The sequence below is a fragment of the Pezoporus flaviventris genome, unplaced genomic scaffold (assembly GCF_033815535.1).
Source record: "Pezoporus flaviventris isolate CSIRO_AGI_PZ_B2104156 unplaced genomic scaffold, CSIRO_AGI_Pfla_v1 ptg000138l, whole genome shotgun sequence".
NCBI classification, from domain to species: domain Eukaryota; kingdom Metazoa; phylum Chordata; class Aves; order Psittaciformes; family Psittacidae; genus Pezoporus; species Pezoporus flaviventris.
In genome coordinates, this window is record NW_026892686.1 from 512,015 (window position 1) to 790,292 (window position 278,278).

Genomic DNA, 278,278 nt, shown 5'->3' on the forward strand with positions numbered 1-278,278 from the left:
TGGTTGTGGAGGGACTGTCAATGCAAGGGGACAAATCCCTTCCAAGCTTCAGTCCAGCGGGCAGGATGAGGGCTTTGGGATGGGGCAGTGGTGAAGGTGCCCTTCCTCAGGGGTAGCTAAGGAGGAAGAGGAGCCCAGAAACCAAAACACATCACAACTTACCCCAGAACGTGGGGGGATTGGTTGGTTGTTTTTCTCTCTTTTATTTGTCACTGACTAGGAGCAGCAGTCATGGCAAAGGGGGAGCTGAGAAGTACAACACCACACTCAGGAAAACGGTATGAAAAGTACAAAAATAAGGAAGCCTATTATATATAATATCATTGCAGTCAATTCCTAAAAATAAATACTGTAAACACGACAGAACAACATCAGGTGAATCTACAGTCACTCGTTTCTGCTAGCAGCTGAACAGTCTTTGGCTTTACTTAACTCCCCTGCCCCGCACGGAGCCAACACCCACATTAAGATGCATTTTCTTTGCCTCAGGCCAGAAAGACTCCAGACTTGTCAGGAATGTGGCAATAACATGACTCTTCCTCACTCCAAATGCCCCTGTGACCAGGAATTGCCTCTTTTGTCTTCAGTGAGTGCTGTTCTACCAAAGCAAGCACAAGAAGGTATTTCCCTTTCTATCTGCTGGGAGGGGAGGGGATTGAGGGGAGGTGGGGGACCAAGGATTCCCCCAGGCCAGTTTAGTTTGCTGCTGCCACCTCTGGCATGGGGAACTGTGGGGTTTATCACTCGTTTACACCTCTCCCTGCTCCCTTCCCATGCACTTGGACCTTCACCCTCTTATCTCTGATAGCCTGGCTTGCTGATAAGAGAGAAGATTGCCAGGGCAGCACCCAGGCTGCGAAAACCTTTTGGGACAGGCTGCCCCAGGGCTGCTTTCAGGCCAGAGATCTCCACATCCCCCATACTCCTCATCCTCTTGGGTGATGGAATACCAGCTTCTCCTCTGCCTTTGGGAAGGAAAGAGGCAAATTCCTCTCGCAAGGCTCAATAATTTGCTGTTTGTGTGTGCTCACACATACACATTTATATATAACTTAAAATAAGCAGTGCCAATAACAACCTGACCAAACTACCAACAAATAGAGAATTGCCAGGGAGGAGAGGGCAGTGTCTCCAGTGGAGCAGCTACCACAGTGGAAGACACTGTTCTCCTGCTGCTTCTGGCCAAAGAAGGTGCCCGCACAAGGCCAGGAGTGCGAAGAAAATGCATCCTAATGGGAACAACCAAGCGAAACAAAAGCCATCCTAAATCCACAAAGCAGTGCTTCTTGCTGGAGAGAAGAGACAGGCTGGGCACGTCCAGGTGATCAGTCTGTCTGTCTCTCCCTACATACAATAATTTGATCTTCCCTTCATATCAAGAGTTAGGATTTAATCTTCCCTTCTTCATTTTAAACACATTCACAGAACATCCCACGGCAACGTTTTGGTGTGAGGTTACAGTCCCACCTAAGTTACAATCAGACTGTACAGCAAACATCTCTGGTGCTCACCCCCTTTGAGACAAAAAGGAGCACAAACTTCTCCAAGTGTTGGATGAAACCCTTCCCTGTACAGCCACGGCCAAGGGCATAGCTGTGATCACAGGTTAACATGAGTGTCTTACAGCGCTTCAAGTATTACTCTTTAACTTACGAACACTTCAGACCCTGCTTTATCTGAGCCAAAGCAAAAGGGAAGCAAAAGCTTTCAAGCTTTACAGGAGCCTTGTGGATATCCAGGTGAGCATCCATCTGCCCAAGCCCAGCCAAAAATCCCCCCTAACCTCACAGAAAGCTCAGATCCACATTGGGCTCCATGTGAGCTCCTTCCCTGTGTCAGCCCCGCAGAGCAGATGCTGCTCCAGGTAACTCATCCTGCCTTTACTTCCTCTATTCCAGGAGAGGCGAAAGCACTCAGCACTTCATCACCACCCTGCAAGCTCAGGGCTAATCCTTCCTGCTGCTGTAAAGTCCCAGCCCATCCCTGCTGCAGAGAAAGGGCATGAGGTTACCCTGCTCCTAACCAGGTACTTCACTACCCACGTTTCCTTCTCGCCCTTTTAGTCACCTGCTCCACCAATTCACTGAGCTGGAGCCTGAATCAGCTACCAAAGGGCTGCCCCTTGTCCCAACCCTTCCCACTTTCCCCCCAAAACTACCCTTGTATAGAACGCAGCTCGCTACCTGATGAAAACACTACCTACTTTAAAAGGGGTACAGCTGGATAAGAGTTTAAAAACAGCCACTAATGTAACCTCCTGCAGGGTGCAGTAGGTAAAAAACCCATTTCTCCACGTTTTTCAGTAGGCAAAATGCTGGTTTTCTGGGGAAAGAATCACACACAACTGCTTGGTACCACGTTAGAGGGTTTCTGTATCAGCTTTCCAGGTTTATTTAACATCTGCTCAAACTTCCACTAAACTTAGTCTCTTATGTGGCTTCTATACAGAGGCAGGTTTTATTGGTTAAAATTGTCTTGAGGCTTATAAAAAAAATAAGCATTTAAAATGCCCAAAGAGTAATTTTGCTTTAAAGTTGTACTACTGAACTTGACCCTCGCCATAGAAGAGAGACTTTTGGTAATGAGGTTACCCCAAGCAGTAGAAAAATATCCATTAAAAATAGACAAAATCTCTATCCTCCAAACTGAAGGGCTCTTGGTGGGATTTAGGAGTTAAATTCTTTTTGTACATCACTGGAATTTCATTCTCTTCTGCTATATATTTACACGAACATCCCCATCCCTATCTGAGCCTCTGCTCACCCAGAGAACTGCAGCATCTCCTTCATCCACAGGCTTTCTGTTGGTGAAAACGAATCTCTTGCTTTTCCCCATGGCACACAAAGGGATGCTATGGGAGCACAAAGGGATGCTGTGGGCACGCACGTCCCTGGGAACGCTCCCAGACAGCCCCGAGGATGCCAAATGGAGCTGAGGTGACACCAGTTATCGCTGCTAACTTCATGGAATGAGTTGGGATCGCCTCTGCCTCGCCGCATCACCCTTGGGATGTGTGACTGGGATGATGGCAGGAGGGACACAGGGTCCCTGCAGAACTCTGGGATACTTCAAAGAGCAAAACGGGCCAGGTAGGGCAGGGGGACAAAAGAAAACCTCTCCTTAGGCTAAACCCAGCCTCATCACCCTGCACACGGCATCCCTGGCTTTCTGGTATCCCTTTTGTTCTGGGGGTAAATCCAGAATGGCCAAACCTCTGGTGTTCCTGCCCTTGGGAATTTGGGATCTCTTTGTCCAGTCTACCCCAAGAAAGTTTTAAATTAAAAAAAATATAAGTACTCTGTACCCTTCTTAAACGACATTAAAAGGTGAAATCAAAACTAAGCAATATAACACCCCCCCCCACCCCCCTCCCCCCCAAAGACTATGTACATACAAAGACATAAGATCTCTTGCAACATAAATACACAGTGTTTGAATCCAGGTGTCACCTAAAAGGCTGAAGACAGAGGACGATTTCACAGCCAAGAAGCAAACCCAACTCACCGCACAGGACCATGACAGGGGGTGAGACCCACCCAGCGTGGTGGCGGCTCCCTCTTACCCGCACATGGACCAGGGAAGGGGGCTAGTGGTTTCCAAGGGGGTGTAACACAACCCTAGACACATGCCACATTCCTACGCTCTAGTCGGGGTACGGGAGAGAGGTTGGGAAATGGGATTAGACCCTGAGTCCCCAGTTATTTCCAGGCACGTGCTCTGCTGGAGCGGTTAAAGGGGCACCTCTAACTTGGCCCAGCAGGTTCTTTATTATTGCTCACCACCAGAGATACTTGGTACCTCTCAGTGCAGACTCACGGTGGTTGAGGTTCTGCACCCTGTGCTTTTAAAAGTTACCATGACTTTCATGGAAATAATACAGCCTTGATCAGGGTAAAAGACTAATGGAGGTCTTTAGCCCAATCTTAAAAGAGGTTTGCTTTCTACAGCACGGACACGCTAGGACTCCGACAGACATAAATAGGTACCAGTTAACCATAAAGTGACAATGCAGCATCTTGATTATTCTAGCATTATCCTTTCTGCTGTTAGGGAAGATGTGAGAGTGGTTAGGAGATGTGGGGAGGAGAGCTGCGGGTGGAACAGGCCCAGCTCTAACTGGAAATGTAGGTAGACAGCCAAAAGACACTTTTAGCTTTACTTGAGAGGCGGTTTTATGGCATGCAGTAAAACTCCTAAGACAACACTTTATAACAAAGCACACAGCATCTCCAGTCCCACTTGGGAGGAGCTCGAGAGAACAAGTAAAGCTAAGAGTCTGCTTGCAGGGGGAGGCTGCACGTGTATGTGTGTGTGTGTGTGTGTGTGTGTACGGAGGGAGGGAAGGAAGGGGAATGTCCTGCTTTGCTGACACCAAGCTCTTCGGCAACCCCTCCTTGCTCCTACCGCTGGCCAGCCTCCCGGATGCGGCACGCCACGGCTGTGATGAGCGCTGCGCCCTTGCCGCTGCCGTCCTCCGACTGCAGGAAGGTCACTTCGCACTTGGGGGACAGCTGCTTCACTGTCTCGTGCATGACCGTGGAGAAGCTGCAGGGAAAGGGGAGAGCTGGTGACTCAACCCGCCTCGGGTAAAGGCGCCTGCTCCGTGAGGAGCAGAGCACATCACCCCCTTCGTGTCGAGCTACAGGGACTCTTCCTCAGGGACTGTAGGGGTAGGATAGGGGGGAATGGTTTTAAACTGAATCAGGTTGGAGATAAGGAAGCTCTTCCCTTGGTGCACCACAGCGCCAAGAGAAGCTGTGGCTGCCCCATCCCTGGCAGTGCTCAAGGCCAGGTTGGACACAGGGGCTTGGAGCAAGCTGCTCCAGTGGAAGGGGTCCCAGCCCGTGGCGGGGGTTGGAACTGGGTGAGCTTTAAGGTCCCTTCATCCCAAACCATTCCATGATTCTGGATACACAGAGGAGATGGATGGAGAAAGAGCTGCCACATATGAGGCATTATAAAGCCAATCTCTGTGCTGCAGGCCAAGCCCACAGTTAGCACGATACAATCACGCTCTCCCTCAGGACTAAATCAGCCCCTTCTGTAGTCCCACCAATCCCTAATAAACCTTAATAGCCCTGACCATCCTCACCTGAGGGATCTCCAGAGCCCTCCCTCTACCCATGGGCCCCTGAGCCCTATTTAGGATCAGTCTGTGCCCTTAATCCCTGCTGACCGTCACCGTCCTACAAGTACCACCCTCCAGCTCAGGCATGGTTACAGTTTTGCTTGGCCATAAACCTTCCTGATCCAGATCATGGGTTGACTTCTCGGGTTAGACCTGCTGATGATCTGATTGAACCTGGTCACCATCACTGGGCCAACCCAGCCTTAGGTCCTGCCTGGTGCGGTGTTACCTGGGTGCCCCATCCTTTAGGCTCATCAAGCTGAGCACATAACCCCCCCTTGGAGGACCCTCTTGCTCAACTCACTGCGGGTGCAGCTTGTAGAGGGTCCCGTCCACACCGACGGTGACCTTGAGGAAGTCGAGGCCGCGGTTCTCGCGGATCTTGTCCACCACGGCAGCCATGCCCGCGCCGCAGAGCTGCGCCGCGCGCCGCGCCACCACCGCGCACACCTCCTTCACGATGATGCTGTCGTCGCACGTGCTCTCCAGGCCAAGGTGCTGCAGGATGGAGCGGACCTGGAGCAGGGCTAAGCAGTCGCTAGAGAGGACGCAAAGGGATGGGCAGCGTGAGGAGACGGAGCAACGTGGGCGCGTGGCTTCACCTCCTCTTAGCTACGTCTTGTGTGGCTCTACCGCTCCCCTTTAACTCGGCTTTCAGAGCTGGATGCGGATCTGATGTCACGTCCTAATCCGTGGGGCTATTCCAGCACAGAGGATAAAGAGGCCTCTGTGTTGCCAACCCCAGACGCTTCCTTGTCTCTCATCACCGGTGCTGTCAGAACCACGTGAGTTTTGCTGCTGCATTGCACCCCCCTCTGCCATCCTGGCTCCGGATTGAGAGCTTGGGACGTGTGCCCCAAACCCTGGGAGTGCTTTCCCCCAACTCCATCTCCGATGCGCAGCTGGATCGCCCTGCCTCTCGGTCCTCACCTTTCGATCTGCGACAGGAACTTGGTCTCAAAGATCCCTCTGGTCTTGAGCCTCTCTGAGATCCGTCCCCGGAAGAGCAGCCCTCGCTTGGTGAAATCCATCAGGATGTTGCGGACGATCTCCCCCAGGTACATCCCACTGATCATCTTCTCAAACCTGCGGAGGAGAGGGCAAGGCTGGCCATCAGAAAGATGGGGACCGGCTGAGGGACCTGGGGGGGTTCAGTCTGGAGAAGAGAAGGCTCAGGGGGGACCTGATCGCTCCCTACAACTGCCTGAGAGGAGGATGGAGCCAGAAGGGGCTGGGCTTTGCTCCCAAGGAAAACAAGGGATGGGACAAGAGGAACCGGCCTGGACACCCAGCCCTACAAAGCCACCACGCACCTTTGCTTCCCTGGGTTGAGAGAGAGCTCGTCCACCGCCAGGTCGAACTCGGTCCGGATGTCATCCAAGCACCCGTTGTCCCCAAACGCTCCCCACTCCATGTTGATGCACATCCTGCCCTCCTCCCCTTCCACCAGCTCCACGTTCCTCATCTCCTCCATGTAACAGGCGTTGCTGCCCGTGCCTGCAGAGAGAGCAGCAGCTTTCAATGGGGCTACTGAAGCAAGGAAAAAGCCCTCAGAGACTTACAGGAACACCCCATGGGGGCAGGTTTGGGAGCCCAACAAAGGAACCCCACGAGAACGTTTCATTCCTCACCAACAATCAGCCCAACTTCACAGTACGGATCTTCATATCCGCAGGTCATCATGGTGCCAACCGTGTCATTTACCACCGCCACCACGTCCAGGTCAAATTCCTGCAGAGGGGTGGGATTGGATGGGGTTATTCCTGAAGGATGCAGCTTATTACACCAGGAAGAGCCCCCAGGGCATGCGCTTTGGGTGGTCTGCACTGAGGAAATGAGCTTTGGTGTCTCCCTGAGTCACATAGAGACAAGTCTGCTCCAGCCTTGGCTGGGAGCCACCTCTTAGCTCCGGGGTCTGGAAATCCAAGCCCTAGTGATGACTAAGGGTGGCTGTTGAAGCTCAGACACTCATTAGGCCTGTGCTCAGCCCATTAATTAGCTTTACAGGCCAATTAAAGATGCCAAAGACATCACCGGGGTGTGGGAGCGAGCAGCAGCCTCCTCGCAGCGATGGGGATGCTCACCTCCCTCCTGTGGATCGCCTCCTTCAGCAGGTTCACCACGTCCTCTCCTTCACACCCGGTCGCCTTGAAACCCTTTGTCCACTTGAGGAGAATTCCCTGCGGTGGGAATGCCCCGTGGTAAATAAATCATCCTGGTCAATGGGAACAGCAGCCCCGTGCCCACAGCAACCAGTGCCAGCCCTGGGTACCAGACACGTATCCTACCCAGGTAGGTTGGGGTTACCTCATCCAGGCTGGTCTGCTGGCAAGGGAAGGAGAACGTGAATCCAAGCGGGAGCGATACGCCCTTCATTCCCATGTATTCCAGGAAGTCGGAGATGCAGTGGACAATGTGGTCAAAGAGCTGGGAGTGCAGAGCCAAACGGAGAAGTCACCATCACAGCAAGAAACTCAGCGGGATGCAGCCTGCCTGACCCATTCCCAACAGGGCTTTGAACAGACCAGGATGCTGCTGTGTGAGGTGAGCAAGCCCAAAGCAGCTCCTTTCCATCCCCTTCCCCAGCACCATGGTTGTATCCCTCTGATACCTCCCTGCAGGTCCCATCCTGCACCCAGAAGGGATGGAGATGACCAGCTGGGAATAACAACCATTTCTAACCTATAAACCAGCCTCAGGCTCCCTAAAGCTCATCTCAGACTGCAGAGCCTTGGGCAGAACTTGCTGCTCTAAAGGCAGGAGAGCAAAAGCCTTCCCCATGCAGTTTTCCACCTCCAGCTGCCCGTCCTCACCTCCTCTCCCGTCCCCTGCATGATCTCCACCGGGATGGAGTAGATCTTGTTGTGCATCTCCACGCCGCGCCTCATCCCGTTCCTCACGCGCACCAGCAGCACACGGAAGTTGGTACCTCCCAGGTCCAGGGCGAGGAAATCTCCTTTCTCTGGAAGCCAAGGGAGAGCCGTTAGGAGAGATCCCGACAACGATCCCAATGATCCCCTCCTGAGCACGGCCCAAAGCTGAGCCGATTCTTCCCTCTGGCTGGGAAAGGACCAGAAACCACGACGTGGCTGGGAATGGAGAACATCGGGTGCAGGCAGGAAGGTGATGGAGAGGTTTGCTCCGGACCCAGGGAGATCCCAGGGCTCCAAGCCAAGAGGCAGGAGCACACCCAAGCCACTGACGGAACAGGGAGCACAACCCAGGACAATGGTGGTGAGGAACCTGCGGTGGTGGGGAGACCACAGGGAAAGCCAGGCTTTGTGTTAAGGCAAGCGCAGAACGGCCTGGAGGCTCAGCTGCCTTTCCCTGTGTCATACTGGAGGCTACAAAGCTCTGTGCCCCTCCCAGCACAGAAGGAACCAGCCATGGCAAAGCTCCCAGCCCTTCCCTACACGAATCGGATGCTGGGAGCAGCGCTGCCACCTCTTTGCCCTATGCAAGGATGGGTTTATAACACATGAGGTGTTACCTGTGCCGTCTGGGGTCGAGCACACGTAGGTGGGCAGCATCTTCACGGCCGCCTCTGCGTGCGTCTCCTTGCCCAGCCCCTTCTCCATCTCCATCCTCATCCTCTGCTTCACCTCCAGGAGCTGCTCGTGGCTCAGCTTGAGCGCCTCGAGGATCTTCTGCCGTGCCTTGTGCTGGGCAGCCAGTCTGTAGGCCACGGCCGTCACCATGGCGGCCCCTTTGCCGCTGCCGTCCTCCGACCGCACGAAGCGGATCTCGCAGTCCGGCAGCAGCTTCCGCACCGTCTTATGGAGGCGCCGGGCAAAGCTAAGGAGGAGGAGGAGGGAGGATGTGGATTACAACCAGAGCCTTTGGGGTTGCAACTGACTGCGGCTCCTTCAGCACCAGAGGGGTCCATGGGAATAGCTGTGCCAAGCTTGACCCACTGCTGGCAGGAATAGACTGGGGGGGGTCCTGGTTGCTCCCTACAACTGCCTGACAGGAGGATGGAGCCAGGAGCGGGCTCACAGGGAACAAGGGATGGGACAAAAGGAAACGGCCTCAAGCTGCCCCAGGGCAGGTTTAGATGGAGCTGAGGAACAATTCCTTCCCCAGAGGGTGCTCAGGCATTGGAACAGGCTGCCCAGGGCAGGGCTGCAGTCACCGGCCCTGCAAGTGCTCACACACCCCCGGTGCCATGGGTCAGTGGTGGCCTTGGCAGGGCTGGGAACGGTTGGACTGGATGAGCTTAAAGCTCTTTCCCAACCCCGTTGGTTCAGTGGTGTCCTCACCCCCTCCCCATGGACTCACTGAGGATGCTTCTTGTAGACGGAGCCATCCACGCCGACCGTGGACCGCAGCCTCTCCACGCCCTTGTTGTCCTTGATGCGCCGCAGCACGGCGGCCAGCGTGGCCCCGCAGAGGTTGGCCGAGCGCGTGGACACGATCTGGCAGATGCGGAGCGTGGCCACGCAGTCCTCGTGGGACGGCTCCAGGCCCAGCTTGCTCAGGATCTCGTGGGCTTTCTGCAGCCCTTCCTTCTCCCTGCGCAGCGAAGGGCAGAGAAGCTGTGGCTGCCCCATCCCTGGCAGTGCTCAAGGCCAGGTTGGACACAGGGGCTTGGAGCAAGCTGCTCCAGTGGAAGGGGTCCCTGCCTGTGGCAGGGGTTGGAACTGGAGGAGCTTTGAGGTCCCTTCCAACACAACCCATTCTACTATTCTATGATTTCTGAGTAGCACTTAACTACAGGTCTTATCCATGCCTAAAGCACTCCTTGGAGTATAAAATCCTTAGGTTAAGCAACTTGAGGAGGGAAAAAACCTGGGGTTTTTCACAGGCCCTACCACCTAAAGGCACATATATATGTGGGTATGGAACACACAGGGCTTCTGGCTGTGACTATTACATATTTTTATCCAGAAAACTTCATTTCCCAGCTAAAAATGTCTTTTTCATCAGGGATCAGAGCTACATTTTAACTAACTCTGTATTTTACAGATCTCAAATGACAAGTCATGGCTCCATTCCCTCCTTTCACACCCTAAAGTTTTCCCCAGACATGGCCTTGCTTGCAGCCTATGAGCACAATTAAACCACTAATTCCTTATTCATCACAGAGACAGCAAAGTGCTTTCATCCTTTTGGACACAGGGGCTTGGAGCAAGCTGCTCCAGTGGAAGGTGTCCCTGCCCTTGGCAGGGGTTGGAGCTGGATGAGCTTTAAGGTCCCTTCAACCCATCTCAGGCTGGGATTCTGTGATTCCCTCAGCACAGGTGTCAGGATATGGGCTGGGATCCAAGGAAACCCTCTGGATCCTACTTACTTCTCAATAGCAGAGATGTATCTGGTCTCAAAGTGGCCGGTAGTGAGCAGATCTGGTGTGAGCCTTCCTCCAAACAGGAGCCCTTCCTTGGCCATCTTCACCAGGATGAGCCTCACCAGCTCTCCCATGTACATCCCACTGATCATCTTCTCAAACCTGGCAATGGGGGAAGGCCAAGGTGTGTTTGCTTGGCTGTGTGTGCCGTGAGGTGGCCATAGTCAAAACCATCTGCCAGCCTTCCAAACCCAAAGGCTATCAGGTAATGTCTTTCCTGAGCTCTTTATCCCATCCCCGAGAAGATAAAGCCACGTTGGCATGACCTTCATCCTGCAAGGACAACTTACAGCTACCTGAAGGGGGTCACTTTGCAGGGATACCCCCCCCAATCCCACCCATGCTGCCAGAATCCATCAGGAGAACGGGAGCTGGGTAGGACCTGGCTGCAGACATTAGGTGGGGGTGTTTGCCGTGCCTGGCAGAGCGCCTCGTTGGCAGGGGGAAAGGGACAGGACTGAAGGCATTCAGCTCACGAGGGAAGCATGTGCCCAGTGGTTCGGTTGGGAGAACCAACCCAAGTGTGTGGCACGGCCCCTGTTTGCATGGGTGCAGCTGGCACGGGATGCGGTGACCCAGTTAGCTAGGACAGCCCCTGCGTGCCGCTGACGGCAGCGCGACGGGAGGATGGAGGGTAGAGAGGATAGAGAGGATAGAGGATGGAGGGTAGAGAGGATAGAGGATGGAGGATAGAGAGGATGGAGGATGGAGGATAGAGGATGGAGGGTAGGGAGGATGGAGGGTAGAGAGGATAAAGGATGGAGGATAGAGGATGGAGGATGGAGGATAGAGGATGGAGGGTAGAGAGGATAGAGAGGATAGAGAGGATAGAGAGGATAGAGGATGGAAGATAGAGAGGATGGAGGGTAGAGAGGACAGAGGATGGAGGATAGAGAGGATAGAGGATGGAGGACAGAGGATAGAGGATAGAGGATGGAGGATAGAGGATAGAGGATGGAGGATAGAGGATGGAGAGGATAGAGGATGGAGGATAGAGGATGGAGGATGGAGAGGATAGAGGATGGAGGATGCAGGGCAAACCCCAAGCTCAGCCAAGGCGCTGCTCACAGTTGCTTGCCGGGGTTGAGCGAGCCCATGTCAATCTCGTGGTCGAACTCGGTCCGGATGTCTTTGAGGACGCCGTCGTCCCCAAACGCTCCCCATTCCATGTTGATGCACATCCGGCCTTCGTCGCCTTCCACCAGGTCGATGTGCCTCATCTCCTCCATGTAACAGGCGTTGGTACCCGTACCTGGACCAAGCACAGGGATGCAGTGAGAGAGGAGGCTGCCTTTCCCTTACTCTCATAGTGATACAACCCCAGACTGGTTTGTGTTGGAAAGGAGCTTAAAGCTCATCCAGTCCCAATCCCTGCCGTGGGCAGGGACACCTTCCACTGGAGCAGCTTGCTCCTCAGCACCCTCACAGGGAAGAGCTCATCTCAGTCTCCCCTCAGGCAGGTTAAAGCCATTCCCCTTGGCCTGGCCCTATATCCCTTATATCCCAAAGCCCCTCTCCAGGTTTTCTGCAGCCCCTTCAGGCACTGGAGCTGCTCTCAGGTCTCCCCTTCAGGAACCTTCTCTTCTCCAGGCTGCCCCAGCCCAGCTCTCTCAGCCTGGCTCCAGAGCAGGGCTGCTCCATCCATTGAATTGCACCGCAGAAAGCGAAGATGGAAGAAAGCAATCACTGGGCAATGCTGGGTTTTATCACTCTCCCCTTCCTTCATCCCCACAGAAGCCCCTGAAACCTGCAAGACACATCCCCTCCTTGCTCCCCCTTGGCTCACCAACAATGAGGCCAACTTCACAGTTATGATCATCATAGCCACAGGTCATCATGGTCCCCACGGTGTCGTTCACCACGGCCACGATGTCAATGTCAAAGTCCTGATGGAAGAAGAGATCGCGTCACCACAGCACCTCTGCTGCCCCATGGAGCCGAGCTGCAGGGCCTCAACACCCACCCCACCGCCCCGGGGGGGTGATGGAGCTGCCCAGCCTCTCACCCCTCTCTTCTTGATGGACTTGCGCAGCATCGACACCACGTCCTTGCCCTCCACGCTGCTGCACTTGAACCCCTTTGTCCACGTAACGAGGATGCTCTGTGGAGGAACAGCGAGGAGGAAGGCTCAGAGGAGAGACCCACCGTGTCCTGAGGGCTTGGATGGATGGATGGATGGATGGATGGATGGATGGATGGATGGAGGGATGGATGGATGGATGGGGACAAAGCCCCGGGGGTGAGTCCCTCCCTGTTCCCAGCTGCGCTATCAGCAGTGATTTCCGCCTCCCTGTGCAGATAACATTTATGGCTGTGAAACAGCCTGGGAGCAGCTCCTGGCTCCTGAGTCCCGTGACTGGGTTTTATGGAGCCCTGCAGGCAAAACCTGCTCCCAAGACTACAGACTGCTCCTTGACCCATCCCTGCCAATGGGGGTCCTGGAGGCACCCACTCAGCAGCGCCCGGCCCGGGTGAAGGGAGCAGGCTCAATTGCACCTGAAACCCTGCATCCTGGAGCCTTTAGCAAGGCAGATCCCTCCCTGCTTTACACATGGGGAAACTGAGGCATGACGGAGAAGCCAGACAAGGTCACCGGGGACAGATGCTTCCTCTCCCAGCTTCTTTCTTTATGGTTTCACTTTTACAGCCCCACATCCACCATAAGCAAAGCTTTAACCTCCTTCCTCATTCTTTAACCTCCTGCATCACTCTTTAACCTCCTGCATCAGTCCTTAACCTCCTGCATCACTCTTTAACCTCCTGCATCAGTCCTTAACCTGCATCACTCTTTAACCTCCTGCATCACTCTTTAACCTCCTGTATCACTCCTTAACCTCCTGCATCAGTCCTTAACCTGCATCACTCTTTAACCTCCTGCATCACTCTTTAACCTCCTGCATCAGTCCTTAACCTCCTGCATCACTCTTTAACCTCCTGCATCACTCTTAACCTCCTGCATCACTCTTTAACCTCCTGCATCAGTCCTTAACCTGCATCACTCTTTAACCTCCTGCATCAGTCCTTAACCTCCTGCATCACTCTTAACCTCCTGCATCACTCTTTAACCTCCTGCATCAGTCCTTAACCTGCATCACTCTTTAACCTCCTGCAACAGTCCTTCACCTGCATCACTCTTTAACCTCCTGCATCAGTCCTTAACCTCCTGCATCACTCTTTAACCTCCTGCATCACTCTTTAACCTCCTGCATCACTCTTTAACCTCCTGCATCAGTCCTTAACCTCCTGCATCACTCTTTAACCTCCTGCATCACTCTTAACCTCCTGCATCACTCTTTAACCTCCTGCATCAGTCCTTAACCTGCATCACTCTTAACCTCCTGCATCACTCTTTAACCTCCTGCATCACTCTTTAACCTCCTGCATCACTCTTTAACCTCCTGCATCACTCTTTAACCTCCTGCATCACTCCTTAACCTCCTGCATCAGTCCTTAACACCCTGCATCACTCTTTAACCTCCTGCATCACTCTTTAACCTCCTCCTCCTGCATCTCTTGAGCACAACCAGCCCCATCCCTGGTTGCAAACGCCACCATCCCCTCGCTCCCGAGGATGCGCTGCATTTCCAGCGCTCCGTGGAGCCTCTCTCCTCCCCGATCCCAGGGAGCTGGGTGGGATAAGGGCAAGGAAAGCACCAGCCCCCCCCCCTTGTGCTGCAGCCCCCTGCCAGGAGCAGGAGCGGGGCCACGTGGGATGCTGCATCCCTGCGCGCTGAGCGGAGCTGACAGCCCCGGCTCCCTGCTGCTCCATGCGGGATGTGATGCTCGGCACGTCCTGGCTGCCTCTGGCTGCTGGAGCCGCTCTCCTTGAGCTGCTGCTCCCTATGGAGGTGTTCACACAGAGCAGGGCAAGGAGCTCCTCCTGTACCCCCGTGAGCCCCAGTGCTCGGCCTTTGCTCCCATCAGAGCCCTTGTGTGGTACCCGAACCCCATCAGCCGTGGGGCATCTCCATCCCGCTGCGTCCCAGGCTCAGCCACGAGGAGGTGAGACCCTAACTCACCTCATCCAGCTTGGTCTGGTGGCACGGGAAGGAGAAGGTGAAGCCAAGGGGGAGTTTCTTGTCTTTGATTTTCAGCTTATCCATGAAGTTGGCCAAGCACTCAGCAATGTGGTCAAAGAGCTGGGGATAAAAGGGCAAAGAGTGAACCCTTGTGCAGTGCCCCTGACCGAGGTGATGCACCAGAGCAGTGCCTGCGTCCTGGGAGCAGTGCCTGCCACCCCCATCACAGCTCTGTGGTCCTCCCTGGGAATTAACAGCTCCAAAAGGCAGGTAAGGAATTACTGGGATGCTGCAGCAATAGGATGCACAGCCCTGCTCCAGCCCCATTGCACAGCTCAGGGTCTAGGGAGGGGGGGAAGCCCAGGAGAGTGGGGATGGAAGGGAAGGGGTGAACCCACCTGCACCCCACTGCCTCTCATGAGCTCCTCGGGGATGGCGTAGATCTGATTCTCCATCTCCACCTTCTGCAGGCCGTTGTCCGACACCTTCACCCTCAGCACACGGAAATTGGTGCCTCCAAGGTCCAGCGCCAGGAAGTCCCCATCCTCTGCAGGACAAGAGGAACCATTCAGTGTGATGGATCTGCTGTAGGACAGACCCCGTCAGCCCCATCCGGACGAGCCTGTGCCCGAATCCAAGGAAGAGGAGCTCCAACCTCAAACTTCATCAGGAAGGAGGCAGCAGAGACTGTTCCTGACCCTATTGATGCTTGTGGGAACTCCCACATCTCCCAAGTGAACGGTCCTCAATGTGAGGACATGGAGCTGTTGGAGTGAGTGCAGAGGAGGCCACGAGGATGCTCAGGGGCTGGAGCAGCTCCTGTATGGAGCCAGGCTGAGAACATTGGGGCTGGAGAAGAGAAGCTGTGTGGAGACCTCAGAGCAGCTTCCAGTGTCTGAAGGGGGTTACAAGGATGCTGCAGAGGGGCTCTTCATCAGGGACTGGAGGGATGGGACAAGGGGTGATGGGTTCAGACTGAAATGGGGAGTTCAGGTTGGAGATAAGGCAGAAGTGATTTATGTGAGGGTGCTGAGGCGCTGGCACAGGGTGCCCAGAGAAGCTGTGGCTGCCCCATCCCTGGCAGTGCTCAAGGCCAGGTTGAACACAGGGGCTTTAAGGTCCCTTCATCCCAACCCATTCCATGACCAAGCCCCTCCAAGACCCAAGGGCTGGGCCCTGTTTGCTGCTGTTTCACCAAGGCCGGGTTGCAAAGCCAGGATGTGGGAACAGAGCCAAGCTGGCTGCTCTGAACAGGGCGCAGCATGGGGAGAGGGCCGGGGGAAAGCCCTCTATCAGCACTGTTGCACTGCTGAATGCACTGAATGTGCTGTGCTGGCTCCCCCGGAGCCGATCGCAGCCCCCGGGGGCCGCTTTGTGCCCGCCGATGCTCACACAAAGGGGCTCCGGTTGGAACAAAACCGGTGGTTTATTGGTATTCCAATGGCACCAGGGCAGCATCCCCAGGGATTGAGCCGGCACGGCCCAAGGGGTGACCGGCTGTCCCAGGGCGAGGGAAGTGGGACAGGGACAGACCCGGAGCCACCCCTCTGCAGCTGAAAAGCTCCATTAAAAGCAGTCGTGGTGCTCCAAAGGAAGGAGAAGATGAGGAACAAGAGGGGCTCGAGGCAGTGTTAACAGCCCTAATGCTTGCATGGAGGGCTGTGGGGTCAGCACATCACCCCAGTGGAGATGCAGGGCAGGTTGGGCGCTAGCTCCCAGTGGTACCAGTCCCCTCCATGCTCTGGCTTCAGTCCCATGGTTAGGGTTACACCAGGAGATCAACCAGCCCCATGTCCCCACGCAGCTCTGGCTGACCCTCACTTCATCTCTGGCCATGGGTTAGTGGTGGGCTTGGCAGTGCTGGGGGTAACAGTTGGACTTGGTGAGCTTAAAGCTCTTTCCCAGCCCCATAGAATCTATGGGTTCCACACACACACCCCATCATCCAGAACCATGGATCACTCCAAACCAGGCCCCCATCAATGCTTCACAGCTCACCCCTCCTCAATAACACCCTCAGCATCGCTGCAAGCAAGGCAGCACGGCCAAGGGACGTGCAAACCAGTGCTTGCAGGGCTGGAGAGCAGCGCTGATGCCCCAAGCATGAGAGCTCCAGCACTGGGGCAGCCGAACCCTGCACATTCACTTCTCCTCCTCGCCTCCAGCCCACGCTGACCCTTTGCAGGGATGAGGTTTAAACCCGTTTGGCAGCTCCCTGTGTCTGCCAGCCACAGGGCATGCCCTGGCCACGTCTCTGCACATAGAGGCTGAAAACACCTCCGTGGAGCTCCTGCTGTCCTCATGTCCCTGCTATTGCCCACAGCAGGGATTTAACCTCGGCCACGGGTGGGCAGAGCTGGATGGGATGCTCGGCTGGGTACCACTGGCATCACGCTCTGCCCCTAACACGGGTCAAGCTGTGCTCCTGCTTCCCTTTGCTGCTGGCACCGATGCTGTTCTGCTTGCTAGCAGAGCATGAAGAACACCTCGGAGCGCTGATAAATACACTAGGGCTGGAGCCAAGAGCCTCAGGGGCTGCTCGGCTCCTTGGGGATAACTCAGGGAATCCAGGGATAAGCAACCTAAAAGGCCAAGGAGCCGTGGATGGGGACCCTTGCCCCAGAACAACACCCAAACCCCCCCTTGAAAGCAGCTCAACAGCCACAGGAGAGGTACAAGCCGTTTGAGTGGCATCTGCTGAAGCCAAGGAGTGGATTCCTGGGAATTGCAGGAGGAAAAAGGCAGCAAATCCTCCCCTGGAAAATCCCCAGGTGGAAGGGATGTGGTTGTGATGGGCTCCATTGGCTGGGCTCTGATTAGAGCTCCCTCCTTATGTGATAACAGAGGCGGCGATGCTGAGCTTCCAAACCAAACAGCGAGGGTAAACACGGAGCTTGGATTCGAGGTGTGTTTGCTCTTAGGAAACCACCCAGGAGGTGTGTTTGGTGCCTTTAGAAGTGGGAGAAAGCACGGGAAGAGAACAGAATAACCCACAGCTTGTGTTGGAAGGGACCTTAAATCCCACCCGGTTCCAACCCCTGCCTAAGATCTAAACACAGGCAGGGCCAGGGGACCAGAGCATCATGTGCAGGATCATGCTCCAGCACCTTAGAGGCTGCTCAGCCCGGACCAACCACCCCAAACCTCATACTCCCAACTGGCTGCAGTCTTGGTTTGGAAGGATCCTTGCTCCAATTGGCTTAATAACTAATGAGAGGATAAGGAAAAGCAAGACCAGCTCTGAGGGATGCAGGGGATGGAGGCAGAGCCCCCCATGTTTCCCACTGCCTCCTTGCAGCAAGCTGAGCAGAAGGACCATAAGAGCCCCGACGCATCAGCACTTCCACTAAATCAGTGCAGCAAAGGGGTTTATGATGGATTGGGTATGAAATTATGGGATTGCAGCAGCAAAAGAGTCAGGATTAACCTGGCTGCTTGGTTTGGATAGAATCGGGTCCAGCAGAGAGCAGCGAGAGTCACCCAGTAGTGATTCCCAATGTGATTCCTTGCTGGGGAATGTGATAAATAACCAGGAGAGGGGCTCTGGGCATGAAATAGGCATTTTCTTTAAGGCTTTAAGGACCATGGCTCATGTTTTCCTACAGAAGCAGCTGGTTGTGGGCAGGAACGGAGCCCATAGCCCAAGGGAAGGGTGTTCCAAAGAACCATCCTTGGAATTCCCAGGGATCTGACCACCAAGGTACTGCAGCAGCATCCTGAAAGCTGCAGCCATGGATCTCAGCTGCTGGGGCTCAACAGAGGATGCACCAGAAGATCCTTGTGTCAGCTTCAGCATGGAGGAGGAACCGCGGTGACACCGGCAAAGCTTGGGAAAACCAGGAGGGAAGCAAGGAGAGCCCTTGCTCAGGATCACCAGCATCCCAAGGAAAAGCTTGTTTGGGGCCTGGTTTTCCCCACCAGGAACAGTGAAGCCACCAAGAGTGAACCCAAGGAGGATCCAAGGAGGGGAAGAGCTCTCGGGAGCCGCGGCTGTGTTTTGACTCCAAGCTGCAGACGTGACCTTGGGTCTCCCTAAACTCCCCTCATCTGCCTGGATCCAGCTGCCGGCTCCGTATTAGATCCCAAATCCCAATAATCCCAAAGCAGAGACAACTCCTGCTATGGCCATGAGCAGAGGAAGGGCAGGGATGCTCTGCAGGAGCCTCTGCAGCTGGTGTAGCATCGTGTTGGAGCATGGCCACTAGCAGGAGCAGAGGAATAACCCATCTTTTGGGTGGGAATGATGCCCATCCAAATGGAATGATGCCCATCCAAATGGAATGATGCCCATCCACATGGAATGATGCCCATAAAAGAAGCAGAAAGAGGAAGGACATTGAGCTGGACACTGAGCTCTTCCAATGAGCCTCCAAGTGCCCCCTTCCAGCCCATCCTCTCCAAACCCAACAGCAGAGATGCCGATGCTGCGCGCATCCTGGATCCAGCTGGGGCTCATCGGGATTCCCAGGTCTTTTATCCCCCCAGGACTTGCTTGGAAACCTCCTGCTTCCCAGCCCGGTGACTGCCCCAGCATCCCCTTTGCTTCATGGTTTCCATGCTCGATCCCGGGTGGGAAATGCCAGCCGGGACACTGGAGAAGCTGCAAACACGGTGAGGGAAGCTAAGGATTGTCTTGGGAAGGCAAGGAGAGCGCCTGCACCTTCTCCCTACCACCTCCTGCCTCCGGAGAGCTGTGACACACGCTCCAGCACCTTTGGCTGCAATAGTTCCCATGCCCAGGGGTGGCATTCCGGCTATCCCTGTAATTACAAATATTCTCCACCATTTAAATAGATGGAAATCTCGATCCCGGGGCAGGGAGCCCAGGCAGCAGAGGGGCTGAGCACGAGGGATGCAGCAGCAGGATGGCGCTGGATGAAGGGATGCTCCAGTACTCATCAGAAAGATGGGGATGGAGGCTTTAGAAGGGCCTGTGGCTACAGGACAAAGGGTGATGGGTTTAAACTGAAAGAGGCGAGGTGTAGACTTCCTATAGGATGTAAAGGAAGACACGAGGGTGCTGAGGCACTGGATGAGGTTGATGAGAGACGGGGATGGGGAGGGCTGAGGGCTCTTTCCATCAGCTCCCTTCCTCTTTCCCCATCTTTTCCGCTGCCATCAGCACCGAGGTTCAGCAAGGAGCCCCTCGGAGGTGCCAGCACTGGAGCAACTGCAGGCAATGGGACCTGGGGGCTTCCCAGGGGCTGCTGCCAGCCCGGCTGTGGAGCCCGGGGCAGTGTCTGCTGCTCAGGGTGCTGTGTCCCTGACTCAGCAGGTCCTGGGTGCATCCGCATCCCATTCCCTGCGGGGGGAAAGAGGCGATGCTGCAGAGCACACACAGCCCGCCCCGCAAAGCTCCTTCCCAAAGCACCGAGAGGCAGACACCGGCTTTCCCATAGGGATGCTTGGGGTCTGGTGCTGGGAGGAGCCCGGAGCAGGGATGTGTCTGCAGGCCGGGGGAAGCGGGCAGAAAGGCTGCATTGTGCGGAGCCCAGCGGGCAGAGCCCCTTCTCCTGCCGTGGCCCCGGTGCCATTCAGGCAGCAGCTGGCACCGCTCCCCCCTTCGCTGCCAATGCAATCGGATGAGCTGGACCCGTGACTGTCGCTGTCCTGCCAGGGAGGGCACGGCAGGATCTGGGCCCCCCCCCTCCCTCCCTCCCATCACTGGGAGCCTCCCAGCACACAGGGGCGGTCCCCGCGCTGAGCACAAGCAGGATGAAGCCCTAGGGGTGAGCAGTGAAGGCGGTCCTGGTGCCTCAGTGCCGTGAGGATGGGTGGCTCCAGACCTCGCTCCTGGCACGTGTTGGTACCAACCGAGACCTCCCTCTGCTGTGCCAGGAGGGAGCATCTCCCATCGTGCTGGAGCAAGGCCACGAGGATGCTCAGGGGCTGGAGCAGCTCCTGTATGGGGCCAGGCTGAGAACACTGGGGCTGGAGAAGAGAAGCTGCGTGGAGAGCTCAGAGCAGCTTCCAGTGTGTGAAGGGGGCTACAAGGATGCTGGAGAGGGGCTCTTCATCAGGGACTGTAGGGACAGAACAAGGGGTGATGGGTTCAGGCTGAAACAGGGGGAGTTCAGATTGGAGATAAGGCAGAAGTGATTTATGTGAGGGTGCTGAGGCGCTGGCACAGGGTGCCCAGAGAAGCTGTGGCTGCCCCATCCCTGGCAGTGCTCAAGGCCAGGTTGGACACAGGGGCTTGGAGCAAGCTGCTCCAGTGGAAGGGGTCCCTGCCCGTGGCAGGGTTTGGAGCTGGATGAGCTTTAAGGTCCCTTCATCCCAACCCATTCCATGGCCTCTCGGTACCTGTCCCATCCGGGGTGGATCTCACGAAGGTTGGCAGCATCTTCACCGAGGCGGTGGGGTTGGTGTCTGCTCCCAGCCCCTTCTCCATCTCCTTCCCGAAGCGCTGGGACACCTCCTGGAGGGTCTCCTCGGAGAGCCGCATGTGGTACAGGTACTTGTCAATCTGAAAGGGGGGGGGATAAAGCCAGGAAAGTCACCTGGAGGGCTGGAGACACGGGCACAGCCCCTGTGACACATCCAGCACCCCTCACGTCTGCAGGGGGTGATGCAAGAAGCAGGTCATGCCCCATCCCGAAGGACAACAGCTTATCTGCAGGTACATCAGTGACACCCGCTGCTGCACCCAGGGAGCTCACCGAGTGCCACCCCGCATCCCCCTCACCGGCATCCCCTTGGGTACCACCTTGGGAACACTGATCCCCGCATGCTCTTCCCCTCTCATTCACCTATGGGCACCCAAACAGGTTGTGACAGAAGGACCCAAACGGAGCCCAGCCCAGGCTGTGAGTCAGGACGTTGTGGTGGAGCTTTTCCAGCTTCAGAGCTCTTCCTACACCCCGGTGGCAGCACACCTCGACCTTGACCCCCCCCCCCCGGGGGCCTCTTCCCTACGTGAAGGATGCCAGGCAGCAATCCACTGCCCATTCACGTCTTTGCTGCTGAGATCACCCCTACAAAGGGTTACGGTGCCACTCAACCCCCTTGAGCAAACAACGCTGGGGTGACACAAGTGGGTGCTGTGGCCGGAAAGGGAAGAAATCCACCCCCTGCTCCTGGCCATGGCTTACACCCCGACGCTGAGGCTATGAGGATGCCCACCCCCTTCTATAAATGGCACCGAAGCATCGTGTCCTCCCGAGGAAAGGCATGGAAAAAACCCCATCCCTTAGCACCGTGCGTGGCCGGAGCAGGGAGGGCACCAGCTCCCAACTATGCCCCTGTTTCCATTAACTTCACTCAACATTAATTAAAGGGCAGCTGCAAAGTGGAGAGGAAAACTCCACCCAGGCAAGCTCACCTGTCTGCAGGCACGTAAGGAGCGGGTCATCAGAGACCCAGCGTGATTGGGGCTCTTTTATAGGGCTACGCTATAGGAAATGGGCATTTTGTGGGCGAGTAATAGCGTGACCTCGCTCACGGATGCAGCCGCTCGGACCCAGCTCTGCTGTGGGTCAGGCTTGGGATGCTCCCGGTATCCTTTTAACCCCTGCCTTATCCCCAGCTCTAGTGGGGATTGGGGAGCCAAGTCCCTCGTTGCCCCATTGTGCTGCAGCGAGCTCAGAGGATGGGTTTGCTTTGTTCCCTGGGGGGGGGGGGGCTGCATCCTGGTCGGTGCGATGGGTGCAGCCTCCTCCTTCCCATTAGTTGGGGATGGAAAGGAAGCAACTGGGAGACCAGGAAGGCGAGAGGGAGCGGATCAGAACCAGGAACGCTGGAGGTTTCCCGGTGCAGGCTGTTTACCAGCCTCTCCTTATCCACCGCAGCAGCAGGAAGTCAAACACTCCCCTCCTTCTCCTTCTATTTGCTCTCGCCTGCTGCAAATTGCCACCCGTGGTCCAAGGTTCTGGCTAGCAGGGCAGGAGAGGCGGCTGCTGCCCCAGCTCCATCCCAGCCCCAAGGTTAGGAAATCTCCCATCCAGCTGCCCCGACAGTTATCAGTCAATGGCATCGACCCAGGGCAGACTGCCCAGCCCCGTTTCCAAGCTGTGAGACACAGATAGCCTTATCTCTGCAGGTCGGGACCTTTCACAACCTCTCCTCAAGCCACCATCGTGCCCCTTTGGCACAGGTCGGATCTCAACCAGGCTCCCTCTGCCCCTGCACCAGCACCTAGCTGGGTGTTGGTGACAGACAATTGGGTGCTTTGCCTCCCTGCAGCATCTTGCCCCTATGAGATCCTCCTCCTGTGGTGATGAGGGGGGCCTGCTGGGACCATCACAAGTGGGGATGGGGTCCCAATGAGGCGTTCCCCTTCCCATCCCCTGCGTACCGCAGCAGCAGGGCTCAGCAGAGCTTCCTCTTGCTCTTCCTCTCCTTCTGCCACCCTTTGCTTGCTTTACCTCCTGGACTCACAAGGTGCTGCCCCATCCCATGAGGATCTCACCCCAGAAGCTCAGAGGCACAAGAAACCATTGCTGTTTGCTCCTCCATTCCTGCCCAATGCAAAGGGCAGTGAGGATGCTGCCGAAACAACAGCACAAGGGAACAAGGCAGAGGTTTCAATTCCTTTCCCCAGGGCAGGCCCTGCTCAGCACGATCCCCATGCCAGGAATAACCAGCGGCATAAGAAACAGGGTGACCTTCTTCTAATCCCCAAAGCCCCTTTAAAACCTGGATCATCTCCTACAGACACAGACGTCGTCCCACTGGGCAGCTAACGCAGGTCAGGGCATCCTATCCTGCAAGAGCAGCTCAGCTCCACCCTAACCCTAACCCTAACCCTTCCATGCAAGACCACCTTGACCCTCACCGAAGAAGAGCCATGGCCACCTTCATGCCCAAGGCTTCCCAACCCCATGGCCCTGGTTCATTACTCCAGGTCCCCCCCACTGCACCCAAGCACACCTCAACCTGCAGCAAAGATTGAGTAAGACAAGAGAATTCAGTCTGCATCCCCGGAGCATGAGCATCCTTCATCCCTCTCTGTTGTTTGACCTCTATTTAAGATCACTGACAGTCCCAAACAAACACACGCACGGGGTTAAGAGCTGGGACTGGGATTTCTGGACAGCTTCCATCCTAAATAATAGCGTTTCCCTGAGGAAATCTGAATAAACTGAATGGAGGAGGCACGGATTTGAGTCTGGGCGCGCTCAGAGCCGAGGCCAGCGCACACAGGGCACCACAGTTCGTTAAAGAACTGGATCATTGGAGCGTGCTCGTAGGTGCAATGAGTTTGAAGGGATTTTTGGAACTCGACCCGAGCGATTCCTGGCTCAGGGCTGTCTCCAAAGGCTTGGCTAATTCCTATGCCTAGCATCCGCTGCTGGAGAAGTGCCTGGTATTGCCCTTCCCTGCTGCAAGGCCGCTGTTGGGCAAGCTCCATCCGCCCCAAGGCTGAAGAAACCTCAAGGTGCCCAATTTTTGCTACCAGCTGGAAGAGGGAAGAGCTGAGTAACCCAAAAAAGAGCTTAAACTAACCCAAAAAGAGCTTGAACTAACCCAAAAAGAGCTTAAACTAACCCAAAAAGAGCTTAAACTAACCCAAAAAGAGCTTGAACTAACCCAAAAAGAGCTTGAACTAACCCAAAAAGAGCTTAAACTAACCCAAAAAGAGCTTGAACTAACCCAAAAAGAGCTTAAACTAACCCAAAAAGAGCTTGAACTAACCCAAAAAGAGCTTAAACTAACCCAAAAAGAGCTTAAACTAACCCAAAAAGAGCTTGAACTAACCCAAAGAGCTTAAACTAACCCAAAAAGAGCTTAAACTAACCCAAAAAGAGCTTAAACTAACCCAAAAAGAGCTTAAACTAACCCAAAAAGAGCTTAAACTAACCCAAAAAGAGCTTGAACTAACCCAAAGAGCTTAAACTAACCCAAAAAGAGCTTAAACTAACCCCAAAAGAGCTTAAACTAACCCAAAAAGAGCTTAAACTAACCCAAAAAGAGCTTAAACTAACCCAAAAAGAGCTTGAACTAACCCAAAAAGAGCTTAAACTAACCCAAAAAGAGCTTAAACTAACCCAAAAAGAGCTTGAACTAACCCAAAAAGAGCTTAAACTAACCCAAAAAGAGCTTAAACTAACCCAAAAAGAGCTTAAACTAACCCAAAAAGAGCTTAAACTAACCCAAAAAGAGATTAAACTAACCCCAAAAGAGCTTAAACTAACCCAAAAGCCAGTTTTGCTTTCGCAGTGATGGTAACTTCCTGCTCCAGCACCGGCACTGCAGCTGGAGGATGCTCTTTTCCCTGAAGCCTCCCTTTAATCAGGACTAGCCCCTAAGGGGCCGGTGCTGCAAATGTGTTAAGCTGGGAATAACTTCGTTCTGACTCAATGCCACTCTCTATGGAGAAAAGAGTTAACTCCTCATCATATGTTTGCTGATGGCCCCATCAACGCTGGATAAACCCACCCCAACAGACCTATCCTGTATTGCTGCCCCCCATGCACCACGCACAGGCAGCAGAATGGCTCGGAAGCAGGGAGGATGAAGGATGCTCTTCCCCTGGCAGGGCTAGCGGGGACCCTTTGCCCCATCGCTCAGTGGGGATATGGGGCAGGATTGCTCTTAGTGATGGAAACGACAGCGTGACAGCAGCTTCCTGCAAAGCACAACCGTTTCCTGCCCGGCAAATGGCAGTGGGGCAAGGGGAAGGACTCGGGGTGGTTCATCCTCATGCAGTAAGGTTTTGGCTGCATCTTCCCCATTGATGACCCCAGGCTCTGGAAACGGGAAGAGGCTCATCTTTAGCTTTAGTTTTGCTCTGCATCTCCCTGAAACCACGTGTCTGGTGAGAAACAGACCCGCAGCAAACGTTTCCAGTCCCCTCTTATCTCCCCGCTGCAGTTTTGGGCTGAATGTGCCTGATTTCAGCAGCGTCTGGGGGAAAAGCATAACGCTGGGAGGGGCTGGCTGTGTCCTGAGCCAGATTCTTTTCCTTTCTGGGAACAAAGTCAAGTATTTGTTGTGTATAAGAACAAGAGGGAGATGTTCAAGCGCGGGGAGGGCTCAAACACTCCGAACCCACCACGTGCACAAGCAAACCCTTCTCCAGGGCAATCTCTGCCTGAGATCGTTTTCCCTTTAAATTCCTTCCCTCCCTATCCCAGTTTTTCACTTAAAACAAGCTGTTTTCCTGAAAACCACTTTCTTTTCCCACAACACCAGCTCCCTCCCTGCTCCTTTCATAGGGGGATGCTTCGCAGCCACGCTCCCATCCCGCCCGGGATACGATGGATTCAGGGACACCGAGGTGAATCCGGGAACGCATCCAGCACACGGAGTGTTTGATTTCCTGGCTCGGGACTGTAATCCAGCACCCCGCAGCTTTATTGTCGGCAGCAGGGGATGGAACCTGTGCCACGTCCTCAGCCCCTGCCCTCCCCGTGTCGCCGGTACCCAACCCCGGGCTGACTCAGTGCTGGGAACCGGCTCGTCCCCTTCCCCACCTCCAGTGACACAGGACTGATGCTGGGCTGCATCCCTGACCCCACGGCAGCTCCCACCCCACGTCCTTGGCTGCTCTTGAGGGCTCTTGCAGGCAATGAAGCCCCACGTGCCCTCCCCGCCGTAGCCAAGCCTCTGATGACACAGGCCCGGAGTCATCTTGAACCCAAGTGAGTCAGATGGTTTCCTGCTCAGCCGGTTCCTCCCCGTCCTCACAGCACATGAACCCCACGCTGGAGGTGGAGCCCAGCACCCATAGTGAAGAAGTCACCCAGGAGCCCATCCCGGGCTGAACCCGCAGCACCCTGATAATGCCGGGTTCACCAGGAAAGCATCCCGGTGTCCAGCTCAGGAGCTGGAGACATCAAACTGCTCCCAACAGCCCTGAGCAGGCTTTGGGACACTGCCCCAAACCCAGGTCTCTGGAGCAGATGCGAGGCAGCATCTCCCCTTTGGGCGCTGTTTGATCACAAACACTGACACCAAGACCTCAACACCGGGAGCATCCCACCGCGCTTAGGGAAACCCAGGTCCCCGCAGCAGCTCAGCCGTGCGAGGAGATGGGGATGTGGGAATGCTCCCCATAGGGGCTACGGATGGGAAAGGCCGTCCTGCTGCTGACCTTGGCAGGCCCTAGAGAAGCTGTTCAGTTGGTTTCCAGGAATCAGCACTCAGGCGTCACTCCCACAGCCGCAGAGGAGCCGGGGAGGAAAGAGCGAGACAAAACCAACCCCCCCCAGCAAAGGAATGGGATGAAAAAGAGAGGAAAACCTGCCTGGGAACAGCCTCAAACGCAGGAAAATCAACCCCATCGCCCATTCCTCCTCCGTTTGAAGGAGGAATTGCTGCCAGCCCGGTTATTGAGGCCTCGCACGGCGAGGCTGAGGTTTAGGGATCGGGAGACACAGGGTGAGCCGGCACATCCCAATGGAACACGGGTCATCCGCGGCAAGCTTCCAAGCTGGGATCTCAGGAGGACGCTGATCCCATGGGGGTGGATAAGGGAGGCCTGCAACCCACGGGGCAAAGCGAGGTTGGGGATGCGGGTGGCATCCCCCAGTGTGGGCAGTGGAGCAGGCAGAGCCGCTCCGTGTTAACAGGGAAGGAAATCCCCTTTGGAAGCTATTTTGAATGGACACAAATCACAGCTCTTAGAAAGGGCACTTTCTCCCCATGGCCGAGCTCCTTTTCTGCCCGATCTACAGCAAAAGGATGCACGATTCAAGCACACATCACCCCAAAACCTCTTCCCAAGTGGCCTCAAACTGGGGGTAAAACCTGATACAACCCGAAATCACTGCTTGCCAGGGATTCCACCCCTGCATATCCCTGTGGGGGGGGGATTTATAAGCCAGGAATCATTTATGGAAGCATCCAGCTCGGAAACCCATCTGCTTCCCCCCTTTCTCCTCAGTTCCCGGGAGCGAAGCCGAGCTCTCGCTGGAGGCCAACCCCGGCTTTGCCTTCGCAGGAGGATTCAGAGGCATCTGGTTATAAATAACCCAGTGAAATCCAGCGGTGGAGGGCAGAGCCGTCTCTCCCACAGCTTTTCCCTCCCCACACTCACAATCTCAGCAACCCTTTCGGTTTGGCCTTTGGAGCCCGGAGCAAAACGAAGCCGGTTCCCGAGGCTTCGCACGCCCTTCTCCCAATGGATAACGAAGGCGAATTATCCTAAACCAAAGCCTTCCCTCTCCCTTATTCCCAGCTCCCGATAAGGAACTCGTCAGCTGCCCCGAGCCCGAGCCCAGCCGCTGGCCTATTTCTGCCACCAGGTTACACAACCCCTTCCCGAAGCTTTGGCTGTTGCACAATCCCGGGACACTTGCGAGCGGAGGGAGAAGCCGAGCCCGTATTTCCTTACGGATTGCTTTGCATTGGGAAGTTATTTCTATGCACTTTGTTTGGGGTTCTTTTTTTTCCGTGTTCTCTCCCGTTTTACTTCCTATTTAACGCAGGCCAAGGGCCAGCGTGGGGGGGGGGGGGTTGTGTTTCAGTGAGCCGGGGCTCTCCATGCATTTCGGGTTTGGTTTCGGGGCACTTTTAAAGGGTGCATTTGCACATCCCAACCATCTCACACCCGGACACTGCAACCGCGGTAACAGGAATCACTGCACAGCCTCTGACATATCCTCAGATGCCCCAAACGCTGCCGGCAGGAGCCTGAGCTTCCACACGCTCCTGCAGTGTTGTTTCCTTTCCTAGGACTGTTCCTGGTCGAGCGCAGCCCAGCCGCATCCCACCGGGCACAGGAGAGCACAGACCAAGTGCCTGAACTCTGGAATCGTTGGCGGCGAAGGCTCCGTGCATCCCAACGGGATTTGCGGTCCCCGAGCAGGCTCAGGGCGTTCAGGAACCACACATTAAGGGGATGCTTCCCATCTCCATCAGTGCAAGGGATGGGGGGACCCACACGCACAGAGCCTGGGCTGCCCCATAGGGAACACGGGACCGGGGGGTCCCGAATCCCTCGGGAATGGGGTGGACACACGGATACATCCCCCCCCCCCCATCCATCCTCATCCTCCTCCCCTGCTCGGCACCGCCGGCCCGCGGGGGGCGCCCGGACACGCGGGGTCCCGCCGCCGCCCGCCCCGGCACGTACCGCACGGCGGCCCCGGCAGGGCTGCACCGGGGCCCGGGGGCCACAGCGGCGCCTCCCGCCCGCCCCTGCCCCTGCTCGCTCCCCCCACATTCCCTCTTTTCCTGGTTTTTAAACTCCTTTCCCGTTTTTTTTTCGAGTTTTCCCTTTTTTTTTTTTTGAGGGGGGAGGGGGGGTTTACCTTTTTCCCTTTTTTTTTTTCTTTTTCCCCTTTTTCCTTCCCCCCCTTTTTCTTTTTCCCCTTTTTCCTTTTTTCTCCTTTTTCCTTTTCCCCTTCTTCCTTTTTATTTGGCATTTCTTCTCCTTTTTCCTTTTCTTTTTTCCCTCTTTCCTTTTTCCTTTTCTTTTTTCCCTTTTTCTCCTTTTCCCCTTTTTCTCCTTTTCCCTTTTCTTTTTCCCTCTTTCCTTTTTTTTTTTTTCCCTTTTTTGCCCCTTTTTTCTCCTTTTTTCCCTTTTTTCTCCTTTTTTTTTTCCCTTTTTTCTCCTTTTTTCCATTTCCTTTTTCCCTTTCTCCCTTTTTCCCCTTTTCCTTTTTATTTTCCCATCTTTCCTTTTTTCCCTTTTTCCCTTTTTCCTCCTTTTTTCCCCTTTTTCTTCCTTTTCCCCTTTTTCTCCTCTTTCTTTTCCCTTTTTCCCCCTTTTCCCTTCCTTTTCCCCTTTTTACCTCTCTCCTCCCCCATTTTCCCCCTATTTCCCCCCTTCTCCCTCTCCCCGCTCACCTTCTGCGCCTGGTCATGGTTGAGCTCGGTGAAGAAGTACGCGAGGAGTTGGGAGGCGATCATGGCGCGGGAGCGGGGCAGCGCGCGCCGCGGGGCTCCCGCGACAATGTGGCTCATTGAGGAGGTTCCCCCCGGCCCACGAGTGACGTGGCGGCGGGGCGGCTCCTGATTGGCTGAGCCGCGAGGGTGTGTGGATGTGTGTGAGAGGGGCGGGGCTAAAGGGGGGGGGGGGGGGGTGTCGTGGGGGGGGCAATGGGGGTGAATGGGAGCGCAGGGGGGGTGGAGGGGGGCATTGGGGTGAACGGGGGGGGATTTGGGGGGTAGGGGGGGTGGGCATTGGGGGGCTGTGGGTGCAGTGGGGGGTGCATTGGGTGCACTGAGGGACTGGGGGTGCACTGGGGGGCACATTGGGGTGCATAAAGGGGGTATGCATTGGGGGGCTGTGAGTACACTGGGGGGCATTGGGGTACACAAGGGGGTATGCACTGGGGAGCTGTGGGTACAGTGGGGGTGCATTGGGTGCACTGAGGGACTGGGAGTGCACTGGGGGGCACATTGGGGTGCATAAGGGGGGTATGCATTGGGGGCTGTGAGTACACTGGGGGGCATTGGGGTACACAAGGGGGGTATGCATGGGGGGCTGTGAGAACACTGGGGGTGCATTGGGTGCACTGGGAGGGCACTGGGGTGCTACAGGTACACTGGGGACACATTGGGGTTGCATTGGGTGCACTGGGGTGCTATAGATACACTGGGGACACATTGGGGTTGCATTGGGTGCACTGGGGTGCTATAGATACACTGGGGACACATTGGGGTTGCATTGGGTGCACTGGGGTGCTATAGATACACTGGGGACACATTGGGGTTGCATTGGGTGCACTGGGGTGCTATAGATACACTGGGGACACATTGGGGTTGCATTGGGTGCACTGGGGTGCTGTAGATACACTGGGGACACATTGGGGTTACATTGGGTGCACTGGGGTGCTGTAGATACACTGGGGACACATTGGGGTTGCATTGGGTGCACTGGGGTGCTATAGATACACTGGGGACACATTGGGGTTGCATTGGGTGCACTGGGGTGCTATAGATACACTGGGGACACATTGGGGTTACATTGGGTGCACTGGGGTGCTATAGATACACTGGGGACACATTGGGGTTACATTGGGTGCACTGGGGTGCTATAGATACACTGGGGACACATTGGGGTTGCATTGGGTGCACTGGGGTGCTATAGATACACTGGGGACACATTGGGGTTGCATTGGTGCACTGGGGTGCTATAGATACACTGGGGACACATTGGGGTTGCATTGGGTGCACTGGGGTGCTATAGATACACTGGGGACACATTGGGGTTGCATTGGGTGCGCTGGGGTGCTGTAGGTACACTGCGGGGCACATTGGGGTTACATTGGGTGCACTGGGGTGCTATAGATACACTGGGGACACATTGGGGTTGCATTGGTGCACTGGGGTGCTATAGATACACTGGGGACACATTGGGGTTGCATTGGTGCACTGGGGTGCTATAGATACACTGGGGACACATTGGGGTTGCATTGGTGCACTGGGGTGCTATAGATACACTGGGGACACATTGGGGTTGCATTGGGTGCACTGGGGTACTATAGGTACACTGCGGGGCACATTGGGGTTGCATTGGGTGCACTGGGGTGCTATAGGCACATTGGGGATACATTGGGATTGCATTGGGTGCTCTGGGGGGTGCATTGGGATGCACAAGGAAGATATGCATTGGGGGTGCACTGCGGGTGCATTGGGGTGCACGGGGAGGCTGAAGGTGCTTTGGGGGTGCATTGTGGGGCTGGAAGGGTGTGTGCATAGGGGGTGCACCGAAGGTGTACTCTGTGGGGTGCATTAGAGTGCTCTGGGGGGTGTGCACATTGGGGTGCACTAGAAGGTCATTTGGGGAGCTATAGGTGCACTGGGGGAACTGGGGGTGGACTGGGGTTTGCATTGGGTTGGGGGGCGTTCATTGGGGGTGCAGTGGGGGTTCTGCACCGGGGAGGGGCCGGTCGTGCATCGGGAGAACATTGGGGTGCAGAGGGGTGATGCCTTGAGGGGTGCACAGGCGATGGTTGCAAGGCCTGGGTGGGGGGATAGGGGGACGCACACCCTGAAAGGGGGGGGGGGGTGTGCACACAGCATCACACGTGTGCACGCGTGTTGCCGTGTGTCAGTAGCATGTACCCGCCGTTGCCCTGGCCGCCTGCATGCACGCGGGGCCCGTCACATGCGCCTTAACGTGCGCATCCGTGTGCACCCGTCAGCGCGCATCCATCAGCGCACAGCCCCTGGCGGTCCCTGCGCCAGCACGCGTGGCCTCTGCATCCTGACCCCAAGAAGCTTTGGGAATCATCTCCCTGCGTTATCCCGATTAAAACCGGGAGGGGAAGGTTGGATCCCTCCTTCCTCCATCCCTGCTCCGTGCAGGAACGCGTGGCCTCTGCATCCTGACCCCAAGAAGCTTTGGGAATCATCTCCCTGCGTTATCCCAGTAAAAACCGGGAGGGGAAGGTTGGATCCCTCCTTCCTCCATCCCTGCTCCATGCAGGAACGCGTGGCCTCTGCATCCTGACCCCAAGAAGCTTTGGGAATCATCTCCCTGCGTTATCCCGGTTAAAACCGGGAGGGGAAGGTTGGATCCATCCTTCCTCCATCCCTGCTCCGTGCAGGAACGCGTGGCCTCTGCATCCTGACCCCAAGAAGCTTTGGGAATCATCTCCCTGCGTTATCCCAGTAAAAACCGGGAGGGGAAGGTTGGATCCATCCTTCCTCCATCCCTGCTCCGTGCAGGAACGCGTGGCCTCTGCATCCTGACCCCAAGAAACTTTGGGAATCATCTCCCTGCGTTATCCCGATTAAAACCGGGAGGGGAAGGTTGGATCCCTCCTTCCTCCATCCCGGCTCCGTGCAGGAACGCGTGGCCTCTGCATCCTGACCCCAAGAAACTTTGGGAATCATCTCCCTGCGTTATCCCGATTAAAACCGGGATGGGAAGGTTGGATCCCTCCTTCCTCCATCCCGGCTCCGTGCAGGAACGCGTGGCCTCTGCATCCTGACCCCAAGAAACTTTGGGAATCATCTCCCTGCGTTATCCCGATTAAAACCGGGATGGGAAGGTTGGATCCATCCTTCCTCCATCCCTGCTCCGTGCAGGAACGCGTGGCCTCTGCATCCTGACCCCAAGAAGCTTTGGGAATCATCTCCCTGCGTTATCCCGATTAAAACCGGGATGGGAAGGTTGGATCCCTCCTTCCTCCATCCCGGCTCCGTGCGGGAATGGAAGGGTCAAAGCGGAGGAGCCCTACGAGGGCCGTGGCACGTCCTAATCCCGCCTGGTCCTCCCAAAGAGCTCCTGCTGCCCGGATCCTGGCTCCCAGAAGAGCCGGTCCCAGCAGCCCTGGGGCAGGACTTACCCAACCCGTCTGCCTGCTCCCTGCCCCGCTTTCCCAACCAGTTCTGAGCAGCTTCCAGCTCTTCACCTCGCAATGTTCCTATTCTCAGCGGTCATTTACATCATTCTCTTTCCAAGGAATTGAAACTCCATTTCAAAGAGAAAGAAAGGAGGGGGGGGGAACAACCAAAAAGGAGAGGAAGAGAAGCAGAGACGAGACAACCCCATTCCCAGGCTCCCTTTCCCTTGGGTGATCCAGTCCTGCTGGACCCGGCCCATCCAGCCCCGGTTTGTCCCAGGTTTTTGTGCGAGCCCCGTATAGGATGCTCTTTAATTCCCCCTCTCCTCCTGCCTTTTTTATTCCTTGCTAAATACCCAAATTCCCAGGGGTTAAGACGAAACTAAAGCAGGATTTAGCCTAAAAATATCCGGGCACATCTGCCCACCTTCCCCATCTGCTTGGATGAAGGAAGGGATTGTATGCGCAGAATGAGGGGTCTGTCTGGTCCTTCTGTCCCGTTTGGGAGCTCGGTTCACACCAGGTTATTTAGGGAGGGATATTCCTTAAGGCTCAGTGTGCTTGCTGGATAACCCCTTAGTCAAGGAGCATGTCTCAGTGCATGGGTTTGAGGCGCTTTTTGACTGCAGAATGAGCTTTTATAACCTGTTTCCTAACGCCTTTCGAGCAAGAAACCTCAACATCTGCATGTTTCCAGGCCATCCCTCCCAGCTGCTTCCTGGCTTTTGCATGGACTTGTCCGAATCTATCGGCATTTCGTGCCGCGTTCCTTAGCAGGAGGAAATGGGCTGATTGCAGGCATTGAAGTTACAACCGGCTCTCATTTCTCTAATGGGATCCTTTCAAGGCCAATGACTGCGGTAATGACAACGTCGGAGCTTGAAAGGAAGGGCCGTGCCCAGCGGCCGGAGCAGGGATGGAGCATCCCGGAGCCCCGGGATGGGCTGCGGATGCCATCACCCGCAAGGAGCACCGACTTGACCCATAGGCAAAGCGCCATTAAGGGTGCACAAGGGGTTAATACCCCCCCTTTTTATATGGGGAAACCACGGGATGGGGATGGAAGGGTTGGGAAGCAACCCCAGCGCAGGGATCTTCGGAGCTGCTCCAGGAGAGGCGTTAATTCATCTCGGATCACCTGCCCCGTGACTCACGGCTCCATCGGTGCTCCGCATAGTTTCCATCAGCGTTTCATTTGACACACACATCCATCCCAAACGATCCCACGGGCAGCAGGGTGACACCGGTGACCATGTATTTACCTCGCCTGCTCACCCAACGCACCGGAAACCTTGAACTGGGCCGGACCCAGCCCTGGCGCAGGGTTGGGAATGGAAAACCGGTCGGAGAGCTTTTCCCTTCCTTCCCCCGGCAGCCGTGGGATGGAGCGCGTGACCTTGGGGCTGAGCTGGGTGAAACAGCCTTTCCCCGGCTCCGCGGCAGGGAATGAGCAGCACCGGTCCCAAAGGGATCCGCAAAGGTGGAAGGAAAAGGGAGCAATGCTCCTTGTGTGTGCTGGAGGGGGGGGGGGTGTCTGTGCATCCGACTGCTGCTCCCATGGGGATGCCAGGAGAAGCTCCCCATGACCCAGCCTGGAACCCCCCCATGTGCTGGGCTGCACCCCCAGAGCGCGAGCAGCAGCTCAGGGAGGGGATCCTGCCCCTCTGCTCCCATGAGACCCCCCCTGTGTGCACGGTGCTCAGCATAAGGACATGGAGCTGTTGGAGCAGGTCCAGAGGAGGCCACGAGGATGCTCAGGGGCTGGAGCAGCTCCCGTATGGAGCCAGGCTGAGAACATTGGGGCTGGAGAAGAGAAGCTGCGTGGAGAGCTCAGAGCAGCTTCCAGTGTCTGAAGGGGGCTACAAGGATGCTGGAGAGGGGCTCTTCATTAGGGACTGTAGGGATGGGACAAGGGGTGATGGGTTCAGACTGAAACAGGGGGAGTTCAGGTTGGAGATAAGGAAGAAGTGATTTATGTGAGGGTGCTGAGGCGCTGGCACAGGGTGCCCAGAGAAGCTGTGGCTGCCCCATCCCTGGCAGTGCTCAAGGCCAGGTTGGACACAGGGGCTTGGAGCAAGCTGCTCTAGTGGAAGGGGTCCCTGCCCATGGCAGGGGTTGGAGCTGGGTGAGCTTTAAGCTCCCTTCCAACCCAAACCAGGCTGGGTTCCATGATTCTATGATGCTTATAACCTTGGGGTTGACTCCCAAGCCATCCATCCCACAACATCCATCTGCATCCCAAGTCCATCCTCCCCTGAGCATCCAGCGCTCCCTAAAACAGCCAGAGGAATTCCTTATAGATCAAGCAGGGACCAGCAAACCAGATGCCTCCTGCCGCACACAACCAGGGTAATCTCTGTCATACGGCCAGAAAAGGGGAGATTAGATCAGATCAGATGTACCTGCCTAATTTTAGCTCCCTCACATGCTTCGGGCGTGCTGCTCCTGCTCTTCCCTCGCTCCTCTCCAAGCCATGGGGCCACCAGGCAGGACAGGAGGAAACCAGCCTGGCTTTGGCTGGGAAGTGGTACCCAGCGGTGTGATGTGCACTGGAGGTGGTGATGCTCCCCCTGCACTGGTGGTGGTCATCCTCAACCTCTGGAGCATCACCTTTCCAAGCCCTGGGAATGCCTCCCTACCCATCCAGCCTGCCCCCATTCACACTGAGCTCCTGCTGCTGCTTTCCCCTCCACCTCCTGCTGAATTCCTGCAACGTGACAGGGACATTTGCTGTCCATTGCCTGCCCTGACCTCCCTCATGCCAGCCCTAAGCCCTTGTCTTGTCCTGCTGCCAGCTCCATCAAACATCTCCTGATCCAAGGTGACATCTGACTCCTCATGGGACCAGCCTTGGGGCAGCGCTGCGATGCAGCAGGAACAGAAGACATCTGAGCCCTGCGCTCATCATGAGCTGCACCATCCCCAGCATCCCAGCAGGGTCCCCACGGCCTGGAAGGGGATGGGGAGGAAGGACACAGTCCCTTAAAGCTATCATAGGCAAAGTGAGGTGTCCCCATGCCCATGGCAGGGGGGTTGGAACTGGATGATCTTAAGGTCCTTTCCAACCCTAACCTTTCTATGATACTATGATTCTATGACCACCCCACATCCCAAAGGGGGTCCTGGTGCTGGTGAGGGCTGTGCTGGGCACCACACAAGCCTGACAGAGCTGGGAGGTCAAAAGTCGCTGTGAGGGCACAGGACCCTGAGTCACAGCATCCATCCCGGGATGAGTAAGTCCCGCGAGTGGCACTTTCCCAATCCCAGCGGAAGGAGGAGGTTTCTCCAGCATCCCCAAGGCGCTTTCCCAAAGGGGCAGAGCTGGGTCACAGCCACATCCCTGGTGTGGGGCGAGCGCACGTCCCCAGGGCCAGCACCCGGAGCTGGGGCATGAGGGCGAGCAGCAGCAGGCAGGGAGGTGCTCAGTGCCAAGGGCTTTTCCTTCACCTGCTCCATGGGATCCCTGGTGCTTCCTCATGGATCAATGGGTGGGAGCAAGCCCAGGGGGTCTATGGTCCATGTGGATGCTGTTTCTGTTTCTGATCCAAGGAGTTTGGGTGTTTAAAGGGATGATCTTAAAGGTCTTTCCCAACCGAGTTGATCCTATGCTTCCAAGTGTCCCCTGGTTTTCCTGCTGCTGCAGCAGATTCCCAGAGCTGGATCTCAGGGATCCCATCCTGGAGCATGATGGCAGTGGGATAACGCTGCCATTACCCCACAATAACCCTGCGCCATGGCCGCATCCAGCCCAGGCTTGGCACGGGGTCAGTCCCCAAGCCCTGGCTTGCATAAGGTGGGAATGTGGGAAGTCTCTGGCTCTGTCGGGATGCTGGAAGCAGCAGCCTGGAGCAGGTTGGAGGCTCAGGGGAAGGCGGTGGAGCAGCGTCCGTGTCACCATGGCAAATCCATGTGCGCATGGATGCGCCTCCCCGCTCATCCTTGGTGTTGGGATGCGGCTCTTAAAACCCAGGTTGGTTTGGGCACTCACCTCCTGCCCGTTCCAAAAGCCCATCCTAAGCACTAATGGTGGGATTAACACCCCACTGACCCCTCAAACCCAGAGCAATTCCTAACCCGGATCATGGCCAGCTCTCCCCAGGATGCAGGAGCAGAACCGGGCTCTCCCCTGGACCATTGCTCACAAGCAGCATCTCGCATCCCTCCCTGCAGGGAGGACCACATCCCAAAGCAGGAAACCACCCCCAATATTACATCCTGCCTTGCTTCAACATCAGTCAGGGCCAGAGAATTGGGAAACAGCTCTCCAACACCCTTCCATGAATTATTCCATGCAGCCATCCCGTTATCCCGCTCCCCACAATTACTCCCCTTCCGATGAGTGGCAGCAGGATGAACTGGCCTCACATCCCTTCATGCTCCACAGCCAGATAGAAGGAGTAAAACCACCCCAAAATCCCAAATCCAGGGAGAAGATCCCCTTACCTGGGTGAAGCTCTTGCCATCCATGCCGTCCGCTGCGTGCTCGGGCATCACCCTTGGAGCATCCGAGATGGTTTGCTGGGACTGGGAGAGTTTTATCATCTCTGATCCCTGCGGAGGAAGGTCCCTGCCTGCCATTGGCTGGGCTCTGGGGATAAGTATGGGATTTTAGCAGCACCCATGTAATCCCAGAGCTGTGGGATGAGCGCAACGGAGCTGCCTGGGGTGTGATGCCGATGGGGCTGGGTACCCACATTACACAGTGTCACCATCACCCCTCATGGAGCATCCCTTTGCATGGCAAGCAACAGCCACCGGACCAGGGTGACCCCCACAGTGTGCAGGCAGTTTTAGTGATGAATCCCCTCTCCTTTTTCCTAGGCTTGGGAAATAAATGAGGAAATCACCACTGGGATGGATGTGTTTGCAAAGGGATGCTCGGGAGCTCCAAGCTGTGCTTGTGCATCCCCACCCCTGGTAATGCACACGGGTAGATAGCATGCGTGTGCACGTGCTGCATGTGTGCATGAGGCAGGAACATGTGGCTGCACACATGGCTCTTACCCGGCTTAACTGGGATCTGCTTATACAGAGGTGGCTCCTCTGCTTATACAGAGCTTCGGGAGCCCTTTAGAACCCCCAAACACCCTAATGGGGGGTAAAACCTATGGGGAAGAGCTGCAGTGGGAGCGGGGAGCCCCATGGCTTTGCCCCTGTGTGCCCATGGGCATGCGAGGGCCCTCTCCCCACTGCCCAGCAAAGAGGTTTAAGGCTGATGCACTTATTCCTTGTGTCCAGGGCAGATTATCCGGCTGGCGGGGCCGGAGCCCTGGCACGGAGCCCCTGAGCCCTTATCTGGGGCAGGCAGGGCAGGAGAGCTATGGGGAAGGAGGGGGGGCAGAGCTGCAGCCCCACAGTGCCCTATGGCAGGTGGCTGGGCCGTGATGGGGCTCGAGAGAAGGGACAGGGATTGGGTTAGGGGGCAGCAGCATCCCCCCCACCCAGGGCTTGGGCACCTCCTGCATGTGCTGAAGGTTCAACCCAGCCCTAAATCGCAGTCTGGCCTCTGGGTTCAGCACCTTCCCTTCACAGAGGGAGAGCCCCAGCTTCAGCCCTGTCCCCATCCTGCTCCCTGTCCCATCCCTGTCCTCATCCTGCTCCCTACCCCATCCCTGACCCCATCCCATCCCTATCCTCATCCTGCTCCCTGTCTCAGACTTATCTTCATTCCCATCCCATCCCATCCCTGTCTGCACCCTGGTCCTTGTCCCAGTCCCATTCCCATCCCCATCCCCCTCCCACCCCCATCCCTGTCTCAATCCCATTCTCCTCCCTGTCCCTATCCCTTACTCCACCCATAGCCCAATCCTGGTCCTTGTCCCAATCCCATTCCCATCCCCATCAAATCCTTGTCCCTTTCCTCATCCCCATCCTTGCCACCACCTCTGTCTTGGTCCCCGTCCTAGTCTCATCCTCATCCCATCCCACCCTTATCCCATCCCCATCCCTTTCCCAGCCCCATCCCTATCCCTGTCCCCATCTCACCCCTATCCCACGGCTGACAGGGACAGCCCAGGACAATCCAGCCTCCGATGGAGCCAGGAGCCGCTCCTCTCCCACCATGCGTTTGGCAGCACCTTCAGCCGACAGAAACTTCTTTTATCTCCAAAACCTCCCCTTTAATCTCCCCAAAGATCCCTTTCATCTCCCCAAATCCCTTTGCTGCACAGGGAGAGCTCTGCCCGCTCCAGGCCGGGATCCTCCCTCCGTTGGCTTCTCCGAGCCGGGAAGGACAGAGCCACCTTTGTTCTGTCCCTGCTCCTATTGCTGCAGGAAATGTCACAGGGCCCTTGGCGCCGGCGGCTTTGCCATCCCTCTCCTGGCACGTCCGTGCTGGGAATCTCCAGGATAGGGAGAGGAAAGGGACCCACAAGCGCTGGGCGATGGGAGATGTGCTGGGGAGATGGGGGTCAGGGGCATCGCTGCGTGTCCCCACATCAGTGCTTTAACTGGAATGGATACGGAGCCAAGCCAGGCTTGCTCCATCTCCCACCATCGTGGGGTCAATGGGATGCTGATCCCCACCCTCAGCCATTCCCAGCCTCCCAAAATCCTCCTTGCAGCGGGCACCGGATAAACCCCGTCATTGTCCCCCCCTGCCTCATGTATAATTCAGCACATGGCAAGGGCAAGACCTGCCCTTTCCAGTGAGGGACCCCCCTTGGGGACCTCAGTGGGTGGCCGGGGACCGTTCCCAACGCAGCTTTATAAAGAGGCGATGGAGAAACAGCCGGCTGGGATGGGAGCAGGTGATTCCCCATGGGATACCCCCTGGTGGCAGGTGAAGAGGTGGTTTTATGGCTTTAATAGTGGGATAAAAGCTCTTAAGGGCGCCTCGCTGGTTGTATGGCATTTCCCTGTGCTGGGAACCCATTGGAAGTGGGATGCGCGGTCCAGCCCGGAGACTGGGATCTGCGAATTCAATGCAGCCCAGTGAGGAATGCCAGCCTCAAACAATGCCTGGGTGCATTCCTCTTGGAGAGAGGGTGTCTTGGGACACGTTGGAACAGTGGTGGAATGACTGTCCCTGGAAGTGATCACACACCACGTCTATGAGGCCCTGAGTGCCATGGGTTAGTGATGGCAGCGCTTGGGAATGCTTGGACTTGATGAGCTTAAAGCTCTTTTCCAACCTGATTCCATGATTCTATGCCAGCAATCGGAGGAGGAGGGAGAGCTGCAACCCCTGCCCTTGCTCTGCCGCAGCCAGAGGTGAAGCCACCGCTCCCTCAAGCCGCTCCAAGGGCTTTCTAAGGCTCTCCCCATGGATGGCCGGGAGCCAGGCAGCAGCACATCACGGAGCCGGCACGAGGCCGGCAGCTCCGGCAGGGACCGGCTGCATCCGCGACTCCTGGGGCTGAGCCAGCAAAGATTGGGCTTAATCACATGTTAACCTCAGCCCCATGCCAGGATCCATCCCTCTTCCCTGACCTCCCTGGCTCCGGTAACCAGAAACCACCAGGGAATTTTTCCAGTCTCATGATAACAGCAAACGTCACATCCCAAAGGAGCACAGGCGCTGCCAGCTGGGTGGGATGGGGCGAAGCCAATGGGATGGAGCTTCTGGGGGCATCCTGGCGACAGCAACCGGTGCCAGGGGTTTGGGATCCAAACCCGGATCTCGTTTCGGAGCGGGGAAAATGAAAGGGATAACTGGACCTAAAGAGCTGGGAAACAGCCACAGCCTTAAGCATCCCCAGGCTGCTGTTTTCTAGGAACTCAAGCCTGGGTGCTTCCCCAAGCACCATTGACCACGGTGAGGGGGACATTGGGATGAATCCCCTAAAAGTCATCAGATACCCAAAGCATGGGTTGGATGGGGCGACTCCTTTCACTTCTGCTTTCCCTGGCTCACGCTGGCTCCAGGAGGCTGCTGCTCTATTTAGGGAGCTGTGTCCCAGCCCAGCAGCAGCAGAAACAGGGGAGGGGAAATGAAAATGAACCCTGGTTGGCTTCAGAGCATCCTCATCTGCTGCACATGGGAGCAGGGGCTGATCAATCAGAGCCCCAAGAGCTGAGACCTGGAATAAACCATGGCCCCTCATAACAACTGCGACCCCTAAAAGACAAGATCCCCCCAGAACAATGGTCATAATAGCCATGACCCCTAATAACTGGACCCCCAAAACCATGGTCCCTAATACCAATGACTCCGAATAACTACGATCCCCAAAACCATGGTCCTAATAACCACAACCCCTAATAACTGGGACCCCCAGAACCATGGTCCCTAATACCAATGACTCCTAATAACAGGGACCCTCAAAACCATGGTCCTAATAACCACAACCCCTAATAACTGGGACCCCTAAAACCATGGTCCTAATAACCACAACCCCTAATAACTGGGACCCCTAAAACCATGGTCCTAATAACCACAACCCCTAATAACTGGGACCCCTAAAACCATGGTCATAATAACCATGACCCCTAATAAATGGGATCCCCAAAATCTTGGTCTTAATAGCCATGATCCCTAATAAATGGGACCCCCAGAACCATGGTCCCTAATAACCATGACAACTAATAACTGGGACCCCAAGAACAGGGTCCCTAATAGCCATGACCCCTAATAACTGGGACCCCATAAACATACTCCCTAATAACCTAATAACCCAATAACCCTGACCCCTAATAACCTTGCCCCCCCCAAAAGACATGGCCTTTAATAACCCCAATCCCTAATAACCCTGACCATAGCCATAGCCCCTAATGAGTGTGACCCCTAATAACCATGACCCCTAATAAGTACAATCCCTAATAACCCCAACCCCTAATGATGCTGCCCCCAGGCCTTCTGGCTTCCCAGTGGGGTGAGATTCCTGCCAATCCCGGTTGCACAAGCATCCCCCAAACCCCTCATCACCCTCTTCCATGCTTCCCATTTTCCCTTTGAGTTGTCATCTACAAACACCCAGTTTTCCCAGCTATAAAACAAGGGGCAAGGAGCACATCCCGGCTGCTGGGAGGTGGGAATTTTGCAGCCCCAATTCCCCCTTGGATACTTCCACCTTTGGTTTTCGGTTGGTTCTAAACCCACCTCCCCTCGGATTAATGCACTCCTCCGATGAGGGCAGCAATAATGGGATTATCCCGATCTGGCTGCGGGACAGGGAAGCTCATTATGGAGCATTAAAGAGGGGAAAATTGGGATTTCCGAGGTCTAATGAAAGCTCATTTCCTTCCGTGCATCTCCCAGGCTCATTTTGGGCTCATTTGTGGGGTTTTTCACTGCCAGGATCTGGGAATGCTTTTCAGCCCGTTCAGGTTTGGGGAAACTGAGGCCCAGCGGCCACAGCGCTGCATGGGGACCAATTCCATGTCCCTCAATGCACCCCATAGGGCAGCCCAGGACTCAGTGGGTAAAGTGGGGTGAGGCACTTTGGGGGGGCTTTTTTCCTATGAAAACACGGGAAAGGAGGATGGGGAGGGGGAAAACACCCCAATGAAGGCCTTGGGTTGAGGATCCCCCCCCAGTGACTGACCCAGCGTCACCGAGGGCCTCAGTTTTGGTGGGAAAAGGGGAATTTGCCCCTTTTTCCAGCCGCCCTTTGGGTTCCAGCATCGCGAGGACCAACAGTGCCACCTACCGAAACAGCCCTCGCCGCTCCTGAGCCCTCATCGCTCCCTTTTCCCCATCCCAAAGCGCATTCCCACGTTCTTAGGGACACAAAACACCCCCAGCCCATCCCCTGTTTGTCCCTATGGGGCAATGCCAGCTGCCCATGCCCATCGCATCAAGCCTTGTCCCTATTTGTCTCCCCTTTATACTCCTGGGCCTGTTTTAGGTCCCTTTTAGGGCTTGGAAAGCTCCATTTGAACCCAAACCATTCCATGACCAAGCCTTTGTGGCCACTGAGTCCCACACGTTCTTAGGGACACAAGAACACTCATCCCAAGCCCTGTTTGTCCCTATGGGGCAATGCCAGCTGCCCGTCCCTATGGGGCAATGCCAGCTGCCCATCCCCATCGCATCAAGCCTTGTCCCTGTAGGGTTCCCATTTATACTCCTGGGCCTGTTTTAGGTCCCTTTTAGGGCTTGGAAAGATCCGTTTGAATCCAAACCATTCCATGACCAAGCCTTTGTGGCCACTGAGTCCCACACGTTCTTAGGGGCACAACCCCCCCCCCCAGCCCATCCCCTGTTTGTCCCTATGGGGCGATGCCAGCTGCCCATGCCCATCGCATCAAGCCTTGTCCCTATTTGTCTCCCCTTTATACTCCTGGGCCTGTTTTAGGTCCCTTTTAGGGCTTGGAAAGCTCCTTTTGAACCCAAACCATCCCATGACCAAGTCTTTGTGCCCACTGAGTCCCACATGTTCTTAGGGGCACAAGAACCCTCATCCCAACCTCTGTTTGTCCCTATGGGGCGATGCCAGCTGCCCATCCCCATCGCATCAAGCCTTGTCCCTGTAGCGTTCCCATTTATACTCCTGGGCCTGTTTTAGGTCCCTTTTAGGGCTTGGAAAGCTCCTTTTGAACCCAAACCATTCCATGACCAAGCCTTTGTGCCCACTGAGTCCTACATGTTCTTAGGGGCACAAAACCCCCCGCAGTCCAAGCCCTGTTTGTCCCTATGGGGCAATGCCAGCTGCCCATCCCCATCGCATCAAGCCTTGTCCCTATTTGTCTCCCCTTTATACTCCTGGGCCTGTTTTAGGTCCCTTTTAGGGCTTGGAAAGCTCCTTTTGAACCCAAACCATTCCATGACCAAGTCTTTGTGCCCACTGAGTCCCACATGTTCTTAGGGGCACAAGAACCCTCATCCCAACCTCTGTTTGTCCCTATGGGGCGATGCCAGCTGCCCATCCCCATCGCATCAAGCCTTGTCCCTGTAGCGTTCCCATTTATACTCCTGGGCCTGTTTTAGGTCCCTTTTAGGGCTTGGAAAGCTCCTTTTGAACCCAAACCATTCCATGACCAAGTCTTTGTGCCCACTGAGTCCCACATATTCTTAGGGGCACAAGAACCCTCATCCCAACCTCTGTTTGTCCCTATGGGGCGATGCCAGCTGCCCATCCCCATCGCATCAAGCCTTGTCCCTGTAGCGTTCCCATTTATACTCCTGGGCCTGTTTTAGGTCCCTTTTAGGGCTTGGAAAGCTCCTTTTGAACCCAAACCATTCCATGACCAAGCCTTTGTGCCCACTGAGAGGGGAAACTGAGGCACACCCAGTCCTGCCCATTAGACCCCAACGAGCCCCACCTGCGGCTCATTGAGTACTTAAGGGCCCCTATAGAAACCTATATAAACCCCTAACCCCGGCTCTGCTCCATCCGCGGCTATGGAAGGAGCCGGGGCGCAGCCGGCACGGGGGGCGCTGCTGCTGCCCACCCCGGCCCCGGAGGTGCTGGAGCGGGTGCTGAGGGAGCTCCACGGCCCCTTGCCCTGCGCTGCCTCCATCGCCCGCCTGCGGAAGGGGCCGGCCGGGGGGTACGAGCCGGCCGGGGGGGCCGGGGATGCGCTGGAGCGGAGGCAGTTGGCCAATGCCAAGGAGCGGCAGAGGGTGAGGGGGGAACCCCGGCCCCACACTTGTGGGGGGGATGATGGGGGGGGGGGCACCCGGGGCACCGCTGGGTGCTTGGGCCGTCGGCATTAGGCTTCTGCTGGGGTCGTGAATAGGGGGAAGTCTTTGGGGGGGTCTGGTTTAATATGGGGGGTTATATAACTTATATATTTAATGTTTATTATACTTAATACAGTATTATTATATTAAATATAATATTTATTATTATACTAATATTCTATTAATAATTCGAATATATTAATTTTTAACATCGATTCAATATAACATTATCATATTAATATCTTAATATATTACTTAATAATATCATGTTACTATATTAATACATTATATTATTAATATGTTTTTTCTATAATATGGGGGGTTTCATATATTTTCAACCTAAAGGGACCTGGTTTAATCCTTAGGGCCTGGTTAGATCCCAGTTTAATCCTATGGGAGGCCAGGTTTAACCTTGGGAAGCTCTGGGTTAGTTTTGGGGGGGGGCCTGGTTTAATCCTGGGGGTTCCAGTTTAACCCTTACAGAGCCCAGTTTAATCCTGAGGGACTGGGTTTAATCCTAGGAGGACCTGGCTTAATTCTGGGGGGCCTGGTGTGACCCTAAGAGGGTCTGTGTTAATGGGGGGGGCTGATTTGATCTTGGAGGACCCAGTTTAACCCTCATAGAGCCCAGTTTAATTCTATGGAGGGACAGGTATCATCCTAGAAGCTTCTGGCTCAAGTTGGGTTGGAGATGGCTTGATCCTAACAGAACCTGGTTTAATCATGGGGGTCCAGGTTAACCCTAAAAGGACCTGGTTTAAATTGGGAAGGAGCTGGTTTGATCCTAGGGGGGCCTGGTTCTATCTCGGGGTGCCCAGTTTAATCCTGAGTAGAGGCTGGTTTAGTCCTAGGAGGACCTGGCTTCATTTTAGGGGGGTGGTGGTTTCATCCTGGGATACACAGATTCACCATAGGAAGGCCTGGGTTAATCTTGGGGGGCCCAATTCAATCCTGAAGGTGCCCAGTTTAATCCTAGCAGCACATGGCTTAATTCTAGGGGTGCCCAATTTAACCCTAGGAGCACATGGCTTAATTCTGGGGTCCCTACCTTAATTCTAAAGGGTCCCAGTTTAACCCCATGGTGCCCAGTTCACCCTTGGGGTCCCCCCCCACGCACCCCAATGGGTTTTCCCTCTCTTTATCCCCCCCATTGCAGATCAAGAACATCAACAGCGGCTTCTCCAGGCTCAAGGCCTTGGTGCCCCTGGTCCCCCGCGACCACAAGCCCAGCAAAGTGGACACCCTAAAGGCAGCCACCGAGTACATCCGGCTGCTGCGGCTGGTGCTGGAGGAAACGGGGGGGCTCAAGGTAAAGGGGGGGTCACCCCAACATCAACCTCCCCTGTTTCAGTCTGAACCCATCACCCCTTGTCCTATCCCTACAGTCCCTGATGAAGAGTCGCCTCCCCAGCATCCTTGTAGCCCCCTTCAGACACTGGAAGATGCTCTGGGGGTGCAGCCCCGCACATGGGGGGGTTCTCATTGACTGACACCCCCAATTCCTTGTCCTCAGGCTGCTCTGCATCACTTCTCTGCCCAACCTGCACCTGGGGTTGCTCCAACCAAGGGGCAATCCTTGCCCTTGGTCCTGTTGGCATTGGGCACCCCTCAAGCATGTCAATGTCCCCCTGGATGGCAGAAGGATGGGGGGGCACAGCACCCCAATTTCAGTGTTTTCTCCCCCCTTCTCATACCAACAGGATGCTGATGCCAATCAGGATCTGGGTGATGCTGCTGGGACCAGGCCTGGCACTGTCCCCCTGTATCCATGGGTTGCCCCTGTGCTGCCCCCCAACCCTGTGCTGCTACGGGAGAGTGGGGAGCTGGTGAGTTGGGGGTCAGGGTTGGAGGGATGGGGTTGGGTGCACCCAAGAGGGGGGACAAGATGGGGACACCCATGAGCCTTGCAGGGAGCTCCCACCCCAGAGCTTAGGCTTTGGGGAGCCTCTGATTTATACCAACACATTATATCTATGTACATGCAGATATTTATGCCCCAAAATGAGCAAAACCTTGCATTTTGGGGGCTTGTTTTTGAAGGTTTTACCAGCCAATCCCTAAAAAACCCTGGAATCTCCAGCAGAGACCCACGGGGGACCTGGTGTGACACCAAGTTTGATGCTCCAGCACTTCCTTTGGGGGCTGCCTCCTGTCCCACGGCCGGATCCAGCCCCACATCCCATTACACTGCCCCTCAACCTGCCTATCCCCAACACGGGGGGGGGGGGGGCATCACTCCTCAACCACGATGGTGAGGCCAGAGCTGTAATTAATAGCTTTATGTGAATGTAATTAGCAATTAGCAGCTCTGCTTCCCCCCCCTTTATTTAATGGAACTCCCAATTCACCATCTATCTCATAATAAAAGAGGATTTTGGGGGGTGTCCATGCTGCTCCTGTGTGCTTCCCACCACGTTTATTTGCACTCAGTGGGTGTCCCGGGGGGGGTCTGTGGATTCCCCCCCCACCTCTATGGGGCGGAGCGTGTTGGCAGAAGGAGCTGGACCTGCGCGGGGGGGGGGCCCTTTGTCAGGATGCTCTGAGGAGGAGGAGGATGCTCTGAAGGAGGAGGTGGGTGATGGCAGCATCCTCCCGGCCGCAGCATCCCCATCCATGGGAGGGTTTTGGGGCGGGGGGGGGAGCAACAAAGCGGGTGACCCCCCCCTATCTCTTTCCCATCTTTTATCACCCTCCCTAAGCAGGCTGCATGCAGGTTGGGGGGGCTGCATCTATTCCCCCCCCCACCCCCATTTCCCTGGCCTTTATCCTCTGTGGGCGGTGGGTACCAATCCCCCCCTTTCCCCCCCCTTCAATCCGCATCCATGGGGGACGCGGTGCTGCATCCAGAACAAGGGAAATTCCCTGTTTTTCATCCTCATCCGCCATCCCTGCGGCTGCCGCAGCGGCGCTGGGTGCGGCGAGGGCGGAGGCGGCCGGGAATGTTGGATGGATGGATGGATGGATGGGGGGTGGGAGCATGGGGGTGTCGTTTATCCCCCCCCCCCCTTCCCAGCACGCAGTGATGCGGGGGGGGCCTTTAGAGACCCCTCTGCTCTTCCTCCTTCCTCTTTGGGGGGGATTCCTGCTGGGATGCTCAGGATCCTGCCACCCCCTGACGTTCGCCCTTCGGTGGGGACCCTCCCAGGGAATTCAAGCCTGGAAAAGGCTCCCTGCTTCCCTGTGAGCCAGGTGGGTACTGGAGCAGCAAAGCTGGGGCAGGGGGGACACGACGACATGGGGGGCTACGGAGGATACAGGGGGCTATGGAGGATGTGGGGGACTCTGCTTTTGCATCGGGGGAAGCACCGAGCGTTGGGGAGGGGAGGGATGCTCTGTTTGGGGGGGGTCCTGTGGGATTTGCGGGGAGCAGCTCAGGTTTGGACCACCTCTGCACCCCCTATACGGGGGTGTATTTGGGTCTCTTCCCCCCTCATTTTGGTGCAGCAGCACCCCTAAAACACCCCACCGAAGACTTGGTGGCGTTATGGGGGTCACAGCGGCAGGGCTCGGTCCCCAACAGTGGCACAGTGGCATCGATCCCAAGCGCGATCGATTGGGAGCATCCCTCAGGGCGGATGCCGTCGGTGCTGCTCCCATCAGTGCACTGAGCCGCCCGTTCTCAGCCACTGCTTGTTTTGGGGGGGGTGATTTGAGTGCTTCAGTCCCCCCCCCCCATCATGTCCTGAAGGTGCCAACTCATCACAGGGATGGGTTGTCCCTATGGGGAGGGCGGAGGCCGGATGGGGCTTATCTCCAGCGTGCAGCTTGGGGTATCCTCGGTGTCTGCTTCCCAACCTGGATCTGCGGAGGGCGCTGGCGCTGACCGTGGCCCCGCGTTCGTGTGCAGGATGAGCTCCGTGGCCAGCCCCGAGCCCCTGCCCGAGCCCCCCGGCCCCGGGTCCCGTTACCTGGAGAGCTTGGCTGAGGAGGACCCCGAGTACCTGCGGGCGCGGAACATGGCAGCGGACCTGCGGCAGGACTTCAACATGATGGAGCAGAAGAAGAGGGTCACCATGATCCTGCAGAGCCCGGTAAGCGGTGGCGCCTCCGGGGTCTGAACCCCGTCCCTCCTTGTCCTCAAACCCCATCCCTCCTGGTCCCCGAATCCTACCCCTCCTGCGCCCCCAAACCCTGCCCCTCCTGTCTCCAGTCTTGATCCTCCTGCCCCTCTCCCTCCTATCTCCCTTTGTCCCCAAATCCTATCCCTCCTTGTTCCCAATCTCTGTCCCTCCTTATGCCTAAACTCCATCCTTCCTGTCCTTAAATCTCACCACTCCTGTGCTTCAAACCCCATCCCTCCTTGTCCCCAAACCTCATCCCTCCCGTGGCCCCGAACCCCATCCCTCCTGTCTTCCAAACCCCATCCCTCCTGTACCCCCAAACCCCATCCCTCCTGTCTTCCAAACCCCATCCCTCCTGTACCCCCAAACCCCATCCCTCCTGTCTTCCAAACACTATTCCTCCTTGTCCCCAAACTCCATCCCTTCTGTGCCCCCAAACCCCATCCCTCCTGTGTTCCAAGCCCTATTTCTCCTTGTCCTCAAACCCCATCCCTCCTGTCTTCCAAACCCTGTTCCTCCTTGTCCCCAACCCCCATCCCTCCTGTGCCCTCAAACCCCATCCCTCCTGTCTTCCAAGCCCCATCCCTCCTGTACCCCCAAATCCCATCCCTCCTGTCTTCCAAACCCTATTCCTTCTCGTCCCCAAACTCCATCCCTCCTGTCCTCAAATCCCGTCACTCCTGTGCTCCAAAACCCATTCCTGTTTGTCCCCAAATCCCACCCTTCCTGTGTCCAAACCCCATCCCTCCTTGTCCTCAAACCCCATCCCTCCTTGTCCCCATATCCTCTCTCTCCTCACCCCCAAACCCCATCCCTCCTGTGTTCCAAGCCCTATTCCTCCTTGTCCCCAAACCCCATCCCTCCTGTCCTCTAAACCCCATCCCTCCTTGTCCCCATATCCTCTCTCTCCTCACCCCCAAACCCCATCCCTCCTGCCCTAACTCAGACCCTTCTCTCCCAATCCCATCCCTCCTCTCCCAAGCAAATGCCCCTGTCTTGGATGGGGGCACGTCCCCCGCTGCCCGGTAGTGCCAGCACCGTGCCCCCAATCTGGCAATGTCCCTGCCACCGACCCCATGGGGCTGCGGTCCCCACGTTAGCAGTGGTGGCACTGCCGACCCGCTGCTGATGCCAGCACCGACCCGGTGGTACCCGCACCCCGGTGCCACCGGCTGCTCCCTCTTCGGTCACCGCATCCCTGTGGGGATGGGGATGACACCGGTGGGGCCGGGTGCCGCAGTCTTCAGGAGGAGCTGGAGAGCCTCATCCAGGAGCAGATGAAGAAGGGGAACAACTCGTCCCACATATGGGCCCTGCGGCAGATCGCCGACTTCATGGCCACCACGTCCCATGCCGTCCTCCCCACCTCCCCCATGGGTACGGCAGCAGCTTCTTTGGGGCAAAAAGGGAATAATTTGGTGAAATTCTTGAGTGTTTTCCTTAATGTATGGGTTTGGAGGGGAGGAAACACCCCATAGCGCTCCATGTTCTCATTCCCAGTGGAGAGGGGTGAGGGTGGAGGGCAGGCATCGAGGACCACAGGGACAAAGTGGGGGTCACGCTGCAGACCCCAAGTAGCCTCTTCCAAAACCCTGGGATCCCCTAAAACCTTTGGGACCCCCAAAACCTTGGGATCCTCCAAACCTTTGGGACCCCTTTATCTTCGGGACCACCAAACCTTTGGAATCCATTCAGCCTTTCGGACCACCAAACTTTGGGATTCCCTTTACCTTTGGGATCCTCCAGACCTTTGGGATCCCTTTATCTTTGGGACCACCAAACTTTGGGGATCCTCCAAACCTTTAGGATTCTCCAAACCTTTGGTATCCCGTTACCTTTGGAACTCCCAGACCTTTGGAATCCATTAAGTTTTTGGGACCACCAGACTCTGGGATCCTCCAAACCTTTGGAATCCCTTTACCTTTGGGACCACCAAGCCTTTGGAATCCCTTTACCTTCAGGACCACCAAACCTTTGGGATCTAGCAAGCCTTTGGAATCCCTTTACCTTTGGGACCACCAAGCCTTTGGAATCCCTTTACCTTCAGGACCACCAAACCTTTGGGATTTAGCAAGCCTTTGGAATCCCTTCACCTTTGGGACCACCAAACCTTTAGGATCTTTCAAACCTTTGGGATCCCTTTACTTTAGGGATCCTCCAAACCTTTGGGATCCTCCAAACCTTTGGGATCTCTTTACCTTTGAGACCACCAAACCTTTAGGATTCTCCAAGCCTTTGGAATCCCTTTACCTTTGGGACCACCAAACTCTGGGATCCTCCAAACCTTTGGAATCCCTTTACCTTTGGGACCCCAAACCTTTGGAATCCCTTTATCATTGGGATACTCCAAACCTTTGGGATCCCTTTACCTTTGGGATCCTCCAGAGCTTTGGAATCCCTTTACCTTTGGGACCACCAAACCTTTGGGATCCTCCAAACCTTTAGGATTCTCCAAACCTTTGGTATCCCGTTACCTTTGGGACCCCCAGACCTTTGGAATCCATTAAGGTTTTGGGACCACCAGACTCTGGGATCCTCCAAACCTTTGGAATCCCTTTACCTTCAGGACCACCAAACCTTGGGATCCACCAAGCCTTTGGAATCCCTTCACCTTTGGGACCACCAGACCTTTAGGATCTTTCAAACCTTTGGGATCCTCCAAACCTTTGGGATCTCTTTACCTTTGAGACCACCGAACCTTTAGGATTCTCCAAACCTTTGGGATCCCTTTACCTTTGGGACCACCAAACCTTTGGAATCCGTTTATGATTGGGATACTCCAAACCTTTGGAATCCCTTTACCTTTGGGACCACCAAACTTTTGGGATCCTCCAAACCTTTAGGATTCTCCAAACCTTTGGTATCCCTTTACCTTTGGGACCCCCAAACCTTTGGTATCCCTTTACCTTTAGGACCCCCAAACCTTTGGAATCCCTTTACCTTTAAGACCACCAAGCCTTTGGGACCCCCAAACCTTTGGTTTCCCTTTACCTTTAGGCCCCCAAACCTTTGGAATCCCTTTACCTTCAGGACCACCAAACCTTTGGGATCCTCCAAACCTTTGGAATCCCTTTACCTTCAGGACCACCAAACCTTTGGGATCCTCCAAACCTTTGGAATCCCTTTCCCTTTAGGACCCCCAAACCTTTGGTTTCCCTTTACCTTTAGGCCCCCCAAACCTTTGGTTTCCCTTTACCTTTAGGCCCCCAAACCTTTGGTTTCCCTTTACCTTTGGGACCCCCAAACCTTTGGTTTCCCTTTACCTTTAGGACCCCCAAACCTTTGGTTTCCCTTTCCCTTTAGGCCCCCCAAACCTTTGGTTTCCCTTTCCCTTTAGGCCCCCCAAACCTTTGGTTTCCCTTTACCTTTAAGACCACCAAGCCTTTGGGACCCCCAAACCTTTGGTTTCCCTTTCCCTTTAGGCCCCCCAAACCTTTGGCACCCCAAACCCAACTCCATCACCGTCCCCTCCCCACGGGAACATCCCGGTGTTGGGAAGGGGGTTTCAAACCAACCCCCCCCCTCCCTACTTCTCCCTCTCATTTTGGGGGTGCCGCATCCCCAGGGCTGGCTTCCGTCACCCCCATCAACGACCTGCACGGCCCCGAGGCGCCGGCGCTGGCCAAGGGCGAGCGGTTGATGCGGTGCAAGGTGGGCAGCATCCACCGCCTGCTGGACCTCTATGGCTGGGCCCAGCTGGGACACGCGGCTGTCACCGTGAGCACCCCTAAAACGGGGGGGATTGGGGGGGTTTTGGGGTGGATTTGGGGTATTTTGGTTGGGTTTGGGGAGAGAAAGATTTTGAGGGGGGTTGGGGGTGGATTTGGGGTATTTTGGTGTGTTGGGAGAGAAAGATTTTGGGGGGTTGGGGGGTTTTGGGGGTGTATTTGGGGTATTTTGGTTGGGTTTGGGGAGAGAAAGATTTTGGGGGGTTGGGGGGTTTTTGGGGGTGTATTTGGGGTATTTTGGTTGGGTTTGGGGAGAGAAAGATTTTGGGGGGGTTTTTGGGGGTGTATTTGGGGTATTTTGGTTGGGTTTGGGGAGAGAAAGATTTTGGGGGGTTGGGGGGTTTTTGGGGGTGTATTTGGGGTATTTTTGGTTGGTTTGGGGAGAGAAAGATTTTGGGGGGTTGGGGGGGTTTTTGGGGGTGGATTTGGGGTATTTTGGTGTGTATTTTGGTGTGTTGGGAGAGAAAGGTTTGGGGGTTTTTTTTTTTTTGGGGGTGTATTTGGGGTATTTTGGTCAGGTTTGAGGAAAGATTTTGGGGGGGATTTGGGCTTTTTTGGGGTGTATTTGGGGTATTTTTGGTGTGTTGGGAGAGAAAGATTTTGGGGGGTTGGGGGGGTTTTTGGGGGTGGATTTGGGGTATTTTGTTTGGGTTTGGGAGAGAAAGATTTGGGGGGGATTGTTTTTTTTTGGGGGTGTGTTTGGGGTATTTTGGTTGGGTTTGGGGAGAGAAAGATTTTGGGGGGGGTTGGGGGGTTTTTGGGGGTGTATTTGGGGTATTTTGGTCTGGTTTTGGGAGAGAAAGATTTTGGGGGGGTTGGGGCTTTTTTTGGGGTGTATTTGGGGTATTTTGTTGTGTTGGTTTTGGGAAAGCAAAGTTGGGGGGTGGGCATTTTTTGGGGTATTTTGGTTAGGTTTGGGGAGACAAAGATTTAGGGGGGTTTGGGGGTTTTTGGGTGTATTTGGGGTATTTTGGTTGGGTTTTGTAAGAGAAAGATTTTGGGGGGGGGTTGGGGTGTATTTGGGGTATTTTGGTGTGTTGGGAGAGAAAGATTTTGGGGGGTTGGGGGGGTTTTGGGGGTGGATTTGGGGTATTTTGGTGTGTTGATAGAGAAAGATTTTGGGGGGTTGGGGGGTTTTTGGGGGTGGATTTGGGGTATTTTTGGTTTGGGTTTGGGGAGAGAAAGATTTTAGGGGGTTTGGGCTTTTTTGGGGTGTATTTGGGGTATTTTGGTGTGTTGGGAGAGAAAGATTTTGGGGGGGTTGGGGGTGGGGGTGTTTGGGGGTATTTTGGTTGGGTTTGGGAGAGAAAGATTTGGGGGGGGTTGGGGGTTTTTGGGGGTGTATTTGGGGTATTTTGGTCTGGTTTTGGGAGAGAAAGATTTTGGGGGGTTGGGGCTTTTTTGGGTGTATTTGGGGTATTTTGGTGTGTTGGTAGAGAAAGATTTTGGGGGGTTGGGGGGTTTTTGGGGGTGGATTTGGGGTATTTTGGTGTGTTGGGAGAGAAAGGTTTGGGGTGTTTTTTTGGGTGTATTTGGGGTATTTTGGTCAGGTTTGGGGAAAGATTTTGGGTTTGGGTTTTTTTGGGGTGGATTTGGGGTATTTTGGTGTGTTGGGAGAGAAAGATTTTGCGGGGTTGGGGGGTTTTTGGGGGTGGATTTGGGGTATTTTGTTTGGGTTTGGGAGAGAAAGATTTGGGGGGGATTGTTTTTTTTTGGGGGTGTGTTTGGGGTATTTTGGTTGGGTTTGGGGAGAGAAAGATTTTGGGGGGGATGGGGGGTTTTTGGGGGTGGATTTGGGGTATTTTGGTCTGGTTTTGGGAGAGAAAGATTTTGGGGGGGTTTTTGGGGGTGTATTTGGGGTATTTTGGTGTGTTGGTAGAGAAAGATTTTGGGGGGTTAGGGGGTTTTTGGGGTGGATTTGGGGTATTTTGGTTGGGTTTGGGAAAGATTTTGGGGGGTTGGTTTTTTTTGGGGGTGTATTTGGGGTATTTTAGTTCTGGTTTTGGAGAGAAAGATTGTGGGGGGATTTGGGGCTTTTTTGGGGGTGTATTTGGGGTATTTTGGTGTGTTGGTTTTGGGAAAGCAAAGTTGGGGGGTGGGCATTTTTGGGGGTATTTTGGTTAGGTTTGGGGAGAGAAAGATTTTGGGGTGTTGGGGGTTTTGGGGGTGTATTTGGGGTATTTTGTTCAGGTTTTGTGAAAGATTTTGGGGAGGTGAGGCTTTTTGGGGGTGTATTTGGGGTATTTTGGTCAGGTTTGGGGAGACAAAGATTTTAGGGGGGTTGGGGTTTTTGGGGTGTTTTTGGGATATTTTCGTCAGGTTTTGTGAAAGATTTTTGGGGGGTTGTTTTTTTTTGGGGTGTATTTGGGGTATTTTGGGCGGGTTTTGGGAGACAAAGATTTTTGGGGGGTTGGGGCTTTTGGGGCGTATTTTGGTCAGGTTTTTGGGAGAGAGATTTTGGGGTGTTTGGGGCTTTTTGGGGGTGTAATTGAGGTATTTTGGTGTGTTGGTTTTTGGAGAGTAAGGTTTGGGGGGGTTTGGGGCTCTTTTTGGGGGTGTATTTGGGGTATTTTGGCCAGGTTTTGGGAGAGAAAGATTTTAGGAGGATTTGGGGCTTTTTGGGTTTTTTGGGGGTATTTTGGGGTATTTTGGTCGGGCTTTGGGAGACAAAGATTTGGGGGGATTTGGGGCTTTTTGGGGGTGTGGGAGGTGTTTGGGGGGTGAGGGCTTTCAGGGCAGGGTGGGTTTGGGGGGTGCAGGGTTTTTTGGGGTGTTTTAAAGGTTTCTTTCACTTTTTGATATCTCTTTGGGCTTTGGGGGGAGGAATTTGGGGGTTTTGGTGGATTTGAGGACTTTGATGGTTCAGGGGGGCTTTGGGCAGGATCAGGGTTTGGGGGTACAGTGAGGGGTTTTGGGGTGATTTTAGGATGTCTTTCCCACTTTCATACCCACGTGTGCTTTCTCCTGCCGCAGCTACGCGTCAGCAAGGAACAGGAGCATTTCTTGGTGGCCCCACAGGGGCTGGCATGCAGCGAGGTGACAGCGGCCAGCTTGGTGAGCATCCCTGTTACCCCTATAGCATCACCCCCACCCTCGTTATCCCTGTTCATCACCCCCATCCCTGTTACCCCTATAGCATCACCCCCACCCCTGTTATCCCTGTTCATCAGCCCCATCCCTGTTACCCCTATAGCATCACCCCCACCCCTGTTACCCCTGTTAATCACCCCCATCCCTGTTACCCCTATAGCATCACCCCCATCCCTATTACCCCTATAGCATCACCCCCACCCCTGTTATCCCTGTTCATCAGCCCCATCCCTGTTACCCCTATAGCATCACCCCCATCCCTGTTACCCCATAGCATCACCCCCATCCCTGTTACCCCTGTAGCATCACCCCCATCCCTGTTATCCCTATCCCTCACCTCCATCCCTGTTACCTCCATCCATCACTTCCATACATGTTATCCCTGTCCATCACCCCCATCCCTGTTATCCTTATCCATCACCCCCATCCGTGTTATCCCTGTAGCATCACTCCCATCTCTGTTATCCCTATCCACCACCCCCATCCCTGTTATCCCTGTAGCATCACCCCCATCCCTGTTATCCCTATCCATCACCTCCATCCCTGTTATCCCTTATTCACCACTCCCATCCCTGTTATCCCTGTAGCATCACTCCCATCCCTGTTATCCCTATCCATCACCTCCATCCCTGTTATCCCTTATCCACCACCCCCATCCCTGTTATCCCTTATCCACCACCCCCATCCCTGTTATCCCTGTAGCATCACCCCCATCCCTGTTACCCCTATCCATTACCTCCATCTGTTATCCCTGTAACATCACCTCCATCTGTTATCCCTGTAGCATCACTCCCATCCCTGTTATCCCTATCCATCACCTCCATCCCTGTTATCCCTTATCCACCACCCCCATCCCTGTTATCCCAATCCATCATCCCCATCCCTGCTATCCCTGTAACATCACTCCCATCCCTGTTATCCCTATCCATCATCCCCATCCCTGCTATCCCTGTAACATCACCTCCATCCCTGTTATCCCTTATCCACCACCCCCATCCCTGTTATCCCAATCCATCATCCCCATCCCTGTTATCCCTGTAGCATCACTCCCATCCCTGTTATCCTTATCCATCACCCTCATCCCTGTTACCCCTATCCATCACCTCCATCTGTTATCCCTGTAGCATCACTCCCATCCCTGTTATCCCGATCCATCACCTCCATCCCTGTTATCCCTTATCCACCACTCCCATCCCTGTTATCCCTGTAGCATCACTCCCATCCCTGTTATCCCTATCCATCACCTCCATCCCTGTTATCCCTTATCCACCACCCCCATCCCTGTTATCCCAATCCATCATCCCCATCCCTGCTATCCCTGTAACACCACCCCCATCCCTGTTACCCCTCTCCATCACCCCCATTGCCGTCCCTTCCCATCACCCCCACAACCTGAAGGAGCTCCGAGCCCCCTCTCTGTCTCCCCCCCCCCAAGATCAAGGTGAACGTGCTGGGGGCCGTGGTGGAGCAGGGCAGCACCAACTTCACCCCGGACACGGGCAGCTTCAGCCTCCACGCCGCCATCTACGCCGCCCGCCCCGATACCCGCTGCATCATCCACCTGCACACCCCGGCCACGGCTGCAGTGAGACATCGGGGTTTTGGGGTGGGTTTTGGGGGGGGTTGGAAGGGGTTTGTCACCCCCCGTGTCCCGCCGCAGGTCTCGGCCATGCGCTGTGGGGTGCTGCCCATCTCCCGCGCCGCGCTGCTCCTGGGGGATGTCGCCTACTTCGACTTCAGAGGGGAGGTGGAGGAGGAAAGCGACCGGGTCGAGCTCCAGAAGTGCCTCGGTCCCACCTGCAAGGTGAGGGGATGGGGACACGCATAAGGGGTGAACCCATTGCACTCGCCTTGCCCCGCTGACGGCCCCATCGGTGCTGCAGATCCTGGTGCTGCGCAACCACGGCGTGCTGGCGCTGGGCGACACGGCCGAGGAGGCTTTCTACAGCATCTTCCACCTGCAGGCGGCCTGCGAGATCCAGGTGAGCACCCGGCCCTGCACCGAGCTGTGTGCGGCCTCAGCACCGTGCCCGTGGGGGTAAGCACTGGGATGTGTATGGCCTCAGCACCGTGCCCATGGGGATAAGCACTGGGATGTGTATGGCCTCAGCACCATGCTCATAGGGATAAGCACTGAGCTGTGTATGGCCTCAGCACCGTGCCCATGGGGGTAAGCACTGAGATGTGTATGGCCTCAGCACCGTGCCCATGGGGATAAGCACTGGGATGTGTATGGCCTCAGCACCATGCTCATAGGGATAAGCACTGAGCTGTGTATGGCCTCAGCATCGTGCTCATAGGGATAAGCACTGAGCTGTGTATGGCCTCAGCACTGTGCCCATGGGGATAAGCACTGAGCTGTGTATGGCTTCAGCACCGTGCCCATAGGGATAAGCACTGAGCTGTGTACGGCCTCAGCATCATGTCCATGGGGATAAGCACTGAGCTGTGTACGGCCTCAGCACCATGTCCATGGGGATAAGCACTGAGCTGTGTACGGCCTCAGCACCATGTCCATGGGGATAAGCACTGAGCTGTGTATGGCCTCAGCACCATGTCCATGGGGATAAGCACTGAGCTGTGTACGGCCTCAGCACCATGTCCATGGGGATAAGCACTGAGCTGTGTACGGCCTCAGCACCATGTCCATGGGGATAAGCACTGAGCTGTGTATGGCCTCAGCACCATGTCCATGGGGATAAGCACTGAGCTGTGTATGGCCTCAGCACCATGTCCATGGGGATAAGCACTGAGCTGTGCCATGTCTCCGCTACCACCATGGTGCCCTAGGACCATGCACTGAGCTCTGCCAGGTCCCTGCTGTCACCATGCTCCCCAGCGCACCCATGGGTGCTGTGGGTGCCGTGGCCATGCCCAGCCCCACCAGCACCCCCCCATACCCCTTTCTGTGCCGCAGGTGTCGGCGCTGGCGAGCGCGGGGGCACGGAGAACCTGATCGTGCTGGAGCGCAGCAAGCACCGTGCGCACGAGGTGGGCTCCGTGCGCTGGGCGGGCAGCACCTTCGGGCCCATGCAGAAGAGCCGCTTGGGCGAGCACGAGTTCGAGGCCCTCATGAGGATGCTGGACAACCTGGTGAGGATGCGGGCGCGCCGCAAACCCAACCGCGCTCCCATCTCCGCCGCCCCGGTGTCCCGCATCTCACACCCCCAACCCGCCGTGTCCTTCCGCAGGGGTACCGCACCGGCTACACCTACCGCTACCCCCTGGTGCAGGAGAAGAGCAAGCCCAAAAGCGATGTGCTCATCCCCGCCACCGTCACTGCCTTTGTGTTCGAGGAGGAGCCCGCCCCGGTGCCAGCGCTGCGGCAGCACGCACAGAAGCAGCAGAAGGAGAAGACGAGGTGGCTCAACACCCCCAACACCTACATGAGGGTCAATGTGGCTGAGGAGCAGCAGGGCAGCGCCGGCAGCCAGAAGACAAAGACGACGGTGAGGGGCGGCTGGGGCAGTGAAAGGGAAAGGGGGGGGAGTGTGTTTGGGGTGCTTTGGGGAGGGGGCTGGCTCTGGGAATGGTGTTAGCTTGGAGGGTGATGCGTAAAGGGAGGGATGGGGTCTCGCCAGGAACGCACAGGGGTTTGTGAGAAGCTGCAACTGATGCTTTCGGTACCTTTATTAAGCACAAACTTTCCTTTCCTCCTCTATTCCCTGCCGTAATAATGGCCATTGGAAAACCCCATCTCCCCAGCCTCACATAAATCACTTCTGCCTTATCTCCAACCTGAACTCCCCCTGTTTCAGTCTGAGCCCATCACCCCTTGTCCTATCCCTACAGTCCCTGATGAAGAGCCCCCCTCCAGCATCCTTGTAGCCCCCTTCAGACACTGGAAGCTGCTCTGAGGTCTCCATGGTTTCCCCCCCCCTTCACGATGTGTTGTTTATGGGGGTTTTCTCTCTGGATGCAGTGGCTGAAAGCAGACGAGGTGGAAAAAGGCAGCAGCGGGACCCCCATCCGAATCGAGAACCCCAACCAGTTCGTGCCCCTCTACACGGACCCACAGGAGGTGCTGGAGATGAGGAACAAGGTCCGGTCCTGGCCCCAAACCCGCCCCCTCACGAGGCTTTGGGATGTGCATGCAGGGCTCTTCACAGACCCATGGGCAGGGGGGCAGCTGTTTCCTTGCCCCTAATCCGCTTCTCACCCATAGATCCGGGAGCAGAACCGCCAGGATGTGAAGTCAGCCGGCCCCCAGTCCCAGCTGCTGGCCAGCGTGATCGCAGAGACCAGCCGCAGCCCCGTACGCCACCCCACATCCCAGCCCCACATCCCCTCCCCACAGCATTCCACCCCTCACGGCGGGGGTAACACTGCTCCGGGGCTGTTCCTTCAGTCCACAGAGAGCCATTTGGGAGATGCAGAAGCCAAAGAAGCATCCAGGGATGAGGCCCCCCCGGAGCCGGAGCCCCCGAACCCCTTCAGCCAGCTGACGGACCAGGAGCTGGAGGAGTACAAGCAGGAGGTGGAGAGGAAAAAGCTGCAGGGTAGGAAGGGGTAAAAGGGAGCCCTGATCCCAAATCCCATCCCATGGGGCTCGGGGGCAGCTCACGTCTCTGTTGGCAGGCGAGAAGGCTGCTGTGGCCGAGGAGAGCCAGGCTCCCCCTGCATCCCCACCGCAGAGCCCGGCCCCGACGCCTGCGGAGCCCTCGGAGGGTGAGTGAGCCCATGGGAGCAGGGGACATGAGGATGGGGTCTGCAGTGAGCAACTGAAGCAGAGGGATGCGGGTGGATGCAGCCAGACCCTGCTTGAACACGGATAAAGGTCTTCATCAGCCTGCTGGGCTCCAGTGGGGAGCAGCAGCACTGATGGGGGCTCACACCATAAAGGCAGCCAAGCCACCGTTGGCCTTGATCAGGAGCATCCATTGGTGGCTTTGTTGGGTGCAGGGGACGTCTCCATCCCTCCCCTAACAGAATCAACCAGGATGGGAAAGAGCTTTAAGCTCATCGAGTCCAACCATTCCCAGCACTGTCAAGGCCACCACTAACCCATGCCACTGAGGGTCTTGTCTACAAGGTTTGGGAACACTTCCAGCCTGTTCCAACGCCTGAGCACCCTTTGGGGCAAGGAATTGTTCCTCAGCTCCATCTAAACCCCCCCTGGTGCAGCTTGAGGCCGTTTCCTTTTGTCCCATCACCTAAGGATGCGACATTCCCATTGTTATATGGTCCCACGTTGTCACTTCCAGCGGGTCTTGGGGGGGGGGGGGGGGCAGTGGGAGCTTCTGCCTTGCTCATCGTGTGTCGTGGTGTCTGTGTCTGTGTCCACAACCTCTTCCTTTCTCTTTCCTCCCCGTGTGGCTCTCACCCAAGGAGTTACCTCTGACTCTGAATGCTTGTCACTGTAGTAAGTACGGAGAGGCCATCCTTAAGGAGGAGGGACACGGCTGCAGCTCGGGGTACCCTTGCTCTCCGTGGCCCCAGCGCTCTCCTGAGGGCTTTGCAGCAGGAAATGCCTTGGGTTTCCTTGTTCTCTTTGCTCCCTGCTTTCATTCCAGCCGCCAGGCCGGGATGGAGCCAGCCGCCCGCTCTGCCTGCCTCTTCCCGGCTCTCCATCCCACCTCGCTTATCCTGCAGGGAGAGGGGGGGGAGCTCAGGGAAGCAGCGCCTGAGGCAGGAGGGGATGGAGCCCCATTGTTCTCTATGCACAGAGGCCGAATCCTGCTCCTGCCCGGGGAGGGGGGGGGATTTAAACCTCCCCAGCGCCGGGCGCTGATGCCCAAACCTCACCTCTCCTCTTTGCCGTTGCCAAGGTGACAAGAAGGAGGATGGGGACCAAGCGCCGGCTGATTCTGCTGTTGAGAAGGAGCCGCCAGCGGTGGTGAATGGGAAGGAGGAGGAGCAAAGCACCGAGGAAAGCAAAGCCGGGGAGCGGACAACGTCCCCTGCCAACACCGACACGGATGCCCCTAAGGAGAAGGAGACGGTGACCAGCAGCCCCGTGTCCCCCGAAGGTTCCCCTTCCAAATCGCCCTCCAAGAAGAAGAAGAAATTCCGGACCCCGTCTTTCCTGAAAAAAGGCAAAAAGAAGGAAAAGATCGAATCCTGAGTGTCCTCCGAAGCCTCCGCCCCCCAGTCCGCTCCGGAGGGAGGCACCAAAGACGCAGGGATGGCTCCTGCAGCTGAAAAGCCGGGAGATGAGCTGTTTCCTAGGCTATTCCCGGCACCAGGCACCTCATCCCCTCGTCACCCGCTTATTGGAGGCGGTCACTGAGCTTAGGAAAGATTTGTGGCCCCTGTTTGCTGCTTGGGGAAACACCCACCCGCTGCAATGTCCCTTCTCCCTCCTCTCTCCTGGGTACCAGCCCCTTTCCCAGTCCCGGATTGAGGGTTGGATGTGGGGTGTTTGCTCCCCCTTTGTGAATTGCAGGGCGCAGCTCGGATGCGCTCGGTTTGAGGACGAAAAGGGTGCTTTTTGTTGTTCTTTTCCTACCTTCTTGTCCCAAGCTCCACTGGAATGGCTTCACACACCCCCTGGGCAACATCGGGTGCTGCTTTGCCAAGGGAATTGGATCAGAATGGGAGGGGGGAATTTGCTCTTCCTGAAGGAGAGCCCACAGCCTTGTGAGCCTTTCCTTTATGGATCGTAACCTTCCTCCTCGTGGGATGGAGTCCCCTTCTCCTGGTGCTGCTGCCTCTGTGTGTGTGCGGGATGAGGAAGCGCAGCCGGATTCCCCATCACCGGACCCGCACCGGAGAAGGGAGAAGGAAAAGGAGCCTCTGGGAAGGGTCTGTGCTACTAAAACTGAGCAAAACTTCACTAAGTGCTACTTCGGGATGAAGACGCTGCCACCTCACTGCCGATGCCACCGTCCCCATCGCCCCGTCACCACTGGTTGTGCCACGCCGACACCATCCACGTGCTTTTGCCGAGCTCTGGAATCCCAAGCACTCCTCCCTGGTTGTTTCCTTGCCTCCCAGCCTCGCCTCCAGCTCTCCATACAGCGACATGACCATCATTCCAACCTCCCGGCCGTGCCCAAAGGGAAGACGAGACCCAGCGATGCTTTGCCCTGATGCTGCTCCAATGCTGGTATTAAGGGGACAAAACCAATGGATCAGCCCCTATCCTCCTCCAACACACAGGGATTTGCCATCTTCATGGGGACAGGGCTTCCTCCGGGTCCTGGATCCATGGGCTCTGCGTTTCCTCACCCCAGTCCCATATTCCCACAGGCCACCACCACGTTTCAAAGCCTTTTTGCTCTTGGCTTTTGTTTTCCCTTCCGGAAGAGCAGAAAGCCAAAGGGAGGAGGTCTGGGGAATGCAGGATGGGTTTTCCTCGCAGGGCGAGTGAGTTGGAGAGTAAAACATCAGGCCCAGGGGTCAAAAGAGGGGACCCTGAGCTCCCCCATTCACAATCCACGAGGATAAGCGGATGCCCATCACCTTTATATCAGCCTTTGAGATGCCCCCCGCAGCTCCGTACCCATTTCCCATGGGATGTTGTTAACTGCCACGGGTCCCAAAGCTCTCTGGGGCCCCTTTGCCATGGAGCCTGCATGTCCCAAGCCACAAACCGCCATAGGGATGGCTGTGCTGCCTCTCGGGTTGGTTCATTATAACACTGCCGCCCCCCCTGCGCTGCTCTGTATCCCATGGGCTGCGCAATTCCTTTTCTCCAGGGGTTTTTAGAGGAGACAGGGATCTATTTCCCCACTTGGAATCCTGGGGTGCGTTAAGCATCTCCCGCAGCATAGGGAAGCAAGAGGTACTGATGCCTTCAGCGGGTCAAATAGATGCCACTATGATGCTGGTCCTCGCTGCAGATACAGGGTTACAGTGACCTGACTTGACAGGGCATCCCTGGGCCCATTCCATCCTCTGGATAACATGGAAAACTCTCCCTCTACCCCCTACCAGCGTTTTACCCCTATTGCAGCCCATTGGCTTGCTGCTTCCTTCTCCTTCCAGCCGCGGGATGTGGGAATCTCGTGGCAGGGAACCGGGAACGCATCCCTGGATGCAAACCATTGCTGCCCCCTTCACGCCTGCATCCCATGGAAGAGGAGAGGCCAGTTCCAACGTGGGCGATGATGATGATGATGATGATGATGATGATGATGGGGTTCTATGGACTGGGGAGGGTCCCATCGAGGATGCGGGTGATGAAGCCCAGAGGGGGCTCTGCCATTGCGGGGAGCAAGGGGAGGGCAAGCGCCGGTGTCCGACAATCGCTGTGTGTAAATAACCCCGTGTTTGGCACCTCCAGGGCTGCGGAGCTTCGGGGGGGGGGGGCGGAAGGCCGGGGTTGTGGGGCTGGGGTTGTGGGGCTGGGGCTCACACCCGCCCCGTTGCCGTGGGGCGTACGGAGGGAGAGGGGCCGGAACGTTTTGGGCTGCGGAACCAAAAGGCGGCGGCGCCGGTTGCCGGGGGAGCCGGAAGTGAAGGCGCTGAGGGGCGGCCATGGGCCGCAGCCGCTCCCGGTCGCCGCCGCGGCGCGGTGAGGAGGGGACCAGGACCGGGATCGGGATCGGGATCGGGACCGGGACCGGGATCGGGATCGGGATCGGGATCGGGATCGGGACCGGGATCGGGTTGGGGGCTCCGGGAGCGGGTAGAGGCCGGGCCCCGGGGGGCGATGCATGGATGCGGGCGAGGAACCGGGGGTAGGGCCGGGCCCTGCGTCTTCCCCCGGCCCATGGGCAGCGGTGAGCGGGGTGAGGCCGCGGTGGGCCCCGTTATCCTCCTGCTCCTGCCGCACGCATCAGCGGTCCGCGAGCGGGTGAGCGCGGCCAGGGCTGGGGAAGGGGGTTCCTGCGGCCGCTGTGGGTGCTGGTGGGGATGTGTGGGGCCAGCGGGGCTGGTTGTGGGGTATCCGTATGGGAGCTGTCACTGCACAGGGTCCCAGCCTGGGTGGGGATGAAGGGACCTTAAAGCTCCTCCAGTTCCAACCCCTGCCACGGGCAGGGACACCTTCCACTAGAGCAGCTTGCTCCAAGCCCCTGTGTCCAACCTGGCCTTGAACACTGCCAGGGATGGGGCAGCCACAGCTTCTCTGGGCACCCTGTGCCAGCGCCTCAGCACCCTCACATAAATCACTTCTTCCTTATCTCCAACCTGAACTCCCCCTGTTTCAGTCTGAACCCATCACCCCTTGTCCTATCCCTACAGCCCCTGATGAAGAGCCCCTCTCCAGCATCCTTGTAGCCCCCTTCACACACTGGAAGCTGCTCTGAGCTCTCCACACAGCTTCTCATCTCCAGCCCCAATGCTCTCAGCCTGGCTCCTATGGGGTCCTATCAGTGGGGTTTGCCCCCAGGAGGGCTGAGGAAGCAGGAACTGACCCCGGCTTTTCCCACCGCAGAACGCAGGCGTTCCCGATCCGCCTCCCGGGACAGGGAGCGGCGGCGCAGGGAGCGATCGCGCTCGCGGGATAGGGACCGGAGGCGGAGCCGCTCTCGCTCCCCGCACCGGCGGCGCTCCAGGTGAGAGGCTGGGATGAGCCCGGCTGAGGCTCGCTGCGGGGCGGCGCCGGGAAGCGGGATGGGGATAACGTGGCGGAGACGAACGAGGCGAACCCGCCTGCCTTTGTAACCTCAGGTCACCGCGACGGCACCGCTCCAGCTCGTCCTCCCCCCCGCGGCTCAAGGAGAGGCGGGACGAGGAGAAGAAGGAGATAAAAGACTCCAAAGGCAAAGAGCGGCAGATCACGGGTAAGGGAAGCGGGGTTTCCTCTTTAAATATGGCCCCAGTGAGGCTGGATTGGTGCTGCTTTAACGTGCTCTTGTCACAGCCTGATGGCTGCTTTTATCCAGCTCTTTCATTCCATTGCCTTGGCAGAGGAGGATCTGCAGGGCAAGACAGAAGAGGAGATCGAGATGATGAAAATGATGGGCTTTGCCTCCTTTGACACGACAAAAGTGAGTGTGGATGAGCACGATGGAGCCTGCAGCCACCTGTGACGCAGCCATTGTGCCCTTTTGGGGGGATACTCATAGAACAGAATCATGGAATCATCCAGGCTGGGAAAGAGCTTTAAGCTCATCCAGTCCAACCCTTCCCAGCACTGCCAAGGCCACCACTGACCCATGGTACTGAGGGTGTGTGAACACTTGCAGGGACGGTGACTGCAGCCCTGCCCTGGGCAGCCTGTTCCAATGCCTGAGCACCCTTTGGGGCAGGAATTGTTCCTCAGCTCCATCTAAACCTGCCCTGGTGCAGCTTGAGGCCGTTTCCTCTTGTCCCATCCCCTGTTCCTTGGGAGCAGAGCCCAGCCCCTCCTGGCTCCATCCTCCTCTCAGGCAGTTGTAGGGAGCCATCAGGTCCCCCCTGAGCCTTCTCTTCTCCACACTGAACCCCCCAGATCCCTCAGCCCTTCCCCATCACACTTGTGCTCCAGGCCCTGCATAGTTTTAGGACCTCTTTTTACTTTATCCCTTGCAGGGGAAGAAGGTGGACGGCGCCGCGAACGCGTACGCCATCAATGTGTCGCAGAAGAGGAAATACAGGTTTGTGCATTGCAAGGCTTTCCTTTTTCCAGTTGGGAATCCCAATGGGACGTTCCACCTTGGTCCTCAAGCAACCCTGGCGCTTCCTTGGTGGGAGGTTTCCTGCCCTTGTGTGTGTAAATCCGCAGGGAATTCCATTCCTGCTGGGTACCATCAAAGGTGTTTCCATGTGGATTTGCTGATGACTGTTCTTTCCCTCCGTCCGCAGGCAGTACATGAACAGGAAAGGAGGATTCAACAGACCCCTGGATTTCATCGCTTGAGGCTGCGCTGGCACCGAGCGGGATTTCCCTTCCCAGAGCCCGGATTTTGGAGGGATTTGGGATTATTCCCAACAAATCCATCAGCACGTCCTGGAATCCCTCATTATTTGTCATTACGATACCCCCCATGGGTCGTCCCTCGTTGGGATTTCATCGTATTTTCCCTGTTCTTTTGTGGCATTTCAATAAAACCCGGTGTAAATATTAGGACTTTTAATTCTTACTTTCATAGTCTTCAATTAGAACCTTCTAGAACTCAATCAGACCACGTGGGGCCGCAACAGCACCTCATTGAGACCCTCAAATTGGGGGGAAAAACCCCTTTTTTGGCTTATTTGGACAGCCTGGCTGCTGTTTGCTGCATGCGAGCGCCCTGCGCCGCTGCCGCCCTCCGGTAATTAACGCCCTTCGCTAACGAGCATCGCTTGCAGCTGAGGCCCCGCCCCTTTTACCGCTTGCGGCCTCGCCATTGGCGAGGTGCGGCCTCTCGCGCCTCCCAATAGGGCGAGGCGGCCGGGTGGGCGTGTCCAACGGGGGCCAGACGGCGTGGCGCGCTCCTCCAATGGCAGCGCGAGGGAGGCGGGGCTTGAGGGGCAAACACCCCGCCGTCTCGTGGTGGTGGTGGTGGGCGGGGCGTCCTCCAGGCGTCCTCCAATGAGCAACGCCGCCGGTGGGGCTTCCACCAATGAGCGGCCGCCGGGGGCGGGGCCTGGCGGAGCGGCCGGTTGAGGCGGACACAGCCGCCGTTGCTCCTCCGCCGCCGCCGCCGCCGGTCCCGGCCGGGCCTCGCCCTCCCCTCAGGCAATGGCGGCCTGCGGCGGGGTCGGCATCCGGCTGCTGCTGGAGGCCGCCGAGTACCTGGAGCGCCGGGAGCGAGGTACCGCTGCCCCCTGCCGTCCCCCTCGGGCCCCCCCCGGGCCCCGCCGGCCCTCACCGGTTGTGTCTCCTCAGAAGCCGAGCACGGGTACGCGTCGCTGCTGCCCGGCGGGAAGGACGGGGAGGCCGGGCAGCGCCGCGCCAAGGCCCCGAGGAGGAGCGGCGGAGGCGGCGGCAGGTAACGGCGGGGAGCGGGGGTTGAGGGTCGGGGTCAGGCAGCCATAAAGTTGGGGCGGGGGGGGGGTGTCCTGCGGCCGGGCCCTGTGCAGTGGGTGCGTGGGGGTGTCGGGGGGGACCCTGCTGTCAGTGCGGTGCTGAGGGCCCAGTACCCATGTCAGGGGCTGTGTGACCACATGGGGACTTCCCTGTCACCCAGTGACCAAGGTGGGTCACATCCTGCTGTCACTGGGTGCTTGGGATGCAGTGAGGTCCTGGGGGGTTGCTCCTGTCACAGGGGTGCTGAGGGTCCAGCACCGCTGTCATGGGGTGTGTGACCACATGGGGACTCACCTGTCACTGTGTGACCAAGCTGGGTTACATCCTGCTGTCATGGGGCACCCTCCTGTCACTGGGTGCTTGGGATGCAGTGGGGTCCTGAGGGGTTGCTCCTGTCACAGGGCTGCTGAGGCTCCAGCACCGCTGTCATGGGGTGTGTGACCAGATGGGGACTCCCTGGTCACCAAGTGACCAAGATGGGTCACATCCTGCTGTCACTGGGTGCTTGGGATGCAGTGAGGTCCTGCTGTCACAAGGCACATGGAAGCACTGGGGGGGATCCTTCCATCACCATGGCTCCAGCACCACTGTCATGGGGTGTGTGACCAGATGGGGGCTCCCTGGTCACCAAGTGACCAAGCTGGGTTACATCCTGCTGTCATGGGGCACCCTCCTGTCACTGGGTGCTTGGGATGCAGTGAGGTCCCGAGGGGTTGCTCCTGTCACAGGGGTGCTGGGGCTCCAGCACCGCTGTCATGGGGTGTGTGACCAGATGGGGACTCACCTGTCACCGTGTGACTGAGCAGGGTGACATTGCACTGCTATGGGGTGCCCGGCAGGGCTGGATGGGACCCTCCTGTCCCTGGGTACTGGGGCTCTGCCCTCGCAAAGCCCCATATCCCTCCCCCCTATCCCCATCACAGCTCCATCAACAGGTCCCCATCAGCACCCAAAGCCCCAGGCTGGGCCGGTCCTTCGGGAGCATCCCGGTGGGATGTGAGGGGCAATCTCCTGCCTTGGGGAAGTTGGGGTTGGAAACATGCAAGTGTCTGACGTGGCGGGAGGGTTTGCTGCAGGGAATGGGGAAGTTGGGCTTTTGGTTTCAGGCATGCGCTGCTGAAGCTTGGGAAGGGAAACCACGGTCAGGGCTGGATTCAATCCCTGAGTGCTGCTTTCCTGGGGAATTCCTCAGTTATCCTCCTCAGAATCCATCCAGAGCCTCAACACGAGTTCACCCTCGCTGTTCTGGGGTCCTCAACATAAGGACATGGAGCTGTGGGAGCAAGTGCAGAGGAGGCCATGGGGATGCTCAGGGGCTGGAGCAGCTCCCGTATGGAGCCAGGCTGAGAACATTGGGGCTGGAGAAGAGAAGCTGCGTGGAGAGCTCAGAGCAGCTTCCAGTGTCTGAAGGGGGCTACAAGGATGCTGGAGAGGGGCTCTTCATCAGGGACTGGAGTGACAGGACAAGGGGTGATGGGTTCAAACTGAAACAGGGGGAGTTCAGGTTGGAGATAAGGCAGAAGTGATTTATGTGAGGGTGCTGAGGCGCTGGCACAGGGTGCCCAGAGAAGCTGTGGCTGCCCCATCCCTGGCAGTGTTCAAGGCCAGGTTGGACACAGGGGCTTGGAGCAAGCTGCTCTAGTGGAAGGGGTCCCTGCCCGTGGCAGGGTTGGAGCTGGGTGAGCTTTAAGCTCCCTTCCTTCCCAAGCTGGAATTCAGTGATGTTGAATACCACAACACCTCCTGTCCGAGCTCCAAGCAGTTGTAACCCTGCCAGCCTGGGGGTTACATCTTTTCCAGGCAGTATTCCATTATTCCTTCCGGGATCGCGGACTGATTGCTTTACCCCCTGGTTTGTGCAACAGAAACCTTGGAAAACCTTGGAGCCAGTTTCTGTGTCCTTGGAGTTGCTCTGCTCCCTTCTGCCTTTCCAGCGCCCACTGTGGCTGATTCAGGGTCATCACCAGCTGAGCCTGGGGAGGGCTGAGCCCTGGAATGCTGCCTCTGCACCGGGAAGTACCCGTTGAAACAAGGGAGAGCTCGTTGAGCAGAGCAGAGCCTGAGCAGGTCCATCCCGACAGTCACCGGGAGCCCATTGCTGCCTGCTTTAGAGGCTGTTTGCCAAGGGGGGAGCACCAGCTCTGTCACATCCTCCTGCTTGGGAGCACCCCAGCACCGAGGGCTGGACCTTTGAGAGGTGTTATAGCAGCAAACACCTCCTGGAACACCCCCTGAGCTCACTTCCGACCCTCAATCCCAAGGGATGTTTCCTTCTCCCTCCTGCCATCACCCATTAGGAGGCAGCTTGAGGTCTCTCGGTCTCATCTCAAGCAGGTTCTGAGGGGATCCGTGGTGTTTGTGGCTCCAAATTCCCCTTCTGGAAGATTTGGAGCTTGTTCTGCACTTAAAGCCAAGCAAAGGTTTGCTTGGAGCAAGCTGCTCCAGTGGGAGGTGTCCCTGCCCGGGGCAGGGGTTGGAGCTGGGTGAGCTTTAAGGTCCCTTCCAACCCAAACCAGGCTGGGATTCTGGGATTCTCTGCTTTATGACCAAGGGAAAAGCTTGGTTTCACCACAGTCATGAGGTTTGCAAGCAGTGCTGAAAGGCTTGGTGGGGGGATTTTATCCAGAGGGAAGTGTCATGGAGAGATCCCACGGGAGCCAAAGACCTGAGTCCTTCCTGGCTGCGTGCAGATGCCATTCCCTTGCGTGTCAGGATAAGGCTTGTCTGAGTGAGAGGCTTTTCCATTGGGATTGAGTGATTCTGGACTCTCTGGGAGCAGGTTGCTTCAAGCTGTGCCACCAGGAAGCAAATCCCAAGGAGGCGGGACGAGCATCAGAAAGGCTTCCCAAGCATCCCAAAATGCTGCTGGTGACGAAGACTCCAGCGAGTGTCTTTGGAACATCCCTTATTTTCCCTTCAGGATCAGGCTCTGGGGTAAACCAGCGCTCCCAGAGCCTTTCACTGCCAGTTTTCCTGGAATTTCTCCATTATATTGAGCCATCTGCATCCCTTTGTGCTGCTTTCACTGTCCCCAGGGTACCGAGTGGCTCTGGAAGCTCCAAGGTTTTCAGTTTTCCAGGGAATGTTGACGAAGACGGGCCTGTTGATCCTCATGGTGGTGTCCCCAGTCAGACAGGAGTTAATGAGTGGTTCTTTCTCTTCCAGGTCGACACACAGTGAGATGGAAAAGAACAGGTAAGGGTTTGGGCGAAGCGCTGCTTTTCCAGGGGTTGGGAACCAGGGAGGTGCTGAGATGCAGAGTGGGAGGGCAGGGATAAGGCAGCTGCATAAAGTGGCCACCAAGTGGCATCCCCTGGCACCCGCCTGCCTTGGGTAGAGCAGAGCTGTGTTGAAATCGTGTTGGTTCATTGCACAAGTGGGTGCTGAGTGCTCTGTCCTTCCCATCCCTTCTGTCCAACTGCCTGACAGGAGGATGGAGCCAGGAGGGGGCTCCCAAGGAACAAGGGATGGGACAAGAGGAAACGGCCTCAAGCTGCCCCAGGGCAGGTTTAGCTGGAGCTGAGGAACAATTCCTGCCCCAAAGGGTGCTCAGGCATTGGAACAGGCTGCCCAGGGCAGGGCTGCAGTCACCGTCCCTGCAAGTGCTCACACACCCTCGGTGCTATGGGTCAGTGGTGGCCTTGGCAGTGCTGGGAATGGTTGGACTGGATGATCCTGAAGCTCTTTTCCAACCTGGTTGATTCCATGATTCCGTGAGCAGGTTGGGAAGCTGAGCTTCAATCCACGCAGGGATTAAACACCCTCCTTTGCTTAATACCTTAATCCCATCCTGTGGTGGTCAAGCCTTGGCTGGCACTGGGAGCAGTGATGGGCAGATGGATATCTCATGGGGTGTAAGGGATTGCACAATGAAACGAGCCCATGGGCTTGGGAGGTTCTTGTGCTCAGGAGATGAATCCTTTGAGGTTTTCCTTCTGCTGTTACATCCCAGTGGGAACTGGGCACAAATGGGTCTGTGCCTGTGTCTGTGTGTGTGCCTCTAGCTTTGGAGCGGAAGCCCCAGGTTATGTAGTGCTGGGGGCCGTCAATCCCAGCCTGGTTTGGGTTGAAAGGGACCTTAAAGCTCCTCCAGCTCCAACCCCTGCCACAGGCAGGGACCCCTTCCACTGGAGCAGCTTGCTCCAAGCCCTTGTGTCCAACCTGGCCTTGAGCACTGCCAGGGATGGGGCAGCCACAGCTTCTCTGGGCACCCTGTGCCAGCGCCTCAGCACCCTCACAGGGAAGAGCTTCTGCCTAAGAGCTCATCTCAGTCTCCCCTCGGGCAGGTTAAAGCCATTCCCCTTGGCCTGTCCCTGCAGGCCCTTGGCCAAAGCCCCTCTAAAGGTTTCCTGCACTGGAGCTGCTCTCAGGTCTCCCCTTCACACAGCAGAGGGGCAGGATCACCTCCCTGAGCTGCTGCTCACGCTCTGGGGGTGCAGCCCAGCACATGGTGGTGGTGGTGGGGGGGCTCTGGGCTCAAGCTGGGTCATGGGGAGCTTCTCATTGACCAACTCCCCTCCAAGTCCTTCTGGGCTGCTCTCAATCACTTCTCATCCCTGAGCCCATCAGTGCTTAGGAGCAAGGACCTCGTGTTCTGTTTGCGCTGGAGCTCAGGAGTTCCTTTGTGCAGGCAGGTGCCTCTTTACCCCTCGCACACCCAAAGAAGATAGGGCAGGAACTTGGCCAAACCCCAGCTCACAGCTGCCTGTGCTGATGGTGTGGATTGAAGGTGGGTGTTGCAAGGATGTGACCTTCACCTGGGTTCTCCATGGAGGAAGGGGCCTCCTGGAGGAGCCAGCCTTCCCCTTGGCAGTGGTAAAGGGTTCGTGTTGCTGCAGCCAGTCTGGGTGTCACACACAGAGGGAGGGATGCCGGGTGCCTGAGGAGCCTGGGGATGTTCAGGGCCGGCGATCCCTCAGGGACCTGGTTTTGTGGTCACTGTGTGCCAAGGTGATGGATCCAGATCCGGAAGCGCTCCCAAGTGGGAACCTGATGGCTCTGTTGTGATCTGCCTGCAGGCGAGCTCACCTGCGGCTCTGCTTGGAGAAGCTGAAGAGGCAGGTCCCGCTCGGGCCCAAGGACAGCAGGCACACCACGCTGAGCCTGCTGAGGAAGGCCAAATTGTACATCAAGGTGAGCACGGGCTTCTTTGGTGCTGCTGAACCCACCCACTGTGGAGATGCAGGCATAGAACCCCAGCCTGGTTTGGGTTGGAAGGGACCTCAAAGCTCATCCAGCTCCAACCCCTGCCACGGGCAGGGGCACCTTCCACTAGAGCAGCTTGCTCCAAGCCCCTGTGTCCAACCTGGCCTTGAGCACTGCCAGGGATGGGGCAGCCACAGCTTCTCTGGGCACCCTGTGCCAGCGCCTCAGCACCCTCACATAAATCACTTCTGCCTTATCTCCAACCTGAACTCCCCCTGTTTCAGTCTGAACCCATCACCCCTTGTCCTATCCCTACAGTCCCTGATGAAGAGCCCCTCTCCAGCATCCTTGTAGCCCCCTTCAGACACTGGAAGCTGCTCTGAGCTCTCCACGCAGCTTCTCTTCTCCAGCCCCAATGTTCTCAGCCTGGCTCCATACAGGAGCTGCTCCAGCCCCTGAGCATCCTCGTGGATTGAAGTTGAACCAAACATCCCAGGGCAGGGCTGCAGTCACCGTCCCTGCAAGTGTTCACACAGCGTGGAGCCGAGGCCTCAGTGCCATGGGTCAGTGGTGGCCTTGGCAGTGCTGGGAATGGTTGGACTGGATGAGCTCAAAGCTCTTTTCCAACCTGGTTGATTCCATGGGCTTGACGTCCCGTGTTGAAGCCAGGGAGCCTCTCGGAAGCTGATGGTGGCTGTGTTTAGGTGGCTTGGGGAGCAAAAGGGACATTGCATATGTGGCTGGAGGCTGAGAGCTCAGGATGAGGCTGGGAGCTCAGCATGAGGCTGGGAGCTCAGGATCAGGCTGGGATCTGAGGATCAGGTTGGGAGCTCAGGATCAGGCTGGGATCTGAGGATCAGGTTGGGAGCTCAGGATCAGGCTGGGATCATCAGGATGAGGCTGGGAGCTCAGGATCAGGCTGGGATCTGAGGATCAGGTTGGGAGCTCAGGATCAGGCTGGGATCTGAGGATCAGGCTGGGATCTGAGGATCAGGCTGGGATCATCAGGATCAGGCTGGGAGCTCAGGATCAGGCTGGGATCTGAGGATCAGGTTGGGAGCTCAGGATCAGGCTGGGATCTGAGGATCAGGCTGGGATCATCAGGATCAGGCTGGGATCTGAGGATCAGGCTGGGATCATCAGGATGAGGCTGGGAGCTCAGGATCAGGCTGGGATCTGAGGATCAGGTTGGGAGCTCAGGATCAGGCTGGGATCTGAGGATCAGGCTGGGATCTGAGGATCAGGCTGGGAGCTCAGGATCAGGCTGGGATCTGAGGATCAGGCTGGGATCTGAGGATCAGGCTGGGATCATCAGGATCAGGCTGGGATCTGAGGATCAGGCTGGGATCATCAGGATCAGGCTGGGATCTGAGGATCAGGCTGGGATCATCAGGATCAGGCTGGGATCTGAGGATCAGGCTGGGATCTGAGGATCAGGCTGGGATCATCAGGATCAGGCTGGGATCATCAGGATCAGGCTGGGATCTGAGGATCAGGCTGGGATCATCAGGATCAGGCTGGGAGCTCAGGATCAGGCTGGGATCTGAGGATCAGGTTGGGAGCTCAGGATCAGGCTGGGATCTGAGGATCAGGCTGGGATCTGAGGATCAGGCTGGGAGCTCAGGATCAGGCTGGGAGCTCAGGATCAGGCTGGGATCTGAGGATCAGGCTGGGATCATCAGGATCAGGCTGGGATCTGAGGATCAGGCTGGGATCATCAGGACCAGGCTGGGATCTGAGGATCAGGCTGGGATCTGAGGATCAGGCTGGGATCATCAGGATCAGGCTGGGATCATCAGGATCAGGCTGGGAGCTCAGGATCAGGCTGGGAGCTCAGGATCAGGCTGGGAGCTCAGGATCAGGCTGGGATGTCAGGCTGCCTTCTGTCCCTCTCCTCCCCTGCAGAAGCTTGAAGACGACGACAGGAAAGCCACGCACCAGATAGAGCAGCTGCAGCGGGAGCAGCGGCACCTCAAGAGGCGGCTGACGAGGCTGGGCATGGGGAGGATAAGGATGGACAGCATCGGCTCCACCGTCTCCTCCGAGCGCTCCGACTGGGATAGAGGTGGGACCGGGCGCTCGGGATGGAGGGGGTGGGAGCTCTGCCCGGCCGTGCTGTAACCCTGCTCCTCCTGCAGAGGAGCTGGACGTGGATGTGGAGAGCACGGACGACCTCCCTGCAGACCTCGACTGGAGCAGCAGCAGCCCCAGCGACTCGGATGAGAGGGGGAGCCTGCGGAGCGCCTGCAGCGACGAGGGGTATTCCAGCTCCGGCGTCAAGAGGCTGGAGCTGCAGAGCGACTGCAAACCCTCTCTTGGGCCATAAGAAGTGACTCCCGTGGCTGTTTCACCCCTGGCTCTTTCCCGTTGGATCCTGTTAGGTAGCACACCGGGCCCTTCCCATCCTTCTCTTGCGCATCCAAGAACCTTCATGGAGCACCGACCGAAAGGAAGCCAAACTGTTTGGAACTCGAGTCCCAAAATGCCACTTGGGGCTGGGGGGGTGTGTGTGGTGTGTGAGTGCCTCCAGTTCCCATCTAGAAACTCCTCTCTATGAGATTCCCACATTCCAGCCGCATTTGGAAGCACCTGAGGGTATCACAGCAGTAACAGCAACCTCCAAACCCCTCCCTGGTGCTGTCACTGCCTGGTATTTAGGATCTACTCTGTATTTGCCTGGAGACATCACATCCCAGTAGTTGATGGCAGGGCCCAAATGTAGAGGGTTTTGGGAGCCAGGCACTCGTGTAGTTTAGATCCATGGAGGAATGGAGGCGAGTTGTGTCTTGGGATTGCACTGCCAGTGTTAGTCGGGAGGCTTGTCCCCACCGACTCTAAATATTCAGGGGAGCAGTACAGCCATATACAGCCCAGCCTTGCAGCGTTCCCAGAGCCAATTCCTTACAGCAGGAATGCTGCTCGGGGAGCTGTGGGTCCTTAGCACCCTTCTCAGGTCGGATGCTTTCATTCTGGGAGGTTTTGTGTCCTACCCAAAACCAAACAGTGCAAACTGTCCCCATCCCTCGTGGCTGCAACGGCGCTGTTCCAGGCTCCTGGAATTCCCTTTTCCGCCCTTCTTGTCTCTGGGACAAGACGTTTTTCTACCTCGGAGAGATGAACAGAGATTACCTCCATGCCTTTAGCACAAACCCCCTCCAGAGGATGCCTCGTGTCTCGCACAATAACCCGCTGTGGTTGATGGCTCAGCAATAACCGGCCCATCCCAAGCACTTCTCCATCCAGCAGCGATCTCCTGGGCACTCCAAGGGGCTCCTGGAGGATTTTGGTCGCTGCCTTCAGGGACACAAACCTGAACGTGCCAAGAAGGACCCAGGGCCCCAGTTGGAAAGCACAGAGAGCACAGGATCTATAAGCAGTTTGTTCATTTTCCTGTGTTCTGGAGGTGACCTTCTTAGGACTTTGTGCTTTTATGGATGTTGTGGATACTTTACACGTAGGGGTCTGCTAATGGAAGTATTCCTTTTCTCCTCGAGCCAGGCAAAGGTCTTTTCCACCCCTCAGCAAACCTCTCGATCCCTGTTGGGCTCCAGCATTGGGCAAGGAACCACTTCGTTCTTCCAGGATTTCTCCAAGTGCAGCCTCCAAAGCGCAGGGAAATGGAGAAAATCCAACTCAATTCCTGGTTTATTTCCTTTTTATTCCTTATTAACATCCCAAATCTGGGTTTGGATCACTTGAAGCCTCTGAGCAGTGGGAGGATGGGGGACAGAGCTGCCAAATCACTGCAGTCTCCCAAATCTCGGCTCTTTCTGCTGGGTTTTAAGAGAGGAAACCCAAACCCAAAACCATTTGGTTTAAAGCAGCTGGAGTTTTCCAACATCCAGCATCCAGCATGGAGCCGGATGCCTTCAGCATCGGCATTCCTCAATCCCAGCATCCAGCCTTTGCTACCTGAGCTTTCAAGGCAGAAAGTGGCAAAGCACAGTAAAAGGAAGTGGAATATCAGCCCTTTGCTTGCCAAGAGCCCTCCCTTGCCCTCTTCTGGAACCACCTTGGCATTCCCAGTGGAGCTCCGGATCGCACTACCTCTGAGCAGGGAAGGGTTGAATGGGAGGTAGGAAGAAGTTGAGGTTTTGAGTCTCAAGGTTTCAGCTCAGCATCACTTACTGCTTCTCTCAGTGCTGTGTCTGTTACCCTCCACCTTCTTGCCCTCTTCTTTCTATCCCTACCAAGTACCAGACCTTTGCACTGTTGGGATGATCCCACTCCGGCCTGGGAGCAGAGAGAAACAGGAACCCTCCAAACGGATGCACTAACCTGGAATGGGGCTGGAAACGCGGCGCTGGAATCCTGGTGAGCAGCCGGGCCCGTCTGCAGCGGCTCTGGGTCTCTCCAGGTCCCCCCTTTGCCAGCCTTTTCCTTGGAATTCACTGATCCACCAGCATTCCTAAGAACTAAGCTGCAGGTAGGACACTTGCGTAGATGGGGATTCACAAGAGGGGGCGAGGAGCTGCTCGCGCACCCCGCGTTTGCGATGGTCGTGGCACAGACCTGGGTTGAAAACACGCTTTTTTGGGTTAGTTTCCTTTTGCCTTTTTTTTTTCCTCATTCCAAACCACCATTAAGGGAGGTGAGACCCAATTCCAGGCAGGGAATGGGGGGGTCTCTCCAGAGGAAGTGGTGCTTTGCTGCCTGGTTTGTCCCCCCTGTAGCAATGGGTTAGGACCTTTGGAGCCGTTTTGGGGCTGGACACGAGGAAAACCACTGTATCCAAGCCCTGTGCTTCCCGGGAATCATCACCTCCTCACTGCTGAAAGCCACAAGGTTAGTTTCATCCTCTTGCTTTATCCAGCCCGTGAGCCATTGGAACACCATCACCAAGAAGCATCGCAGCGTTGGGTTGGGGTTTGTTGGGCTTTTGTTTGGGGGTCACATTCGGTGCTTTTCCACCTTTTCTGTTGCATTCATTTCATCTTTTTGCTTCCCGAGAAGCTGATCCCGCTCCGGCTCCGCCAGCTGGGAGAATGGGAATTGTGTTTCCAGCCGTTCTGGTCCTGCTGTACATACCCCGTTGTCATCCCCAGTCCTGTGTCAGGACCATCTGATGGTGCTTTTTTGATGGCGCCTGTTGGAGCACGTGTTGGAGCAGGCGTTTGCTGGGTACAGGGGTAATTCTGTCTCGTTGGACTGTTCTGACTGTTGTTAGAGAATAAATTATTGCAGGATGACAGAGAACCTTGTGCCTCCATCCCGCTGCCTCCATCCCTCCTTTCCCCATCCCACTGCCTCCATCTCTCCCTTCTCCATCCCACTCTTCCCTATCCTGCTGCCTCCATCCCTCCCTTCCCCATCCCACCGCCTCCATCTCCACCTTCTCCATCCCATTGCCTCCATCCCTCCCTTCCCCATCCCGCTGCCTTCATCCCTCCCTTTCCTATCCCACTGCCTCCATCCCTCCCTTCTCCATCCTGCTGCCTCCATCTCTCCTTCCCCATCCCACTCTTCCCTATCCTGCTGCCTCCATTCTGCCCTTCCCCATCCCACCGCCTCCATCTCTCCCTTCTCCATCCCATTGCCTTCATCCCACCTTTCCCTATCCTGCTGCCTCCATCTCCCCCTTCTCCATCCCTCCCTTTCCTATCCCACTGCCTCCATCCCTCCCTTCCCCATCCTGCTGCCTCCATCTCCCCTACCCCATCCTGCTGCCTCCATCCCATTTTGGTACCCAACAGGACAGAGCTTTGCTGCTGGAAGGGTCTGAGGCTTTCCCTATGGTGTGGGGTTGTCCTGGGGTTTAGGTCCCCATCCCCATCCCTGAATGCAGTCTCTGCTGCTTTGGAAAGCAGGGGACAAGCAGGGCAGGCACTGATCTGTGTCAGGGCTCAGCCCCTTGATTCCAGCCCCATGGAGTTGTCCTGGATAACGGCCACAGTTCCTGTATGGAGCTGCCATGGGCAGGCTCCATCTGTTGCCATACCTTGCACCTGCAGGAAGCATCCTGCATCCTTCATCCTGCACCCTTCCCAGTGCATCCTCTGTCCTGCATCCTTCATACCAAACCCTCAATCCCATATCTCACATCTTCCACTCTGCATCCCTCCATCCTGCATACTTCATACCAAACCCTCCATCCCACATCCTTCATACCAAACCCTCAATCCCGTATCTCACATCTTCCACTCTGCATCCCTCCATCCTGCATACTTCATACCAAACCCTCCATCCCACATCCTTCATACCAAACCCTCAATCCCGTATCTCACATCTTCCACCCTGCATCCCTCCATCCCACATCCTTCATACCAAACCCTCAATCCCATATCTCACATCTTCCACTCTGCATCCCTCCATCCCGCATCCTTCATACCAAACCCTCAATCCCATATCTCACATCTTCCACTCTGCATCCCTCCATCCCGTATCCTTCATACCAAACCCTCAATCCCATATCTCACATCTTCCACTCTGCATCCCTCCATCCCGCATCCTTCATACCAAACCCTCAATCCCATATCTCACATCTTCCACTCTGCATCCCTCCATCCTGCATCCTTCATCCCAAACCCTCAATCCCATATCTCACATCTTCCACTCTGCATCCCTCCATCCTGCATCCTTCATCCCACACTCTCCATCCACCGTAGACTCACAGCATCAACAAGGTTGGAAAAGAGCCTAGCTGGATCCAGCCAGTCCCTCAGCCTGCATCCACCCCATGCTGAAGATGGGAGTCCTGGGTTCTGCTGGAGGATGGATGGGATGGGATGGATGGAACAAGAGATGAGATGGGGTGAGGGGGTCCCCCTCTCTGTTTTGGAGGTGGTGATGGCTTTACCATGGGCCCTGTGCTCTCACAGGGATGCTGGTAGCCCTGGCTGGGTGCCCCTCTTTCCTCCCAGGCTGTGCTGCAGCTCTTCCTGCTGGGCTCTGCAGTGTGTGGAGACCCTTGGGGTCCCTTTCAGCCCCCAAACCCACCTGGGTGAAGCCCCCCCCCCCTCTTTCCTCCCCCATGGTGGGTGCAGGAGGCGCAGGGCATGGGGTGAGCGTGAGCTTTATTCTGTGGGGGCTCCCGTGCCCTGTCCCTGTGGTGCTGTCGGGGGGCTCACGAGAAGGGGATGGTGCTGAGTGGGGTGAGCTCCAGCCCCGGCTCCACGGTGCCAGGGGGCCGGTGCCGGGCGCTGGGCCGGGGGCTGCCGTGGTGCCCGTACTGGAACTTGATGCGGAGCTCCCCGATGCGGGCCTGGGGCAGGATGTTGGGGATCCACTCGATGATGAAGGGGGTCGGCTCCTTCTGGGTGGGAGACGTGTTCCCTGTGGGGAGAGGGAGAGAGTGTGGGTCCCGGTGCCCCTTGAGGTGTCGGGGTGGTGGTAGTGGTGTGGTGGTGGTAGTGGTGTGGTAATGGTGTTGGTGTAGTGGTGTTTGTGCTATGGCGTTGGTATTGGTGTGGTGGTGGTGGTATTGGTAGTACTGCTGTTGGTAGTGGTGTGGTGGTGGTGTAGTGGTGTTTGTGCTATGGTGTTGGTATTGGTGTGGTGGTGGTGGTATTGGTAGTACTGCTGTTGGTACTGGTGTGGTAATGGTGGTGGTGTAGTGGTGTTTGTGCTATGGCGTTGGTATTGGTGTGGTGGTGGTGGTATTGGTAGTACTGCTGTTGGTAGTGGTGTGGTGGTGGTGTAGTGGTGTTTGTGCTATGGTGTTGGTATTGGTGTGGTGGTGGTGGTATTGGTAGTACTGCTGTTGGTACTGGTGTGGTAATGGTGGTGGTGTAGTGGTGTTTGTGCTATGGCGTTGGTATTGGTGTGGTGGTGGTGGTATTGGTAGTACTGCTGTTGGTAGTGGTGTGGTGGTGGTGTAGTGGTGTTTGTGATATGGTGTTGGTATTGGTGTGGTGGTGGTGGTATTGGTAGTACTGCTGTTGGTAGTGGTGTGGTGGTGGTATAGTGGTGTTTGTGCTATGGTGTTGGTATTGGTGTGGTAGTGGTGGTATTGGTGGTAGTAGTGTTGGTACTGTTGTGGTGGTGGTAGCGGTAGCAGTGTAGTGGTGTTTGTACTACGGTGTTGGTAGTGGTGTGGTAGTGGTGGTGTTGGTGGAGTGGTGTTTGTGCTATGGTGTTGTATTGGTATTGGTGTGACAGTGGTGGTGCTGGTAGTAGTGTGGTGTTGGTTATTTGCATTGCTGCGGTGGTGGTGCTGTGGTGTTGGTGTTTGTGTGGTGGTGGTTGCTGTTGGGGTGGTTGGTGTTGGTGCAGGTTCCTGGAAGAGGATGGTGAGAGCTTTAGGGCCTTTAAGGGGTAAGAGAATGTGAGCTCCCCCTTTAATGCCTGGGGTGTCGCAGTGGGAGCCCCCCTTTGTGCAGGCTGAGCCATGGCTGGCTTTGGGGTGCGGGTTTGGTGTTGTTGCAGGCTCCTGAAGGAGCAGCACAAGACCCCGGAGGGGAGGTCTGGGGCTCTTCTCCTCTGGGGGGTGCAGGTTGCTGGAGAGGAAGAAGAGCAAGGTCAGATTTGGGGGCTTTCTCTAGGGATGAAGGATGAGGAAATGGGGGACGTGTACCCCTTGTGCCGTGTTCTTGTGCTGCAGCTCGCTGGGGAAGGAGCCAAGGTGGAGTTTTGAGGGGCTGGGTGAGTTCTGGGGGGCATTTTCCCCCCTGGGGGTGTGCACTGGTTGCCTCTGCAGGTTCCTGCAGGGGAAGAGGAAGGTGGTGCCCACCCCGGCTGGGGACAGAGGGGAGGTTTTTGCTCTTCCTGGAGATGGTGTGGGACCACCTCAGGTGTCTGAGACCATTCTGTGGTGGAGGGTAGGGGCTGTGGCCCCCCCAGCCTGCCCCACTCACCCACTTTGAGGAAGGTCTGCAGCTCCAGGGGCCGGATGGGTGGCTTCTTGGGGTGCCCATAGGCCTTGGCGATGCTCTCCACCTCCACCTTGGGGCACCTGAACACCTCGTAGGTCCCATCCTGGTTCTGGATGAAGCTGCGTGTGATCTCCAGTGGTAGCTGCCAAGAGAGAGGGAAGGAGCTGGTGAGGGGCTGGGGGGGTATAAGGGGAGGTGGTGGGGCTGGGGGCTGCCTCCCCCCTTACCTCTGGGGTATCAAAGATCTGCTTGACCTGCAGCACGTTGGTGATGTGCCACGTGTACTTGGAGAAGGTGCCCAAGGGGAGAGCGTCCTTACGGACAAAAGCTGTGGGGAGGAAAAAGGGTGGTGAGGGACTGGGGGGGGGCTGCAGCTCACTGGGACCTTGGGGTGCTCTCCTGCACCCCTCTTGTGCTCCTGACTGCAGCTACCTGCCTTTGGCATAGAATCCCAGACTGGTTTGGGTTGGAAGGGACCTTAAAGCTCACCCAGTTCCAACCCCTGCCACGGGCAGGGACCCCTTCCACTGGAGCAGCTTGCTCCAAGCCCCTGTGTCCAACCTGGCCTTGAGCACTGCCAGGGATGGGGCAGCCACAGCTTCTCTGGGCACCCTGTGCCAGCGCCTCAGCACCCTCACATAAATCACTTCTGCCTTATCTCCAATCTGAACTCCCCCTGTTTCAGTCTGAACCCATCACCCCTTGTCCCATCCCTACAGTCCCTGATGAAGAGCCCCTCTCCAGCATCCTTGCAGCCCCCTTCAGACACTGCCCTAACCCAGCACAGGGTGCTCTCCCCTACCAGTGGTGGAGTTGGGCAGCCTCTTCTTTGTGCTCCCACTGGAGATCCTCTGCTGCAGCGCCTCGAAGAAAGCCTGAGGGATGTGGAACACCAGTGGCTCGGGCTTGCCTGTGTGGGTATGAATGGGAAGACAAGGGCTGAGGGCAGGGGAGAGGCAGGGCTGAGTGGGGACACTCCAGCTGTTCCAGCATCTGACCACCTTCACTGCAGAGCTCACAGACTGCTGCTTGTGTCCCTGTCTGCCCTGGCCTGGGGCATGCAGTGATGGGGCCTTGTTTGCAAAGCTGGGTGGTGACAACTTCCCTGTCTTTAAGAACACATCTGGGTTAGAAGTGACTCTTGGGATCATGGAGTCCAACCCTTTGCCAAGCACAGCAGGTTGTGCCTCTGCCCTCACTGCCAGCAGCGTGCTGGAGGCCAGTGATGCTCACAGTGACACACAGCAGGATGTGTGGGTTTGCCTGGTGTGACACTCACTGCTCTTATGGTGCTTGGAAAGGGCTGATCCCCCTCAGATGTTTCTCCCTTCTCAGCATAAACACCAGCACCAGGCTGCCAATAATAAGTCCACGTTCAGGGGAACAACCCAAAGCAGACAGAAACTTCTCAAAGCAACTGCTTGGGGCCAGCAGTTACTTCATAGGATCAGAATGGGTTGGAAAGGACCTTAGGATCATCCAGTTCCAACCCCCTGCCATGGGCAGGGACATCTCACACTAGACCATGTCACCCACTGCTCTGTTCAACTCGGCCTTGAACACTGCCAAGAGCTTCACGATGGAGGCTGTGCATGGAAGGGAGAGGATTGACACCCAAAGGGTCCCCAAAGCCGTACCCTCGAACTGGTAATGCATGGTTTGGTGGATGCGCTCGGTGACACTGGCCAGCCACTCCTGGAAGGAGAAGGTCACTTGGGACTCATCCAGCAGCTGGGGACAGCCTGCAGGAGAAAGGGAATGGAGATCAGAGCCTCAGGGGTGTTAAGTTTAAGGTTGGAATTGATGATCTTTAAAGGTCTTTTCCAACCTAAACGATTCTATGACAGCATGAACTGAATGGCTCCGGGCATCCACCTGGTCCTGAGTGCTCCCAGCCTCCAGTGAGATGCGTGGCCAAGGCTCACCTTGTCTCTTCAGCGAGGAGGAGGCAACTGCTGGCTTCTTCAGGCTGCTTCTCCTGGGGTTGCTGTGAGCCAGGTCCTGCGCAGGGAGAAGGCTGCTGGCCTGTGCCCCTGAGGGATGGATTAAGAGAGCATCAGGGCACAAGTGTGGGGGCTCCACGGGCACCCCACACAATGGCTTTTGCCTTCAGCCCACATCTTCCTCAGCCCACAGAGCCTCCAGTTGATGCTCACCGGGTGCTGGGTCCTTTTTCCTCTTCTTGGGCTTGGCAGCAGCTGCTTCTCCTGCCTGCACCAGGGACTGGGGACCACCGACCGCCTGCGGCACCGCCATCCCCTTCACCCCTAGGAGAAACACACTGCTGTCCCTAAGAGCATCAACTCTACGTGCATCAGTGTCCTGTGTTCCCCTGCCCACATCAGCAACTGCTCCCCTGAGATGCCCCCAGACATCCTCAGAGATGCTCTAAAGCCCTTCTGGCCCTGCAGACACACAGTTCTATGTGGAGAATATTGAGGGGAACATAATGCCCTCATGTCACCTCTGTCACATTCCTTGGGTGCCAAAAGACACAATGGGATTACCCAGGGGCACCTTCTGGGGTGAAGAACCCCCTGAGGGACTGCATCCCAGAGGCTCACACTGAGCTGGGCTTCCCCAAAGACTGCTCTGGCCCAAGGGGAGGAGGACACCCAACAACCAGCCCAGAAGAGGAACCCAGCTTGCCCTGAGCACAGCAAAGCCCTGGGAGATCTGCACCCATAGAACCACAGAATAGAATCAGCCTGGTTTGGGTTGGAAGGGACCTTAAAGCTCATCCAGCTCCAACCCCTGCCATGGGCAGGGACACCTTCCACTAGAGCAGCTTGCTCCAAGCCCCTGTGTCCAACCTGGCCTTGAACACTGCCAGGGATGGGGCAGCCACAGCTTCTCTGGGCACCCTGTGCCAGCACCTCAGCACCCTCACATAAATCACTTCTGCCTTATCTCCAACCTGAACTCCCCCTGTTTCAGTCTGAACCCATCACCCCTTGTCCTATCACGGCAGTCCCTGATGAAAGATCCCTCCCCAGCATCCTTGTAGCCCCTTCAGACACTGGAAGCTGCTCTGAGGTCTCCACGCAGCTTCTCTTCTCCAGGCTGAACAGCCCCAGTGTTCTCAGCCTGGCTCCAGCCCCTGAGCATCCTCGTGGCCTCCTCTGCACGTGCTCCTCACCCCCACAACCAGCTCCCAGGGGATCACAGGGAGCACCCACTCTGCTTCCACACTCCAAGATCCAGGAGCAAGCTGCCATGTCCAAGAGGGATCATTCCACAAGCAGCTTTCTCCCTGCAGAGGGACGGGGCAGGAAATAAAGCCCCAGGTACGAGGGAACAGCGAGGAACCTGCCAGGACACGAGGAGGAGGGAGGGGAGCAGGACAGAGCGAGCGGCCCCATGATGCCCCCCCCCAAAATCCTCTGCATGTCTCATCCCCCCTCACCTACCACCAGAGTCATAGGCGAGGACATCAGCAAACTCCTGTGCCAAGCTCTCGTCGCTGGCAAAGGCACAGATGCAGGCGAAGAAATGAATGCAGCGCTGCGGTGCCGGCGTCTCCTCCTCGGCCGCGCTGCCTCTGATGGGCTTCGGAGCCTGGCAGGAGCAGGAGAACCTGTGCTCTGCCAGAGTCTTGGTGCTCACCCTCTGGGCGAAGGAGGCGTGCAGGTAACCCAGGCTGTGCTTCTGGCTGGCCTTGCACTTCACCACCAGCACGTTCTTGGTGATGCGCTGCACCAGCGGCCCCGTGGGCTCTGTTGCCAGCTGCCATATGGTCTGCTTGGTTTCAGGTGAAGCCTGCATGGAGTTGAGCACCGAGCTCTTCAAGGCGAGCGGGGTGGCCTCAGTCTGGCAGTTCAGGGCCAGCTTGATGTGCTGGCACTGGTTCTCCACCACCCCTTGCGTGGCTGCTTTCAGACACGAGGGCACGTAGCAGCGGCCGGAGCTGAGCTGCGTGATGATGGTGCCGTCCACCGTCTGGATGGTGGTTTGGGACACCCCCAGCTCCACAAAGCATCGGTAATCGGGTCCCCGGTCCCTCTGCCTCACCGAATAGACCTGCAAGTCGGAGCCAGTGATGATCTTGACGGCGTCGACACTGGGCTGTTTGCGGGTGCTGTAGCGGAAGACGGTGCCGCAGGTCTTGTTCTTGCAGCTCAGGCCTCGCATCCCGTTGTAGGTGCCGCAGCGGGGGCATTTCCGGATGCCCCGGAGCGTGGCTTTCCCCAGGTCAGACAGGAAGGAGGGGACCTTGGTCCTCACCGATGCTGGCTCCATCCTCTGGAGAACCTGGATGGGCAGAGATCAGGGAGCGGAGGGGGTAAGCAGCACTGGGGATGGGGGGACAGCACCGTGAGGGTGATGGCCCCTGTCCTTGCAGTGCCAGAGGGGAGAAAAGTGACACCCAGGTGGGACACAGCATCACCCTGTGTGACCAAGCACCCACCATGACACCCATCCCATCCCATGCTATTTCCCAGGCTCAGCACAGCAGGAGGCAAATGGGGGTGAAAAGGGAGGTTTTGGTGCATGGAAAAAGGGGTTCATCCCGGGGGGTACATAACATTAAATGAAGGATGTGGGATGCAAACAGAGCTGGGGGATGTGTGACAAGGGGCTCAAAGACACCTTGAGCAGCACTGACGTGGAGATGACAGGGCAGAAGGGATGGGGAGAAAACCCAGTGTCAATGGGGCCATTGCCCCCAAACCCACTCAGGCTGGGTTTCTGCACACTCTGTCTCCCCACACTGCTCCCACCCATGGCCAAACCCTCCCCTTCCCAGGGCACTGAGGCAGGGGATGTTTGTGCCATGGACCCACACAGACCAGTTTGGGTTGAAGGGACCTTAAAGCTCATCCAGTGCCACGGGCAGGGACCCCTTCCACTGGAGCAGCTTGCTCCAAGCCCCTGTGTCCAACCTGGCCTTGAGCACTGCCAGGGATGGGGCAGCCACAGCTTCTCTGGGCACCCTGTGCCAGCGCCTCAGCACCCTCACAGGGAAGAGCTTCTGCCTAAGAGCTCATCTCAGTCTCCCCTCTGGCAGGTTAAAGCCATTCCCCTTGGCCTGTCCCTGCAGGCCCTTGTCCCAAGCCCCTCTCCAGGTTTCCTGCAGCCCCTTCAGGCACTGGAGCTGCTCTCAGGTCTCCCCTTCAGGAGCCTTCTCTTCTCCAGGCTGCCCCAGCCCAGCTCCCTCAGCCTGGCTCCAGAGCAGACCAGCCCCAGCCCTCCCACGGCCTCCCCTGGGCTCTCTCCACGTCCCTTTGGTGTCCGTTCACACCGCGAGCGCCGCTTCCCGGTGCCGGTGACCCCCCCCCCCGCCGTCCCACCTCAGCGCACCTCAGCGATCACTGTCACCGCGCAGCGACACCTCAGCACCGGGCGCCTCAGTGCGGGCCGGGCCGGGCCGGAACCGGCCCCAGCGCCTCAGGCCGGGCCCCCGGGGTCGGAGGCACCGGGACCGGGACCCCCCCTCACCACACGGCGCCCCGCCTCCCGGCATCCTCTCCTGACGTCACTTCCTGCCGCCGGCACCCGCCTCCGCCGTGGCGCCCGCTCCTATTGGTCCGGGGAAGTCACGTGGGGCGGGGGCAGCGGGGGATGCTGGGAGTTGTAGTCCTCGCTCACGCTGCGCTCGGCTGCCTCCCGGAGGCGCTCGTGGGGAATTGACCGATTTCAGGCTTTTTCAGCCCAAAATTACCCGAGCAGCCGCTTGCTTCCCTTCCCCCCCCCCCCCGTTTCGGCCCGAGGAAAGCTTGGGGTCAGCTGGGTAAGACCAGAAAACACACACATACCGCCAGGTTTGGTGGGTTTTGCCTCATTTTTGGTGGTTTTTTTTTCCTTGCTTTGGGTGTTTTTCCTTGCTTTGGGTGTTTTTTGGCATCTTTCTGAAGTCTGGGCAAGAGGTAGGCGAGAAAAAGCCATTTTTAGCCTCTAAACAGTGCCAAAACCCAGAGCTTTGGTCATTTTCCTCTACTAGGGGCAGTTTTATACCATTCTTCAACACTAAGCGAGGAGGAGTGCTGCTCCCAGAGCACATGTTCAACACCCACAGGCCAGAAAAGGGGGTATCTGAGGCAGAAATCACACGCACAGGACTCCTTGCCCCACCTTTTAAAGAAGGAGACGTACAAATGGTTGTGCAAAACCTGAATTTGCTAAAATATTTTACAGAACCGGCACATGTCCATGTAGAAATCAGTAAAAAAAGAACCCAACCAATAAGGAAACCAAGACCCTGCCTTCGTGGTAGAGTGAAAACAGGAGCTCTGCTGTCCCTTGGTGCTGAGCTGAGGCTGAGCCCACCCTGAAAGACACTGAGCTATAAAAATGATGTAAATCAGTAATTTAGCATCCAAACAATAACCCCCAGTGTAACAAAAGTGGAGGGACGGAGGCTTTGTACAAGAAGGGTGTTTAAAAGGCTTCAGGATCCACATGCTTTTAACTTGTGTTTGTTAAGGATGGGTTTTGTACAGCGGTTTATAATACATTGGTGGGAAGCGCTGGGAAGGTCAACAGCACGCGCTGCTTCCCAGGAAAGCCAAGAAAACCACCCAAGAAACCCCAAAAAAGGTTCAACGTTGTGCAATGTGCTGCCCCCCGGTCCTGGTGGCACTTAGTCCCTGCGTTCGGCTGCGCTTCCAAACCCGCAGTGGTTTAAGAAGCACAGAAAGGAGGAAAAAGAAGGCAAAAGTCGGCGGCTATCCAGCATCTCGTGTCGTGGGAATCGGTTTTGGTTTTTAAACAATGGGAATGATAATTTCAGGATCAAAAAAATGCTGTTTTGTGGGGATTTTCTCCTTTTCCTTCCCTCCCCCTCCCCAACCCCAACCCCCTTTTCTCCTCTTGCTTAAATAAATACATGGCATCCACCGCTGGATGGGATAAATCCTGGTGGTGACAGACACCTCTGGGAGTCTCCTGCTGCTCTCCTCCCTCAGGGTGTTTCAAACCCTGCCACACGGTATCCCGTCTGGTTGGTGATCACGCTCCCGTTCTGCCCCTGTGGTGGCTGCACGCTGTAGTTAGCGCCCATCCATGCTGCTGAAGACTGTGTTTGGCTGTGGGGGAAACGGTTCCTTAGGAGATGAGTTGGTAATGAGGGAGAAGGGAATGCAGAATAGAGGGGTGTGGATCCAAATCCCATCCCAAATCACCATATGTCGGAAATCAAATCACCAGTGTCTGAAGGGGGCTACAAGGATGCTGCAGAGGGGCTCTTCATCTGGGACTGTAGGGATAGGACAAGGGGTGATGGGTTCAAAATGAAACAGGGGAAGTTCAGGTTGGAGATAAGGAAGAAGTGATTTATAAGAGGGTGCTGAGGCGCTGGCACAGGGTGCCCAGAGAAGCTGTGGCTGCCCCATCCCTGGCAGTGTTCAAGGCCAGGTTGGACACAGGGGCTTGGAGCAAACTGCTCTAGTGGAAGGGGTCCCTGCCCATGGCAGGGGTTGGAAGTGGGTGAGCTTTAAGCTCCCTTCTGTGGTTCTATGTAATAAAGCATCGAGGTGTCTTGCCAGTTTGCGTACTGCTATGGACCTGGACTATCACCTCCTCCCCCCGAAGGGAAACCCCTCTCACACAAAGCCCAAGTAACTCACCTAAACCCCTGCTGATTCCATGCTTGGCTGTACACTCCATAGGCAGGGACCTGCCAGCCATTGGGCACGTACTGCCCGATCTGGGCACTGCCATACCACTGCCCCCACTGCCCGTACGCCGGCGGGTAGCTCACTTGGCTCTGCAAGAGGAGAACACCCAGGTGTTAGGTGGTGGTCTGGGTCAACTGGTGGGACACACACACCCCAGAGACCCTCTTTGAGGGGGGCTGGCTGCTACAATGACACCAGAACAGCCACAGAGATGGGTGCTTGGTTGGACACCCCTCTTGAATTCATTTAATAGCCAGGTTTGGAGCAAGCTGCTCTAGTGGAAGGTGTCTCTGCCTGTGGCAGGGGGTTGGAGCTGGATATACTTTGAGGCCTCTTCCAACCCAAACCAGTCTGGGATTCTGTGATTCTATGATGTAAGCCGTAGGTGACATGCATTGTGTCAGCTCTAACTGGCACACAGATGGATTTTACAGCCCCTTAATGGGTTTCTAGCAAAGACTCACGAGCAAAGCCCGCAGTGTGGAAGTTCTGACCTGCTGGACTGGATTGACCATGTCTGGCGTCTCCTTGCCCCAGTAGCACTTCACTACGTGTCCTTCTATAGTCGTCCCATTGACGGACACAATCGCATGCGCAGCGCTCTCGTGGGAATTGAACCTGTTGAACAGAAGTTGTGCCAACATAAACCACCGCCTCCATGTGTAACTGCCCCAGACAGCTCCTCTTGGATCTGGGATGTGATGAACACTAGCCCGGACACAGAATCCTTATCCCATTCCCTCCATGGTGGTGGTGGTGGTAATCATGAGGCCTTTTTCCCTGCCTCAGTGCTGGCTCTCCTGCCTCACTGTCATAACCATGCCTAAACAAATCAGGAAATCTGGCAGCAAGGGGAGAAAATCAGTTCATAATTGGGTTTTATTACCTGGAGCCTCAACAACAAAGAGATGAGGATGCTTCAGAAAAAGCCTCTCAAGCTTGACTGTCTGCCTCTGCTGTGAAATCACACCCAAGGAACAGACAGGTCCCATATGTGAAGGGCTCTGCACCAGTTTAGACTGGGCCAAGAGGTTTTCTTTACTGGTGCCACAAGCCCTAACTCCCTCCTCAGACGAGGCTGCTGTCCCAGAAAGCTGCTGTGAAGCTTTCACACCCACCCCTCCATGCACCACAGCACCAAAACACGTGATACCATCATTGCCATCACCTTCATCCACCCACATCCTTTGCCTACCGTACAAAGGAGTAGCCTTTATCCGGGAACACTCGGATTTCCATAATCTGCCCGAAGGGAGAAAAGGTCTGGCGCATCAGCTGCTCTGAAGCAGGAAGAAACAGAGCAGCAAAGTGAGGTGATCGTGGTGTTATTCACCTTGCTCCATGTGACTGCAGTGTGAAGGCACAGTACCTGTGAGCCCCGAGGTGACACCTCCACAGTACACGGTGCAGTTGCTCGGGCTGGACTGATTGACCACATCGTCGTAAGACAGTTGCTTGGCGTTTGCTGAAAGAGATTTTACAGAGCTTATTAGTGGATCAGACATTATGTAGGAATTCTAATGCTGACCGGCGTGAGATGTGGAGCATGAGCTGCCAACACCCATCAAGTAGGTCCCATACACCTAATTTAGGATCCCTCCAGTGAAATTTGATGCAGTCCCTCTTTGTGTCAAGGCCTAAAGGCAAGGGAAAGGAGTTACAAAGCCAGAGCTGTCCTGGACAGCTGGAGGTTGGCCAAGACATGAATAAGGGAGACTCATGGAATCAACCAGGTTGGAAAAGAGCTTTAAGATCATCCGGTCCAACCGCTCCCCAGCACTGCCAAGGCCACCACTGACCCATGGCACTGATGGCCTTGGCTACACGGCGTGTGAACACTTGCAGGGACGGTGACTGCAGCCCTGCCCTGGGCAGCCTGTTCCAATGCCTGAGCACCCTCTGGGCAAGGAATTACTCCTCAGCTCCCTCTAAACCTGCCCTGGTGCAGCTTGAGGCCGTTTCCTCTTGTCCATTCCCTTTTTCCTTGGGAACAGAGCCCAGCCCCCTCCTGGCTCCATCCTCCTGTCAGGCAGTTGTAGGGAGTGATCAGGTCCTCCCTGAGCCTCCTCTTCTCCAGACTGAACCCCCCAGGTCCTTCAGTCATTCCCCATCACCCCTGTGCTCCAGGCCCTGCACCAGCTCCGGTGCCCTTCTCTGGCTCTGCTCCAGCACCTCAATGTCTCTGTTGTCGTGAGGGGCCCAGAGCTGAACACAGGATTTGAGGACCTACATTCATATGTACTCTTTGGAGCCGGAGGTTTTCTTGTCGCCCAGTTTGTTCTGATTTGCCTTCCACCAAGCCACTGACCACCCATCTGCTGAATCGCGTTCTCTGCATCCTGGCCATGAGAGGGAGAGAAGAAAACCCGTTGTTGGCATCTCTTCCTTTCGCGATAGAGCCAAACTAATGACCCTCCCCGACAACTGTGATGTGCTAGAAGAAATCCTATTTCAAAGAAAGCAGATTTCAGCAGGGCGAAGGACATGGCGAGGCCTAAGACCCTCTTGATTGTCACTGTCACCTCAGTCCATCATCCATTTGGATGACCCTTGTGTTTAGAAACACTAAAGCAGCAGTAGAGCGTTGTGACAAAGAGAGAGAAAAGAATTCTCCTTGCAGGCAGAGAAACCAGCTATGGACATGGATTGGGACAAGGCACGCTCCCTCCCCATAGTGGCTGCTGAAAATCACTGCCTGCTTTTTGGGGACACTGGAGCCCATGCTGCAGCTTACCCATTTATTGAAGAAGGAGACGAAGCCATATCCTTTAGATTTCCCCGTTGCCATGTCCTTAACCACACGTGCATCTCTAAAAAGCAGAAACAAGACCCAGGTCAGCGCCTTCACCACCTGAGCCTCCTAAAAACGACAACTTGAGTCACACCCCTAACACCTTATCTTCATGTTTCACCTTTACTAAGGTCAACTGCTTATTGCACCAGCAACACAGTCAAAGCAAAAGGCTTCTTTTCTACACAGAACTTTACGAATGCTTTGGCAGGTAGTAGCAAAATTAAACTTAAATGGTGTAAACATGCAAATCAAGAGCTTCTCTAATGTACTTTACAACAGTTGGCCCCCGCTTCAAAATGCTTTTACAGACTGTTAAAGACACAAAACCACGGTCAAAGCAGCTACTCCAAAGAATCACTTTACAGCATGTAGCTAACATTAGCTCAAGGGCTCTCTTTAATCATGCAATCTTTAAATGCGCTATTCATTTGCCAACACATTTCTACCTTCTAATTCAAAGTATTAAATAGAAAAAAATGAAGAAAAGATAGGAATTAAAAGGCATACGTCGCCTGTTAACTGAATTCTTTAATTTTCTCGGGTCAATTCGTTACCCCCTTTTTGGCCTGTGGGCAGCTGTAAATTTTGAGAGATTGACATTTTCAGAAATTATTGAAGAAAAAAAATCAAAACACTGAAACATTCATGTCTTAAAAGAGAAAAAAAAAAGAAAATAAAAGAGAACACTACATATCAGACATCATTTCAAGTGCATTTGTACAACAGCAATCATACAGGACTGATCGGAAACTACGAGAGAGGAGAAGGGGAACAAATAAAGAAGGAAAGAAAGAAAAGGGAAAAGAAATAAATGAAAGTTTATAAAAGTAAATAAGAAAACTACAACGTTTGTCCACTGTGAACTGTAGCTTGTAGTTAGCCATGGCAATTCTGTCCATTCTTCAGAGACACTCTGCAAAATAACCAGAGCCCTATTATTTGAGATTGAGTTAAAAAGAGAACCCAGCTACAAGAGCTAAACCCCACTCCTGGAATGCCACTCTACCCTGTTTCTCAGGCAATCTGTGGACACGTTAGCCAAGGGGCGAGATCCTCTTGTGTACCACAGGCCACCCCTCTCCTCCCCTCCTTTGCCCCACACAGACAGGCATGAAAAGAACGGGAACAACATAAAACCAGTCAGAAAGTCATGCAATGTCATTTACTGTATAAAATAATGGGGGGGGGGGGGGGGCAGAGAAACTATAGTGTTAACATGTGCACAATGTTTAGCATTCAGAGACTGGCAAGAAAAGTCACAATGAAGAGGTTTGTTACGCTCAGGGTGGAGGGCTTAAGCTTTTCTAAGCCTTATGGTAACTGGAAATGCTGCATCTTAAGTCTAATTCAGCCCATAGCACTGACACCATCACCAAAGGCCCCCAGGAAAATACTTCACCCAAAGCTACAGCAGAAATGTTCTTTCCCTTCTCTTGGTGAGACCCCCATTGCCCCTTCCCCCTGTCTTTTTCCCCCTTTCCTGGGTTAGGTTAGAATTTGGGTCATAGGCTGCAAACTGCCTGAGAAGATGCACTTTGCTTATCCTAGCTGGGTTTGCTCTGAAGAGCCTATAGAGGGAGAGGGGGGAAAAACTCATCTCTACTTACCCTCAATTGAAAACGTTGAAAATAAAAGACTTGAGAACAAGTGAAAACATGCATACAGCAAGCATAAAAGGAAACCACAATGAAAGTGTGCTTTTACAGTGATTAAAAACCCCCAGATGCAAAGAATTACCAACAGGTCTTATGGGCTAATCATGCAGTAGTTCAACCACGGTGTCATTAAGAGAACAAAAAGCTGAGTTTAGCACCAACAATGTTAACAAAAATAGTAATGAAAGAAAAAATGATCAGGAAATATTCCATTAGCACCACATTTCCAGAAACCAGGCACTGATGAAGAACAGGAAAAGTCAAGTAGCTTCATTCCACCACTTAAGAGACAGTAGCAATGTTTTTCCTGGTTAAAATCGAACAAGTAGAAAATCTTTGGCTTTATTTAAGCCCTCGCTTTTGGAGCAAGAGTTCTAAAGAGTCATTGCAGGGCTAATACTTAATCTGCTGCTTTAGGGGGAGGAAAAGAACCCGAGTTTCACTTTGGAGAGTCAGGATGAGGCAGGCCAAGCCACAAATGCCCCACCATAGGCAAGAGCATCGCTCGCCCTTCCCTGTCACCAGCATGTAGCAACAGCTCTGTGTCCAAAAAGCTCTGCTAGAAAAGATGGGACAACAGCCACAGCCCCACATATCTGGACCACGGGCTGATGCTCACTGTGATTTTATATTCCCCCAGCCAACATTCAGCTTTGCTTTGGATTCAGGAGGGGGTTTGGGGTTTTTTGGGGGTCATTTGTTAAGGGTGACTGTCCACTGAACCTCAGACACCCAGCTCTGGCTTGGGCAGGGGAAACTCTCACAGCTCCACCGCAGTCCCATCTATTCCTGCCTCCCTCTCATACTCATTCCAGCAGCTCAGCTTGACTTTAGAGCCCCTCATCCCTTCCATCCAGACTACATTTGCCCAGAGGATAAAGTGACTCTCCTTAGGAGTCCAACCCTCTGCACTTCCTAGATGACAATTACAAAAAGATGCAGTCAAGCATTATAGTTGTCTGAAGCAAGTCACATTCAGATCACATTTTGTTTTCAAAACCTTATCATAAGAGGAAATCAAGCTGGCATTACAAGAGTAATACACTGGGCTCTGAGGGGGAAAAAAGACAAACAAAAAACAAACTTACTTCAATTACATGTTCACTACCCAACACTCCAAAGCACTCTATGTTCTCTTACATCACCATCAAGAAACTTCAATGTCCAGTATAGACAACACTACAAGGAAAATTAATGGTTTACATTTGGAGGATGGAATGAACGAACCGCTCCTTACTCAGCTACACCCTCAATACAACAAACTGGCAGGTGGTGGAGACCTGTGAGCACCATTCCCCCTTTGCAACACGTTCACTCGCTACACCATCACTCAGCACTGCTGGGACGAGGGCACCTCCTTGACCTGAGATGCCTCATGGCTTTGGCTGAGCCCTTCGGGTCAAAGGCTTACACTGACCCAGCGCCAAACGCTTTGAGGCCACTCTAACTGCAGCCTCCAGGTGCCCCAATGAGTCTGGTGCTAAAAAAGGTTCATTTTGTGGGAAACAGGAATTAAACTTTGGCTATGGGTGGCTGGCACACCATGGCTAACAAAGAAACTCAAGCCTCACACAACGTGAACGTGCACACGGACTCGGTCACGGACTGTGCTGATGTGATCACCAAGAGGGGAATGCAAACCCCAGCTTTAGGAGTCAGATTGTTTTGGTGTTGCTTTGCCAGACGAGGCAAGGAGTATAAAACCAAAGCAAGTTGGATGCAACCTGTCTAGGAAAGCAGAACAAACTGCTCTAAAGGCTTTGGGTTCCGGGTCCCTGCCTCACGCCCGACCGCTCACACTCAAGCCGCTGGATGAAGAGGTGAATCCTGCACTGCACCAACTCTCCTGTTTTACTTACTGAAACATAAGGTTGCCTCCACTTAGGAGAGAGAAACTTTGACTTCATTTGCCCTAAGAAATGACTTACGATATTCTTCCAAACGGTGCGAAAGCTGCTTTTATGTCTTCGGTTGTGATTTCGGGGCTGAGGTCTCCAACAAAGACGTGGAAATGGTCTTTTGGGGCAAAAAGAGACAAAAAAAGGGATTTTAATGCATGAAAGTGGCACCTGAACGCACTTCCAAGCTACGACTGACAACTGTATGGAGACTAGAGTTTACCATGAAACAAATTTAATGCTATTCCTAAGAGATCCTTTGCTTGGCAGTGCTAAGCCAGGGATTTTAAGGCTACTACAGCGACACGTGGCATTTATGGCTTGTATTTTACAAACCACTTTTCAGACCAACCAGCTTTTACTGTACAACCTGAAAACTATTCTTTAGTCTTAAACTATCTATTGAATGTGTCAAGACTACAGGAGGATCTTTTTCTCTGTACACTACTGTTATGCTTTGACATGGCAGGAGATTCAAAGAGGTTTCAGGATAGGGGTAACTCTTGTTCCAGAGCACTTTGAACCTGGCTACAATGTCCAGGTTAACACCAGAGGTGAATGAAGAACAACTCAAAAAACGACCTTGCACTGCCAACAGTTTGCTGTTAAAAGAAGTTTGAGCTCTCAAAAGCCAACAGTTTTGGTTGCCCAGCCGACACACCAAGGGAATTCAATGGCTGTGAATCCAGGAGTGAACTAGGACTGAAAGTAGGGGAATGAAAACAGGGATCCCTTCAATTTGGATCAGAGCCATAAAAAACATGCACTAAAGCAAACCTAAAGTCCTGCATCTAAGGTGTCTTCCACTACAATCAGCATGTCACATGTTATCCTAGTGATACACAGACTTGTTTGTACCATGGCAGGTATAAAACTCTCCAGCCTGCTCAGATGCTGATGTAATTGAACCCCACTGGCCTATGGAAATTCAAAGCTGGCCAGGAAAAGCAGCAATCCACAGGCTTTCTGTGAGCAATGGAACTCCATTTTGGAAGTCTAGATACTCCTGAGGAGCCTGTCTGCAGGAGCACACACCTCACAGGGAGCCAGCTGCCTCAACAGTAGGGGATAAGGGGCTTTGTGGCTTTCACTACTACACTCATAACAAACTGCTAGACATTAGCACCAGAATGGAACAGTGGACACTAAATTGCTTTCTGATACTACAGGGAAATGAAAGGGAAGTCTTTCCATAAAACAAAAGAAATCAATTTAGGAACAAAACCCCCATAGAGAGCTTCAGGTGGTTAGTGAACACCCTGGCGACATTTCATTTTATGTTTAAGAAGACACAATTACCTTGTGAACGCTGTGGGCTGACAACGGTACTACCTGATGACAAAGATTAGATTTGTTCTTAAGTTTATTAACACAAACACATTCAATAATATCTTAGGATTATGATCAAAACATTACTGTTTCTAATTGTAGGATGCTTACTGCTTATGTTTAAAAGCTACTCATAGAAATCAAATATGTACTCAAAGCACAAGCAACACTTACTGCTGGTATCTTTCTTCTGGCTGCTGGGGGTCGTCGCCCAGTTGACTTTAACCTCCTGCAAGCATTAGTTGCTCACGTTAGATCAAGCAAATCCCAGCTATCAGACACCCCCAGCACTTTGTTCTGATGCTACAGGAGCACCAGAACCTGTTCAAGTTTGGGGTGGAAACTCAAGTTTAAGATGCATTTCTTGGGAAAGGGTTTGTTCTGTCAAACTGTGTTTCACTGGTTAAAAGCAAAGACAGGAAGCAGACTTGTTCTGGAATTTGGTTTGGATGGGTGGTTTTTTTCAGGGGGAGAGGGAACATTATGCTGATTGATAAGCTTCATAACTCTGATAAGAGTTAAAACGCTTGCTGCACCCCCTGTCTCTAGTTCTACATCCCCACCTCTGTGTTGTTCTTCCTATAACAGTCTCAACAGCCTGCTCTCAGTCGTGTTACATGAAGCCCTCTGCCCAAACCAAGTGCCTAATATTTGCAGTGCATCCACTTTGTCTCAAGTGGTATTTCACCCACACCACCTGAGACAGCCTGTTCTTCAACTCCAACTCACCCTGTAGACATGACAGCTTACCTTACCCATTATCTTCCGGCCATTCATAGCAGCCAGCGCTGCAGCCGCATGCCGATGCTCATAGAACTCCACAAAGCAGTACGGATCGTTTCCAGCTGTCTGATAACAGACACAAAACAAGGATTATTGATACAACCCTCTTCCAACTCTCCTCTGTTCAACTCAGCTCCTTATTCATTACATCTAAACAGCTCAAAGAGGACAGGCCTTCTTACTTTACACAGAGACCCCAGTCAGTGCACTAATGATGCTCCAGGAAGTTTCAATTCTGCTTTAGAAAGCTTAAAGCATGGCAAAGAACTTTCTCAGTCTATCTCCTCTATGACACCCACATGCATGAACATCTTCATTCCTTCTCACAATATCCAGCCATCCTTACATTTAACATCAGACACAAGGCAGAAATGATGGCAAAAGGACATGACTGTGATCTCCAGCCTTATTACATCCTGTTAACTGCATTTCCAATGGAATTCCAAAATATGCACGCATAGCCCAAGGCCATGAGCTGGGAGCAGCATGAAACCCATTAGGTGAAGGCTCTTACATCCATTATCATTTTGCAGTTTTTGCATGGTCCAATCTGGCTGAAGAGCTGGAGGATGAGCGCTTCAGTCACATCTCTTGACAGGTTCCCCACGTATCTATGGGAGCAAACACAAAGTTAGAAGCCATCCTCGAGTCTGCTCGTCAGTAACTGAGCAAACACTGCCCAATGCTGTTCCCCCAACACCCAACCCAGGGTGCTGACATGAAGTGTGTAGAGCAACGAGGCAGAAATGGTCTGGTAACAGTGGGTGGCACAGTGCCTGTCCTCAGCCCTTGGTACTACCCAAGGCTTGTGTCTAAAATTGCACCCTGGTTCAAAGCCAGATGTGGACACCTCGACCTACAAACCAGTTTCCACCTCTAGGAACAGGAGTTCCGATAACCCCATGCAGTCATCGTTCCCCAGATGCCACCTCCCCAGCTGCCTGAGCAGCTTGATCTTGGGTTTAGGAAGCACAGGAGAGGAGACTGGGTCAGTTCCTTTTAAAGAACGATTCACCATCCGAAATCATTACATCTGCCTGAGACAACCGAGCTCAAGTGTAGGCATTCCCCCATCCTCCCCCATTTGAAAGCATCAGCCTCTGCGAGCGCAGCCCCGCTCTGACTTGGGATGCTGGCATTCTGGGCTATGAAACTCCTCCTCAACCCACAAGCGGGGTTGTTTTCGTTGTTGTTGTTGAGCCCAAGTCACGGGAGTTTTAAAAAAAGCACCCAGAGAAACCTCAGCTCCAAAGGTGGGGCAGCACCTTTCCACAAAGGAATATTCTGTGGTGAACCACAGCCTCTGCAAGCAGAGTCCTGGCCAAATCCTGCTGCCGGAGCCATGTCAATAAAGCAGCAATCCCCCCTGTCTCCATGCAAGAGCTGTAAAGGTGTTGTAAGAAAACAAGAAGGCAGCAGAACCTGGGACTTGCTGCACTCCTCCTGTTGACAGAATGGCCTGAACAGCCTTCCAGAAGAGATGGGTGCGCTCCAGTGTTGGGTTGAGCAAGAGAATGGAGGAACAAGACACACAGCCCCTGGTTTTCAGTCAGAAATGACCCCATATTAGTAATTTGAACAACTGTTTTAAGTAGGATTCAGAGCTGTTCTGCTTCTTAAAGTCCACACACCAGTATCAGATCTTCACAAGCATCCTCTCACTCACAAAGCAAGTAACTGCTGCACTTCTGAGGTTTCCTTAAACAGAGGATGGCTTACTGTGCTTCATTAAGGCAATTAACTTTGTGCTTGATAACACCAGGATATTCTACATATTTCGGCCTGCCATCAAGTTCAACTGAGTCATAACTTGTGAGATTTCTTATTTTCTCTTTTTTAAAACAATTTAGCACCATTTGGATAATGAATAAGCCACTAAAGTGAGGAGAGTCTCAAGTGACCTCCCAGGTCTAAGTTTATTAATGGTTTATTTGTGGCTGAGCTTTACCTACACAGGAACCTTTGCACTCATGCTGGTGTTTCACCCTGATAATCAGACAGGCATCTCCTGAAGCATTCCCCATCTTAATGCTGGATTTAGCTGGAAAAAAACAGGATTTAGGGAAGTGACCTCTGACAGCCCCAGGAACCTTTCAAAACGCACCCCTTCAAAGGAATGGCAGCAAGGCATCTGTGCGCATACACACAGACAATGTGTAACTGTGTAGTAGAATCATGGAATCAACCAGCTTGGAAAAGAGCTTTAAGCTCATCCAGTGCAACTCTTCCCCAGCACTGCCAAGGCCACCACTAACCCATGGCACTGATGGCCTCAGCTACGCGGTGTGTGAGCACTTGCAGGGACGGTGACTGCAGCCCTGCCCTGGGCAGCCTGTTCCAATGCCTGAGCACCCTCTGGGGAAGGATTTGCTCCTCAGCTCCATCTAAACCTGCCATGGGGCAGCTTGAGGCCGTTTCCTCTTGTCCCATCCCTTGTTCCTTGGGAGCAGAGCCCAGCCCCCTCCAGGCTCCATCCTCCTGTCAGGCAGTTGTAGGGAGCGATTGGTCCCCCTGAGCCTTCTCTTCCCCAGACTGAACCCCCTAGGTCCCTCAGCCGTTCCCCATCACACTTGTGCTCCAGGCCCTGCACCAGCTCCGGTGCCCTTCTCTGGCCCTGCTCCAGCACCTCAATGTCTCTCTTGTAGTGAGGGGACCAAAGCTGAACACAGGATTTGAGGTGTGGCCTCACCAGTGCCCAGTGAAGGGACACAATCCCTGCCCTGGCCCTGCTGCTGCATTAGATGTGAACTACTCTCACTTCTACACAAAGCTTACAAACTCCAGTGAAGTCCTGCCATACTGTCAACCATGCCAACCTGGAAAAAACAGAGCTGTAGTCGCCCAAGCAACAATCCCTTGTGTTATTTCCTCCTATGGACTCTCTCCATGCCATGCTCAAGCTGCTTGACCACCTTAAGCCTGCCACAGAGCTCTGTTGTGGCTCTCCTTCCCTATAGCTGAGACAGGGGCAGGGTCCAGCACACCCGGACCTTGCCCAGGTCCAGTTACACAAGAAATCACTGGGTGCTGAGATGACCCTGCCAGCTAGAACAGGAGAACTCTCCTGTGTGGCATTCCTGTCGTCTCCTACACCTTTCCCATCCCTTTCTCCCCTGCTAATTGGATTCTCATTAATAAGTCAGCCAATGTTGCTTTGAAACTATGCTATACAAGGCAAACTATGCAGACAATTCTATTTATTCACTGCACAGTGAATACATCTTCTTGAAAGGTAATATCAGACTAGTGGATGTTGGCACCTCTGCATCCTTTAGACATACAGGGTAAACGAGAAGTGTTCTGCAAGCACCTGTGTGTCAAACACAAACAGGAGGTCTCTGTAAATTCAAAATCACTGTCTGCCCTGTAACTGCTCTTCAGACTCATAATCTCTGCCGTTGAAAAGCAGCTTTCAAGGAAGGTAATGCGCCACGTGAACATGGGCTGCCTATCCAGGAAATCATTTACATGAGTAATACAGCTCCTGAAACACCAAGGCTCTAACGCCCCCCTTCAAAGCAGGGGGTGACGTGGAAACAGCAAATACTTCCAACAACATCCAGAACCTGCTCTGGAAAAACGACTTAAAGGTGCTAAAGGAAAAGGTAAGTGGTTTGCAGACCACTCACAATACTGCATCCAAGGAAGGAGCCCCGTAACCCACATCCAGATGGGGTTTCGTTAGCACTATGGACAGGAATCCTCACACGAGCAAGTACCTCACCCACACTACAGAGCCAAGCTGGAAAGATATCCCTTTAAGCTGCACTTTCTTCCTTCAAACTGCTCTTTCTCGGCCCCATCTGTGACATTCAGCTCATGACAATGACTCCGTATGAATGGAGAAAGTCACTCGGAACGATCCAAAGGAGCACCATTCTGGGTCCATTGCTCCATACTCAGCTCACACGTGTTTGTGCAACAAGCCACACATGCTCCAGGACAGATAACTCCTTCCCTTGAGCAGACCACTCGGCTCCAGACAACGGCTTCATTGGGACGGGGGGAAAAACACGCTCCTAAATCAACATGCAGCTATGCAAACAGGTCTGACTGTGTTTGCAGACACCAAGAATAGCTCCCAAAAGGCACACACCAGAAAGACAACGGGATTGTAAAAGCAGGGAGCGTGTAGCACTCGGGGAAGCTGGACCAGAGGAGCTGGCTTAAGTCACGTAAGAGCCTTGTTTCACTGCACTCAGCCACGTCATTGAGCAGCCCTTGGGGTAGACGAAGCCACTGTCCAAAGGCAGAACATTCCTCTCGCCATGGAATAGATCCCATCTCATAGAACGGTTAGGGTTGGAAAGGACCTTAAGATCATCCAGTTCCAATCCCCCTGCCATGGGCAGGGAAACCTCACACTAAACCATCTCACACAAGGCCTCGTCCAACCTGGCCTTGAACACCACCAGGGATGGAGCATTCACAACCTCCCTGGGCAGCCCATTCCAGTGCCTCACCACCCTAACAGGAAAGAATTTCCTCCTTAGATCCAATCTAAACTTCCCCTGTTTCAGTTTGAACCCGTTACCCCTTGTCCTGTCACTACAGTCCCTAATGAAGAGTCCCTCCCCAGCATCCCCATAGGCCCCCTTCAGATACTGGGAGGCTGCTGTGTGGTCTCCACACAGCTTCTCTTCTCCAGGCTGAACAGCCCCAACTTTCTCAACCTCTCTTCATACAGGAGGTGCTCCAGTCCCCTGATCATCCTCGTGGCCTCCTCTGGACTTGTTCCAACAGTTCCATGTCCATTTTATGCTGAGGACACCAGAACTGCACACAATGCTCCAGGTGAGGTCTCACAAGAGGAGAGCAGAAGGGCAGGATCACCTCCTTCGCCCTGCTGGTCACGCTCCTTTCAATGCAGCCCAGGATACGGTTGGTTTCTGGGCTGTGAGCGCACACTAAAGCCAGCTCATGTTCATTTTCTCATCGACCAACACCCCCAAGTCCTTCTCCTTGGGCTGCTCTGAATCTCTTCTCTGCCCAACCTGTAGCTGTGCCTGGGATTGCTCTGACCCAGGTGCAGAAACTCCTTCCTGTCCTTCCTCCCCATAGCTCCAGCACTGAAACAGACAGCAAAGCTCATACAGAGGTGGAATAGAAACACACTAGGCTGTGATTTCCCACCTCTTAACACGGGAAAGCAGTCCAGAGAAGCACACAAAGCCAGGATGCGCTCCTGCCTTTCCAACACCACTTGGAAAGCCCAGATCCCTTGACAGTAGCGGGCGTCTGCCCAAGACCGACACAGAAGTTGCTTGTAATTAAAGCAACTGATAACTTTAACACATCAAGGAGCTGCCCTGCAGCTACCATGAGTCCTTTGGGAAGTAACGTGCTCGCAGGGTGCTTTAAACACCCGGTTTCACGGGCAACCCCCGTTTACTTCCATGGAGCTGCTGAACCAGGCTCCGGCTCTGAGCCCAGGGCACCCCCCACACCCCTGATGAGCTGGCAGTGAAAAGAAACGGTGCAATTCCGCCAGATCCTCGCTAAAATGTGCCTGGAGCGAACACCGAGCGGGATTAACGTGTCCCGAGCCCCCTTCCCTCCACATGGGAGCCCCGGGATGGGGAGGGGGGAGCTGGAAGCCGACAGCACCACTGGGAAGCAAGGCAGGGAACGGGAATAGCGGGCCTGAGCCGTCCCAGCCGCCGCTGACCCGTCGCGGAGGCCCGATCCCGCCGACGGGGCCCTGAGGGGAGCGTGTGTGAGGGGAGCCCGGGCCGCCCCTCCCCGCAGGGCCGGGAACAATGGGCGGTCTCGCCCCTTCCCCACTCACAGGGTCTTGGGCATTTCATCCTCCATGGCACCGCCCGCCCCAGCTCTTCACGCCGAGCCGCGGCCCCGCCGCCCCGTCAGCGCCCTGGGCAGCCCGAGCGGCGGACAAAGCCCCCGCCGCTCCTCGCAAAGATGGCGGGCGAGCGGGCCCGGCCGGCCGAGAGGGGGCGGTAACGCGCATGCGCTCACCGCGGGCGGCGGGATGCCTCCGGATGAGGTTTCCCGCCAGCCGACGCTCCCGCGCATGCGCCCGGTTACCGGTGACCGACGGGGTTTGCGCCCGGTGGTACCGGGTGCTTCCTCAGCGCCGCGGGACGGGAAGCGAAAAGAAGGAGATGAATAGTTAATTAACAATTAATAGCAATTAATAGTTAATTATAATGGCAACGAAAAGGTTTTGCGCCGCCCGGGAATCGAACCCGGGTCGCAAGAATGGGAATCTTGCATGATACCACTACACCAGCGGCGCTGCTACCAGCATCCCGCCGCCCTCTCCCATGGCCGCCCGCCCGCCCGGTCCTCCCGCCCGGTCCGCCCGCCCGCCGCCGGGGCGGCGCTGAGCCCGGCCCCCGCCATGTCGGCCTTGCGGCTCTTGGTGCTCCTCGCCGCTCTCTGCCCGCCCGTGCCGGGCCTCGGGGGGCAGCGCGGTGCCCCCGGCAAGATCGGTACAGCGGGGAAGGGCCGAGGTGGGGGGGGCGGCGGGGCGGGCCGTGAGGGGCAGCGCTGACGGCCCGTGCCCGTTCTCGTCAGCCGTGGTCGGCGGCGGGATCGGAGGCGCGGCCGCCGCGTACTTCTTGCGGCAGAAGTTCGGGAGGAGCGTGCGGGTGGAGGTGCTGGAGAGGGCGGCGGTCGGGGGCCGCTTGGCCACGCTGGAGGTGGAAGGCGCCGGCTATGAGGCGGGGGGGTCCGTCCTGCACCCGCTCAACCTGCACATGAAGCACTTCGTGAAGGAGCTGGGTGAGTGCGGACCCCAAGTGCACCGCACGCACCCCGGAGGGATGCGCTGGGTCCAGGTCTGCTCTGGTGGGGGCACGTCCCCTTAAAGAGCAAGCCTGGGTTGTCCCCCTCCCTTCCCCACTAGCCTTCGCCAGTATCCCCCTCAACATCCCCCCTTAGCCTTCCCCCATGTCCCCCAATAGCCTTCCCTTATATCCTTCCTCCGTATCCCCCCCAAAATCATTCCCTCATACCCCCAATGTCCTTGTCCAATACCCCCCAGTATCCTTCCCTTTTATCCTTGCCCAATACCTCCCCAATATCCTTGTCCAATACCCCCCCAGTATCCTTCCCTTTTATCCTTGCCCAATACCTCCCCAATATCCTTGTCCAATACCCCCCCAATATCCTTCCCTCATATCCTTTCTCCATATCCACCCAATATTATTCTCTCATACCTCAATATCTTTCCCTCATATCTTCCCCAGTGTCCCCCCATATCCTTCCCTGGTGTTCCCCCTTATATCCTTCCTTCATATCCCCCCCCAGTATCCTTCCTTTTATATCCTTCCCCCATAAATCACCCCCAGTATCCTTCCCTGATACCCCTTCTCCAGTACCCCCTCATAGCCCCCTGTGGTACCCCAGTCTCCACCCAGGTAAAAGGAGACCCATATCCCAATGGCAATGATACACCTTCTCCCCCATGGCAATGCGTTAAACCCGTCAGAAAGGTCCAGAAGTCACTGCAAATAACTGCTTGGCTCCTGGTCAAGAATGAATTCCCCTTTCTCAGGGATGCAGTCTTCAATTGCTCACCCTTATCAGCACAGAGCTAGAATCAAGGTGTGGTAGAGTTTAGCTTCAAGCCAACCTGGCAGTGCTCAAGGCCAGGTTGGACACGGGCTTGGAGCAAGCTGCTCTAGTGGAAGGTGTCCCTGCCTGTGGCAGGGGTTGGAACTGGATGAGCTTAAGGTTCTTTCTACCTCAACCCATTCCATGTTTCTATGGCACAAGCTCTACCTCTCATTAAATGCTGTTTTCTCCCCAAGGCCTCTCGGTTGCCCCAGGACACGGCAGCCTCGCAGGGGTTTATAACGGGGAGGAGTTTGTGTTCGAGGAGAGCAACTGGTACATCATCAACCTCTTCAAGCTGCTCTGGCACTACGGGCTCAACCCCCTACGGATGTACATGTGGGTGGAGGACATCCTGGACAAGTTCATGCGGTAGGTCTGGGCCCTGCTAAGGATGGAGGCTGCGGGAGATGGGTGAAACCTGCTGCTGAGCTGTAAAGATTGGTGTTGAGAAAGGAGCCTCTGGTGCCCTTTCTCCATCATCAATCGGTTTTCTAAGGGAAAAGGTAAGTGCTGTCATCTTCAAACAGCAACAACACGAGGTGCGAACATGCATTGGATAGGGATGTGCCAACACTCTGGCACCTGGGTGCTAAAGGGAATGAAATTTCTACCTGTGCACAAAGGGATTTTGTTAGGAAAGATCAGGAAATGAATCATGAAGGTCCAGGTCTGCATAGGCTAAGGCTTGGCTGGAAGGACAAGCCCTGTTGTTCCATGCAGGCTCTCAGGAGCTGCATTGTGAAATCCTCCACAGCTTCAGCAAAAGTAATTAACAGCAACTGAACACTAATTTCTTGCCTCTGATTAAAGGATCTATCGCTACCAGATGCATGACTATGCCTTCAGCAGCAACGAGCACCTGCTTCATGCCCTGGGAGGGAATGACTTCATCCAGATGCTGAACCAAACCATCGACGAAGCCATGCAGAAAGCTGGCTTCTCCCACAAATTCATAAATGAGGTGGTTTGTCCAGCCATGAGAGTCAATTATGGGCAAGGTGTCAACATCAATGGCTTTGTAGGTGAGTGTTTCATAGGTTAACCTTCCAGTGTGGCTGGAATCCCACCCCACATCCCAGTCCTGGGGTCCTGGTGCTCTTTATGGGCATGGGATTCCAGGTCCCCGAGCTGGGGTACTGCTTCACTCCAACAAAGTGCTGGCAACCTGCTTAGCCCTGGCCATCAGCAACCTCTGTGCCCCAAAAGGATGTTTTCCCCCCTTATTTTCTACTGTTTCAGGTGTTCCCTCCACACAGCTACATCAAATGAATGATCCTAATGATTGTGGTTTCCTTTGTAGGTGCTGTCTCTCTGGCAGGGGTGGAATCGGGCGTTTGGTCAGTAAAAGGTGGGAACAAACTTGTCTGCACTGGCCTTCTCTACGCCTCCAAAGCTGAAGTTATCTCTGGTACAGTGTTATCTATAGAGCCAAAAGTCAGACCCAGGCCCACAGGTGAGTTGGGTTTGCTTTCCCTTTGGTGGGGATGGGAATGGCTCATTCCAGCAGCTGGAGAGTGGTGTTGGCCTCAGTCACTGCTCTTGGCAGACCAAACCAACACATTGGGTCTTTTGGGGGGTTATTTTAAGATGAAATTAGGGTTCTGCTCAAAGTCCCATCTCACCACCCTCCCACAGCTAAGCTGGTGCTAGTTCACAGAGCTACTTCAGCCTGCAGCAAGGCATCATTAGCCTAAATGTATGGTATTTTAAAGGAATGATGGTTTTTAAAGACGCAAACGGGATTCCCTTCCGCCATAGAGAGGGCTAACAGAGCTTTTCTCCCCCAGGGGACCCCATAAAGCTCTACCAGGTGACGTACAACACTACATCAGGACTGACAGGGGACACGTATGACATCGTTGTCATCGCTGCTCCGCTCAGCCCCAAAATGGCCAACATCACCTTCAAGAACTTCGACCCTCCTGTCCGCGAGTTCCCAAACCTTTACCACAAGACTGTGGTAACGTTCGTGCACGGACGGTTGAACGCCTCTTTCTTTGGTTACCACGATCCAGAGGCTTTTAGTTTCGGTGCCATCTTCACTATGGAGAACCCCAAACTGTTCTTCAGTAGCCTGGGGGTGGTGTCTCCCGTGGAGGATGGAGGTGGTGAAGGGAAGCCGGCCTTGCAGTCTGCCGTCTGGAAGGTGTTCTCCAAGGAGGTGCTCACCAAAGAGCAGCTTAACCTGCTCTTCTCCTCCTACGACTCTGTCAAGGTGAAGACGTGGTTGGCCTACCCCCACTACAGCCCCCCTGAGGGGTGTCCTCCTGTCATCCTCCATGACAACATCTACTACCTGAACGGCATCGAGCGGGCAGCCAGCGCCATGGAGATGAGCGCCATCGCTGCCAAAAACGCCGCCCTGCTGGCTTACCACCGGTGGTACGGCAACACCGACAGGATCGACCAGGAGGGTTTGCACGAGAAGCTGAAAACGGAGCTTTGAGCCACGCAGAGCCAATGGCTGGAAGCATCTGAAGATAAGGATCGTGTCCTGTAGCTGTTTAACCACAGTTAGAGCTAAGGAACGATGAACTCTTCGCTTAGCCCCTCAGAGGGGACGTGCAGCCAGCTCAAGATGGACTAGGATGACAGAGGAAGCTTTCCCATGTGAACTGGCCCTTCCCCAAGCAAATTCCTGTGGTCTTTCACTGGGAAAACTGTTCCATCTATCCCCGTGTGAGATTAAAGTAGTTTTAAATGCAATATTGACCCCAAAACACCCTCCATGGTAAGAAGTCCACTCAGGATCTGCATCACTGTGATTACTGCGATTAAGGCACATTGCCTTCCCTCTCCCAAGTATTTCAGGGAGGGAATGTCAACTTCTTGACTGTAGATCTCTCCACCTCAGCTATTTGTGAAGGGTTTGTCAAGTTATTCCTATTAGTGTGGTGGAAATCAAGGCTGTGTTTTTAATTTGCTTCCAGAACAAGTACTGGAGCTTATGGGCTGGGGGGATTGGTCTGCTAGGAGGACATGAGTTGCGAAAATCGGTTGGAAGTAGTCAAAGCCACCCCTGTCCTTTGCTTTATTAAGGTTTAAAAGCATTAATAATTTAGAGGAGAAGAATCTGTGTCCCATAACTGCCTCTAATAACGCTGCCATACCTCAGCTGTGTCTGAATATTGCCCTTACAAATGGCATCCTTAGTGGTGCTGGACAAAGCACTTGACACCTTGTATTAAACTTGGAACTGAATTAAAACCACAGTGGTGAAAAAGATGATTTCTGCCTCTAAGGACCTGTATGTGGAAGCACCTTTGCTCACAAAAAAACATATCCAAAAGACTTAATTTGGACCCATCTGGGGGAATGATGGAAAGGTTTCTTCAGTCCCAGTCAGTTCCGGCAGGCTTTGGTTCCTGCACCACACATCCATGGTGCAGAAGAAAGAGTGATTACGATGATTTAAAGAAAACTCCTGCTTTTGTGCAGCCCAGCTTGGTACAAATACTCCACACCACTTTTCACTAAGGTGAATGTTACCATTTTCCTGCTGTTTCAGAGCCAAATAACCCCTGAACATACATGAAACAGTGTTGTAGCTCCTTTCTGAAATAGGAAGGGGATGGCCACCCAAAGTAGCACCAATTTCACACTTGCTTGGATAAACCCCACCTTTCTCTGTGTTTGAATGTAGAACATCCATCCCAAGAGCCAGCAAGGCTTCAGCTGCCCCATTACACCCCCCAGAGCATAAAGTACAACTTAATTTATGTCAACCATTACAAAATTTATTTAACAAAACAAAAATAAGTTTATGCTCAGGGTGCTTCAGGGCAGATTCAAGGAGTAAACAGAGCAGGTTGGTCAGGGCTGGTTACAGCTGGTAACAACGAGGGCTTCCCTGGTGCTATACTCGTTCCAATGCTTCCAGCATGATGATGCTGTTTCCTCTTATTACCTAACAGCAGAAGTTCAGAGCAGCTAGTGAGATGCAGCACACTCAGCACCCTCCCTCCCATTTATTACCCCAAAAGCTGACGCTGCACCAAAAATTCACATGGATTTTCCTCCCCAGTAGATGAACACTGAACGATTTAAGTCTAAACCCTCCTAGGTTGTTCCATGCTATTGAAATCCAGGTTGTTTTCCACACACCAGCTACAGGCTTGAGTGTGCCCTTCCCACAGCACTCACCACCATGCCAATGTTGTTCTGCTGTCCACCCGGTGCCATCTCCACGCACTCATCAATGACCAGGTTCATGAAGGGATCAAACCCCCGCAGGATCCCTTGGACGTGTCGGCCACCATTTAACTTCACTATGAGAAATTGGGAGCACAATCAGAGAAGGAAAGGTGCTGGATAGGAGTTTTTCCGTGTTTTCTCACCAGGAGTGTGGCTTTGAAATGGAGTGGGGCCACAGGGTGAGAGGTTCTGTTGTTAATCAGAGGCATTTAGAGCATCAAAGAAACAGGTTGGGAAATTGCTTTAAGCTCATCAAGTCCAACCATTCCCAGCACTGCCAAGGCCACCACTAACCCACGGCACTGAGGGCACTGGCTCCACGGTGTGTGAACACTTGAAGGGACGGTGACTTCCACTCTCTGAGCCCTCTTTTGGGAAGCAGAATCATCCTTACCACGTCCAGCGTTGCAAAAAGACCATTTTAAGAGTTTAGGAGCGTGAATTTTAAATTAATACCGACCCAAATGAATGGATTTTGAGGAAGAGTCCAAATTATAAATCAGTATCGATCCGAATGAATGGGTTCTGGAGGCTGAAACCACTCAGGGCCCACTCCGGCCCTCGCTGAGCACCGGCACCCAGCGAACCACGAGGGGGGCACCAAGACCGCCCCCCCCTCCCCGCTTTCCTCCCGCGGCCGCGCAGCCCCTTTACCCCGCCGACACCCGCGGCAACGACGGCTCGGGGCCGGGAGCAGCTCCGGGACTCACATGACAGCTTCTTGTCCATGAACCTGCAACGAGACAACGGCGGCGGCTGAGCGGGGGGGGGGAGCACCGCCATTCCCGCACCCCATCCCCGCCGCCATGACACCGGGGACACCGCGGTGCACGCCGGGAAACCGGCGGGCGGCGGATGGCCGCGGGGCCCGTTTGTACATCCGCTCCCGGTCCCCCTTCTCTTCCCGTTCCCGTTCCCGTTCCCGGTCCCGGTCCCGTTCCCAGTCCCGATCCCGTTCGCACTTCTTCAGCTCGGGCGGGTGCGCTTTGCTCATGGCGGCTCCTCAGACCCCGCTCCCCTCACGCTGCCTCTGGCGCCCCGCCCTGACGTCACCGCACCGCCCGCCTCACCGCTCCCATGCTAGCCAATGGCGGCCTCGCCTTGGTCGTTTCCCCCACCCCTCCTCCCACCTTCGCAGCCAATCACAGCCCGCGGAGCCGCTACCGTACTGCCCCGAGCAGCAGCGCAGAGCGGGTGCGCGGGAAGAGAAGCAAAGCGCGGGAGTGCGCGGCTGCACGAGGAAATACGGCGGGAAGGCAGAAACGCGCCTACGGCATGGCCCGGGTGTGAACGTGTGTGTGTGTGTGTGAACATGTGTGTACATGTGTGTGTGTGAACATGTGTGTGTGCATGTGTGTGTGTGAACATGTGTGTGTGTGTACGTGTGTGCGTGTACGTGTGTGTGTGAACATTTGTGTGTGCGAAAATGTGTGTGTGTGTGTGTGTGCACGTGTGTGCACATGTGAACGTGTGTGGGCATGTGTGTGCGTGTGTCTGCATGTGTGAACGTGTGTGCATGTGTGAACGTGTGTGTGTGTGTGTGCATGTTTGTGTGCATGTGTGACCATGTGTGTGAACGTGTGTGTGCATGTGTGAACGTGTGTGCATGTGTGAACGTGTGTGTGTGCATGTTTGTGTACATGTGTGACCATGTGTGAAGGTGTGTGCATGTGTGAACATGTGTGTGCACGTGTGAATGTGTGCATGTGTGAGTGCACGTGTGAATGTGCGTGTGCACGTGTGAATGTGTGTGTGCATGTGTGAACGTGTGTGCACGTGTGAACGTGTGTGCACGTGTGAATGTGTACATGTGTGAATGTGTGTGTGCACGTGTGAACGTGTGCGTGAGAACATGTGTGAATGTGTGTGCATATGTGAACGTGTGTGTGTGCATGTGTGAGTGCACGTGTGACCGTGTGCATGTGTGCACGTGTGAACATGTGTGCATGTGAGATGCGTATGCACGTGTGAACAGGTATATGCATGTGAGAACATGTGTGTGCACATGTGAACGTGTGCATGTGAGAACGTGTGTGTGCACGTGAGAACGTGTATGCATGTGAGAACATGTATGTGCACGTGTGAATGTGTGCACGTGAGAACACGTGTGAACATGTGTGTGCACGTGAGAACGTGTGTACGTGAGAACACGTGTGAGGTGTGTGCACGTGAGAACGTGTGCACGTGAGAACACGTGAGATGTGTGTGCACGTGTGCATATGTACATGCGAGAATGTGTGTATGTGTGCGCACATATGAACACGTGTGCACATGACCGTGTGCGTGCACGCGCGGCCACGCGTGTGCATGTCTGTATGAGTGCGTACACACACGTGTGCACACCGGGGTCACCCCATGCCCTGCACACACACAGGGCACGTCTGCAGCCCCCCCCCATCCCCTGCACATCACCCCATGCCCTGCAGAGCACCGCAGCACCCCAGAATGGTTTGGGTTGAAGGGACCTTAAAGCTCCTCCAGCTCCAACCCCTGCCACGGGCAGGGACCCCTTCCACTGGAGCAGCTTGCTCCAAGCCCCTGTGTCCAACCTGGCCTTGAGCACTGCCAGGGATGGGGCAGCCACAGCTTCTCTGGGCACCCTGTGCCAGCGCCTCAGCACCCTCACAGTAAAGAACTTCTGCCTTATCTCCACCCATTTATGTCTGGATCCATCACCCCTGTCCTGTTGCCACCCGTGCACCACCCCATAGCGCACACGAGCATCACCCGGCAGCACCCGCACCCAGACCCCGCAGCAGCGTGGCTCCTCCTCGCCTTTAATGAGCGCGGAGTCGGGGTTCAGGGGGGAGCCCCCATCACTGCTGCAGGGCCCCCAGGCTGTCCTTCATCTTCTTGGCCATGGTGGGCACCAGGCGGAGGTGGTCGTCCCCGCACGCAGCCAGGCAGGCGTCGAGCTGCCCGCGCACCCTGGCCTCCGCTGTCCCTGCATCCAGAGCATCCTTCGCCTTGTCATTGCAATGCAGCGTGCAGCGGCTCAGGCGGTCCTGGGGACACAGGTAACGGGGTCAGTGGGTACCGGGGCATCCCCATCCCGGTGCGGGCTGTCCCATCCCGTCCTCACCTGGAAGCTCTCGAGCTCGGCGGTGACGATGGCCTGCGCCTGGGCGAGGGGCGCGTGGCAGCGCTCGATGCAGCGCTGCACCTGCTGCATGGAGGCCGCGCTGTCCTCGCAGCACCGCGCGCTGCACCGGAACATGGTGCCCTGTGGGGATGTGGGGTGAGCGGGGACACCCCAAACCTTTGTGGGGGAGCACCCTGTGTATGCAGCTGGGGGGGGACGATGGACACATGGGGGTGCAGGGTAATGGGGGCACAGGGTGTGATGGGGATACAGGGCAATGGGGTGTAGAGGGTGTGATGGGGGACGCAGGGCAGTGGGGGCACAGGGTGTGGTGGGGGATGCAGGGCAATGGGGTACAGGGTGTGATGGGGGGACATGGCAATGGGGGCACAGGGTGTGATGGAGGGCACAGGGCAATGGTGGGTACAGGGTTTGAAGGAGGACACAGGGCAATGGGGGCAGAGGGTGTGATGGGGGATGCAGGGCAATGGGGGCAGAGGGTGTGATGGGGGGCACAGGGCAATGGCGGGTACAGGGTGTGATGGAGGATACAGGGCAATGGGGGCACAGGGTGTGATGGGGGGCACAGGGCAATGGGAGGGCAGAGGAAACGCACTGGGGGGAGTACAGGGAATATGTAGGGGATAGAGGATGTTGTGGAGGGTACAAGGCATGTGTGGAGGGCACAGGAGATGCAATGTGGGGAGCACAGGCTGTGAGGGGGGTACAGGGCAAAGTCTGGAGCTATGGGGGGGGCTCAGGGCAACGGGTAAAACAGGGTGTAATGTGGGGGTACAGGACAATGGGGGCACAGGAGATGCACTTGGGGATCATAGGACATACATAGAGGACACAGGACATGTTGGGGGGCACAGGGCACATTAGGGGGGCACAGAGTGCATTGGAGGAGCACTGGAGACGCAATGGGGTGGGGGCACAGGGCAATGTGTGGGGGCACAAGACATGCAGGGGCGGTACAGGTCAATGCATAGGGGGCACAGGACGTGTTGGGGGGCACAGGACGTGTTGGGGGGCGCGCACGGGGCTGGGGGCTCCCGGCCGCACTCGTGCTCACACACGTGGGGCATTGGGGGGGGGGGGCGGCAGCGGCTCCCCCCTCGGGGCCAGGGCCCGGTCCCGGTCCCGGTCCCGTCCCCGTTCCCCCCCTCCTCCGGTACCTGCAGGCCGCGGATGCGCTCCCGCTCCAGCTCCTGCACCGCGCCCTCCACCGCCGCCTGCACCCGCGCCTGCGCCGCCTCCGCCATCGCGGCCCGGCCCTGCCGAGCGCTGACCCCGCCCCGGGGGCGGGCACCGGCACCAGCGCCCGGCTCCTCCCGTTCCGCCCCCGCCGCGGGTCCCGCGGGGCTCCCGGTGCGCGCACGCGGTACCGAGCCCGCGCTGCGGATGCGCCCCCCCCCCCCCCCCCCCAAGCAGCATCTCCCGGTCCTGCGCCGGGGGCGTCGCCCTGCGGAGGGGCCCCACTGGGAGCGCTGGGGTCCGGTGTGAGGATGGAGCCCCCCCAGCCCTGCTCCTCATGCAGCAGGAACAGGATCAGCCTCAGCCATCCATACACCCACCCATCCATACACACATCCATCCATCCATACACCCACCCACCCACCCGTCCATACACACATCCACCCATCCACCCATCCATCCATCCATACACCCACCCGTCCATACACACATCCACCCATCCATACACACATCCACCCACCCATCCATACACACATCCACCCACCCATCCACCCATCCATCCATCCATACACCCACCCGTCCATACACCCACCCACCCACCCGTCCATACACACATCCACCCATCCATACACACATCCACCCATCCACCCATCCATCCATCCATCCATCCATCCATCCATCCATCCATCCACCCACCCACACACACATCCACCCATCCACCCGTCCATTTATCCATCCATCCATCCATCCATCCATCCATCCATCCATCCATACATCCATCCTTCCGTCTGTCCATCCACCCCTACACCCACCCACCCATCCATCTGTCCATTTATCCATTCTTCCATCCATCCACCCGTCCATTTATCCATCCATCCATCCATCCTTCCTTCCTTCCTTCCATCCATCCATTCGTCCATCCATTCGTCCTTCCACCTACCATCCATCCATTCGTACATCTGTCCATCCCTCTGTCCACCCATCCATCCTTCCACCCACCCACCCACCCTTCCTTCCATCCATCCATCATTTGTCCATCTGTCCATCCGTCTGTCTACCCATACATCCATCCTTCCGTCCGTCCATCCACCCATACATCCATCCTTCCGTCCATACATCCATCCATACATCCATCCTTCCACCCACCCATTCTTCCTTCCATACACCCATTCATCCATCTACCCATCCTTCCTTCCATCCATCCATCCATCCATCCATCCATCCATCCACCCATCTTCCCTTCCATCCATCCATTTATCCATCCATTTATCCATCCATTTATCCATCCATCCATCCATCCATCCATCCATCCATCCATCCATCCATCCATTTATCCATCCATCCACTTATCCATCCATCCACCTATCCATCCACCCACCCATCTTTCCTTCCATCCATCCATTTATCCATCCATCCTTCCATCCATTTATCCATCCATCCATCCTTCCTTCCTTCCATCCATCCGGCTATCCACCCACCCATCTTTCCTTCCTTCCATCCATCCTTCCTTCCTTCCATCCATCCATCCATCCCTCCCTCCATCTATCCATCTGTCCATCCATTTATCCCTCCCTCCCTCTCTCCATCTATCCATTTATCCATTTATCCATCCATCCATCCCTCCCTCCTCCCTCACCTCATGTTTTGGGCTGGAAACATAGGGAAACAAGGCTGAACCCAGCACCAGGTTATCAGGGCTGCCCTGTTTGGGCTGCAAATGTAGAGGGAGCAGCGCTAAGCCCATCACCAGGGTACCAGTTCCGCGCCCTGGGGATTCTCCCCTTGCACCCAGCATCTCCTTTGCCAAATATCCCCCCAAAAAAGCCTTGAAACACGTGTTTTCTGAAAAAAAGTGTCCTTTATATCACTTAAATAACTCTAATCCAGGTATTAGGGGAAAAAAAAAAGATCAGCTGATCACAATAACATATTATAGAAATCAACATTAATTTAACCACACAAAATAAATTAAAACATTAAATATTAACTTTCAGTGCAACATATACAGAAGACATGAGAGTAACCAGGACTTTAAAACAGAACGAAACCAAAATGAACCATGAAAGCTTTGGGTTGTTATGAGAAAAGACTATGGAGAGGATTAAAGGCTGCGCCGGGAGGTTAGAGCACCGGCCTGACGAGGGTTCCTAGGATTAAAGTTCATTTGATTATTACTAAAAAGCTCATTTCTGCCCCCAAAGTGAGCGACTGCTGAGGGGTTCTGTCTCTATAGAAAAATAAAGCCCCCTCCTGCAGGGGTGAGGGGTTCTGCTGTTAAAAAACGCCAAAAATAATCCAAGAAATAGGAAAAAACGAACCCAAAAGCCAACAAAAAAACCCAGTTGTGCGTTGCTGGGTTTGGCTCTTTGGAGAGGGTGATGCTGCTGCCAGCATCCTTGTGGTGCTGCCGACCGCACCTTGTGCCGGGGCGCTTCTTGTCGTGTTCCATGGTGGGGGAAAAGGGGGAATAAAGGCAAAAAAAAAAGGGGGGGGAAACCAACCAAGCAACCAAGAAGGAAAGAGGGAAACCAGAGGGGAGAGGCTGCGCTGGTCCCCGGCGAGGGCTGTCCTGGGCGAGGGGCTCCATCAGACCCCTGCGGGGAAGGGGATGGCGAGCGCGGTTACACACCAGCAGCCGGTGTCCCACCGTGGTGCCCCGCGGTCCCCTTACCCGTCTCAGTGTGGCAACAGGGGGTTCCCCCTTTCAGGAGCCCACCCGGCTTCTCCTGGCCTCCCCCAGGCGCCCGGCACCATTGGCAGTGCTTCCGCAGCCGGCAGCAGCTACAAGGGAGCAAGGAGAGGGATGCTCAGTGCCTGCATCCCAGCATCCTGCCCTGGAATGGGCTGGGAAAGGTGCTGAGCACCCCCCCCTTCAGGTCCCCAGCACCATGTACTTACTGTATGAGCACACAGACCCCGATGAGCAGCGCCGAGGCCACCACTGACACCACCACCAAGGCGGTGATGGTCTGCTTCTTCTGGTTGGCAGCCACCACAGCCAGGAGGTCGGCGTGCTCGCACCGCGTCCCCACGTACCCCGAGTGGCACCTGCACCAATGGAAGAGCATCGGCGTCATCCCCAGGACCAGAGCATCAACCAGAGCCTGGCAAAGCCATGCTCAACCCCAGGTTTAGGGGCTTCCCAAAGGGAAGACACAAAGGACCCGTTTGGATTTGGATTGCAGGAGTGTATTCCCAGCACTTACACGCACGCCGGCTTGTCCTCCTGGACCAGGAACCGGCAGGTCCCATGGAAGCAGAACTGGCTGTGAGAGTCGGGACAGTCGTTGAAGTGGGACCTCACTGCTGCTGCCACCGGTGGGCCCGGAGCTGGGAGCAAAAACAAGGAGGAGAAAAATGGCATTTGGGGGCATTTCCAGGCATCCCCGGCTCTGGTTTAGGGCTGGATGCGTTTATTTTGGGGATGCAACGTGGGATGCGGTCCAGCGGCTGCATCCTGGCCAGGACCACCCAAAGGAGCTCCTACTTAGAGCAGGACTGAAACTAAGCCTCGCTGGCACTAAAGGAATTTCCTAAAGAGCTTAAGGCTTAAAACAGAGGAGGAGAGAGTTAAATAACACCCGAGCCGGCTGCAGCTCTGGACCGGTGGCTTTGGGATGCTGTTTCCCATTATATCCCGCGCTGGTTTGAATTATCCTCCGCAGCAGAGACGGAAAACAAATATCCTGCTTTCGGATTAGCCTGGGTATAAAGCACATCCGATCGCTGTCGTTTCAAAGCCACCTCAAGTTCCTGTTGCTGTGAATTTATGGCAGGCTGGGGTAATTAAACCCACGTCTGCCGAACGCTTCCGGGTCTCCGAGGAGGTGAAGCAAGGGAAGACGGAGCAGGGTCGGCTCAGACAGGGATGTTTCCCCATGTCCCTGTCTCCGAGAGTGAGGAGAGAGGAGGTTTGGAGGTGGTGGCAGCATCCTTGTGGAGCCAGGAGCTGGGATTTGGGCTCCGTGGTGGGAATTGCTGCTGCATTGCATCGCTGCTGAAATCCGCGCCCGGGTGCAGAAAACCCCAACACTTCCATCCTTAGGGATTGCTTTATCCCAGGACTGCCCTGATTCCCGACTAATCCCATGAAAAATACCCCTTTTTGGGGTTTTAACCCCAAAAAGCCAAGCCCTCAACACAGCTTTGCACATCCCTTCTTCCAGTGCCCACCATCGCACCCAGCCTCAGTAGCGGTGGCTTTGTAGCACCGGTGGGGACAGCATCAGCACAGGGCAGTGCATCCCTGGATCCAGGGCTGGCTCCGGGGTGTCCTGGCTCGCATTAAGCCTTGGAGCGCTCACAGCTGCCGGCCACATTGCAGCTACTTCATCCTCCCTTAGCCCCACGCTGCTGCCTGCATGGACCCTGTCCCCATCCACGAGGTGATCCCAAACTGGTGCTGCACCTCTTGGAGCAGCCCCTTTCCTCCAGCCCCTGTCACTGGGCACCGATCCATTGGGAAAGGGGCTGAGCAGCGCCTCTCCTGCCACGGGGTTTGGCTCCGAAGCCTCCTGGCACTGCAGGAACACCACTGAGCCATCCCATTTTCCAGCCCCAAAAGGAGGATTTTCCATCCCTTGCCTGCAACCAGCCCTTTCCGGAGCCTCGCATCCCGATGGATGGCGAACCCCCGCGCTGTGTAGGGCAGGGGGAAGCGAAGGGCTCTTGGCTGCTGCTGCCCATTGTGCTGCTTTTATGAATGAGGCTCATTATGGGATGTGACCGGCTCGGTGCCGCTGGGAGCCGGCGTCAGGCACCGGCAGCTTCCCTGTGGGAGCCACGGTTAATGGGACCACGGTTCATTCAGCCCCTCCAGAACACGGAGCATGGGAAGTACCCACAGCAGAGCCCTGCTTACTGGTTTTCCCTTAGGGATAAAGCACCTGTGGGGCCAGGATTCCACCTGGAGACCTGTTATCCCCAAGGGAGGTGCATGGGACGCGAGAGCATCCATCCGGCTGATCCAGCACATGCGTGGCATGAGGATGCTTTACCCACACCCGCGCTTCGCTGCCTGTTCCCAGGCTGGTCCATAAATCCCACCGGGATCACACCGGCTCCATCCCATCGGCAAACTCACCGCTCGGATCTGCTGTGGTGTTCTCCAGCGCATGGCATGCAGCGAGCAGCACACCTAAGGAGAGGACAGAGAGATGGGGTCAGTTGGACCACGTCCCTGTGCCGAGCCTGGTTGATGGCTTGGGGGGTGTTCTACCCAAAATCACCCCAAGATTTATGGGTTTTGGTAAAAAGAGATGGCAATGGTGCCTGTGAGAGCGCCTTATAGCCAGAACAGAGCCTGAAACCAGCCTGTCCATGTGCTCTCTCATCTAACAGCTCCATGCAGCACTGCCTTGCATAGCTCCTCCTGCCCGCATCCGCACAGTGGGACCGGATCCAGCCTTGATGCAGCCGCTCCATCAGCCCCCTAAACGCTGCCCGGGCTGGAAGCGCTGCTGCTGTGCAGGCAGGAAAGCCCTTTGCAGGCAGCAATGCCCACGCACCCCAACCTCGAGGGGCTGCAGATCCAGGCAGGCTCAGAACAGTTTGGGGGGGCATGGAGCAGAATGGGGACCCCCCAAGCTTCCACAGGGTGGGTGAAGCCAGATGAAGCCAAGAGCCCCTTGGCTGGGTTTGACCCAGTTTCCACCATGGAGTTCACCCAATCATGCAGAAAGGTGACGGGTGAGAGAACAACGCATGAACCAGCCCTTGGGGTTCGCATCCAGCAAGGCTCAGCACCAACCGGCAGCTCCAGTTGTGATCGCAGCAGCTCCGTTATCACAGCAGCATCCCTTGTTTCGGCTTTTCCCCATCAGTCCCCACTGGTGCCAAAGCCCTCGGGCATCTTCCTCCCATGGGAACTGAATCAGAAATACTCCGTTTCTTCCCAATTTTCCTTCCTTTTTGTGCTGCCACCAGCAGCTCGTGGCTGGAAGATGCTTCATCCTCCTGCTCGCGCCGATATTGCATCTCCACATACGCGTTACGTGGGAAATGGCTCATCCCTGTGTCACTGGGCGGCTCTATCATCCCCTCCAGCATTCCAGCTTCCCCATCCTCCTGCCGGGACCCTGCTCAGCTCCAGAGGTGCCTCTTCCCAACCTCCCTCCGTCTGCAGGTAGAGCACCAGCGCTCTTCCATCTCCAAGGGCTCCCAAAAGGGGACCCTGGGCACGCTATGGAGGCACGGAGCATCCGCACCCTTGCGACCGGCCCAACCGGGACCCACAGCCTGTGTCCACCCGCTTGTTTATCATCAATCCCATCCCAGCCCCGTGCTCAGGCCTCTCTCTTCCCAAACCTTAGAGATCAACTCCTGCACTGCTTTGGTTTTACCCCAAACTCCGTGCTTGGCCACACCGGCCAAACCGCTGCCTCCAACCCCATCCCCATCCATCCCCTGCTGCCCCTGCTTTGGGAAGGTCTCTTTGCCACCCCCCCCAAGCCAGCAAAGCCCCCCTGAACTCACCCAACTTGCTGATGGGCACACACACAGCTCCATCCCCAACACGACATTAACCAGCAGCCAACAGTGAAGGGCTCAGCCTCACCCCTGAGGAGCTCCCTGTTATTGCTGGGTTCTGTTCCCTGCCCCAGGTTTTCCCTCCTCATCTGCTTGGCTCTGCTTTTCCTCTTGGCTTCATGGACCAGCCCTTGGCAGCCATCAGGTGAATGAATGGACACTGGGCCGAGGAGGTTCCCTTTTTCCCTCATGCTTCAAGCGGATGCTCCGAGCTTCTGGTTTGATGTGGTTTATAAAGGGCTCCTCTCCCTGCGCAGCATCTGGGGTGGCTTGGACCCATCCCAGGCTGGAGGCCGGGAGCAGCCATCTGGATACGGGATTGAGGTGGGAAATCCACAGCTCAGGCCCTAAAACGGGTTGGAGAGGTCCAAAGCCACGGGAGCAGAGGGGACATTGGCATCCCCAGAGCGAGCCGATGGGACCCTCTGGAGGAGGGATGGGGCTGACGGAGCAACCGGCCCCTGCGGCGAGGGCTGCTCGGGACGGAGCGGATGGAGGAGGCACCTCGGTTCCAGAGCCAAAGCGGCAGCGCCGAGAGGAGAAGGGCTGGAGGGGGGCCAAGACCGGGCACTTTCCTGAGCCCAAGTGCTTCAAAGAGCCTCTCCCCGCCGGGCTGGCGCTGCCTCGTCCCCCAGCCCCGCTGCTGCGGGCGACGCAGGCTGGGAACTCACAACGCTCCCTTGGGACAGCAGCAAAACCCCAACCGCAGCGCAGCGAGCGCTGCCCCACACCGGCCCCAGCCCCGGGCTCACCTTCCCATCACACACACGCATCCCAGCGAGCGGCACCCACCGCCGGCTCCGCGCTCTCGGTAACGACCCCATCTCCGGGCTGGGGAGCGTGTTCGGATCCGTCCCATCGCAGCATCCCCCGGGTCTCGCTTGCGCCCGCCTCGCCCCGTTCCGCAGCACGCAGACAACGTCCCCTCCGTCCCACCGCCAGCCCCGAGCACGCCGCCGTTCATTCACCTCTCCCCTAACGCAACCGGACGGGACCGGAGGGCTCCTTGTCCCGCCGGGGCCGCGCTTCCCCGTCGTGGCGAAGGCGAGGAGCGGTTCAGCAGCGACCTCCGGCAGGGACCGCAGCCAGGATGGAACCGATTCACTGCGTGACCCCCCCCCCCGTTCCCCTTCCAGTCCCCCATAGGGATGCTGCGCCGGGATGCGCGGGGGGCTCCGTCCCAGCCGACGGGAAAGTTTTGGGGAGCGCAGCCCCAGTCGCCCCCGTCCCTCCAATCCCACCCCAAACGGGGCTGGCGGCAGCTCGACCCCTGCCTTGAGCGGCGCTCAGGGTACGGCGGTACCGGGGTACGGGGGGTACCGGTTCCCCCCCTTCCTCCTTCCCCATTCCCGCACCTACCCACGGCCAGCGCGGCCGCCGCCTCTCCGGCCATGCTGTCGGTGCGTCCGGGAGCCGAGGCCCGCAGGGAGGCCCGGGGCCGGTGCGGGGCCGGTGGCGGTGCCCAGCAGCGCAGCGGGGCGAGGGGCCGGGCTCCGCGCCGGCGGAAATGGGCGCGGACTCGCCGCCAGCCACTGCGGCCCCGGGGCGGAGCCACCCCCGGACCCCCCCCCCCCCCCCCCCCCAAGTGCCATGGGGCTCGGTTCTTGCGTTGTGTCCCCGTCCCCCCCCCCATCCCGAAAGTGGGTCCGGTTCGCGCGGTGTCCCCATAGAGCCACGGCCTGAGGGGGGGGTTAAAGGGACCTTAAAGCTCACCCCCGGCCATGGGCAAGGGCTCCTTGCGCGGCTCCGCACGGGTCCCATCACCCTGGGTCCATCCAAACCCCGCTTCCCCCCGGTTGGGGTTCCCCCCTCACGGCCCACAGGCACATTCCTTCATGTGGCCCAGCTCCCACGCCCCTTCCTCGCCTCCCACCCCGCTGAGCCCGGCCTTCGTCATCCCGAAATCCATAGGTTTCCGTCGGGGGGGGGGGAATCCCGTTGCATGGGGATGGAGGGGGCAGCACATCCCGGTGGGGTGATGGGGACCAAGCACGGCGCTTGGAGGGTCATTCCTCATGGACAGACACATCAGGAGCATCCTGAGATGCGGCAGAGGACCCCATGGACCACCCCCCTGCAGCTGTGCCGGTGCTAAACCAGGTCCCTGTGGGAGCTGCTCCCAGCCCTGCGGTTTGAGCCTTCCCGGTGTTCCCAGGTGATACCATCTCCCCTTAGCACTTGAAAGCAGCTCTTTGAAGGGGCTGGGAGCGGTTTGTTCCCAACGCTGCCGATCCCTGTATCCCCAGCACCGAGTTTCACCCCCCAGATCCCAAGTGTTCCACTGCAGCTCCCATCCATGTGGAAGTGTTTGACCACAGCGCTCCCAACCCTCCGGGGCTTGGCCTTCCCACCCCAACCCTTGCACCCGTCTACGGCACAGAGTCACTGGGGAGGAACAAACTCCACTGCCTCTCCCAAGGTGGATGGGGAGATGGGCAAAGCTTCCTCTTGCCCCCACAAAAGGGCCACCAATCCCTTCTGCCAGCACCAGTTGAGTCACTTTCCAGCCATCCAAAAGGGAAAAGAAGCTGGGAGACGACCCCGGAGCAGGCAAGGTTGTGTTGTTCCCTTGGTTCTTGCTTCCCCCTCCCTTCCCTGCCCTGATAACCGGGATATTTATTTGTAAATAGAGGCTTCCTCCTGTGCAACATTCCTCCCACTCCCGGTGTGAATCACTTGGTGGAAGCACAAGAACTGGAATGGTGGCAGCGGAGCTGGCAGGGAGGAGCACGCTGCAGGCAGGGCAGGCAGGAGGGAGGCACAGCAGTAAGCCCAAAGGAATCCGGGGATGCTCTCCAGATCCTAGAAAGCCAGCTGGGAAGTCAGGGGTGAGTTGTACTGAGAGCATGTAGGATGCGCTGCAAGAAACACTTAATGGGGCAAAAAAGCCTGGTTTTGGGGGTGTACGATACAAGCAATGGAGATTGGTTAAAAGGAAATAAGTGAGCTTATTGATTTTTTAGTTTTCCTTTTCATTTGTAACCTGCCTTGGAAAAGCAGGAGCAATTCCTCAAGGGAATGTGTTGTATTTGAGCAGAGAAAATCGAACAAGAAGCTTGCACCCATCAGCATTCAGCAGCATCCCTGATGCCCAGCAGCATCCTGGACGCCCACCAGCATCCCTGATACCTACCAGCATCCCTGATACCCAGCAGCATCCCTGATACCCAGCAGCATCCCTGACACCCACCAGCATCCCTGATGCCCAGCAGCATCCCTGATGCCCAGCAGCATCCCCAATACCCATTGATATCACAGAATCCCAGACTGGTTTGGGTGGGAAGGGACCTTCAATCTCTGTGGGCTGGTTTTAGTTCTCCTTTTTGAATTGCTCTTTATCAGTGGCGTATTCTGGGTTTGGGCATTAAAGGGGTTATTTCCCCACCACCACCAAATTAAGTGAAACTGGGGGGCAAATCTTGTCACTCCCAGAGCCAAGCAGGCAGCAAACTGAATCCTGCCCTGGCAAACAGATCAATATAGGGCAAAACCCCCTAAATAAAGGTGATAACCCCCTGTGGGGAGGCTGGTTCTGGTATTCCTTTAGCTCTGAAGCTTTCCTTTTGCATTTCATCCCCCATCTCCTTGCCTGGGAGCAGGTTTTGGGGCTGGAGGGTGACATTTTGGACCCCTCCACTGCAGGGGCCTGCAGGAAAACCCATCCAAAGCACAGCCGAGCACAGATTTAGGGGTTGGTTTAGGTGATCCCCCACTGCAAAACGCTCTCTGTGCTCCCATGGTGCAAGGAGGAGCCTCAAGACCTGTGCTGGATGCTGCTGAACGCCAGCATCCGCAGCCATGGCTCTATCAGCTCGTCCCTCTCGTGACAGAGATCCCTTTAATCTCCAGTTAAAACCCTCTGACGTGGCGATAATAAGAAGGGGAAAAACCCTTCCCCATCCATATCCTGCCCCGAAGCAGCGTGTAACAAGGGGGCTGTGTGCTGGTGTCCGGCATAAAAGCCTGTTTATGTTGGATTGTGGAGGTGAAAAATGAGGCAAAGGGAAAACATCGCCCCGAGGGCTCACACAAACCCAGATTGTGGCCGTCGGGATGTTTTTGGCTTCTCTGTTGAGCACAGAAATCAATCAGGCTTGGGGGGGGGCGATGTGTGTGTGGGTCACTGTGTCCCACCCCATTTGCTTAATGCATGGGATCGGGATAAAGTCAACATTATACCTAAGGACAGGCACTGATTGCGGCTCACGCATCCCAACCTGCGATGCTCAAATCACTGCAGCACCCTTGGTGCTCCCCTAACCCCTTATTCAGACCTGGAATGCGGGGGGGGATCCAACCCATTCCCGGTGCTGCTGCCGGTTGGGAAGCGCCTCTGACGTCTCCTAACCCTGCTCCAAATGGGGCCTTAGTGGAAGGGGTGGTTTTTTTTCCTGGCTTTATCTTACAGCCACCGGTTCTGTTTTGCTGCCGGTTAAAGGGCTCTTTCATAGCTGGGATTTTCCCTTGGGAATGCACATTTTATCCAAGGTTTTGTGTTTTTTTTTTGTGTGTTTTCTCCTTTTCCTAAATAACTCCTTGGGGTTTCGTTCCTTCCCAGACATTTTCTTTAGCTCCCCCCCCCTTTCTGTTTATGGCCTTGCTTTGCAGAAAGCCTCTATAAATAAAGGATTTTGTGACCTACGGGCACCCCGGTTCAAGCCACTAAAAAGGGCTTTGTTGGCTGCAGCAAGGCAGCTGGTTCCAGGCTGGCACCTCTCAGGCTAAAGTCAACAGCGGGCCGGTTAGCATGAGATTATGTTATATATATATTGATCCTTATCCAGCAGAGAGGGGGGGATAAGCATGCTCCAAGCAGGAATTCTCCTTGGGAGCACCGAAGGGCTGATGCCCCGTGGCCGGTGCTGGTCTCGACAGGTCCCTGTGCGAGGTGCTGTGGCTGCTGTGGCTTTACCAGCTCTCCATAAGCCGCTGTGGTCACAAGGAGCCGCGTTCCTCCTGTGCCGCATCGGGCAGGCAGACACAAGGGGCATTGAGCTGCGGTGGCCACAAAGGCAGCGAGCACTCGAGTGGCTGCACGTCGGGCCGTGCCCTTAAAATCCCGAGGCCGTGCGCCGTTGGATGCATCCCAAGATACAACCGGCTCTGGTTTTCCTGCTCCGCGGGGTCCTTCCGAGGGTTTGGCAATGGGAAGCCACAGCCAAAGGGGATGCATGGAGATGGGAAGGGCAGGAGGGTGTTGGGGGGCTTCTCATGGAATGGGTTGGAAGGGACTTTAAAGCTCATCCAGATCCAGCCCCCTGCTACAGGCAGGGGCACCTTCCACTAGAGCACAGTGCCCAGAACCAGGCTGAGTAACCCCAACTCTCTCAGCCTTTCCTCATAGCAGAGGTGCTCCAGCCCCTGAGCATCCCCATGGCCTCCATCGCTCCAACAGCTCCATGTCCTTATGTTGGGGACCCCGGCACTGCAAGTGGGGTCTCCCCAGAGCACAGCAGAGTGGCTGTGCCAGCCACGCTCCTTTGGATGCATCCCAAGATACAATCGGCCTTCTGAGCTGCATCCCCCAAATCTGTGCGGGACCCTGGGGAAAGGGGCTCTGGAAACCCTCACAGCACAAACGGGATGCACCAAACGAGCTGTGCAAGACGTCGATCTGAGGTATTCCAGCTTGGGAAGCTTTGCCATGCCTCTCCTACCGCCCCGAGCCACCGGAGCAAAGGGACCTCAGTGGGAATAAGCACCCAAGCGCAGCCGGAAAGCAGGCGGCGGCTGAACAGAGGCCCTCAGTCCGTGGTCCATGAATCCATCTGTGAGCACAGGCAGGTCACAATGCACGGCCCATGCCCGAGCTGCCTGCACTGCCCTTGTTCTGCCTGTTTACCCATCATTTGCATTGTGCCTTGTGGCCGCCGGCAGCGCTGACTCAGCGCCCGCAGCCCCGTGTCCCCACGCAGCGACCTCCCGGGCATCCAGCCCTGCTCCCGAGCCAGCTTTTGGGATAGCATCGGCACAAGCGGAGCCTGCAAAGGAGACGCGGCTTTCCTTTGGGAACGTGGGCTCCCACTGCGATCCTCAGAGCAACAACCCCCGCCTCCCATGGGAATGACTCAGTTGGAAGCGGAGATGGAGGTGAAGGAGCGAGGCTGGAGGAGACACGGGTGACTCAGCCCGGCAGGAACGGCAGGAATGTACCTGCCCAGGGATATCGCGCACAGGTAGAACAGGTCCAGGCGTTCTCTGCTGCTCTCTGGGAAGCAGGGAGAGACCCTGCAGGGAGCCGATGTTCCCAAGCGCCTCGGAGAGCCTCCGAGATCTTGCAGCACCTCACACCTGCCTTTCCCAAGCATTTCCCAATGGGAGGGGAAGCTTTGGATTGCGCTGGAGCCCTGCAAAGAGGCGCTGCAGAGCTGCTGCCTCTGCACCCCCGAACACTGCTCTGACCCCAGAACACTCGAATAGCCTGAGAAACACTGAAATACCATGAGAAACACTGAAATACCACGAAAAACACTGAAATACCATGAAAAACACTGAAATACCATGAAAAACACTTAAATACCATGAAAAACACTAAAATATGCTGAAAAACACTGAAATACCCTGAAAAACACTTAAATACCTTGAAAAACACTTAAACACCATGAAAAACACTTAAATACCATGAAAAACACTCAAAAACCCCGAAACACACTTAAATGCCCTGAAAAACACTGAAATACCCTGAAAAACACTTAAATACCTTGAAAAAACACTTAAATACCTTGAAAAAACACTTAAATACCTTGAAAACCACTAAAATAGCCTGAAAAACACTGAAATACCCTGAAAACCACTCAAACCTCCTGAAACACACTTAAATACCCTGAAAAACACTAAAATACCCTGGAAAACACTTAAATACCTTGAAAACCACTAAAATAGCCTGAGAAACATTTAAATACCTTGAAAAACACTTAAATACTATGAGAAACACTAAAATGCCCTGAAAAAAACACTTAAATAGCTTGAAAAACACTTAAATACTATGAGAAACTCTAAAATACCCTGAAAACCACTGAAATACCCTGAAAACCACTGAAATACCCTGAAAACCACTGAAATACCCTGAAAACCACTGAAATACTCTGAACATTGGGGCTGCTCAGCCTGGAGAAGAAGCTGCGTGGCGACCTCAGAGCAGAAAGGATGCGCTGATGACAGCACGAGGGTCCCCTCCATGGCTGGTAGATGCCACCCTGCTCAGTGCCCTTATGGATTGACCCCCCCAAAACCCCTTTTATGGCTCAAATAGGGCCAGGAGCCCTGAGGCCAAGTGGTGCAAGCCCTGCAGCACAGCGCTCTCGTCCCGGCCGGGCGTGAAGGCAGATGAAAGGCAAACATTCCATAGGGAAGAGCCGGGAGCTCCGTACTTTGCTCGCGCTCCACAACACTGAGCCGATTCTGCTCGGCTGCAAAACAAACCCCGGGCTGGGACTGGGGCCAAGCCTGGAAAATTTCGAGTGCAAAGGAGCAAAGGAGCGCAGTGGGAAGAGCCGGGAAGGCAGCGGCTGCGGATGGGACCGGCTGGAGAGCAACACCCCGGGCATCACCGCAGCCCTTGGGGGGGTTACAACAGCCCCTGGAGCTGAGGACACGGCATTGCAGTTGATGCAAGCACGGGGATTCGGGCAGGGAGAAGGGGATGGGTTTCCTGGGATGGTTTCTATTCTGGGGTCGTGTCGCAAGGGTTTCCTGGCTGCGATGCTGTGATGCTGCCGCCTTTCACAACAGCGGCCCCAGGAGAACGCCCTTGGCAATGGGTGCCCCAGCTTCGGCTCGGGCAGCCCCTGCCAGGGATGGGGTGGGTCCTCGTCGTCGTTTCCCTGCCATAGGAAAGGTGATGGGAGGCATCCATCCCTTCGGGGGGATGCACCGGGGATGAGCGCCTGGAGGTGTCCAGGGATGTGGAGATGTGGTCCATGGTCTGCATGCTGCGAGCTCCCACTCAGAGCCCAGGCAGGGTTACCAGAGAGCAAACCAAATAGGAGAACCATAGGATCATGGATTCAACCTTGGAAAAGACTAAGAGCATCCAGTCCAACCATTCCCTATCACTGCCAAGACCACCACTAACCCATGGCACTGAGGGTGTGTGAGCACTTGCAGGGACGGTGACTGCAGCCCTGCCCTGGGCAGCCTGTTCCAATGCCTGAGCATCCTTTGGGGAAGGAATTGTTCCTCAGCTCCATCTAAACCTGCCCTGGGGCAGCTTGAGGCCGTTTCCTCTTGTCCCATCCCTTGGTCCTTGGGAGCAGAGCCTGACCCAGCTCATATAATTATATAAATAAATATATATATATATATATAAATAAAACCCCCTTTTCTTCTCCCATCACAACAAAGTTCACCGCATCCATCAGGGCTATTTCCTGGTCCCCGGGGCTGACACCCCTGCTCGGATGAAGGCGCAACCTCCACCTCCAGGCTTCATTCGTGGTTACCCCTCACTTTCTACCCCCATTTCCAAGCACTGCGTGGCCCCAGGAGCACGGAGCTGCTGCTGGAGCATCCCCGGAGCCTGACGTCAGGGCGAGGGGAGGCGAAGGGCTCGAGGCCAGGGGAAGGGAAGCTTTCTGTCTAGGAAAGGCCGGGCTGTGAAAGGAGCCCTTCTTCAGCGCTCGCCAGGAGCCCGGCCATGGAACAAGACCAGCCTTTGAATGGCTCGGCGGGATGCCAGCCCGCCCGGCCAGAGCCTGCCGGAAAAGCCGATCCGCAGCCTGGCTCCGGAGGCAGGGACACATCCCAGCGCCTCGCTGGTGTCCCACCGCGCTTGCCTTGCTGCCTGCATGGAGCAGCTGGATGTGGGGATGATGAAGAGTCCCTCTGCAGCCCCCTTCAGACACTGGAAGCTGCTCTGAGCTCTCCACGCAGCTTCTCTTCTCCAGCCCCAGTGTTCTCAGCCTGGCTCCATACGGGAGCTGCTGCAGCCCCTGAGCATCCTCGTGGCCTCCTCCGGACTTGCTCCAACAGCTCCATGTCCTTACTCACCTGGAGCATTGTGTGCAGTTCTGGGGTCCTCAACATAAAAAGGACATGGAACTGTTGGAACAAGTCCAGAGGAGGCCACGAGGATGATCAGGGGCTGGAGCACCTCCTGTATGAAGACAGGCTGAGGAAATTGGGGCTGTTCAGCCTGGAGAAGAGAAGCTGTGTGGAGACCTCAGAGCAGCTTCCAGTGTCTGAAGGGGGCCTATAGGGATGCTGGGGAGGGACTCTTCATTAGGGACTGCAGTGACAGGACAAGGGGTAACGGGTTCAAACTGAAACAGGGGAAGTTTAGATTGGATCTAAGGAGGAAATTCTTTGCTGTTAGGGTGGTGAGGCACTGGAATGGGTTGCCCAGGGAGGTTGTGAATGCTCCATCCCTGGTTGGACGAAGCCTTGGGTGAGATGGTTTAGTGTGAGGTGTCCCTGCCCATGGCAGGGGGGTTGGAACTGGATGATCTTAAGGTCCTTTCCAGCCCAAACTATTTGATGATTCTATGACCATGCACATAATGCTGCGAGTGGGGTCCCATGAGAGCAGAGGGATAGGATCCCCTCCACCTGCTGGTCAAGATACATTTAGATGATGCACATCACATTCCAGCTCCATAAAGCCCAAATGATCCTGAAACGGAGCTTCTCCTGGTACCTGGGTCTTCTGCACGATGCCAGGACACCGAAACACTTGAGGGGGTGAGACAGGGATGGGGAATAGCAAGGACCATCCAACACCTTCCTTCGCAGGGTGAGCCGGGCTGCATTGCACAAAGAGCACTTTACGTCACCCAGCTTTCACAATTCTCCTGTTTCTCTCACATTTGTTCCCCAAAACCCCATTAACCACTGACCTCCAGAGATGAGCAGACAGGAGATGATGACCTGGCAGGCTCGCTGGTACCTCCGGTCAGGGCTGCTCACTAGAAAGCAGAAATAAAGCCTCTCCCTTGGCTGTGGTGGGTGGCAGAAGCCAAAACACCGCTTCCCACTGCCCCTATAATTCCTCTTTAGGCTGAAAAGGGAACCAAGCATCATCAGAGCGGGGCTGAGGGTGAGTTCAGGCTGCTCTGAACTCACTGCCCTCACCCCACAAAGCCAAGTCCAGGACTGGGTGTAGTTTAGTGGGAGGCAGAGGTTTTATGGGGTGCCTGAGGTTTTATGTGCTCTTCACATGGGCAGACATCCTGAGGGCCACTGGTAGGGCTCAACGTGGGGCCAATGGGCCAACACCTCCCGCAGAACCCTTCCAGCCCTTGCCCATGGGTGCTGTGGGGAGCAGGACACCCCCTGGACACCCTATGGGGAGCAGGACACTTGGGGCTCCCCTAGAGCTGTGCCAGGAGGATGGTGCCATCTCCTGGCATCGCCAGGCTGGTCCCCATGTCCCTGCGGTCACACCTGGGAGCAGCAGGGACCAAGGATGCTCCTCTTTGCAAAGGGCCAGAGCTGATGCCCAGGTGGGGAAACTGAGGCAGGGAGCAGAGGCAGCCCATAGGCACCTATAGTGTCCCTGGCTGTGACCTCCTGCATTTCATCCCCAGCCTCCTCCAGGGTCCTGTTGAACATTAACTCCCAGTGAGCAGCAATGGGGCAGGGAAGCAGAGAGCAGCGGGGAAGCACAGGGCTCCAAGGGGGCTGGTTCTGCATCACTGAGACCCAGACGTAACCTTTCCTTACTCACTGGAGCAGACAGCAATGAGGCCATTTCCCCATCCACATCTGGGAAGAAATCCTTGTTTTCCTTCAGCCCATGTACGTAATGAGGTTGATCCACGGTTCAACAGATGAACTGCAAGGAATAAGCTCCAGAACACCAAGCTTTGTAGCTCAGGCTGCACCCAAACAGGCAGCTTTTGGATCCTCTGGGCCAGGACAACCTGGGAATGCTGCTCAGGCAGGGAATAGCACGCTCAGGTTCTGCTTCGGGGCTGGTCCCTAATGGAAACCTGCTTCCAAAGAAGCCCAGTGCTCCCTGCCCGAGCACTGGAGCCTCTCCAGAACGCACGGTTTTAATTGTCACATCGGAATGTTTTGACATTTGCAAGTATTCCCCCTCTCTGGAACTGCATCCAGCGCCACTAAAAACCAGGATCCCTTTCTTGAGGAACGGGCGTTGTGTGGACAGGGAGTAATTACACAGCAGAGGCAAACGATTCATCTCTGCCCTGATTGAACCCCACAGGAGAATCTGTCCCCTTTGTGCTCTCCTAACACCTATAAATTACCCGGGATGGAAGAAGGCTCGGAGGCGGGATCGATCCCCAGGGAGCACTTGTAGGGAATTGTTGCCACGCATGAATAATGCAGCACCAGGTATCCTTTATTTGCTTTGCTTCTCAAACCTGCTTTCAAGTTGAGAGGAGCTGCTGAGAAGCCACGGGGCTCTGTTTCCTCTGCAGATGGGGCTGAGACAAGCGCCTGTGTAACCCAGTTACTGTTGAGCAACTGCTTCCTCTGCAATGAGAAAGCCAGGGCTGCCCCCGTTGGGCAAACCAAACCCACCTCTGCTGTGCTGGCTGCTCAGTGGGATGGCCAAGAATTCCCCCTCCTGTCATTCCTGGAATGCCGCTTCCGTGCCTGCTGCAAACAAGTGACACATTATCCCGTGCCATGGGTCTGCTGATGTTATACACTGGGTCTGGGGGGAGAATGGGGCAGACTGCCGTAGCTCTTTGGCAGGCACGCAGGGCACAGCTACTCGATCCACCTGCAGGTACCTCCTGGGAAGGAAGAGAAGATTCCATCCCTTTAGCCAGCTCCCTGGAATATTTCCATCCTGCTTTTACATGGATTTGCTTCCACCTCTACCCAACCCTCCTGATAACCAGCCTCCTGTCTGCTTCCTGCTATTCATCCCCCAGGCCCAGGGTCCAATTCTTACCACTAAATATCACCAATAAGCCCCAAATATCCAGACACGATGAGGTTTTGATGTGGGTTTAATCCGTTCTAATGCACAGCGGCACATTGCACTGGGTGGGAAGGAGTTACTGCAGCTTTCCTGCTCCTCAGTTAGCTCTCCTCTGCCATCAGCTCTGGTTCCTTGTGGTCCACAGCCTGAAAGAGCTTTGCCTCCCCCTCTGACACTTGCACACTGGTGGCTTTGGTGTTCCTATAGGGAAAGATAAAGAACACGGAGATTCAGTGAGGTTTGGGAGGGGGGGGAATGGGGCCAGCAGGGCTCAGCAGAGCCTTAAGCAGCAATACAGGACAATAAATCATCTTATTCATCCCTAAGGGCACACCCTGATCAATCCCAGCAACCACAAATCAAAGCGTGGGCAGGGAGCTCTGTTACTGTGACACAAAGAGGGGCAGAGCCGGGCCTGATCCGTAGGGAAGTCGGGAATCGTGCAGGGAATGAGGATTTGCTCAAGGACAGCGGCGCTTTGGCACCTCGGAGTGACAACAGCAGGGTCTGCCCTAACTCAACCCATAGCCCACGAGGACTGGGTGATGGGCAGCACTTTGCTTCCAACAGCTCGCAAGGAAATGCTTGTATCAGAGCTAGCTACTAGTAACCACGGGGAGCAATGAGCCTGAAGAAGGATCCAGGTGATGAAACCAAGCCCAGACCTCAGCTGGAGACGGGCAGGTTGGGATGCTGAAGGAAGTGTTGGGGGAATTAGCATTGCTATTACAGTTTGCAGAGTGCTCCCTCCTTTTCCCAGGAGCTAAAGGGGGAAATGGAAGCACTCTTTGCATAGACTCATAGGATGGTTTGGGTTGGAAGGGACCTTAAGATCATCCAGTTCCAACCACGGGCAGGAATGCTTCCATTGCTCATGCAACCCCTGCATGTATTAGGAAGGGCTGTTTTATATTCCCCAGAGAGGCTTAATCCCGAGGTTTCATCCCTCTGAGATGTTCAGAGCTTCTGTCCTGTTTCTATCTAAGCAATGAAATCATTTTCCCCATGTAACCCAGAGTGTAAAGAGGGCAGCGAACACCAGCACCATCACTGCTGGCAGACAATAACCTTCGGGTAAAGGAAAAGCTAAACCATCACAGCACGAGAACCATCTGATTCCCGTCCCACTTAAATCCTTCCTATAGCAACTAAGGAAAAACTACAGCTTTACTCAGGAGCTTGTTACAAACAGCACAAACCCAACCCAAACGGTGCCACTTACGGATGCTTTGAAGGAGGGTGTCAGGCCAGGTGAAGCTTCTCTGGAGAGGAAAAGTCTTCCCTTTTCTCTATCATGAGATGCAGGGGGACACTTCCCTTTTCCTTGGAAACGCTTGGCAGTAACAGGGAATGCCATGAGATGTCAGTGTGCTCCCGGCTGTAGGACAGAGCTTGGTTTGCTCTGGGATAGCAAAACCCAGCAGCTTCCTTCAGTGCAGCTTCTGGGGGTCTCAGAGTGTGATCAGTTGCCCAGGATGCTAAACATGGGCCACAACCACCCCCTGCAACGCTCCAGGCTTGGGGAATTGCTGCTGGGAACGGCTCATGGGGAAGGAGCTGGGGGTGCTGATTGATGGAGCTGAGCACGAGCAGCTTGTGCCCAGGCAGCCCCCAGCATCCTGGGCTGGATCAGCACCAGTGCGGCAGCAGGGCCAGGGCAGGGATTGTGCCCCTGGTGAGGCCGCACCTCAAATCCTGTGTTCAGCTCTGGGCCCCTCACTGCAACAGAGACATTGAGGGGCTGGAGGGGGGGCAGAGAAGGGCAATGGGGCTGCAGCAGGGCCTGGAGCACAGGGGTGATGGGGAAGGGCTGAGGGACCTGGGGGGCTTGGTCTCTGCTCCCAAGGAACAGGGGATGGGACAAGAGGAAATGGCCTCAAGCTGCCCCAGGGCAGGTTTAGATGGAGCTGAGGAACAATTCCTTCCCCAAAGGATGCTCAGGCATTGGAACAGGCTGCCCAGGGCAGGGCTGCAGTCACCGTCCCTGCAAGTGTTCACACAGCCTCGGTGCCATGGGTCAGTGGTGGCCTTGGCAGGGCTGGGAATGGTTGGACTTGATCTTAAAGCTCTTTTCCAAGCTGGTTGATTCCATGATTCAATGAGCAGAGAGCTCCCAGAGCACCTGGAAGCCAAGGAAGAAAGAGAAGGTCTTTGCAGGGAGGAAGGGCAGCTCTGAGTGGGCTCCAACACAACAAGGGCAGTGCTCAGGGCAGTGAAACAAGGCAGGAATCAGATGGGGTCATAAGAACCACAACTGGACACTGAGTTCCTAACGCTGGCACACTGCAAAAGTCACTGCCTGGTTTTGCCATGGGCCATAATCCTGCGGGATGCTGAGTGCCTCCTCAAGGGCACTGTAAGCTTTGCTGCCAAGGCTGTTATAGAACCCTGGTCATCCCCAAGCACTTGGCAAGGCCATAGACATGTGTTAAACCAAAGCAGGGATCTCCCAGCACAACACTAGCAGCTCCACACCAAACACCAGCGTTAGGCTGAAGGTGCCAGCCAGAACCTCTCCCCTTCTTGACTGCAGGAGCTGGACCCAGCAACACTGCTCAAACCTAGCCCTGAAAGTCAGTGCTAACTGACTGCCCTATAGATCCAATGAATGCTGCACTGTGCCTTTGGGGCAGGGGCTTTTTGTAGCCTAGAGAGTGCAAATCCCCCTGCATTGCCATAACAGAGAAAGGCTTCGTTTCTGCCTCTGTTATTGGGGATGCAGAGGAGCAAACCATCACAGGAGTCGCTTTGGCTGCTGCAGCACTGGAACAAAGCATCCCGCTGCTCCCCCGGTGCAAAGCTCCCTGTGTCTGCCAGGGCTTCAGTGACACTGGTGTGGAAGCTGGCAACGGAGGGAGTTGTCTTCACACACAGAGCATGGAAAGCTGCTGTCTCCCGAAGGGATGCGCTCACGCTGCTCCTTCCACCCACTGCTTGGTGTTATCCCATTCATGGGAGCGAGGAGTATCCGAACACGCAGAGCTCTGAGAAACGCTACCAGCACCACCTACACCTGGCTGCAAACGTCAACAGGAATCAAGAAGTTCATTTCCTATGCAAGCAAAGGCTTCAAAGCGAGCCCCCCTCCTGGTTTAAATCAAAGGGAACTGCTGCTGCTGACTGCATGAGGCTCTGGAAAGACACAGCTGGGAGAAACAAAGGGATGCAAATTTCCCTCGGCATCCAGCCCTCTTTCATTAGGTGGCTTGAATCTGACAACCCTCCCTCCCCAATGCCTGCATCCTCATTTACTTCAAGTGGAGATGGCTCCGTGCGATTGCCAGCCTTCACCTGGGATTCAGCCTGGTGCTGGGGACGTCGGTGTGTTTGGGCAGGGCTGCCAAACCCTTAGGTTTTGGCTTCTGCTGGGGTAAGGGAAAGCTGCTTTCCAATGCCAGGGTTTGCATTTAGTATTTGAGCTACTGTAGGGATTCAACACCGGAAAAAAATCAGGAAAATGGAGCTTTTTAACACTCTTTGAGTTCACAGAATCATGGAATCAACCAGGCTGGAAAAGACCTTTGAGATGCTCAAGTCCAACCTTTATCCCAGGACCAGATTTCTACCCATTTTCTGCGATGAGACGATGATACAGTGATGGCAGAGGCTGTCACCACACAGGTGTCCTCCTGCTGCTTTTGGAAGACGAAAGACCTCTGAAAAGCATCATCTCAGACCACCTTGACAAGGGTCTCGCTGCCATTCCCCAGCATTGCTCACCTCCAACCCAGGACACGCAACAGCACTGCCCTGGTTTCATCCTGAGCTGGTAACTCTGCTAATTCAACCCTGCTTCCAGAGCCTGAGGGATGCTTCAGAGCCTGCAGCATCCCCTCACCCCCCTGGGATAATGGGCCTGCAGCCCTTCTGCTCCTCTCTGATGTGTCCTGCTCCTTTTGATGTGGCTGAGTGAGCCCTGATAGGGACTCGCAGCCTCTGGCTGCTCGTGCTGGGAAAATTAAACTCCCCAGATCCCGAGGACACAGAGCATGGAAAAACGTGTGGAAAACGGGAGCTGACAAGGTTATACAGGTTGTTCCTTAAAGGCAGCTTCAGCCTGGACTGCTGGAAAAGGAGCGTGCCAGAGATTCCTGTTTTACTGAGGGGGATTTCAGCATCTGCCGAAACCCCAAAGCCCTTCTCAATTCATGGACCAAATCCGATGCTTCATGGGCATAACCCAGTTTTTACCTCAGTTTTCTTTTTACCTTCTTTTCTACTTCTATCTCTTGTAAATCTATCACTGTCCCTTAATGGGGACGTCTGTTGCTTATGGACCTTTCCTGCTCATTCCACCAACATAGATCCCAATATCAGCAGAGCTGGAGCATCCTGAAGTCCTGGTTCCTTCAGCTCCATCCTGGCTGAGCCTCTGAGCTCTGCAGGGATAAAAGCAGCTTTTCAGAGCCTCGATGGGTAGGAAGTCAAAACCCAGGCAACTCGCTTTAAAGAAACCCAATTCCATTTGACTGTGGGGAAAAGTGGGAACTGCAATGGGGCTCACATTGCCTGCCTTGTGTGGACCTCAGTGTGGGGCTGGGGAAGGGCTTAATCCTACAGCTATGAGGCCCAGCTGAGCTGTTCCAATGGAGCTGGTATCAGTTTGTCTCTGGAGCTCCAGAGAATTAATCCTTCCAAGTATTCCTGTATGCAGACCATTTCTTTTGTTGGAGATTTGTGGGAGAAATCCTGTTCTAAAGCAGCTTTTCAGGATGTTATCAAAAAGAGCCTTTAAAGCCACTGTCATTTAATTAACTTTTAGGGGTTTTCTATCTGTTATTTGGCAAAAGAGGTTGATTTTTTACTTTAATGAGAACTGGAGGAGTGTTTTTGGTAGAAGTGTGAAACAGATGCAGAAAGTCCCCCAAGTTGGGGTATTTTTGTCACAGCAGGAGCCTAACATGAATAGGCAAAAGCTGTCAGGAAAGGGACTAATAAACTGTACCCTTTTCCCAACCCATTCCCTTTACTGGGCCAAATCATGGTGTTCATCCCTGATTCTGTAGGATGTGGGGAACTACAGCATGTGCCTAAGAAAGGAAGGATGAAGGCATGGGAAAAGGGTCCACGGAGCTAACAGGGCACACAGGAGAAGGGGAGAGAGGATGCGCTTTGGGATGGGACTTACAATGAACCCCCAATGATGCTCCATGGAGTGGAGTTATTAAATCATTTCCATACCGGATGTTGGTGATACAAAACCAACCTCCCCTTTGTGTGGGCAACGTGCTCTTCCTGTACCCCAGCACACCTCTGCTGGGAACGTGCTCTGTGGATCAGGAGCCTGTCTAAACACTAAAGCTGCTCAGGTAAATACCAGCGGATGCTCTGTCCTGTTGGCAAATAAAAGCCTCTATTTCACACCAGTGTGGCAAGGAGGAACGATGTTTGAACAGTTACACTGCCTTCCCCTGGAAAAGAAATAACAAATACAAATGGTACAGTGAACCCCTGGGGAAACGCTCCTGCTGAGCCGCTGCATCCCCAGATGAGCATCACCTCCGAGCTGAGCCATGGGGAGCCAGGGCCTACAGGAAACCTGGAGAGGGGCTTTGGGCAAGGGATGGAGGGACAGGACAAGGGGTGGTACAGGGGCCCTTGGGGCAGAGGCCTTGAGAGCCTCTAAACCTCCTCCTGCCTGCTCAAGGTTACCTGTTGCAGGGTGAGGCTCTTCCCAAGGCTCAGGACCGCTGCTGGGCTGCAAAGCCATGGCCACAGAGGGTGAAGGACACGGAGCCTGAGCAATCCTCACCCCTTTTCCCCATGGCTGCTGCCAACTCTGCTCCTTCCATGTGTTTGATAAGCACTAGAGGGCTGCAGAGAACTGCTTTTGCAGCTGCAGGCACTGACACTCAAGCAGGCTCTGCTCCCTGAAGGGAAACAGACAAGAAGGACGTGGGGATGTGATGGTTTGGTTTTCCTTACCTGGAAAGAGGAGACCGGGGTGTTGAGATGCAGGCAGTCACCAAGCAGTGCCGATGGTGGCTCACATCTGGCAGGGAAACAAGAGATGGGGATTCTGCTGTTAAATCACAGAACAGTTCAGGTTTGTCCCCATCCAACCCCTCTGCTCAGAGCGGGATCCCTTCAGTGCCGTGTCCTGTTGGGTTTTGAGCATCACCAAGGACAGACACACCACAAACTCTCTGGACAACCCCTTCCAGCGTTGAAGAGAGCTGTTTTCCTAAACAGCTCGCATGTTTAGGAAAGAAAAACCACAAGGAAAAGCTTTTCTCTGGGTGTAAACGGAGGCCCTGCATTTCAGTTTGTGCCCATTGCCTCTTGTCCTTTTGTGATCATCCCTGAGTCTGGCTCTGTCCTCTGGCTGTGGCAACAGCAGTGCTTTGATTACAAGGCAACTATGCTACAGGATAACGCTCTATTGACTTAAAACAGAAAACCAAGACAAGCTTGATGTACCAAGTTCAAACAGGGAGGCTGGTATCGAAAGGACCTGACTGTAAGAGGGAGATTGACCCTCACTATCCCAGGCACTTGTCCTCTCTGATGCCTTCTTCCAGTTTCCAGCCTTCATTTATTCTGCAGCTCCCTCCTCCCACTGCAGCCCCTCTGGTCCCTGGCAGGGCTCTTGTGTTATCCTCTGATCCATGCACTGGCTTTTCCCTTTGCAGCTCCTCCCTGAGCACACAGACAGCAAACCCAGCTTGTGTACAGCGCAATTACATCCTTATCCCCTTTTAACACCTTCCTAAGGGCACTCCTCTGGGCTTCTGCTTTCTCCTGGGTTTGGTTTTTATTACCAGGAAGCTTTGTTGGGTTCCCCATGACTGGTTTAGTGCCTGAAGTCATCAATACAAGTATAAAGCCAAACAAAGCTTGGCTTTGATGGTCCTCAGCATCACTTACTGCGAGCTGCTCCCCTCAAACCCACACAACCAAAATGCTGCTTGGGAGACGGGACCTCTTTCCTTCCCAATGGTTTGGGAGTAGGATCAAGGGCAGGTAGACCACAAAGGCTGACTGGTAGGGAAGGAGCCTGTTTCATCCCAGCTGAGCATCCTAAAAACCCAGGCAGGAGAAGCACCTGGCTTCTTTCTGCTATTCTTTCTTTTCCTGCTGTTTTGCAGCCACCCTTACACCTGAATACTTGAAAACCTGGCCTTGAAAGCTTCGGATAGAAGCCCCTGCATGTACAGAACTGCTTTTCCTTAGTTAAAAGTGTAATTAGACAGGCACAGCAGGACAGAATGTACAGTGTAATTATGCAAACATAAGTCACCGAGGCCAGCGTCTGCTCTTCAGTCAAGACAGGCAACATCTCCCCCTGCAATAACCTCAAGTAACAGAGGCTGATGAATAATACAAGTTTTCTATATTTGCTTTAGGGTGCAATTCACCCATCTGCAGAGGGTCAGCTCAAGAGCTGTGTTCTAGAGAAGTCTTATTTAATACCTATAAATAAGGCATAAGTGATGTGTGGCCTTGCACTGTCCCTTTACACAGGGGTGAAGTATAGCCTTATGAAACCTTGGTCTCAGCATGTCCCTTCGCCTCGAGATCCTGTTCAAAACCAAGTGGGTAATAACCTATTGCATTTCTCTCTCTGCTGTCACTGTGTTTTCAGTAAGTCAGTTCACACTGGGCTGTTGGCAACCAACTTTATCTATGCAATAAAACCCCCCATAAATCTCTGCACTTCACTCCAAACTCAAATATTAGAGCATTATAATCAATAATTGATAAATTGATGCTACAGAGAAATATTCTAATTCCCTGATACCCATTTCCCTGTTTTCTTCCTCTAGGAGAAAGCAGAAACACATGGTCATTTCCTGGCTGTTGACTCTGATTGCCAGTTTTGATTGTTTCTCCTCTTTCTTGTCAGTTCATTTCTCCGCTGAGGGGACGGCAAAGGGAAAAAGTATGAAAAGAAGGGGGAAAAGCCACGGTAATGGGGAAAAAGTGCAACTGAAAGCCAAGAAAAAGGGGCAGTTTTAATCACCAGTCCTTGCAGGTTGCCTTATTTTTATAGTAAGAAACCAGAATACCTCTACAGAGACAAATTGCTGCTTCCATCGGAAAACAGCCTCCTGGCAAAGTATTTACCAGCAATCAGGGCTTGCAACACGCTAAAGCTTGTGATGGAGGCTGGAACAAGGGCTTTTAGACTGCTCACCAGAGCCTGCTCTCCTGGAAGTGGCCACATTTAAGCTTTGGGTGCTCCAGCCCCTTCCCTTTAACAGCCTTTTTCTTGGCAAAACTAATGTAAAGCATCCTTTCTTCCCTCCCTTTGCCACCAGATGGCACGTACACACCACGGAAGGGGCGGTGGGTCAGGGAGGGACAGCCTGGCCCTAGATGGGGTGAGACCCCCGTGGGCAATGCCTTGGAGAGGTTGGTGCTGGAATGAAGCTTGTGCCTCTGCAGCGGGAAGAGGCTTGAAGGGAAGTTTCTGTTCATACCAAGTGACCACGAGTCCCTTGGAATCAGGGTAGATTCCCTGTGATCAACATGATAACAGGAGAGGGGTTTCCACTCAGGTTGATGATTTGACCATCACACACCAAAGATGTTTTCCCTCTATCCCAGTGTGAAGCGTTCTTACTCCCTGCAGAGACTGAGGGCTTGGAGTGGATGCAAACAGCCCCAATTCCCAGCAAATCTGAGGCAGGTCCATAGGAAACATCCCTGAGCCCCTGCTGTTCTCTAAACTCACATTTACCCGATGCTGTGCAGTTTCCAAGGGAGGGAAGCCACTGTGTACACGACCTGGGCACAAGGAAGGGTGTGAGGATGGTGTCAAAGCTCTGCTGCTGCCTTTTGCTGTGAAGGGATGCAGAAGGATGTGCAGGGAGAAGCAGGGCTGGCATTCCCATCTCTGCTCACTGCTGAACAGCAAGAAAAGGTCAAGATATCCAGCAGTCAGCATCCTATCACAGTCTGGGGTTTGCTTACTGGAAATGCTCCCTTTCAGCATCTTTCTTTTGTGCCTGTCATACACTAAATGCAAACTCCAGCATTTCTGGAGATCTTTAATTACTTTTCTTTGTCTCATTTATGTTGATTATGGGTTTTTTTGCTGGGTAAGAAAGCAGGGGAGTGCCTCACACTGACAGCAACTCACTGTTGGATTGGCACCGCTTCCCAGAACTGCTTCTTCTTCTCCCAGTGCTAAAGATGCTGTCCTGAAACAATACAAGGCTCCTCCAGAAATATCCCTTTGCTTTCTCTGTTGCAGGCCACACACTGACAGGGGGAGCTCTTCTGATGCTCATTGCCCTCAGTGTTTATGGCTCGGCCCCAAGGTCGTTCTGCTCTTCCTACTATGAGGAAGACTCAGCTCTGGCCTTCCTCGAGCGATGCTTGTTGAAGGGTCCCATAAAGGGGCTTCAGCATCTTCTCCCAGGGGGATTTTCCTAAAGCAATAATGCACCTCCCCTAATTGCAAATTAAGCCGAGGCTGTCATTGCCTCACTGGCTACAGAGCACATCTATGGAGCTTTGCAATACATGGGAGTCTTCCCACTGCCTGCTCCTGCCTGTTACCTCCCGCAGGATTCCCCATCTGAGGAAGTGTTTCCAAACACCCGAGTTTGCATAAGGGATAGCAACCCTCATGTCTTACATACAGCATGATGCTTAACACCTTTCTGCATTTGCTTCCCTGTTACTTGCTTTGGTAGTGTACAAGCATCATGCTGTTGGCTTATCCTACCGGCTGCGCTGTTACCCCCTAATCCCTTTCTGCATTGACACTGCACAGCCAGGTATTGCCCCCATTTCTCCACTCACCTCTCTTTATCCTCTCAACTCCAGGCCATTATTCCCATGAAGAGGATCTGCTGGAATCACCATCCTCTCCTCCAAAGGCCTGTGGTGCTCCCCCTTCTCCCAGCAGCAACACTTCCCATGGGACACGCTCTCCAGTCCCCCCGCTTAAGGAGACACAAACACAAATCCCATTGCTTGGGGCATTCATCCTCTCCCAGCCTTCCCAACCTTCTTCCATGTCACTGCAGCTCCTTCCATGACACACCATGTGTCACCCAGTGGGAAAGGAGCTGGACCATAGGAGGGATATATCTCTTCCCTGCCAACATCAGCCACGGGGGACTCCATTTGCTGAACCCATTTCTCCCCTCCCTGACCCACGAGCCTGGTTTTTACATCCTGTGGTAGATGCTATGCCTTGAACAGACCCACCCATGAATACAAACTCAAGCTGCCACTCTGCCCTGCTCCTTTTAAAGAGAGATTGCTTAGAGCAGCAAGAAGGATGCCTGATCTTGGGACTCTGGGAATGTCTGTGCGAGTCAGGGAGGCCGGGGTCCCTGCAGCTTCTGCTCATGAATAATGGATCTGATGTTGTAGCCATGCAAATGCAACCTAATGCTCCATGTGAAATAAACCCCTTGTTTGTGATGGCAGGGATTCACTGGTCTCCTTCCCCAGCACTCGCTTGCATTTTGGGGATGGAACTGATTTATTTGAGGAGGCGGAAGTGGGCGATCGGATGCCCTTATGGATCCCGGAGCTTAGAGCCATTTGTGCAGCCCACACCCAGGAGACAGGATCCAGCTGGTTCTTTCCAAGCTTTCCTGGCCTTCTACAGGAATGATTGAGAAATAACCAGCCCTAGGGAATTTTCCCTGCCATCAGGTTATTGTACGGCTATCACGGAGTTGTGTAGGTTGGGAAACACCTTTAAGATCACTGAGTCCAATGTTAACCCAGCACTGCCAAAGCCACCACTAAACCATGCACTAAGCGCCTGTACCAATCAGATGCAACTCAAAGATGATGATTTGGGAATAGGTTGCCCAAAGAAGTGCTAAATCCTCCATCTATAGCAGTGTTCAAGGCCAGCTTGAACAGAGCCTTAGGGGACATGGTCTAGTGTGAGACATCCCTGCTCATGGCAGGGGGTTGGAACTAGATGATCTTAAGGTCCTTTCCAACCCAAAACCTTCTATGATTAAAACCAAGGATGCTCAACTCAAGACCAGGAGAGCCTGGCCTTCACCCATCTCCAGCTCTTTCTTGCCTTCACCAAATGCATCCCGCAAAGGAATTTGAACCCCAAAGCTGCAGATGTTATTTCTCTCCCTCTGTAACCTTTACAGCCCTGTTGAACAGTGTTTTACAGAGCTATTGCTTGACGAGAAGTCACTGTATTGGTTTTTGTACCTCTGTCTCTTGTCAGGAAGACGCTGGAGTGAATTCCCCTTGGACACCTCAGTGAAATCCTGCTCATCCTTGCTGTTTTCTCCACTCAGAGCACGGGCAAGCACTGTGCCACATTACTGATAAGGCCAGATCAGCTTTCACCTTCTCTTTCCTTCTTCTTTTAGCACCTGTACGTGCCTGGCTTCGGGTGTGTTTGGTGCCTTTCCATTTCAACCAGTAACACAACCTGCCACCAAGGCATTTGCGTTGGGACAACTGGGTCTAGGTCAGTGTGTTGGCTGTTTTCCTGCAGAGATAAACCATGCTGGCTGGTGCTTGCCATGATAAGCAGCTCTCATGGGCAATAAGAGCAGAGAGAGGGAGCAGGTCTGTATGCTGGATACTGGTCATCTGAGTGGGACAAAGCCTCTGTGCTATAGTCCCAGTGTGCTCTGCTGGAACTCATGCTCCAGTTCCCATGTCTTGGCCCAGCACCTCACCCATGGTGGGTGCAACCTTAAATCAATCATTGTGAAAGGGAGTTTATAGCTGGGAAACCACCAAGCAATTGAGTTTGGTTTCTTTTTCCTGCCTTCCCTCCGGAGCTGCCCAAGAATGGAGCTGGCAGATGCCCCATGGGAGACAGGAACAGGTTGGACTGTGTCCCAGTGCCAGAGCTCTCACGATGAACAGCCAGTGATCTTCCTTCCCTTCACCTGATAGAAATGATGCTGAGCAATTGCTGTGTGATGGACTGCCTGATGTGATGCTGTCCGTGCTGGAAGGCAGCTCCCTACCCTCTCCTCCCAGGGCCATTGCATTAGGTGGTGAGGTGGGACCTCATCTCACACCTTCTTCCCTGAACCCTTGCTTGGAACCCGGCTGCAGCTCTTTGTGGCTCAGTACAAGACCAGGAGGAAGATCTACTCATTCCATAAGAAGCTGTCAATCCCAAATTCCATTGAGCTCTGGGAAAGCCTGGAGAGAGCACCCACGCTGTGCTTGTAACTGCCCCAGCTCCTCTGCCATAGGGGATCTGCGATGCACAAGGTGGAATGCAGTAATTCATGTCCTGGAAGGATGCTCTCATCAAGGCTGAGGTGTTAGTCCAGGAAAAACTGAAAAGGGGAGCAAGAATTCCCTCAAAGTGGAATTTGCCCTCACTTTCCGGGAAATGGAGAGGAGCACAAAAAAGGGCAAGGGCTGACAGTAGGAGGATTGAGGCTGCTGAAATCAGAGGTGCAAGAGGCTGGGTCCATGCAGGAGATGCTTAAAGGTGGTTTGGGGAGCCCTCGCCTCCCAGCTATATGTGATTTGCTATTGGGTTGTCTCCGTTAGATCCACAGGGATGGGATGGCCTCAGCTGGTCTGCCCATGTTTGAACTGGACAGGGGACTGGAACTGGATGAGCTTTGAGATCCCTTCCAACACAAACCAGGCAGGGATTCTGTGATCTTGGCCTCATTGAGGGACTAAGAATTACAGGAGAGAAGCAACGCAGTTAATGCAGGCATTAAGGTCATTATGGAAGGGATACCTCTGAGTCAATCTCTCATGTAATTAACAGTGCAGTTCTGTAGATGAGTGGAAACTACACACTGGAATGCTTGGATGACAGCCACGCTGGAGGGAAAGGACCGACTTTGTGTCTGATCCGAGATGAGCTCAGAGCAGCTTCCAGTATCTGAAGGGGGCCTATAGGGATGCTGGGGAGGGACTCTTCATTAGGGACTGCAGTGACAGGACAAGGGGTAATGAATTAAAACTGAAACAGGGGAAGTTTAGATTGGATCTAAGGAGGAAATTCTTTCCTGTGAGGGTGGTGAGGCACTGGAATGGGTTGCCCAGGGAGGTTGTGAATGCTCCATCCCTGGCAGTGTTCAAGGCCAGGTTGGACGAGGCCTTGGGTGAGATGGTTTAGTGTGAGGTGTCCCTGCCCATGGCAGGGGGGTTGGAACTGGATGATCTTAAGGTCCTTTCCAGCCCTATTCTATTCTATTCTATTCTATTCTATTCTATTCCATTCCATTCCATTCCATTCCATTCCATTCCATTCCATTCCATTCTATGAGCTGCTCGTGGTGTGCCAAAAGCTTGGGCAGAAAACTACCTGGAAGCCCAGTGTATTCTGGCACAACCTAAGGAGAGAGCAGTGAAGCACTGTGACAAAGGGAGGGGAAGGAGTCCACCCGAGACCATTGCCACTGCTCAGTTCATCACAGCATCCCAGACTGGGTTGGGTTGGAAGGGAGCTTAAAGCTCCTCCAGCTCCAACCCCTGCCACGGGCAGGGACCCCTTCCACTAGAGCAGCTTGCTCCAAGCCCCTGTGTCCAACCTGGCCTTGAACACTGCCAGGGATGGGGCAGCCACAGCTTCTCTGGGCACCCTGTGCCAGCGCCTCAGCACCCTCACAGGGAAGAATTCTACCCTAATATTCATAGATAGCAATAACAGGAACAAATGAATACCAAAGCCCAGAAGCCAGAGGCTCGGTATGCAACAGACAAGTTAAAACCTTTCTATCCTTTCCCCTTTGCCTTAAGCCTGGTTACTGATTCATTGGAAACACTGCTTGTGAGAAAACACACAAAGAGTGAGTCACAGCCCAAATATTTAGACATCTATGCCTTTATCTTGCAGAGAAACAAAAACAAGAAGGGAAAAAGCAGGCGCTTGCTTAGTGAGCCCTCCGCTCGCTCTTACACCAAGGGCTGATGTATTCTTGTGTCCTCTGTAACAACCACGAGACTGGATGATTTGGGATACAGCCCTCTAAAAGAAGGTCCTGAGGGTTTCTGCTGTGCACAAGGCAGAACAGCACAGAGGTGGGAGCAGCACCCCAGAACAAGGTCACACATCCCCAGCCCACTGGGTTTACCCATAGAAGAGAAAGAGGGATCCACACCCGCGCTACAACAGCATCCTCTGAGCCAAGCAGAAAGGCTCCCTCGCCAGCACGCACCGTGTGCATCTTTGCCATTCCTGCCCTCCTCATTTCCACTGCAGATCCCAGAGGAGCTCTGGAAACAAGGAGAGATGGGATGAGGAAAGCTCATAATTGCACGGCGCATCCCTCGGCGCCGGCACAACGATGCTTGCTGTGATGAGGAGCTCGGTGCATCCAGCCAGCAGCAACAGCCCTGCACTGAGACCAGTAATGAGGGGAGATGCTGCTTTTACACAAAACAAAGCCCTGCTTTAAATGACAGCAGCAGCGACGGTGCCCACAGCCTTACAAAGAACTCTGTCTACACATGGGACTCTACCAGCAACTCTCCTGCCTTCCCTCCACCTTTTGTTTGCCTTTTTCCCACTCCGGGTGTTTGGAAGCCAAGGGGACATGAGAAATCCTACAAAAGGGATCTTTTCATAGAGGCAAGTGAGAAAACAGCTACAAGCACCCAAATACAGACACAGGTCAAAGCAAGGTGTTAGTGACCGGCACACCGAGCTAAAGGGAACGGGTGCTGAGGAGGGAGATGCCTCTAACATCTCAATGATGAGCAGAGGGTTCTGGCTGGCTCTCCATTAAGTAAGATCCCAAAAAGCTGGGAAAATGGATGGATTTATCCCTGGCTGATCTCAAATGAGAACAGGGGGAGTTTTATTCCTTATACCTTATTATTGCAGGAAATAAACCTGATCACCCTGCCAAAGGCCTTTCCCAGACCCTGGGGATGTGCATGCGGGACGCAGTCAGTGCCTCTTCCTACGGCTGCAGCTTCTCAGAGCACTGGTGGTGACTCCTTGGTGCTTTCCCCCTGCACGCACCGTCAGGATGAACACCCTTGTGAGCTCTGCCAGGCAAACTGCAGCCACTTCCATAGCTTTATTCATTAAGGGAGTGAGCAGCAGAAACAGCCAAATGTCTCCCATGGCATCCGTGCACGCTTTTTAAGGTGATACGGGTCTGATCTCGTCAAAATTAATGGCTTATGGTTATTCATGCTATTATTCTTAATGGGGCCAAGCATACACTGTACCCAGCAAGAAGCAGTGCTTGACTTAGCAAAGATTTGTGACACAGCATGACCTGCCTGGGTTAACTGTAAAGTATAAAAACTGCGTTGCTAATAACGAGGCTGTGCTGGGAATACAAAGGAATAAGGAGGGAGAGGTACAGCAGGGTCCCATCCACCCGTCCCAGCACCTTCCCAAGCCGAGACAGAGGGTGCTTGGATGCATCTCTGTCCATTGGAGGCTGAAATATCACAGCATGGTTTGGGTTGAAGGGAGCTTAAAGCTCCTCCAGCTCCAAGCCCTTGCCATGGGCAGGGTCCCCTTCCACTAGAGCAGCTTGCTCCAAGCCCCTGTGTCCAACCTGGCCTTGAGCACTGCCAGGGATGGGGCAGCCACAGCTTCTCTGGGCACCCTGTGCTGTGTTTGTAAAGTGTTATCCTAGTGCCTTATGATGCTCATCAAACTCTCAAACCACTCTATAAAACCTAGGAACAGACCCTTAAAACAAAACACCTCTGGAGAGCCACCTTACAACATGGATGAGAACCAGATCCCAAAGTGGGGGGGATCTCTTTTCACACCGTCTCTTCTGACCATGGGGCAAAGCCATCATGTGAAGTCATCACTTTCAAGGACCACAGCAGATTCCCTGCATCCAAGCTGACATCTAAAGAGTGAATATTAAACCCCTGCCATGATAGGGAAGGGGTGAAATCAAGCAGAGCAGGGGGACCCCATCCTGATTAAAGCTCAGATGCTAAAAACCACTCGCACAATCTCAATGATCACAGAAAGATGCAATGAAACTATGAGGACTTCGGAGGGGACAGACTGAAAATTGCCTTCATTAAATAAAAGGAAAGCAAAGGCACAGGGATTTATAAGCACTGGAAAGCTCCTGAATCCTAATTCCTGACTGCAGGAAAGGTATCTTTCTATATGTTTATTAAAAACATGCCATTAGGCTGCAGGGAAAATGATGTTTTATTCTTCCCCAAGAAGGGTTTTCCCCATTGCAAGTATTTCGGGAGCAGAAGGAAACCTCCTAGGGAAGTCTCCTCTAGGAAAGGGTTTGGGTTTCTCCTCTGCTCCAATTGCTTCATTCCTTACTTTTAATCAATGCTTTAATTATTGTTAGCCTAACAAACACAACATCCCTAATTGCTTTACTCATTCCCAACGAGAACTGTGAAGAAGATGAAAAGGGCAGGTTTGAACCGGGGACTGGAGGCTTTCATGTGAAAGAAAGAGGAAATTTGCTTCCTTTTGATGTCTTAGACACATGGCTCCCCATGTTCATTATGAGAGAATCGGCGCTGCCCATGCTTGAGGAGGAGCTGAAAGCCTTCATCAAAGTGTTCCTATCTCTGCATCAGGGCAAGAGAGAGATTTAAACTGCTATTAAACTCTAGCGTGAGGCTGACCTGCTCAAATATAGGGCTGGCTCATGGAGCTGTATGTGTTTGAATGGGAATTCCATGCTGGACTGGCAGTTCTGGAGCCTGAACTTCCCTATGGGCCATGGAGGAGATGGAATGAGGGCAGCCAGAGTCAAAGCCTTTCTCATGTCAGTCTATTCATGGATGACAGCAGTGCTGCCAGTACCCATAACTGTTACACACACCAGAGAGGCACGGTCCTTTACGGGGTGCAGACATGGATGGAGTGAATGAACACAAACAGGGTCAGTCCCTGAGTCCCTTTGTTCCCATTTCCACCCTGTATTGAGTAAACTGGATTTAAATCAAAGCAACCCTTTGGCAATTTGGCTGAAGACAGGAATGGAGAACTGAGATTGCCTATTACAACTGTGAAGCCTCCTTTCCTATTCAATGCACAAATATGACTTAACTTTTACAGACCCAGACTGAGTCTGTGTTGATTAAAGTGCCCATGCATTTGCTCACATCCCTCAGTGGTGCATGGAAACGTTTGGCTGCTGTGAATGATGCTAAAGTGGGAAGAGTCCTGCTCTTACACCAGTCAGATCTGCTCCCAGTAAGAGCTCAGAGATACACAAGGCTCCTTCAACAGGGAAGCAAAAGAGAAGACACAAAGAATGTCCAACACTTCTGGTCCCAAGAAGGGTAACTCCAAGCATTTAGTTGCATACGCTAGTAACAGCATTCATAAGCAAATCATTTTACTCATTCATGCCTCAGCATTCCCATATGAAAAGTCTTTCTGAAAGCTCTTGAGAACCACAGATACAGGGAGTTCTATAGAACAAAGACTGTGGTAAGAGTTGGAGCGTGTGTTATCGACGTGTCTGGGTGTAGCATGTCAAACATGAGCCAGAAAACCAGAGGAGAGATTCCAAGTGATTTGTAGATCTCCAATAAAGCCCAATGAGAAGTAACTTCCAGCAGCAGCATTGCTTTGAGCTGAAAAAGCTCCTTCATCTGTGGATCAGAAAACATCTTACTTCTGGATAATGATGGTTGACAACACTGACACACTTTGGTATAGCTATACTGAGACTGCAGCAATGCTAAAGCAGACTTCAAGGAGCAGGTCTTCTGATGGCCAACACTGTGGACACGGAGTAAGAGGCACTTCCAGACCTTGGAGACAACATAAATTATCCGGATGGGGAAATAAATCAGAGACTGAAATGGATCTTTTGATGCTCAGAGATGTAAATGACCAGAATTTACACCTGGAATCCTGTGCTCAGCTCTGGGCCCCTCGCTACAACAGAGACATTGAGGTGCTGGAGTGGGGCCAGAGAAGGGGAACGGAGCTGGTGCATGGCCTGGAGCACAGGGGTGATGGGGAAGGGCTGAGGGACCTGGGGGGCTTGGTCTCTGCTCCCAAGGACCAAGGGATGGGACAAGAGGAAACGGCCTCAAGCTGCCCCAGGGCAGGTTTAGATGGAGCTGAGGAACAATTCCTGCCCCAGAGGGTGCTCAGGCATTGGAACAGGCTGCCCAGGGCAGGGCTGCAGTCACCGTCCCTGCAAGTGCTCACACACCCTCAGTGCCATGGGTCAGTGGTGGCCTTGGCAGGGCTGGGTTAATGGTTGGACTTGATGGGCTTAAAGCTCTTTTCCAACCTGGAGGATTCCATGATTCTAAAATCAAGCAGCTTCCTGCCCAAGCCTTCCTTCCTGTAGGGTCTTCTTATAGCTCCATGTCCTCAGGTGGCCAAGGGTATCAATTAGCTGAGTCTTTTGATGTGCTACTAAATCTCCCAAGACTGTCATCAAACTCAAAGCTGGATTCCACCCTATTAGTTGTGTTTATCCATCTCCTACCACTGCTCTTCTTTCAGTGGTGCCAGAGAATTCCTGATGCATGTCTATGCATGTTGCACACTCAGAGGAGCCCGTTCTCACTGTTAGTCCTGCCAAGCTCCTTCCCTCACTGCCCTGTTTATAAGTGACTCATTTAGGAACGTACTTGCTTGATGTGTGTTTCAATTAACTAAGACCTGGGGAACTCTTCTGCTTCAAGCTCATCAGAAGATCGCTGTGAGCAACCCGAACATCTCAAAGCATCCCAGGTAAAGGACACAGACGCAGGTAGCGTTTAACCAGCACTCCCCATGCCTTAAAACACAGTACAGGTGAAGGAATTAAAGCAAAGCGCAGCAAAACACGACAGTGAGCATGCATCTTCGTGCTCTGCCTCAGGTTCACAGCTCACTGATGGCAGTAGGGAGCTGGAACACAAACCCAGGGAAGATGTGCTCACAGCCAGGAAGCAGCACGTTGCCTTGGAACCGGCTCACGCAGCGCGTTCCTTGGCTTGAGGTTTCTTCCTCCTTGTAGCTGTTTCTGTGAAGAAAGGAGCCCTAAATCTTAAGCAAACTGTTCCTGCGGTGTGGACAAGGAGGGAAGGCTTCAACAAGCCCTCTGGAATGGCAGGGATCCACACGCCATCTGTGCCTCTGCAGATGCAACCACTGCCTTCGACAAACAGGCTCCGAACAGAGGGGGTATTGATGCCAACCCAAAGACTGCCTTGGCCAGCCACCATGGCACACGGTGTTTGGAGCCAAGCCTTGCGACGTGCAGGTTATGGGTGGACAGGAGATGCCAACAGAGACTTTGCACCTTTACAGACGTGTTAACCAGCACCCAAAGGTGTTCTGAGCTCCCAAAACACAACCCTGGCTGATAGGGATATCAGCCCATGGAATGGTGCCAACTGCACCCACACCAACCAGGAGATTGACAATGAAGAGGTGGTTACTGCTGAAAGGGCACCATAATGCATGTTATTAGCTTTTGGGAGACAGAGAGGGAATGTTTCACAAAGGCTTACGCAGTCTATGGAGCTTATAGTGTTGATACAAAGATATTTAATACAATGAAAATGATCTGCAGTCCCTTACCTGGACTTCAGTACAGACGCCCAGTCACTGGTACTTAAAGAGATGGTTTTAAGCCTGTATTTCTGCATGCAAAACCATTAACAATACAATGACATTGAGCAAGGAGCCACCCAGCCAAGGTTACTGGATCAATGCAGAGTTGCACAGATTTAGCTCCTAAAGGCATTGCTAGAGTTTGCCACCCAAACCCAATAGCTGAAACCATCTCACCCAATACCTGGCTCTGGGTGGCTCCTAAGCACCAGCCAACAGAACACTCAACAACAGGAGGATTTAGGCCTTTCACACCAAGGCGACTTAACAACACACAAGAAATGCACTGAACCCAGACTGGGTGAGTTCCACCCAATGTGATGGCACCCATCTGTGTTTTTTAAGTCAGGGTTTTCCTTCTGGCTTCAGCAGAGACTCACTGACCTGTAACAGTGACCACAGCAAGGGAAGGAGCCCACACTGTGGACAAAGAAGTCCATGGTTTCTTCCCTGTGAGGGTGCTGAAGCTGTGGCTGCCCCATCCCTGGCAGTGTTCAAGGCCAGGTTGGACACAGGGGCTTGGAGCAAGCTGCTCCAGTGGAAGGTGTCCCTGCCCGTGGCAGGGGTTGGAGCTGGAGGAGCGTTTCCAACCCAAACCACCCCGTGATTCCATGATTCTCCATCAGCAGCTGGGACACGGACAGCCAGCCCTGAGCAAAGGTCTTAAATATACTGTAATTAGAAAATAGAGACTACCTGTCACAAGCTAATTGTGCTGTCTGGAACTTTCCTCTTAGCAACTGCCAATGTAGGAAAATAATTAGTCTTTTGTTATCTCTGATGTTCCTTCGCACAAATGGACTGTAAAAAAGATCAATTGAGCTCTTTTTTCCTCCCCAGAAAAACCTGTCCTAGAGAAACGTGATGGATGAAAAGGCAGGAGGTGTTCTCAGGCTCAGCAAAGGGGAATTGTCCTCTTGCAAATCCCCCCCCCCAGCACTGAAAACCAGCTGTCACCAGAGCAGAAACAAACTGGGGAAGCATTTGGTGTTACCTGTAGGGACTGCCATGGAACCCGTGGTGGGCAAATTGCCCTGGGCAGAATTGAGCTCAGATTCATTTATCACACAATCCCAGAACCATTCCAGTGGGAAGGAACCTCTGGAGATGATCCAGTGCAACCCCTGCCAGAGCAGGGCACACAGGAACGTGTCCATGGTGGGTTTGGGGTTGCTCCAGAGAGGGAGACTCCACAACCCCCCTGGGCAGCCTGTGCCAGGGCTCTGACACCCTCAATGTAAAGAAGTTCTTGCTCGTGTTGAGGTGACACTTGTTGTGTTTTAGTTTATGGCCATTGCTCCTTGTCCTGTCACTGGGCACCACCGGGTCTGTCCCCATCCAGCTTCGAGCTCTTCATCTGCACTGATGGGATCCCCTCTCAGTCTGCTCTTCTCCAGACTAAGCAGGTCCAGCTCCCGCAATCTCTCATAGAGAGAAGCTCCAGAGCCCTGAGCATCCTTGTGGCCTCCGCTGGACCATCTCCAGCAGCTCCTTGTCTCTTGTGCTGAGGAGCCCAGCACTGGACACAGGACCCCACTGAAGTCTTAAGACTTTGGAGGACTTGTCCATAGGAGTGGATGAGTAACACAGGCTCTCACTAAGACCCCTATCAAGAGATGCACACAGCTCTTACCGCACAATGCTAAGATGCTGATTAATTAAATGAGAAATTAAAGGTCTTGATAGACCCAGTATCCTGTTCTGCAGCACACCAGCACTCACTCACCTCTGGTTTTATGCTTTCACCACGTTTCCCACCCTCTGCATCTAAAACGTTGCTGCAACTCAGTTCTTTCTACAATAGGAACTGCATTAATCTCTTTCTTTTATCCATTTCATCGTGTTTGTTTATGCTATAGCCTCTCAGAGACACACTCTTACACGTGCACGTGGACACACAGAGCACTGCAACAATGGGCTTTCAGACAACAGAGCAGTCTGAATGCTCCATGAGAGCACTGCCATCTCTTTCTCTCTTAGGTGTGGTTATAAAATGAAAGGCTCATTGTTGAAGTCTGCCTTACTCTTTGGATGGAAGTTATCAACTTTTCCCCTCATCTCCTGTTGGTTTAGTCTGCAATTTGCATTCTGGGGAAGGAAAAAGAAGCTTTTCCATAAGGCTCCAGTGTATAAATCTCAGTTGATTGTTTTCTATCAGGACAAAATGCTCGTTCTATGCAGGTGTCTTAAACTAATAGGCTACAGGCTTAAAGGAAGGAGCAAATTGCCAAGAATGTGTCTGCATTTGTGCTAGTCCTGAAAAGCACTGATTTAATTAATCTTCCTTCATCAGAAGCAGAAAGCACGGGTCTAATTGCAAGCTCAGAAGCATCAGTTGTCCAAGTGATTGGGTAGTAGTTAGAGATGAGCGGGAAACAAGGCATTGATGAATGCAGGTTTATTAGGAGCTCTGTCTCATTGACTTGTCTTGTGAAGCAGTTGGAAATGGGCTCCAAAGTAATAAAAGAAAATTAAAACACATAAAACTTTGTTAAAGTAACGTGGGAAGGCCTGCATTAAACCAAAGAAAGCCAGGAGCTAGGAAGTGGGAAGTAAAACACGTTGTAAAGACTTACTGTCCAATTCAAAGCCCACTGAAATCAATGGCACAGTGATAGATGGAGCTGAAGCCCATTACTCAGCTATTAGAGGTCTATTTGGTGCTGTGGAGCATGTGTACGTCCTGCTACAGAGCTGGCCACCTTGGGAAGAAACACCTTGGGCTGGGTAAGCAGATGGGCAGGTATAGGAACAACATACAGTAGATAAAGAAGATGGCAGATGATCAGTGCTGTGGTGACTGTGAGGGTCCCCAAGGCTTCTGTCCACCTGGAGCAAGGTTTACAGAGGATCAGTGATGGTGAATTGTCCCCTGAGCCACGTCTGAAGCACCGGGCGATGGAGAAAGGCACTGCTCTTCACTGGCAGCTCCAAGGTCCAGCTCCTCCGCAGTGCCTGCGCCCTGTCTCTGTGCTTGATGCACGTGGCTTGGAGCATCACCAGAGCACACCTCTGGCTTAAAATAAGGTTCTTAACATCAGTTTGCTTCTTCCTAGCAGGTTTTATCCACCACTGCTTCTTTCCAGGATTCACTGCAACACACAAGAGCCTCACAAAACTTCTGCATCTTGTGGGGAGCAATGTATAGAATAAGAATGGGAAAGTCACTTTTCAATGGTTTGATTTCTGTATACCAAGACTGAGAAACCTGGAGGTGACTCAAACTGAAACAGGGGAGATTTAGGTTGGAGATGAGGCAGAAGTTCTTCCCTGTGAGGGTGCTGAGGCGCTGGCACAGGGTGTCCAGAGAAGCTGTGGCTGCCCCATCCCTGGCAGTGTTCAAGGCCAGGTTGAATGGGCTTGGAGTAACCTGCTCTAGTGGAAGGTGAGCTTTAAGGTCCCTTCCAGTCTAAACCAGTTCAGCGTTCCATGACTCAGGTCTGTGACTGCAATTCCATGTGAGGCATCCTTTTCTTTGTGACACTACCCATGGAGCAGTCTCTGCTCTGAACTGCTCACAACCCTACCCTGTGTACACCCAGGCACACCAGAGCTGTGAGCCCAAGACACTGGGCTTGTTTTCACTCTTGCCATTCCCTACCTGGATCGATCCAGACTTTGTCCTTAGTGCAGTTCATCGGAGCAAAAAACCTCATCTCAGCCCAGGGCTCCTGGGTCCTCCTGGAGTACTAAATAAAAAGCCTACAGTTTGGGTAATACGCAGCTGACATCTAAATGGAGCAAATGCAGTGGGAGGAGAGCAGCGAGGAGGCAGCAGTGGGAATTAGTGTGCCTGCCTAAGTCAATAATCACAGGGGTCTCCCAGGTGGCAGCCATCCTGCCTTCTAAATTTAACAGATGAGATGGAAAATAATGCCTCCCCCAGCACTTCCCCTTAGGGGACTGCTAGCGCTCAGGAAACCAGCTCCCAGTAATGAGCCCCTGTGTGGAACACAAACCAGCCCCTGCCATGGCTGCTCCGGAGGGGCAGTGGGGAGCTTGGCTGCGTTTGCATCTTCCCTGGTAACAGATCTATGCTCCCCAGGATGCAGCCACTGCTCCCATGGGCTGTGGGCTCAGCCCCGCAGTCCCAAACAACACAGAACCATTCAGACCTCTGGAGATCACCCAGTGCAACCCCCTGCCAGTGCAGGGGCACTCAGAAACGTGTCCATGATGGATTTGGGATGGCTCCAGAGAGGAAGATGCCACAACCCTTGGGCAGCCTGTGCCAGGGCTCTGACACCCTCAGTGTAAAGAAGTTCTTGCTCGTGTTGAGGTGACACTTGTTGTGTTTTAGTTTATGGCCATTGCTCCTTGTCCTGTCACTGGGCACCACTGGGAAGAGTCTGTCCCCATCCTCCTGGCACTCACCTTTGAGCTGTTGATGCACTGATGGGATCCCCTCTCAGTCTGTTCTTCTCCAGACTAACCAGGCCCAGCTCCTGCAATCTCTCCTCATAGAGAGATGCTCCAGAGCCCTGAGCATCCTTGTGGCCTCCGCTGGACCATCTCCAGCAGCTCCTTGTCTCTTGTGCTGAGGAGCCCAGCACTGGATGCAGTGCTCCAGATGTGGCCTCACCAGGCAACTTTGGCAGCCTGCTTTTCAGTGAGGCAACTGCATCCCAGCAATGTACCCACTGGCACTTAAAGGAAGCTTGAGTGTATTCTAGATTAGATTTGTGAATGTAGGTCCATAGCGGATTACACCACCAGCTCTGTCAGATCTTCCAGCCTCTTGTAGTTGAGAAGGGGAATAAGAAGAGAGGAGATAGGGAAATAAGAGAGTTTTCAACAGCACTGAGTGTTCCATGGAGCTGACTGAAGAGGCAAATGGAATTGAAGAACGTGTCTGCTACACTGAACAGAGGAGCAGCCAAGCCACACTGCATACACCAACCTGCCTGGAAGAGAGATCACCATTCTGTGACTTGGATGGGATTCCTACTTAGGCTCACTCGAATTCTGGAACACAATTTAAAGTCAAACTCAGGTGTATGCCACAATCCTGACTCATACTAAGGCTTTCTCAGTGAAGAAAGGGAGGACCATGATGTTGCTTACAGCTCCGAAGCCTCTGCTCATACCTGCTGGGTAAGCTCTGCTTGGTGAATGGAGACAAGTAACTGATGAGCATGGAGTCACAAGGGAGCTGCCTGCTTGTAAACAGAGATCTGGCATGCTGGGGATGAGGAACTGGAATAACAAACCTTTCCCCCTCCACTGCTTGCTTCCCTGTTTTCCCTTGCAAATCCATACCAGGCCAGAAGGACCTGCGTTTTCCTTGGAGATGCTGAGGAGCGAGGGATGCAAGCAGTGCCAGGCAGCCATCAACTCAGCATGGCACTGGACAGTGGAGGTAAACTCCTTGTAAAACCAACCTCCCCCATGCAACTAAAGTACTTCATACACTTGGGAGTATTGGACTGCATCTATAGATGGCTAACTATGACACTATAGGGCCTTTTCTCCCCCCCCCCCCCAAGGAAACGTACCTATAAAGAGATCTGCTGCAGTATTATCATCAATCCACCATGTGAATGAGGAGAAAAGGAATTGATTTTTAATGAGGTACTTACTTTTCTAAATGAATCCCATTTTCCCCCAGCATTTTGATTACAGCCACTGCCTAATCCTCAGCCATCTCCTGCCTCAAGAATTACTTAAGAGTAGTCTTTGTGTATGGGAAGTGATGGATTCCTTTATGTTATTTTGCAAACCCAATTTTGCTGCCTCTGTGAAGATCACACCAGGTTTTATTTTGCTGCTTTGTCATTTCATTGCTTCACAGGAGGGGGAAAGAAAAGGAATGTAATTATTTTGTGCTAGCGATTAAAACAACTGGAAGTGAAGCCCTTTGTGGTAGGGGCTATAAACTATCGGCTCATCAGGACTGCAACGGCTTTAAATCTACCACAATTGCTGCAAGGAATGTCTTCATATCACTGCATCAGCACTAAAGCAAGAGAGGGGATGGGATAATTATCTGAGAGCATCAGCACTCGTCACCAGCTCGGGTGGTTTTGGTTTTATGTGGCCCATCTGCCCCTTGCAAACTCAACCCCCCATTTGCTGTGGTGTAAAGTTCATAAAATCAAAGCATCCCAGAATGGTTTGGGTTGGAAGGGACCTTAAAGCTCCTCCAGCTCCAACCCCTGTCACAGGCAGGGACACCTTCCACTGGAGCAGCTTGCTCCAAGCCCCTGTGTCCAACCTGGCCTTGAACACTGCCAGGGATGGGGCAGCCACAGCTTCTCTGGGCACCCTGTGCCAGCGCCTCAGCACCCTCACATAAATCACTTCTTCCTTATCTCCAACCTGAACCCCCCTGTTTCAGTCTGAACCCATCACCCCTTGTCCTATCCCTACAGTCCCTGATGAAGAGCCCCTCTCCAGCATCCTTGTAGCCCCCTTCAGACACTGGAAGCTGCTCTGAGGTCTCCACGCAGCTTCTCTTCTCCAGCCTGAACAGCCCCAGTGTTCTCAGCCTGGCCCCATACAGGAGCTGCTCCAGCCCCTGAGCATCCCTGTGGCCTCCTCTGGCCTCCAACAGCTCCATGTCCTTCTCATGTCAGACCATGTAAAACAAATGATTGTTTTTCTCTTTCGGCTTCCGAAGCGTCCTTCCCAAGAGCAGAGAAGGGAAAAGCATCCTCCCCTCTATGGGTTAGCACGCTGTCATCTCAGTGCTGCGCATCCTAAGGCACACATGGCTTCAGAGCTCCATCCATGTGCTGGGCACTGCAGGGGATTGGGCCCACGGCTTCTTATTATCCAAGGGAAAGGGAAGAAAGACATCCAGCAAGCAGAGATGCACATTAACGAGACAGGAATTACTGCCTAACGCTGCTTCCTTTGGCTTCAGTTGAAGCAGGACTGCGACCTAAGGCACCATTTATTTATTCTTAAACCCCCAGACTTCTAAAGATGAAGGCTTCAAAACCCAAACCCTGGTGGAAAATCTGCATTCAAGCTCGAATCCAGCGGCATTGGGGCTCCTCACCCCGTAACGCTGCGGCTGCAAGACGGGGTGGATAACGCGAGCCTTTTGTCATTCATTTCTGAGGAGCCTTCAGGAAGCAGAGACTTTTCATGTTGAGTCGTGTCAAAAAGGTTCCTCTGCAAAACTCTGTGGCTGAGGCAGGATAAAAAGCCGCTCAGCTCCGGAAAGGGCACATTGCGTTGAACAGAGGCAGGATAGCGCCTGCCAGGCCTGAAAAACCCTTCTGAGCGCTCATTTCAGCTTGCTAAACCTTAAAAAGTTCTCCCTTTATTTATATCTGAGCTTTTTTTTTGCCTCCCCCCCTCCCTTTTGATGACAAGCTCTGTCGGAAAACCCCGGTTAGCGCGATTGTAAAGCCAATGATTGAAAGAAAACTGCCACAGGAGGAGCACAGCAGCTTTTCTGCGTTAAAATCCTCCTCCTGCACGCTACAGCGTGGATCCACCCCGTGCCCAAGGAGAAAAGATGGGCTATTGAGAGATTGGCTTGCAAAGTGAGCTCCCTCTGGTTGGAAACACAAGAGACATCGGATCTAAATCAGCATCGCGCTGTTTGCATCATGACAGCCCCAGCTCCTATGGCATATCCAGCATCCCCTGCTGCTGCTGTGAAGCGTTAAAGCACCAGATGCAAACAGTGAATCTCTGTTTGCTCTTCCTGTCACGGGGGGGGGGGGGGGCAAATGCAAAAGATTCAGCACCAAAACTCTGCTCTGGAGTTGGGAGCAAACTTTCCCCTCCTGCAGTAAGTGTTAAAGCGTGCTCCGAACTTCCTGATTAGTATTATCCCTGATTAGGCTGCAGATAGTCCTCTGATTAAAGTGCTCTTGGCTATTTTGGAGCTTCCCATAAATATTCATGGCTGTCAGAGACGCAAAGAGAGTAAACAGACAACAAAACAGGCTGGCAGCTACTGCCCGGAGATCCATGGGGAGGATCCGGGTCCTGCATGCCAGAGATGCAGGACTTGAGTTGGGATGTGCCCAGTTGGGAAGGTTCATGCTCTGCATGAGCAGGGACCTGTCTGAGCCCACCAAGGGCTCCCATCAGCCCTGATCAGAGTCAGACTGAGCTTCACACACTCAAGAAGTGTGGAGGAGCTGTGGGTGCTTTGGGCTCAGCCCACTGTTGACGAAGAACAGTAACACATCCACCATGCACTGAGCACTGAGGGTTTACACTCAGGTTTCCATCTCAGGATTAATAGATTGGCATTTCAAGTTCTCCATGGGGCACCTTAGACCTTCTCTACCACAAAGCAAAACTCCATTTCCCGACAGAAGTCCATACTGCCACCCCTAAACCCTGTTTCCAGTTCTTGGATATGAAGGGAAAGGGTAAAGGTGGCCTGGGGCACTGCAATCACACTTAACTCGCAACTGAGTTGCGAGTCCTTTGTATCACAGGGGATACAAAACCTCGTGATTTAGGCCCTGAATCCCTCCCTTGCCATGAAGGAATAGGGATGAAGCTTCATGAAGGGGTTGCTTTACCCCTACCCCATCTTCAGTGGCTGGAACGCAAGAGACGAGACCTGCGATACAATCTGGGCTGTTAATTCTTCTCTGTCCCCTCCTTCAAAGCCTTCCCATTAGTACCTAAATCAGATAAAAAGGAAATGAAAGGCAAACCAGCTGTCACCTCCCAATGCAACAGACAGTCGCTAACAACGTAATCCAATTCAATCACTAACATCACACTTCTCTACCCCTCCTCCTGCATCTTCCTGCTTTTCCAGCAGGTTCTGAGCAAGCGGATGCTTCCCCATCACTGCCCTCTAAACAGCAGCCCTCTCTGCTGCTGCCGTTGCCTTTTGATCCCAACACAAAGGAGCAAACACTCCTCCCAGCACGGCTGCTTTTCACTTCAGGTCAGCGCAGCAGGCACAAACCTCCCTCCTCTCCTCTCTCCGACGCCCAGAGAGCTGTTACCAATTGTTTCCTCCCGAGGCTTTTCATCCTGAGCCCTTGTCTCTCGCCGTGACCTTTATTCTCACCAGGTTCTTGGGTTTTCTCTCTGCTTTCCCTCGGAGGCTTTGCCAAAGATGAAGGAGAACTTGTCCCGCTGTAATAGCGAGCAGCCAGGCTTTCAACCCCGAGCCTCAGCCCGGATCCAGATGGACAAACCCCAGGCAGTTGCCCCCATGTACCCGCAGCGTGCGTACAGAGATGAACACGTGTCTTCAGAGGGAGATGGGAGCCCTCTTTGGCTCTTCAGTAATAGAGTTTCTGCTTTAATTCACAGAGGAGATGCTCCCGCTGCAATAGGGGAGGACTGCTCCAGCATAATTGATTGTCACTGGTAGGGCTGCAAAAAGAGGTGCTCAATACCTCCAAATGTCAGCGTGTCGAGCTGACAATGCTGAGCAACATGCAATTAAGGTTTCTGGGGAAGCTCCTCGCCACCGCTGCAGCTGCCTCATCTTTTAGTGCTCAGCTCTACTTGATAAATCCTGAAAGCTGGAATTGAGGAAGAAGACTGCCAGCATCCACTGTTTCCCAGCCCAGCTCCCATAACGTTCAAGCACAGCCAGAAAGGAGCAAAGCAGGCGGTATCACTCAGGGAAGATGCTCCTATGTGTTTCTACAGTAGGATGTGGCAGTGACACTGTGGCCTGAGACACGGGTCCATGCTCATTTAGTGATCAAAAGCACTATCGTGGTAAAGAGAAACAAGGAGCTATCTATATGTGCAGCTTCCTTAGTGCTCAGTACACACCACAACCTTTAGGTGATCACAGAATCAGAAAGTTATAGAACCACAGAATGGTTTGGGTTGGAAGGGATCTGCAAAGCTCATCCAGTCCAACCCCTCTGCAATGAACAAGGACATCTCCAACTGTATCAGGTTGCCCAGAGCCACATCCAGCCTGGCCTTACAATCCTCTCTGCTGCTCTCCCTCAATCTGCATGTTACGGATGGGGAGACCAGCCAGTGACCCAGTCAAAGTCATGCAGAGATGCCCATTGCAAAGTGCCTCCCGAGTGGGGAGGCTGTACCCTGTGCACTGAGGCATCCGCTATCCCAGCTCACTATTAATGGCCTGCTGAGTCTTTGTTCTGACTCCATCAATTCAATGGCCATTTAATAATGTTCTATTTTTGTAATGTGGATACATGCCTACTGGGAACTGGACTGAGACCAAATCATCTTATGCTGGCCCTGATCATCCATCAACTGTTTTACAACCGACAGTCATTCCTGGCCTAAGAGTGACTCATGGCTATGATCTAGAAACCAAAGAAGAATTCCACCATTAAGAATAACTGCAATTAAGATGAGCAACGACAACATTAAAACCCACCCACTTCGAGTTTGGCTGAAGAATACACATCACAGGCCCCTCGATTATCTTCCTCCTTAAAGTCAATCTGTTCCTCCTCGCAATTCAAACCAACTGGAATTGTACGTGCAGCTTGCTGTAAGGAATTACCTGAGTTGCAGCTGATCCAAACAACCGGGTCACTTGTTCTATCAGTGGGGAAAGCAGACATGGAAAGCTGGTGTGTGCAGGGAAGTGCTGAGGGAATAGCTGGAGAGCCAGGCGTGACCCTAATTACTGCTCTTTAGCTGTACGTGTCTGATGCGCTCTGTCACGCTACACAGGGCATCTCTTCTCAGCCCTTCAAGATTAATGAGTAACAGGAAGAGGTGCCCGGTTCCAACACGTTATGCTATAGATCAGGCTGAGAATGTCCCCAGGTCGGTTTGACAGGCTGCATATTCAATTGCTCCTCTTGAAAAGTATTTGCATCTTTGAAAGCAAATATATTGTGCAGAGCAGGAGGAAAATCAAGTTTTCTGGCAAAACACGCAGGCTCCATTCCATCAATGGAGGCAATTCAATCAGGAATGTTGGCCATTTATTGCAATATACACCTTCTCTGGAGCACAATTCCATTATGTATATCTCTGAGTCCCTGCCTCTCTAACTTTGTTAGGGACTGTTCTCTTTCAGTGACTGCAGTTCAGCGCAGACAGGAACCAGGGAGCTCTGCATTGAGATAGAAGCTGGATGTAAGAGCAAACCCCCCCACGTCTGGGTTAGATAAAGGAAAATGCACAGTCAAAAAGGATGAATAAAGCAATTTGTTTGCACAGAAACACTCCAGGGTCAACTCGTGCAACCTGATGACTATGTCAGTCAGTGCCAGATGAGAAACAGGTTCCACACGCCTCAGTTTAACACGGCTTTCACTGCTGCTGCGCTTCCTTAACACCAGCCCTTTGCTTTCCACATTAATCTGCTCCTCAGCCATGCATAAACCTTCCCTTAAGAGTGGCTCCATTCTTTGCAGCTTGCTCATCTCCTTGACTCTGCAGCATCATCCAGATTTATGGAGTGGAAGAGAGCATGAGAATGCACTGAGGAGCACTCTGATGAAGATACTCTCCCCGCTTGCCACCAGGGTGAAGACAGAGGCCTTTGCAGGAGACCTCTGTGCCTCTTCAGCTCCACTTCAGCCCTTAAAACTATGATCTGCAAACACTGAGTCGTGCTGAAGCACGTGAAGGACTTGAACGGATCCTCCGCTAACAAACACAGATCCATAGGCTCAGCTCACTAATTCCTGGGAAATGATACAGGACAAGTGGATTAATAACGGATTTAAGTCTGTTTTTAGGAGCGGTGGGATCACACTTTAACCATCACCCAACTGCAGCGGGGGTGGGCGTATGCCCCCACATCTTCCTTACAGATCTGTCTTTAAGCTCCATCTAGAAATGGCTCTGATGCAACTAATAATTCAATACAGTCATCTGAATTAGAAGCAAACCTCCATCATCCTAATGACTCCCCCCCAGTGATAATTATGTATTTAAAGAGCTTCTGTCAACAGAGAAATATGTTCTCTTCTCAAGGCATTCTTTTGCTTTCTTCTAGGGAAGAGACAAACTCAAGGGCTGACATTTCTTTGCTGAGCTATGGAACACCAGAATTTGTCCACAGTGGAGAAGGGGATCCTCATTTCTCCATTAAACCCAGAGAATAAACCACATCAGCATCAACAGATGGACAAGGCAGGGGGAGGATTTGCAAGAGCCACCTGAAATACACTAAGCTGATCAAATCTGGCACTTCTATCAAAACACATCTTGAGCAAAAGCTTCTAAATTCAGCCTGACACACATTTACATGTCTTTTACCAGTTTTTTTCCCCCCCTGAATAATAACATATAAACCACCCAAACCGTGTTGTCAGAGCTGCAGCGGTACCCTGCATAGCCACTGCTACCCATCAGCGCATCCCAAACCAAGTCAATAGCTTATATGCTAAATGATGTTGATTTTGGATACCAGCCTGCATCTGAACACCCAGGGTCCTGCCATGCTTCCCTATAAACCCAACATCCTGTGTTAGGTATTGTGGATAGCCTGGATCAAAGACTTGCTCATCTACAGAGAAGAACCAAGCTCAAGACTCCCAATTTCTTTCTGATTAGGCCTTTCAAAGCCTCCCTCAAGAATCAAAAGGGAAGAATGTAACATCATTCTATGGCAATTCTGACAGAAAAGCTGCAATATTAGACTCTTTAAAACAAAAAGGGGTTGATTCCCCTCCCCACTCTGTAATGAAAAGGATTTTATTAGAAACCCCAGAAACCCCAGCCATCTCCTGATGACAATGACTCGGCCAACCCATCACAACAACCTGTCAATGTCACCCATGGAACAATCACGCAAGAATACTTGCAAACCAGCAAAAAACCAAAGTGCTGCTGTGACTGCAGGGGTGGCTGATGGAAACGCTGAAAGTCAGAGGCTTAAGTGATTAAGTCAACCACCGAGCTCATTCATTTGCAATTTCATTTTAACGACGGACAAGATGAGGGGAAACAAGAACGGGAGCGTCTGCATCATAATATTAATAAAACATAATTAGCAGAAAGATTAGCATAGGAGAAAGAAAAGCATCTTAATTCCCCTTCCCTTAGCCTGCCAACGTGTCTCTTGCTGTTGATTATTATTTTCAGGGCGCTGCTGTTTACAAAGGTTTGATTAGATTGGAAGAATGCAAATTAAGAGGGAACTCGCTGACAACGTATTCCCCTCCGCGTGCAAGAAGGAGCCTTGTAAATCACTGCAGACACCACGGCGATACCCCGGGGCCAGCCAGAGAACACGGATGGGGCTGAATCTTGGGTATCTCCATGCCCAAGTCCCAGTTCGGAGAGGGTGATGGGCTTTCGAGGTCCCAAGCTCTGCCATTAAACATGGATTTTCTCCCCAAGTACTCGGCAGAGATGAATTATTGGTGCTCCTGATTTCCAGAGAGGGAAACCTGAGGCTGTGGCAGAGAAATCTGCCTGTCTCCTGGCACATTCTGGGTCAAATGAAGCACAAGGCATGTGCCTACGGACACCCAGATCTATGCATTAGCCAACCGACTACCAACCACAAGCAGTTTCCATCACGCAGCTTGGTGCAAAGGCCAGTCCCTAAGAGGTTTCAGGCCCTTTTAGAAATGCTAAAGGAGGGGGGAAAAACAGTGGGCAGAGAAAGCCGTGTTGAAGAAGACACAGATACAGCAATGGGAAGAGGCCACAAAGCCAGGTCAGACGTGTCAAAGCTGAGCAAAGCATCCGCAGCATGGAAAACACAATGTATTTATTATAGAGAGAGCATTAGAATAAAAATGAGGGGAAGCATCCTGTGTTTTCACTGTTTCCTCAAGGGGAAAGTGTGTTTTTCCTGCCTTCGTTTCCTTAAACGCTAGCACACAGCTTGCCTTTGGTCATATGGTTTAGTTTCCATTTAAAAGACTGTTCCTAGAACAAAAAGTGTTTCCTGGGCTTCCTGCAGCCACTTGAGAGGGGTTGGGGAGATGAAAGATTTCAAGTCCAACGACAGCCTTAGAGAAGAATGAAATGAAAGAATGAAAGGGGCTTTTTTTTCCATAGCTGGAATAGAAGGGCTGAAAATGATCTTGACTTGTGCACAATGGCACAGACTGAAACAAACCCCCCCACCTTATACAGGTGATGGAGAAGGGATTCGGGGAATGGCCGTTCAGGTTCCTTTATTCCTCCTGGTCACCCCCTACTCTAACACCCGATTCTTTATTCCTGCGAGGATTTAGCAAAACCTTGGAGGGCAGAAAAAGAAGCCCCAAACCCATCTTCTTCAGGCTCTATCCTGCACCTTTTGCTCCATTATAAAGACTCCTAATCCCTAAAAACCATTTCCTCACTCCCCAGCTGAGATTGGCAAACTGACAGCTTAGAGAGAAAGCCACTTGCACGTTATATTCATATAAGAGTTGGAAATTATCTAAGCTCTGCTTGAGTCTCAGCACTGAATGGATCAAGGAAGAAATCCAGCTTTTTGTAGCTGCTACCAATAACTTGGGTATTTGCTGCAGAGAGATGTGATAATAAAGAACAAAAAGTGGTTTGATTTGGACCTGCAGTACACATTTCCTTACAAAACAAGAAGATGAAACTACACCAGATCTTTTTTACAGGCACTAAAACCATCTTTGACCTTCGTCGAGAGAGCAAATCCAAGCCATGAAAACTACATATATGACCTTTACGGTACCCGGTCTGTCATGTCCTCCTTGTGACCTGCTGTAATAATGATAAGCAACAATACAGTAATTACTCTGTTATCCATTCCACTGTGTTTTCTATTCTATCAAACACATGGACAAGTTCTTTCCCTGCAATAAAACTAGGGCTTAATTAAGAGCCCCCCCACTATTTAGACATGACGTCCTGGTGCTTTAAAATTCACCTCCCACAGCTACTATCACCCAGCTCACAAAACCCTCTTGGGCAGGCATTTCCCATCACCAGAACTGATTTGTGCTTAATCCCACTGAATGCAAAGAGGGATTTTTTTCTGCCCGGTTTACGTAGCATTCTGAGACCTCGGAGGTTTTATATGGCAGGCAAAGAGTGATGCCCTTCCACGCGACACTTACCAGCAGCAATGCTCCAACCAGAAAGCCCACTAGGGTCTGACGTTTTGCCGCATCAGATTTATCAGCATCACCTACAGTTTTCCACTTCTAAGGGGGCTGCAGCTGGGGCAGGAAGACCTGTCCTGCCTTTGTAATTCACCCTCACTAGGAAGCTGTAAGAACACCTGAACTGAGCCATGAAGAAGTTATCACCACTCTTTCTCCAGCCACTTGTACCCCCATCCCACTAGGGCCAGTGCCGCGAAGCACCAACCCCTCCGACACAGCAGCAAGACGGTTGCCAAACGGAGAGTACCAGCCATGAGTACTCTAACTAAACTACTAACTATACTACTCTAACTTGACTAACTATAACTACTAAAGAGCAGATCATTGTCATCTTGAACGGTAAAAAAGGCTGCGCTTCAGAATGGACGCAGCCAGTGAAGCTCTAGTGGGCTCACCATCACCTTACCTTGTACCGCTTTGATTTGGCCATCGTTTAGATGGCCATTTCTTTGGTATGGGAATGTTCAGGTATGTTTAGGAAGCAATAAGTAGGGCAAAGCTTGGGCCAGCCCAAGGCTTAATGCAAAGGAAGAATAGCTCCCTGCCTGTGTGAATCCTGGGCACGGGCAAAAGGGAGCAATCAATCCTGCTGCACCCTTGGAAGGAAGGAATCAGGTGCTTCGGATGCAAAGATGTAAGATGTGTGAAGTGACAGCATAAATACAAGCTGTGCATTTGATATACAAATCAGGGAAGACTGAGGAACACACAAGGTTAGAGAACATCTCAAGCAAATTAACACACCTCGAGGCATTAACATGCAAAGAGACAGCTTTTTGTCAGCCTTTGATGCTGACAAGCTTCGCTGTTGGCCGCTCTGCATCACCCACACTGAAACATGCATCCATATATGAGCTTAAAAAGAGATGTGTTTCATGTACTGCCAGGGTGACATTTGGGGGTCCCCTCCGGAGGGCACTGATGCAGGCAGGATCCCTGATAGAGAAATCACCATCACTGCTTCATCTTTCTCCCCTTATCAAGCCAAATAAAATTACACGATGGAACAGCCTCCAGAGCTGAACCCCAAAGGGCTCCCATGTTTTTGGGTTGCAGAGGTGGTTCTCAATGAGCTGGAGCCTCTGCAGCAGAGATGGCAAACCCTCCTGGGTTTAGCTGTGCTAGCAGAAGGATGCGCAGCGAGGGGAACTGCCCAGCTGTGAACAGCAGCACAAATTGGAACTGAGCATCAGATGGGTTAGCATTGGTCTGTTCTGTTCAGCCTGTTTCCACACATTTGCACAGGCTGTACAACCGTGGGGGCATACTAATGCCTGCAAACCCCAACAACTGATATAAATGAGATGTTAGTGGAACATTTAGTCATGAGCTGATAGCTTTTCAATATAAGATTCCCCCACAAATTTAATAGGACAGAGACTGTCAGGAACTTTACTGAAAGGGCCTAAATTTGTAGCTGCTGCCATCTGTAAAGGAAAAAAATAGATGCTGCGGCAGCTATTGTCAGTCTTGCACATGTCAGCACTGACAAATCACTTTCTGTAGGGATGGGCTTGAGGCAAGAGAGCAGGCAAGGTGGGGAGAGGGCACTTCCAAAGTGTCGTGGTCCGTATGTTATGCCCATGTAGGCAAAGGAGGTCTCTGCCCATGGGAAAGGGGGCACTATGGGGCCCAGAGAAGGCTTTGTCCCAACAGGCTCAGATGCTGCTGCACCAAATCACAGCACACAATTAACAGGAGCCGTGAGGGAGCAGACAGGGATTAAACCAGGAGCTGAAACCCCAGCAACTACAACTCTCCAACTCCTTGTGTTCCTCAGCGAGACAGAAGTTTACCTACAGCCCCGGAGGTAATAAAACACAGTGTCATCCATAAGATATGATAAATGAGCTCCCTTTTCCAGGAGCTGTGCTTCCAGTTGCTGTATTTAATGAGAAACATGCCTCGCTACGCTTGTCTTATTTGCTCCTTCGCTCTGCTTGCATGTCTGTGTGTGAGGCAGAGGATGTGCTTCGTAACCCTCCTCTCCTCGAGCAGTGTCACAGCCCTGCTGTCGCTCCAAAGGCAGTGTGAGCCTTGCTCAAAACAAGAGGTTCCCATAGGGCTCGGGGTGTGGGGACAATATCTTCATATATCCCGGATACTGGGACTTCCAGATGGGAGGACATTTGACAGCATCTCCTCACACTCTCCTGAACCCTAGCAAAGGATTTACACACACCTAAACCCCACAGTACCACCTGAGCATCCCCCCCCTCACCAGCAGCACGGCACCAAGGAGTGACAGAAATAACAGCATTCACTTTGGGCATTGTTTCCCATTTAATTAGGTCTACTATGTGCTTAATTAATTAGACACACACCATTTGAGATCTGACGGATGACACTGCCTGTTTGGAGAGGGCTTCTTGGATGTGCTGTTCCCCGTTGTGGAGGCAGAGCTGCTGCCAAAGCCTATTTGGTATCAGCGCTACCGCGCAGCATCCCACATGGTGTTCCTTGCCCAGCGTAAGCAGGAATCCGCTAGAGCTGCAGGAGAAAGAAGCTCATCCCAAGTGGTTCGAGCCCCCTGAAGAAAGAGAGGAAGAAGGGAAGAAGTACTGATGTCTGGCACAGCAACCTCCCTGCCCACCACTGCAGCTCCGAGTACTGAGGCAGGATGGATGACTGCAGCTCCACAAAGAGCCAGAGATGATGGATAGGCCCGAAGAGAAAGATAGGATGCCTTGCTTGAAACAGAAACTAATTGATGGGCTTGGAGATGCAGATGATGGCTCTTAAGCTTCCGACCAGCCACAATGAAAGGTGGGTGGATGGATAGCCAGGAAGCGCTGGCTGAGCAGGGAAAGGTGAAGGGAAATGAGGAACTTGGGGGGCATCGGTGTCAGATGCTGGTAGGAGAAGGCTGCAGTCAGCAGCTCTTTCTCCAAGCATCCTGAGGGGCCTGTTCTGCTCACATGAAGAAGACTGAGCAAGGACTCTTCAAGGATGCTCAACGCTTCTCCAGTCTTCAGGTAACCTGAATTCACACTGCTTAGCAAGTTTACAGCCAAAGCTAAGCCTGGAATGGCTTCTCTGCCCATTGTACCTCACATGTGTGTGTAGAAGATGGACTCCAGAAGAAATCCTACCTATTTACGTACAGTGAGGTAATCACTGTAACACTGGAATGAGCCCACGTCTCCGCCTCAGCACTCAGGAATCACATCCTGCCAGCTTCTACCATTTCCTCCACAACTTGGAATGATGCCATCACTGCATCATCATCTCATCACAGAAAATGGGTACAAGTGAAGAAATCCACTCCTGAGATAAAGGTTGGACTTGATGATCTCAAAGGCTGTGTCCAACCTGGTTGATTCCATGATTCCACGAGTCCATGTTTTCTATTCCTCTCCCTGTCAGACCAAAATGACCCAGTACAATGAAACTCTTTGCCCCTTTGCTTTGAAGGTAGTGGTGCCTCGGAACCAAAGTCTAACTGTGGGACCTGCTCTTTACAACCCCAGCAATAATGCTGCTCAGCGGTGTCCAAGAGGCTCAGCTTTTGAGCCTGCCGCAACATCCCCTTAGCAAAGCATTTTGGCTCCTCATCCCCAGTTAGCAAATGGGAATGATATTGTCTTTTCCCCTCTATTTAGATGAGAATCTCTCTGATTGAATGAGTCTCCTTGCGCAACAGCATCCTGATCTTTGACACACACAATACCATCAATATCAAACTAAATTAGCCCCTCGTTCGTTAGCATGCTGCATCCAGAAAGCTCCCTGCTAAGGAAGGCCCAGTGTGGTTTTATAGCTGCCATCATTTATCCCCAGTGGCTCTAAGTCTGAAGCTTCTTTACGAGCTTAAGGTGAAAAATAAGGGTTTACAAAAGTAAAACTCACAAGTTTGGCTCTAAGAAACTTAAATTTAGGTCTAAAATAGTCTGCAAAAGCTTTTGGAAACCTCAGCGGGGGGGGGAAATCCATTATGAACTCTGAATGAATCTCAACAATCTCACCTATTGATTTTTGGCCTTTTATCAATGGAACTTCTTGTTCTTGAATAACTCATTTACAGGTAATAGACTGAAATAACAGAGTCCTACATAGTTCTCATTGACACCACTTCCTAGCCCATGTTCATCAGAAATTACTGGTCTAATAATGATTTGTCGGATGGCAAGACAGGCAAAACAAGCTCCAGGCTGCCATAAGGAAGCAGAAAGCTTAATTAAATTGCATTTCAACCATCAGGCTCCAGCACCTTTTACCTCCACCCCCTTACAAATAGGGCATCCCCCCTTCTAATTCCTGTGTGTGGGAAGAAACGACCCATTGCGATCAGATTATAACAGAGATACTGTGCTTTTTAACCCAGAGTTTGTGCAAACAGGATCTGTCTTCTGTTAAACCCCGTTTTAGAGAGCTGTAAATAGCAAAGGCTGGACAAAGGGTTTCAAATCTATGGGTAACAAAGCACCGAAGCGTTCAGGAGTGGTGAACCTTATTGAATTTGTCATGAAAACCAAGTGCATTATCCTCTATTGAGGAAGGAAAGAAGATTGCCTCCTCTGATGCTTTCTTGGGGAGATTTCAGTGAGGTCTTTTCCTTAAGGGGACTGAGGGAACTTTGTTGAGCCTCTTTATTTCCTTACTTCTTGTTCTTTGATTGATTTGTTCCCTGTGGTGATACAGGGAACATGCATTACAGAGGTCATCATTGAATCCCAACTGCTTTCCAGACTCTTCTTCGCTGTATTATTTCCATTGCAGCAGGGTTTAGAAGCCCGGGACAAGATTACAGCCCATTTATAAGCACTCTGTACAGGCACAGTGAGAACTTTCATTACCCCCAAGGAGCTTCCCACTTCAATTGTATGAAAGGCAAAGGACAGAAGAAGGAATAAGAACTATTGTACTCATTTTGGAATGGGAAACTAAGGCATAGAGAAACTCAGTGTCCTGAGAAAGAAGCTTTGAGAAAACATTGAACAGGCAATCCAAAAGTGCCATTGCAGTCCTTTAACCTACAACAAGCCAGAGGGCCAGGAGGCAGCAGACAATGAGGAACACCTCAATAAGAGAAACTGGCAGTGATTGATTGCTTTGGAAATGCCCTGACAACATGCAAATTCACCTACCACCCTGTTCTCCCTCCGTAAGCCATCACAGCCCAAGGGAAAGGGAGCTGGAAGAGGCTGAGTGGGATCCAATCACATCTTCCCTATTCCATTCCATGGATTTAATGAGCAAAATCTACTTTGGGGTTCCCATTTTGCAGACTGTTGAGCATCCTGAATTTATTATGCTGGTGGAAGCAGCATCGTTACAAGCCCACTTCCACCTCCATCGTCACAAGGATGGAGCCTGCCAATGTCAAAGGGAGCTTGTGCTAGGTGAAGCAGGAAGCCAGGCCTATTATTAATCCCTACACTTCCTTATTGCATGCCAGCAACCTCAACTGAAACTAATACGTGAGCAGCCTGAGCTGCACTGGGAATTGTCAAGCATCAGACCCAGGGAAATCATTAAATCCTTTGGGTGTCCGTTTCAAAGCTGGGCTCTGAAAGAGGTTCCCTGTTGCTGCTGCGCTTCAGGGTATGGGAACAGTGTCAGGGAAGATCCAGGTTAATGATAGCATTTAAATAGAGCTGAAATCTGTGTCAAGCCTTTAAAAGAACCTTCTCAGGCTGACTCAAAGGCAACCATACGACGCATAGCACCGGTTCGGACTGGAGGGAGCGCCACAGGCTGGGCTGGGGGTGAATCTCCATTGCCATTCCCAAGGTTTGTGTCTTGAACTGGATGCAGGCTACAGGGACTCAAGTCCCACACAGGCAAAGGGAATTCAGTAAGCAAAGAGGTGAGGAGGAGGAGAGACTGTAATGAGGGCAGACATAGGAACAGGACATAACAGCCCCACCTTCCCAGCCTTGCCTGTAGAATGCTGCCTGTTCCTACTGGTATCGGGTCTGCTGGGCCATACAGAGCCAGGATCCAGCCCCATCCATCCACTGGACGAGAGGGAACACGGGCAGGGAGAAAAGCCTTGGTTTTGGGGATGCTCAGACACTGGCACTGAAAGCAGAGCGTGGTACCAAGCAATGTGCTGTGACCTCAAGGGCTAATGATGGAGATCACTCAGGCTGTAGCAGCTCCGTGTCCCCCACTGTGAAGTGACACTAAAGCAGCGCTGGTTCTCTCTAGGGTCAGAGCATCAAACAAGGGAATGCAACCTGCAAGTGCCTGGCTCTTCCCTAACCTTTTCCACACAATGGATTCTGCCAAGGCCTTTCCAAGCACCACTGCTTCCTTCTCAACAGAAGAAATGTGCATCTCCTCCTGAACTATGCATCCTCAAGGGTAAGAGCAGATTGATGGGTAGCATGACACTTAGATTGCTCGATTATTTGCTTTAAGTCATCTTCCTGGGTTTTCTATGTTTGATGTTTTAAAACCCACATTCTTCTGGGCCAAACCTTCCTGATTTTTAGTTTTAAAGAAGGACTTTTGAGATCAGAAAACCCCATCATGAATAAGAATTCTCTACTTAGGTAAAAAAGGGCTCCTAATTGATGATAATCAATTCAGTGTGTTCAGCTATTGTCATTAGGTATAAGTCTGGTATATATGGCGCACAGAGTAATTGCTGCTGATGAACGCATCAAAAGGCAGTCCATGTTTCATTTGTACTCTGTCCTCTTTTATTTGCATGAAACATTATGGAACTAGACAATCATTAAAGAAATCTAAAAATCACCGAATGGACCCTCTGCATTAAAGGCTCCTTTCCTTTCATTTTCCCCCTGTGTTTTCCTTTGGGCCACCTTATCTTTGCATTTCTGTTGAGTCAAATGGCTTCCACGTCTGCCTCTGCCACAGAACAGACTGACAGCAGCAGGAAAGAACAGAAAAAAGGGGTGAAATAATAACAAGAGGAGATGTTTATTCATTAAACAGAGACAAGGCGAGAGGCGGCCCTACAAATATGAGCTATTGTCAGCGGAAGACAGTGGTCCCCTATGGAGCCGTCTTGGGGCTGGGAGAGCAGCAACAGCCCCACGTTAATGCCTGACTGATGATTAGAGGCCAGCAAAGAACTGGAATTGCCACTACTGTTACCTGTGGCTCTTGCTTTCCACCCATTAGACCTTTGATCCAGATGAACATGGCAAACGGGAGTAAAGAAACCAAGCTTGGATATGGCCCATGGGCAGAAGGAGGGAAGAGAGGAGCATCTGCTCAGCCCATGTGAGGAAGATGAAGATCCCTCTGAGGGAGACAGAGATCACCAAGTGACAGTGATTTGCAGGCCAGCAGTGCGACAAGTATTTGAGGTCCTCACTGTTCTGCCTCCTCCCCAGCCAAGTCTCTAATCCAGCCTGTATCTGGCTTCACATCTGTCCATGAACAACCAATATACACCCCAGCAAAGGAGATACTTTGGTTTCTGGATGTGAGAATCAGCTGGTGAACCGACTGAAATGAAGTTTCCTGCAGTGCCCCAGTTGAGAGCTACAGACTTCATAAAGGATAAACCCCAAGAAGGAGAAATAACCCCCAGCACCGGGCCAATCCCCAGGTACCACACCAGAGATGTGAAGTCTCTCCTGCCTCCCTGGTTATTTCATCTTTCCCACTGAGAATGAAACAGCAGTTGCAGCTTCTGCCCTTATGCAGTCCCGATTTTCCCCCGAGACAGCACCTCCAGCTTCACTTAATTCCTAAGATCCCACAGCACTGGTTCTGACCAACCTTTTACACGCCTCGGCACGAAGCAAACGCCTTCTCATAGTCAATGGCAGCTGGGGGAGCCCATGACTTTTTGATGCCAAACTGTCTGAGATGTTACTTCCACATCAGCTTTATCCTCACTGTGATTTGCAGTGTAGTAACAGACCCCTAAAAGGATCAAAACTGGTTTCTGCCAAGTCTATCCATACAGTAACAGAGGCCTGAAGAGGTAAGAGGTGGGAAAAGGAAGAGAAATCCTCTTTCCAGAGGGTGCCAGTGCCAGGGACCTGGGGGTCCAAGTGGACAACAGGATGACCATAAGCCAACACTGTGCCCTTGTGGCCAAGAAGGCCAATGGCATCCTGGGGTGTATTAGAAGGGCGGTGGTTAGTAGGTCTAGAGAGGTCCTCCTTCCCCTCTACTCTGCCCTGGTGAGACCGCATCTGGAATATTGTGTCCAGTTCTGGGCCCCTCAGTTCAAGAAGGACAGGGAGCTGCTGGAGAGAGTCCAGCGCAGGGCAACAAAGATGATTAAGGGAGTGGAGCATCTCCCTTATGAGGAAAGACTGAGGGAGCTGGGTCTCTGTAGTTTGGAGAAGAGGAGACTGAGGGGTGAGCTTATTAGTGTATATAAATATATAAAGGGGGAGTGTCACGAGGACGGAGCCAGGCTCTACTCGGTGGCAAACAATGACAGGACAAGGGGTAATGGGTACAAACTGGAACACAAGAGGTTCCACTTAAACTTGAGAAGAAACTTCTTCTCAGTGAGGGTGACGGAACACTGGAACAGGCTGCCCAGGGAGGTTGTGGAGTCTCCTTCCCTGGAGAGGACATTATCTCCTTCCTGTGTGACATTATCTAGGTGTTCCTGCTCCGGCAGGGGGATTGGACTAGATGATCCTTTGAGGTCCCTTCCAATCTCTAGCATACTGTGTGTACTGTGTGTGTATGGCATGGATGGACCCACACGATGGGTCCAAGCCCATGGCATGTATTCCAAACCCAGCCTGCCCCAGCCCACCAGGAATCTCCACTTCCCATGTTTCTAGCACATCTGCTTGTTTAAATGATCTCTAACTCCCCAGAAATCAACATAACTACAAATGTGCATCCTCTTAGCAGCCCTATTTCTTATTCCGTCGCTGACAATACCTAATGAAGTGGATAAACGATTAATTAAGAAACAATATTTCTTTACAGAAAGTAGCTCTTGGGGTGGGGAAAGGGAAGATTCCCTCGGCACTATTGCTCTGGTGCGTTTGCCACTATTTATAGTAAGTGAAGGAGAAGCTGAAACAGCATGAAAGGAATCACAGCGGCGTTTGATCAGAGGAGGAACAACAAACAGCCCTCCAAACAAATGGCCAGGCCCTGTTTAATGCACAGCTCCCTGGCTATGCAATTAACTCCTCTGCCACTCCTGATAAACACAGAGCTCCGGGAATGGGAATTCATTGTGAGCATCCGACTCTGGGAAAACCATCAATCTAAAGGAGGGGGGGAAAGGGGTCACTTGGTGCCAGTCACGGTGAGCTTGGGAAATAGAGAGCCTGGAGCAACAAGTAAGAATACAACGTTGAACCTATCTCTCAAAGGAAAATCATTTTACAGCCTTCCCATACCACTATGGGGTATCGTGTCGGGAAGAGCCGGCAGGATACTACAGCTCTGAAGGCGTTTGTTTCTGGATAAGTCCAGACTCTTGTTAAAAGGCATCCAACAAACAGCTTTAAAAGATGCCTATGGAAGTTGTAGTGACACTGTGATTCAGTTCCACCCTGTCAGTCATCTGCAATACTCCATAATCTCTTTCAATGAAGACACTCCTAGTAGTGTGAGGCAAGAATTTGGGGGAGATATTTTATGCTTTCCATTCCCATTTAGGAAGGAGGCCTGTGCTAGAGCTATGAACAGCCTGACTAACAAGTTCCCTTTGTAACTTTGCTTCCCTTTGTAACTCTGCCTCCTTCTGTGTTCTGGTATATAGCAAAGTAAGAAATGATTAAAGCTATAATCCACACCTCAAACGGCAGCAATAAGAACAGCAAACCAGAAAGTGCCAACCAACCATGCTATCCCAGGTAACAAACCCCAGACCATTTGATCTGAGCTCTGCATTTCTGGCCTTGAAGTCTTGAATCCATTCATTGAGAATACTGTGTCTTGCAGGCGACCAGCAAAGCCAAGGAACCATCTCAACGAAGCACTGCCACCACTGGGTTTAATGTCTTATCTAAGGAGGCTGACAAACCTCTGATCACTTCCAGTTTCCTTCCCATTCCTGACACTGGTTTTGGGGAGAAGCTCTTCTTCAGAAAGATGGGCTCACGTTTATCCCCCTGCAGTTCCACCTCTGGGGCCCTATCATGAAGAATCCACCATTTACCCTCCCTTTCTGGATTTGGAGAGCTTCTCATCTGACACGACATCCTGTGCTTAGTGTTTAAGGTCTTTGCCAGCAGCATCAACAATCACCTCAGCTTTGGAATCGTTCCATCTCCATTTTCTCTGGTAGGAAGCAAAGAATGAGAGCCGCTGGAATCAATGTGTCTTTGCTGTATTCCCCTCCCTCCTTTCTCATTTCTCTTTCCTTTCTCCCTAGAGAGCAGAGGTGTAAAAAGCCATTTCTTGGGAGCTGAAATCCTTGGCATTGAGTTCACACTTGGTATTCCTTCCTTGCCTCCAGCTCGATGCTACACACAGTGCTACTACACACAGATGTCTCCCACCTCACCGCCCCACAAGGCTGCTCAGATTTGTTAGCTGTGTATTCCAAAATGAACACAAACTCCTTGCTCTTACATCCTTACTTGGGATGTAAATGGTCTTTATTGCCTTTTCCCCATTGGGGCCCCACCGAGCGGGATTCCTGTTGCATCCTCTCCCTCCAGCACTTGTTTATCCTTTGCCATTCCAAAGCCTATTTCCCAACACATGGTTTGGCTCCTAAGCAGATGTCCTTGGGGCACTTACTCCCCCTCCCCAGGCAGCAAGCTGGGCTGTTTCCCTGTGTGTGTTTTCCTCCTAAGGGTTCCAAAGCCAATAGCTCTGGATAGAGATCATTAAGCCTTCAATGACCTATAAATTCCTATTAAAAGGAAGTTATATTTAATCCATTTCCCAGATTTCCACCCCAAAGTGCCTCTGCCTGTGTCAAACTCCATGAGGATCAGTAACTCCAACCCTGGCTGCTATTACATTCCTGCACAGGAACAATTAATACCTATGCTGGGGTTTTACAATGCCTCATTGCTAGAGGTTGCAACTGCTCACTGCAAAAAACCAACCAACACAGCAAGGCCCTCAGAGGATATCCAAGAGTCTCCCAGAGCACAGCCCTGGTGTGGAAAAGCAGTTTGCGATTGAAATGGTCTTTGTTCTACTCTGTTTTCCTCAGGAAACAGGGAAGTAGCAGGTAGGCAAAAAACTCTCTTGAGCAAAGCACTGGATAAACCACGTTTCCTACAGGTCTGAAGCATCAGAGCCCTCTTGCGAACCCTTGGAAAGCAGAGCTTTACTTTTCAAACCACAAAGTTCTTTCGCTCCCATCCAGAACTCATTTTGTTCCAGCAGAAACAAACCCTAACCCTAAACCTAACCCTAACCCTAACCTTAGCTCTAACCCTAACCCTAACCTTAATCTTAACCCTAACAGTAACCTTAACCCTAACCCTAAGCTTAACCCTAACCTTAGCCCTAACCCTAACCCTAACCCTAATCCTAACCTTAACCCTAACCTTAACTTTAACCCTAACCCTAACCTTAAAACTAACCCTAACCTTAACCCTAACCCTAACCCTAACCCTAACCCTAACCCTACAACACACATCAACCCCTTTGATCAACCCATGGTGCACCTCCAGAGGCAAGACCTCCACTGGCTCCCAGCATGGCCTCTGTTTTCCTTGCGGGACTCCTTTGTCGTGCTACAATCCCACCTGGAGGTTGCAAGCGTTGGCTTCTCCTCGCTGCCCTGTGGTTGCTCCCCATGGGACGTGACCCAGGTTTGCCTGGCACATGGCTGTGGCAGATGGCTGCACGCATGCTTCCATGCCAACAACACTCATTCCACCCTTTTGCTCCCAAATACATTGCTTCAACGCTGAACCTGGACACAAATACTCGCTCCTGTTTGCAGCGCTTCTTTACACTTGAGATACGTGTTTGAGTGACACTTCCTTTGCCCATTCCTTATGGATGGGGTCACTGAGGAACAGCCACCAGAGGCCCTTCCGTGGTGACAGGCCCGTTATAAAACTCCTCTATAACTTCCCCCATGTGCATTTATTGAGGGAAGTTTGATCAGCTCAAAGACAATCTCTGCAATGTGGGCTCCCCTCAGTTAATGCCAGTGTATCTCTTCTTCCTGCTTCAACAGCGGACTTATTTCTCTGAAGGAAAGGCATGGCAAAACAAGAGAGGTACTCACCCCATCCATGGAAAATCACGGTAGCTTACTGGAGCAGAAATCACCTTCGCTGCAAGGAGCACCACCAGTGTGGGAATCTGTAACAGAACAATCTGTGGGGCTCTATCAGTGCCCACCGCAGATTAGAGGAGCCCACCCTGAGCAATGCCACCGACTTCAATAGCTCCTTTGGGAAACAAGTGCCAAGGGCCAGATTTCGGGGCATCTCACACAGCTCTGCCCCCATCACCACAGGAGACCATTGCTTTTGCACACCCGAAGACATGGACTTAGTGAGTTGTGCAGTACGATTCTGGATGCGTGTCCTGGAGGAGGGCTGGCTTCCCCTTGGCCACAGCTGAGCAGCTCGAAGTACAGCTGCTCCCCTGCTCTGCTCCGAGCTGGCCTCTGCAGATACAAATCCATTCACCTGACAGGCAGATCTGATTCCCAGCATGTCCTTGCCCTGCGCTGCTCTGAATCACTGATGTCCACAGTTCACAGCACCCAAAGCAGGCAAAGATCCATCTGAAAACAGCTCTGGCGAGCTGACAGCAGCCTGTGCTGCTCAGTAAGCCCTGAGCAAGTGAAGAAGAGCCTGTCCCCAAGCCCACCCGGCTCTCTGCAGGCACAGACACCAAAGCAGCTGCTTCCATAGGGCTGAGACAGTTTAAAGGCAGTTTTCCCATGAAAGCAGATATCCCATACGCATGGACAGCACTGACAGGAGCCTGCATGGGAAGGGCAGTGGGAGCCCAGGAGCTCTGCAGACATGAACAGCTCTGGATAGGCAGTCAGGCTGACATAAGGGTGTTCGTCACCCCAGCCAAAATAAAGCTTTTCCATGTTTCATTACTGTTAAACATCTAAGACAAAGCAACGCTGACACCGCACAGATACTCCCCTTTCCTGCTAGCACGTTAGATCCATGCTTTCTTACTCAGGATCTTCCCCACCACCTCCAAAAAGCCTGGGGAAAGCATTACGAGATTAAAAGAAAAGCTACTGCTTAATATGAGGATGAAATAGACCCAAACTCACTTGGTTTTTATACAACAATAATTACAGCCAGGACAGCCCCAAATCCTCAAGCAGGTTTATGCTTCTAAATGAAGTTGAGCCATAAACAGTTTTAGTAACCCCACTGCCAGTCCTGCATCGTCAATAAACCCCATGAAATACAACACGACCAAGGCCAGCAAAGGCCAGATGCAGGTTTAAGGTCGGGTTTGGAGCTCAAATTCAAAGGTAGAAAGCACAGGAAATGCCTCAGAGCACCGTGTGCTGCGGAGGTGAGATGTGTGGCAGCTCCTATCCATACAGCATCAAGACATACACGACTCGCAGAGATGCTCTTTGCTCCCTCCTGCCTGGGGCATCTCAGGATCAGCCAGAACACGGACGCAGGAACTGGGACGTGCATCCCAATGGTCGACTGAGGATGGATGCTTTCGCTCTGGAATTCCTCCCTGTGCTTGCTCTTGAGCACCAGCAGACAGGCGAGAGGACCCCGCTTTCCCCTGCTCTCACTGCTAAAAGGTGGCCAAAGAAAATGCTTTTCCACGTCAGTTTGCACAAAACTGAAAAGAGAACTGAAAGAAATGTAAGGGGGAAGTGAAGCCCAAGATGGATATCCTCAATCCTACCTCTGACAGCCCTGTTTGCAGGGGAAAGAGGGAGGTTTTATCGTGTAATTAAAGGTTTAGTGTTTTCAACCATCGCTGACCTACGGATGGCTGCGTTTCATCTCCACTTCCATCTGCCTCTGCTACCTTCCAGTCTGGTCCCCGGGACTTTACTGGCACAGGGAGAATAGAATAAATGTATTGTCTGGCTTTGTTTGGCCTAAAGACACCTGAATCCTTCACAGGTCTTTAGCAGGTCTGGAAGTACTTGCAGCCAGGCATCCATCTGATCTAGTTTGCTCTGGGCTGTCTCTGAGACATCAGAGTAGCTGGGAAGGGAGGAGGTGTTGCTCTGTGATGAAATGTCACCATTGCACCGGAGACAGTGGCACTGTAAATACCATCCAAAAGGATGCCTTTTGTTTTTCCTCCCATGCAAACGGTGGGGAGGCAGGAAAAGAGAAAGGAAAGAGATGATTTGTTCCACATGATCATGAATGTCCCATTAAAAGTCAATTAACTCCATCCTTCCCTTGGTGCGTGCTGGGTGTGCACAGATTTATTGGGGTAGAAAGACCCTTGACAGATGATGTGCCAGCAAAATGCTCAAGGTTTTGGGGCTTGATTTAACACAGGACCACATGTAGCCGCTGTGGAGGAAAGTGGAGCCTGTGTAAAGGACACACTTCGGTACCCACGCTACGTAAATGTCTCTAGAGACAAAGGTGTGAAAGAATCATCTTGCAGCTGAGACGTGGGGAAAGGGAGAGCAGAATTGGTTTGGGGTCAGTCTGTGGCTCTGTCACTAACACTGGGGGATGTCTGGCAAGCATCTGAATCGAAGGAGGGGATCCTGCCCCTCTGCTCTTGTGAGACCGCAGCACTCTGTGCAGTTCTGGTGTCCCCAGCATAAGGACATGGAGGTGTTCAGAGGAGGCCATGGGGATGCTCAGGGGCTGGAGCAGCTCCCTTATGGAGCCAGGGTGAGAACATTGGGGCTGTTCAGCCTGGAGAAGAGAAGCTGCGTGGAGACCTCAGAGCAGCTTCCAGTGTCTGAAGGGGGCTACAAGGATGCTGGAGAGGGGCTCTTCATCAGGGACTGTAGGGATGGGACAAGGGGCGATGGGTTCAAACTGAAACAGGGGGAGTTCAGGTTGGAGATAAGGAAGAAGCTCTTCCCTGTGAGGGTGCTGAGGTGCTGGAATGGATTGCACATGGATATTGTGAAAGCTCCATCCCTGGCGGTGTTCCAGGCCAGGCTGGATGGAGTCTTAGGTGACATGGTTTAGTGGAAGGGGTCCCTGCCCGTGGCAGGGGTTGGAGCTGGATGAGCTTTAAGGTCCCTTCCAACCCAAACCATTCTATGATTCTATGACTATTCTGTGCCTCAGTTTCCAAGGCAGAAGATGGTTTCTCACTGACTCTTAGGGACAATCTTAAGTAAGTGGCTCAGACTGAGAATCACAGCTGGCCACAGCAGGAGGAGGAAAACCACATTTACACCTGATATCAGTGCACTGCACTCAGTGCATCACTTCCAGCTTCACCCAGCCCGGAGGGGGCCCTGGGATGACTGAGGGGAGCACAGAAACATCAGAGGAGGAAATCTGTGCTTCCTTTAAAACTGTACAAATTCCTCCAAGCAGAGGACTGCTGTTACTGAAGTGGCTGAGAATGTCGCAAGCATTTATTATCAGCCCTTCCAACCCATGATTTCTTCTTTCTTGTGCTGCTCAAACACATGGTAAGACATAATCCTGGCTCTAAAGAATTCATATGTGAGACGTTCAAAGGAGCAAAAGAATATTCACCTTTTTACTTATACAGACTATCCACAAGGAAAGAAAATGTCTGTTGGCAAGGAGGAGCAGGGCAGGAGCTCAGGGCTGCACTGAAGGCTTTGGGAATTGGGTTTTCCCTCTGAATGCCTCATTCCCCCCATTGCATACTCTTCCATAAGTGAATTCAAAGCTGTGATTGAAATGTGAGATGTGTTTTATTGGATTAATGCCTTTGCCTTTGACCACTAGTGCAATCTTGTCAAAGCCAGCCCTGAAGATACGTGTTGTGTTGTATATGAGGGTACCAGCACGCACCGCAGACTGGAGGTCTATGATACAGTTGTGTTGTCTATGGAACATAAAAAGACAGCTCTAGATACAAGGCAGATGTCTTTGGGGTTTCACCATTTCAGATCTTTATGGCTAACTAACGTAATGAGCCTGGTATTTCTGCACATCAAAATGACCCCACCACTTCAGCAGACGATGGAGCACATTCAGCTTCACTGCCCAAACCAAGGCTTCTGGTCTGCTGGCAGGAATATGCACAACTGCAGCCCCAACCTACAGCAAACGCTCAGTCACTGCAGATGGCATTTGGAATGTGAAGGAGATGGAGCCCACCGACAGGCTTCTGACCCCCTCTCGATGCAAAAGGGAGGCTGATTCACCTGGGCCTGCCTGACTAGCATTATTTCAAGCAGCCACAGGATTCCTATCAAAAAGCCTACGTTTATCCTAAGGAACATTTGCTGTTAGAAGACAACCAAAATAGCCCAAGCCCTTCCTCCCTGGAGTGACTCACCGCTGCTTGCCGAAGCAGGGGGCTGGAGAAGATGCTACCCATATGTTCCCAACTGAAACGTATTCAGAGTGTGAGTGACACTGAAACCTTGTCACAGTTTCCTCTGACTCACTCCTGAAGGTAGAAGTTGGCAATTTTAACATCATTCCAATGAAAAGGAGCCTGGATCTTCTTTCTAAGTGAGCAGTAGGAAGCTCAGTCAAAATAAGCGAGGCCAACACCTCCCAGCTCTAAGTTCAGGTGAAATCGTAGCTAAATGGTGTGGTTTTATAACCCCTGGGATGAAGGCTCTGTCACTGATGAGTGGTTTCTGTCACCCTCGGTGCCCCTGTTCCAGCAGATGTGAATGAAACAATCAAACCACCCACTTGGTTTTCCTCTTTGCCCCCCATCCAGAGCCACTTGGTGCTGCTCACATCTGCTCTGCACCTTTTCAATGCTACAGGCACACTTTGCTTCCCACCTGACAAGTGCAGTAATCAGTGGCCGAACTCCCAAGTCCCATACCCTCCTAAAATACCTGCCCACTTCCGTGTCATCCACAGCCAAACCCAGTAAGAAGTGAGGAGTGCTGAAACTCCTCTGAAGTTATGAAAGAAACCAAGCCAGACTAATATATTACAGAGTTCATATGATGCAAGTGGTACCTACTGTTTTAATGCCTAATTCCCATCAGAGAGAACAGTCAAGGTCTTGGGGCAGGGGAAAAATGAATTTAAATGACAGATGACATCAAAACCCCCACTGTTCCAGCCCAAAAGGGATGCACAAATCTGAAGAGGTACCCATTCTATTTCTCCATTTGAATTAAGACACTTCACCAGCTTCAGAAATACCCAAAATCACACTTTTAACTTTGAATACCTTTTACCTTCAGCCTCTGTGGCCAAAGCCAACTGTGGAATCATCAGATTTATTCGGGCTAGTCCTGCTGCCCCACTGGATGGAGCGCAGGATTCACTGGTAAGACAGGGTGTTTTCATAGGACTTGGTATTTCCCTTCAAAGCCTTAGGCAAATATTACTGAATGAAGTGTGAGAGCAGCTGTGTGGAGCAAGGAGGCATTATTTCTAATCCTGCTTTAAGAGGCAGAAAACACTCAGGCAGCAAAGCTCTGCTCCTACCTTCTATCACCCTATTAGATAGGCAGGCACATCTGGGGGATCAGGACACAGATGTCTTGTCCACATCTGTGCAGTTGCCACTGGAAAGCTGTGATTAGAGCTCAGTGTCGCTGCTCCAGGCCCAGCTGGAGCCCTAAGTTATCCCATCCCTCCCTCAAAACACATCCCTGCTGCACTGCAGGACTGGAGGTCGGACAATCTCCAACACCAGTTTCTTCTGTCCTCTCATCCAGTGACCCTTCTCCTTTACCTTCCCTGCCACCCAAACTCTTTACACATTAGTGTAGCCCCACAGCCACACATTGTGATCCCGGTGCTCACTGGGTTTCCGAAGGAGCAATCCCTAAAGCTTCTCTTGCTCCACGTTCTCCTTTCTACACATCCCACAAGGCCCTGTCTGCCTTGCCCACCACCCGTTCTGTCTCAGTGTCTGCAGCGGGCACCTTCCCAAACCAGAGGAGCATCAGCAGCAAGGAGCTCTCTGGTTCAGGACAAGAGGCTGCTCTTCCTTGCAGACCTTCTCCCTGGCCCAATTCCTATGTGGGTGCCTCATTCAGATCACTCAAAGGATCGAGCAAGGCGCTAGTTAAGTCCTCTAGGAAAACTGCCCGACCTCCCATGCAGGGTTTTGTCTCTTTTTCACTCAGAAACACTGTCAAAAACATGAGGAGGTAACGACAAGTGACTAAATGCAGCGTGAAAAGGTAACACTTGACAGCTGAGCCACTGACACTGACAGTGCTCCTGCTTCTAGCCCCTTCCAAGCATCGGATGTGTCAGCTTAACCATTAAACCTGGGTTAGACATTCAAGCCACAGCCTAGACCTAGAACTGCTGTCAGTAAGAAAAGGCAACTGAGCAGGCTTTGGGGGTCATGAGCTCTTAGCTGATTCTCCTAGCCCTAAAGCATCACATACAGTGGGCATTGGTCACATCACTAGTATACTTATTTATGGGACGTATTGCCCAAGATGCAGGCAATGTCTACAAGCTACTTAAGGTTGCATCAGTACTGGAGCTGCATTTAGGGATCTCAGGTCTCTGGGTGTGTAGTCCACATGTATTGTAATGAAATACAGTAGAGTGCAAATAAGGAGTCAATATTCTTTACCAATAAAAGGCATCAAGTTCTATGTAAGTGATGCGGAACAGAGACAGGAGATTCAGGATTAGCTTAATACCATGCAGGACTGTAGAGCAACCAAACCTTGTTTTAATGCCCTAACAACAAAGCCATTTTCCTTCCTCCTCACAACTATTAGGTTTTCTCTTTCAGGCCATGCCATTATTGCTATTGGTCTTTATTTAACGCTGGTGTTTGCCAAGTACCATTCCATCTCCTCTGGTTCATTCATGCCGGTGCAGCAGCAACCTCCTGAGCATCTCTCAATCAGAAAGCTTTGCTCTGGCACATCCTGATTTTCCAAACCAGCTTAGTCCCAGGTTAAGAATCCAGAGGACTAATTACAGAGGGAGCAAAAGCCAAAGAGCCACATGTCCTGCCATAAGCATTTCTTTGTCAAGCAATGAACAGCTACTGCAAGTCATCAGCGCTCAGATAAAGCCAAACCTAAAGAATGAAAAGCTTCAGCTTTTCTAAAGCTTAAGCCCACATTTTGCATGACTGAGATTGCCAGAGTCAATCTAACCTGCAAGTCAGAGGTGGAGTTCAAAGGCAGACCTGAGGCCTGAGTTTTACCTGATCCCACCATAGAATCATAGAATAGTTTGGGTTGGAAAGGACCTTAAGATCATCCAGTTCCGACCCCTCTGCCATGGCCAGGGACACCTCCCACTAAACACTATAGGTGTGCAAGGCATAGTGTGCACACCACAGCATGCCTATGGGTGTGCAAGCCATGGTGTGCGCACTAGGCTTATGCTGTCGAGAAACAGGGCTTTGGATTAAAATCCCCACCTAAAGCAGAGTGGAAGGTGGATCTAAAGCTGCTTGTGCTGCCCATGCCCTTTGCCATCCCCATCTGGGCAACTCGCTCCGTGCTGGTTTTGTCCCACCACTTTTGCGATGTGTGACTAGCTCCTCAGTCACATTTAGGTACCGAAAGGTAAATATCATTGATTTCCTGAAATAATATTGTTAAATACACTAAATAATATTCATTTACCAAAAGGTAAAGAACTAACATCGAATAACATGGGGAGGCACTGGAATGGGTTGCCCAGGGAGGTTGTGAATGCTCCATCCCTGGCAGTGTTCAAGGCCAGGTTGGACAGAGCCTTGGGTGAGATGGTTTAGTGTAAGGTGTCCCTGCCCAGTGCAGGGGGTTGGAACTGGATGATCTTAAGGTCCTTTCCAACCCAAACCATTCTATGATTCTATAATTCTATAATCACAGTCGAGTTTCATGTCAACCACGCTGGAGTTTCAGAAACCAGAGAGAGGTTGGTAGGGGCGTGCAGTGATTTAAGAATCCCATGAGCTTTCTATGTACAGCGACAACGACTTCAAGCCACAGCTCTGAAGTTCATCTGCTCTGGTTTTACCTGCCGCATGCAGCCGGGCTTGCAATGCCTCACAAGTCTCATCTGTTACACTTCTTGCCTTGCTTTTCACTAAGAAGTAATAAACTCCCTTAAAGCGACAAAGTTGTGTCGGGGAAGAGCCTCATCCAAGACTGACAAATGGCCTCTCTCAGCCTTCGTGGACCTTGTCCAGTGCATCAATGAATTCACATCATCAATCGCCCCGTCCTCCACACTGATACCAAGTGTCTAATCCAAAAGAAATGCTCCTCTGACGTACTGCTGACAGCACCTAACCATACTGACTCACAGAAATGATGGAGAAGAGCTCTCAGAGCTGCCTTTCTACAGCCTACCCTTCCGACAATGAGCAAATGCTCTCAAGAGCATTCTTTATATCATTGTCTGGTGCAAATCCCATGGGAGGCTGTTTCAGACCTCATTTCTTTGAGCTCTTCCTGGTAATGCAACCTAATTCTTTTGTTTCCCGTCATCTCATCAGTGCTCTGTAGACTTCCTCACCTGAAAGCTGCTTTTTGTGGTGTTTGGAGCCTTTATATTTATGGGCTGCCAGCAGGTGATACGGAACCAGAATCTTAAGGAAAAGCAGTAACACAACATTCACTCCAAGATACCTGTTATCCCGTACCAACCTCACAGAGTACCCACAGTAGCTTTAAGGGCTCAGGTTCATCATTAATTCACCAAACAGCATCAGCTGTACTGATGCTCAAGACCCTCCCGTTGCCCTCAGCACCAGACCTAAGTGATGCTGTGTGTTTTGCATCTGGTTTCATTTCAGCCTTTAACACTTGGGGACCACGACAGTTCCCTCCTTCTGTATTACGCCCCTTGCATCGTGTCCTTAGCACCGAGACCTGTGCCCACTGACTGCACTAGGCAGTGCGTTTTCCTTCCTCCCCATACCAAGCAGCCCTTTGGAAGGACTATTTCCCAAGGCACATGCTCTTTAAGGAAACCAAACTCTGTTGTCATGCCATTTGTCTTCCAGACTTCACTCCAAAAAGACAAAAGTTCTGTTTAGAGTTAGAGACACGTCAGACAGAAGGAGACTGCCTGAAATAACCACCACCTAACTAACACAGGATGTTCTCACCCATAGCAAAGCTTCCTGTGATACCGTTTGGGCTGTAGAGTTCAGTCCTTCTCCAGCTGACACCCCAATGACTGCCTTCTGAAGGCTTTTTCCTTGGCTGGAAGAAGGACACCTACACTCACGCACGTTATTGTTTCTGTGAGAGGGATCTGGAGTCATTTCTTTAAGGCAGGATGCTGTCCCAAGGTGTTTGTCTCACAGATAGGTGTGAGCCATCTCCCCCGGCATGGTGACAGCTTGGGTGCATGGGTGCCAGGCTGGAGGTTCTCAGCTCCACCTCTGAGTACCGGTGCCAACTGCGAGTGAGCTCCCACAGCTCGGATCCTCCTCCTGCCTCTTGCCTGCCTGACGGATTTAGCCCGAGCTCGTCGGGACAGGAGCTCTTCCCTCTCCGTGGGTGCCAGACATGACAAGGTGAAGATGGGGAGCTTGGTGCTACGTGGCAGCATCCGTCCCAACGCCAGCTTTCCCTGCTGCTCTGTGGGACCAAAGATTGACAGCATCCCTTACCCCTGTGGGTCCCTTCCAGCTCAGGATGCTGCGTGATCCACTTTGCTGCCAGTAGCAGCAGCTACCTCTTACATGGAGCAAGCACAAGCTGGGGATCCAGGAATTCAGCCATCGTTGTCTCTTGTCATTGTTCTCAAGTCACCTCACCCCGTCCACTTCTGCTCACACCACATAACAAGAAACAGCTGTTCTCTCACAAGAACCAACCTTCTGGTCCATGGATCCCAGAGCGCTCCACCAAGGACAACACTGACGTTATGGTTTGGGTTCTTTTAACCAGAGCGAAACCAAGAGGGGAGTAACTTGCTAAGACCTTCCTCAGGGCCGAACTGGGGTGATAATGCAACCTGTTCACTATCCTGGCACTATCACATCTACACTGAGAGCTCTACCAAGTTATACCTAGTGGAAATCCAACTTTTCTTTTGCACTCAGCCTAACAAGTGACAGAGTGTGCGTGGAGAAGAAATAAATACACCGAGAGGAAAAGAATGGTGAGCCATGTCAGGAAGCCCACAGTATTCTATCTTAAATCTCTCCCTTTGACAGACAGTGGATTAAACAGAAAATGAGTTACATCTCCCCAAACCATATAAATGCGAGTCCCACATTGCCAGGTAGCGTGACAAATAGCTGCTGATAGAGAGGAATAAAAATAAACCATGTCTGAGATCAGTGCAGGCATCGCTGCTTGTATCTGCCATGAAAATCAACTCGAAACCTTGGGATAAGGATTTGAGTGCCTGGTTTCACCGGCATAAAAAACTATGAAACCTTAAAGAATAAAGAAGAAAAAGATAGTTCATGGAAAATGGGTTTTTACTCTAGAAAAGCGGTTAAGAAACAGGGGTGGGTTTCAACTGCTTCCAAAGGAAAACATCCCTAGGAAGTTCAGGAATGCAAATCAAAGGTGTTTCCAGAAGCACAAATGATCTGTACTCAGATGACAGCAATGCTAAAAGGAGATCTGGACTTACAGAGCATTTGAAAACACACCCTGTACCTCTTAGCTTCTTCAAAGGCATCTTCTCTTCCTGACACAAGATATACAGTGACAAATGGTGCCACCCTACAACAGAAATACCAAGCTAAAATCTCAGGCTCCCAAACTGCAGCCCTTGCACATTGACACGGACAAACCCCATGAGCAAAGGTCTCTGCCTTCTTGTCTGGTCACCCAAGCAAACAAATCTGTGCCAGTGCCACTAAGCCAGGACTCTTAAATGGTGGTGGAAGGTCCTTCAGCTTCAGCTGTAGTGATAAAAATGGGAACTCCTACTTCCCAAATTGCTCCAAGACGATGATCTGAAAGACTTCAGACCTGGTTTTGGATAGCACCAGGGAACTGCCTGGAAAGGGGCTGCCAGAGGTGCCATCACTCCATTACCCTGCCTCACTCCAACATCTTCTATGTTCCAGTGCAGCACCAAGCCTTGCTAGCTCTGCTTCTGCTCATCTGCAATGTAATACACTGGTGCCAAGGATCTGGCTGGGTTTTTAGAGTCCTCCTGGATGCTAGCAGTGCTCAAGGCCAGGTTGGATGGGGCTTGGAGCAAGCTGCTCTAGTGGAAGGTGTCCTTGCCCGTGGCAGGGGTTGGAACTGGATGAGCTTTAAGGTCCCTTCAACCCAAACCATGCTGGGATTCTATGCTGCGTCTGAGATGCTGCAGAAGGGGTTGGTTGTGAGGAAGCAATAAGCACTCACCCTTTACATACCACGCTGTCTTCAAGCACCTTAAATTCAGCAGCTAAGAAACGGCATGTCACCATTGATACCAACTTGAAATACACTCATCTTCTTTGTGGAAGACCTGCAGCACCCAGCAGCAGAACCTATGCAATTGTATGGTTGGTTTGGGGTTGGTTTAACTTAATTCTTTGCTAAGAGGGCAGGTGTGTGCTGCAGAAAGCAGTGTGACACAGCAGGCAGCAGCACAGTGGGCTTTAGCACCGTCTCGGGCCGCTAGAAACCTTCTTCTTAATCCCGTGTCATCTTCCCCTCTTCTAATCTCCTCTGACAGGTGCTAGCTGAATGCAGGAGCAGGGAAATGGATGGTGTTCACTAGCTGGAAAGATTCGTCATAAGCACTTCAAGCCTTCTCGTGGTGTGACTTCTCACACGCTGCTCTCTGCGCCTGGAGCTATGGCAGAGCCATCCTGCCCGGTGCTGGACCAGCATCTCTTCCAGCGAGCAAAGGACTGCGAGTAACATTTGACACTAAGCAGCATCAGGCCCTCGCAGTCGCACCCAAGCATCGCATCCCTTTAGTTGGGTATTTCTAACACATTAGAGCACGAGTAACTTCACCAGCCCATGTGAGCCTCAACACAGACAGCCGCAGTGTTAACACTTAGCGCGTTGCAGGCTGGAGGCTGCTGTTTCTTGGGATGTGTTGAGATTCGCTAGACAACGCTGTGCCCATGAAAAGGCCAACCCTGCCCTTTGCAAACAGCGCATCCTTTCACACTTTACTGCTCTTGAAGGCAGGCAGAGGGTTATGAGCTCTGAGAATGAAGCTCCAAGGCTGGGATCCCTCCGTCTCACCTGAGCTGAGTGAGTTGGCGATTAGCTTTCTACCAGCTGAAGTCTGCAACGTGAACCTTGCCTTGTGTGGTGTGGTTGGATTCAGCCTGGAGAAGAGAAGGCTCCTGAAGGGGAGAGCTTAGAGCAGCTCCAGTGCCTGAAGGGGCTGCAGGAAAGCTGGAGAGGGGCTTGGGACAAGGGCCTGTAGGGACAGGCCAAGGGGAATGGCTTTAACCTGCCCGAGGGGAGACTGAGATGAGCTCTTAGGCAGAAGCTCTTCCCTGTGAGGGTGCTGAGGCGCTGGCACAGGGTGCCCAGAGAAGCTGTGGCTGCCCCATCCCTGGCAGTGTTCAAGGCCAGGTTGGACACAGGGGCTTGGAGCAAGCTGCTCCGGTGGAAGGGGTCCCTGCCCCTGGCAGGGGGTTAAAACTGGGTGAGCTTTAAGGTCCCTTTCAACCCAAACCAGGCTGGGATTCCATTATATTCCTCCCCTGTAGCACCAGGTCTCCGTTCCTCCCTACAAACGACTCTCAGATCCAAAAGCACTTGAGCCTTTCAGCTGACTCAAAGGCACAGCAACCAGTGGAACACTTAAGGGCGCTGTAGACACAAGCATAATTACCCAGATCATTACAGGAGGGCATCCTTCTCCCCCTGGATAATTCCGACAGGTAGGGCATGGGACCTGGGGAGAAACGTTTGGAGGCAGAACAGCAAATCCTCTCTTTCTCGCTCCTCTCTGTTATTGCAATCTCCTCTTGCTCTCTATCTGGGGATGCAGCTAAATGAAAAGGTTTCTGACAGCTCCTCAGCACTCAATCTCTCAGCGGCGTTCAGGCGGTTAAAGGCCCTGCCAGCACTCTTTCTTGATTGCTCCCTTTTTTAAACCAGAGATTGGGATTTCCACAGGAGACAGTTTCCCTGCCCGCATCCCATTGGGTGGCAGTGGGATTGGGGTTCCCAACTTCCCCAGGGCCCTGCCAAAATCCCTCTCTTAGTCTGGATTTGCATTTCAGCGGAGGGAAGAATAGCTTGCGGTTAACGGGCAGCAATAAGGTTGAGGCTGTTTCCAAATGAGCATGGATTTGGAAGTCAATGAGTTACTCCCCGTTTACACCAAACCAGCTAAAAGCAGAACTTACATCCCTCCTTCTTCTTCCCCCTCCCAAGTAACACGAAGTTGCTGTTACAGAGGAAAAGTGACATTTATATCGAGCTTCCTCTCCAGCAGAGCCTGGTTTTGTCTAAGCAAAAATAACTCTTCTGGGCCACATTCTACTCCCACGTCAGCTCCTGTAAGCCTCCAGAGACTTCGGTGCAGTTGCTCTGGCTTTAGCTGGATTCAGTCACCCTCCTCCTTGATGATGAATGGAGGAATCGAGCATTCCTAGGACAAAGCCTCACCTCAAGGTCTCTCCGTGTACTGAGGGATCAGCCAAGCCGCTCACTTGGTACTCACCAGCTCAAACTGCTGCTCAGGTGTCACACGAAAACGAGCATCTCCCTAGGAATTCCTGCTTAGAAGACAAGGCACAGGGCGGGGGAAGCATCTCACTACAGAGCCTGTTTCCATGAAACAAGCTGCATGAGATGCTACTGATCCCAGCAACAGCGGCAAGAAAAAATACAGCAGGGTTTTTGCTTCATTTTAAGGCAAATGATAGAGAAATCCTGAGCTTTCTCCTCTCTGCTACAAGGGAGGTCTTTGGGGGCTGAATTCTTCCCTCACATTTACACTTGTGTAAACGCCGAGTGATTTCTTTCCAAGCGGTTATTTAATCTGCAGGTTTGCCAGGAAGAGGATCTGATCTACGGAAAACCCAAATCAATACCAGCTGGCTGTAGGTCAAAGACCTCCACATTAAGTCTACCTGTCAGCGAGACATATCCAGACATACATCACAGCCCGCGTGGTAATTACCTCTTATTCCCCCAAGGCAACTGGTGGGTAAGTAACATGTAATTAATTACTGCAGTTTTCTGGCCTTTTACAACAAGGATAACCAAGTGACTGATTTCCCCTCAGCACTGCCATAGCCACTTCGTTAAGGAAGCAAAATTCCTTCCTTTCCTTTTCTTCTCTGCACAGTCGAGTTTATTCACACTGCCACGAGCAGCTCCACCGAACGCAATCGACCGCAAGAGACAAGCGGGACTGTCACAAATCCATAAAGCATCCTTCCCTTCTGATCTGTCACTCACCTCCCAGCTGCTCCTGCTCTCGCATCTCCCGTCCTTTCCTTGCTGGTGAAAGGAATGCTAAATTAACTTCATCCTCTTTGAATCGCACCCAGCTTTGAAGGCCTGCCAGAGAGGGAGGATGTTAAAAGTAGTGCCTTGCTCCCTAAGATCTCCCCTTTATCCAGACAAATCCTTACCTCTTTGAAGAAGAAACAAACCCCAAAGCAGATGCCCTATCAAAACACTGGCAAAATAAAAACTCTGGAGTTGATACCATAACGGTGTGGTTGTCACTCCCCCAGCGCCACAATAAGGTTCAGTGTCCTTTCGATTCGCTGGATCAGGTGGTTTTACATATTTATGCCATTATTACCCACAAAATGTCTCAGAACTATGTCCTGACGATTAACAGGCGAGCCTGGGACTTGAAAGAGTTCAGGTTTGGTTACTGCCATGCCAAGAACTTGCCCTGTCAATCTGCAGAAGCCTTCCAACAACACCTCTATAACAGCCATTTGCCTTCGGTGGAGCCTTTCTCATCCCTAGCATGAGGATTAAAACTTCTGCTTAGATCAGATGGTCTGGGGAGGAAAAGCCCACTGAAGCAATGTGTCTGGAGTCACATCCTGGCTCCATAAATACCTGGATCAGTTGTTCTATTTCTTTCTGCTCAGTGATTTGAATCCTGGTACACTGGATTATACCAGTGTGCAACCAACCGCCATAAATCTCTGCTATCCTCTGTGCCGTAGAGCTATACGGGGTATTCAATACAGCCTTTTATCTCCAAACATGCCTTAGTTATATTTTATGACTCCTGTTTCCCTTCCCACTCCAGAGTGGGAGGCAAAGGGAGTCAGCACCTGGCATTGGGAAGTCCAGAGCATCAGGAGCCAAGAGGGAAAATTTATCCTGTTGATGACTGCTTCTGACTTTCACTTCCCCCGACTGGCAAGAGATGCAATTTCCAGCTCTGCCTGAGGCTAAACTCTCTGTTTAGAGAAACAGCAATAAACATCCCAATGCAAACTTAACTGGTGTATACCAGCGTGTTCTGGGAGCTCACATTACTTGGCAGCTAAGAGGGTTTTAGGGAGCTCATTGACTAATTGTCATCAGGAGCTAGCAAGGTTCATTAGGTAAACTGGACAGCTGGAATCCAGATTTGGAGAGTGGTCAGGCAGCATGTGGAGATGGGAAAGAACACCTCGGACAAGCATGAGCCTGGTCCTGGATAGCTCATGCAAAGGTTGAACTGACCCTGGTTTAAGAGATTTCCCCATTTTACTGAGCGCTGGGTGAGGGTTACTGAGGTGTATTTCACTGAATCCCACAGAAGAGCTGGACAGGACGCTCTGGAGATGGCCTCAGTCCAACTCCCTGTGTCAAAGCAGGTCAACTGCTCCCATCCCTTCATCACCTCTATGGCCTTACTCTGCATTTGCTCGGGTATATCCATGCCTGTCTCATACTGGGGAGCTCCGGGCTGAACGCACTGCTCGGGGTGAGCCCCACCAGTGCTGAGGAAAGGGGAATAATCATCTATCACCACCCATGCCTCTCTCATCAGGCTGCAGGGTGAGGTGTCTGCAGCTGGCTTCCCCAGCAAACAATCCTGGGGCAGTTTTGTGCCATTAAGGGCAAGGTCTATGCAGAAGGTTCCTTTTCTGCACCTCAGAGCTCAGTTTCACACCCTCTCATCTGCCACGTGCATGAGAAGCTGAACCATCACAAGTGGACTGGGTCTCCAAGAAGGTTCCAGAAAGATGACTGCCTGCTTGGACTGTTTTCCCTGTATATAGTTCCATTAACCCATCAGTCACCATCACAGTTCCCATGCCTTTGTAGATATCCATATTTCAGCACATTATCTGATTCACAGAGGTCTATTGATTCCCAGCTTTGCTCTGAAGGGCAGTGACTCATCTTTCAGTGCACACAATAGAAAAGCTGCTAATAAAAAAACCATTTAACATGGAGAGCCAGAGTATCTGGATGAGAAATGCTCCTCCATCGCAGACGCCCGGGCACCGTGAGCTGGATTCAGAATCCGGTGGCTTTCCCCCCTGCCACGATGCTGAGTTCATGCACGATGCTGAGCTGGTTTCTTAGATTCCCAGACTGGTTTGGGTTGGAAGGGACCTTAAGATCATTCAGTTCCAACCCCCTGCCACGGGCAGGGATGCCTTCCACTAGACCATGCTGCCCCAGGCCCATCCAACCTGGCTTTGAAGTACTTTTGCCCTGGGAACGCAGCCCTCTGGATTCACAGATGCATTCCATGTGATGCACAACCTCAACCAGTTTATAGGAACTTTCTGTTAGTATCTGAGTGCTGGAGAAGACAGGGAGGGTTTCTGGAGAGGGAGATTCACCCTTTCCCCCTAAAGCACATAGCCACACTGTTTCTATCCTCTCTCAGCATTCAAAGTGGGATTTGAACAAGACTGATGAGATGCACAGACCTTGCACCAGAGTGACTCTTACAAAATGAGTCCATATCTTTAAACTTCCCAGAAGCAGCTTTCTTTCAATGCTAAAAGGATGAGAAAGTGGCTGGAGACAGAAAACTGCACATACAGAAAGGGACATACTGCTGCTGCTGAGAAACCCAAGGATCATCTATCAGTCACTAATCAATACTCCCTGAACAGCACCACTCGCAAAACTCTCATTGATTTCAATAGCAATCTTATCCAAAGAGGCTCAGTGCCACCTACTGTGATGATTTCTCAGGCTCACAGCATTTTTTCTTAATAATTATTAAAGCATCTTTAATTTACTTTTAAAGCCAGGCTGCAGGCCCCATGAGATGAGGTGAGCATCTCACCTTCTGATGCACGTTTGCCTTCCAGCGCGTGTGGCTGCAGAGAGAAACTCGGAGGATGCTGAAGAAAACTGCATAGGGCTCAACCCAGGAGGCTAACTGTAATAGCTGGCTCTTTCTTTGGCTGCACACATCTTCTTCTTCCTCCCATGACCTCATGAGGGCTTCTGCCCAGCTTAGAATCCTGCCATGATGCATGCAGTATGAATGCAGAGAGATTAAACAAGTAGGTGTGGTGACTCCACGCTGGGAATACAGCATTCCTCCTCTTCTACCAGCAGTGTGACTCATGTGGCACCTCCCATCATAAAAAGAGCAGAGGGAAACTGGTTTCACACGTCCTAGGGATCGCAGTTTGATGAGCACTTAAGCATCTCCTTTGGCCTTTTATGTGGGGTTTGTTTGGACCTGGTTAGTTTTCAGCTAGCACAGTTCAATGGGCAGCAGCTCAAACAGCTTTGCTGGGCAGAAATAAGCAGTTGGAAGGGAAGGCAAAGGCTGGTGCTTTTGCAAACACTTCTATACAGGTACAGCCATTTAGCCTCTGGTTTGACCTGACAGTGCTGGGGATGTTTCATACCTACTAACAACTCACTGAGCTCATAATGCACTTAAGTGGCTTAAGTGTTGCACCTAAGTCCTGGAAGGGGCTCCAAACAATTCAACCTGCACCTTTCTTGATCTAGGAGAGAAGAAAACCACCACCGCCAAAAGCTTTAAGAGATGGAAGCCAGGGACACAATTTCACTTGCTTCTCTGCAGGACTGACTCACATGAATGATAAAGGGTGTGTTACAATGCTGATGCCAATGCCTCTTGCGCTGGATCCATCAATTCACCAAATGTAAGGTCACAAGGTGATATTAAAGGTCTTCACATGCAAGCTGGAGCATAGGCTCCAGCAATGCATAGGCTGGAGCATTTGATCCTTTGCTTTATCAACCCTTTGATAAAGAAAACCACAGCCCTTGAGACCAAAAATACACCTACGTGCATTATCAGCATCCTCCTCTTCCTTCAGACATCTCGCCCTACAACATACACCATCCTTTCCAAAGCACCACAGCACAGCGCTCGGGCAGACCCTATGGTCCAAAAGGCATTCCATGAAGCCCATTTTCCAGCCAGTGGAACAACCTAACTATCTAAGCATTTTTAGTTTGCCACTTTGTTGTACTTTGCATGCTGTCAAATGGAAGCCTTTGTCACGAATAAACCACGACTTGCTAAAGGAAATGAGCCTTGATAGGGTTGAATGTGCTGTCTCCATCCTTCAAACACTTCTGTCCTCATTTCCCCCCACAGAAATCCTGCTGCTCTCGTAGACTTTTGATTCTTCCTGCTCATAAAGAAGTGATGCTTAAAGAAATACCAACTCCACTAAAGCTACCATAAGAACAGAAACCCTGTGACACCGACTGATGCTATTCATTCTAACAGAGGATGTGAAGCAAAGGGCTTTAAGAGTCGAATCAGCTCAGCAAACCGGGGGCCATGATGCAAAATTTTCCCAATAGCTCCACCTTATTTAATCAAACACTCAACTCCATGCTCATCCAGGCCAGCAATAAAGTGTGGGCTTCAATACATCTTTTAATGAGGATGCTTTCCAGGACTGGGGCCAAATGAGCCAAATTCATCAGTGCTCAGAGGTAAGCGGAGTGCTGTAAAAGGGAAAGGAGAATCATTGTTTCTTACTTGGGCTAAACCTGAAGCATTAATTAGGACATTAATTTAATTTCCATTCCTATGTCAGCTTTTAATTAAGCATTAATTTACCCTCCTGTGTTGGCTTTGGGGATTGCATGGAATTGACCATGGATTCCATGGCATCATCCCCAGTCCCAGGTCCTGGTGGTGGCTGGGCAAAGGGAAAAGGACATTTCCGTTACCAGGGCTGGTTGTTCAGGCAGAGGGAGAGCAGAGCCTCCAGGGCTGCTAATCCAGCTCCATATCCTATTGGAAATACTCAGATCCTCCACTAGCACAAGCTTACTCTCGTTTCAGATCTGGCTCTAAAAATAATGCAGAAAAACTACTAATGGTGCCTTAGTTAAATTATCCCTCGTTTAAATGCAGCTCTTTACAAAGCAATGTTAAACTAACAATGTCTGGTGGCTCTTCATTCATTACGGCTCTATTTCAACTTTTTAAGGCTTTCTTTTCATTTCAGGATATCAGATTCGATAAAACAACAATGGCCTTAGTAGAGGAAGAAACGTCTTTCCTAAATAATCTTGTACTGCTACAGAAAGAGAGCTCTTCACAACCTTCATTTTCATTGTATGATTCCATTACTCATTGCTATGATGCATTACAGTTCAAAGAATAGCCACAGCTACTTGGGAATACAGAAAGACCTTGGCTATCCTCTTATTTAGGAGCTTTTAGGGAATTAGGACCTTGCTGTGGATGAGGCATAAATTGCATTGTGTCATAAGGCACAAGACTGGGTTGGGTAATCTGGACTGTAATCCTGTTTCTGCCTTGGATGATGCTGGATGAGCCATTTTATGGGTTTCTTGTGAGGGTGTAGTAACTGTTTCTAGCCCCAAGTGATTGCTAAGGGGATTCATTCATAATCCACATGGAATGTGGGAAATACTTCTACCTCCTACACAAAAGTAGGTATTCAACCAGGAAACAGAAAAGACGCTGTATGATCTAACTGGAAAGGTTTGTGACCGGGAGCTGCACACACTTCCCTGTTCCTACAGCCAGAGTGAGCCCAATGAGCTGGTCCTGTGCTCTGCATCCTCATGTAGCTGCTCTGACTCATGGCAAAACGAAGCCTGTGTTGAAGTTCAACCAACCTCATTTACACAGTGAGTACAGGACTGGGAGCTTCAGAAGGACCCCATGGATAACAAAGAGCTCCTGCCGCAGGCAGGGAACACAGGATGGTGCTGGTGGGGGGCTGCTGAGCCAGCAGAATAAGCTCATCAGCAGGAAAACATAGCTGAAGGACCTCCTCTTTCAGGCCACAAGAGATCAGTTGATCACTACTGGGGTATTTTGCCAGCCCACTCCAACCAGTAGGAACCCACCATGAGGCCAGATAGGATATTTCTCATCACATAACCCAGTTACAGTAAGGAGATCAACACGCACAAGCATGAATCAGCAAAGTCCCTCCCCATCACCACCCTATTCCCAGCAAATCTGGCCAAGCACAAACTTTGGCATGGGGGTTATTCGAGTGAATAATAGCTGGCCACATAAAATTAAGAGAGGAATCAGTTAAAAATCATTTTAATCAAGGAAACAAATGGAAAAAGCAATGGAATGATCCCTTGTGGACCGCTTTTGACATCTGTGGATTTGTGCTGCATTCCCTCTCAGCTCAATAAACAGGAGGATGACTGAGTTCATTTCACAGAAGATGGATTGCATTTTCTGCTCTCAGCTCCGTGATGTCCATCGAATTCAACCAGGAAAAAAAAAATTACAGTGCTTAAAAACCTCATGATTCCTGCATTATTAAAGTCAAACTGCACACCTGGGGCAAGGGGCAGGGGATGGATACGGCCTCCATGTACAAGAGCTGCGATTAATAACAGTGGTTAATATATAGGGGAACTTTTAAAGCATATATGCACTGACACATATAAATGAAGCCAAAACTGGATAGCTGACTTCATCTACAAAGCTGTTACGCAACCCAAATCACTGTTTTTGTGGGGTTCTTTCTTGTGAGTCAGTTTGGGACTGGCACTTGTACGTGCTGACTCAGTGCCTGAAAGCAAAGCAAATGGCATCAGATGAAAACAAGACAAGAAAAGACATTAAAGGTTAGTTCTGGCCATCCATCTAATGCAGAAAGGTCCCCACCACAGGGCTCTATGCCTTTGGGGTGAAAAGGTTGTTCCACATTGTGGGGAAAGGAGACTTTATTATCCTTCTACAGCCACAGCATAAAGCAAGTGGTCTCGGTCAGTGCAGCTCCTATCAAAGCCGATGCCTCTGCAGCGACTTGCATCTGCCTTGGTATTTTCACAACAAAAGGCTGCAGAGGAGGGTGAAATTAAGAAAGAAGGGAAAAAAAATAGAGAACAACGAAAGAAAAATAAATAAAACCAAACCTGAAACCTGCCTATTCCTGGCAGAGACTGAAAACAGGGAGAGATTGCACCCAGGAGGTCTTTACGTGTAACAGACACGGGCACTGGTTTAAGACCCTCAGTCGATCTGCAGCCTAGGTAAGAGATCTGCAATACAGACTGCAGAAGTCACGTTTCTGCTTCAGGGTTTGGGCATTTTTGGGGGGAGATATGGAAAAGAAACACTGACTGTTTATCAGAATAATCAGTTCTATCTCCTGTTTCTAAGCGTTTGTGCTTGTTGGATTATTTTAAGTCCGCTGGTGCTTAAGGGCATCAGTGAAACACAATGAGGGCATTATTAGGAGTGTATGAGAGAGCATCCAGCCAAAAGTAAATCCTCATTCAGGGCCTTGGTTCTACAGTTTCAGCACTGCACAAGCCTGGCTCCAACCCCTGCGCAGACCAGCAAGCAGCAAAACGTTACCAAGAGCATCCCTCCTGCCTCCTCTATCAAATCAACTGCCCACCTCCACATGCACTGATCCTCTCCTTCCGGAGCTGAGAGCTCAATAAATACACTTCCACCGGGGTGTTTTTCCCCCTGGGATTTCTCTGTTCTCTCATAGGTGCCAAGTGCAGATTGTGCAACAAGGAAAAGTGCCTCCGAGCTGGGTCGCACCGCTGTGGCCTCCAAGCCTGCACATGCCATCCTTCACTTAGGAACCTGCAAACTGGCTTCGCTCTTGAGAGAAGGCTGTTAAAGACTGAGCAGCCCTATTGCCAAAGAACTACTTCAGGAGATTGTTTGGGGTGGGTTGATCTGAGTGTCTTCCATGAAGGCTCATTTGAATGCTGCCACCACACATCACAGACACTGATGACAGGGAATTATTTCATGCCACACACCTATCTCGGATGCAGTCTTGCAGGGCAGAAGGAAACGTTTACTTCAGCTGGGTGCAGCTGCTTTGTACACGCTACACGGCGATGAGACAGGCACTAGGAAATATTATGGGAAGCACGTCTTAGGGAATTAGCATAAATCCCTTCCGGCCACCCTTCTCTGCCTCTCACACACAAGATTCCCAGCTCTTCTGTGCCCTGCTAACACTGTCAATATTACTCCTGCTCAAGTCCGCCTGTGTTTGGGTGTTTACTTCCTTTGCAAGAACAACACCTTATGTGGCTCTCTACAAAGCAAAAGGGCTCGATTTTCTCCCCTTATTCAGGTGAATGGATGATTCTGAGACAGAACTTTGCCCATGGGTAAGTGGCCTTCATTCCCTTCAGCCTGACAACAACCTCAGATGGTCACTGCCCCTTGCCTGCAGCACCCGAAAGGAGCCTGCAATCTGCGTTCACTGCTCCTCGAGTACTACATTAAAGTTGAACTAAAGGTTCTAGGAACACTTGGATCCTCCCAACTCATTCTTTGGGCAGATAAAACACATGACAACAATGTCCATGCAAAAAGTAAATAGGAATTGTTCTATTGCCCCCATTCCTTCGTGGAAATAAGCACAAGATTGAGCAAAACTGGCAAGGAAACAGGGGTAATGAAGAAGCTGTGAGGATGGGGCTACACCTTGGGCAAGATGTCAACATTTGTCTTCTTAACTATATACATGTGTATATGCGTATTTTTGCCACTGTATTTGCATGGCAAAAAGCCTAAAACCTTCTGTAAATAGGCTGGATTTCAACCAGTCACTCCTTCTTTCTTTCTATTGTCCTGGTGAGCCTCAGCTATGCGGATCTTGTGATTCACACCCCTTAAACACATGGAAGCATGAGTAAGGGCAAGGACACAATCAGATCAAGGCACTGCACTTGCCTGCTCTCAGCTCCTTTCTGAGGAACAAGGGCACAGCTCAATGCAGAAAGCCCCAGTAAGGCTGCGATCAAGCTGCCTTCCCCATCTACTGAAACAGAGGGGGCTGTTAAATACTTTGGGAGTCTCTCTTTGGCAGACAGCCTCAGATCCCCATGTAGAGCAATTGCAGACAGGATGCTATAAGCATGGGGACCTGTTATCTTGAGCAGCGCAGTTCTGAGATCACAACAAATGCATTTCCTTATGAAAATGAAGAGAGATGAGTTAGCAAGACTTATTTGAGCAATTAACCATTTCAGGAGCACTCCAGGCCATGCTTTTAACACACTGGCAACAAAAAAGAGGGCTACATCTTCCGAACAGTACACTCTTCACTGGACTAATAGACATTTCCAGGCGTGTTCAACAACCGAAGCACTGAGCTAGTCAGGAATCTGAAGTCCTTTTGGCAGCGCAAAATTAGGCTGAAGGCCTTGGCTTGAATGTCTTCATAAAGACAGATGCAAAGCCACCATGGGACTTCATTGGAAATAGCCATCCTCATTGTCTGAAGTTGAGAAGCACCCACGGAACACACGTCAGCGCAAAGGCACTGCTTGTATGTTTAAAGAAAGCCTCTTCTCTAGTATCTCCCGTCTTCAAATGCCTTGTATTATCAAGGAGAAGCCATGTAAAGCCAATTAAAACCTATTTGTCAAAGGGTAGAACCAACATCATAATACGGTCTGCTCACAGCTCACTAGCTCTTAGCCCAAGTCACAAATCACAGTAAGTATTCTGCTGAAACTGTAAGAGAAGCTGGAAATCCTGCTAAACCCAATGAGCCATTAAATAGTTGACAATATTCTTTATAGGAACCTAGAATAGTTAATTAGTCCCAAAATAGAAATGGAGAGCGTGAATAATTACCGCCATAGATTCCAATCAAGATATCCCAGGCTAGATCTGCAGCTAGCATAAACTGACACTGCTTCATGCACAATGCCAGCTCCTACCAGCTGTGAGCCTGGCCCTAAAAGGTTGGGTTTGTGCTTCAAAGACAGGTATCCAAGATGAGGATGCCCTGGCTCTGCTCCCAGTGCTGCCACTGACTTCCATGCCATCCTCACAGGTTTTGCTATCAGTCTACCTGCTTGTGTTGCTTTTGCCAGCACGGTTCTCAACACATACCAAAGGATGCCACGAGGATGCTCAGGGACTGGAGCACCTCCTGTATGAAGACAGGCTGAGAAAGTTGGGGCTGTTCAGCCTGGAGAAGAGAAGCTGCGGGGAGACCTCAGAGCAGCTTCCAGTAGCTGAAAGGGGCCTATAGGGATGGTGGGGAGGGACTCTTCATTAGGGACTGTAGTGACAGGACAAGGGGTAACGGGTTCAAACTGAAACAGGGGAAGTTTAGATTGGATCTAAGGGGGAAATTCTTTCCTGTTAGGGTGGTGAGGCACTGGAATGGGTTGCCCAGGGAGGTTGTGAATGCTCCAACCCTGGCAGTGTTCAAGGCCAGGCTGGACAGAGCCTTGAGTGGCATGGTTTAGTGTGAGGTGTCCCTGCCCATGACAGGGGGTTGGAACTGGATGATCTTAAGGTCCTTTCCAACCCGAACTATTCTATGATTCTAGGATCTGTCTATTCCTTCATCTTCCTCACTATAACAGCTTCCCCTGGCTGCTCTCTATCCTTGTTACCACTCCTTCACCTCTGTTACTCCCGGTGCTCCGTTCCCTTCCCTCTTCCTTCCCCTCCATTTTGGCATTTCCAGACTGGTGTTGCGCTCTTCAAACCTGTAAATCCCTGCTTATTGATGAACATTCTCCCCCCTCCAGTTTTGCTCTGATGAGATCTGACATTCAGAAGTTATTGCATTATACAAAAGCAAACTCAGAAATGCCATCAAGCTGAGTGCAGGGAATTTCTCAATCAGTTAATATTTGCATATCCTTGGATGAAAGATATCAGTGGTACAAAGTATTATTACTAACAAAAGCCCACCGAGAACCTTCTATCAAGCAAACACAACCGGTGATGCGGCTTGCTTCCTGCCTTGGCATCCCACCCAGTTTCACATGGGTTTCGGGAGCTTCTTGCTCAACCCACAAGGTCTCCCAGAGCTGGAAGGAGGAAGGGGTTTAGATGATCAAGCAGAGTTGGGAAAGGAGGAAGGACACACCTGTAGCACCACAAAGGTGTCACATCTTCACACCCTGCACTGAGTCCACAGACCCCCTATCTTCATTTCCCTTAGGCAGTCTTGATCTGGGTTTCCAGACCAAGCTGCTCAGCCACATGAAGATAAGCCACACTCGAGCATTCCGTGGCTCGGGATCATGGGGCTTCTCACTCCTTAGGCAATTCCTTCTGCATCCTTTTCAATGCTACCCAACAAACAGCAAAGTGGTGGCCCTCATCCTGCCAACAGCCACAAAGCATTAGGGCTACCAAGATCCATCTTCTGACCAGACTGTCCTGATGGTGGAGGCTTGAAAGACAGCCTTGGTCGAGTGAAAAACTGCCTTCTATTCACTTGCAGCAGCTCAATGACCTATCAAGCACCTTTGGCTTTCAAAACAGACTCAGGTGCTTGAGCAGGGTATATTTGAGGACTTGTAAATAGTCTCTTCATCTTTTGCTGCTGCAGTGTCCATAGAGAACCAGCTGCCAGAATGTGCTTCTACAAATGTATTTGCTACAGTAAACAGCCCAAGGCAATCTGCTGCATCCAAGGACCTTGTGTGGACTCCTTGGAGGATGTGTTCCTCCTTGCAAATGGAAAGATATTGAACCTGAGCAGGACCAGAACCTTGTCCCTGTACATTTGCTGGCCTGAGGCCAGCCATGCAAAATGTATTCATAGACACTGACAATTTCATGGGGCTACACCAAAAAAACAGGGGGAGAAAAACATTTAAAGCAAATAATACTTGAAGAAAACTGGAAAAAGGACCAAATGCCATTTCTTTTTATGGATGCCCCATAGCATTGCACCTTAAGAAAGAGAAGTTGCTGAATTTGGTGGCTATTTGAGAAAACAAGGAACATTAAGAAAAACTCATCTGCAGCAGCACTGACTTCCTGCCCTTACCTTGGAGCACACGGTTCTTGGTCATTTCAACAGGAGTATTCATGTGGTTAAACCAAAATGTGTCCTCAAGTACTTCAGGGCCTCAAGGAGAGTGATAACGGCCTGAGGGATGTCAGTGGTGAGGAGCCAACTCCTGGCATGAACTGTGCTCTCAGGGATGAAGAGACGGTCCACGATCTCTTGCCAGCATCACAGTGATAAATGAAGGCAGAGGAAGTAGGTAGATCCGGTTTGGATATGACCGCTTGGCGCTTTCAACAGTCAACCCTCCTACTTTACATTCCTCAATGTGCTGAGAGTTTTCCTGACACCACAGAACAGGTCAGGAGCTTGCTTTCATAGTCCCTTTCCCCCTCTTTCTTTCATTATCACCATTGACACCTATTCCCACCCCTCTAGCACCTCTCAGCTGCTCCTCTTGTAGCATCGGTACCAAGGTGGCACAACTCTGGAACCATCAGTGATGCCAGCACTATTGAAAAGGAGAAGGAAATCAAGAACAGAGAATCAAGCCCTACATGTGCTTTATCTGAACTCTGCTTACCAAGTCCCCAGCTTTGTGCTGAGGCTGGCAATGAGCAGGTGTCGGTAGCAAGAGTTTCCTTGCTGGTACCTGACTTCAGTTTCTCTTTCAAAAGTCCCCATCATCTTCCCCATTGAAGTAACATCAGATAAGAAGTCTTTAAGGCTCTGGGAGCTGTGAAAAGAGAAATAAACAAACAAAACCTTGGTGGCAATGCTGGGACAGGTGGAAGCAGCCACTGTTATCACTCTGACACCAATTCAATTAAAACCTCAGTCACACAGTGATAAGTTCCTATTGAAGAACAAGGATGTCAGTGAAATCCCAGCAAAGAGCCAGCTTCAGCCTCCCCTTTGTCCTTGAGAAAATGCCATGCTACCGACGTGGCCATAGTGGTTGCAAGCTTTGAGTACTATACGTAGCAAGAACAGATGTCCCAGAACAAAGACCACAGGCAGTGGGAAGAACTTAGGATGGCATTACACTCTAAACAGAGTACTAACCACTGCTGGATTTGAACTGCTACTTGGAGACCTTTTTAAGGCATCAAAAAAGCACTTAAAAGCAAAAGGCACTTAAAAACATATGAAAATCATCTGGTCATAATGCCCCCCTTTTGATGGCGTTTATGTTATAGCAAGCACAGAACCACAGCAAGGAACTCAAATCCTGCCTGCAACTCAGTTCTGATGTGCAGCTCGACCTCAACTTTAACCAGCTGCGCAGAGCAATAACGTGCTGCCTTGAACACAGCCTCATCAGCTCTGAAAACCTGCTATGTCCAAAAGACCAGCACATACCCATGTGGAAGAGCCAGCTTCTGTCCCAGAAGCCCAGTAGCTACAACGCTCCAGCATCAGTTTGGAAGGATCAGTGTGATGGTGTCTGCAGCGCTGGATCTGGTCTCCCTGTGCAGCTTGCATCAGACACTACCAATATAGCTTAGAGATGGGAGAAATCTGTCAGGTTCCTTCCAGGGTTAACAACTCGGGCTGTTTAAAATACACATTCCATGCCTAGCATGAATTTGGCTGCTTTCAGGCTCCCACTCTTGGGTCTTGCTATGCTTTTGTCAGACAGTTTAAATACTCCGCTATGATCAGAAACATCCTCCCCACGTGGGCACTGATAAACCATGGCCAAGTTACCTTTAGAAGGATTTTCTTCTTCTAATGAAGGTAACAGGGACTAAATCACACCAGGGCTTCTTCCATGGTGAAGCTAACTTTAACAGAGAAGGTTTTCAAAGGCACAAAGGACCATTTAAATGCTCATTTCCCACTGAAAATCACTGGGCTCCCAGGTGTCTTCCTCCATTTGCAAAGCTTTGGAAGCCTCCTCCTCTGTCTTGGACCCCATTAATGGAAAATAATGAAATGCAATTTAAAGCTGGAGTCTCGGAGAGGCGATTCAACCACCAGCCCTGACTGCCACAGTTGTCAGGAAGTTAGAAAGAAAAGAAACACAAAATCACCCTTTTCCGTTCCCTTTAATTATGCCAGGATGGTTCTTTCCCTCCAATAAGCGATTCTGAGAGCCCTTCCCATCAAGGAAGTGAAAGAAAGGAGGAAGAAGGGCAAACCAGGACATCCCTAGCACTTCAGCAACGTTTGCCAGGACACAGAGGAGTCTATTAGTGCATATCTGCATCCAGCAATGAACACACGCTACAGAGAAACGAAGACAAGAGAACCGAAGAGGTTTCTCCTCTGACCAGGGAAATCCACCTTCTACAAGCTTGGATAAGTTGCTTAACTTCTCCATGCCCGTGATTCCCATTTATACTGTTGGTTAAAGAGCATTTTAATTTTGAGAGCAGACAATAGGAACCTCAGCATTAGCTGAGATGGAGTTTGTATTTAAAACTCGGGTCCCATCAAGCCTCTTCACTAAGTAGGGTTTCACTCACTGAAACCCACTAGGGACAAAGTACAATTATCTCAAACCTCAGAAGCCTAAACCCAGTCACTCATAGAATCCCAGCCTGGTTTGTGTTGGAAGGGACCTTAAAGCCCATGCAGTTCCAACCCCCTGCCATGGGCAAGGACATCTTCCACTAGAGCAGCTTGCTCCAAGTTGGAGATCTTCAATGGCTGCAACTGCCTACACAAGTCCATTGAGAGGATCAAGCTTTTCTTTCTAGTTCTTTGGGTGTTTTCCTCCACTGGTTGTCTAAGGTCTGGGCCCTATTCTAGTTAACAAAGGGGGGAAAAAAGCCCTCCTGCTCCACAAGAAAAATGGACTCAATTACACAGCACAGTCCCAATGCCTCCGGCGCTCTTTGGTTTAATCTTCACGGTTGTCCATTTTTGATGGAGAATTTGTGCTGATTTCATGGTGGCTGCTTGGAGGAAAGTCACCCACTTCATGGTTATTTCATAGCCGGGGGCCGGGGGCAAGTGGTGAACAATGATTTAATTAGGCTTCTGTAATAACATCTCAAATGGCTGCCTCGATGTATTAGCATGGAAGGATCTCAATTACTCTATTTCCTTGAATTCCGCGACTTTCATGCCAATGGAAACGGAGAAAAGACATCAGAAATTAAACTAGAAACTCTTTGCCCACAGAAGGCGTATGACATCCATAGAGCAATCAGTGCTTCCTCTCATTGCAGCCAGGTCCATGTGCAAAATCTGTGTTCAGATCTAATCAGAGCAAACATCTGTACTGGAGACCAGGCTGCCGGATGGAGCCCACCATTAAGAACACAACCCTGAAGAAAGGAATCTCCCGATGCATGGATCAGTGAAGACAACCGAGACTGCAGACTGAGGAAAAGGTCAACCAAAAGCTTGTGGCATCCCCTCAGTCTTGACTTCAGACACCATCTCCCAAAATCCCATCAAGTATCTGTGTTCTACCACCACAGCTCCATAAACCAGTGTATTTTGCCCGTGAACGTCAGGAGATGGCACATGCCCAACTGAGCAAGTCTTGATGATCCATCTCGTCCATAAGACTGGGTCAGACTGTTTATGGATGTGTTACTGTTGACATAAATAAACCATAAATAGACCCCACAGAAAAACCCAGTCAGCAGTGTCTGCCTTCTAGTTCCTCACTACAGTGTCAAAGCTAATCTCATCTTACTGTACAATCCCCCATCTGTTCCAACCTCTCATTTCAATATGAATTGAAATAAATGTAACTCCTGAAAATCTAAAAACCATCCCAAATTTCCAAGCTCCTTTGTCTCGGAGCAGGTTTCACACCCTCCTGTTGGGCACAGAGAGCTTCTCAAGCACTACCAAGCCGACTGCATTAGAGAATACTACAAATTGGATAACTCAAAACCCTCCTAGAGAGCTCTCGTAAAACTCCATGGTTGGATGGAAACTGGAACAGATGGGCGAGCTCCACCAAGAGCTGTATTAACCCTGCTGCTCTCTGCCTGGTGGCCAATAACACATGCAGAAAGTACAGAGCCAAAAATAAGCCTCCAAACCAGAAGATGACCTAAAGTATTTAATACACGGCAGCAAGACAGATGACCACTTGGTGACATACTCCTGCTATGACTGCAAACAACTTCTCCTATGGAAATAGAAGGCTTTCAGCATCTCAGTGTCCAAAAGAGAGGAAGTATTTAAAAGGGACAGACATGTTCCAAGGCAAGTTAGTGGCCATTTGTCCATTACAGCTGAAATACTTCAACCATCACCTCATTACGTATAGAGTAATAGCAAAAAGAGTGCAACGAGGGCCATAATTGGACTGGAGAAATGGAGCAGAAGTCCTGGGGGGAGATTTGCAATGCTTCAGGCTATAAAAAACACCTCTATTTTTGCAGCTGAGTACACAAATTCCCATTAGATTCAAAAGGAGCTTTGGGTGCCCGGAGTCTTTTCATCTCGGCCCATTTGAAGCTTTAAATACCCATCTTTCATCCCTGCCACCGGTGAGTTGAATGACACAGTTGGCCCCTGAGTTCTTAGCTATCCCAGGGTGAAGCTTTCAGAGATGTCAGTTCAGAGATGTCAAAGGGATGCAGACAACCCCAAGATGCTCTGAAGGGGTCTGATGTGGAAAGCGCTCTGTCTCTATAGTGAGGACTGTTGTGGAAACTGGTTTCTTCCATAAGCCACCTGTGCCAGGCAGCACTCTCATCCCAGATGCAGATCCCTCTCTCCCATTCCCATTCCTGTAACACTATTCAAAACCCTCCCACGTTAACATAGCTCAGGTATTTACTGCTGGGCAGACTCCTGAGCACTCCCCACCAGTAGCACAACACAAGCAATGCAGCGCTGCGTCCCTAAAAGCCAGCCCTAAGGGAACAGCCTAGTTCTGGAGGAACCAAACAAAGGAAAAGCCATTTAAACCTCCATTGCCCTTCCCTGATTCCACACCCCAACCCCTCATCCTGCAGCCAGCTCCAAAAGGAGCAGATCTCTGCACTGATGTAAGTGGGAGGATGATCATTCCCCCAAACAACCCCACCAAGCTCTATTCTTCATTCTTGATGCTGACAAGCATGAAGGCTAATTGTTTAGAATCGCATTTCAAATGGCCCAGATGAGATAAGTGCCAGGAGATGGAGGTAAATCACACAACTGCTCACTTGCTGCCTCCCAGTTGAAATCAATAGCAATTCAGGGCTAATTAATATTTAGGAAATGCAAAACTTGTCATCTTAAATCAGGCTGAAACACAATAATCACATTAAGTGCTTACTTCAGCAAAACACCCCTGCAATGCTAAGCGTTAGTGAACTATGCGTGTATTTATCCACTTAATTGACTCCTGCCTCTGACAGAACTCTATTACCCAGGAGTTAGAAGGAAATTTAACTCTGATCTGTGTGTTTGCACTCAAGGACTTCTGTTTGACTCCAGCTTATTTGCAGTGGCAGAGCTGAAGGGCTACATTTTGCTCCCGACGTAATACCACGAAGTTGAGCAACAAATGTGACATTTAAGCTTTCCACGTGATGACCTTCCATTCATAGCCTGGAAAGTTTTCATCCTGTTCTACTTCAGTTTCATTTCCAGGCATCCTTTAAATAAAGATGCTACTCGGTGCTTTAGAAGATGCGGAGCCTGGTAGGAATTACTAATGCAAACAGCCAACTACAGTCCCTCTTTTCCTAGACAAGAAAGCATCCTTGCTATGATTTGGTACCTCAGTTTTCATTGAACCACAGACTCCCAGACTGATTTGGGTTGGAAAGGACCTTAAGATCATCCAGTTCCATCCCCCTGCCATGGGCAGAGCCACAGTACGCATTGCAATACGCTGTGCCACTGACATGCAAACTTCAGCTTGTTCTGCACAACTTCCTGATGTTAGAGAAGCTGCATGGGGTAAAACCAAAAGCATTTCAGACTTAGGCAGTAATTGACTGTTTGACCATCGCCTTCCGCACAGGCCATAGCTCTGGAACCCCAATGCCCCTCCATATGCGCAGGGTGGATGGCAGCTCTTGTGCAAATGCCTTCAAAAGCCACAGGTCATGGAACAGCCTGACCCAGCCGAGAGCTGAACAATGCCTCTTGGAGAAGCCAGACTAAAACCCCCCTCTTTAACAACCTCTCTGCTGTAGCAGGAGGAAGTGCCATCACTTCACTCATCCGACAGCCACACAAAGGGTTTGCTGTGGGGCTCACAGCAGGCTGGGACCTCGGTTTGCAGGCAGCAGAGGTCTGTGCTTAGGCAGCTCCAAGGGGATTTTTCCATTCTCTTCCCGTAAGTGATCTGAAAACCTGCTTCTCTCTTCCCCCAGCACAAAGCTTGGACCTTTCCCTGCTGCTCCTTTCAATTCTATGACCCATTTAAATACTGGACAAGCTCACGAGGTGTTTGCCTTGCCTGCCCTAATACACTGGTATGAAAACGCTCCCATTGCCTGCTCGGCACCTTTCAACACGAACCAAGCCCAACCAAGCTCATCACACACGTTGGATTGAAAGCCCAGTCCAGCAGACATCCCTCCGAGCTTCACCATAGTCAGGATGGAGCGGAGCAAACGTACGAGACTCAGCACACACAAGTTCACAGCTGAAAGGCAGTGCCTTGAACTGCATCAGGAAGCAAACCAGAAACTCACGGAGGGATAATGTTGGTTATAACCATGCAAAGAGACAGTATTGGAATCAATAGGACTCCTTCTGCAGACGCAGTGAGTGCTGAACCAGATCTTGAAGCCAGTTTCTGAGTGTTTCCAATGAAATAACCTGGCCGTAGAGGTCAGGAAGTTGAGAATAGCCTCAAATTTACCATTCCCAGGTACTGGTGTTAAGGAATAAACAGATGCCAGCTCTTGGATGAAGGGAACCCCCTTTGCAAGAGAAACGTGTGCTGGCAGGTACTGGGGAGCACTGGGAGCTGGTGTGGTGAGGAGGAGCACACAACAGGGGATAGCACGATGAGGCTGACAGCCTCAGTGCTAGCAATACCGGGCAAAACAGCATCAGGGATTCCTTGTCCAGCTCCAGTGCTCTGAGACAAGCCAACTGCAACAAAACTGCTCCCCATCCCTGCTCGAGGAAATCAAAGATAGGGAGCTGGGTTTTTATTGCTCAGCAGGGAAACGGAGATAAGGTTCATGCACAAAGCCAGAGTGCTGCACTGGACAACAGAAATCCGTGCTTCAGATCCCTCTGAGGGACCACCCCATGAGGACAAAGCTTTTGATGGCTGCTCCAGCCCACATCAGTGCTGCTCCTTTGTCGAGCAACAGCAGGGCTGTGCTGCACTATTGCAGGGACAAAGACCTCCCCTTTGAATCCTGGAATGGTTTGGGTTGGAAGGGACCTTAAAGCTCATCCAGTCCCAACCCCTGCCACGGGCAGGGACCCCTTCCACTAGAGCAGCTTGCTCCAAGCCCCTGTGTCCAACCTGGCCTTGAGCACTGCCAGGGATGGGGCAGCCACAGCTTCTCTGGGCACCCTGTGCCAGCGCCTCAGCACCTCACAGGGAACAACTTGTGCCTAAGATCTTTTTCCCATCCTAATACACTCATGTTTGGTTTCCATATCAATAAGCAGCAGAAAAGACCCTCGCAGGGTTGCAAACAGGGCCTGGGAAAGCTCATTAAAGGCAGAGCCCTGTGAAGTCATTATTATGTATATGTCAATTCTGCAAAGAAACAAATGCCATTCGTGCTCTCCAGGTAATCAATACACACCTCATATCTAGCCACAACAGGGAGCAAAAACCAATGCGGGGGGGGATAACACACAACAAACCACGCACACCTTCAGGAAGTCTAAGTACTCAGACTCCCTGATTTCCATCCTCTCCCTGTTTGAGTCATTAGGAGACATTTTGTACTGTTCTCAGCCACAAAGACTTGCCGCAGGCCAGGATTAATGAGTCTGACTTGCATGGACTCAGCTGCACCCAGAGCAGAAACACCAGAGCTCCAGCCTCAAAGTTCCAGCCAATGCACGAATCAAAGCTCTTGGCAATGGAATTGAGGACCAGACCCATGACGAGACCGGAGCTACCAAGGGCTCCATCATTTATTTCTGGCTCTCAGCAGCTCGCTGTGTGACCCTGTGTAAATAGCTCTCTCTGCTTTCATTCTGCACTTCACAGCAGGCTGAACCACCACACTCCTTGCTTGCACTCACCTACCTACGTGTGCGTGTGTATAAAAGCCCCAAATTATGTGTATCTCTATGTAAGCCTGTGCTGAACTAAATGCACATATAAAAGGGGGCCATGATGTTGATAATGGAAAATTACACTAAGTGCTTGTTCACTTTACAACATCCATTCCAAAACAACCCCACCAAGCCAAGCTGTCAGCCCTGTTTGCTGCGGATTCCCATTCAAGTGTTGTGGCAGTGGCTATGAACAGGTACACACGCAATGTGCTTAACAGATCCTACTAATAACCCTTGTGCTTTTAACTACACAGGCCTGCATTGGAACACAAGCAGTTCTTTATTTGATGGGTTCTGGTGTTTGCAAATCAAAACCTCTCACTCAATTTAGCAGTAAAGCAAACGGGGTTGGCTCCATCCCAATAAAAGTTCCTGCCAAATAAGTGGAGCTGCCTATTCACTCCATCCCTCTCCTTTTTAAGAGTCAAACCCCACCTATAAAGGTAATTAAACCGAATTAGTTTGATTATAAACACAACATCATTCCATGCTGGATCTCAGATGAGCTCAAGACAAAGCCCCCTTACACAGTAACCTCCTTGTTCCACGCACCTATATGCTTGGTTAAGTGGCTCCATATGCTTAATGGAGAAGAAATCTAATTACCTTCATTTACTCTCCATCCAAAAGTAGAAGGGTAAACTATATGTTTAATTATAAACTTTCCACTTTGAGCAGCTATAATTAATGAGTCAAGGAATCATGCAATATGCCTCGAGCAACCTTTATTACTCCTGAGGTACCCGAGCACCACTTGCAGTTTAGAGCAAGTCACTTCCTATTAGTATTAGGAGCCAAAGTGCCTACCTAAGGCATTAATCATGGAGTGCTGCAGCTCTAAGACTTTTAATTACATACAGTGGGTATGCTACACATGGATTGCACACATAGGGCGATGTTAATAAATAGCCTTCCCGGGGCTATCAAGGGCCTTGGTTTGCTTTATTTCACATTGTGAGGTTTTATGCAGACCTAGGCAAGGTTGCTCGACAAATGAGGCTGTGATTCCCATCACTGGTCTAGGGCAGGGTAGAACCGAGCCGTGAGTTGCTAATAGTGGAGTACAAGCAGTGCAGGAAGCAGGATGCTGATGGGCAATGAGGGAATCTCTGCCACTGACTTCAAACCAGCCTCTTCTCCCTGTGATAAAGCCTTGCCTCCCAGCCCCTTTGACAATGGATTCCTCTGGAAATACCTCCTCTGCCTCTCCCTGAGGTCTGAACTTAAATTCATGCACCATTTAACCCCTTATTTCAGATAAAACAACAAGTCAGCCAGCACAAAGATAATGGTGTCAAGCAAATTCAGACTCCCCCTGTGCTCCAAGGAAAACACTACAGGAGAGACTAGATGGCTTCCCAGATTCACCACTTTTTGTGCCTGGATGAATGGCTTTGCTGAGGTTATTTTTCTCCAGTGCAAGCAGAGCCACTTCTTCTTGAGCACAGCTTGAAGGCTGACCTGCAAAGCTACCAGCATGAAGAAGAAAGTCCTTCACAAAGTACAAACAGAGCAGCCAGGAAAAGGGAGAGGAGAGGTGTTGAGATAATTACATGGTTTGTATTGGTGCCAAATGGGGAAAGTCAGGGTGATAATAGCTAGGCTTATTGCTTGGATGAGAAATAGAGCATCTTTGGTAGCCAGTTGGGTTTATCTTTGTACATACAAAACAAACATGACCGGAAAAAAGAATCTGCAGGAAAAATCAGTTCAATATTTTCCTTAGTAAAATCAAACAAAACCATAATAAACCCCCCTCTGCAGTGCATATTCCCCAAGATCCTCATCTGTTTTCCACACATTTCCCCTTTAAGCACTCTTCCAAACCCATAGAAAACAGTGCAAGTGCTTCCCAGGCACAGCCTGCCTGCTGGCTCTCCATGAAGACTGGCCAGGTTTTCATTGCCCTGAGCTGCACTGATTGCAACAAGGCTTCCAAGGACGAGGACCGTGGTCCACGGTGCCTCTGCCATGCTCTCCTAGGTGATGCTCCAGAGCCGTGTTTGGGGCGCAAGTGTTCTGTTGCTTTCTTGCTTTCCTTACTGGGTTGTGGTTGCCCTACACAAACTCTGCACCGAATGAATGGCAGAGTGCACCAAGCATCCAACCGGGAACCATGAAATGTGTGCTCCAGCTTCACCTGCAGATGGTGAAATGGGTGGAAAAGGGGTTTCCAGGGTTGTAAGAACCACCAGTACCTACCCGCACCTGAGCACAAGCTGCCTATGAACATGAGACACGAGCTCTTACAGATTCAAGCACAAGTCTCTCAATTTCCTTTTTAAACTGGTACAAAGGTGTTATTAGTTGCAATATTTATACCCTGCTGCTCCTCCTTGCCCAAGGCTGCTGAAACTTTCATTCCAGACAGTAAAAGCAAGCAGTTCTGTAAACTGGGAGAGCATGCTCCACAAAGGGGGGGGGGGCTAATCTCAGCTCTTGTTAGATGCTCAGCATAGGTGTACATGCAATTCTTCTACCCTCAACAGGCCCTTGAACAAGAAAGCTGTGAAAGAACAGTCAGTCAGCATTCACTCAACTATGATCTGCCTATAGGCTGCCCTAGGAGCAGCTGTAATTGTAAAAGCCTCCCCTTTGAAAGGCAGTGGGTAAGTCCCTTTGTTCCTCAAGCGCATCATGCATTATTCTGAGGTTCATGACAAATGCCTCTGAAGAAAAGGTCTCCAGAAAGCCCTGTCACACTGACTATGCTCTGAAGAGCTCTTCAACTATTCATACAGCCCTGCAAAGCGTCTTCCAGCCTGCCTTTACATACATGTTACTTGAGGCCACCCACTTTGTTTCAAGTGCATTAGCAGTTCCTCAGGTTTTAGGTGCATTCATTACATATAGTCCCCTCAAACTGAGGAGGGGTTGAGGGACACGGTATCATTACAGCTGCCAGCAGCAAATCTGCACCAGTTATACCTGCTCCCAATAGGGAAATTAAGATACTCCCCTGGTCATCACAACCACGGGACCCAAATCCTCCTGTGAAAAGGATTTTGTCCCTCTTTTAGGGCTTGCAGGAAGAGAACTCAGTGACTTACCCAGCATCACAGAAGAAAGCTGCTGGAACAGCATCTCAGATTTAGGATAGTCCCTCAGATGCTTTGTAACATGAATGAAGAAAACGAATAGAAAGGAAATAAACTAAGAAACTTTCTGTAACTTCTCCCTTTTGGACTGCCTCAGGGTACCTCTGCAGTAGCTAAAACCTCTTTTGTCCTCACTATTTTGATGCACTTGGACACCAGTGAGTTTTCAACAGGAGCTCACTGACCCACACATCTCCTCTCAGTGAGATGCTCCTGCATTAACAGCCCCAAAACCACCCTGACTCCCCTTTTCCTTCTTTATGTGCTCAGCTGTCTTTGCTCTCAGCTCATTACTACGAGTGGTGTCCCTCAGGGATCGGGTTTGGGACCGCTCTTGTTCAACATCTTCATCGCTGCCATGGACAGTGGGATTGAGCGCGCCCTCAGTGAGCTCACCAATGACACCAAGCTGTGTGGTTCGGTTGATACCCTGGAGGGAAGGAATGCCATCCAGAGGGACCTCGACACGCTTGGGAGGTGGGCTGATGCCAACCTCATGGAGTTTAACCATGCCAAGGGCAAGGTCCTACACCTGGGTGGGAGCAATCCCAGCACAGCTACAGGTTGGGCAGAGAAGAGATTCAGAGCAGCCCAAGGAGAAGGACTTGGGGGTGTTGGTTGATGAGAAACTGAACATGAGCCAGCTTCAGTGTGCGCTCACAGCCCAGAAACCAACCGTGTCCTGGGCCGCATCCAAAGGAGCGTGACCAGCAGGGCGAAGGAGGTGATCCTGCCCCTCTGCTCTGCTCTGGTGAGACCTCACCTGGAGCATTGTGTGCAGTTCTGGGGTCCTCAGCATAAAATGGACATGGAACTGTTGGAACAAGTGCAGAGGAGGCCACGAGGATGCTCAGGCCAAGAGCAGCTCCTGTATGAAGAGAGGCTGAGAAAGTTGGGGCTGTTCAGCCTGGAGAAGAGAAGCTGCGTGGAGACCTCAGAGCAGCTTCCAGTGTCTGAAGGGTGCCTATAGGGATGCTGGGGAGGGACTCTTCATTAGGGACTGTAGTGACAGGACAAGGGGTAACGGGTTAAAACTTAAACAGGGGAAGTTTAGATTGGATCTAAGGAGGAAATCCTTTCCTGTGAGGGTGCTGAGGCACTGGAATGGGTTGCCCAGGGAGGTTGTGAATGCTCCATCCCTGGCGGTGTTCAAGGCCAGGTTGGACAAAGCCTTGGGTGAGATGGTTTAGTGTGAGGTGTCCCTGCCCATGGCAGGGGCGTTGGAACTGGATGATCTTAAGGTCCTTTCCAACCCAAACTATTCTATGATTCTATGAGTGTGCAGCTCTGAGAGCTTTCCTATGAGGAAGCAGCAGGACAGAGGTCCCGTTTGCAGGACCGGGTGCCTTTTACAGCGAGAGCATCCCGACAGGCAACTGGTTTATAGCTGCAATACACAGTAATTCAGATAATAACTCTCAGGAAAGACTTAGTGCCAGGATAAATGAGTACCACTGGCACAAAGTAAAGGAATCAGCTAAGGAAGATGTTTTGCAGGTGATTTTTACGAGGTGGGGAGCCGGAGAAGCCCATTAAAGACAACAGGAGTGTCTGTCTTTACTAACACGCCTGGATCCAGCTTTCCATGTCAGAGCCTTTTACTGGCTAGCAATGTGTTCCAAGTGCAGTGTAACCCTGCTGACTTCAGCTTCCCCTTTACAAGGAAAGCTGTGCTGGCTGTAATGCTGGAATATCAGCCCCACCGGGCTTGCTCCTACACTGACCCCCTTTGCTCTCTGCTCTTGGGCAGACAAGCTGTCACTGTCCCTGCACTCCAATGCACTGCTCACCCCAATTGTTTGAGTGCTGAGATTCTGTACTACAACAATGGTCTCAGTCACCCACTGTGCTGTCATTTACTGTGGGATCTTATGGCTTTTATAGCTTCATTTTGAGTACTTGGAAGCTCCAGGCTGCTTTTCCTGTCAGTCAGTGCATTACTGGAGTTAGAAATCTCAAGCACATCAACTCAGAGATGGTCCCAATTCCAAAAAAAGCTGGAAAAATGAGACATCTAAATAAGAGAGTGAAAAAGGATTGTTCAGCCTGGAGAAGAGAAGGCTCCTGAAGGGGAGACCTTAGAGCAGCTCCAGTGCCTGAAGGGGCTGCAGGAAAGCTGGAGAGGGGCTTGGGACAAGGGCCTGTAGGGACAGGCCAAGGGGAATGGCTTTAACCTGCCAGAGGGGAGACTGAGATGAGCTCTTAGGCAGAAGCTCTTCCCTGGGAGGGTGCTGAGGCGCTGGCACAGGGTGCCCAGAGAAGCTGTGGCTGCCCCATCCCTGGCAGTGCTCAAGGCCAGGTTGGACACAGGGGCTTGGAGCAAGCTGCTCCAGTGGAAGGGGTCCCTGCCCGTGGCAGGGGTTGGAGCTGGATGAACTTTAAGGTCCCTTCCAACCCAAAGCAGGCTGGGGTTCTACGATACAATTCTATGATCCTCCTCATTTGACAGGACTGAAAGGCTCAGGTGAAGTCACAATGAGTTGTGGGAGAGAGCCAAGGGTAGAGCTCAAATCCCCACTGGTCTAGGTCATTACATCACCTGAAAACCCCTACAATGGGAAGAGGTCCTTGTAAAACTGGTACAGCAAAACCAACAGAGTTACCTGAGAAAGAGAAACCCCAGAGGACTGCATCCAGTGTTCCATTTGCATGGCAACGTGCACTTACTTCAGTGGGGCCCGTTTCAGTGTAAACCTGTGGAACTCCTCTGAAATCCATCAGGTTGTCATCAGCTGAGCTCCCTCAAACGCTCCTTTTCCCACCTTCAGGAAGAGACCTCCATAATGACTGTCTATAAATGTAAAATAGCATTTACCTGCTAATTATTACTACATTTGATTGCCTATAAGCAGCTACAGTTATATTTGTGCTTCTTGATGTAAAGGGGGGGGGGAAATCAGAACATCAATTTGAGGCACACTTCTTCCTGGCTAAATTTAACAGGAACTTTAAATAAGGCAGGTTCCAGAGAGAATCACGACCATTCCTTAGATAGCTGAGATTACTTTTGGCCTTCATTAACTATTTCTATTTATGATATTTAGCAAGGGGGGGAAAGAAAGTATGATGGCGATTCTCTAATGTATTCAACATACGCTCTGCCTTCAAAACAAGCGGTGCTTCACAATGATGCTTAAAGCACTTCTCCTCAAAGTTTACCCATTCCAAGCAGGATCAGGACTCCCCCTGGCTTACTAACCCTAGTGATTGGTGACGGAAGAGGTAGCTCTTGTTCCACACAACACACTGGTTAATTATACACCCATAAACCGGTCGTGATTTGCACTGAGTTGATGAAGCCGCGAGGCCAAAAGAGACCAAGATTCACTCCCAGCCCTGATTTTCCTCAGTGGCCAAGCCTGAAATGAGACAACTTCTGATCCCCAATGGAGGGCCAGGAAAATCCATCCAAGCAACAGTCCGTGAGATGGCCACGTTCTCGTTTTGCCGTTCCCCAGCTGGTGGTTGGTGCTATACAAAAAGACGATGGGAAGAATTACCGATGGCTTCTCTCCCTTTCCCTCCATCAGCCTCTCCTGTTAAATCTGACCTAAATTCTTCATGGTCCATGAGATCTGTCTCAGTTGAACAAGAACATTTCCACCTGAGGAGCCATCTCAGGCACACGTTGCTGATAAAACCGGCGTAGCTGATAAGTGATTAAATGCCAGTCACAGTAACATGGTTTGTTGAAGGCAGGTGTCTTTGTGAACCTTATTCTACATGATCCCCAGAACTGCTTCAAGTGGTGGAAACGTTGCCTGGGAGCTACAGAGAAGCTGATTTGTGTTTCAGAATAAAAGGAACAGATTAAATGATGCCCTGGTTGATTTTCCTGCTCATTCACAATCATTCTAAACACAGAAGAATGAAGCAAATAAATGGACAGCGAACATAGAGGAGATGAGAGCTCATTCTGCATCCGATCTGTGGGCATGAATAGAGAGAAAAGGAATTTGGGCTGGAATGGGATAGGCTTTATTTCAATGGGCTGTGCTGCAAAACCTGGAATGGGGCCAGGATGTTGCAGCAAAGTGTTCCAAACTCAACCCACCAGCGCTAGAGAAGCCTTGGTCATATGTGTTTAGGTGAGTGGATCTCCTTGATTCTGCCTGAAGGTAACACATCAGAAGAGAAGGAGGGTCTGAAGTTATTGGGCTCAGACATATCACACTCAGACACACCACTTGAGCTTAAAAGCCTAACATAGCCCACCAAACAGCCACCCAGCGCAGATATATATCCTTTACACACATAAAACAGAGATGTCCTTTGTAGCAGGAGACTAACTCACTGTCTGAGAGTAACTCCCCATCTCTTAATGAGTGCAGTAACCTCTTCTTCCACCACGCTGACTTCATTGTCTAAGGTGACAGTTTCTTGGTGCAAGGATTTAGCACAGATTTCCACAGCTTTACTTCATACTGAGCCAAGACTTGATGTGATCTTGGAGTTTTCTCCATCCTCTCTGTCACCATTTTGGGGTCTATAGGCAGGAATTCAGTTTTCCCCCTTCACCTCATATCTGAGCTAAAGATGATGCACACAGCATTTATTGACTATAGAATCTCTTTCTATAGACATTTATTAATGCCAGAGTCTCATGTGAGTGCTAGCCACCTCGGTGCTAGGCTTTTCATGCTTGCATTCATTTAACCAGGGCCAGAGATTAATTCCCTCTGCATTATCATTGCAGTGGTGACCTGCTGTAAATGTTGAGTTATGGCCCAACTTATCACAAGCTACTGTTGCTGTTCATCATACCTAGCAATAATTCTCAGGTTTGCTCCATAGCTCAAAATGGAGAAGCTCTGAGGTTCCTACAGTAAATCTTGCAAGATATTGTCTGTTAGCATTTAATGCATGTCACCATGGTGTAGTAAATAATTCCTTCTGTGAGAAAACTACAACTTACCCCATTTCACTATCCTTTGAGCACTGGCAAAGACAGAAACAATCCCACTTGCACATTAAATGCCTATGAGATCTTAAGAAAGTAATGACTGTGTCCAATTAGCATCCTCCATCTCACATGCACTAGCACTGAGTGATGGTCAGCTAGAAAGCATGTGTTACTCAGCACTGGAGACGTAAGAATCACCATACTGGTTCTTACTAATAGTTTATGGTGATGTGTTTGGTGGCTTTTATATCCTGTCAGGGGAAAAATAAGCTGCAAGAGGAAGCATGACTCAGCCTTTTGTGTAAGCTGTCAAGAGACAGAAAGCAGGAATAATGTGAAGACTATGCCACAAGAGGGATGGTCGCTCCCAAGCAGGATGCTCTTGGTCATAGCACAAGCTACTCCCTGTTCCTCCTACTCCCCTGTCATAGAATCCTAGAATCCCAGACTGGTTTGGGTTGGAAAGAACCTAAAGATCATCCAGTTCCAACGCCACTGCCATAGGTAGGGACACCACACACTAAGACCATGTCATCCAAGTCCCAGGAAGCCACTGCTCAGTGATGCAGAACTCGATTTTGGGTCTTTCCAGGCTGATGATTGAACCAAACCTAGTATTTTCAGTAAATCCCAGGCTAGAATAGGGCAGGATCACTATCCCACTCTCTTCTCCCTGAACAGCTGTTTCAAATGTGTCTTTTCCAAGGCTCCCAGTGCTTCCGTTCCCTATCTATTTCAATGGAACCCATCCCCGTGTGCTGTGCATTCTGCCTTACACAGTCATCTTCACTGCCTGATGCTATATACTACAATGAACATTTTTACAGTCTGAAAGTCATCATCTTAATGACTTTACAAAGCTTAATAGCTATCATAACATATACCTTAAATGGCTGCTTTGGGGAGATATGGCTTCATCATTTTCACTTCAGAACCCAATCACCCCCTCCCAAATAAAACAATACCATTTTATTCAACTGATTATTTGCTTCGATGATGAGTTTGCCATGACATTTTCATATGTGCACTTCCCTCTTCAAACACCACTGCAGGGATGTACTGAATTATTTACACCGAGCTATACCCCAGACATAAAAGCTTACCCAACACCTTACAGGCTCTGATTCCCCATCACTGTGAAAGTGACCAGTTCGGCCTCTGAGTGGCAATATGAGATGCTATTTAGGCAGAACATCCAATTCAAGCCATTTCTCTGCTCTGCTCCCCTCACATTTCCACAGCGTCCAGAACTGTTGCATCAAACAGCTCTTCTGGCACCCACTTATGCACCTACTGCCTGTGGTTTTGTGTGATCACTGTTTGAGACCAGCAAAACTCTTTGCCTTTACAACCTCCTATGACAGGGAGTGCCAGAAAAGCACAGCCCTCAGAGGAAGGAGCTATTAACTGGTTTAAATCAATCTCCTAACTTTATCTAGTGATGGAAGCTGCACCCTAAGCACACAGATTTCAAGCTGGCTTGCTGTGAACTCCCCCTGTAACTTGAGTTTATAAAGAGCTGGGGTCTTAGCAGATTCAAGCATTCAGTTATGGTGCCTTATTTTCCTCATAGCTGGTAAGAAAAGTACCCTGCAAGCATTTTAAAGCTGAGCTATCACTTCCTCTCTTATTTCAGAGAGAAAAATGAAAACCAGTGGGACAGCACAGGACTGGAACTCACATACAATGCAAACACAGGCTGCAATCTAAGTGTGATTGGGAAGGTTTGAGGGAAGAATACTGGTGCTGAGATAGCAGCATCGACACTGAATTCAATAACTAAAGTCACAGAAAATGGGTATTTTGTAAGCAAAGTGAGGCTACAAAGGGCAGGAGGGAGCAGCACATAGTGGAACAAAACCAAGCATCAAAATCCCGCTCCAGCACATGCCCACGATGTGCATCTTCCTCTGCTTTGGGCTTTTGGTCCTTTAAAAACAGGATAAATATTGACTGCCCTGAACACGCACCAAATGACTATGCTGTGTGCTGCTTTTAGCCAAATCTCATCTCCTCAGTACGGTACTCCAGCAAGCTCCCATCCCGTATTTGAACATATGCTTGCTTCATTAGCACTTACACTCACTTGGGAGAGAGACTGCATGAAATTGCTGTGAACACTGCAGAAGACGTATGCCAATGTAGATGGAAATCCTAATACCCTGCAGTGACAAATCACTGCTTTATTTGAATCTCAGAGTCCTTTATGATAGATTCGAACAATCCGAGTTTTTGGATACCCAGGCACATCCAGACCTAATCATCCTAACTGGTAGTGAGAATTTCGCTGGAAGAATGTGTTAAGACTGATCACAGCACCCCAGAATGGTCTGGGTTGGAAGGGACCTTAAAGCTCATCCAGCTCCAACCCCTGCCACGGGCAGGGACCCCTTCCACTACAGCAGGGTGCTCTGAGCCCCTGTGTCCAACCTGGCCTTGAACACTGCCAGGGATGGGGCAGCCACAGCTTCTCTGGGCACCCTGCGCCAGCACCTCAGCACCCTCACATAAATCACTTCTGCCTTATCTCCAACCTGATCTTCCCCTGCTTCAGTTTGAACCCATCACCCCTTGTCCCATCCCTACAGTCCCTATGAAGAGCCCCTCTCCAGCATCCTTGTAGCCCCCTTCAGACACTGGAAGCTGCTCTGAGGTCTCCACACAGCTTCTCTTCTCCAGCCCCAATGTTCTCAGCCTGGCTCCAAATGGGAGCTGCTCCAGCCCCTGCGCATCCTCATGGCCTCCTCTGGACCTGCTCCAAGTCCTTATGCTGGGGACCCCACCAGGCTGTGTGGGGGTCTCCCCAGAGCGCAGCAGAGGGGCAGGATCCCCTCCCTGAGCTGCTGCCCAGCACACAGGGGGGTTCTGGGCTCAAGTGCACACTGAAACCGGGTCATGGGGAGCGTCTCCTCCCCCAACACCCCCAAGCCCTTCTCCTCGGGCTGCTCTGACTCACTCCTCCACCCAACCTGCAGCTGGCTTTCAATAAGGAACCCTCATGGTAGGCAGCATACAAAGCAAGCAGCAGTGGCAGCCGATTCCCATCTTAAAGAGCTTGTGACCAGTATGAAAACGTCAGTGACAGGGGCAAAAGCAGAACCTAAAAATCAGGAAAAAAACCAAAAGTCCCAAACTGGAGATACTTGGACCCTGCCCAGTATCCAGAAGTCTCTCTGCAGGCTTGGAATAAAGGAATAAAACCCCACGACACTGTCAACCGACAAAACGCTCCTGCTCTCAAGGCTGAACACTTGGGAAGAGACATGACTTCGTATGCTTAATATCATCAAGTCTACCAAGAGAACACTGAGGCATCTAAAATGATACCAAATGTATCTCTAATAAACCTCAGTACAGGGATGCTCAGAACGCACATGGACAAGCTGGACTTGCCCAAGACGAGAAAAGGAAACAGAAGAAAGAATGACTCCAGGCAAAGGACATCAGTGGGAAGCTTTCCCAAGGAATTCAACAGTTTTCCAGATAAAACATCCACCTCAAAACAAGCAAACCAGAGCAACTGAGTCAAGCTGAGCTCAATTCAAGAGGTACCTCAGTGCCTGCAAACCCATCTTCCTTGCCAGAAAACATCCCAGGTGGAGAACCCTCCGTAGCTCTAATTGAGAGCCAAAGGCCCCTGAGGTTACTTAGGCAGTTTCGAAAGCATTGCTTGAAGTGCTTTCTGGTGCCTTCTCATCCCATAATGCAACTGCCAGTCCCAAGTAAGCTTCCGAACCCTCTCGCAGTCACAGCTACGAGTTGCCAACGTAATTGGATGTTTGAGCCCCCTGCTCTCCCAACGCGCTCTGTTAGCACTGACCATGAAATCGCTCGCTGTGATTTGTTTGCATATATAGTGAAAAAATCAAGTGATGTTAGCCCAGATGTGGGAAGGAGGGGAGGGGGCAGAGAAAGGGGGAAATCTCAATCGCCTACAATGCCTAAACTAAGCAACCTGCTGCTTCACACTGCAGGGGCTCTTGTTCTTTCTCTACGCTTTGTCCCTATTTACAGTTCGCAAAGCAACGCACAGTAAAACAAGCTTAAATTTGAGTTAATGCAGCAGCAAGTTGACTCCAGATACAAGCAAAAAGGGCAGAGAATAGGTCAAAGAAATGGCATCACTGAATTTCAGTCTAAACCCGTAAGACAAGAAGCTGACGCTGCTGTGCCTGACCCTTCTACGCTGCAGCATCCTTCTACTCACTGGGTGTTTTTATATATACAGGGTGCAGATGATTGCTAGTGTAAATCAGTGTAGCTGCACTGACTTGTGTGGGATGACACCAACTGAGGGTCTGGCACAAACACCATCGTGAGAAGCCAGGAATGACAAATACTAAGGAGAACAAAAGAATTCAATCCAGGAGAAAATGAGAAATCAGTATTCTTCATTATGAGCCCTGCTTGCCTCCACCACCTGATCGGTCCAAAGTGATGGAGAATAAATTCAGGCCTCAGCAGCCCTGCTGTACTGTAAATCCAGGCTGATAGCTCCACTGCACCCAGCAGGGTTGAGTTTATAAGTAGGAATGGTCCTAGCCAAGGACTGAACTGGTGGGACTTCGTCACGCTGCTATGGCCTAAGTTCATCACTAAGCTCTGACTCTTAAAAGCACCTACCGAGTGCTAACTAAACTGCTCGTGTGGGGAATATTTAGGAGGAGGAAGAGGAGGCAAGGAGCAAGGTGCAAACACTGAGCCAATGCAGCAGAGCCCTCATGAAATCTTGTACGTGCTACAGTGCTCTAGATGGGATGTTTTCCAGCTGCCTCCATCTGAAGCATCCCCTACACCCAGAATTAAGCAGCGCTGTAGCTGTGAAGGTTAATAATTGACAGTGGACAGTAAAGAGTATCTTAGCCATCGAGTTGGAAGTCAGTGATGCTAAACACATAATTGTCCAGTACAGCTATATTTGTTCCAGGTATACTGCAGAACGTTTTCTCATGCCCAAGATATTACTCTCCTGTGCTGGCAGGAATATCTGAGCCAGATCAGCCTGCAAATGCTTCTTGAGGAAATTGGGTTTCTCCGCTCTATTAGGAGCATTTCATTTTTATGATTAAAATCAGAAAACAATATTCTACCCAGTTAAAGGGAAGCGTGCAGAAGACGACTTTCCTCTAACCAGGTTTCCAAATACTTATCTAAAGTGCTCTGAAAAGGCATTAATAAATAAGGATGAAAAATGAAAACTGCATAGCTAACATGTTTCATGAACTGCATTTGCTGTGAGTTATGGACAACATGCTTTAGAGGAATAATAATAATAGTTCACACTTCAGCACAGCACCCTTCAGTGGAGAGACTCCCATATATCACCATACAAAGCTTTAATCAGAAAGGAAGGCATCAACTTCTCCATTACACAAAACCAGGTAAATCAAGGCAAAGACTAATAACCAGCCAACAGTTCAAACCACGGCAGACAAATTTCGGTGCAGACCCTTACTGACTGGAAATACTTGGATGTGTGCTCATGATCTACCCAAATCAAAGGGACATCAGGCTAAAATTAAGCCTATACCTATGTGGTTGGAGTTTGTGTGTTCTGGAGATGATGGGCTGTTCCTTCACTAATAGACAGAGGGAAACCCAACTGATGGATGGAACAATCAAGACTATCGCATTCCAGAAAGCAAGCTATATTGGAGGATGTCTACAGCAAAACAAGGAAGGAGTTCTGACAGATCCTAATGGTGTCCAACCAACTGGTTCCTGCCATCATGATAGACGTCAGGTACCAAAATACTTGTGATTGTCTGGACCACAATGATCTAACCTAATGGTATACAGGGAGGCTTGGACCGCATGAGGTCCCTCAGGCACCACGTTGCCAGCTGGACTTATCTCCGCCTGCATCTATGCAGCTAAGTCAGCTAAGAGCCAAAACTGTGTGTGGCTGGTGACTCATTGAACACCCTGTGGGGAAGAAAACCAACGTTTTCACTCTAATCTGTGAGCTCAGGAAAAGTACACACAGAAAACGCAACACAACGGACAAATGGAAGGAACCAAGAGGCCTTTTCTTCAGCCCTAGGCTCCAGGGCTTTGCATCTTCTGGATCATAAAGAAGGGGAGAGCAGCAGATTCATGCAGGTTATAAAGGTCTAAAAATGTGCCACTTTGCTTGTGATGAAGGACAGGGAGAAGAAAGGAGAACAGCTCAATTCCGAGTTCAAAAAATCATAATAATAATGAAAGTCCTTGAGGCAAATAGGGGGGGAAAAAAGGAGGGGGAATTACTTGGCACACAGGGATATGCAGGAAGCTCTGAAAGACCTGGATAATGCACCATCAAAATACAACCCTTTTAAAAGAGTACCTTTTCTTCCCTGCTCAGGTTGTCGTCTTTTGTTCCATCTCATTTCAGTGCCCATCAATACATCTGTCTTTTCCCTTCTCAGCTGGATGGGGTTGACAGTAATCCAATTGGATCTAAGCCCAGATGCATTTCTTTCTTCCTTCCTTCTTTGTAATCTGTACGGAAAACAAAACGCACAAAAGCCTGGCATTACTTCCCATTCCAAGTCAACCTCTATTTCAAACCAAACCCCCGTGCTAACAGCGAGGGATAAATCCCAGGAAAATCATTACAGAAATTAAACAGATAAAAAGAAACCCCTTTCCCTCAATGCCTGTGCTCTTCTAGCATAGCAAGGCCACCCGACTCTGAACGTGTAGTCATCCAGTATGCACAAAAGAGGTCCGAGCCACCTTTAGCTGGTTAATAATGGCCAACCCTGCAGTGAAAAGGTGGACAGCTTCACATTTCACACCCAGAACCACACAGAGGTTGGAAGGGTCCCACTGGAGATGGTCTAACCCGACACCCCACTCAAAGCAAGCACTCGTGGTCTTGTCTGATTGAGCTCTGAATATCTCCAAGGATGGAGACTCCACAAACCCTCTCTGGGCAAAGCTGTTCCTGAATTTGACCACCTGCACATTAAGAACAAAGCTCCTGTAGAAACAAGTCACCAGCATCCAGCTGTCATCATGAGGTGAGTCTCCACTTCCCAACTGGCCAAGCACAGATGCTGCTGGCACTGCCTTTGGTACAGCCAGGGCTTTGGGCAAGGTCTCCCTCTGCCATCACCCCGGAGGCAGCACAGCCTCCTGATCTCCTCCTGCAGCTCCCCTCCATGCCAAAAGAGACGCTGCTCCATGGTGCCCATCTCTGCCCTGTCCCAGGCTCCATGGGGGACATCAGGCACTGCCTGCAGCCCAAGCCCTGCCTGGCATCTCCCCCCCGAGCAGCTCAGTCTTCACTTAGGTCTCTGACAATGAGAAAGGGCTGCTCCACACCATGCCAGTGTCACCACTGCTGCTGAGCACAGGGATGCTGTCCCTTCTCTACAGAGCACTGTGGCTTTTGCCTGCTTCAGATGCACTAAGTGTGGCGTTTGCCAGCTCTCCATCAGCTGGAATCCAAGCCAGCACTTAAGAGTCAGGCTCTCCTGCTATAAGCAGAAAGGGTGCCTGACCCTCTCAGTTGACTCTCAGCTTGATTAACTGCTTTTGTAAACCATTCTTCCTAATACATTTCCTGGTTGGAGAGAGGAAACTTCAATGGTGTGGTTATAGAAAAGGACAAAGGACAAGCAAACAGATCAGAACTGGACCCCTGAGAGAAGCCTGTACAATCTCAGCCCTGCCTGCAGTCATTCTGAAGAGGCCCTGAACTACCCAGGGGCAAAGGCCACCATGCTATTCTTGGTTGCTTCCTGTAAAATTCAGTAGCTGCCAATTCGATACAGCCGTGCTTTGGTGCCTGAGAAAGCATCCTTGAGGCTCCCACCCCCTCTTTCTCTTTGTTAATAAATGATAACCCCTGAGCCTTCAGAGACAAGGCTGAACACGTAACTGAAGTGCACCTTAAGCCTCAAAACCCAAGGCAAACCTGACATCTCGCTCCCCCTGCTCCCTCCTGGCTTAGCGCACCTGACTCCGGGTTTGCCAGCCGTCAGAGCGGATAACGCCGCTGGATTCCTTTCAGCTCAGGGCAATGGGGCTGACACATTCCTGCTTCCTTCCTTTATAACAGCTGGTCACATCTGCACCTGCGGGAGCCCGGCAGGAGCCAAAGGCCATCCACACAACAGCCCAGAGCAAACAAGGAGCCAAAGCACCGCCCAGATTGATCGCAGCATCTGCAGGCACCGATGCTCTGCTCGTGCTGCTGCAGGGAGCAGCTCCAGAGCCAGCCTGCTGTGCAGCACCTGCAGAGCCACGGGGACCTGTTAACCACAGGACCCCAGCTTCTGGAGCTGCTTGTGCTGTGTTTTCCCCCGGTCCGTGTCAGTTGGCACTAATGTGAATGCAGTCACAGAGAATTTATACATCTCTGGCTCTGCCTTCTGTCAATTTAATGTGCCCTGACCGTGCATCTGCCTGCAGGACATTCCTCTGGCCTCACAAACTCTTTATTTACACCTCCTTCTCTAGCATATGTGTTACAAACCACACTGTTGTGTGCTCTGCAGAGCCAGCTAGCAGCTCCCCTTACAAAAGGGTACAGGAGACAGACATTCATTGAACACATCCCTCTCCGGGAGCTCGAGCTGACTGAGGTTTGCAGTTCCTCCTTCTCTAATTCAGCCTGATTTGAATTAACCCTGAAACAAGGGAGGCTAGAAAGCTCTCAGCAGGGATCTTTCCGATGACAGAATGGTCTTGGCTAAAAGAAAGAGCTTAAGAAAAGCTCAGGAAACAGAAATGGAGCCCCCATTCCATCCACAGGACTTCAAAGACATCACACAATCTTCCTAGGTGCTGTATGCTCACTACTGCATGTAGTTCTCCATCCTCAGCGCATCAGTGTTGCCTCCAGCAAAGGGGTGCTTGTTCTTGCTTAGGGTATCACGGCCCTAATACAGGAACAGAGCTCATTGCTTACCAGGGAACACAACCATTAGGATTTCATACCCTCAGGTTCATTGCTCTTCACAGCAAAGCCAGGACCTATAACCAACAAATTTCAATGCCTTATTTTCCTTTAGTAGTCGCTAATGGCTATGGACAACCAACTCCCAGAATCACAATGCACAAGACCCCTCATTTTCCACCTTTCTCAGAGATGGTTAAACCTCAACCTCGGTATTTCTGAAGCAGGTACTCTCCCCCTCTCCTGTTGCCTCCTTTGGGCCATTCATTTTAAACAGCACCAATTGCCACCTTTTGGCCTTTCAAAGCACATCTCACCCATCTGCACTGGCAAGACCTTAAACACAGGAAAAACCAGGGTTTTGAGTCTTGTCAAAGCCAGGGAGGATGACAAGGGAGAATGTGCTAAGATACACCCAAGCTGGTGAAGAGGAGGTGTAAAAGACACCATCTGGATAGCACCACAGGGTGGATTCACTCAGAATTAGGATCGGCAATGCTGAAGTGGTGATGTTACTGCCCTCCTTCAGGGCAGCCACAGTTGCTTTAATGTTAGCACTTAGTGAGCTATTAAAATGGCTTTATCGGGTCCAAAGGCCCTGTATGAGCCTGGCACATCAGGAGAGAGGCACAAGAAGCCAAACAGGAAGCAAAGAGTACACCCTTATAGCCACCAACAACTGGGCTTGCAAGGATGGCACTGCCTTATCTTATTATATCCCACCTCATCAGCAGTCCCTTTGAAGCCCTTTTAAAGACCCCACACATAACAGAGCATTTGCTTTCCCAATTCTGCTTGTTTTCCAGGAGGCAACCAGAAACCAGGAAAACCCACCAGCTGCTTCTCTATGGAGACAGCCCTCTGAAAACAGGGACATCACCCAAAGTTAGAGGCCAGTGTGGGGTAAAAGGCTGGTAAGGTCCCATCTCCACTCTTCTTACTCAAGGATAATTGAGTCCAATCTATTCCAGACACAAGCCCCTGCCCCAAAGTCAGCTGGACTCTGGCTCATGTAAATCAATAGAGTTTAGGACAAAAAGCAGTGACTGGCTCCCCTCGTGTGACATGCTGCTCAGTAGCAAGGCCAAATCCATCCCCAGGCTCAGAAGTCAAACCACAACTGAAATGGCCTTTGCCCATTCCCTTTGTGCTTGCGGTTCTTCCTCTCCTCTTTGGTTATCTCTTTATGGCAATGAGTTCCAAGCAAGGGAAGAGATGGAAACCGCAGCATCTTCTGACAGAATCTGTCCTCCACTACATTTACAGCTCTGTTTTATACACCTCAAGGGTTCTCATGCTTCAAATAAGCCGAGGACAAACTGGAATACCTGAAATGAACCTCCAAACCTTTTGGTTTTTTTTTCCCCAGCATATGCAAGGAAAGCAGCTGCCAATCTCAGTACACATCGAGTCAGACTGAAATATATAGCAACTATTTTATAACAGAGCCGTGCAAGGATTCAACTTCAGCTCGAGTTTCCATAGCCTATGGCTAAATATTGGTTCCATAAGAAGAATGTTGGCTCGGGTTCTTCCAGTGCTGATCATGGCACCTCTTTGCTTCATCACAGTGGCACTGATTTATCTTTCCTTTGTGCAGCTCATCTGTTTAAACCGCTACACGTTAACTTCCAATGCTGTCTGCAGAAGCTGCAGTGCGTTTGAAAAGCACCTAATCCTGCTTCCACCTACACTGGGGGGATGAGGGCAGCTCTGCCAGGGAAACACCCGTGCAGGATGCCAGCCTGGCCATTTATCTTTGGGATGAGAGCTAAACTTGATGGTCCTGACCAGTTTTTGAGCCTTCAGACCTTCTGTGGCACACAGACATGCGAGCTCTACATCTAAAATGCTGCGCTAATCCCACCTCTACAAATACACATTCAGGAAACACCACCTTCCTCTCCCGCTTCCTACCACTGTGATTTACAAGGTGAAATTAAAGCCACACACATCCCAGTGCTTGGGGTTTTACATCTTGGGTCACTGAGTTATAAAAGCTGCCAGGGAATTTTAAATGCTTTGTTTTGACTTAGCAATCACTGCATTTACCTGGAATATTCAGCTGCATTGCACATCACAGGAAAGCTGATTTAGGGATTGCGAAGTGCATGCAGAGAGACTACAAAATGTATTTCCAGATCACTCCCCCTAATAATAATATATGCAGCTCACCCACCCAAAAGATATGCACATATTCATACAAATGGGTAAACGCATAAATGTGTATGTATCTCACATATTTCTATTAAATCCTTCTCTCCCTAACTACATTTTTGATGGCAAGATCAGGTACCATGTCAATATATAATGAGAGGCTCTGCAATTCCTCCCTGCCACCCCCTCACCTCATCACCCCTGCTAGCCCGTATCAAATTCAGCTTTAAGCTCCATTTCCAGCTCCCTGGGTGCCTTTTCCTCCTGCTGCTGCTGTCAAAGGTGGAAAGACTGGAGTAAAACCAGGCCAAGTAATTGCATCCTTCATCCATCCCTTTGGTGAGGGTGTGGGATTGCTCCTGTGGTCCTCTGTCCCCACCTAGCTTCCCTCTGGCTGCTGGGCTAGAAAGAGATTAAACCCAACCATGGGGGCACTGCTTCCCTTAAAACGGAATGGAAAAGACCTGCTTTTCCTTCTGGACTCATCCCATGACCACTGGGAGAACAGGAGGAAGGCCGAATCATTCGCAGGAAAACAGAAGGATGCTCGTTCCGTGACAGCTTCGTTTTCTTTTCCCAATCTCATTTCTTCAAAAGCCAACAATTCCTGCTATTTCATCTCCAAAGCACATCACCTGCTAATGGCATCACACAGTGCCTCATCACCCACTGGGTTTTATTAAGTAAGCCCAATGGTAGTAGAAGTTGGGTCCTATTATGTGAGATGCTCTCAAAAGCTCTCGCCATGTGCAGCCTTTGTCACCAAACAGGCTCAATCTATACACCCCCTTTTGCAAGTAGGGAGGTGTGGGAAGCAATGGGATGATTAAAGCCATGCAGAAAGTACATATACACACTATTTCAGTCAGCCATAGGCACTAATCCCAGGTTTTCCCCACCCACTCAGCTATATTCAGCTTGAACTCCATTGCACTTCATGCTACTGGACAGGGGACATAAGGTGGCATCGCCCGAGGGCTCGTCATGACCTGCACCAATTCAACCACATAAATCCACATCCTCACACCTCCATTCACGCTTGTCACTGCATCCTCCTGCTTCATTGCCACAACTGAGACCAACTGCACAGAGCAGTTTGTTAGCAAAAACATTCCTGAAGCAGCATCCCTGGTCCCCGGACAAAGCTGGAATCCCTTCTAACTGCTCCTACATGCTTGTTCGGGGTACCTGTGGTCTTCCCACTCATTGGCAGCTCATCTGATCCCCTTTATCCGCCTCCTGGGGATGCTGTGAGCCTTACTTGAGCTTTAAGGCCCCTTCCAACCCAAACCAGGCTGGGATTCTCTAATGAAATGATTTCTACTGCAGAGTGCTTTGGGATCATGAGACAAAAGGCAGAGAGATATTCAAAAAAAGGGTGGTTAGAGCATCTCGACACCGTGCAAAGGACCAGAGCAAAAAACAAGCCAGGAAACCCTATTTTGCAACGGCTCCTCCACGCAGGGGTTAACTTCACCCTCTGCTCATGATTAAAAAATAGCTAGCCTAGTCGTTTGCAATTATTTATAGGCTGAAGAGGTGGTGTACATTGTGCTAGCAGCTCTTTTCAAGCTGATTAGGTTTGCATTACAACTTCATGTACAGTGAGGTCTGCTGACAGCTCGCTGTTCTTACAGGTTCAACATTACACCTTCTGTCACATCACAGCCAGAACTGCATTAGAATGCCTCCCCTCTTCCCCAAAGGCCATTGAGAACACCAGGTAGCTGGGGTGGGACAGAAAGGAGGAAGATCCTCTTCCATCTGTATCATATATGGGAATAGATCAGGAGATCCACCATGAACCTACCTCCCCAATCTGGACTCGTATTTTTGCAGCTCCTCCTAAGGAAGAGGTTTCATTGTCCTTACAATGGCACCGGGAAGCACAGCTTTGTGTCCACAGTTAGGTTTCTACATAGAACAGGGGCTGTGATTTTAAGGATGAATCAGCATGGCACGATGTGGTCTGTCCCCTACAAAGGGAGGAATTGGTAGGACTGAGATTCAATTCATCCTTTCTATAGATTAAAGAGATGGGGCTTGTCCATGGATAGGTTGTGGTAGTTCTCAACACTGTCTTTAACAGAGGTCTTAGAGTTTACTCCACATTTGAGAGCTGGAAGTACTGAAGTTGTTGGGCATCTTGGGAAAGCCTTTGCAAACCTGATGCTAAAACGCTTTGACTCCAAATCAAGAAGCTTGCATGGACCACGCAACAACCCTGTCCTACTGCTCTGTATCTCCTATAGTCTTTTCCATCAGGGATGGAGAGCACTGCAAGTTCCCTTCGTCATGTTAGTGTTAATGACTGCAGAGATTGCGGGGCTAAGAGAGCTACAAGTAACACCTCTCCCTCCCTCTTGAGCCCCTTTAGTGCTAAAAGCTGACTCAGAGGAGAAAACACACACAGGGAGGGAAGGAAGGTGAAAACAGACATGTAGGATAGTTATATGTTCAACTTACTGTACAAAAAATGCCCTACGTAGAGTATGTCTGGAGAGCATTAACAGGTATTTATCCAGCCAGAAGGCAGGTTTATGAAGATACCTATAAAATTAAATGTTGGGCCGAGATAAATAACAATAATATAACTATACTCCATTATCTGCCTTAAATCGAGGTAATTAAAAGCCACATATTTCAGCTGCCAAAAGGCATGCTGCAACTTTTACGGACACATTGCCATTAAGATCCACCAGTTATGAGTAATATAATTTCCTCTTCACTGAGCACTGCTTACCCAATTTCACCTTTCCCTTAATAATAGGCATTACTTAATTCTCCAAACAGCTGTGTAATTTAACTAGGCGTGGTAAAAATCCACTGATGAGCCTGCCTGCAACTCTGAACATGCAATGGAGAGAAGAGGCTTCTTCACCAAAAAGCCTTTACATTTAGGACAGCATCAGGATGTGGGGCAACGGTCTAAAAGGTGCAATTATGATAATATGCTTGGAAGGCAAAAGATTAAGCTTTTTATTATTCTGTAACATTTTTGGTTATATTTTACGGCCCGTAATTACAGCGGTTTCTTTTTGATTTTCATTGCCTCAACATCCCCCAGGTTAATTATGTTGTCAAGAGGATGTCAAAAAGCCACGGCTAAAATGATGATTCTCATTACATGATGATCTAATCAATTTTGTGGGGTAATTTTGGTCCAACCTATTCTACCAACACACATATCCTCTACATGGAAAAACCTGTCACCGCTGTATTATACTGTTGTTCTTGTGCTACTACAGTTAAGAGCCTGTCAGCAGTTGTGCTACAGCCTCTTATATCTGAGGTTTATAAAATAGATATAAAATCATTCCTGGCTGACATTTGACAGGCATTTTCATTATGGAAACCAATTATATTTAGTTGGAATTTTGGTTCCATTTGAACAGAGAGTGTCCATTTGAATAGATAACAGTCCTACCTGTTATCCAAAGCGCTGTTAAAACTAGGGATTGAGCCAGGAACCAGAACCACAGCTCTAAACCACCCCTGAGAAAGGGAAAAACACCTTGCCTGATGCTCTGCCTCTATCACGTAACTAAGGGTTTAGCTTTACCAGCATCATAAGCTGAACTACGTGGCATTAACCAGACACAGTTACGAGAGGATCTGCACCCTACAAATGGCAGAAGATGAGATGCAAACAAAAAGCCCTGAAAACATCCCAAACCATGTCCATGCTCTATGCAAAGAACCTGCTCTTATTGCTGATAAAAGATGAAGACCTGTTTACATCTATAATATATAGGGGATGTATATAAGTAATTGAATCATGCAATGGTTTGGGTTGGAAGCGACCTTAAAGCTCATTCAGCTTCAAACCCCTGCCATGGGCAGGGACACCTTCCAGTAGAAGGAAACTACCTCTGAATGGGGAATTACCACTTCATAAGCCTTGCTCTGAGACATTTAAACACTTCTGATGTTCAGCTGTAGGTGAAACCATGACACAGAAGGTCAGAGCTTAGCAATGGCCAGCTCGAAAGAGAACCGCACAAGCAACTCGTCACATTGCCATGGTTAACCAGATACACTTCAGTCCTGCCTGCATGCCCACATCTTGTGTTTGCTTCCTACAAACACTGCACTGCCAAGAATGCCTCGGGGAGGGGACTTTGCTGACAGGGCATCTGTGCATATGCATGGAGGCAATGTTGTAAAACATACCCGTGCTGAACTTTCTGCTCCAGAACAGGCTGCACCCTCAGTAGTCAAAAACACTGCTGAGTGGTTTACCAGGCTTGTCACTGAGGGAATGACAGAGCCACTGGAGACAAATGGAATGTGCTCAGGAAACGAGGCTGAATCCCATTCCTATGCAAAGGGCAAAAACCCAAGGCCTAAAGCGTTCCTCCAGCTCCACCAGGATCCAGGCAGTGCAAGGAGCTCAGAGAATACGTCCTGCTTTGGCTGGATTATTCAGCACAAGAAGATCTTCCAAGCTGTAATTACCCTGGCACACTTTGCTCCAAGAGGGATGCAGGTGGAGGAGGTATTCAGATCCTAATCTCTGCGATCACAATGTGCTCAGTGTCTCTCGAGCCCTAAACAGCATACATAACAATTTAAAACACATGTGATTCCAAAGTGGAATTCAATATATATACAAATAAGAAATCAGGTGTACCATTAAAAGAGACGGGTCAAATCTGCTCAGAGCAGCCTAGCTCAAAGGGATTCAGAAGCACCAAAGCATGTATTAGGCAAGGATCAGGCATTAAGTGGTGGGGAGTTCTACTGCTGGAAGATACATGTTTTAAATGGGCTTTCCATCTCACAATTCATTTCAACCCCTATATAAAAACAAGAGCATTCCCTCCTTGTACCACTCAGAATCAGAAGAAAGCAGGTTTGTGCAATTCCTGCTCTGAATTATTGAACATTTGTGTAAAAAGAATAAATAAATTTGTGTAAAAAAATAAATAGGAAATAAATAGGAAAAACTGTTCATGGGAAGAGGTAAAAAATGATTTCCAGTTCATTTTTAAGTCATGCATATGCTGTGGGCTAAGAGCTGCAAAGGGCTCCACTGGGACCCTCTAGACACCTATCCACAGACAATGATGCTCTGCAGAGGTGCATGTTGGACCAGGTTTCAAGGCCAGGTTGGACAGAGCCTTGGGTGCCATGGTTTAGTGTGAGGTGTCCCTGCCCATGGCAGGGGGTTGGAAGTGGATGATCTTAAGGTCCTTTCCAACCCAAACCGTTCTATGATTCTATGATTCTATGTACAGAAAGCTGGTTTACCCACCCCAGCAGCATGGAGGAGCTCACACACTCCCTAAACACCCTGCCTAAAAGCCAGCCAAACCCCAGCTCTGCAAAAGGCTGACCTGCAGATGGTTCAGTAGCAGACATAGATTTAAGGGTGGGGAGAAGAACGGCAGAACAAAGACAGCTAAAGGACCAGTGGTTCCTCCCTTGGCACCAACACATCCAGCGGCAGAGCAGCAGTCACGTACCAAGGCAGGCCTATTCCTCTTCTTCTTCCTCTCATCCCATCCCAACCAGTGTTCATCCACCTTTGGGCTTCACTCACAAATGCAGCCCTGTTTCTCTTGTCCAGGACAACTACTGCCTCTTTCTCTAACATTGCGCCCCTTCTGGAAGTACTTTGGTTGTCTTAGGCTTCCTTTGGCTGACAAACAGACCCCTTCCGGACCTGTTAAAGCAAGAAACCAATCCTCTGCTGAGGTTTTCCACACATGCTAAACGTGCTCCATACAAACAAGAGACCAATACATTTTTTCCTGCTTAGGCAATGCCTCTGTAGCTCTTCAACTGATAGTCCATCAGCAGGGAAGTATAAATAGGTTGCTGTGTGGATCGGCCAAGCTACCTGTTAGTCAATCAGATTAAAGAGATGATGGCAACTCTCCAATAATTATGCAGCATAATTAAAAAGCTGGGAAACCTGATTTAGGGCTTGTTAGCCCTCCAAGTCCTTCATTAGCCACATTTGTTTCCTGCACTGGATCCCAAAGGGAAAACATTACTGTTGCACCAGGAGTCACAAATATCTGACCAGTACATTCAGACATTACATCCACTCCTCCATTTCCTGACACTTGGAATGTCAGGGTATAAACCCAAATGGTTTTGCCCTGCACTCTACGTGGAGAGAATACCCACACATTTTATGGCAAATACCTTCTCCATAGGGAAAACCTAACAAGAAATCCATGAAGAAAATCCTATTTTATCCTAAGGGGTGCACCTCTGTCCTGATCTTTAAAATGGGTGAAAGATCCTGATCTTGCTTAATGAAACATTCTGACCTCTATCTGTTCTTTTGCATCTTATGCATATTCAGATTTGTCAGCCTCTCTTGGGCTGTGGGGAAGAAAAGAGCAGGGAAATCAGTGACTCCCCCTCCACAAAGGCAACCAAACCCCATCATGTAACCTTGCAACGTTTGTCCCTCTTTCATGTTAGATGCTCTCCTCACATTTGCCACTATGGAGGCAAATGTAGATGACAAGGCTGCTGCACAAGCTGTCCTGTACCTCAATCCACTTTCCCATGCGTAAGATCTACAGAACAAAAGGTAATACCTCCCAAACCTATAGGTGAAATAAATTGGTCCAATGCACTGAGGTGAAGACATAAAAGGAGTACCAGGATCTCAAGTTGCTCTGTGGATGGGGAGGGGGTTTACGTGGGATCAGACAAAGCACTTCCACACAGAAGCTGGATTTCTGCTCAGCTGCATGGGCTCGTCCCCTCCCAACCCTGATGAAGCAGAGCTGTAAACTGTAGGACACAAATGCCAAAGCAGAGGAGCTCTTAACTGCACAGACAGCATCTGGCGCCTTCCGATGGGCTGTGTAAGCAGATGCCATTGCACAAATGCCAGCACTTCTCAAGTGGTTCACCCAGTGTGATATCAACTGGCTCCCTTCCCATCCCGCTGCCAGCTGCCAAGGATGCTTCCCTGCAACCTTCTCACCTTCGAGCAGGAGCTGACATGCAGCTCTAAAGCTAAGGGTGATATGCCATTGTTTTCTGCAATAAGAACATGTCATCTGGGTCAATGGACACCGTTGACCAATGTCTCCCAGTGTCACCTTCTCATTTCCTCTGCTGTCTCACACATCACACTGGAATCTCATCCCTCACCTATGATGACATGGTCTAGTGTGAGGCATCCCTGCCCATGGCAGGGGAGTTGGAAGTGGATGACTTTAAGGTCTTTTCCAACCCAAACTGTTCTATGATGGAAGCACAACCGGACACTCAGCAAGGAACTTCTCATGCTGTAAGACTGGGTACACATTCCCAGAGTACGGCCCCGTTGATTAAACAAGCACTGTAGATCAGTAGATAACAGTTCTTATTTAAACACAGACAAACAGGTTCTGTATTTGCCTTTGTTCCTCTCCTCCAAGTAAAAAAAACCCCCATCACTCCACAACTGTGCTGCTTCTTCTGTCTCTAGACTGCAGCTCATCTTTAGGCTGCAGGCTGACTTGGGCAGGCATCGGCTCAGTTCCTCCTAGCACAGTTCTGCTCTTTAGTTCTTACTGAACTTTCTTTTGTCGTAGTAATTGTTTGCATTTGGTGAGAAAAACCTCACGTCCATGATCAGATGGAGGCTTTCCTGACGGAACATCTCAAAACAGGAGCTACCATTCAGCTGAGGATTATCATGCAAGTCCTGCCATGTAAATCAGGACAGGATCTACCCCATCCATCACCACGGCATCTAGGCTGCCCTACTCTGCTATGAAATTCCTGCCTGTCCAAGACACCTGTAAACCAAGCAGCTCCTCCTGTCTTCCTCCCGAATGGAGCTTTCCAAGCCCCATGAGTTATTATTTTGGCTGGGCCAGCACTAAGCTAATCAGAGCTGCTTGTTTCTAAAAGCCTCTAAAGCAAGATCCAGATTGCCGCTTGTCTCTGCAGTGCTCTTCCTAGCACCGAGGACGATGCTCTTCCACAAAACAACATCCCCGCTGGAAGATGGGAAGGGAGCTGCTAAATAAAGTCCCATTGCCAGTGGCTCCTGGTGGGGAGGCAGCTGCACTGCATGTTCCAGTGGCTTAAAAGCATCCTGGTGCTCAAGAACGTTGTCATTACTTTCTGGGTAACATCCTGAACGCCATGAAACGCACCGAAGCAACGCGTCTGCTCGTGCATCGCGTTGCAGGTGATGAGGGTTCACTGGAAGACTGTGACTGGGTGGCGTGTCTACTTTGAATGCATCCTTCCCTTCTGCTCTTCCAAGTGGGAAGAGATGGCCCTGGTTTTAAAGAGCTTACAGCCTAAATGCATGGAAAGAGGAGCTAACACCCTTTCCTATGCATGAAAACCTTCCTTTGTCTGGAACCAAGATCCTACCACATAGGGCCTCATTTTTGTTCTGTTCCCCAAAAAATTAAGAGGGTATGAAAGAGAATCACATAGCTCCTATGGAACACCACTGCCAAGGGGGCAGAGACAATGGCAGTCTCCGTTACTCTGAATCCTGAGACATATCAAGCAGGTCAAATAGCTGAAGGCAGTTCAATATGATGCAATTAGATCACTGCTCCTCTTCTTATGCTGTTCACTGGAAAGGAAGAGCTTGACCAGTGAGAGTGAATGAGGTGTGGAATCCAAGAGCTGCCTTCTCCTAGCACCAAATAACAGGGATGCCTTTAGCTAAAGGGAGGATAACACAGGAAAAGCTTATTCTGCTGGTCTGTACTGGAGCTATTTAGGCAGAGCACCCGGGTTTGCAGCTAAAGCAGGGCTGAGAAAGAACCACCCCTATTACAAATAACTGCCAGGAAAAGGAAATGCATTAGGGGAAGAAAACCCAGAGCACATAAAAGCTCTCGTTACCCTTCTTTACACATGCTCCTGAATTTTACACAGGGTTAAATGCATTTTTTTGGTGACTAACACTGCAAGGCTGAGGATTAAAAAGGATAATGCATGATGCGATTTATGAAGTTTTAATGGAAAATCCCCATGGGTTGTGTATAAATCTTATTTATAGCTTTAAAAGTATGTAATATACTTATTGCATAGTCCAAAAACTGTGGGAGTGCAGTCCCTGTCATAGTTAATCCATTAAGAAAAGCAGCTCCCAGGGATAAAGCATTTGATATTTTAGAGACTATCGGTGTGTTCAGTGTGAAATGTCCAATGTGATTTAGTTAGCAGGGGAGAAAAGGGGAAATAAAAGGACCCAAAGTGTCTCGAAGGAAGGAACAAAACTGCTGCTTTAGGAGCAAGCTTGAACCATTTGGATAAAGATGATGAGTGTGTGGGTGGGAATAACACAACTTGCTGCAGGCTCTGTCCTGATGCCTTTGCTAGCTAATCTCTGCCACAGGCCTGAACTTAGAGCTCCAGCTTTGTTTTTAGATTAGAAGAGTCACTACAAGGCCTTGCATCTCAGATGTCAAAGGATGCACATCCTTCTAGATGAAGTTAATCACGTTAAATTGAAACCACAGAATCCAGTAGCTGTATCTGGGCAAGAAACGCATAGAATCATAGAATGGTTTGGGTTGGAAAGGACCTTAAGATCATCCAGTTCCAACCCCTAAATGCATGGTATTGTCTACCTGGCTTTATGAAGTTGCTTCCTCTTATCCATGTGAAAGTAGTTGTGTTTTTTCCCCCTAAAGGTTATGGAATCAATTTTACATCAATTCAGGATATTAACTCTTGGACTCTGCGCTTTAGATATGAAAGAAGGGAGATATTTGTTGATATCAAAGTAGGTAAGCCGATAAACCAAGTAACTTCCACATTTGCTGCTTCAGTCCATGCAGGTTTATTGTTTCCAGTGCTGGATGTTCATCTTTTGGGCATCGGCCCAGAATAGCCACACAGCTCCTAATGAAGTAGCACGATTATCTTGCAAGATAAAATCAGGCTTTCTAAAAGATCCTGACATATATTGCGTGAAGATGTTGTCTGGTTATCTTTAATCATAGGAAAAAGTCCTGGGGTCCAGCCAGGGAAGCTAAATCCCTAATCTCATCTAAGTTAGGTACAGAGGATTGAATAAGGGTGCCTGAAAGTTAATTTGCTTTCTTGTCTTTCTTGCCGTTTCTTAGAAGGCTGGTGATAAATGGGAATTCCTAGACTAGACAATCAGAGGCAATGATTCATTTCCAACGTGCCAAAATGAGCTAGCATGGTACTTTGGCTGAGAGCATTGCATGAAATCAGATTTCTTCTAACGATATTTCTGAGAAATGATGATTCTTCCCTCCTAAGACACTCCACTCAGATTTATTCTAATTATATCATGTTGCTCAACATCATTGCTAGCGCTTTAATAACAACGCGAGGCGTTCAGGTATATTTCAGCCTAACCAGGGAATAAAAGGTAAGCATGTGCAGCACACGCTTACCTTTTGGAAGGGGCTAGGCATGATCATTCAGGGAATACTTTACATCCAGATCGACTGCTTATTTTCTACTTCCACAAGACAACATGGGCATTACAAAGTCAGATTCAGTGCTGTGGGAACGACAAAGAGAATAAAGAGCAACCTCAGGAAACTGGATGCTGAATGAAATCCATTATTTCATGCAACTGTAATAAATCTGGTCTTCAATGGAGTATAGCCATTATAGCAAAGACTGGGGCCCCCCTAGGCCAAACACACCCACATGGAAAGTCAGTCCCCACTTGGATTAACCAAGCTAAATCAGCTGAGTAAATGAAAGGAACATTAACATCACCATTACAGAAGGAGCACAACTCTTCCCAGTCTTACAGAGCCACATCTTATCAGCGCATCACACTTTTCCCCCCCAAGGTAAGACTGTGATCCGAATCTGCCTTCTCCCTTTCAAGTTCACACGTATAGATATAGCTCATCACTTTAATGCACAGGTCCCTGCAAAAGAAACCCAACTGGGGATGATGCCAAGGTTTGGAGCATCAGATGGAGTTCCCATCTCCAATAAATGTACTGGAATCCTTGCCTAGCGCAGTCCTCACCTTCCCCTTGGGGGAATTAATCAGGGCTTTGCAGAACGATGCAAAGAACTGCTAGAGAATTACTTCCTCTCAGATAAAATGGTCCAGAACTTCCTCCACCATCCCCTTTCCATGGTGCCTTCCTTGCCACTGTTTCTAACCTTGATAAATTGGCATGCACAGTCTGTTTCTTCTTCCTGCAGTAAATGACCTGCTTCAGCGACGGTGCCACGTACCAGCTGCACTCAACATATGGCACACAGAGGACTGCCAGCGAGGCCCATTATGTCCTGATGTTCAGTTCATTTGGAGAGATGTCGTGCAGCACAAGCCTAGGCAGAACTGCCGCTGTGATCCCTGGAGAAGGCTTTCACACCATGGATGCTTCAAGGATCTAATTTAGGTGAAACTCAGTGGATTTGAGCAAAGCTCCCTTTCGAGGGGAAGAAGGTGACGGTGATACAGGAATGAGAACATTTAAGATGGATATAAAGTAGTCTGAATGGAACTTGAACTGTTTCCACAGCTTGGGGCAATTTGGAGCCTGAGAAGAAGTTTACCCCAAGACTTTTGCTACCAAAGGATAAGGGACGAACCAGCATGGGTATCATGGCAGAGAAGCAACAGGGAGAAAAAGCCAATGTCAACACATAGCATTTCCTTCATCACCTACTAAAACTCCTCCCGAAAGGGATCACAGAATCATGGAATGGTTTGGGATAAAGGGACCTTAAAGCTCATCCAGCTCCAACCCCTGCCACGGGCAGGGACCCCTTCCACTGGAGCAGCTTGCTCCAAGCCCCTGTGTCCAACCTGGCCTTGAGCACTGCCAGGGATGGGGCAGCCACAGCTTCTCTGGGCACCCTGGGCCAGCGCCTCAGCACCCTCACAGGGAAGAGCTTCTGCCTAAGAGCTCAGCTCAGTCTCCCCTCTGGCAGGTTAAAGCCATTCCCCTTGGCCTGTCCCTACAGGCCCTTGTCCCAAGCCCCTCTCCAGGTTTCCTGCAGCCCCTTCAGGCACTGGAGCTGCTCTCAGGTCTCCCCTTCAGGAGCCTTCTCTTCTCCAGGCTGCCCCAGCCCAGCTCTCTCAGCCTGGCTCCAGAGCAGAGCTGCTTCAGCCCTCGCTGCATGAGTGTGGCCACCACTCAAAGACACAACATAAAGCACACAGCCATTAGATTCCATGCATGTTTCTGCAGCAGGAAGGCAGAAGCAAGGCGCTGGTACAATAACTGCCAACATTTTATCAACCTGGCCCAAAAAAAGTTCTGGGGGGGGCCTTCAAGAAGTGCTAATTTATCAGGAAAGCCAAATCATCACCTATGAAATATTTACACTTCTGACAGCCTTATCATGTGAAATGCAGCAGGAGAGATCTCATCAGCATTTTTCAGCATGGCAAAGACAGCTGAGAAATTAAAGGAAGGTGATAAAGTTGTACCAGATAATTGCAAAAAAAAAGCAAGCTTGAAAACAGATACATTACCCAGCAAAAAGGGCTCTTGCTGTTATCACAGCCTTAGGGGCATCTTCAGTCCTATAGAGTTTAATAGGAATGAAGCCCAATAGGATTTTGGAGGAAGTGCATTAAAAGTCCTTATTTGTTAGAGAAAATGATAACCTTTCTGTAGGGCTTTAGAAGCTCCCCAGTAGAATTATATAGCACAGCCAACATTTCCTACTACGTTTAATAGGATGATTTAAAGCCTTTTTTTCTTAACACCCATGCTACAGATATTGAAAAAATCACTAGTGTTTATCTTAGAAAGGAGGAAAACACCTAATAACAGAGGGAAAGCATGAGAAAATAATCCCTAGGGAAAACAGAATGTACATCCCTTGATAGAGTATTAGGATAAATACAGTTTCTTTCAACATCATATTCGGGTACCATGGAAAACAAGAGGTCAGAATAAGGAGTCAGAATAAAGAACATCTGGAGTTACAGGAGGAGGGTTACAAGAATTAACACTGGGGGTCTTTCAAAGGGGTAGAAATGGCCCCATGTCAAAGAATAGCCTGTATCTCATCTATTGGGTAAGGAAATCTATCATAGAATCATGGAATGGTTTGGGTTGGAAGGGACCTTAGAGCTCATCCAGTTCCAACCCACTGCCATGGGCAGGGACCCCTCACACTAAACCATGGCCTATAACCTATAACCTATTGTGTACCTATAACCTATTGTGGCTTCATGCATCCTAAACCCCCACTAATTTCTTGTGCTTCCTCTTAAACCAGATGCCAGCAACCAATGTCAGCAACAGCCTAAGGCTCCTCTCTTGCCTCTCCTTAGGGTAAGAACTGAGGAGACAGTTGTCTGGGGAGTGAAAACTATAGAAGAGCCCAGGTTTCTGAGCCTTTCCACAAAGGTACTTGGCAGCAGGCTCTGACTGGAGATGAATGACAGGTCCTCAACATAAAAAGGACATGGAATTGTTGGAACAAGTCCAGAGGAGGCCACGAGGATGCTCAGGGACTGGATCAGCTCCCATATGGAGCCAAGCTGAGAACATTGGGGCTGTTCAGCCTGGAGAAGAGAAGCTGCGTGGAGACCTCAGAGCAGCTTCCAGTGTCTGAAGGGGGCTGCAAGGATGCTGGAGAGGGGCTCTTCATAGCGACTGCAGGGATAGGACAAGGGGTGATGGGTTCAGACTGAAACAGGGGAAGTTTAGATTGGATCTAAGGAGGAAATTCTTTCCTGTTAGGGTGCTGAGGCACTGGAATGGGCTGCCCAGGGAGGTTGTGAATGCTCCATCCCTGGTGGTGTTCAAGGCCAGGTTGGACAGAGCCTTGGGTGAGATGGTTTAGTGTGAGGTGTCCCTGCCCATGGCAGGGGGGTTGGAACTGGATGATCTTAAGGTCCTTTCCAACCCAAACCATTCTATGATTCTGTGATTCTAAAGAGCTCTCTATTTGGCCAAAGGAACAGAAAGGTGCTTTTTCAGAAGAGAAACAGAGCCCACAGTTTCCCACTGCCAGCTCTGAGGTGAAACTGGTGAAAATCAGTGCCCATCCAAACCAAAAGACCCTTTTAACACCAGTTCGAGACTTTGCCATCGGCATTTCAAAGGGAGGTCTGTGATGCCAGGGAGTCCTCTCATGAACAGGTTTCAAACACACCTCAAATCCAGTTGAACTGAGTGGGTTAAAACCTGCCAGAGGCTAAAACATTTGCATGAATTAAAGAACAGCAAAAACCAAGTGCCAAGATCCCCCTTTCATACTGGTATATTGCTAGTACATCACAAGCTCCGGGGAAGTCTGCTCTGATTTGTAGCAGGGAATGGGAGAAGTGAGACCTATTTATCATTCTGTTGGAAAGCCTCTCCTACATTAAAGAAATCTTCTTCACCCTTTGCTTTCCTATTGAGTTTTCAATGCTAGAAAAGCATTACACCCAGAACTGAGGTTTTTCCCCTTTATTATTCAGTCTTTCTCCCATGGCTGCCAACGCAGAGGTTACATTAAAAGCAGCAGCAAACTGGGTTAGAGGATTAAGGAGCAGCGAGCTTTCAAGTGTGCCACATATCTGATTTCCCTGCTTTCCACCCCAGGTGCAGACGTTCTGTACTCGTGCAAAAGGAGTGCACAACCTTAGCAAAGTGGTGGGGAATCAAGCTGGTGGTTTGTAGCTAATATCACTCCGTCACTCCGATGGGAGAGCTGTTATGAAGGGGGAGCCTCCTGTCCCAGTTTCCTCCTCGTCACAAGATTCAGGCAGGCAGAAGAAGGAAGAAGCTTGTTTAAATGCTCTGTAAATCTGGGAATACAAATAAGCCCTCACCTCTGATGGAGCTGGGGGTTGAGGCTTAAGAGTAGGGGTGTGTTTGGGCAAGGACAGGGAGTACTGCAACTACAACCACTATGAAAGCATTTGGAAGTCAAGACGAATGAGCTGGTCTAGTGGAAGGGGTCCCTGCTCTCAGCACGGGGTTGGATCTAGGTGATCTTTAAGGTCCCTTCCAACCCAAACCATTCTGGGATTCTATGAATTACAGAAGCAAATTAAGACTACTTAATTATGAATTAAGGGGTCTACACAGGATTCCAATACAACTTAAACTAGGTCAACTTAAATTCACAGTGGGTTGGGAGGCCCGATTCATTTAACAATCTTATTCTTCCCCCTTTGGTGGCACTCTGTGAAGTCCAACAGAGCTCTTCCTACTAAAAAAGCCATCAGGATGCAACTGACTGATAGAAGAATCTAGCTGGGATGCTGACTGTGTTTCAATGGACAGACTAACTGAGGGCTGGATGCTCACCAGAACTAAGCACTGAGAGGTCCCTCAGATGAGCAGAACCGAATTCACTTCCACCAGCTGAGAATCAAACCTGGGAGTGGGGTGCAGAGGTGAAATCTAAATGAACCATTGAGAGAATGCTCCCTTACCAAGCTGACTGTGCCAGCTGCCAGCTTCCCCTAGTCGTGATTCACTCCTTGTCATTGTCCAACATCTGCAGCCAAAAGCTGGGAACTCCAAGTTCTTATTAATGGCAGATGGAGAACCAGGTCAAGTATGCAGAACATGAGTTCTGAAGGCTGCGTGGAGACCTCACAGCAGCCTTCCAGTATCTGAAGGGGGCCTATAGGGATGCTGGGGAGGGACTCTGCATTAGGGACTGTAGTGACAGGACAAGGGGTAATGGGTTAAAACTTAAACAGGGAAGTTTACGTTGGATATAAGAAGGAAATTCTTTCCTGTGAGGGTGGTGAGGCCCTGGAATGGGTTGCCCAGGGAGGTTGTGAATGCTCCATCCCTGGCAGTGTTCAAGGCCAGGTTGGACGAGGCCTTGGGTGAGATGGTTTAGTGTGAGGTGTCCCTGCCCATGGCAGGGGGGTTGGAACTGGATGATCTTAAGGTCCTTTCCAACCCAAACCATTCCATGACTCTGTGATTTCTAACTATGAGCAAGTTGTAAACCAGTAAGGAAATGGGGCTTGTGACTGTGCAAGGGACCAGGTTAACAGGTACCAGCTCCTCATCTGCCTCCCAAACAGCTCAATAGTTAACTAGACACGGGCTGCAAACTGCAAGCTTGAAAGAACTACTTAGCAAGAGCGAGAGCCATCCACATGTGCAGAGGGCTTGGGACTGGAACGTCTGTGTTTGTGCGGTTAGGTAGCAGGGAGATTTTCATTGCCTCCTGAGAAACCACGTCCCCATGGTTTGTAGCAGATGTCCTCCAATCTGCACACATAACCCTCCTGCCACTTCCTTTTGGATGGGGTGCAAAACTACCCGACCGCGCACTTGGGATCATTAAGAGATCCGATGGCATTTAGCAGCCCCAGAATCCTTGCCAAGCTCCAATTTGCTTTATCACCTGCTGCCTAACTAGGATCTTTGCATGTAAAATCAGTGTATGGCTCTTGACAGGAAGCCAAGTAAAACCCTAACTGCAAAATTCTGCAGGCTCTGGACCATTCTCAGGGAAATAAAATGAAGGGATACCAGGGAAATCCCAGTCTCCAACAGGGTATTAAAAAGAAATACAAGCAAGGCAGAGAGCTAGGGAAGAGAAGAGCTTCCCTATAGCTAAAGGTTTAGCTTTTATCTTCCGAAATCAGTGAAACAGAGACTGAGATTTGGTTGCCCCATCCCTGGCAGTGCTCAAGGCCAGGTTGGACACAGGGGCTTGGAGCAAGCTGCTCTAGTGGAAGGGGTCCCTGCCCGTGGCAGGGGTTGGAACAGGATGAACTGTAAGGTCCCTTCCAGCCCAAGCCATTCTGTGATTCTATGATAAAGAGATTCTGATATATTTATTAACGCTACAAGATCTGTGGTAGGCATCAGAAATGGACCCTGATGTCCTCATTCAGTTGACTGAGCCACAAGACTAACCTACAATTAACGTTACAAACACACAAACTAAGTCAGTACCAATAAGTGAGTCCAGATTATCCCGATCTTAGGGCCAACCGAAACAGGACAACAGACTTGGACAAGCTGTTTCCATGCAGGAGTCCTGCAGATGGAATCTCCTCGTGGTGACCTAGCTCAGCAGCCTGCTCCAACACGAGCCCTCAAACACCCCACAGGAGCTGGGCTTTCCCCTGTGCTGTGCTTATGCAGCACAGACATGTTAGCCCTGCACTGAGCATCGGCATCGCTGAGGCAGCACCATGTGGCAACCAGCCTCATCCCCATGATAAGAAGATCATTATCCCAGGCAAAGGACCATAATGATGTTGCTCCTGGGACACGCCAGGCTGTCTGCTGAACAAGGAGGAGAAGGTGGAAGCCAGCGATTCCATTCCTCCCTCCTCTCACCAGGGCATCTGCAAGGTGAAATGTGTGAAGAAGGGAGACAGGCACTAAGGTTCAAGCAGGCTCTTCAGCTCTGCAGAGCTCCTGGGTTTCAGAAATGCCCTTTGCTCTGGTGCCCAGCAGTCTGGGCTTCTGTTCATGGCTGGTTCCCAAGTGAAACCAAGCAGAAGAGCAGCTCTAACGAAGCAAACAGCAGCAGCACACCTCTATCTCTGTATTAGTTAATGTTTCAGAACCTGCAGAGACCTGTGGTTGTGTCTCCATCCATTAACTTGTGTTTTAGAGCGTCTTCTTTCTCATTACATTCGTTCTTCTGAAATCTCAATCGAAGGCTTTTTAAACGTGGGTTTTCTTTAAGCAGATCAGTAACTTACGGCAGCAATAACAAGAATTCACTGAGAGGAATAAAGTGCTTGGAAAGGAGAATATGTGGGAGTGGAGAGAATGAAAATGATGATGCTTTGTGGGCAAGCTTTTATCTGAGAAAGCAAAGTGGGTCACGGTGGCAATGTACAGAGAGAAACTCGGCAGCAGGGAGAGTTCAGGCCTGTGTTAATGAGGCATCCTTGATAAGTCCAGGAGGAAACGTGGTGGCAGAACTTGTGAAAACTCATAAACAGAGCTTGAAAGGAAGCACACAAGTCGATGATCCTAGAGAGACAACGACAGCAGCCTTGCACGTATGGCTTTACATCAACAGAACGTAACAAACAGAGGCAAGTCCCTCTCCTGTCAGTTTAAAAAGGGAAACTGAGGCAGGGGAATGATGTGAAAGCAGAATGTCACTTAGGAGGTGAGTGCAGAGGCAGAAACAGCACCCAGATCTTGGCGCTGTTCTGCTCTGGTTACCACATGAAGCTGTTTCACACAAGCTGCCTGCAGCCTCGGTGTGGGTTGTTGCTGCATCTTTCAAGTGATGGATAAACCACAACTGCAGCAATTTCCCCAAATACTCATTTGTAAGAGTTTGCACATGGTTTCTGGCATGGGATGGGATTTCTTCCCACACAACTTCCAGCTACCAGAAATTGTTATTTCATTATCTCTCAGAATAAGCAGCCCTTTATAATCACATAACGTCTCCCGGTGGGGATAGGCTGTGATCAACTTTCCTTTAGCAGTATTTTGATTAACTTAATAAATTGAACTCCTTAATACTTCTGTTGCAAAGGGTATTTGCAGCCCTTTTCTCCCAACCTCATCTTCAGAAATAATGGCATCCCTGAAGAATAAAAGCCTGGTTTGCTTTCAATCACGGAAGTCTAAGGACAAAGGAAAACCTGTTGCTATGAGTGTTGCACAGTCTGGCTGGAGAAAGAAACACAAAACCTGCAGCTCCCAGTAGGAAAAGACCATTTCAAACCCGAGCCGCTCCATCAAGAAACAGCCAAACAAGAATGCTGTTAGCAGGGGAATTCTCTTGTACAGCACACTGCCTTCAGGATGCCATAAAGTCAGCTCCCCGGCTTGTCACACGACCCTCAAATGCCTCCAGTACCAGTAACGACAGCAAGTCTTGTGCTGGGTATAAAAGCCTGCGGTGTGAAGGAGGTGCCAAGTGCTGATGCAAAATGTTTTCCCTCCCAGAGCTCAAAAGCAAAGTTTGCTGGGGATGTGTTACCCGTGTGTCAACAAACCTGCATCTCCTGGGCTTCCAGTGTCATCCTGGCTCCTAAATCATCTTACTAACAGGATGCAGCCAAGAGACCGCGCCAAGGTTGGTTTGGGTTTGATTTTCATCCGGAGCTGCAGTTAATCCCAGAGCTACTAATTCAGGGGATCCAATACTGCACAGTCTCAGCAGGAATCTCTCCTGCTATCACTACAACTGGAAGGATCAGACTCATTAGAAACCCTAACATTCAAGTTTGCTCCATGCTAATGATAACTGGCATCGGAGAGACTTCTAATTCTGCCTAGACTAGTCCTCAGTTTTTCCTCTCTGTTACCTCCCTCTGTTTGGATGAGTAAGTTCCTCTTGACATTTGAGATATTATTTGTTTCCTTCTTGGGTTTAACATTTTATTTCCTTTAGCTGCCTCGTGAACCACTCAGACAGCACTGAGTTGTGTTCTTATGGGATTCACAACTCACTTCAGCAATGCAGGCTCATCGGGATAGCCAAGAGATGGAGGGGATATGTAATCCGAAAAGAAAAGACATAGAAAATGAAAAGGAAAGCAAACCATGGTAGGAATTTTATGGCACTAGAAAGATATCAAGCTAAAGGAGGAGTCAGTAACGTGATTATTGCGTTAATAGTCTCCTATGGGGTCTGCTGGGCTAAGAGATCTAAACCCAAGACAGACTCCTTGTTTCAGTCGAAGGGGATTTCATTTTCAGCAATTCCCAAGCTAGTAACTGGTGCCAGAATCCAGCCTCTCCTCCCTCAAGGTTAATGCCAACTGTGGGAAGATTCCAGACTTTCTTTCACCAGGCAATTTAAACTATTTATCTAGTTGCAGGCTGCTAATGTCAGGGGTTCAGAGAAACCATCTGGTTTATACCTCCTCAATAACACTTCATCCTGTGATACAGACCAGGAATCGTCAATTCAGGCTCCAGGCTGAGCATCCTCCTGCACAGGGGAGCCTTTTCTCCAAGGACCCCAGTTCAAATGTTGCTGCCAGCCCACGTTATTCTCCTCTAGACACACGTGCTGGCTTGCTCCTTGCAAAGGGATGCACATTGATTTTCCTGTCCTAATTCTTCGCCTTGGAAAGTATTAATTGCCTAACAGAAAACCAAACCCAACCAGAAAGCCCCCCAAATAAACCACTGTGCATTCATGTTAGTTTCTATCTTAAGTATGGAAATACCACTGTAAGTGCTGGATATACTTTAACTCCTTTGGTGATGGCAGAGGATCTACTCCCTACCCCTCTGTCAGAGCCACAGCACGTTTGGCAGGAACTTTGTCAGTCAAATAGCATCAATACCGGGACTGGCAGGAGCCTGGATGCGAGAAAGCCACCACTGAAGCAGAGCTGAAGTTCCCTGAGTGTGAGGAATGAGTTCTCCTGCCTGTCTCTCAGTAACTTCCATGCAATCAGTGCAGACAGTGGCTCCTGCTCCGTCACCAGAGTAGCCACACCACTTCACACGCATCAGAACTGGCCTCTTTCTCAACAGGCATGTCCTGTGTGTTTGCTAGTTCCAAGCAAGGGTGCTCAGGCTGTTGCTATTGATCCCCTAGGACCTCATTAGACCGAACAGTCAAGCCTGAAGCAACCTATCTTTTGGCATCCTCTCCAGATAGGAAATCAAACCCATTTCCCATCCTTATAACTTGCCATTAAAAGCCACTCTTCTGAAAATAGGCTCAATAATTAATCCCTTTGATTGCACAGGGAAAACCATTGAATCTGTCAGGATTCAATTTCAAATGCCAGCTTTCACTTGCAATGCAAGGGAAGGAAACGGAAATTCCCAATACAGCAGCCACACAATCCCAGGTACCACTACAAAATTAATGACTTCTCCAGGCCACCTGATGCTAAATTGAACAGAGACAGGTTTTCAACATCCCTGTTACTGTCTTTTCCCAGGTGGAATAGGCTTGCTGTTAATGAGTAACACCAGGAACACGCAACTTCACGGTTAGTATTAGCTCTAAGCATTCAGACTGTGGTCTTACCGAGGCATTCCATTCAGGATTGAGCACTGATAGACACTACAGAAGCAGGGAGATTCAACAAGCAGGATATAATCAGCCTGGTATGCAAAGCCTCTAAAAAGGAGTCAATAAGGAGTTTATAATGCAAGAAACAGAAGAAATGCAGGAAATAGGTTGTTAATATTGAGCAGTCCTTTACTCCTCCACTGTGCAAATCACCTAACCCGAGATCCATGATGCTTTTAGGAATCCCAAGTCTCATTGACCTCAATGAAAGCTGGTTATTCCAGCATCCTTCAGCTGCCTCCTCAGAAACAGCCTTCTAAGCTCTGCAAAAATGCTTAGCACCAGAACCATCACAAGGCTTCAAATGTATCGGATGATGAAAGCTCCAGCAGGCACCCTCAGGTCATGCTGTACATGCAAACCAGTCTCGCTGCACCCAGAGAGCAACAGATTAGGCACATTCCCAGTTTATCAGAGCGATGACAGAGATGGTTGCACTAAGAGTGTGCTGGACAACAAGAGGTTCTCTCAACAAAGACAGGCACAAACCCAGTTCATGGAAACGAATTCAAAGCCAAAGTGACAGATTTATCTCCACACTTCCCACTAGCCATGTCTCATTATATTATCTACAGTCATCAAGAGGTGGATAACTAGAAGCAGAATAAAGATGCTTCTTGTAGGTGAAAAGACCTAAACCGAGTGGAGTCTGCTAGTGATGCTAGAGAAGACAGGCAAGCAGCAGGTGAGAGGACCCTTTCCCTGGAGCTTCCAGGGGATGTATAAAGCACAAAGGAATTCATGGCCCTTGCAATGGAGTCAGGGACCAAAGTCCCATCTCCTGAATGCCTCTTATACATGTGTTTTTGTCTTGTAAACCTCTACAATGACAGTAAGCAGTGGCTGCAACTGTACTCACAAAGCCTACGCAGATCTGTTCAGCAACAGCACGGTCATCAATTGATTCTGAAACACATGAATTAAACCAGAAGAGTCAGCTACAAAACAGCCTGGATAAACCCAAGACAACCTCACAACGGATGGGTAGGGATTTCAGCAGCCTCTGCTCAACACACTCTAAGTACCCCCCCGATTGTCTCCTCTCTGTCCCTTCAAGTGACCACACAAACAGTGATGCTTGTGGCACAGTGAAGACAGAAGACAACTGCTGACAATAATAGGACATAGCAGGTTTTTAGAACAGAAGGCTGGTACCTACAACTGCCATAACTGCACTGGCAACACAGATCTAACACCCATTACATTTTAATGCTTTACGGGGTAACTGCAATATTTGGCAAGTGCTTTTGCTGGCAGTATTATTTTGCTTCTTAGTTCATAATGAAACATAAGCCACCTAAAATGGGAGATGGAGAGGGATGTTTCTAATCCCACACTTTGGACACCAACGTTCAGTGTTCAAAGTCTGGACAGCAATGCAGCCACCACCAGCTGTGCCTATGGAGAGCTGGGATTGATCACGAGGCCATTTCCCTATGAACAGAAGCTCAATCTCTTTGTCCAAGGGTCCAAGTGGTGACTTGATCATCATTTGTAAGGTCTTATTCTCTCAGCTTTCCTAAGATCTGGGAGCTGGGTATTTATCTCTTGGCACCAGCTGGCAAAAGCTGGTGGCTGACTGATTAGATTCAGACTAAAGCCACACGAATCATCAAGGGTACTGAAACTCTGATTCCTATGGAGACGTTGGAATGCAGCTGCGCTCAAAGGGATGGAGCGAGCCAGCCTTCAAACGCATACACACAATTATACAGAGAAATATTCTATGTATTTATAGAAACAGCAAAAAATGCTGCTCCTAAAAAGATGGCTTCCAGACCCTTTCTGAAAGCACTCAACGACTTCCACAGTGGATTGAGGAAAATGGGAAACTCTCACTTGGAGTCTTAAACCAAGGCTTTCTTTCTAAAACACATTTGAGAGCTCTCAGAGACGTCAAGTGTGTGCAAGACAGACGATTGGGAGGGAAGGTTTCATGGGATGCAGAAGCTGATTATGGGAATGATTCCTTCTGGCGTGAATAAAGCAGCACCTCTGAATGAGAAGCTGCAGAATTAAAAATCTTCTTTTATAAATCTGAGAATGGTGGCATCAAAATGCAGGTCTTGAGGTAAATCACAGCATTATTCAAAGTCCACGAGCAAAGCATCAGCTGGCACGTTAGGAGAAATGGGATGACAATGCCAATCCTTCAGGCAGCAGTGTGCAGCTAGCACTGAATTCCTGTTCATTATCCTTTAATTATAATTTCATTAACTCTATGCTGGAAAACATATAAGCTAAGGGCTACATACTAAAATAACTGGCTATAGGATGTTACAAAGAAGAACCCTGAGTTTCCACAAGTGACACAGGGGGAGCAAGTCCTGCGAAGCTCTCACCAATTACTACACCATGGAGGAAGTACACTAATAGGGGTCTTTAATAAATAATAAGCATCCCGGATGCTTAATATTTTGCTGGGTTTCTAAGGTGCTGCTTATTTCCCAACAAGGGCTGTCAACATGCATATGCAGAACTACTCATTAGCAGTATTGAAGGATGGTTCACAGAAGGTCAAATAATGGGCCATGACAATGCAATTATGTTCCCTGCCATGAAAGTCACTTTTCCTCATCATACTAATTATCTTGACAGGACTACATTTACTTCCACTGGTTTCAATGCAGGGATGTCTTCAGTACCTTGGCCTTTCTGATTTCAGCAATGCATTTGCCCTCGTTGCTCTTTCTAATGCATGCTTCCTGATGCAAGGCAAGCAACAGAACCAGTCTCCTAGGGAAAAAAAACCCATCACCATCCAGCAAGCACTGTAATTAAAAGCCAAGCAACAAGTTAGCTTGCAGCATCAAGGACACACGTTCACATGTTGAGCTTCGCTGCTGTGTGAGGAATCACTATGGAGCAAAAGGCAAAGACTCTCACAATAGGACAGAATTGCACATGCCTTCGAAAACCCACTTGAGTTCTGTGGGTCCCAGATTGCCCAGCCTATCTTGCCAATGGGATAGTCAATCAGTGTCTTGAATAGTTAATTTGTTTAGACTGATCAATTAATAGAAAAGGGCTCATGATCTTGCTGGATTGATCCTGCCCAACAGTACTGACCCATCTCTCAGAAGTGAACTATTCTCAGAGGTACAGAAAGCCTGAGCTGGTTCCTACAAGCTCCCTGCATCCCATTTGGTTCTGAGAAGCAGCCAAACGCCACAGAAGTGTCAGCCCTGGGGCTTGCAGCCTTTTGCTCCTCTCAAAGAAGTAGAATGTGGCTGTTCACAAGTCTCTTTACGCTCCCTACTCCTCATCCTGACCCCTAAACAGAGATTACTTCCAACAAAGAAGGTAGGAGGAAATTTATCCCATAAACCCGAGAAGTTAGGGACTATTAGGGAGAGAATTTATGTTTTATAATTCATTTTCTGATATGGTGGGATGGAACAAACTCATAATTGACGTTAAGCTTTAAGACTGAAGGAGAAACTAGGCTAGGAGGAAGACTTCTGTGAACGGCTATGAATAAACGAGAGAAATAATTGCTGAAAGTAGATAACTCATGTTACATGCTTTCATTCTAGAGAAAATATATAGGTATTAAATTATGTGCACGTAATTATGTGCAAAGCTACAATGAAGCCTTTGCAATGAGCTGGTGATGTCTACAACCCCCATGGCATTTGAAAGGTTTTTGACTTGGAGAATAAAGGTAAATACATACAGCTTTCACAAGCTAGCTGGATCACACGGGGTAGATAACGCTATTCAATTTAAGATGGTGAACTATATAAATGGCTTGATTGTTCAACAGAGTTTTGCTAATCAATCCAAGCTAAATATAAGCTCGCTGTGATCTAGACCTTGTGCATCAGCAGCAGGATTGGGCAACACACACACGCTAAGGGGAATGCAGGGAGCTGGAGGAAAAGAACAATACATGAAGGTTCAAGCCAAGAGAAAAAGCACTTGTTTCATAGAGGGGATTCATTCATCACAGACAACAGAGGGATGCCTGCAACAACCTTCTGGGTGCAGCAAACACTGAAGCATCTGTTCTTCCTTTCTAAACTACTTGGTCTCCCTCTGTAACCCCTCATAACAACCAGCAACCGCTTGTGACCATCGAACCATCGAATGGTTTGGGCTGGAAAGGATCTTAAGCTCATTCAGTTCCAACCCTCTGCCATGGGCAGGGATGCCTCACATTCACCCAAGGCTCTGCCCAAGCTGGCCTTGAACACGCCATCATGGATTACGTTTTCTTCCTTCGGAATAGCCACGGTGCTGTCACAGGGAGAACAGAGCGACAGGGCACCTTTGCTGTGGACACTATACGGATAGGCTGCATGGAGCCCACAGTATGTTGTTAGAAGACTCTTTGCTCCCTACAGCTCTCTCAATGCCCTTTCTTAGCAGCAGGATAAGCATAAAATAACTGAAAGATGAAAAATCCTTGATTTTCCACTACATTCAGGACGATGTTCATGACTCTATGGTGGTACATGGCCCAGTTTTGGGGCCCGAGGAGTGAAAAGGCAATACTGTAAGAGAATGATGCAAATGCAGACATCTCTTCCCAGCTATAGTCTGTTTAACTCCCTGTGGCTGAGTGAATCTGGTTGGCTTATGGGTGATTTAATTAAGGAGATGGCAAATGTGAAGAAAGAGGGAGAAAAGCACTGCTTCCCATCGATGCCTTCCAATACTGTGCTCAGATGTGTTTGTGGCATCTCTGAGACACAGCAGGGCTTATGTTCATGATCCCAGAGCACCCGAAATCCCCACTAAGTTCAGGCTGTGCATCGAGTCCCTCTGCAAACAGAGGCTCAGTGTTTGTTACCGCTCCACCTCTCATTTTAAGGTCACTCTCAGAACAGATTCTCATTCACTGATGGGCTCCAGTGCATGCAAGCCCCTGCATTGCTGGATGGGGCTGACCTGCCACGGACAGAACGATGGAGTCCCTGATTTTGCAGGCAGCACACTGGGTCTGTTCTGTGATCTGCTATGCTGGGTCACCACAGACCAGTCACTTGACGTAATGTGGCAATTATGACATTCACATTACTTTGTAAAGTGCTTCAAGGCCACCTCAGGAATGAAAAGTATAATTAACGAGGCAGTAACCACCTCCTTCAGGCAATAAACCTCTCCTCTCTGAATTGGACGTTGATTTGCCCTTATTAAACCTCAAGCAACCCACTTGAAAAGGACACACCGGCCTCGTACATGGAGGATGGGGGGCTGCAATAGGATAACACGATGTCAACAGCCCCCACAAACGCAGGGAGGGCTCAGGCACAAAAGCATTTGCCCTCCTCTCAAAGCAGTCTCCGCACTGCCAGGAAATACAGGATCGATGGCGAGGAGCCCTCCGGTCAATGGTTACACACTCACAGAAAGGTCAATGATTTGTTTACAGCCTCCCTGGCACCACACCATAAGAGCAAGAGGAAAAATAGCTATAGGTATGGCTCATATAACTCATCCTAACTAAATTACTGGCCGGCTTTATTCCATACATCACGCAGCGTACTTCACCGAAGGGAGAACCCACTCTCATTTAGCAAGGGAAAAAAATGAAGGGAACTAACTCCTTCTCCTATCACAGTAATATGGTCATGATCCCATAAATGTGTCATAGTTCAGATTGTTTTCAAAGTAATCTTTATAGGACGTTCACATCCTGATTTATGGCCAATGAGGAAATGCTGTGCAGAGACAGCCCTGAGTGCCGAAGGGAAAAGGTAGCAACGTTTCTTCTCCTGATCCTTCAACCCTTGGTTTCATATAGCAACGAGGAAATCGGGCCAGAACAAGGTAAGCACGTTATTCAGGAGAAACGAGGCCATTACAGCACATCAATTCCCTGCTCAGCATTGAAAGGGTGGAATTAAAACACAAATAAAAATGAAACAACCAACCCCAAAACGGAGCAATCTGAAAGCGTGGGCAGAGATATCCCAGTGGGACTGGTTTGCAAAGTCCATTACTGCTCTAAGTTTGTAATCAAACCCTTTTAAAACCTTAGTGGTCCCTGTGATGAGCACAGCCCTTGTGGAACACTGTCCATCTGCCCTTGGGGGGTAAGGAGATGGGTGAGGGTGTGATTTCCAAAGAGCTAAAAACCTTTCATAGAAGCCAATGAGGCCCCTGTGAAACCCATCTAACAGGATCATAAGAGCTGTGAACAAAAGCAGCAGGTCAGGGGAAAACAGCCAGGTCTGGCTTGGAAATGAGCTCTAAAAATCAAATCAGCTTAAAAGCAAGAAATGGGCAATAAGTACTGCTTCCACAAAGAGGCCACACACACATCCAGACAGCCCTTTCCTTCCCGGATTGTTTTCCCTGCTTTTCCTTATTACCTTGAATCATTCCACAGAAAACCCTCCCCACCCACATGTATTCTGAGGGAACAAAATACACCCAGTTTCTCACTACCCTTTTCTATTTCTGAGGCTCTCCCAATCTGCATCCAACGCTACGCCTATAAAAGAGACCCGAGGAATATGGAAGGCTGTCGAGTCATCAGCTTCACTTTGTCTTCCTTCTGTTCTTGCTTGCTTTCTGACTATCAAATCAGTGTTTGAATGGGTAGCAACTGTAGGACACTTAGGTACAGAAATTACCAGACCTTACTATTCATTGCACCAAAGCAGTGAGGCCCTCAAGTATTAATTACATCTTAGATTGCTTTCTGGGGCAGGATGATTGCTCTGGTTTTAATGGTCCCAGGAGCGTTACGGAAACCAGCCTTTGTGACATGCCCAGAGCCACCCAGTGAATCGATGCGAGGTCCAGAAGAAACGACAGAGAACCGAAGAGCCGAGCCTCAATCTTCCCCTGCAAACACTCCAAGCCTGAGAAATGAAACGACTGAAGCAGCCAGAGAGAGCAAAGTGAAGACAAGACAAAAGCTCTGAGCTCACACCGAGAGGGCAAATTCTTGTTTGGCCAATTATTTGAACCCAGGGAAAATGAGATGGGGACGCAGAGTGAGAAGGATGCGGATGATTACGGATAATGGGGTTGTTTTTCATTTACAGGAAGATCTCCCTGTAACAGCCTTCAAATGACAGAAAAATAGGCCCCAATAACTTCTGTTTTGCAGAGACTGTTACCTCGGCAGCTAAAGTAAGGACTTGCCTCTTGGTACCAGTCCCACTTCCAAGGTGAAGTGAGGAGCAAACCAAGGACATGTTAAGAGAGTCATTACAAAGGATGCTATGGGCATCCATTGGCTTCCCGAGATCATAAAGAGATTCTATGGCCCTGAATGATGGGAAGCACAAAGATGTCTCAAAACTGTTTGCTTCCTACTCCCCTCTTTCCAAACAAGTGTTAGAATACTAGCTGAAGAGCAGGCCAAATATGATGGCAGCTCAGACATCAGCCTCCCAGCAGGAAACCCATTATGGAGCAGATGCCTGGTGTATATTTTTCAGCTTTGCCTGAATAAACATCATTTCCTGACACTGAGGTACAGCCTGGTTTCTATAGCACAATCCTATTTTCCCCATAGACAACAGATTTATATTTACATGCTAATTAGGAAACACAACCCCAAAACAAAGCCATTTTTGTTTGCAACCGCACACGCCACCAGCAGCACTCATGGTGATGTTCCTTTAGCATTCCATGTCCTCCTACAGAGACAAAAGGCAGCCTGATCCATCCCTGGCAGTGTTCAGGGTCAGGTTGGACACAGGGGCTTGGAGCAAGCTGCTCTAGTGGAAGGTGTCCCTGGCCATGGCAGGGGGCTGGAACTGGATGAGCTTTGAGGTCCCTTCCAACCCAAATCAGCCTGCGATTCTACGATCAGAGAGTTCAGAATTATCCAACCTGGAGCCCGTCTCATAGTGCATTAACAGCAAAAAGGACAGGTTAAAAAAGCAAGAATCACCTCAGCTTCACTCATCTACAGGCTTGCAGCAGCCTCATCATCAGGAGATTTAATCTGAGTTTATTTTCCAGGTCATCAATTCAATTTCTCCACTTCTTGCAGTTCCTGGTACTCCTTGTTAAATAATGTCAGGTCACTCAATCATTATCTCTAGGGCTTCAATTTTCCATTCAAGACTCTGCCATTTTAAAGGCTGAGTTTTCAGCCCCCCTTCCTCACTCCTTGCCTTAAATTCACCTACTTCAACTATTCAATATATTCAATTGTCACCTTCCTGATTTTAGTTTACCTCTGCGTGCTTGGTTGGCAGAGATAACGCACACGCGCGAGACTGGAGTCAGTAAATCTCACCTGTGCTTCTGGCCATCCTGTTTCAGTGAAATGACTTATTAAAGGTCCAGGAAAAACCAGAAGGACACTAAAATCATAACAGGTTTGAAAATAAACAAATACCTGATTCAAAAACCTGACGTGTGGGGAAAGGGAGAAGAGAACACACCACAGGTTTAAATAACGCCTTCAATTGCACCATGCTTCAAATGCAGGACTCGGTCAAGCTCAGCTCTCACAAGCTTCAAAGCACTTCAAAACAAGACTCCTTGAAACTACATGGGCAACTCTTCAAAGCCCCTGGAAGACAAACTCAAAGACTTCAGCCATGAAGCAGTTGCTAAGAGCTCACTCTGAGCTCTTATGATACAAGGGCCTGTATTTTCAAGCTGCCGGAAGGATGCAAATCTCAGCATTCCCTCAAACAAGCCAAAACCCACCTAAACCAGAGCAAGAAATCCAGAAAGGAAGCTACTGAGCAAAACACTGCAAAGAGATTGCAACTCACCATTACAGGAATGGTCACCTTATTCAGAAAGATAACCTTTGAACATCTGAGCATCCTGTGTGCTCCTTCCATTATAAAGAGCTGCACGGGCAAGGTTTTAATTTTAGCCAGTCATCAGAGCTGGGTTGCAATTTCAGGCAATACAGAGCAACATGAAAACTCCATTTAGCCATTCAGATTTGAAAAGGCAGTAAGATCATCCATGAAAAATGTGTTAAAAGCAACACATTGTTGGAATAAGGAATGAGGGGCTGGTAACACCAACGGCAAGACACCGCTATTTAGCGCTGAGATGATCAGCCCGTACACCATTGATACGCACAGGCTTTTGATGCATCTGCATTTCCAACACACACCTGGCTTTCTCTCCCAATCAACAACTGTTTCACATCATGTACCTCAGAACATGCTCTGGTTTTTGCCTGGTAACACAGGATTCTCAGCCTAGCTGCTCGCTATTGCATATCTGTCATTGGTAAACTCCTATGTCACACCTCTTGTCAGCCTACGAGTTCCTTGAGCAGGGAACTCTTCTTGCATATGGTGCAAAAGCAATGTGCAGCTCCACTGAGTAGTAAGTACTAATCTGATAGCGGGTTGGTTTGCACTGTTTTGGTGTAAAACCAATGTAGAGGTGAAGCCTGCCTTCTCTTGCACCTACACTAAGGGGCTGTGGAGATCCTAAACCAGTTTGAGCTCTGCACAGTATCACAGAATACAAGGTCCTTAGGAAACCCTGAAGCACAGCTTGTGAAAGATGAAGGATCAGTGCGCTGATGCTTCGAGTTTGATACACAAACATGCAGAAACCCCTCAATTACATATTCTTACAAGATATTTGGTCAAGAAAAACACGCCTAAGCTGCTTCAGCAATGTGAAGAAATGCAACATCCAAAGTTGGGGAGGAAAGGAAGCAAAAGAACCCAACAATTCTTTTCCTTCCCAACCTTTCCTCCCCCAGATAGAATCATAGAATAGTCAGGGCTGGAAAGGACCTTAAGATCATCCGGTTCCAACCTTCTGCCATGGGCAGGGACACCTCAAACCAGACCAGGTCACCCAAGGCTCTGTCCAACCTGGCCTTGAACACTGCCAGGGATAGAGCATTTACCACTTCTCTGGGCAGCTTCTTCCAGGGCCTCACCACCCTCACAGGGAACAACTTCTTCCATGTATCTAACCTTCTATCTAACATTGACTCTGTCAATGGATCCTTAAAACAAGACATAACTCAAAGGCAATGGGCCTGAATTAGACTGAAATGCATGAACAGAGCCATTCTACTCCGAAGCAAACACTTTTTGTTCACTACATCATGAGGGTTTTTTATTCAGGCTTGAAGAGGCACTGCAGCTTGCTGAAATACACACACTTCACAGCAGGGTTTTCAAAGCTCTCAGAAGATTTTGGGGCTCACAAGAACTCCAAGCATTAAGCAGAGTTCAGAAAGACGGCTTGAGAGGCAGGATTTAGGTAGGTGAGTTATTACATTTGACAGAGCATTCCATCATCTTTATTTATCAGGAGAAAATTCCAGAGTAACCTTTGCAGGGCTGCTCAGAAGAAAACCTGCCCTGATAAAATGCATTTCTAAGGCTAAAATACAACGTGGGTAAGTATTTAATTGGTTGCACACTGTTTGGAATGTGATGGATTTATATGTGCTCTGCTGAGCTGCTACTTCCCTGCAGTCTGCAGGAGAGATGAATTGTCCTAGGAAGAACCTGGAAACCTTCCAGCCCAGCAAAGGGTGAACACAAAAGATTTGCTAGTGAGCTGCTATTAGGTTTCAAGTGGATTAGCAGCAAAAATTAACATGTCATTAAACCCTCTGACAGGAGACAGGACCCTTTTATTACATGCAAAGTACATAATTAGCAATAATAAGTATACCTGCAGGTTCTTTGTGCATAGCCCATTCATTATATACAGGATGCAATAGGAAAACACTGCTTGTACCGTCATTGTGACCTGGAAGACACTAGGGCATTACATATTAAACCTTTTCTATAATTACTCCTGATCTTCAGCTTTTCTTAGTTTTAACCATTCACAACAATGAAAAAAGAATCCCTGCTGCAAACAGCTAACAGTTTAGCTCTAAGTTACACGTATTTTATGCCATTAAACAACTTGCCTGGGTCACAAGGGTTTTAACTGATGCCATTATAACTCTTAAGACCTAGTAGTATGCATCTGAAGGAAAGGCTCTGCATTTCCATGTGCTTTAATGAACTCATACTTAGTTTATCACATTGCTTAGGACTGCTGAGACTCTCCATTTACTTAAACTGGGAGTTTAAATAGGAAAACCTAGCCCTGTTTCCTAAAGGGAAATCCAAGCTATCTTCACATATAACCAGTGATGTCTCTGCCTCCACTCAGAGGCCCCTAAATTACAAGAAGTCTCTTGGCAGAGCCCAAACCTCATGAGGGTGCTGCCTCAACCACCGAGCCCATAACTAGACACCCAAAGGTTCCATTCCTGGATGTAAGCAGCCTCTGAACGATGCCTCAGGAATGAGGATGTCAAGGAGCCACGTTTTGTATCTGCCCAGTTCAAAACAAGTGTGTATTAGCAGGTGTCTCCCTTTTATCCAATTCTTCCCTGCAAGGGCTTATCAATTTTGTACCTGATTCAGTCAGAGTCCATTTCTGTTACAGGCTTATCAACATGGTAATTCAAATGTTGCAGGTACCACTACACCTACAGGAATACTGATGAGCCAAAAGGCTGACAAGGCTTGGAAAACCGTGGACTGATTGCAAACTGCTCTAACTACTCCCTGTGTCTTGGCAATGTTAATATGCAACAGGCAGAAAAAGAAAGGTGCATCGAGCATGAACTTTCGTTTAGGACATGGACCTGATTTTTGCTAGATGGAAAATAACAGAACAGTTGCAGTTCCTATTCATTTGGGATGACAGAACGCTCAACACTGCTGGCGATGCTGTCATCAGATTGGATTGAAAGCACTGTCAACTGGGGAGACGAGGTAAATAGCAACAGGACCCGGGTCCCATGTTTTAATGAGTCCCAGAGAACATAGAGTATTCAATATTTGCAATTCATTAATCACCTCTCTGGTTCATTGTAAATGAGGATGGACACTAGGCTGGAATTCAAATCGCTGAGAAATCCTGGAGCTCTGGAATTGGAAAGTTAACAGTTTTCCATGGCAAACACTGTATGGGAAGAAAACTGTTATTACAGTAAGATCAGGAATAGGTTAAGAGTGGGATTGGATTGCTTTGGTTCCTGTTGCAACAGATAGTTATCAGGGAAGGAGTCGATAGCAGCAATCGCTGCAACATGTCAAGCTGATTGTGCCAAAACATTTGCCAGATACCAAACACAACCATGGAACTGAGGTCAACAAGATGGGCAGGACAAGCAGTTCTGGTACCTAATAAGACATGTCACATCAGCCTAACATTGGCATCAACGTCGCTAACACCGCACTCATTTGGATGGGCACTCAGTAGAAGCAGTTACTGCTGAAATCAAAGCCTCAAACACTGTAGCATGGTGCAAAGCTACTTCTTATTTATTTTATTCCTTCTTTATGTGGACAATACTTGATACTGACCATCCCAGCTGATATCACTTAAATATGCCATCATTGGCACACCATCCTGTAAGCAGGACAGAAGCCGTTTAGAGGAATTGGTTCAATGGTCTGAATTTCTCTGCTGCCACTGAATCTACTTTAAAGATTCCAGGAAAAGCCCTCTCCTTCCTCTCATTCTCTCCTTTTCTTGTTTTTCAATTAATCCCACTGCTTTATCCTCCACAATAACTGAGTCAAAGAGGTCTGTTGCTCCACTGCATTTATGGGAGCTGCACCATTTAACATCGGTTGGGGTTTTGGCCTGTATTATACATTAGCAGAAGGAAAAAAAACGATGATAATCCGTTGTGGAAACTGAAGGAAAAGATCCTGTAAAATGTGTTTTCACACATATCTGATGTATTGCCTCTACAGACACACTGTGTCCCTTCCAACGGACCTCTTTGACATTAGCAGAGTTACATACATTACCTAATCTAACATACATTACCTAATCTCTTTTCCGCTTGTCTTTAGGATGCAAGGCAAACCTTTTAACATCAAAACTGCATGGCAATAGCTCAAGCAATAATGCCACTGCCCACATACTGCTCTCTAAATGCTTGCTATACAATAGGACTGGCAGAAAGAGAAAACTTATCAAGACAAGAGAGAGAGGGAAGATCTGCTCCCCAAGCTCCTACTATCATCACTGCAAGGTGTCAGGCCAAATACATAGCAAGGTTATATAGCATCCTTGTAGCCCTCTTCAGACACTGGAAGCTGCTCTGAGGAAGAGCCTTCAACCAACAAAGATCTCCACAACCTGAAAGATTTTAACACTGACACAGTGGGGATGGAGAATCCCAACTCCGACCCAGCTTCTATACTCTCAGTATTTGCAAGACCTTCCAGATGGCCTCCTATGCTATTACCAGCCCTAAGTCACAGAAAAAGCTTTCAAGGGATGAAGTTAAAACACAAACCAACATTAGAAGACATATATATATATGTACAGTGAATCTGCCTTCTACCATTTATGCTTTTGAGGATTTTTTCTCTCTCAGGTCTAGCCACTGCAGGTAAAAGCACAGCGTATGTGAAATCAGGGAGCGGTCCTTGTGTAAAGCTTCTCAGCAGATGAGACTTTGAAACAGACAATATAATGGTAAGAGCTGGCAATGGCTCATTCAACACAGGCCTTTGACTTTAGCAAAGGCTTGAAACGCTGCTATGACAGAATAAAGGAACAATACTGAAGTTGCTGGAATGGGCTGGCCCAGATTTCGGGTTGCCCGAACCACCTCAAAAGCAGCAGAAACGATGACAAAAAGAAGCCTTTGAGGACTCCGAACCAGCTTTGACACTCTCCAACACTCAAGAAGTGAAAGATGAACTCAAAACCTCCCACTGCTGCACTCGCTGGGCTGTGTGCAATGACTCTGAGCTTCCCAGCTCGCTTTCCTTAGTGTCCAACAAGAGGGATTTCAGTCTCCACGTTAACGTGCGTTCTGAGCACCGCCACTTATTGCCAGCATCAGATCTGCCCATTCAGCTGCACGCTGAGTACCTGATTTTCCTGGTAAAATATGCCCTATTTTTCTGGAAGGTATCAACTTCATGGAATCTCAGCCTGGTTTGGGTTGGAAGGGACCTTCAAGCTCAGCCAGTTCCAACCCCTGCCTCCCCTTGACTGCACCACTTCCCGACTTGTTTAAGGATTCACTGCGTGACTTCAGCTGTGCTTCCAGAAACCCCTTCAGCTCCAAGGGAACAGCCAGCCCTGCCAATCATTCCTCTGCGCTGACTGACAACGTTCCAAGCTCACAAAAAGACAGATGATGGGATTGGCTTACAAAAATCCCAGCACTTCTCTCCTTTCATCCTAACTCCCATTGCTATGCAGCACGAGCGAGCTCCAAACGCACGCAGCAAAAGCAGCAGAGCTGTGGGAGGGGAGTACTTATCGCTAAACAAGGCTGGGGTGATAATAAGACCAAACCCCACATTAACAATGGAATAATAACAGCAAATGGATGTTCCATTCAAGTGACAGGCCTCTAGCTGTGGATACACAAAGCTCCCAGCAAGCTCACACGCCAACCAGGTCTTGGAAACACTCGAGTAGGTTTATAGCTATAGGAGCCACTGTCGCTAACCTGACATATAAAGAAACTCCCCCTTGGTTTCTTTAGGATGGGAGCCTGCCTGATGTCAAATTACAGCCTCTTTTGTCTAAGCAGCAGAAAGAAACTTGAAGTGTGATGTCCTTCAGAACTGCATGCCCACCCTGGTCCCCCTTCAACCCGCCTTCCCTACAGAACAGGCACAACTGTTCTTGCTTGGCATCAAGGCAGATTAACCAGGTACCAGAATATTCCCTTCCCAGCTTCTCTCAGGGACAGGGGTCAGACATCCTTCAAGGCAGCCCAGTGGCACTGTTAGTTCCTGGATACGTCCTGTGTTTGATTGGGGTAACGGGTTCAAACTGAAACAGGGGAAGTTTAGATTGGATCTAAGGAGGAAATTCTTTCCTGTTAGGGTGCTGAGGCACTGGAATGGGTTGCCCAGGGAGGTTGTGAATGCTCCATCCCTGGTGGTGTTCAAGGCCAGGTTGGATGAAGCCTTGGGTGAGATGGTTTAGTGTGAGGTGTCCCTGCCCATGGCAGGGGGGCTGGAACTGGATGACCTTAAGGTCCTTTCCAGCCCAAACTATTCTGTTCTATGATTCTGTGAGATTTTACCTTGTCCTCCCACCATGAGTGAACCAGGCAAGGAGCAAAGGCAGCTGCAATCAGTGCCACCAGCTCCAAGTCGTTCAGTGGGATGTCCTGCCTTTATTTTCCAGCTGCTGGATTCATGTGAACCCAGAACAAGAGGCACAGACTTGTTGTTTAATTTCTGCTTTTCATGGTGGATGAGGTGAGAAAGATGACCTGAGGGGGAAAAAAAAGGGTAAGAATAGAATGCCCCATCCCTGGCAGTGTTCATGGCCAGGTTGGACACAGGGGCTTGGAGCAAGCTGCTCTAGTGGGAGGGGTTGGACCTAGATGAGCTTTAAGGTCCCTTCTAACCCAAACCATTCCATGATTCTATGAATAGACAAATTATAACAACGGATAAATCTGAGTAAAGCATTATGACTTGAGCACAAGGAGCACAGCAGAAATACAGAGTTGCCATATTCTTTTTTTCAATAGGGAGGGATGTACCTTTATTGGGCTGGAATGTAATAAAAGCTCCACTGACTGGAAAGGCTTCAGGGCTCTCTTCCATTCAAATGAGGTGACACCAAGCCCTATCTTCTGTTTTAGGCAGTTAAAACACCATGAGACACAATCCCAACGAGTCTATCAGGGGTATGCGTGCAATGGAATTCATTTTAGGTCACTCACAGAGGCTGCCCTCTGGGGGAACATCAGGAGAAGATGGTTTGGGGTAAATGGAAGCATAAAGAAAGGCCTGGAGAAGTGAGCAGAGAAACCCTTCTCTGCTGCTCGATTCCTGATGTATGGAGGGCAACAGGAGTTCATCTATAGACTGTAATAAATAAGAATGGAATCCAAAGGATACCTGACCTCAAACCCCATTTCTCCTCTGCATTAAACCAACTTCCTAGACCTCAAATGCCAGGTTTTAGCTCGTGTCAAGCAGGGTAATGGCAAATTTTAATTTATCTTCTCGACTAACTTAGACTTGAATGACCTTTTCTGGATGTGCATCACTTTGCTTTCGTCTCACACAGGCACAAAAGCCTATCCTTAAGGTGGTAAACAGGTTCTGTCTACCAGGTTTTCCCACCTGCCCACGAGCCTGCCCAAAGGTCTAATTTTTGGTGCTAACAGATTGCAAGGAATAAATCGCTGGAATCTCTCATTACATGGGATGGTTCCATCAGCCAATTTTCTTGCCATTAAGTGCTCTGTAGATGCACTTTATGGGCAGCACTCGGAAGCTACCAGAGAAGGAGAACCAAACCCTGCTGAAAACTAACCCAAACTAGTTCTTCATTAGCTCAAAACACCTCTGTAATAGACAATTACTGAAAGAGCACTACCTAATGCTGGGTATATTTTCACCCAAGAGGAGTAATAACTGATTGAGAATGGTGGTGGTGCTAATATGTGCCTCTGGATGCTTCACTGATTATATTCCTCTCCTCCATAGCCTCTTTCTAGGTTCAAGACAAGCAGCAGAGAAAAAGCTGCTGAGCTCCCTGGGGTTTCCTACAGGGCTTGCAAACAGAGGGGGAACAAATGCTCCTGCTTGTTCAGCATCCATTCGAGAATCCAAATAGAAATACTACTGCAAACACGGTTCTTCCTGTGCCACTGCTCTTACAGCAAGGCCCGGCTCAAGACCAGCAAGATCCTTACTCAGCTCTAGTGCAACTCCTCATTGGGTTGGCCTGATAACATCTGAAATGAGAACAGAAACCAAACAGAACGAGCATCTGTAAGAACAGCAAAGATTCCAGGGTGGGAGCACGGCGTTACCCAGATCTGCTTGGTTTTCCCTCAGTAATCAAAGCCAAAGAGATCCCATTCTATCCATCTATCAAACACTCTTTCTTGTTCCTAAGGAAAACCTGAAGCACAGGAGTCACTGTCAGACCCTGGCGGGGTGGTGGAAGTGGAGCAGCAACGCCTTCCCAATCATAAGTAGCTCAATGGATTATTCTGTACCGTCACCTCCGTAATACCAAGGCTCTGAGATTTTATTAAAGCACAAAGTGAGCTCTTGTTGCTTTTATTAAACTCCCATATAGAAATCCCAATCACAGGCCCGTTCCTCATAATGAAAGGCCTTACACAAGCATAAAAATAAAGCCTCCCAAAGAGACAAAACCGGAGGCAATCTCATTTTCATTTTAAATCCTAGCCTTTCACAAAGGCCAGGGGCCTTTAGTAAGGACCCTCTGTCCCCAGGATTAAGACAGTGGTGCTGTTTGGTCCCAAAAGGAGGGGACTTCAAAACCCACGGCACAATCGCATCTCCCCCTGTTACCTGCCAGCTCCACAGCAACAAATAAGAGATTCTCTTTCTCTGATGAGTTTGTCAGAGCTGCTTTGCAATGTTGGCAAGCCCCTGGCTGCTTTGATGGCTCACAGCAGTTCTCCTATAGGCAAGAACCAAGTTCCCTCCTTGCGTAGCTCAGTGATGCTCCATTAAAACCCATGGAACAACGACCAGGAGCAGGGCTGTGCTTCACTGACCTTCTTATCACAGTCTCAGGGCAAGCCCTCTGTGTTGCCCTTCGCTGTTCTTCGCTCCCTGCACCCCCTGTAACACCTTTTCCTGTATTCTCAGGAGATATGGGAATCACACCAGCTAAGCCATCGCTTCAAAGCACCGCTGTCACATATCCAGCCTCTTTTCTCCCCTTAGAGTACAATGAGACGAGTATAAAAGGGCCTTGGTATTCTAAGCCACTGTGCTAACTTAAATTACCTTAATCTCAAACCATGCCTGCTTTAAAATCTCTTTTTCTTTCTTAGTAATACTAATAAGGAGCTAAACTGCATGGACACAGTGGAGACAGCGCCTTAGATTTAATACAGCACATTTAAATTAAATGGGCCTAACACATGGCTTTCTTTTCCTTTTCAAGTTCCATCTTTCATCTGCAGATCCTATAGCTGTTCCAGCCTTGATAGACTTGGAAGAATTAGCAGCTCAAATATATACATACATTAAACATGTAAGGCAGGTCTAGATCCCAAGGGAATAGTTCAGCTTTTCCAATACTCACATTTGATTATTTATGCAGTTAAATAAGAAAGGAAATCGCTAACAAATCTATGCATAGGTTTGGTGACCTACTCCCATCTGCCTTTTCCTGCTCTCCTCTTCTAATTGCTATCTGATTAGGAGTGAGGAAGAACAGTCTCGTTTCACACGCTGGAGTGGGACTTGAAAGCATATTTCCTAATTCACAGCTCTGCCAAAGACATCAGACACTCATGGATTTGATCCCTCTGAATCCATATTGCCCATCCATAAGACCAGGAGGCAGTGATGCTTCCTTCTGCCTCTGTTGGGGCACTGCAGAGGCAAGGGCTTTGATGCAGCAGCTACTCCCCATGGCAAACCCCTTCTTAAGCAAAGACACCGACATGTATTTGCTCTGCCTCAGACATTAAGTACATAAATCACCACATTAAACAGGCTTTAACAGGTCATGTCCCTCTGTGGGGTCTGGCTCTTCAAGGTACTGCTGCAAATCTCACCCTTCAATGTCATCTTCAGAACAGGAGGTAGAAAGAATGGATGCTTCTGATACAAGTTTAATGAGCTGAGATCAACCTAATACAACCACACTGCCCAGTTACAGGGATTCAGCTCTAAAGCAGCATCAGGTCTCACACTTGCATGAATCCCATCAGCTATAATCTCAAATCCATGCCCACATCTGCTACCCATCAGCATCCCTTCTGCTTTCTCATGGCTTCTTTCACCTTACTTTTGACATGCTGGGGTGGAAGGGGGGGGATCAACCTTTAACCTGCTTTCTGGAGCTGTATTCTGGTCCCATACACAAACATAGATATGGCTGAGAGCTGAAGGAAGGCCCAAGAGCCACTGAGACCTTTATTAACCCTGGGAAATGATGCACAGATCAAACTAAATGCCTTTTGCTAAATGCATCCTCGGGATCTATTTCCATTAGAGTTGTGTCAACTCCTCTCTTGAGCAACACTTTACCTTTCTCACTAGATCTGCCTAGCGCTGTGTAAGATACTTCGCATGAATACGGCATCAATCACTTAAAAATTAGTCCTTTCTTCCCCTTGAATACTTATCTCCTCATGTTTATGAATAAGTTCCAGCTATGAAGAATTTACTGGCATCAGTGAGCGCCTTCTGCTTCTGTTGTCATTCCGCTCAGATCTCAGTATTCCATCTGAAACATTTGTTCTGTAGTTTCGCAACTCGCAAGGAAATAAACGGGAGGGAATGAAAGCAAAACCATGCCCGTGTTAATCCAGGCCTCTTCAGAAGCAACACCACAGCACTTTGGTGCCTAAGTCAAGATTGTTTCTAGAGATCATCTTGAAAATACACTCGGAGTAGCTCACACTCTTATTGTCCCCTGCTGCTGATTGCCATTGAGCACCGTGACAGCAGCAGTGTCCTGACAGTGCTACTTACATAGCATGGTAAGAAACCAGTTAACTTTGCTTAACTCATGGGTAAAAACCTCTATTTAAGTTGCCTAACACCAGCCAACAGCCCCTCACGCAGCTCCTGCTGTTGGAGCTATCAGGGGGTCTTTGCAAGCCTCAGGATGCTGGGACATCTCCAACTGCCACAACCGCTGTCACCACAACCACTTCCCACAGCCTTTGACACTCTGGGATTTCCACACAGAAGTAGGTGGGTAAGCATGGAACCTCCCTTGCTTTCAGTGGGGCCACTGTAGGATGCTTTGCAGTTCTGAGAACCAAGCCCCACAACTGGTACTGTTACTAGGAGACACCGACCGCTGCCAATGGCTACGTGTGTCCCCTTGAAAGCAGCATCCTTGAGAAACTTCCAATCAGAGATCAAGGAGAGGCCTAAGATGGGCAACCAGGAGGCAACTTCTGGGTGGTTGAGAGCACCCATTACACGGGGAACTGCAGGAGTCACTTTTCAGGATGGATGGGCAGGATAAGGACTTGATAGTGGAGACCAGGAAAATCAAAACAATCTCTCACTGGACCATCACATTAATGTTTTCAGCTCACTTTCTAGAGTTTAACTTATTTGCATTTCATTTTTCATATTAAACACATGCAAGAATGGCAAACTTAATGCTACCTCAATTTCTTGCCATCTTTTTGGAACTTCTATTATCTTCTTCTGGTATCTAGCATGTCAGCTTCCAAACTGCTTGGACCAATGCATGCAAAAAGATACCCACACATACAAATACTCAGAATGGAAGAATCTCTTCCAGTGTCTACAGACCAACTCCATTCACTTCAGTAGAGACCTAAGTCACAGCAACCAACCACTTGGCCTGTATTTAGTAAGCTTGTCTTCCAGTAATCAGATTCGTGATGGTCTACCATAGACATGAAGACAACTTCCAACTATTGACTTCAATCGTGCAGGGTTTAAACCTCAATAAAAGGACCTGAGACTGTCAACCTCCAGCCTGGCTTCTTATTTCTCTGACAAACACAAAAATGAAGCCAAAAAAGAACAGAAACCAGCTCAGTAGTTTAGGAGTTATGATCATTTGCCAGTTTTACTGGTATATATTAGGTATGTTCCATAACATTTAATAATGCTCAGTTTTGGGCCACATTTATCAGGATGTCAAAAGGTAACATGCTGAATTGATCATGATGCAAGCCTGCCACCTGAATGGGAATCTGGAAGGATTCAGCCCTTTAAGATTTGAGGAAAATAGCAGCAAATTAGAACTGACAGGATGTTACTTTGATCTGACAATCATGACTGTAACTCACTTTGAATATTGAATATCAGTTCCCTTTTAGCTCCAAGAAGAGTGGATACACACTCTGCAGTTTGTGCATCTCATCATGTAACAACTGACAACACCAATAAGCTTTCTGAAAGTGGAGCTGCTTGGAAGAACTATGTATTATTTTGCCTTATTTTGACACCCACATACTCAATAGAATATAACTGAAGATATATTAAGAGCCACGTGCATGGGCAAAGCTGGTAATCTGTCACTCACCGGGAGAACTGTTTCTTCTATATAAATACTTCTCTTGCTGATGCAACAAAAGGAAGTGGGCTGAGGCAAGAAGAATTTTCCACTGGCAGTGCCTCTGTTCTGGGTGGTTTATACCAGGCTGGTTGCAGTTAACAGCTAAACGGGAACTTGATGCAGGGTTACATTCTCAAAGACTGAAATGCCATTTTCTCTTTACTAAACATCCTGGAATTAGCCCCCTCCTGCTCAGTTGAGTGGGAGAAAAATATTACCAGGACATCTACCACAGTTCCAGGGATTAAAGCAAGGGAGGAAGCTTTAGGATATCCAATTGCTCATAAACAGGAGCTAGATGACATTTTGGACATGACTCCTTTGTGCTCTTCATTCAACAAAGTAGCTATAAAGGCACAGAACGTTGTCATTTACGCTCCCTTAAAGCGCAACCAACCAACACATGTGCACCCAATGTGGGGTTATAACAACCCTGTCTTTGCTCTTTGGTTTTGCATTAGCACATCCTCCATCCCCTATACATGATAGCATTCTCTTCAGCTCTTACCATTAGCAGGATGCAACCACCATGCCCCTTGCTGAAAGTCTGACTGATGAGCACTGGTAAATGAGAATACATCAACAAACCTCCCAACAGCCAGCACTGAGCCTTCAAACAGCAGAAGGAATGTTATCACACACACTGAGACTCCCAGCAATGAGTGGGAAGTCTCAATGGACCAGTTTCCTTGATCCAGTCAATCTCCAAAGCTAGGAGTGTATTTGGCTTTGGTAAAACATGGAAAACCAAAGCAAACCTACCCCGGTTGTAACACTCCAAAGTCACAGAAAATGCCTGTTATTCAAGGAAACTTTACTCTGCCAGACCAGTGGTTTATCAGAGCTATAGAATCATAGAATAGTCAGGATTGGAAAGAACCTTAAGATCATCCAGTTCCAACCACTCTGCCATGGGCAGGGACACCTCACACTAAACCATCTCACCCAAGGCTTCGTCCAACCTGGCCTTGAACCATATACTATAAACCTGTTTAACTTCCTTTTGTTCTGCACCTCACGCTGTCATTCCTACCAGGAGGACAGAATTACTCTACATGGCTACAATGCTGATCCATTATCATCTAATGTCTTCAGCAGCTATGCTGAAAACCAGCTCGAGTACCTACACAGAATTAAATGTTTGTATCAGGACCTCACTACAGGAGAGACGTGGCTAAAGATGGATGATGAAATCTACCCCCAATTACCTGGCTAAATGTTCCCAAACACAGTCTAAGCTAGTGAAGAAGTTCAAAGCCAATTTGTGGTCTCAGCTCTACACAGAACCTGAAGGCTCTTCTGCACTCTCAAAGCATGATTGAATGCATCTGAAATAAGAAAACATCACGGAGGGGTGGTCCAATATTGGAGTAGGCTGCCCAGAGCTGTTGTGGAATCTCCATCCATGGACACATTGACTGGACATATTCCTATGCACACTGCTTTAGCTGGCCCTGCTTAAGCTAAGTAACCTCCACAGGTCCCTTCCAACCTCAACAGTTCAATGATTCTATATGCAATATTCAGTTAGGGTGAAAACTGGATAAGATCAGACAAGCAGCTATTTCCATCCATTTTCCACCAAATTTTACTATTTCATCTTAGTAAGCACTGGACATGAAAATGATGTTTCCATACACTCAACAGTCCACATTAAACGCCTCTTTAAACGTGCTAAGTCACGGCAAACTTTGGGATTTAAATAGCACCAAGATCATTATGGGACTTTTTTCACCTGAAGACATATGGGACTCTAAACATAACACTGAGCACTTCCATCACCCTTTAAGTCTTCAAAGGGTCTGCTGACATTCATTCATGAAACATTAACTAAGCGCTTTCTTACTCTCTTTAAGAGACACATCCATGCTGGCATCATTTCACATAGGAAAAAACCAACTCAAAAGTCACAAATAAATGTAAAGCCATACACTTACTGCCAGGAGTTGCACTCTTTTGTAAGCTCAGCTTGCTTGGAATCATTCAGGACATGGACTGGAGATTACAGACAACGGCTGGAAGTCTGATGGAGAGGCAATGCTAGTTATAGCCACCAAGGTCCTTGCTCCTTGTAGCCTCACGGTGTCTCTGCAGGAGTTCTGCAGCTTCTCTTCTAGCTGAGGCAATGATGCTCCTGTTGCCTTCAGCACCTTCGAAGCGTGAGGAGCTTTTTGAAGGCAACTGGATTGACCTGGTGACAGAAGACTGATTCTGGTCCTCTTCAATGAAAATAATGCCTGTGGGCTCCAGTTTGGTGCAATAGAGGCTGCTTCCCCTCACAAACAGGGAAAGGACATTTTCCAACTAACCATCAGGCTTATCTGCTGGGAAGGGAAATCTGCAAGCTGGCCTTTGTGCATCTCTGGCTGCTTCTTCAAGAGCTGGTTGTCAAGGTACTGCCTAGGAACAGAGCAGGTACCACAACAGTCAACACATCTCCATGGCTACTGAGGGCTTCTACATTCCATAGCTTAACAGAACTGGCCAGAAGCATGAAGATGTGAGAGATCAGTCAGGAAGACAGATCCTTTTCATAGGCTTGGTTGAAAAGAGAGTGACAACACTGAACTGGGCAGAAATTCCTACTGTGATCTCCTCTTCTGTTAGCAAGATAGAGGCAATTATGCTTGAGTAAGAGAAGTCCACACCATGGTGTGAAGCAGCCTCCACTTAGCAGCATTGCATCTTCCTGGGACTTGAGAAACTACAAACATCAGAATCACTTTGCTGACCTTGCTGCACAGCTCCTGACAAAGAGAGACCCAAGATGAAATTCAGTATGCTGCTGCAACTGGCAGCCCATTAAAACCTTCCCACTTATTTACAAGGGGCTGACACCATCAGCCAGGAAAGGCAGTAAAGTGTCTTCACTGGTCAAAACCTATTTGTCATCTTTGAGCACGACTTTGACACATTGAGCTGCAGAGCAGAAAGCCTTTGGTCAGAAAGTGCCTCAATAAAGTTGTTTTAAGGCAGAGGCAACATTTGGACCTTCCAGCACTACTACTCCTCTTTGAAACACTTCTCAAAGAAAAGCCATCATCTTCCATTTGCAACACACGACACCCAGCTACCCACACAGTGTAGTTTATGTCATTACCTCTTATTGCCTGATAGATTGCACTCTGACTGATATGCACCAGACTACATCGAGCAGCTTTGTCAGCTGATGGCAAGCTTGATCACAGAACCCTTGACTGCTTTGGGCTGAAGGGACCTTAAAGCTCCTCCAGCTCCAACCCCTGCCACGGGCAGGGACCCCTTCCACTGGAGCAGCTTGCTCCAAGCCCCTGTGTCCAACCTGGCCTTGAACACTGCCAGGGATGGGGCAGCCACAGCTTCTCTGGGCACCCTGTTCCAATGAGAGGTTATCACAGTCCATGTCAACCCATACTTCAGGAGTACTGTATCTCCCTCTAGTGCCTGCTCGACTTACTGGATAACGACCTGCTACTGCTGCTAACCACTGAATTCCCTTTACATCCAATGCTTTGAAAGGGGCAGAATTCAGAACTTCCATAGCAAAACCCTCATCTTTGCCTAAGGAACAGATGCAGTCAGGTCAGGTATAGTTGTTGTTGACAGAGTACACCCTTAAAAAGTCGACTTTGAAGACAAAGGATTGAAAGCTGGGAAATATTAGCTTTACTGTGGCCCAATACATCCCAAAGTTAGCCGCATTGCTCTAATGTGGACCGGTTCCATCTCTCATGGTCATACCCTTCTTTCATCTCTTTTGTACTCTCACCAGACACAGGGTCCATAATGTACAAAGCAGGTTCTCCTCACTTAACCAACAGCTATTCAGTATACTTTGTCATGTCTTTTATTGTTCAGTGAGAGGTCCTATACCTTATTTACAGCATATTACTCTAAACCTTCCCTGAAGATACAATTAAGCTCCTCACTGGGTTTTTTATTGCTTTCAGCACTCTATTTTTGAGGTTTTCAGAAACAATTTCTTTTTCCTAGCATCTCTAAGAGATAAAAGACATCATGTCCACATGACAAACAGCAAACTGAGAGAAAAAACGCCTTCATGGTCAAGGGAGACCACTAACTTCAGGTGTTTAACTTCCAGTGCCCTAGAAGCTGATGTAGACAGGAACACATGCTCAGCTCAGGGGTTTCCATCACTTTCAAGCACAGTTCTGAGTGCTCAGCACTTTGTGATTGAATATGCAAACTACTGATGTTTTTACTGTAATAGGTGTGAGCGTGTGAAGGAAACTACAGACAGCAGGAGAGAAATCTTCTGCAATATTAGTTACCCCCCAACCAGCACGCTTGCTTCCAGGCACACCAACTCCCCAAAGCAATTTATTTCAATCAGTACGGGCATTACTGTGAGATGAAGTTTTTCCCTATAAAGAGATACAAGACAAGCTCCTATAAGCAATTTAGATCCCATTTTGAGGCTCTAAATGGTACCCAGGCCATGGGATGACGCTTCAGACAGTGGATTTCATCTTGTGTGCTCTATTATGCTATTTGCCATTCAACATTGCCATGTTTCCTGTTGCCTCTCAATACAAAACGCTCTTAAACAGCTGCTATTTTGAGTGTGTATTTAAACAGTAACCTACTGAATTGTTTGCCCTCCAAGTGGATATAACCTGGTAAGACCAATTTGCATCTGCAAAGGCAGGTATACAGATTACAGTGCACTTAAAAGTGCTAAAAGTGCTTTTCTATCTTCCACAATCCAATAAGGATTCAGCATATGAGACCAAAGACACACAGACTACCAAGTCATCAGAAGGGCTATTTCCAGCATCCAGTCATTTCTGCACTCACAGTGACATCCCCCAAAAGCCAGACCTGTTGTGCAAGACCCCACACACGCACAAAGCAGGTATAAGCTCCAGTCAGGATTGCATACACTTAACCAAGGCAGGCAGAGAGTGATGAGGTCCTTAAGTGACTGAAAGCCTGAACAGCTTGCCTAGAATTAGAAGGGAGCGTGTGGCAGAGGTCACATTTCAGACCCTTACAGCAAGCCCTTTAATTATACTATTCCTCCTAGCCTTCAGAAAAAGGCGTAGATGAGGTCCCCAAGGACATGGTTTAGTGGTGGACTTGAAGATTCCAGTACTAAATAGCTTTCCTTCCTATGAAATCATCTCCCTTCACAGGATTTTCTATAATTTACTGTATCTGTTCATAAACATGGAGTTTATTCATGTGTGTATAAGAGACTCCCTTCTGCAATCTAATGCTTCACTGAGCTATAACCAGGAAGTGCTTTTCCATCCATTTCTTATGACCTCTCTATCCTAACCAGGAATTCAGGTTAGAGCGTTTTTAACTTCCAACTTGGAGG

The 278,278-nt window shown here is 51.2% G+C and overlaps 11 protein-coding genes, 1 long non-coding RNA gene and 1 other non-coding gene across 23 annotated transcripts; 5 read left to right on the top strand and 8 right to left on the bottom strand.

The window, feature by feature from the left end:
- Nucleotides 1-4,142: 4,142 nt before the first annotated feature.
- Nucleotides 4,143-37,230, bottom strand: HK2 (hexokinase 2). Of its 2 annotated transcripts, none has more exons than XM_061478988.1 (18): nucleotides 37,117-37,230; nucleotides 20,795-20,957; nucleotides 14,890-15,038; nucleotides 14,492-14,611; nucleotides 12,478-12,573; nucleotides 12,259-12,358; nucleotides 11,541-11,724; nucleotides 10,419-10,574; nucleotides 9,407-9,640; nucleotides 8,619-8,923; nucleotides 7,942-8,090; nucleotides 7,436-7,555; nucleotides 7,213-7,308; nucleotides 6,760-6,859; nucleotides 6,442-6,625; nucleotides 6,059-6,214; nucleotides 5,433-5,666; nucleotides 4,143-4,545 (listed from the first exon to the last, which is right to left on the bottom strand). In XM_061478988.1, exons 1-18 carry the CDS (start codon nucleotides 37,213-37,215, stop codon nucleotides 4,401-4,403), a joined length of 2,790 nt encoding a protein of 929 aa, XP_061334972.1. In that variant the 5' UTR covers nucleotides 37,216-37,230; the 3' UTR covers nucleotides 4,143-4,400. The 2 variants fall into 2 exon arrangements, with proteins under 2 accessions (XP_061334972.1, XP_061334973.1); XM_061478989.1 differs by lacking the exon at nucleotides 37,117-37,230 and adding an exon at nucleotides 29,225-29,321.
- Nucleotides 37,231-43,957: 6,727 nt separating this feature from the next.
- FIGLA (folliculogenesis specific bHLH transcription factor) lies at nucleotides 43,958-46,551 on the top strand. The gene is made up of 4 exons (XM_061478957.1): nucleotides 43,958-44,179; nucleotides 45,396-45,548; nucleotides 45,940-46,065; nucleotides 46,323-46,551. The coding sequence occupies exons 1-4, from the start codon at nucleotides 43,958-43,960 to the stop codon at nucleotides 46,344-46,346; spliced, it is 525 nt and encodes a 174-aa protein (XP_061334941.1). The 3' UTR covers nucleotides 46,347-46,551.
- A 720-nt stretch (nucleotides 46,552-47,271) lies between these two features.
- Nucleotides 47,272-62,681, top strand: ADD2 (adducin 2). The gene is given in 16 exon segments (XM_061479023.1): nucleotides 47,272-47,428; nucleotides 48,087-48,270; nucleotides 49,548-49,677; nucleotides 51,866-52,017; nucleotides 55,002-55,082; nucleotides 56,554-56,703; nucleotides 56,779-56,922; nucleotides 57,002-57,100; nucleotides 58,036-58,051; nucleotides 58,054-58,211; nucleotides 58,310-58,567; nucleotides 59,041-59,160; nucleotides 59,284-59,373; nucleotides 59,467-59,617; nucleotides 59,697-59,786; nucleotides 60,887-62,681. Coding segments are annotated over 15 exon segments (2,118 nt in total). The 5' UTR covers nucleotides 47,272-47,428; nucleotide 48,087; the 3' UTR covers nucleotides 61,183-62,681.
- Nucleotides 62,682-63,458: 777 nt separating this feature from the next.
- On the top strand, nucleotides 63,459-66,054 carry SNRNP27 (small nuclear ribonucleoprotein U4/U6.U5 subunit 27). Its single transcript, XM_061479021.1, has 6 exons — nucleotides 63,459-63,576; nucleotides 64,441-64,561; nucleotides 64,677-64,789; nucleotides 64,917-64,996; nucleotides 65,520-65,584; nucleotides 65,793-66,054. The coding sequence occupies exons 1-6, from the start codon at nucleotides 63,540-63,542 to the stop codon at nucleotides 65,845-65,847; spliced, it is 471 nt and encodes a 156-aa protein (XP_061335005.1). The 5' UTR covers nucleotides 63,459-63,539; the 3' UTR covers nucleotides 65,848-66,054.
- Nucleotides 66,055-66,642: 588 nt separating this feature from the next.
- Nucleotides 66,643-74,580, top strand: MXD1 (MAX dimerization protein 1). The gene is made up of 6 exons (XM_061478927.1): nucleotides 66,643-66,724; nucleotides 66,799-66,901; nucleotides 70,105-70,134; nucleotides 71,958-72,072; nucleotides 73,990-74,149; nucleotides 74,223-74,580. Exons 1-6 carry the CDS (start codon nucleotides 66,652-66,654, stop codon nucleotides 74,408-74,410), a joined length of 669 nt encoding a protein of 222 aa, XP_061334911.1. The 5' UTR covers nucleotides 66,643-66,651; the 3' UTR covers nucleotides 74,411-74,580.
- Nucleotides 74,581-79,080: 4,500 nt separating this feature from the next.
- CUNH2orf42 (chromosome unknown C2orf42 homolog) lies at nucleotides 79,081-85,185 on the bottom strand. 2 transcript variants are annotated; one of them, XM_061478926.1, is made up of 8 exons: nucleotides 84,305-85,185; nucleotides 83,051-83,161; nucleotides 82,820-82,927; nucleotides 82,532-82,636; nucleotides 81,697-81,804; nucleotides 81,122-81,222; nucleotides 80,877-81,036; nucleotides 79,081-79,356 (listed from the first exon to the last, which is right to left on the bottom strand). In XM_061478926.1, exons 1-8 carry the CDS (start codon nucleotides 85,131-85,133, stop codon nucleotides 79,148-79,150), a joined length of 1,731 nt encoding a protein of 576 aa, XP_061334910.1. In that variant the 5' UTR covers nucleotides 85,134-85,185; the 3' UTR covers nucleotides 79,081-79,147. The 2 variants fall into 2 exon arrangements, with proteins under 2 accessions (XP_061334910.1, XP_061334909.1); XM_061478925.1 differs by having other exon boundaries at nucleotides 81,122-81,225.
- Nucleotides 85,186-86,993: 1,808 nt separating this feature from the next.
- Nucleotides 86,994-102,932, bottom strand: TIA1 (TIA1 cytotoxic granule associated RNA binding protein). Of its 8 annotated transcripts, XM_061479005.1 has the most exons (13): nucleotides 102,758-102,928; nucleotides 97,484-97,580; nucleotides 96,937-97,035; nucleotides 96,361-96,415; nucleotides 96,157-96,189; nucleotides 94,888-94,975; nucleotides 91,245-91,320; nucleotides 90,741-90,849; nucleotides 89,880-89,975; nucleotides 89,706-89,790; nucleotides 89,005-89,128; nucleotides 88,460-88,599; nucleotides 86,994-87,919 (listed from the first exon to the last, which is right to left on the bottom strand). In XM_061479005.1, the coding sequence occupies exons 1-13, from the start codon at nucleotides 102,781-102,783 to the stop codon at nucleotides 87,796-87,798; spliced, it is 1,152 nt and encodes a 383-aa protein (XP_061334989.1). In that variant the 5' UTR covers nucleotides 102,784-102,928; the 3' UTR covers nucleotides 86,994-87,795. The 8 variants fall into 8 exon arrangements, with proteins under 8 accessions (XP_061334989.1, XP_061334990.1, XP_061334993.1 ...); XM_061479006.1 differs by lacking the exon at nucleotides 96,157-96,189 and having other exon boundaries at nucleotides 102,758-102,926; XM_061479009.1 differs by lacking the exons at nucleotides 96,157-96,189; nucleotides 102,758-102,928 and having other exon boundaries at nucleotides 96,942-97,035; nucleotides 97,484-97,501.
- A 222-nt stretch (nucleotides 102,933-103,154) lies between these two features.
- On the bottom strand, nucleotides 103,155-103,225 carry TRNAG-CCC (transfer RNA glycine (anticodon CCC)). The gene has a single exon. It is a non-coding gene; the product is annotated as a tRNA-Gly (tRNA).
- A 104-nt stretch (nucleotides 103,226-103,329) lies between these two features.
- Nucleotides 103,330-107,775, top strand: PCYOX1 (prenylcysteine oxidase 1). The gene is made up of 6 exons (XM_061478997.1): nucleotides 103,330-103,421; nucleotides 103,507-103,713; nucleotides 104,745-104,919; nucleotides 105,361-105,572; nucleotides 105,851-106,003; nucleotides 106,338-107,775. Exons 1-6 carry the CDS (start codon nucleotides 103,331-103,333, stop codon nucleotides 106,994-106,996), a joined length of 1,497 nt encoding a protein of 498 aa, XP_061334981.1. The 5' UTR covers nucleotide 103,330; the 3' UTR covers nucleotides 106,997-107,775.
- A 490-nt stretch (nucleotides 107,776-108,265) lies between these two features.
- SNRPG (small nuclear ribonucleoprotein polypeptide G) lies at nucleotides 108,266-109,809 on the bottom strand. The gene is made up of 4 exons (XM_061479022.1): nucleotides 109,707-109,809; nucleotides 109,455-109,477; nucleotides 108,694-108,818; nucleotides 108,266-108,457 (listed from the first exon to the last, which is right to left on the bottom strand). The coding sequence occupies exons 1-4, from the start codon at nucleotides 109,736-109,738 to the stop codon at nucleotides 108,407-108,409; spliced, it is 231 nt and encodes a 76-aa protein (XP_061335006.1). The 5' UTR covers nucleotides 109,739-109,809; the 3' UTR covers nucleotides 108,266-108,406.
- Nucleotides 109,810-111,531: 1,722 nt separating this feature from the next.
- On the bottom strand, nucleotides 111,532-113,097 carry FAM136A (family with sequence similarity 136 member A). The gene is made up of 3 exons (XM_061478939.1): nucleotides 113,005-113,097; nucleotides 111,827-111,967; nucleotides 111,532-111,749 (listed from the first exon to the last, which is right to left on the bottom strand). The coding sequence occupies exons 1-3, from the start codon at nucleotides 113,089-113,091 to the stop codon at nucleotides 111,561-111,563; spliced, it is 417 nt and encodes a 138-aa protein (XP_061334923.1). The 5' UTR covers nucleotides 113,092-113,097; the 3' UTR covers nucleotides 111,532-111,560.
- Nucleotides 113,098-114,869: 1,772 nt separating this feature from the next.
- On the bottom strand, nucleotides 114,870-121,043 carry TGFA (transforming growth factor alpha). 2 transcript variants are annotated; one of them, XM_061478954.1, is made up of 6 exons: nucleotides 120,911-121,043; nucleotides 118,107-118,160; nucleotides 116,230-116,353; nucleotides 115,922-116,071; nucleotides 115,695-115,804; nucleotides 114,870-115,617 (listed from the first exon to the last, which is right to left on the bottom strand). In XM_061478954.1, exons 1-6 carry the CDS (start codon nucleotides 120,942-120,944, stop codon nucleotides 115,610-115,612), a joined length of 480 nt encoding a protein of 159 aa, XP_061334938.1. In that variant the 5' UTR covers nucleotides 120,945-121,043; the 3' UTR covers nucleotides 114,870-115,609. The 2 variants fall into 2 exon arrangements, with proteins under 2 accessions (XP_061334938.1, XP_061334937.1); XM_061478953.1 differs by having other exon boundaries at nucleotides 114,870-115,804.
- Nucleotides 121,044-135,486: 14,443 nt separating this feature from the next.
- On the bottom strand, nucleotides 135,487-226,521 carry LOC133282770 (uncharacterized). Its single transcript, XR_009747701.1, has 3 exons — nucleotides 226,369-226,521; nucleotides 141,198-141,340; nucleotides 135,487-137,436 (listed from the first exon to the last, which is right to left on the bottom strand). It is a non-coding gene; the product is annotated as an uncharacterized LOC133282770 (long non-coding RNA).
- Between the last annotated feature and the right edge of the window lie 51,757 nt (nucleotides 226,522-278,278).

Bases quoted from the DNA above. Each gene is read 5' to 3' on its own strand.
- SNRNP27 (XM_061479021.1), top strand. From the start codon at position 63,540: ATGGGCCGCAGCCGCTCCCGGTCGCCGCCGCGGCGCG. The intron at 63,577-64,440 runs GTGAGGAGGGGA...TTCCCACCGCAG, and splicing joins CCGGTCGCCGCCGCGGCGCG to AACGCAGGCGTTCCCGATCC. The intron at 64,790-64,916 runs GTAAGGGAAGCG...TTGCCTTGGCAG, and splicing joins CAAAGAGCGGCAGATCACGG to AGGAGGATCTGCAGGGCAAG.
- SNRPG (XM_061479022.1), bottom strand. From the start codon at position 109,738: ATGAGCAAAGCGCACCCGCCCGAGCTGAAGAA. The intron at 108,819-109,454 runs GTGAGTCCCGGA...AATTTCTCATAG, and splicing joins CATGGACAAGAAGCTGTCAT to TGAAGTTAAATGGTGGCCGA. The intron at 108,458-108,693 runs GTGAGTGCTGTG...TTCTGCTGTTAG, and splicing joins AGAACAACATTGGCATGGTG to GTAATAAGAGGAAACAGCAT.
- TGFA (XM_061478953.1), bottom strand. From the start codon at position 120,944: ATGGCCGGAGAGGCGGCGGCCGCGCTGGCCGTGG. The intron at 116,072-116,229 runs GTAAGTGCTGGG...CCATTGGTGCAG, and splicing joins GAGGACAAGCCGGCGTGCGT to GTGCCACTCGGGGTACGTGG. The intron at 115,805-115,921 runs GTAAGTACATGG...GCTCCCTTGTAG, and splicing joins GGGGTCTGTGTGCTCATACA to CTGCTGCCGGCTGCGGAAGC.
- MXD1 (XM_061478927.1), top strand. From the start codon at position 66,652: ATGGCGGCCTGCGGCGGGGTCGGCATCCGGCTGCTGCTGGAGGCCGCC. The intron at 70,135-71,957 runs GTAAGGGTTTGG...ATCTGCCTGCAG, and splicing joins AGTGAGATGGAAAAGAACAG to GCGAGCTCACCTGCGGCTCT. The intron at 74,150-74,222 runs GTGGGACCGGGC...CTCCTCCTGCAG, and splicing joins GCGCTCCGACTGGGATAGAG to AGGAGCTGGACGTGGATGTG.
- FIGLA (XM_061478957.1), top strand. From the start codon at position 43,958: ATGGAAGGAGCCGGGGCGCAGCCGGCACGGGGGGCGCTGCTGCTGCCC. The intron at 45,549-45,939 runs GTAAAGGGGGGG...TCATACCAACAG, and splicing joins AGGAAACGGGGGGGCTCAAG to GATGCTGATGCCAATCAGGA. The intron at 46,066-46,322 runs GTGAGTTGGGGG...AATCTCCAGCAG, and splicing joins TACGGGAGAGTGGGGAGCTG to AGACCCACGGGGGACCTGGT.
- PCYOX1 (XM_061478997.1), top strand. From the start codon at position 103,331: ATGTCGGCCTTGCGGCTCTTGGTGCTCCTCGCCGCTCTCTGCCCGCCC. The intron at 104,920-105,360 runs GTAGGTCTGGGC...CTCTGATTAAAG, and splicing joins ATCCTGGACAAGTTCATGCG to GATCTATCGCTACCAGATGC. The intron at 105,573-105,850 runs GTGAGTGTTTCA...TTTCCTTTGTAG, and splicing joins CAACATCAATGGCTTTGTAG to GTGCTGTCTCTCTGGCAGGG.
- HK2 (XM_061478988.1), bottom strand. From the start codon at position 37,215: ATGATAAAACTCTCCCAGTCCCAGCAAACCATCTCGGATGCTCCAAGG. The intron at 20,958-37,116 runs GTAAGGGGATCT...CCCCCCTTTCAG, and splicing joins ATGGCAAGAGCTTCACCCAG to ATTGACAAGTACCTGTACCA. The intron at 14,612-14,889 runs GTGGGTTCACCC...TTTTATCCCCAG, and splicing joins TGAGAGGCAGTGGGGTGCAG to CTCTTTGACCACATTGCTGA.
- FAM136A (XM_061478939.1), bottom strand. From the start codon at position 113,091: ATGGCGGAGGCGGCGCAGGCGCGGGTGCAGGCGGCGGTGGAGGGCGCG. The intron at 111,968-113,004 runs GTACCGGAGGAG...ACATCCCCACAG, and splicing joins AGCGCATCCGCGGCCTGCAG to GGCACCATGTTCCGGTGCAG. The intron at 111,750-111,826 runs GTGAGGACGGGA...CTGTGTCCCCAG, and splicing joins CCGAGCTCGAGAGCTTCCAG to GACCGCCTGAGCCGCTGCAC.
- TIA1 (XM_061479005.1), bottom strand. From the start codon at position 102,783: ATGGAGGATGAAATGCCCAAGACCCT. The intron at 97,581-102,757 runs GTGAGTGGGGAA...TTGCTCCCATAG, and splicing joins GATGAAATGCCCAAGACCCT to ATACGTGGGGAACCTGTCAA. The intron at 89,791-89,879 runs GTACTGTGCCTT...TTCCTGCTTCAG, and splicing joins TGTCACCTCGGGGCTCACAG to AGCAGCTGATGCGCCAGACC.
- CUNH2orf42 (XM_061478925.1), bottom strand. From the start codon at position 85,133: ATGGAGCCAGCATCGGTGAGGACCAAGGTCCCCTCCTTCCTGTCTGAC. The intron at 81,805-82,531 runs GTACGGCTTTGG...ATACCCACACAG, and splicing joins CATGCATTACCAGTTCGAGG to GCAAGCCCGAGCCACTGGTG. The intron at 81,226-81,696 runs GTAGGGGAGAGC...TTTTCCTCCCCA, and splicing joins GCTGCCCAACTCCACCACTG to CAGCTTTTGTCCGTAAGGAC.